General features: G+C 39.0%; 1 protein-coding gene across 1 annotated transcript; it reads left to right on the forward strand.

Annotated features, from left to right (window-relative positions):
• The first annotated feature begins 77,069 nt into the window (after positions 1–77,069).
• GYPC (glycophorin C (Gerbich blood group)) lies at positions 77,070–209,756 on the forward strand. Its single transcript, XM_053698091.1, has 3 exons — positions 77,070–77,259; positions 203,102–203,146; positions 207,661–209,756. The coding sequence occupies exons 1-3, from the start codon at positions 77,226–77,228 to the stop codon at positions 207,855–207,857; spliced, it is 276 nt and encodes a 91-aa protein (XP_053554066.1). The 5' UTR covers positions 77,070–77,225; the 3' UTR covers positions 207,858–209,756.
• Positions 209,757–288,358: the final 78,602 nt, after the last annotated feature.

The following is a 288,358-nucleotide window of genomic DNA, read 5'->3' on the forward strand; positions in this document are numbered from 1 at the left end:
AATCAAACTTACAAACAAACAACGTAGACTAAACTTGATAACTAAATTGATTAGAGAAGAACTTGAGTCTCATAATATAATAGACTCCTGGACAGCACTTTATGGCCAAACTACTGATCATACATATTACTCGCCAGCTCACAAAATATATACAAAATTGGATTATATTTATATAAGCCAAATTCTGCTCCCTAACCTGATCTCTTCGTCCATTCATGCGTCAGTTTGGTCAGACCACTCTATAATACAGATACAATTAACAGGATTGGTAGATTTAAACAGACAGAAATCATGGATGTTTGACCCTACATTACTAAAACACCCTGACATCCAAACTAACATTCTAAATAGCCTTAAAGAATACTGGAGATTTAATGTAGACCCATCAATCAAACCGGTAATGGGGTGGGCGGCTCATAAACCGTACATCAGGGGCTTACTCATAAAAGAGAAAGCTCTATATCTGAAGAGAACTAAAGCAGTGGTGAGCTCCTTACAACAAGAATTAGAACAACTAGAAAAGTTACACCAAACTACACTATCGCAATCAACCCTAAACACATTAAATACTAAAAGAAAAGAGCTGTCTAAAATTTTAGCCAACAACTCCATGAGAGCCATAAATAGACTGAAAACATTTTACTTTTTATACGCCAACAAACCTGATAGATTTTTAGCTAATCGATTAAGAGACAAAACAAAATCCTTTGCAATAACACAGATACAAAAAATAGATGGCACGTTGACATCCCACCCGCAAGAAATTGCGGAAGAATTTGCTAAATATTATGAAGCCCTTTACGATGGGAAGAAGGTTTGCCACTCTCCCTTGACGTTAAAACTTAGAGAACAGATTTTAGAGTTAGCAAAGTTACCTAAATTAGAGGATGTTGACGCGAAAGCCCTAGAGGCAGAGATCACATTAATAGAAATAGCGACCGCAATTAAAGATCTTAAAATAGGTAAAGCGGCAGGTCCTGACGGGTTCCCAGGAGAGTATTATAAATTATTTAAAAATGAGTTAATCACCCATCTCCACAAGTTCTGCAATGACATATTAAATGGTACGCCAATTCCCTCAGAACTACTTCAGGCTAAAATAATTGTAATCCCTAAGCCTGGGAAAAATCCCAAGTTGACACAGAGTTACAGGCCAATCTCACTGATCAACCAAGATGTGAAAATCTTCACTAAAATTTTGGCTAACAGGCTTAAACATCATTTACCATCACTGATACACCCCGATCAGGTGGGGTTTATTAAAGACCGGGAAGCACCGGATAACATTAGATGCACAGTAGCCTTGGTAGACTATTTGAAAGATACAGAAACGCCTTCTCTGCTTCTATCCCTGGATGCGGAGAAGGCGTTTGATAGAGTTGATTGGCTCTATATGGGGGCGGTGTTAGAGCACTTGGGGTTTGGTAACAAATTCATAGAGGCGATCAAGAATATTTACTCCCAACCAGTAGCAACTATTAGAGCAGCAGGATACCAGTCTAGATCTATAAATATTTTAAATGGCACCCGACAAGGATGCCCACTTTCTCCACTGCTGTTTGCTCTGTGTGTAGAACCCTTAGCAGCATGCATACGCAACTCTGAAGACATTCATGGGGTCAAGTTGCAGAAAGGTGAATATAAATTATCATTATTCGCAGATGATATCCTACTTTCGATTACGAAACCTATGATATCGTTGCCCAACCTATACCACCTATTAGAGGATTTCTCCAAGATATCGGGTTTTAAGATAAACTCTGATAAATGCGAAGCACTCCCTTTATCATTACCAATGCACACTCGCAAATTGATAGAAGCTAACTTCGATTTTGTATGGGCTAGTAAATCTATCAAATATTTGGGTATCAATATTACAGACACAATAGATACACTACATAAGGTAAACTATAACCCAATATATAAAAGTATTAGGAAAGACTTAACCAAATGGAAAAAAGGGAATTTCTCTTGGCTAGGAAGATTGGCTATAATAAAAATGAACATCCTGCCAAGGCTATTGTATCTATTCAGAGCTTTACCTATTAAGATCCCATTGAGGGAACTGGAGGAGATGCAAGCAGAACTCATTAGATTCATAAGGGGACATAAAACTGCCAGAATAGCTGCCCAAGTGTTAAGATCTGGTGAAAATTCGATTAAAACGGCACACAGATGGTACTTGACGCCATTAAAAACGTCACATTATACGCCTCAGAATAATAGGTTGTGCTATAGGGGCTGCGCAGAGCTAGGTACTTACCAACACATGTGGTGGGGGTGCCCAAAAATACGACCTATATGGGACAATCTTACACAATTATTTAAGAGAGTTCTAGATGACTCTTTCATACTCCCACCCGTGAAGGCCTTATTACACATTCACCTAGACAAGTTAAATCACTCCAATAACAAATGGGTTAATATAGCATGCACAGCTACTAGAATTTGTATAGCCAGGAAATGGAAGGTGGGGGCCCCAGAGTGGAGTGAGGTACTGGATAAAATTGAAGACATATATCATATGTCTGAAGCAGCAGCTTGGATGCAAGGTACTTCAGAAAACTTTCTTAAAATTTGGTCCTCTTGGATTCTAAATAAATAGAGGGGGTCGGGGACACCTGTTACACTTACTCCCACATAAGGATGATACTTTTAAGCTAAACATCTTAACAGTTAGTTCACACTTTTATTTGTCTGGAGGAACATGCTTTAAAGATTTTCCTAACAATAACGACACTGCTCGATAGGAAAGGTTCACAGTTGAAAGTTTTATTCAGTTATAAAAAGTTTATTGTTGGGGGGGGGAATAGAAAAGGGGAAGTGGGAGGAAATAGAAAGGAAGGAGAAAATGCAATGATCAACGTGTATTGTTTATTTTTCCTTTCATCCTAATGTGGATGAGAGATACTATGCAATTGAACTGATACATGTTGTAATATTACGATGTTTTTGATGTGAAACATTAATAAAAAATATTTCAACTAAATATGGTGTTGTGCTTTGTTTGTTTGTTTTTTTTTCATTTCAAATTGATCAATCTTTTTTGCGCTTTACTGCTGACCTTTTTTGACAATTTATAGGTTCACAGACTTATATTAGCTGGAAAATGCAGAAAAAATTGCAAAAATAACTCACTTTTGGCTACACATCAGTCATTCTAAATAAGAAACACTTGGCAATATTACAAAAATTGGGCATTCTGTTTTCACACTAATCTGCCAGATCTGTTGCACCTGTTCAGTCAGAAACTTGAAACGCTTTCCGGGGTCTCTTGCTATATCCCTGAAATTCCAGCTATACAAAGTATAGGCAGTTTCTGAAGTCCACAGATAAAGACTGTTCTTAAAAAATAAAGTCTGATCACACCGGTTTAAACATTACAAAAGTCTACTTGTGCTAGCGTTAAAAATACATTTCCTGAGGAATATCTGAAACGTCTGTATTTGGGCAAAAGCTTATAGGACTAATTTAAATAGAAAATGTGCAGAGCTAACAGATCTACCCCACAGAGTTGAAAGGTGTTAGCTGTTTTCTTTTAAGCATTTTAATATGCACCTGTTTATTCTAAAATCTAGTTGCAATTATAGTTCTGGTAAAGAAACATGTATTCAGTATATGACACAAGCAACATCTAGTATATGATGCAAGCAATTTTGGCACAGCAGAACTCGTTTGCTTACTGTATAGAAGTCCCAGGTGCAGCACTTCTTAAAGGGATATAAAACTCCATACAATTTCATTCAATAGCACGATTGGGCGCACTGTGATTAGACAGTGCGCCCACGAATCGTTTTCAAAAGAGAAGACCTATTTAGAAGATCATGGAGAGGAGAACAGGTAAGTGCAACTTTGACAGCTAAAATCTCTAAAAACCTTTGACTTTGAAAGCTGTTGCTGTCGCTAACTATGTGCAGAATAATATAACATTATTTTTTAGGTTTACTGTCCCTTTAATGGTCCTTTAAAGGGACAGTACAGTTAAACTTAAACATTCACGATTCAGATACAGCATGCCATTTTAAGCGACTTCTACTATCAATTTAGCTTATTTTCCTTTGGTATCCTGTTAAAGAGTAATTCAAGGTCAGCTCAAGAGCATGCACGTGTCCTTTGCCATCTGTCAGCAGTGTTTGCAACAATTTTTATAGCAATGTTATACATAGTTGCAAATTTTGCTGCCGTAGAGCAGTGGTTCTCAACCAAAGTGACCTCAAGGCCCGGTAAATTTTAGCTAGACATGTCCAGGGCCCGGTTGTTATATATATATATATATATATATATATATATATATATATATATATAGATAGATAGAGCAGCAGGGGTAGGCTGATAAGTCAGGCAAATAGGACCTGGGCCGAGGGACAGGCAAGTAGGGGGGCCCACAAATGGCATCTCCACGGATCCTGGTGCATTCCTTAAGCTGGAGTTTTCAGTTGCCCTATCAGTAACTAAGCAAAAAAAGTGTGAGTTTAGTGGGGGCCCTGGTGGGGGTCTGTCGCTGTGAGGACCATGGAGTGTGGGGTCTGGCCCGGGGGGTTGGGTGCCCTTTCTCTGGTCCTTAATGTTGGAGGTACTGGCTCTGGAGGTTGAGGGGCCTGTTGGGGGCAGGGCAGGGAGGCTACCATGTTCATTTGCATAAAATGTAATACATTTTGGTCAGTGTGAGACAGTGTTCCTGTGGCCTTGATTGGTATCAGTCTGCCCCTGGTGTGAAGTGGGGTAAGAGTGTGCAGTGGGGGCATGACAGGTCGGGGCCCACCATCAGGGCTATCACGGCCCGGTACTGGGCCACGGCCCGGCTGTTGAGAAACCAGGCCGTAGAGTGTCTGTAACATTTTATATATAACTATATGTAAGATTATAAACATTGTTACAAACACTGCTGTCAGATGTCTAAGGACATGTGCACACTCCCGAACTCACCAAGCGTTATTGTTTAAAGGGACATTTCAGCCAAAATTGGAATCCACATAAATACATTTCAGTTTTGAATGGAAGCATTTTTTTAAAAAGTGTATTTAAGTATGCACCGTGCACCAGCATTTTAAACCCAGCACTTGCTCAGAAAGCCTAAGGTGCTTGTACTATCTGGTAATGGACATTATGCAAGCCCCACTGGTGCTCTGAGCAGCTGTAATATTTAAACTTAGTATTTACTATGGTGCACTGAGAATATCTAGCTATGCTTCACATGCAAGTGCAGAGAAAAATGTTAACACTAAAACAGTGGTAATGTTTACTAGAAGCATTTTTGCCAATACATGTATATTGCAAATATGTTTCTATTCAAAGATGTAATTCACCTTTTTACATTTAAATTTTGACTGGAATGTCCCTTTAAGAAAGAATACCATGGCGTGGCGCATGGCGCGGGTGGGGCCGGGCGTGGCATGGGCGGGGCTGGGTGGGCATGAGAGAGCTAGTAGAGGGGGGATAGAAGGAGAGCAAAACACAAAAAGGCGGGATAGAGAGAGCAAAAGAGGGGGGATAGAGAGAGCAAAAGAGGGGGGATAGAGAGAGCAAAAGATAGGGAGAGATACAGCAAAAGAGAGGGGGAGGGAGAGCAAAAGAGGGGAAAGAGACAGCAAAAGAGAGGGGAGAGCGCAAAAGAGGGGAGAAAGGGGAGAGAGAGAGCAAAAGAGAGGGGAGAGAGCAAAAGAGGGGAGAGAGAAACTGAGAGAGAGAGAGAACAAAAGAGAGGGGGAGAGAGAGCAAAAGAAAGGGGGGGAGAGAGAGCAAAAGAGAGAGGAGAGCGCAAAAGAGGGGAGAAAGGGGAGAGAGAGCGCAAAAGAGAGGGGAGAGAGCAAAAGAGGGGAGAGAGAGACTGAGAGAGAGAGAACAAAAGAGAGGGGGGAGGGAGAGCAAAAGAAAGGAGAGAGATCAAAAAAGAAAGGGGAGAAAGAGAGAGAGAGCAAAAGAGAGGGGGAGAGAGAGAGCAAAAGAGAGGGGAGAGAGAGAGCAAAAGAGAGGGGGGATAGAGAGAGAGCAAAAGAGAGGGGGGGAGAGAGAGAGCAAAAGAGAGGGGGGAGAGAGAGAGCAAAAGAGAGGGGGAGAGAGAGATCAAAAGAGAGGGGGAGAGAGAGCAAAAGATATGGGGAGAGAGAGAGCAAGAGGGAGGGAGAGAGAGAGAGAGCAAAAGATATGGGGAGAGAGCGAGAACAAAAGATATGGGGAGAGAGAGCAAAAGAGAGGGGGGAGAGAGAGCAAAAGAGGGAGGATAGAGAGAACAAAAGAGAGGGAGAGAGACAGCAAAAGAGAGGGGGGAGGGAGAGCAAAAGAAAGGGGAGAGAGAGAGCAAAAGAGGGGAGATAGAGAGGGGGGAGAAAGAGGAGAGAGGGGGCAGCGCAAAAGAAGGGAGAGAGAGTGCAAAAGAGAGGGGGGAACAGAGGGGGGAAGAGAGGGAGCAAAAGAGAGGGAGAAATAGAGCAAAAGAGAGGGAGAGAGAGAGCATAAGAGAGGGGGAGAGAGCAAAAGAGAGGGAAGAGAGACAGCAAAAGAGAGGGGGAGAGAGAGAGCACAAGAGGGGGGATAGAGAGAGCAAAAGAGGGGGGATAGAAAGAGAAAAAGAGGGGCGGATAGAGAGGAAAAGAGAGGGAGAGAGAGACAGCAAAAGAGAGGAGGAGAGAGAGCGCAAAAGAGAGGGGGAGAGCACAAAAGAGATGGGGAGAGCGCAAAAGAGAGGGTGAGAGCTCAAAAGAGAGGGGAAGAGAGAGCACAAAAGAGAGGGAGGAAAAGAGAGGGGGGGAGAGAGAGAGCAAAAGAGAGGGAGGAAAAGAGAGGGGGGAGAGAGCAAAAGAGAGGGGGGAGAGAGAGAACAAAAGAGAGGGGGGAGAGAGAGAACAAAAGAGAGGGGGGAGAGAGAGAGCAAAAGAGAGGGGGAGAGAGAGAACAAAAGAGGAGAGAGAGAGAGAGAGAGCACAAGAGGGAGGATAGAGAGAGCAAAATATGGGGGAGAGAGACAGCAAAAGAGAGGGGAGAGAGAGCAAAAGAGAGGGGAAGACAGTGAAGATAGAGAGCAAAAGAGAGGGGAGAGAGAACAAAAGAGAGGGGGAGAGTGCAAAAGAGGGGAGAACGCGTGCAAAAGAGAGGGGTGAAAGAGAGGGGGAGAGAGAGAGAGCAAAAGAGAGGGGAGAGAGCATGCAAAAGAGAGGGGGGAAAGAGAGGGGGAGAGAGAGCGCAAAAGAGAGGGGAGAGAGAGCAAAAGAGAGGGGATAGAGAGCAAAAGAGAGAGGGGAGAGAGCACAAAAGAGAGGGGGAGAGCGCAAAAGAGAGGGGGAGAACGCAAAAGAGAGGGAAGAGAGAACGCAAAGATAGGGGGGAGAGAGAGAGCAAAAGAGAGGGGAGAGAGCATTGTTTTTACAGAATAAAGAAAATTTGTACTTAGCTATACAAATAAAAATGAAACCTCGTGTTCCTTTCTTATGCCATGCTAATTTGCTTCTATACTTCTGGGCTGGCTATGATGAAAGAGCATTGTTTTCTGTACCAGACTGATCATTGCAGATGCTATGGCTTACATTGGTCTTGCAGCTGTTGCTGTTTTCCACCTAGAGTTAAAAACGAGTTGCTAATTGTAAAACAGTTCAGGGGTGCCTAGTAGAGTTTTGGTGTCTTTTTATCTACAGCTAAATACAAATCTTATCAATTTATAGTTTAAAAGTGGACTGGCTGCCTGGAAGGGAATATACCATAGGTTGTGCCTCTCCATATTGCAGAGGTTGTGATGGCAACAAGCTCCACTCCAAATGGAGTTGGGAAGTTATTGCCTAGGTGAAGAAAATAAGATAGCTCATCTAAACAAAAGTAGCACAGAAAAAAAGAGACAGGCTAAATAAGCAAAAACAAGCAGTTGAAAGGAAAACTAACCTGTTATCTTTGTTAAAGCAGCAACATTGGCTAATTGGTCAACTTGATTAAAGCCTGGCTGTGATCCCTTAAAGGCACATTTTAAACTAAGTTTTACTTTCCATAAATGTTTTGCAGATGATCCATTTATATAGCCCATCTATGAGTGTTTTGGTAAAAATGTATAGCTTTGCTAATTTTTAAATAACATTGTGCTGATTTTCAGACACCTAATCAAGCACCAAACTTTTAGATGTATACCAAAGTCTACAGACTTCTGTTTTTGTAATGGGTATTTTCATATGGAGGGGAGTTTCTGCTCAATGTTCTTTCCAAGCCCCTTTCAGTGGGTGTCCCAGTCTAACCTCATCAAGAGGGCTAAACTGGGAGCTTCTAAGTAGGTTTTATACTGGATTTTTATATCATTATCTGTGCATATTCTTCTTTACAGTAATGTATATTACATGAAGTTATATGGAAATTGGTGTATACAGTCCTTTTAAAGGAAAACAACTACTGCACAAAGCAATTAAGAGGTGGGCTGGGTTTTTATTGGAGAGGTTTAGCTAGATTATGACTATTAAGGATGGAGCAGCAGTGAGGAGAGCTAACCACCTGTGTTGAAATTGCAGTTTGGCACATGAATGGGGGATCCTTCTGCAGGATCATGGGGACAATATGGGCCTCGATCACATACTTGGTGACGTGCGCAAAAACCAGTGTCGCCAATTTTTTGTGTAATCGAGCAATCACATAGCCACCGCAGAAGACAAGTTAAGCGTATTGTTTTTTGATGGTGTGCGTAGCTTTTTTTTTTTTTTTTTGACTGATATCAGTCCTACCAAAGCTAAGTTCATTTATTTTTTTTTATTTTTTTTTCCAAATAGTTTTTATTAATTTTTAACAATATATAACAATAAATGGGGACTCGCAGTGCATAACATGTAGAAAAGTATTATGGAAGAATTACAACTGAGACATTCAAGTTTCAAAGATAGAGTCGGTACATTTCCAAACAGTTGTCAAAGAAGGGTAAGAGGGTGGGGGGGTGGGGGAAGGGTTCATCTATGAGGATGGGAGAGGGGGGGGGGATTACTGCCGGGGATCGCCTGAGGCGTACGAAACGAGGATTCTTATACTCTAACCTGGGGAAGCCATGTGGTGTCATGTGTGTCTGTCCAGTCAGCCCAAACCATTTCAAAAAGTTCACTTCTGTCCACACTATAGAATATGTCCTTTTCCATAGAGTGTAAGTAAGCCATTGTTTTGAGAATATCAGGCCAACAAGGGGGGGATGTTTTCTTCCAGTGTCTGGCAATATTGGTTTTAACTGATGACAGGAGATAAACGCAGAGAATCTGCTGATGTTTAGGAAGGGCCTGCAGGATTAGGTGTAGAAGTGCAGTGGCAGGATTTTTTGGTAGCTGAATCCTAAGAGCAGACAGAGTACGGAAACATGTCTTCCACAGGGGAGTCAACCTAGGGCATTCCCACCATATGTGAAGCATATTTCCGTGGGAGCCACATTCCCTCCAGCATTGCGGAGAAGATGTCGGAAACATCTTAGATAGCCGCGCGGGGACCAGATACCATTGGGAAATAACTTTATAATAGGTTTCGAACATTGTCACACAATGTAATGATTTTTTGGTTAAGGTGAGGGACCCCTGCCAAGCATTAGCCGAGATTCGAGAGTGAAGAATAGTGTCCCACTTACGCAAGTGCGGGGCCAAGTCTGGGGGCACAGTACCGTCCAGCAGACTATAATGTCTCGAAAGAGGTTTGTGGAGTCTACGTCCTCCTTTCCATACAGACTCCCATGGGGTAAGCTGACGTGGAGCAGAGGGAAAAAATCCCCAGCTAGAGAGGAAACTCTTGATCCTAGTGAACTCGAATAGGAGGTAGGGCGGGATGTCTTCGCCTGGTCTGTCCTTAGACAACGAGAGATATCCATCGTCACTAGTCTCTGACCAAAAGTCCTGAAACTTGTTTTTACACCCAACCTAGCCCACGTATTGGGGTGTGTTTCTGCTAGACCTGTAAAGAGGCCTGGGATAGAGGTGATCGGGGAGGGGTGCGGCGCAATTAGTTTACGGTGCCCGGATCTATCCCAGATTGCCAGGCATTCCAAAACTACAGAGTTATGTATCTTTAGGGTTCTGCGGCTATGGACCGGGGTCCAGATTAGATCTTTTAGGTATATATCAAACGGTTATGAGGCTTGTTCAATGTCTCTCCACCTGTCTTGTGAGTGAAGTACTCCCCACTGGGAGATGTGCGTGAGCATGGCACCCTCGTAGTACTTTACTATGGATGGGGAAGCCAGACCCCCAAGCTGGACAGAGAACTGCAGGGTTTTATGAGCTATTCTAGGAGTTTTGTTTTGCCAAATAAATTTTGTACACTCACTTTGAAACTGTAGCAAAAGGTGAGTGGGTATTCTGATTGGAAGGCATCTAAATATATAGGTGAGCCGAGGGAGGAACGACATCTTAAGGGACGCTATACGGCCCATCCAAGAGATGTTCTTATGATCCCAAACATGTTTTAACGCTCTCAGGTCCGCCAAGAGGGGTATATAGTTGTCCTTAACCATCTGTTTCAAGTCATTAGAAATTTGAACTCCAAGGTGGGTAATCCCTTTGCTAGACCACTTGAAGTCAAATTGTCTTTGGAGGGCTGTGACATATTTTTGGGGAAAACCCCACAAGTAAATTTCTGTTTTGGGGGTGTTTAGCTTGTAGAAGGAAAGGGAGCCAAAGGCCTCAAGGATTTTCAGAAGTCTAGGGATTGTGCGAAGCGGATCTGCAGAAAACACCGTCACATCATCCGCAAACAAGGCGATGTTGTGTTTGGAGCCAGAAAGTGTAATTCCTACAATGTCCCTGTCTGTACGTATTGTTTCTGCTAGAGGCTCGATTGCCAGTGCAAACAGGAGCGGAGAAAGTGGGCAACCCTGCCTTGTGCCATTAAAAATGGGGAATGGAGACGAATGGAACCCTACCCCCCTGACCGTTGCCGTGGGGTTGGAGTATAAAGCTTGGATCGCAAGGCGTATGTCAGAGGGAAATTTGAAGGCGACAAGAGTCTCCCAAAGGTAACTCCATCTGACCCTGTCAAAAGCCTTCTCGGCATCCAGAGAGATAACCGAGAAAGGCTTGTTCATTCTCGTCGATTCGCAAGCAATATTGATAAGGCGCCTAGTGTTATCCGGGCCCTCACGATTATGTACAAATCCTACTTGGTCTGGGTTGACTAGGGTAGGCAGAAGTTTGCATATTCGATTGGCGAGAAGTTTGGAATAGATTTTTATATCAACGTTTATAAGCGAGATGGGCCTATAGTTGGGGCAGTAGGAGGGGTCTTTGTTTGGTTTGGGAATCATGATAATTTCGGCCTCCAAGAATTCTCGTTTGAAACTTCCCTCTTGCCTGGCAGTGTTAAAAAACCTGAGGAGCAGCGGTATTAGTTCTTGACTATAAGTTTTGTAGAACTGTGCGGGGAACCCATCTGGGCCGGGGGCCTTAAGGGATTTGAGGCGCTGGATGACCTGCTTAATTTCTAGCTGAGTAAATGGGTTGGACAGAGACTCTTGTTGTTCCGTCGTCAAGGACGGTAAATGTAGGGACTCTAGAAATATTTTAATCTGTTGTGTGGAGGCAGGGGCCTTAACTTCAGTGCCCTCAAGGTTGTAGAGTTTAGAATAGTAGTCTGAGAAGCAGTCCCCTATCTGTGAGGGGAGTTTATGGGTCTTGTTGTTGTGAAAAATTTGGTGTATGCGAGAAGTGCTATTCCGCTGACGCAATTTGTGTGCTAACAGAGTATCGGCCCTATTGCCTTTATAATAAAATAACTGCTTAAGTTTTGTGAGGTTCTCTTGAGTGCGTCGCAACTCTAGGTGATTAATATGCGCACGTACGGCTGAGATCTGAGAGGTCAGTACTTCAGAGACGTTAGCTCTGTTGGAGGATTCAAGCAGCCGAAGTTTGCAGTGGGCTTGGGCTAAGGAAAGTCCAGCCAGTTTCCTAAGGCGAGCTTGCCTGCGGATGATATAGCCTCTGGATACCGCTTTAATAGCTCCCCAGAGTGTATCATCAGTTGTCTGACCATTGTCGTTAAGTTGAATAAGTTCTATAAGATCTCTTCGTAGCTCTTCCCTGAAGGGAATGTCTGCTAGGATGTTGTGCGGAAGGGACCACCTGCTTTTTATGAAGACAGGGGTCACTGGTGTGTAGGTCCGCCAGTACTGGGTCGTGATCGGACCATGAGCAGAGGGGGATACTAGATTGGAGTACTGAGTCCAGGGTCGTCGCCGAGCAGAAAATATGATCTAACCTAGAATAGGTTTTGTGTACCTGGGAGAAGTGGGTGAAATCCCTGTCTGTAGCGTGTAATGATCGCCAGATGTCATAATATCCAAATTCAGACATGATTGATTTAAAGCGTGTGGAGAGGAGAGTTAGTTGGTGGTCTTGGTTGGGGATAACGTCTTGCGGTCTAGTTTAGTGTCCCAGATCATGTTGTAATCCCCCGCTATTATGACTCTGCCCTGTTTGTGTTGGTCGATTAATCTCAGAATTTTTCTGAGGCAAGCAGGCTGTTGGGAATTGGGAAGGTATACTGAAACTAGGGTATGTGTGACATGATCAAGCTTGCAGACTACTATAGTGTATCTAGCCTGGGGGTCCCTTATTACCTCAATTTCCTCGTAAGCTACCCTCCTGTGGATCAGGACCGCAGTCCCTCGAGCTTTTTTTGTAAATGAAGAGCACTCTATGGTCGTATATGAGCTAGAGTGGAATCTATGGGGAGCGTCTAAAATCCAGTGCGTTTCTTGCAGAAACACAACATCGGGTTTGTGGTGGTTAAGCATACGAGTGAGTAGGCTCCTTTTGAAGGGAGAGTTTAAGCCTCTGGTATTATGTGTGCATACTCGTAATCGGGACATGGTCCACTACTAGCCCAGGGGAGTGGGTGGGCAGTAGGGATATCTGGGAAACTTAGGTTAAAGTCTTGGTATGAGGTATGTAGGGGTTGGGAAGGGAGGGGGTTAATCAGAATGTAAGGCGGAAATGTACCGACAGCAAAGGTGGAAATAGTCCACCTAGGTGGAACCCTGGTGTGGGTTAACCTGTAGGGGGGGGAGCTAAGGGCAAATGTATGAGAGGAGCTGGAAGGTCCAGCCCCACTCCACTAGCTGAGTGACTAGACAATGGGAGGGTAAACTAAGGTGCAAGTAAATGTAAACCTGTGGGCCCCAAGGAGGGCGTAACCAAAACATAATGGACCAAAATGAACACAGGAACCTGATAGGAAGCAGTGAATACAATATGCAATCTACACATACATGCCAACATAACACAATAGAATGTGGTTACATATGATCAAAGGCTGCATATTTTAGTCAATGCAGACCCTACTCAATGACACTTTAGAATATCAACAAAGGGTGAGGAGATTGGAGATGAGGACATTTTATCATATCATGCCTGTAAAATATAAAACAGGGTGGACACAGAGGTCTGACATGAAACAACAGAATGTAATGAACATTGTAAACACATAGTTTCAATCAATGCAGACCCTGCTCAGTGACGCGTCAGCGTATCAGCAAAAGATAGGGAGAGCAGAGGTAGGAACATTCTATTGTGTCATGTCTGTATTATATAAGACTAGGTGAACACAAGGGCCTAACATGAAACATCAGAAAGCAATGAACAGTGTAAACACATAAGTCTAACATGAAACAGTAGAAAGTGGGCATATATGAGTAAAAAGTCACATTTTTCAGACAATACAGCTCCTACTCCGTTACATGTTAACATAACAACACAAGGTAATGAGAGTAGGGGTAGGCAAATTGTATCCTATCAGACCTGCAAAATATAACGTAGGTAAGCTCATATTCAGGAGGATGGAGACTCTAATTGGGTTTCGTCAGTAGGCTGCTGTGTTCTCATCCTCTTAGGCCTTTGTTCCTTAACAGACCATTCGGGGGCTGTGACTCTCAGCTTAGATTGAACAGCCGGGGGTCCCCGTGGGTCTACTGCCATGAGTCCCCATTGGCCAAGGAGAGAAGTCCCTTGAGAAAGAGAGGTCACAGTGAATGATTTGTTGTGATTATTAGTTTAGTAGGGTAACCCCATCTGTACTTAATACTCTCCCTGCGAAGAATCTGTGTAACTGGCTGGAAGTATCTCCGGTGCTGCAGAGTGTGTGCGGATAAATCGGGCAGCAGTTGTATGTCCTTAAATCTTTCCGATGTCTGCGGCTTCCGAAAGGCCGCCTGCATGAGTCTGTCCTTAAAGATAAAACTGTGGAAGCAGACTATGACATCTCTCGGTTTCTCCTGTGAGACTGTTCTAGGTCGTAAGGCTCTGTGGGCCCTTTCCATGGTGTCTGTCAGCCCCTCTGTTGATCCCAGCAGGTCCTTAAATAGATCTTTCAGGAAGTTTTGAATCTCTGCCGGTTGGATGTCCTCTGGTATTCCTCTAAACCTTACGTTGTTTCTGCGTGCCCTATCCTCCACATCAGCAAGTTTGAACTCCAGCTGGCTGATTTGATCCGCAAGAGATTCCGAGTAGGACAACAAATTTGTATGGTCAGTGGCAAGATCGTCCTGTTTTCTTTCCAGAGAGTCCACTCTGTCACCTATCTCAGAGATGTCTTTACGGAGTTCAGCATGATTGCGCTGAATTTCCTTGGTTATGGAGATAGTTTGGTTTGCAAGCATTTTTTTAAGAGTTGCTTCCGTTATTAGGTGTTGTGAGCTCACTTGAGGCATATGGTCAGGTTGGGATCCATCCCCCAGAGATTCAGACTCACTCAGACCTTCATTGGAATCCTCAATCTGGTCTTTGGGAGGTTGTGTGAAATGATCCAGGACCGTTTTTTTCACAGAACCTGGTGTCTTCGAGTGTCTCCTGGCGTTGTGTGGCATTTTCGTATGAGAAGAGAATACCTCCAACTAAACAAATGAGCTTGAATTAGGAATAGATAAGGAGGCTATTGGACCCAACAGGCTAATAAAATAAAAAGAGGATAATACACATGCACATTAGTATTACATAACGGAGAAGGGCCAGCCATCCACTTGTAACCTCTATCTCCCCATAGCGGCGTTTATGGGCAGCATGCTACCCTACAAGACTTTGTATGTATCAAAAGATGCCAACTCAGGTGGAGAAAGAGGCCAGGCGGGCGCCTTATTTAGATTACCCTTTTACTTGTAGTGAGGCACCTCTAAGATTCTTAAGGGGGGTGTGCCCCTCGGACTCAGGGAAGGAGGGATACGACCCGAAGGAAGGAGAAAAGGAGAGTGGTAGTGACCAGCCCACGTAAGCAGGCTGGAAAGGATGAGTCCGAGAGGGGGGGGTTCAATGATAGAAAATGATATTAACACACAAATGGGCAGCTAAGCCCAGAGTACCTGGAACAGTGACTTCTGCCGGTCAGCGCACAGGGTGAGAGGCTAAATTTGCTGTCTCTATTAGCTAACGATTTACGTAAGTGCGACAAACAGGCAGGAGCAACTGGGGCCTGAAAAGTTAAATACCAATCGTCCTGTGAAAGGAAAAATGCAAGTTATGTAAGGTCACAACACAAAAATAAAATAAAACACTCCACTCTGAGCTGGGCCACAGAGGAACAGAAGCTGACGCAGCAGCACAATAAATCACAATTCTATGACAGTGGCCTCAGTCAATGGAATCAGCAGTGATTAAGAACAAAGTCTGCCTCCCAGTAGGTACTGTGCTTAAAGGGACTTGGGAGTGTCCTGAGATGTAGCGTTGCAAATGTAACCTTAAGTCCTAGTGCTGTTCCAGTGAGAAGTTTTGGTTTTTATTATTAAAGTGATTTAGATAATCTGCTGGAAAACTGCTAAAGAGAGTGAAGGAGTGTTGCTGTTTTGGTGCAGCTGGGTGAACAAGTACATAAACTTTGCTTGCCAGTTAAGCTCCTTCTCCAAAGGATTAAAAGAGTAGGGCTGGACAATAGGTCAGAACTTAGCTTTTATTTTTATTGTCTGTCTCCTATGTTTCCCTGCTGCAAGATAAGGGATTCACAAATGCAGCAGCAGCACAACCCACAAGCTGTTAAGGTTAGTATAGTCAGCAAAGTTAAGTTATGGGGGGATAGGGTGTGATCCCTTATAGGTTTAGGCTGGAGATGAGTGAGCTCCCCTCTCAAACATGCATCCCAAAGGTAATATTTGCTAAGAGGCTGGATGGGACCCGGTCTGACAAGTGACTGCGCTGTAATGTGGCTCTGAGTTAAGTGGCCCTCTGTCACATTTGAGGGAGAGGTGTTGTGTAGTGTCCCCCTAGCTGCTCTCTCTTACCTCTCTTCAGCGGCATACAACGGAACTCTAGCTGTTGGGCTGCGCTACAAGGATGGTGTGTAGTCGCAGGCCCCAAGATGGCGGAGGTTCGCGCCAAAGGGTCCCGGCACGTCTCCACTTGCAGTGTGTCCTCAAGGCCGCTCACCTCTCAGTCCCGGGCCAGCCACAGCCGGATCAATCTTAACTGCCGCTCACCACCGGACTGACAAGGTAGGACCTTCTGTTGAGGGTGATTAGTTCGCCGGAGGTGTCAGGCTGTTCCTCTGTCTCTGGAGCCCGCAAGGTGTACCACCACTGCCGCACCGGAGCGGAGCCCCGGCCCTCCGTGTAGCAGGGGTAAGCGGTCAGAGAAATGCTCGTTCCTAGTCTAGGGCGATGTAGTTGCTGAAGTGTAGGGTAGATGATTGGCGCCTCCGGCAAATGTAAGGTCTCTTCTCAGACGGCAAGGCAGAGAGTGCAGGCAACAGCACAGCCACGCTCAACAATATGCCTCAAAAGCTTCGATCTCCCTCAGCCAGTTACAGCAATAGGACTGGGGTATAGTCTGGGGTAAAATAGTGTGCTTTTAACAAGTTGGGCATTTAATCTTAACTTTAAATCGCTTAGTTAAGGGAGAGCTCCTACAAGACACGTCTCTCCAGTTAAGCAGCTAGCTCCGCCCCACGTGCGTAGCTTTTACTCCCATAAACTAACATAGAACTGGCATCGCCAGTCAGTATAAAGGTGAAGATAGAAGGATAACTCCTCAAAAGTGCAGTCAAAATATTTTAATAGATACAGGTTCAGACAAGTAAAAAATCACAACGTTTCGGGGTCAATACCCCTTAGTCATGTGATACAGCATAACCTTAACACACCTGTTTAAGTAGGCTAACAAATTAACCCTAAATGCACTTTGCAATTTTACTTAAACATAATCATGTGTAGATACTGACCCCTGCAGGCCAGGTGTGAAAATGGCATGTAAATTTAAAAACAATTTATCAGGAAGCCTCCAGTCACAATTTCTTAAAGAAAAGATGCAAAGTAAATACAAAATAATTGTTATGTGTGGTCACCCAAATAGATACATATAAAAATATGTCTAATTACTCAAGTGCATATATACAAAAGTGCATATATACAAAAAATTCATGTATACAGAAACAAATTTTATGTTACTAAACAATAGATTGCATATCAAGCTGCTCCAATGTTGCTAAATTGGTAAATGAATGAATGATATTTCAGTATTTTTAACTATACAGAGGGTAGTTACATAATGAAAGGACAGTCATGTCTTACTAAGAGCTAGAGAAAGAAAACCTAGAGTGAAAACTCATAGCCTAATATCTCTTAAATACCTAATCAAAGGAATAACTTAATAAAACACAGACCAGTCAATCTCCCTATTCATCCCCTTCGGCTCCAGGGTATCTAATTTGAATATCCAAAAAGATTCACGTTGTTTTAATAGACGTGTTCTATTGCCACCACGTCTTGGGATCTTAATATGTTCGATAACCTGGAACCGAAGTTGACTGACTTGATGGCCAGCTGACAAAAAATGATGTGCTACTGGGGCAGTATACACCTTGCACCTGATGTTACTCTTGTGCTCAGTGATACGGTCGCCCACCCGTCTGGTGGACTCACCCACATAGGCACGCCCACACGGACATTTGATCAAATAAATGACAAAGCTCGTATTGCAAGTGTAATAGTCCTTGTGCTTAAATTTATATCCTGTCTGAGGGTGCACAAAGTAGGGACTCTTAATGACTGACCCACAGTTTACACACCCCAAACAGGGAAAACAACCCAAGTTCTTTTTGGTGATATATCCCTGCTGAGGAGCTCTGCCAGCGCCCAAATCTGCCGTTACCAAAGTATCTCTCAAGCTTTTATTACGCTTATAGGCTGGTAATGGAGAGTCCAGCATACAGCAAAAATCCTCAAAGAGGTGAGGGTAATCCTTATGAAGTGACTGCCACACTCCAACGTAATGGTACAAAGGTGATCGCCAGTCAGTATCACAAAGGCTGCTCATGGACTTACACGCGCAGAATGGACATATTTTACTCCATTTTCAGCTTGCCACACATAGGCAGGCACAGCAACTCTTGCGCACAGTAAAAAACTAGCATAAGTCCATGGATGACTTAAGAAACACTTAACGCATGCTCAAAATCAAGCCCTAAACCGCCATCCCCCACATCGCAAACACTAATAAAAGTTACTTACCCCTATAACGCCATCCCCCCACATTGCAACTACTAGATAAACATATTAACTCATAAACTGCCACCCCCCACATCATAACTACTAAATAAACATATTAACCTCTAAACCGCCATCCCCAAACATTGAAACTACTAAATAAACATATTAACCTCTAAACCGCCCTCCCCCACAATGCAAAGTATCTAATTAAACTATTAACACCTAAACCGCCACCCCCCACAACACAAAGTATTAAATTAATAGAGATACAACTTTTAAACAAGAAGAAAAGATTTTTGTCTGATTGTTTGGAGTTCCTACTAACCCACAACTATTTTATTATTTTCGATAAGGAGTTTTATCTCCAACTTTGTGGAAAGGCAATGGGGGCGAAATTCGCCCCCTCTTATGCCAACTTGTGTGTGGGTTGGTGGGAGCTCCAACAAATTTACTCTCATCAAAATAATTATATACATGATATCATCTTTTACAACAGATTCATTGATGATATGATCTTTATAATTGAAAATAAGGGGGAAAAGGGGGTTCTCACTTACAGATTTTCTAGAATATTTGAACACCAATAACAGTAAATTGAAATTCACAGGTGAATCTAACCTCTCTACAGTTAACTTTTTGGATCTTGCACTTGAGGGAGTGGTGGAGGATGGCACTATTATATCTAGTACATATAGAAAACCTACCGCGAGCAACACCATTCTACATGCCCAGTCAGCACATCCACCCCACCTCCTCAAGTCTATTCCAAAGAGTCAATTTTCAAGACTTAAAAGAAACACCAACAGTGATAAAATGTATCTCAGCCAATCAAATGATCTTTAAAATAGATTGCTAGCTAGAGGATAAGATTTGAGCCTCCTGGGAAAAGCTCAGCATGAAGCTAAAGTTGAATGTATAGCTAAACCAAAAAGAACGCATAAAACTTTTTCAGAAAATTCAGTAGTGTTTAGCACCCCCTATTCCAATCAGTACAATGAAATAGTTAATATCCTCAAGAAACATACTCCATTACTTAACAATGACCCTTTATTATCGAATTCACTAATTAACTTTAAATTTGTTTTCAGAAAGCCGGAAATCTTAGGCTCCAGATTAGCCCCCAGCATGATACAAACAATTCCAACTCCACAACATGGCTATATAGCAACAGACGAGGTAATTTCAAATGTCACAATTTCAACTGTAAAGCTTATAAATCCATCATTATTGGTAATAATTTTTATTCCAATAGTACGCTGAAAACATTCAAAATTCATTTTTATGCCACTTGCAGAACCAAATGGGTTGTGTATGTACTCAACGGCAACCTTTGTAAACAGCAGTATGTAGGTCAAACCTCACGAGAATTCCGAGATAGGGTCAGGGAGCATCTGAAAGATGTTGAGAACTTCAACAAAAATTCAGCAGTTGCTAAAGACTTCAATGGCCTGCACCTAACTGGTGTTCCCAGTTTTGAAGTGCAGATCATTGAGGTGGTACACAAACCTACCAGAGGAGGAGACAGACATAAACTACTCACAAAAAGGGAACTTTTCTGGATTTTGAAGTTAGACACCAGATACCCTAAGGGTATCAACTTAGAATGGGATATTTCCTATTTTATAGATTGAAGTATTCTTTTCTCATCATTTACATCATATATAAGCACAACATATAGTCTATTATATGATTATGTATATTCTTGTTTTCTAAATTGTAAACAGTTCACTATTGAACAATAAGATTGATTTACTTAACACATAATCTTGTATGAATCATTCTCATATGTCCTAGTTTCGCTAATATGCCTGTATGACTATTTGCAATAGATACATATCGTCCTAGGCTTAACTCTGTCAGCTATGGATTTGTTTCTTAGATTGTTAATCAGACATTTTTCTTGATTGACCTTTCAGGCAACAAACAGGACATATATATTTACATAGAAAAATATATCTTTAATTCTTATGTGTTAATCCTTAATTAGCCTGTTGTTATGCACACAAGGATTTTTCGTACCTTCATTTTTATTACATAAACTTTGTTTTAAATGTTTTTAAGGTGCTGTCAGTGTACTTTTTGGGGCGGCGTCCAATTACACCCATTACTGGTCAGTGATTGGTTGGTTGTACCCTTGAGTGCACTGTAGGCACCTTCAGCATACACTCCTATGACTAAGCACCACTAGGGGGCGCGAAACGCGTCAGGATTGCTGTCCTTGTATACCTGCATTGATATGCAGTTTTTACTCATACTTCAATAAAGATTTTTGGCTTTTAACTTTGCCCCGAGTGCTCAGAATTTTGCTTCTATTAAATTAATAACTAAACCCCCTAATCTAACATCCCCTAAGGTAACCCCAATTAAAATACACATAAATACAATTAAAAAGATACTAACTACCTAAAGAACATTAAAAATTACACAAAATAAAAAAATCTACCTTACCAAAAAACTTAACATTACAGAAAAATAAAATACCCTAAACATATACAGAAAAAAAAATATCCTTACAAAAAAAACCCCTAACAGTACAGAAAATAAAAAAAAAAAACCTACCCATACAAAAAAAATAAATAAACTAAATTATCCAAAATAAAAAAAGTTATTCCAATACTAATACTCCATTGAAAAAAAACACCCCAAAATAAAAAAAATACCCATAGCCCTTAAAAGGGCCTTTTGTAGGGTATTGCCCTAAAGTTAACAGCTCTTTTGCAAAAAAATTAAAAAAATTACCCCCTAACACTACAACCCCCACACCCCAAAACAAAAAAAAAACTAACAAAAAATTCAACTAATCATCCCATTGCCTGAAAAGGGCATTACCGTTAAAAGGGCATTCAGTTCTTTTTCAGACCATTAAAAATAAAAAATAAACCTGAACTAAAAAAAAAAAAACACCCCAAAAATAAAAAAAAACCTTCATCCAGGCGACGAAACATCTTCATCCATCGCGGGACCATCTTCTTTAACCCGGTCGCGGTCCATCTTCTATCTTCATCCCGGTGGCGGAGGCACGGAGGTGGAGAGGTCATCTGCAACGTTGGTTCTCATCCTCATCCAGGTGACACGGAGCTCCTCTTCATGCAGTCTCTAGCCGCACACTGAAGAGTGAATGCAAGGTACCCTTTCTTTTGGCTGACAAATTCAAATCAGCCAATAGGATGAAAGCTGCTTACATCCTATTGACTGATTTGACTTTGAAGAATTCAGTTGCGCTGAAAAATATGCAACATATGTAATAGCGCCCATGGTGACCTGTTCTTCACACTACTGTGGCCTCATTCTGAGTTCCCCTGTGCTGCTCTTTACCCCAAGTTGGCCTGGTAGAATGTCATTAGTTAAAGGACCACTTAAGTTATGATTCAGATAGAGCACAAAACAACTTTCCAATTAAAGGGACATTCCAGGCGAAATTGGAATCCATTCCAGGCAAAATTGGAATCCACATGGATGCATTTCAGTTTTGAAAAGAAGCATTTTTGTAATACACATGTATAATCAAAAATGTTTCTAATAAAATCTATAGCTGTTTCAAAAATGTATTTAAGTATGTATCATGCACCAGCATTTTAAACACAGCACTTGCTCAGAAAGCCTAAGGTACTTGTACTATTTAGTAAAGACTCAATTTGACAATTGCTGACAGGGTACAAGCCCCACTGGCTCTCTGAACAGTTGTATTATTTAAAATGCTGGTGCTCTGAGAATATCTAGCTATGCTTCACATGCACGTGCAGAGAAAAATGGAACCACTAAAACTGTGATAACTTTTACTAGAAGCATAGTCTCTAGTCTCTATGGCCTAGATTTGGAGTTCGGCGGTAAAAGGGCTGTTAACGCTCCGCAGGCTTTTTTCTGGCCGCACCATAAATTTAACTCTGGTATCGAGAGTTTAAACAAATGCTGCGTTAGGCTCCAAAAAAGGAGCGTAGAGCATTTTTACCGCAAATGCAACTCTCGATACCAGAGTTGCTTACGGACGCGGCCGGCCTCAAAAAACGTGCTCGTGCACGATTCTCCCATAGGAAACAATGGGGCTGTTTGAGCTGAAAAAAACCTAACACCTGCAAAAAAGCAGCGTTCAGCTCCTAACGCAGCCCCATTGTTTCCTATGGGGAAACACTTCCTAAGTCTGCACCTAACACCCTAACATGTACCCCGAGTCTAAACACCCCTAACCTTACACTTATTAACCCCTAATCTGCCGCCCCCGCTATCGCTGACACCTGCATATTTTTTTTAACCCCTAATCTGCCGCTCCGTAAACCGCCGCAACCTACGTTATCCCTATGTACCCCTAATCTGCTGCCCTAACATCGCCGACCCCTATATTATATTTATTAACCCCCTAATCTGCCCCCCTCAACGTCGCCGACCACCTGCCTACACTTATTAACTCCTAATCTGCCGAGCGGACCCTGAGCGCTACTATAATAAAGTTATTAACCCCTAATCCGCCTCACTAACCCTATCATAAATAGTATTAACCCCTAATCTGCCCTCCCTAACCTCGCCGACACCTACCTTCAATTATTAACCCCTAATCTGCCGAGCGGACCTCACCGCTACTATAATAAATGTATTAACCCCTAAAGCTAAGTCTAACCCTAACACTAACACCCCCCCCTAAATTAAATATAATTTTAATCTAACGAAATAAATTAACTCTTATTAAATAACTTATTCCTATTTAAAGCTAAATACTTACCTGTAAAATAAATCCTAATATAGCTACACTATAAATTATAATTATATTATAGCTATTTTAGGATTAATATTTATTTTACAGGCAACTTTGTAATTATTTTAACCAGGTACAATAGCTATTAAATAGTTAAGAACTATTTAATAGTTACCTAGTTAAAATAATAACAAATTTAACCTGTAAAATAAATCCTAACCTAAGATATAATTAAACCTAACACTACCCTATCAATAAATTAATTAAATAAACTACCTACAATTACCTACAATTAATCTAACACTACACTATCAATAAATTAATTAAACACAATTGCTACAAATAAATACAATTAAATAAACTAGCTAAAGTACAAAAAATAAAAAAGAACTAAGTTACAAAAAATAATAAAATATTTACAAACATAAGAAAAATATTACAACAATTTTAAACTAATTACACCTACTCTAAGCCCCCTAATAAAATAACAAAGCCCCCCAAAATAAAAAATTCCCTACCCTATTCTAAATTAAAAAAGTTACAAGCTCTTTTACCTTACCAGCCCTGAACAGGGCCCTTTGCGGGGCATGCCCCAAGGATTTCAGCTCTTTTGCCTGTAAAAAAAAACATACCATACCCCCCCCAACATTACAACCCACCACCCACATACCCCTAATCTAACCCAAACCCCCCTTAAATAAACCTAACACTAAGCCCCTGAAGATCTTCCTACCTTGTCTTCACCATACCAGGTTCACCGATCCGTCCTGGCTCCAACATCTTCATCCAACCCAAGCGGGGGTTGGCGATCCATCATCCGGTGCTGAAGAGGTCCAGAAGAGGCTCCAAAGTCTTCCTCCTATCCGGCAAGAAGAGGACATACGGACCGGCAAACATCTTCTCCAAGCGGCATCTTCAATCTTCTTCCATCCGGTGCGGAGCGGGTCCATCTTGAAGCAGGCGACGCGGATCCATCCAATCAGATTGAGCTCGCATTCTATTGGCTGATCGGAACAGCCAATAGAATGCGAGCTCAATCTGATTGGCTGATTGGATCAGCCAATCGGATTGAACTTGATTCTGATTGGCTGATTCCATCAGCCAATCAGAAAATTCCTACCTTAATTCCGATTGGCTGATAGAATCCTATTAGCCAATCGGAATTCGAGGGACGCCATCTTGGATGACGTCCCTTAAAGGAACCGTCATTCGTCGGGAGACAACGGAAGAAGAGGATGGATCCGCGTCGCCTGCATCAAGATGGACCCGCTCCGCACCGGATGGAAGAAGATTGAAGATGCCGCTTGGAGAAGATGTTTGCCGGTCCGGATGTCCTCTTCTTGCCGGATAGAAGGAAGACTTTGGAGCCTCTTCTGGACCTCTTCAGCACCGGATGATGGATCGCCAACCCCCGCTTGGGTTGGATGAAGATGTTGGAGCCAGGACGGATCGGTGAACCTGGTATGGTGAAGACAAGGTAGGAAGATCTTCAGGGGCTTAGTGTTAGGTTTATTTAAGGGGGGTTTGGGTTAGATTAGGGGTATGTGGGTGGTGGGTTGTAATGTTGGGGGGGGGGTATGGTATGTTTTTTTTTACAGGCAAAAGAGCTGAAATTCTTGGGGCATGCCCCGCAAAGGGCCCTGTTCAGGGCTGGTAAGGTAAAAGAGCTTGTAACTTTTTTAATTTAGAATAGGGTAGGGAATTTTTTATTTTGGGGGGCTTTGTTATTTTATTAGGGGGCTTAGAGTAGGTGTAATTAGTTTAAAATTGTTGTAATATTTTTCTTATGTTTGTAAATATTTTATTATTTTTTGTAACTTAGTTCTTTTTTATTTTTTGTACTTTAGCTAGTTTATTTAATTGTATTTATTTGTAGCAATTGTGTTTAATTAATTTATTGATAGTGTAGTGTTAGGTTAATTGTAGGTAATTGTAGGTAGTTTATTTAATTAATTTATTGATAGGGTAGTGTTAGGTTTAATTATATCTTAGGTTAGGATTTATTTTACAGGTAAATTTGTTATTATTTTAACTAGGTACAATAGCTATTAAATAGTTAAGAACTATTTAATAGTTACCTAGTTAAAATAATACCAAGTTGCCTGTAAAATAAATATTAATCCTAAAATAGCTATAATATAATTATAATTTATATTGTAGCTATATTAGGATTTATTTTACAGGTAAGTATTTAGCTTTAAATAGGAATCATTTATTTAATAAGAGTTAATTTATTTCGTTAGATGTAAATTATATTTAAGTTAGGGGGGTGTTAGTGTTAGGGTTAGACTTAGCTTTAGGGGTTAATCAATTTATTAGAATAGCGGTGAGCTCCGGTCGTCAGATTAGGGGTTAATAATTGAAGTTAGGTGTCGACGATGTTAGGGAGGGCAGATTAGGGGTTAATACTATTTATGATAGGGTTAGTGAGGCGGGTTAGGGGTTAATAACTTTATTATAGTAGCGCTCAGGTCCGCTCGGCAGATTAGGGGTTAATAAGTGTAGGCAGGTGTCGGCGACGTTGAGGGGGGCAGATTAGGGGTTAATAAATATAATATAGGGGTCGGTGGTGTTAGGGGTAGCAGATTAGGGGTACATAAGGATAACGTAGGTGGCGGTCGGCAGATTAGGGGTTAAAAATTTAAATCGAGTGGCGGCGATGTGGGGGGAGCTGGGTTTAGGGGTACATAGGTAGTTTATGGGTGTTAGTGTACTTTAGGGTACAGTAGTTAAGAGCTTTATGAACCGGCATTAGCCAGAAAGCTCTTAACTCCTGCTATTTTCAGGCGGCTGGAATTTTGTTAGAAAGATCCCATTGAAAAGATAGGATACGCAAATGGCGTAGGGGGATCTGCGGTATGGAAAAGTCGCGGCTGAAAAGTGAGCGTTAGACCCTTTAATCACTGACTCCAAATACCGGCGGTAGCCTAAAACCAGCGTTAGGAGCCTCTAACGCTGGTTTTGACGGCTACCGCCGAACTCCAAATCTAGGCCTATGAGAGCTATTCTCTTTCTCTAAACTGCCACTACTCTCTACATCATTTGACCACTTATGTATGATAGTAAATTATATTGTAATTGAGGAGATATAATGTTTAATTCCAACATATTTTGCACCACTGTAATGTAATGTTTGATATCTCTATAATGATGGTTGCCACATGATGCAGTTGGAGCAAAAAAAAACTAACTTTGAAATTTGTCAGAAGAAAATATACTACTCATGTAAAAATATGTGAAATTCAGACTTTTTGTCTATTTGTTATGCAGTTATTGAGTTTGCTATTCTACTGTGTTTAGTCATCCTTTAAATTCAAGCTTAAAGGGGCAGTCTACAATAGAATTTGTATTGCTTTAAAAGATACATAATCCATATATTACTCATTCCCCAGTTTTGCATAACCAACACTGTAATATTAATATATTTTTTATCTCTGTGATTACCTTGTATCTAAGCATCTTCTGACAGCCCCCTGATCACATGACTTGTTATTTATTATCTATTGACTTGCATTTAGTACTGTGTTGTGCTAACTCTTAAATAACTCCTCGGGCATGAGCACAATGTTATCTATATGGCCCACATGAACTAGCAGTCTTCTGTTGTAAAAAGCGAATACAAAAGCATGTGATAAGAGGCTTTCTTTAGTGGCTTAGAAACAGTCAGAAATGTAGAGGTTTAAATGTTATAAAGTATATTAATATAATAATGTTGGTTGTGCAAAGCTGGGGAATGGGTAGTAAAGGCGTTATCTATCTTTTTAAACAATAACAATTTTAGTGTAGACTGTCCCTTTAATGCTGCATTGTTAAAGTTTCAAGTGGTGTAATACGAATTAAGATGTTCACTTAGAAATTTTCCATAAAGGCAATTCATTACAAAGCACTAGCAACAACATGAAACCATTATCCAATTGGCTGTGCATCTGGTGACCTCACAGAGACACGGACCAATCAGATTATGCAATGATGCCGAAGGCAGAAACACTCCAGAGAGTTCTGTTCTAATCAGAGCCTCGGGCACTGCAACCGCCTCTGGGAACCCCCCACAACGTGCTTTTAAAGGTTCTCGGACAGAATGCGGGTGAAAAGGTTAATAATCTGACAGACAAATATCCATCGAATAACAGTCCGTCTGTCCGAGAACCTTTAAAAGCACGTCATGGGGGGTGGGACCCATGGTTAGGTTCCCAGAGGCGGTTGCAGCGCCCGAGGCTCTGATTAGAACAGAACTCTCTGGAGCATGTCTGCCCTCAGCTGTTATTGCATGATCTGATTGGTCCGTGTCTCTGTGAGGTCAAAGGATGCACAACCAATCGGATAATGGTTTCATGTTGTTGATAGCGCCTAGCAATTCATTGGCTTTAAATAAATAAACTGTTACCTTTTGTAATTCACTTATAACTGTCAATTCTATGGAGGTTGCAGTAGGAGAAAAAGGGTAATTAGACTGATGTAAGTATTCTGAAGCCCTTATAAACTTGCAATTTGACTGTATGGCTGAACTGTCTGTTCTTTATCTGTATTGCGTATGTGATAAGAACACAGTGAAACTAGACAAATGAATGATAAACATGTCCAAATTTAGATGTGCTAAAATATTCAACAATTAGTGATAAACACTGAATTTCTCCAGCAGCCTAGTTACAAGACAGACTGTTAAATTGCAAAACAACAAGTTGGTCAGTATCATAGGAATGTAAGAGATAAAACATATGCTTGGTTCAATAAAGGATCTTTGATCCCCACCCTAGAAAGATATTCAAGTGATTTGTACTAAGTTAATAGTCAGAAAAGCAGTGCCCTCCTCATGATTAAAAACTCTTTCTAGAGCAAAACCCTCAAATGCCTATATTATACTGCAGATTTCTCACTGAAGTATGAAGGGCCTCATTAGATCATACAGAATAAACTTCACAAGCAAAAGTCTATTTAGGAAAGTAAGAGGGTGGCATAAGGGTGTTGTAGTAATTTAGGGGTGAATTTGGGGTATTTGAGGACGGGGTTTATATAGAACCCTCCTTTTTCTGAGACCAGGAAGTAAATTACTTAGGGAAGGGGCAGGACAATTACAAAAAAAATGCAAGTCCGTTAGAAGACTATTCAAGAGATAAATATCTACGCTGTGTTCTTTACCATAATGCCAACTAGGAAATAGGGTTTCTATTATTAATCATTTCAGAAGCGTCTGGTAAAACAAAATTTAAAGGAAAATTGCACATAAAATATTCATCCATATGCTCGTTGGTTGTAAGGTAGTTCCAGCTAATACTTATAGGTTCATGGGCTAATATGTACAACTGATACAGCTGTATTAATATTTAACAGTTTTTTTGACAGTTTTTTTGACACTTTTTCATACCAAAAAAAAACTTTTTTTTAAAAAAATGCTTCTCTTTCATTTAAAATAAATAAATAACAATAGACAGCTCAAAAGGCAGACAAATAATATTTATTAAAATATTTTCAGCCAAGTTAGACAAACCCTCTATGATTTAAGAGGTACAAAAATAAATTGCATAAAAAAAGCAAAGAAATTGTTTTAAAATTAAGCTGAGTGAGTATCCTAACTATAGTTAAAAGCCCCTATTTAATTATCACATATAAAAGCAATTTAAAAACATGAATAACACAATACATGCACTTATTGTGTGAGTGCTTTGGTACGCAGCCAGACCTTCACATGTGTATAATGCATTGCAGAGCCATGCCCCTTTCCATATTACAAATTAACTCTTCCATTTTAAGTATAATGTTCCTTTAACACTTAACTAAAAACAGAAACAAACAACATGAATCACTGCTTTTGCTTAAAACATAAATTGAATAACTCTGTAAAAGCTGTTAAATGTCTAGTATTTTGTGGGATAGTCATTGTTTTAGGAACTTTGCCTGCTGTCCCTCTGCAGCTGCCCCTGTGTCACAAGGAAACCAGGAACAGTCTAGCTTATGTCCCCAGCTCTGTACCACCTCCACTCCTGAAACTCCCTGGCTTCACCCTTGGGTTTCTGAGACTCTGCCCTTGGGTCTTAATAAACGCTTTAAAAGAAAAAAAAAAAAGAGCAAAAAAAAGAGCTATGCAGCAATTACTGCATTCTGCATTTGTGATTGGGTATCCACTTACTAAAAGACATTCAGAAAATCTAACCAATCACATGCCAGAAGTAAGAATAGAGCCTTAGTAGTGAACATTTATAGGCATAGATTGTAGTTGTTTGTGACAATGAGCTGCAATGCAGCTCTAATAAGGCAGATCTGTCAAGTGACAATGTCATTTTTTTAACTAGGGCCTCACCAGCAATAATTATAACTTTTAATAGATGGTTCCTTGACAGTTTTTTTTAATGAATTTTGACCATCTTTATTCAAAATTAAGCATTTGTGAATCTGGTACAGCATGCAATTTGGTATCCTTTGTTGATGAGTAAACCTAGTTGGGCTCACAGGACTTCAGGGGCGTGTAAATGTCTTCAGTACTCCATGGCAGCAGCTTTGCTACTTTGTATAACATTCCTACAAACATGTGGCAAACACTGCTGCTATACAGTGCAAAAAAAGAAAATTTATGCTTACCTGATAAATGTATTTCTTTTTTGACACGATGAGTCCACGGATCATCTTAATTACTAATGAAATATTCACCTCCTGGTCAGCAGGAGGAGGCAAAGAGCACCACAGCAGAGCTGTTAAATAGCTCATCCCTTCCCTCCCACTCCAGTTATTCGTTTGAAGTTAGGAAGAGAAAGGAAAAGCCAAGGTGCAGAGGTGTCTGAAGTTTACAATAACCCACAACCTGTCTAAAAGAACAGGGTGAGCCATGGACTCATTGTGTTAAAAAAGAAATAAATTTATCAGGTAAGCATAAAAGCATAAATTTTCTTTTCTTTTTTAAGACACGATGAGTCCACGGATCATCTTAATTACTAATGGGATTCAATACCCAAGCTAGAGTACACAGATTATACGGGAGGGACAAGACAGGGAAACTTAAATGGAAGGCACCACTGCTTGAAGAACCTTTCTCTCAAAAGCAGCCTCAGCCGAGGCAAAAGTGTCAAATTTGTAAAACTTTGAAAAAGTGTGAAGAGAGGACCAAGTTGCAGGCTTGCAAATCTGTTCCACAGAAGCTTCATTTTTGAACGCCCATTAAGAAGCAACAGGCCCTCATGGAATGAGCCGTAACTCTATCTGGAGGCTGCTGTCCAGCAGTCTCATATGCAAAACGTAAGATACTCTTCAGCCAAAAGAAAGAAGTAGCCATAGCTTCTGTCCCTTGCGTTTTCTTGAGAAAACCACAAACAAAGAAGAAGACTGACGACAGTCTTTAGTCGCCTGCAGGTAAAACTTTAAAGCATGGACCACGTCCAAATCGAGCAGAAGTCTTTGCTTCTGAGAAAAAGGATTAGGACACAAGAAAAGAACAACAATCTCCTGATTAATGTTCCGATCAGAAACAACCTTAAGAAGAAATCCTAATTTAGTACGTAAAACTACCTTATGTGAATGGAAATAAGATAAGGAGACTCATAATGAAATGCCGAGAGCTCTGACACTCTCCGAGCAAAAGAAATAGCAACAAGATATAAAACTTTCAAGATAACAACTCAATATCTAAAGGAAAGAATAGGCTCAAACGGAGCCCTTTGAAGAACCTCTGAAAACTAAATTCAGACTCCATGGAGGAGTAACTGGTATGAACACAGGCCTGATCCTGACCAAGGCCTGACAAAATGATTGTACATCTGGGACATCTACCAGACGTTTGTGTAACAAAATAGAGAAAGACAGAGTTTTTACCCATTAGGGAACTTGACGATAAACCTTCCTCCAAACCCTCTTGGAGAAAAGACAAAATTCTAGGAATCCTATCTACTCCATTAGTAGCCCATGGATTCACACCAATAGAGATATTTATGCCATATCTTATGATAAATTTGACTAGTAACAGGCTTTCGAGCCTGAATCATGGTTACAATGACGAGTCAGAAAAAACCCTGCTTGGATAATAAGTGTTCAATCTCCAAGCAGTCAGTTTCAGATAACCAGATTTGGGTGAAGAAGGGGCCCTTGAATTAGAAGGTCCTTCCTCAACGGAAGTCTCCAAGGTGGCAGAGATGACATGTCAACCAGATCTGCATACCTAATCCTACAAGGTGAAGTTGGTGCTATGAGGATCACTGAAGCCCTCTCCTGCTTGATTCGAGCAATGGCCCGAGGAAGAAAAGCTGGAGAACACTCCTGGATGGAGTTCCCACTCCCCTAGATGAAAGGACTGCCTGCTCAGGAAATCCGCCTTCCAGATGTTCCACCCCTGGGATGTGGCTCGCCAACAGGCAGCAAGAATGGGTCTCCACCCACTGAATTATTTTGTATACCTCTGTCATCGCTAAGGAACTCCTCGTTCCTCCCTGATGATTGACGTAAGTCACTGACATAATTTTGATCGACTGGAACCTGATAAACTGGGCCAAGGCTAACTGAGGCCAGGCCAGAAGAACATTGTAGATCACTCTCAGCTCCAGAATGGTTATAGGAAGAACAGACTCTGGCTGAGTCCAAACCCCCTGAGCCCTTAGGGAGCCCCAGACCTGCTCCCCACCCTAGAAGGCTGGCGTCTGTTGTCCCAATCACCCAAGATGGCCTGCAAAAGCAGGTTCCCCGGAAAAGATGATCCAGAGACAACCACCATTGAAGAGAATCCTTTGTCTCATGCTCCAGTAGTACTTGAGGAGACAAATCTGTATAATCTGCGATCCAAATGGAACTGAGCAAACGGAAGGAGGTCCATTACCACCATCAGCCCGATAACCTACGTGCACTTAGCCACTGAAGGCCGAGGGAGTGGACTGAATGACTAGACATGTATCGATAATCTCTAATCTCCTGACATACTGTCAGAAAATCTTCATTGATATGTAATCTATTATGTTTCCCAAAGAGATACCCTTGTGCATGGGTCAAAGGAACTCCTTTCCAAATTTACCTTCCACCCGAGAAATCGCGGGAAGGATAACCCCATGTCTGTGAGAAATCTTACTCACTGTAAGGATTTTATCCATGGGGGTTTCTGGCTTAGTAGGATCAGACAACACATCAAACCAATATGCCGTCGCACTAGTGATGGTAATCAAGTACACAGCTGGTTGCCATTTTAAACCCTGGTGTACATCCCCTTTTCTAATTTTTGGCCATAGGACCCGTGAAAAAAATCCAACTATCCTCTTGGGGTATAGTAGTTCTCCTAGCTAAGTTGAAAACCATTCCTAGCTGAGTTTGGCTATGGGAAAACCTCTTTTTAAATATAGGGAATGCGGCTCTTCCATTACTTATAACTTACTGGACGCACTAGGAAAGAGTACACCAATAGCGTCTGAGTCTCCCAGAGTAGCTAAAACCTCCTAAAGTAACAAATGGAGATGTTCAAGCTAGAAAACTGAAGAAAACCAACCTCAGAAATAAAATATTATTCATCTGAATCTGAAAATTCTCTCCCAGATAATCCCGAAGTATCATATTTTTTCAGGTAACGGGGAAGAACCATTCGGAATAGCAACTACTGAATCAATCACCCTAAATGATTGAAAACAATTCCTCTAGTAATGATTTCTACCACGTGGGAAGAACGTAACATGCATGAAATGCAGAGTAACTCCGAAAGGAGTGTGAGAGGAAGTGCAGGGCACTGCATGTGGGCCATAAAATTTTGTGGGACACTATAGGAGAAATTGTGACATAGATTGACCATTTGTCAACAGACTCCTAAACAGTAAAAACCTTAGAATAAATTAAAAAAATTATAATAAAAATTGAAACATAAAAAACGTTACTGTCTCTTTAAAAAAAAAATTTTGTAAAGTAACCTTGATTTTTTTTTTGTGCTCTTGTACCAACCTCAGTCACAAAGGATGAATTAAACAAATAAACAACTGAAAATCTTTTAATAAAATTAACAAATAAAAAACGTTACTGACTCATTAAATTTTAAACTGTAAATATTTATTTTTGCGTGCAGGAATGAGATAGAAGCAAATATTACCCACTTACACCTCAGATATTTTGCTGAGGTGCCCATTTAAATGCATAAGACTCATTTAACATCTGGTTCCATCTTAGTGTCAAAGTATAAAACATATGTAACCTCTTTATTCACATTTTTCAAATAGAAATTGAATATAATAACAAGGTAATGTAACTTTAAATGTTAAAAAGATATGGTAATTAACATTCCTAGGAGGTTCTTATACCAACTGTATGCACCATTTGCAACTAAAATTTGGGTGTTACTGAGACTTTGAAATAATTTTTTTTACAAGACTTAATGTTAAAATTGAAACGATCACCAGACCTCAGTTAAGTCTTGCTGAGGTGACTTGCCACCGGATTGGGAGCCTAACATGATCGAAGGTATCCGGTGAATGAAAACCTGTAAATACAAACGAGCAGTATCTCTGCTGCGTGACAAACAGCAGAGAAGATTCCGATTTAATGGAATCTAGGGCTATGTAAAAAGGTGTGCAAATTGCGTAGCATAGCTCCGCCCATCGTGGGCATAGCGTTCCCGGGAAGCTAAACCCCTGTTAAAAAAATATCCGTCAGCCATCATGGCGGTATTAACAGGCACATCTCCCAATCGGCCATATTTGCTAAATAAAGTCCTGGGAGTAAGAACCTGCCCAAACAGTTCAAAGTAATATCACGAGGCTAAAAAACTCCCGGTCGGCTAGTAATATAAAAGTAAGCTGGCTGGGAGTAAAAAACCTGCCCCAAACAGTTCATAAAATTGATCCTCGAAGAGGCTTTAGCCCTCTCAGCTAATTAGCTCTAGAGAATAAAAAACTCCAGGTCGGCTAGTAATATAAAAGTAAGCCGCTGGGAATAAGAATTTAAGCTCTTCAGTGATGGCTCCGTTATGGCAATATTTATCACACTGAAAGCCTATGTCCCATACAGCCCCAGTGCCTGCGTTTAACTGTCCCCAAGTGTTCCCTAAAACTCTGAGGGAATCTACCTGTAATCCTCTGATAATAAGGCTAAATCCAATGAGGAATAATAAAAATGACGTGCCCAACTTTCTTCTGAGTCTCCTTACTTCACCCCCAGAATAAAAAAGTTATCACTTACCTCATTATCTCCTGCCGGACAGTAAAGCAGTCCCTCAGATTTTCTTGGTAAGGGCAGCAAACAATTACATGGGAGACGCAGTGAGAATTATGTCCCACAAGTTCCCATTGATCTAAAGCCACCAAAAGCTCTACTGAAGAGACTGATATGGACTACGGCTACACCCTAGAACAAAGCAGCACAATCTGGCACTACTTTAAAAAATAATAAACTCTTGATTGAAGAATCTAATCTAACACCTCACTTTACCTCTTCCTATCACTAACGTAGGCAAAGAGAATGACTGGAGTGGGAGGGAAGGGAGGAGCTATTTAACAGCTCTGCTGTGGTGCTCTTTGCCTCCTCCTGCTGACCAGGAGGTGAATATCCCATTAGTAATTAAGATGATCCGTGGACTCATTGTGTCTTAAAAAAGAAACACATGCACACTCCTGAAGTCCTATGAAAATTTGACAATAAAAGTAAATTGGAATATTGTTTACAATTGCACGCTCTTTCTAGACCATTAAAGTTTAATTTTAATTTTACTGTCTCTTTAAAGTTGTCACTTGTGTCACTATTTGATCACTGTTCTCTCTAAGTCACTGTTTTTCAAACCTGCCCTCAGGCCTCCCTAACAGGCCACAGTTTAAGATTATCTGAACTAGAGCACAGGTGAAATAATCAGCTGTTTAGTAAACATGGTAATTGTACCTGCTCTCACCCAAGGCAATCCTGAAAACCTGGCCTGTTGGGGAGGCCTGAGGACAGGTTTGAAAACCCAGTGCTCTAAGGTGTGCGAGTGTGCAAGTGTGCAAGCTCACACCTTCTTCTAACATAGCGCACACCACTTCAGAAAGTGCGCACAACTAACAGGCACAATTTTATCTCATTTTTTTATGTCGGCGGAATAGTGTGCTACCTGGGTAAGTTATAAAGTGCGGGAAAACAAGCAACTGTACTATTTTTATTTATTTATTTTATCTTTTATTTTAATTTTTGCAAAGTTCACATCTGGCCAATACCATCAAGCACACAAGCTGTTCAGAGGAGCTGCCTTCACTTAATTTCTGTAGGGAAGCAGAGGAGACAAACACATGAGCAATGCTGCTTATTACAATCCTCCCTGTCCTCTCTCTAAAAGGCAGTGAGCAGAAGAGCCTACAGCTTTTATAGAGAGGGCAGGGTTGATTGGAAGGAGCAGTGTGTTTGTCTCCCCTGTTTCCCTACAGCAATGAAGTGAGGGGAGACAGGAGTGCAGGAGCGGTCCCCCAACAGCGGTAGGAAGAATATAAATGTCTTTTAAATAAGGATTGAATTAAGTGAAATAAAAATTAATTATTTGTGGCATATTGTATGCTGCATAGATCAGAACAAAAAGAAATCATCTTGTGGTTGATATATTATTGAATGCATTAATTAAAAAGCAAGGGACAATAAGCAAAATATAGAACTACACTGAATCTTCCTATAAAAAAGTTGAATCATATCCACAGTAAAGACATTCAGGGCCATTTCAGGGCTATGGCTATGCAAACAACTGCAGAAACATAAAAGGCAAGGTAAAACATGAAAATAAGAATAAAAAGCACTTACCAGTTAAATGTATCTTGAGGTGCTGATATAGGCATGCTGGGCATTCACAGCCCCCAAACAGTTTTTGTGTGTGTGTACTTATACATGAGAATCTGTGTGTGTATGCATGTATGTATGAGAGTCTATGTGTGAGAGTGTATGTATATATATTTTGATATGCTTACGTGTATGAGTGTGTCCATATATGTGTATAAGTTTGTGTGCACATGTGTGTGTGTATGTTTGTATGAGTGTGTACATATGTGTGTGTGAGTGTTTGCATTTGTGTGTGTGAGTGTGTGCATATGTTTGTATGAGTGTGTAAATATGTGTGTGTGAGTGTTTGCATTTGTGTGTTTGAGTGTGTCCATATGTGTGTATGAGTGTGTGCATATGTGTGTGTGCATATGTGTTAGTATGTTTGTATGAGTGTGGTACATATGTGTGTGTGTTTTTGCATTTGTGTGCCTATGACTGTGTGCATATGTTTATATGAGTGTGTTCATTACTGACTAATTTAAACAGATAACAACACAGTAGACGTTCATGCTCGCTTGACGCTTTCATGACAGAGTTGATAACTACCTTTACCCACATTTTCAAGTGCGCACACATTTTAGTCACTTGGCCAAGAATTGCACAGATCAACATTTTGTGCTCACAAAAACTAGAGGGCACATTGTAGAATGATCTTCTTTCAGAAGTTACAATCACTTCCACTGCTCAGCCTTTATCAGCCATGTACAAAAGCCATTTTAGATGTTTGCCCTTTTAGGAATTCCTTTAGTTTGGAAATCTTGAGTTCTATTTCAATCTTGTCAACTGACACAATGGACGGGCTAATTAGATAAGCACTTTCATGATTATCCATGAATTAACTATTTTCAGTATAATGCATTTTTTGTTATTTGTTTATGAAGAAATTATTTCAAAAAATGTTCCTGTTAATCTTTCATTAACCAAACAGGACAAATGATTTAATACAGCATGTGTGGCTCATTCGTCTATTTGTTAACAATATTGTTCCTCTATGTAATAGATACTGAAGCTTAAATGAATGAATTAACACAATTTGTATCCTTTCATTTGTTTGTTTAATTGATTAAATAGTGATGGGGAAATTTGTTTAAATATGTAATTCATTTTTAAAACAAATAATGGAGAAAATACACATCAGACTGTTTCAGAATCAGTACTGAGCCCACTCCTATTCAAATGCACCCAAAATAACATAACTATTTTTAACTAAATACCTGAATATATTATCAAAGCTTCCTGAAGCCATATAAATATAATATTAGACCCATTCCACAACACCTGCATTAAATTCCTCATCATTTAATTACTTCTAAACTAATTAACCCCTTCACTGCCAGTAAACTTGCTATGTTACATTCCTTATAAAAAAATAAGTAAAGCCAGGTTTGTCCTAAGGAGCATTCAATTATTATTATTATTATTATTATTATTTTTATTTTTTTTAATTATGGAACTACAGTCACAATTAAACTTTAGTGATTCAGATAAAGCATGCAAATGTAACCAGATTTCCAATTTACTTCTTTTATCAAATAGAATGCTCACAAAAAGTGCTGTGTGTTTCCGAATGGCTATTGTGCCTTTGCTGAGTTCTGGCCAAGTAACTCGAGCAGTACACACTGCGCTTGGGCTTCTCACCATGAACGTGCATGATTTGTTGTGTTCAACACACTGCCAATTGGATAGAGCAACCCTAATAGGACATGATGATGTCACCGATAGGAGGAGTCTAGCTGCCATTTTCAAATGCAAGCGATGTGAAACAATTTTTTTTTTTGCCTGAATTGAAAAAATGAAAGATACTTGGGATAATGTACTACACACTAATCTGGGGGATCCAAAATTATTGTTGTAGACTGCCCCTTTAAGAGCGTGCACATGTCTTTAGCAGTCTATGGCAACAGTGTTTGTAACTATGTATGTCATTGCTAAAGCCCCATGAATGTTCCTGAGCTCACCTAGGATTACCTTTTAACAAAGGATACTAAGAGTACAAAGCAACATTGATAACTGAAGTTAAATGAAAAGTTGCTTAAGATGTTGTGATCTATCCAATCCAAGTATGTTTAATTTTTACTTTTACTGTCCCTTTATCGCATGGTATATGGCAATAATTAAGTACTGCATAGCAGATCACCTGCTTACAAAATAAATGTTTGAAACAAATATGAAAACTGTTACTTTATCAGCTACAATTGCCTTTTTTCGTGCATTTCTGGGACAAACTTTCTGAAACTCTTTTTGAGTTGACATCTTCTTACTATTGAAGTGATTGCCACCTGCCTGGAACAGCTGTATGTACTACAGTCTTACTAGTGTTGCCACCCAGCTAGTATTTTACCTACATGGCTGGTATTTTTAAGGTCAAGGTCACTATAGTCAATAAAAAAGGGTACTTTTCCATTAACCGACCGTTGGTTAATAAAGAATGCCAGCAGATAGAGCTATAGAGTTCTGGTCTTTTAATGGAAAAGTACTCATGGGTAAAGAAATTCTCCAATATCTTTTTTGCTTCTGCCTGGGGGCATTCAAAGGGTGCAAACGTCATCCCCCAAGATTCACTTGGGTTGCATACCAGAGTGTGGATACCAGACGCCAGGGTGTGACGTCATTTCTTTCAGATGAGACCCGGCTTCTTGGTTCACAGCCATGGAGAAATAACATGCCTTGGTTCCGGATTAACAACTCTAGGGACTCTGGATGTGGAGATTCCTTAAATACAAGCAATCTGTTGTAATGTATTAATGACTTACGAGTTCACACTTAATAATACTAAGCAGTTGCCCACCGGAAAAAAGTGTTTAAAACTACGATGCACTACAATGTATACAGTGCAGGATTGGAACTGACATGTTACTTTTAAGATACATTTTGCTGCATATTTGTAACAGTTTATGTTGATACTTTGCAAAATAAATACGTATCTTTATATATGGCTGTAATTACGCATTTACTATATATTTGAACATAGATCCACAAATCTCCAAGGTAGCGATAACCTTTAAACGAAATAAATTGGTGCTACCCTCTGGTTGGGGAGTTGTTCATTTTTATATAATGCGTAAATAACGGGATGTATGTAGTATCCATACATAACTGTCTTTATGACACAGTGTTATTATTCTATTTGGCATAGATCCTCAGGTGTATATCTCATGAGTTGTTTTAAAGCTTTAAAGTGAGAAGTATACATACATGTACACAGAAATATAATTTTAAAAGTTGTAATGGTCATTTAGACCTATATTCCCGTTTCCATGTATATTTATAAATGAGAAAGTGTTATTGTTATCTTTTGAACTCTCTTTTCCTCTTTGCATGGATACAAATTTGCCACTTCTAATACAAATAGTCATTTCAATTACTCTATTTTGATACTGTTATAAGATATAGTGCCATAAAGGGTTAATCAGGGTATGAATACTCATCAGCTGAACATCCTTAATTTTATTGACCAGGCTTTAAAAGGGATGTTAACCAGATACACAATATGGTCTATGATTAAGGCTATTTTGCAGCCGAAAACGCGTAAGACCAATCTACTGGCTGCTCATGAGTAATTGGCATACCCTCTAACTCATATTTTCTTATCCCCCTATTTTTGAGTGTATTTTATCATTATTTTTAAATAATAAAGTTACCGCTCTTTTTCAACGATTCTCGCTGGATTCTTCTGTTTTGTTTTGGATGCTTACTCTTGTTCCGGCTTGGAGTTTCGACTTGGTGGTTTGACAATCCTGTCCTGGGTTTGTGCACAGCTTTCGACGTCATCAGGAGTGGACGCAAGTGCAGCGTGCTGGACGGCACACACGCAGCGAGTCAGAGCCGCATGGAGTGGCGTTCTCGGCAAAGCCGGGAATGTAGCTGATCGCTTACAGTCTTCAGGGATACGTACAGAACACGGATGGTTTTGCTGCAGACTGGCCCGGATCCCAGTTTCACTATATTTGGTGAGAATATTTGCTGTTGTACATATATACAAAATTGATGCCGGTTCTATTATGAAGTATACCCGATAAACTGTATTAGTGGTTCATACGCTGACTGCACAGATTTGCCTATCTTTTCCACATTGGGTAATGAATTACCTTTGATTGACTGATAAACACCATAGCAACTTGGAGTCCTATCACAGAGGATTTTCTTGAATTGTGGACTAAGCTGTGATTGTTATTATCTCTGTTTGGATTCAGTTGTTTTTTGGTGATAACTTACGCTGTGAGTATTTTGGACTTTTGGGACTTTATTACTGTTCCTCTATATTGATAAATACACTCAGGAGCAATATGAGTTACTTTTCTTTACAATCTTTAACCGACATGGACACTAATAGATTAACCTTGGAGGACACATTCATAAGACAGCAAGAGACACTTAACATCAGTGACATTTTTTTGTTGATGGAACGCTCTCTTATCAAGGAATATCGCATTTGGTGGGATAAGAGAGCATTAGAAAAATATCTTTTGTTGGAGTTAATACCTAGAGGTTTACGTCTCAACAAATTTCCTGCATTCCAAGTGGACGATTATGATTTCATTAATGAGTGGAATGCAGCGCTGTCTGAGTGCTCCAAAGTGCTAATGGAATAATTATTAAACACAAGGACAAACAGCTAATTAAGATCAGAGAAGATATAGCTGGTGTACAGTCACAATTAAATGAATTTGTGGACCACCCTAAATATAATGATTTAGACCAGAGTTCTAAAAGAAAGTGTAGATAAATTTAGATTGGAATTAGATAACTTTAAATTACGCAAGTTCAATCGCGATAATGAAGATTATTTAAATAATAAAGTTTATGTCTGGCATACTAACACTAAAAACACAAGAAATAGAAGAAGGTGGGTTAACAAACAGAAACATGGGGGTCAGGAGAGAAAGGTTACCTTCTCTGATTCAGAAGGTACTGACAACGAACAGTCAGGTGTTTCCTCTACGAGTGGCACAAGTGACCAGTCTGATGAAGAGGAACAAATAGTAAGACCAAAATATAAAGCTAAAAACACACGACAGAGAGAGGACACTACACCATAAAGAACTGAACCCATATTGACCAGGAATGCTAGCCAAAGGGACATAGACCAAGAAAATATTGAAACTAGACGGAGAGAATTTCTAAGTGACAATGAAAGTGACACCCCAGTTATAAATGTACCTATTAAATCTTGTTTGAAAACTACCAACCAGTCTTCTCAGCGCCCTTTAGGACAGGTAGGGATGGAAACAGAAGGGGGAGGAGGAAGAGGCCGAGGAAAAAATCAAAGAGGCCGCAGGGGCAGGGGTCAACAAAACAAATACCTAATATAAAAATCATAAACCTGCTGATGAGACATCGGTTCTAGGCCTAGGTTTGGGGATTTGTGCCCAGCTCAAACTTTAATGTTTTTGAGACAATTGTAGATCTCAAACGTCTTATTTGAGATCTTACACTTAAGAAACTTTTCTGGGGCAAAGACAAACACATGCCAGATACCGATGTCTCAGAAAATAGTAATATCTGGGACAACTTAAATGAATTAAGTCCCATAATGGATTTTATGAACTTCGATGAGGCTTGTGATTACCTCCTTTTACATGACCTCAACTTTGAATCTAACATTCAAAGCAGCTTTCTAAAAGCTACTCATAGTGGATTCAAGCCACGTTCTGTCTTTTACCCTACGAGAGAAAGAGGTCCTTTTTTAGAGGCCTATCATCGAAGGGTAGAAGAAGATCTGCTTACTTTGTCCAGATACCACAATGCTGCCCCCCCAAATCTGAGTCGAGCGCAGAAAACTGGCTCTCGAAAATCTAAGTAAAAGAGATGAAAAAGTGATTAAAGCAGCAGATAAGGGAGGGCAGCATTGTGGTATCTGGACAAAGCAGCATATATAGAAGAAGCAGAAAGACAAATTACAGATACCGAAGTTTATCTTCCTCTCCCTAGAGATCCAACAGGTATTTTCCAGCGTGAGCTACTTGATTTGTTGGATGATGGATTGCAGGAGGGAATCATTGACCAGGACACGTTTAATTATCTGTATGTTGATAGTCCTGTTATTCCCATTTTTCATCACCTCCCCAAGGTGCATAAATCCTTGGAGGAGGTGAGGGGAAGACCGATAATTGCAGGAATAGGTTCCCTATTTGAGAAAATGTCGGCTTGGATCGAGTCCCTCCTGCAGCCCATTGTTCAGCAACTTCCGTCATTTATTAAGGACACCACACATCTACTTAATTGTCTTCAGCAGATTTCCTGGAGCAATGAATGCTCTTGGCTTACTGTAGATGTAGTGGGCCTTTATTCCTGTATTCCTCATTTCCATGGCCTAGAGGCCGTATCTCTATCATTGGATATGTATAGTAATTATGATCCCAAATTGAAGGGATATATTCTGAAAGTTTTGGAATTTCTTTTGGGACATAATTTCTTTAAGTTTGGTGATTGTTTCTTTCTCCAAAGGCGTGGGACCGCCATGGGAGCAAAGTTTGCCCCAGCCTATGCTAACATCTTCATGGGCTGGTGGGAAAGGACCCACGTCTTTGGAGAAAACAACCCATACAGACATCTGATAAGATCATATAAAAGATATATTGACGATCTTTTATTTGTATGGCTTGGAACTGAACAAGAAATGGAAAATTTCATTGCTTATCTCAACAATAATAATATCAACTTACAATTTACATCTAGCTTTGAAAAAGCTATAATTCCCATATCTAGACTTGTATTTGATGGGTGATTTGGATAATCAGAATGTTAAGACCACACTGTATAGAAAACCAATTTCATCAAATACAATTTTACATGCTAAATACTTGCCACCCCAAGCATACGGGTTTTGGGGTGGCAAAAGGACAATTTATAAGGTTGAAGCAAAATTGTTCAACCGAGGAAAATTTTGTCAAGGAATCAGATGTACTGAAAATCCAGTTACAAGACAGAGGGTACTCTAATAAAGTAATCAATAGAGCTTTCTTAGAAGTTAGTAGATTAGACAGGAGCAAAATGCTACACCACAAATATCCACCAAATAGAATTTTTGATCAAAAGAAACCTAAGTTTATCACAAAATTACAGCCCACAATTTGCTGAAATTTGTCAAATCATAAAAAAACATCTCCCAGTATTAACAGGTGAAGATAGTCTTAAGGATTTGGTAACAGAAGGTATAAATTGTATACCTAGAAAAGGCCGCACCATTGGCAATATTGTGGCTCCTAGCTCACTAAGAAGAACTACAACTACAGGGAGTAGCTGGTTGGTAGTTACAGGTCATTTTAAATGCCATTTCTCAAACTGCATAGCTTGCAGCCATGCAAAAGTTACTGACAGGTTCCAATCCAAAGTTACACAAAGAATTTTTTTGTCATCTAGCTGCACAAACTGCCGTACCAAATATGTAATCTATTTGGGGGAGTGCACACAGTGTGATAAGCAATACGTGGGGTGCTCCACAAGGGAAGCTCGCTCACGCATTAGGGAGCACCTTAACAACATTGATAAGAATATTGATGTATCAGACTTAGTACACCATTTTATTTACCAACATAATAAATCAGTCCTTAGTTTTAGATGGCACGTCATTGAGAGTATCACACATACTGCAAGAGGAGGTGATAGGCAACAAAGATTACTACACAGAGGGCATTTTGGATATTCACCCTGCAAACCAGACGCCCAAAGGGCTTTTAATGCAGTCGGTGATATCATAAACCATTGGCAACACAAATAGTATACAATGGTAGCTCAATATAGTGGTTTTATTCATACCTTTTTCTGAGTGAGGAAGCAACTTTTATATTTCTTTTGTGTTTCTTCAACTCTAGGCTATAAACATTTCTTTAACTAGCTCATTATAATAAAATAGAATAATTTTCTCATGAGGAGGAAACTATTTTTAGGTTAAAAATAACCAGACTTTTCTTTTCAAGATAAGGGGCTAGTTGTTTTAAAGCTTTAAAGTGGAGAAGTATACATACATGTACACAGAGAAATCATTTTAAAAGTTGTAATGGTCATTTAGACCTATATTCCCGGTTTCCATGTATATTTATAAATGAGAAAGTGTTAATGTTATCTTTTGAACTCTCTTTTCTCTTTGCATGTGATACAAATTTGCCACTTCTAATACAAATAGTCATTTCAATTACTCTATTTTGATACTGTTATAAGATATAGTGCCATAAAGGGTTAATCAGGGTATGGAATACTCATCAGCTGAACAGCCTTAATTTTATTGACCAGGCTTTAAAAGGGATGTTAACCAGATACACAATATGGTCTATGATTAAGGCTATTTTGCAGCCGAAACGCGTAAGACCAATCTACTGGCTGCTCATGAGTAATTGGCATACCCTCTAACTCATATTTTCTTATCCCCCCTATTTTTGAGTGTATTTTATCATTATTTTTAAATAATAAAGTTACCTCTCTTTTTCAACGATTCTCGCTGGATTCTTCTGTTTTGTTTTGTATATCTCATGATAACAGATTTCCAATAATAATTGGGTTATCCTCTGAGAGAGGTGTTGCCACTTAGTTGTTACTATAAAATTGCATGGATCCCCATTTGTTTTCCATGGTAGCAGATTCATGTGGGAGTGCATGGCTACCCTCTGGTAGGGGTGTTGTAATTTAATAACATATTTGAAATTTTCTCATACCGAGTTAACCATATGCAAGATGGCCAGCTTTTGTTTTGTTTATTTTACTTTATCTTACACAACATATGTAAGATGCTTTAAACTTTTGCACATAATAGGTTATTGTGTATGTAATACGTACTAGGTTTCGTTTAGGGGACCCGGCTGTTGTGTATTTGCACCAGAGTGAAAATGACCACAATAATTTTCACTTTTTTGTGACTTATCCAAACATGAGTGATTGTTAGTTATTTCATACAAGTAACTTGAGTGCTGAAATCCCTGGCTTTGGTGGGGACATGACATTGTTCCCCAGTGTCTCACTCTGTTTTTTTTAAAGTCTTGAGATATATATATATATATATATATATATAATAATATTAAAAAAGTTTGCAATCTATTAAATATTAATTTAGCATACTTAATACCATTGCAGGATACATTCTGTGTATTACAGCTCTGAGGTCAGAAATTAGGTGCCTCACTGATTACACATCAGAATTCAGCTCCTCAGACCCCTCTCCCCACTCACTATGCTAAGATACACATTACACACCAGGATGTCTCAATTATCCACTTCAAAGGAAACCTGTATAAGGAGTTTTCCTGTCTGAAGGAGCGGATGGTCTGTCTGTAAGGATAATGGAATATACAAACATTCTCAAAGGATGTACCTCTTATCATATATGTGTTAAACTATCCCATACTGAGTTCAAATACACGAAGTTCAGAAGTAACGTCTTCATAGAATAGCAAAGAAATCTACTTTGAAACATATGTATGGTTGAAAGCATAAGATTGAAATTGTAAAACTTAATTTCTTGTGTCTGATTTTCAAATGTTTAATTTGTACCTTAGAATTAGCTAGATTATGAGTGTTGAACGCTATAGAGAAATTAATGAACCCAACAAAAGTTATGATATTTAATTTCCTATAGTGCTGCTATTACAAGTTTGCAAACATACGCCTTTTGCATGCGATATGGTTGCATTACGCTCCATACCGCATACAATCAGAGCGCTGCTGAGACATACTCATGCACGATTTCGCCATAGACATCAATGGGGAGAGCCGGCAAAAAAGAAACCTAACACCTGCGATCGCGGAAACAGAAGTTCCGTAATGCAGCCCCATTGATGTCTATGGGAAATAAAAATACAGTTTAAACCTAACACCCTGACATAAACCCTGAGTCTAAACACCCCTAATCTGCTGACGTCTGCCTACAGTTATTAACCCCTAATCTGCCGTTCCTGATAACGCCGCCACTATACGATATTGCCAGCCACTATACTACATTTATTAACCCCTAAACCAACAGCCCCCCCACATCTCAACAAGCTAAATAAAAACTATATTAACCCCTAACCCTAACATAACCCTAAACCTAACCCTAACCCCCCTAACTTTAACATAATAAAAATATAGCTAAATTAAATTTACAATTATTAACTAAATAAACCTATTAACCCCTAAACTACCAGCCCCACCACATCGCAACAAGCTAAATTAAGCTATTAACCCCTAAACCTAACCCTAAAACTACCCCCCTAACTTTAACATTATTAAATTAGATCTAAATTAAATTTACAATTATTAACTAAATAATACCTATTTAAAAACTAAATACTTACCTGTGAAATAAAACCTAAGCTAGCTACAATATAACTTATAGTTATATTGTAGCTAGCTTAGGTTTTATTTTTATTTCACAGGTTTGTATTTTTTTTAACTAGGTAGACTAGTTAGTAAATAGTTATTAACTATTTACTAACTACCTAGGATTTAAAACTGCTCTCATTCTATTGGCTAATTCGAATTAGCCAATAGAACGAGAGCTGCTTAAATCCTATTGGCTGATTTGAATAGCCAATAGGATTTTAGCAGCCCTAATTCCTATTGGCTGATTCAAAATTTTCAGGCAATAGTAATGCAAGGGACGCCATCTTGAATTGCGTCCCTTGCATTGAAGATTCAGTGTACAGCGGTGATCGTATGAAGAGGATGCTCCTCGCCGAATGTCTTCACGATGGACCCGCTCCGCGCCTCTGGGATCAAGATTGAAGAGGCCATCTGGATGAAGATTTCGCTGGGATGAAGATCGTTCAAGCGGGACTTCAAGAATGGATCGTCAGGGGGTTAGTGTTAGTGTTTTTTAGGTTAGGGGTCTGGGCAGTAAAAGAGCTAAATGCTCTTTTTAAGGGCAATGCCCATACAAATGCCCTTTTTAGGGCAATGGTTAGCTTAGGTTATTTTAGATAGTTTTTTTATTTAGGGGGTTGGTTGGGTGGTGGGTTTTACTGTTGGGGGGGTGTTTGTATTTATTTTACAGGTAAAAGAGCTGATATATTTGGGGCAATTTTAAGGGCCATTGATAGTTTATTATAAACTAGGAGGGGTTTTTATTTTGGGGGGCTTTTTTATTTTGATAGGGCTATTAGATTAGGTGTAATTCTTTTTTATTTTTGATAATTTGTTTGTTATTTTTCATAATTTAGTGTTTTGTTTTTTTTAAATTAGATGTTGTGTTTTAGAGGTTAATAGGTATATTATAGCAGCGGTGTGGGCAGACAGCAGATTAGGGTTTAATAATATTTAAATAGTGTTTGCGATGCGGGAGGACGGCGGTTTAGGGGTTAATACATTTATTATAGTGGCAACAATGTTGGGGAGCGGCAAAATAGGGGTTAATACTTGTTAGTGGCAGTGATGTTGGGGAGCGGCAGATTAGGGATTAATGAGTTTATTATAGTGTTTGCGATGCGGGAGGGCCTCGGTTTAGGGGTAATAGGTAGTTTATGGGTGTTTAGTGTACTTTGTAATACTTTAGTTATGAGTTTTATGTTACAGCTTTGTAGCGTAACACTCATAATTACTGCTTTTAGATGGCGGTACGGATCTTGTCATTTTAGGCTATACCTCTCACTTTTAGCCTCAAAGCAAAACTCGTAATATCGGTTGCTATGGGAATCCCATGAAAAAATTTAATTTTTTATGTGTGCGTTACTGACATTGCGTTACAGGCTAAAAGGTGTGCGGTACACCTATACCGACAACACTTGAAATAGCTGTGGTGCTGTTCTAACTCTTAAAATGCCATATTTTCAGCATTACAAGCCGCAACGCAAAACTTGTAATCTAGGTGTATAGTTATAATATATATATGAACCTAAAAGATTTTCAATGTTATTAGATGGTCCCATATATATTGAACATATCATTTATTAATGCAGGAAATTATAGATGTGTTTAATGAACAATTAAGCTATAGCAGTGTTTAAAATGAAAATGTCTTTAATTTCTAGTTGTCTGTTGCCCTCTGGTGGTTTATGCGAGAATTGCAACCAGAGGGGATTGTAGTATCAAATAACCCTATGCATTCCCAGTAAGCCAAAGAGATGTTCAGCTTTGAAGGGCCTATCAGAGACATGCTTCCGTTTAAGGCGTATCCAAAATATTCATCAACGATTAGAATAAAAAATGTGTGATTTATCACGTGATATATTCTCTTGCACTGGAGTGAAAAGGACACATGCTATTAAATTTTAAGGCTCTGACTTATCTTGCTGCCTTGGTTTACAGAAAGCAAACAGATACTGGGGAATAGTTTACCTGACAATTTTACCCTAGGGCTATGTGTTAAAGGCGGATTGAATACTGCACTGATTGTGACAAGAGACGCTCCCTGTGTTAAAGTGTTTACAGCATACAGAAATAAGTTTGGAGGACAATTGTGTTATTTAGCCCGTTCTTCTGTGAAGTATATCCAGATATACAATAAAGAGACAACCTTGTTTGTCGATAGTCAAACGTGAACTATTGATAGTAGCAATGGCCAATCAAAAATAGAGTGGGTAGTGCTGAGGGAAGTTTAATAGAGGCACAGATAAAGCGTCTGCATGTTGCTATGGGAGATGGAGTAACGTTATTGTGGCATTTGAGAATAGTTTATATGTGGCTGTTACATTTAACAGTAACATATCCCTCTTCCGGCGCTTATTCTATTACAATTTTCTATACAAAGCAGATCATAAAATATATCTCTAAAAAAACCTTTGTGTTGCGATCTGTGAGACTAGCGGGAAAGAAGAAATAAATATTTACAGAGAGAGAAAATGAAGTTTACTGTAAGCCTAACACTACAGGGAGTGCAGAATTATTAGGCAAGTTGTATTTTTGAGGATTAATTTTATTATTGAACAACAACCATGTTCTCAATGAACCCAAAAAACTTATTAATATCAAAGCTGAATAGTTTTGGAAGTAGTTTTTAGTTTGTTTTTAGTTATAGCTATTTTAGGGGGATATCTATGTGGTGCAGGTGACTATTACTGTGCATAATTATTAGGCAACTTAACAAAAAACAAATATATACCCATTTCAATTATTTATTTTTACCAGTGAAACCAATATAACATCTCAACATTCACAAATATACATTTCTGACATTCAAAAACAAAACAAAAACAAATCAGTGACCAATATAGCCACCTTTCTTTGCAAGGACACTCAAAAGCCTGCCATCCATGGATTCTGTCAGTGTTTTGATCTGTTCACCATCAACATTGCGTGCAGCAGCAACCACAGCTCCCAGACACTGTTCAGAGAGGTGTACTGTTTTCCCTCCTTGTAAATCTCACATTTGATGATGGACCACAGGTTCGCAATGGGTTCAGATCAGGTGAACAAGGAGGCCATGTCATTAGATTTTCTTCTTTTATACCCTTTCTTGCCAGCCACGCTGTGGAGTACTTGGACGCGTGTGATGGAGCATTGTCCTGCATGAAAATCATGTTTTTCTTGAAGGATGCAGACTTCTTCCTGTACCACTTGCTTGAAGAAGGTGTCTTCCAGAAACTGGCAGTAGAACTGGGAGTTGAGCTTGACTCCATCCTCAACCCGAAAAGGCCCCACATGCTCATCTTTGATGATACCAGCCCAAACCAGTACTCCACCTCCACCTTGCTGGCGTCTGAGTCGGACTGGAGCTCTCTGCCCTTTACCCAATCCAGCCACGGGCCCATCCATCTGGCCCATCAACGACTCACTCTCATTTCATCAGTCCATAAAACCTTAGAAAAATCAGTCTTGAGATATTTCTTGGCCCAGTCTTGACGTTTCAGCTTGTGTGTCTTGTTCAGTGGTGGTCGTCTTTCAGCCTTTCTTACCTTGGCCATGTCTCTGAGTATTGCATACCTTGTGCTTTTGGGCACTTTGTTGCAGCTCTGAAATATGGCCAAACTGGTGGCAAGTGGCATCTTGGCAGCTGCACGCTTGACTTTTCTCAGTTCATGGGCAGTTATTTGCGCCTTGGTTTTTCCACACGCTTCTTGCGACCCTGTTGACTATTTTGAATGAAACGATTGATTGTTCGATGATCACGCTTCAGAAGCTTTGCAATTTTAAGAGTGCTGCATCCCTCTGCAAGGATATCTCACTATTTTTGACTTTTCTGAGCCTGTCAAGTCCTTCTTTGACCCATTTTGCCAAAGGAAAGGAAGTTGCCTAATAATTATGCACACCTGATATAGGGTGTTGATGTCATTAGACCACACCCCTTCTCATTACAGAGATGCACATCACCTAATATGCTTAATTGGTAGTAGGCTTTCGAGCCTATACAGCTTGGAATAAGACAACATGCATAAAAGAGGATGATGTGGTCAAAATACTCATTTGCCTAATAATTCTGCACTCCCTGTAGTATATTTAACAATGTCAGCAGTTTCAATTAAAGATATATTTTTTAAGTTGGGTAAAATGTCCTTTTAACTAGCCTGCACCCCACTGTGAGTGTGTTTTTTATGCTGGCTGTGTTTGCTTAGGCCTATCCAATGGACGGCAGTATATAAGTGAGCACAATGGATAATTAGGAACAATTTAAAGGGGAAAAACTTTTTTTTTGGACAAACTATCATTTTAATCTATTAGTGTAAATTATTATTATTATTCTTTTGTAGACAGCTCATTTTTTGTTGTATACCATTGTTATATCTATCTAGAGAGCTGCAAAATGGTGAATAGCAAATTATTCAAACACAGTTAAATCAAATAATTGTGTATTTATTAAAATCTTGGTTATGTAAAAGTATAGACTGGATTCCAGACTGTTTCACAAATTATTTGTGCCACACATGATTTATTTAACAGTGGATTTGCACTGTGCATGCGAGCAGGGGCAAAAAAGAACAGTGGCTGTACCATTATTATCTGATCTTTGCCAAAATATGGTACCTAGGTGTTTGTGTATTCCTTTGTAAATTTATGGTTCGGGATTTTATTTGTAAATATGCAAACTGGAGTTTATTGATCATCTGAAGTGATTGCATCATTAGTATGATCTCACAGTATTGTGCATGGTAGAATTTGCAGAACCAGGGTATAGATGGTTGTTATAGGATTTTAATTATTTGTAGTGTTTTGCGAGTGCTGTGTTTCAGTGAATGTATAAGTATATGTGTTGAATTTCAGGTTAATTGTGGTTGTTTAAAGTTTGTGCCGGCTGTTTATGTTTTGTTTTGTGGAATGGACAATTGTTTTTAACTGTTTTCTAAGAGATTGTTATGTTTTTCTCTTTCGTGACTGCGTGTGGGAGCGTGCTGTATGAATGGAATATTGATTATTGAGGTGTATTTGATTTTGCATGTTAAGAACAGTATACTACATGTCAGTGATGTGCGGTGACTTCAGAGGCTGGTGAGGCAGTGTCTAGGAATCGGATACGCCTTCATTCTTTAGATATCCTTTGTTGAAGAATAGCAATTGCACATGGGCGAGCCAATATCTATATGCAGCCACCATTCAGTATCTACTGAGCATATTTAGATATGATTTTCAACAAAGGATATCTGATCTTTAGATATCCTTTGTTGAAAAGCATATCTAAATATGCTCAGTAGATACTGAGCATATTTAGATATGAATTTCAACAAAGGATATCTGATTTCCTTCATTCTTTTGATATCCTTTGTTGAAAAGCATATCTAAATATGCTCAGTAGCTATGAGCATATTTAGATATGATTTTCAACAAAGGATATCAAAAGAATGAAGGAAATCAGATATCCTTTGTTGAAAAGCATATATAAATATGCTTAGAAGCTACTGAGCATATTTAGATATGAATTTCAACAAAGATATCAAAAGAATGAAGAAAACCAGATATCCTTTGTTGAAATTCATAACAATTAGATATACAAAGGGCATACGTTGGCACCACTACAAATATTACTATTTTGAATAAATGTAATTACCTTGTATCTAAGCCTCTGCAGACTGCCCCCCTTATTTCAGTTCTTTTGACAGGCTTGCATGTTAGCCAATTAGAACTGTCTCCATGGTAAATTCACGTGCATGAGCTCAATGTTATCTATATGAAAAACGTGAACTAATGCCCTCTAGTGGTGAAAAACAATCAAAATGCATTTAGATTAGAGGCGGCCTTCAAGGTCCTAAGAAATTAGCATATGAACCTACTAGGTTTAGCTTTCAACTAAGAATACCAAGAGAACAAAGCAAAATTGGTGATAAAAGTAAATTGGAAAGTTGTTTAAAATTACATGCCCTATTTGAAACATGCAAGTTTTTTTTGGACTTGACTGTCCTTTAAATAGACAGATCCTGTGTTTTCTTCTATGTCCAATTTCTCTGCATTCATCATCACCACAGTTGCAAGTCAGTACTCATGAAAAAAAAAATCCTGATTCAGATAGAGAATACAATTTTAAATAACTTTCCAATTGACTTATTTTAATGATCTAATTTGCTTCACTCTCTTTCACCCTTTTTTTAAAGGAGAAGCAATGCACTACTGGAACTAGCTGAACACATTGGGTGAGCAAATAACATGAGGCAGATATGTGCAGCCACCAATCGGCAGCTCCTGAGCAAACAAAAGATACCAAGAGAACAAAAACATATTAGATAATAGAAGTAAATTGGAAAGTTGTTTAAAATCAATTGCTCTATCTGAATCATGAACGAAAATATTTGGGTTTCATGTCCCTTTAACCCTGTTATTAAATGTGTTATCCTTCACCTTTATTAATTCCATTAAACACAATGTAAACTACTGGAGATTTCCAAACAAAATTTAATATATATAGATATATATATATATATATATATATATATATATTATATATATATATAAATAATGCCACAACATACTTTTAATACACATATTTAAAGGAACAGTCTAGTCAAAAATAAAGGTTCATAATTCAGAAAATAAAATATGATTTTGACTGTCCCTTTAAAAAGAAGTTTTTTTTAGACTTCAACAGAAGATATATAAGGGGATATATAGGGGGCGACTTATCAAGCTGAGGCGGACAGGGGTGCAATACGCACCCCTGTCCACCGCAGCTCGCCTCTGGCGGGCTGAATTCTCCTGAATTCAGCACTGATCACGAGCGTTATTTTGCGCTTGCGTGCAATCCTGCCCCTGCCTGCGCACAGCGGGCAGGAGCTGTTAATCTCCCCCGGTCAGACTATACCGGGGAGATTGAAATTCGCCACTTTAGAGGTGGTGAAAGGTTAGGAAAACAGCGGTCTGATTACCACTGCTTGTTAAATACTGCGTGCAGGTTCTCTTCTGTAGTAGTGCACATTGATAAATAGTATAAGTAAATAAAAAAAACACATCCAAGTATGCAGAGTCTGCGCAATAAGTGTGTCACTTCAGGGACATTCCTGAGTCAGGCCTCACTGTAATGCTCTACTGGTGAATGAGAGGTTTGGTGTCTAATGAAGCAGAACTGTTCAGGACTTTTTCAGAAAACATTTAATAAACATACATCTTAGTCATCCTACTAAATTTTGACAGCTGAAGTATGGTTTATAAGGAATGCTTAGCCCAATGCCTGACAGATGGCTGTGTGATGCATCAATACACAATGTAGAATAAATTATTTTAAGCATGTATTATATAACTGACTCAAATGAGAGATATATTTTAGGATTTTATAATACCATTTTAAAAGGTAAAAATCTAGAATAAAAAAAAATTCTCAATTACAGTTAATGGGCATAATTACATATTGTGCACCCCTAGGCACAGATTATTTAGGGGCCTCATACCACTTCAGGTGAATTATGCCCACTAACATCCCCACTTATTTGTTTTTAAGTATATTTTTAACAGAAGGCCAAAAAGGCTCTAATGCAGCACAGAAATTGTCCAATTGGCTACAACTCAAATATCAGATAACAGATTACATAAATACATTACTACTAGACAGGCTAGACAGGTGGTCTATCTGTCCCAGATGCCCATATACAGTTGCCTACTGCGCCTAAGTAGTAGTACTCTATTCTGGATAATAGTAGTGTATTTTAAAATTTCAGTACTATAAAAAATAGATTACATTCTGCTAGTAGTACAATTACTCATTAATTAGTTGAACAGTAAATGAACACCATCATGTCTTCAGGCAGTAATAAGCATAGGAAAAAAAATCTATGCCTGCATTTACAGCAGGTAACGGACAAATATTTGTAATATGTAATGAGGAGTTGGGCAAGTAAAGTCATGTCTTCTTTAGAGCAACTAGCCAAATTATTCCACAAATCCAAATTATTATTTTGTTGTTTTTCTGTCTACAAATAAAAAGATAAAATAAATATGATTCTGATGCAGACTATGAGGTAACAAAAGATCAGCTTTTAAATCACTGTCATACTTAAAATGGCGATTTCGCTATTAACTTGTTCCAACTTGCTGGTTACATTGAGGAAATTCATCCAAATTACAAGTTTGAGGTGTTTTGTTGCAGAAAGGCCACAAAAATTGTAATAAAAAGGATAGGAGACAATAACTGTTCGTTTTACAGTAACAAGTTCGTTTTACAGTTAACATTGCACCAGCTGCTATATTACTAACCTATAAGGCACTGAGACTCCCTGACAACAGAGACTGGGAGAACTGCAGCAGCACGTCCCGGTCCGTCGTCTTCAATCTCTGCTCTGACGCGGACTCGCGACTCGTGACACAACCTGACCACCAAATGCGGCTGCGCAACAATTTCCCCGCCCGGCAACTCAGCCTAGAGAGACTCAGACATACTGATGCTGATTGGCTGAGCGGCCGGGCAGGCAGGACTCAGGGCTCCCGAGGCTAGCCTCCGTTGGGAGCAGTTATGGCTGCATTAGAGACTGCTGCATTAGTATTATTCCCCACTGGGTGGCAGTCTCTAAAGCAGACCCATAACATAACAGACTAATACATTCATATTGCGCAATGGAAGGACAGCTGCCATCTTACCTCTTGTGCAATATGAATGGATTAGTCTGTTATGTTATGTTTATTATGAATGCAATGTAGTAAAGTTAGGTAGAACAATAAAAATTGCAATAATAAGGGCATAATTTGGTGGAGGGGGTGGGGGGGTAGAGGGGTCACCTTTCATATGTTTAAGAAAAAAAAAAAAAAAAAAAAACGAATTTATTTTTTTTTTTTTTTTAATTAAAATTAGATGTAATTCCCACATTGGCCAGGGGAGGCACTGCCTCACCTGCCTCTAATGAATGCACGTCCCTGCTACATGTATGAGTTGGAGTGCATGAATTGGTCCTTTAGTTTGCTGCTATTTTGTGTTTGCGTGACACATAGGTTTTTCCCGCAAACAAAGGGGGGAAGTACTGATGAGTATCCTTATGTGATTTGGGTGATTATTATTTTAAGTAAGAAAGTGAACTTAAAATTTTTTTATTTTTCTATTTTGTTCTTAACACAATATTTGTATTTGCAGGAGGAGATCATGAAGCGGGACACTAAATGAATTTTCTCCAATATTGGTGTGTCCGATCCACGGCGTCATCCTTACTTGTGGGAATATCTCTTCCCCAACAGGAAATGGCAAAGAGTCCCAGCAAAGCTGGCCATATAGTCTCCTCCTAGGCCTCCGCCCACCCCCAGTCATTCTCTTTGCCGTTGCACAGGCAACATCTCCACAGAGATGGTTAAGAGTATGTGGTGTTTAGTTGTAGTTTTTTTATTCTACTATCAAGAGTTTGTTATTTTAAATAGTGCTGGTATGTACTATTTACTCTGAAAACAGAAAAGGATGAAGATTTCTGTTTGTGAGAGGAAGATGATTTTAGCAGACAGTAACTAAAATCGATTGTTGTTTCCACATAGGACTGTTGAGATGAAGTAACTTCAGTTGGGGAAACAGTTAACATAGTAACATAGTAGATAAGGTTGAAGAAAAAGACTGAAGTCCATCGAGTTCAACCTATACAAATCTAAAATACTTACAAAAAAGCTCCAGTTAAAGCTTAAATAACCCCATTAAAATGTGACCCATTTAATACTAGCAATCATATCCATGAATTTTGTTAGTATACAGAAACTTATCCAGACTATTTTAAATGTATCTATGGTATTGGCATTCACTACCTCCTTTGGTAATGAGTTTCCACAATTTTATTGCTCTCACAGTGAAAAAAACGTTTCCTCCAACCTTAAATTATGACCTCTTGTCAGAAACAATTTTCTTGGAATAAACAGTGCTTCTGCCATCTCTGTATATGGGCCTTGAATATATTTATATAAAGTAATCATGTCACCTCTCAAGCGCCTTTTTTCTAAAGAAAACAGACCCAGTTTGGCTAGCCTCATCCTCATAGGTTAATTTCTCCAATCCCCTTATTAGCTTTGTGGCCCTTCTCTGAACTTTTTCTAGTTTCTGCAATATCTTTTTTAGCAATTGGTCCCCAGAACTGCACTCCAAACTCAAGGTGAGGTCTTACCAGGGCTTTATATAATGACAGAATTATGCCTTTCCTCCCTTGAATCAATACCTCTTTTAATACATGCTAGTATCTTATTAGCCTTTTGAAGCCGCTGCCCTGCATTGTGCACCCATCTTTAGCTTGTTATCTATTACTACTCCCAAATCCCTTTCCTCCTGTGTTTGGCTAAGTCTTGTCCCATTTAAAAAATACGTAGCCTGCTTATTTTTACTTCCAAAATGTAGACCTTGCATTTTTCCGTATTAAATCTCATTTTCCGTTCACTTGCCCATAGTTCTAATTTTAGCAAATCCCTTTGTAAAGACAGTTCGTCCTGCTCTGACCTTATGACCTTACTTAACTTAGTATCATCTGCAAAAATAGAGATGTCACTATTTAATCCTTGCTCCAAGTCATTTATAAAAATATTAAAAAGGACAGGGCCCAGTACTGATCCCTGGGGGACGCCACTGATTACCTTTGTCCAATCTGAGTATGATCCATTTACTACTACTCGTTGCTCCCTATCTTTTATCCAGTTATTTATCCATGAGCTAACATTTTCAGCTATTCCCAGTCCCTTAATTTTGTGCATTAATCTCTCATGTGGCACTGTATCAAATGCCTTTGCAAAATCTAAGTATATCACATCCACTGATTCCCCTTTATCTATATTTTGACTTACTTCCTCGTAGAATCTAATCAGATTAGTTTGACATGATCTATTTCTCCTAAAGCCATGCTGATTAGAACTCATAATCTTGTTTACACGAATATGCTCATCAATATAATCCCTTATAATCCCTTCAAATATCTTCCCCACTATTGATGTCAGGACTAACTGGTCTATAGCTTCCTGGATCATCCCTGCTTCCCTTTTTGAAGAGTGGCACCACATCAGCTTTACGCCAATCCTGGGGTACCATGCCTGAGGATAATGAGTCTTGAAAAATTAAGAGTAAAGGTTTGTCTATAACAGTGCTAAGTTCCCTCAACACCCTTGGGTGTATTCCATCTGGGCCTGGAGTTTTATTTACCTTAATATTTTCCAGTTTTTTCCTGATATCCTCTAAACAAAACCCAGTTAGTGGTATGGACTGCATGTTCTATTATGTTCAAAAATATCATTCAATGGTTCTTCTCTTGTGTATACTGAAGAAAAAAACTGGTTTAGTACCTCAGCCTTCTCCCTGTCATTATTTATCATGCTACCCTCCACACATTTTAATGTACCTATATTATCCTTCTTAGATTTTTTGCTATTTATGTACTTAAAGAACCTTTTAGGGTTAGACTTAGAATCCTTAGCAATTAATTTTTTCATTTTCAATTTTGGCTAATTTGATTGCTTTTTTGCATGCTTTGTTACATTCCTTATAAATATTGTATGCTGAGTCTGTACTATTTTCTTTTAATAATTTAAATGCCCTACGTTTTTTTTCCTAATTTCTCTTAACACATTTTTATTTAGCCATAATGGCTTTGTTTTTTTATTTTTACTTTTATAACCATATGGTATGTGTTGATATGTATATTTATTTAACACATTTTTAAATATTATCCATTTATTCTCTGTATTTTTATTAGAAAATACATTGTCCCAATTTATATTATTTAATGATTTCCTTAAATCGTTGAATTTTGCTTTCTTGAAATTAAAAGTCTTAGTTAAGCCTTTAAAACACTGCATTTGAAAATAGATTTCAAATGTGACCATGTTATGATCACTGTTACCCAAATGTTCTTTAACTTCTATGTTTGATATTATATCTGTATTGTTTGATAGCACTAAATCCAATATAGCTATACTCCTAGTTGGCTCCTTCTATTAATTGTGACAAGAAGTTATCCCTGAGAACATTTAAAAATCTATCCCCCTTAGCTGAATTACTAGTTTCATTGGCCCAGTTTATATCAGGGTAGTTAAAATCTCCCATAATTACAGCACTGTTATTAGCAGCCTTACCTATTTGGATAAGTAGTTGAGTTTCCTCCGGGTCACTAATGTTGGGAGGCTTGTAGCATGTTCCTAGTAATATTTTTTTAGGATTTTTCCCCCCCACTCTTTATTTCAACCCACAGGGTCTCTACATTGTCACTTGTATCATAAATATCTTCCCTTATTGTAGGTTTAAGGTTAGGTTTAATATACATGCAGATTCCTCCACCCCTTTTATTATTCCTGTCCCTCCTAAATAATGTATAACCCTCTAAGTTAACTGCCCAGTCATGTGAATCATCCCACCAAGTTTCAGTTATACTGATAACATCATAGTCCTCTTTTGCAACTAAGAGCGTCAGCTCCCCCATTTTACCTGTCATGCTTCTTGCATTTGTTGTCATACATTTAATTTTCATGTGCTTTCTGCTGCTACTCGGTGTGCTTTCCTCTATATTTTCTAATGTGACATTTCTTAAGTCATCCCTTCCTTGAGATATTAAGGGATTGTCATATTCACAGACTGATCTCTCTGTTCTATTTTGTTCTAACTGACCCTCCCCCCCCTTTGCCTAGTTTAAAAGGTTCTCTAAACGTGCTACCATCCTTTCCCCCAACACACCTGCACCCATGTCATTCAGTTAGCAGACTTTTCTGCTTAAGGTATGACTAGCCATATTCTAACAAGACTGTGTAATGCTGGAAGGCTGTCATTTCCCCTCATGGGGGACCGGTAAGCCATTTTCTTAGTTTCAAACAGAATAAAAGGCTTAATATGGGCTATAAAACTGCTAGACACTTTTATGGGCTAAATCGATTGCTTTATTTGGGACATTTTATACATGTTTATGCTGATAATTCACACTTATAAACTTGGGGAACGTTTTTTTAACGGCAGGCACTGTGTTAGACACCTTTTCCAGTCAGGGAGGGCCTTCCCATTTGTAGGCTGAGCCTCATTTTCGCGCCATTACTGCGCAGTTGTTTTTGAGAGCAAGACATGCAGATGCATGTGTGAGGACCAGAAAGTAGTTGGAAAAGTTTCTAGAAGGCGTCATTTGGTATCGTATTCCCCTCTGGGCTTGGTAAAGTCACAGCAAAGGCTGTAGCTGGGACTGTATAGGGTGGTTAAATTTGTAAACGGCTCCGGTTCCGTTATTTTAAGGGTTAAAGCTCTGAAAATTGGTATGCAATACTTTTAAGACTTTAAGACACTGTGGTGAAATTTTGGTAAATTTTGAACAATTCCTTCATACTTTTTCACATATTCAGTAATAAAGTGTGCTCTGTTTAAAATTTAAAGAGACAGTAACAGTTTTGTTTTAAAACGGTTTTTTTGTGCTTTATTGACAAGTTTAAGCCTGTTAACATGTCTGTGCCTTCGGATAAGCTATGTTCTATATGTATGAAAGCCAATGTGTCTCCCCACTCAAATTGTGTGATAATTGTGCCATAGCGTCCAAACAAAGTAAGGACAGTACTGCCACAGATAATGAATTGCCCAAGATGATTCCTCAGATGAGGGGAGTAGACATGATACTACATCATCTCCTACTGTGTCTACACCAGTTTTGCCCCACGCAGGAGGCCCCTAGTACATCTAGCGCGCCAATGCTTATTACCATGCAACAATTGACGGCTGTAATGGATAACTCCATAGCAAATATTTTATCCAAAATGCCTGCATATCAGAGAAAGCGCGATTGCTCTGTTTTAAACACTGAAGAGCAGGAGGGCGCTGATGATAATTGTTCTGTCATACCCTCACACCAATCTGAAGTGGCCATGAGGGAGGTTTTGTCAGATGGGGAAATTTCAGATTCAGGAAAAATTTCTCAACAAGCTGAACTGATGTTGTGACATTTAAATTTAAATTAGAACATCTCCGCGCACTGCTTAAGGTGGTGTTATCTACTCTGGATGATTGTGACAACTTGGTCATTCCAGAGAAATTATGCAAGATGGACAAGTTTCTAGAGGTTCCGGGTGCACCCCGACGCTTTTCCTATACCCAAGCGGGTGGCGGACATAGTGAATAAGGATTGGGAGAAGCCCGGCATACCTTTTGTTCCCCCCCCTATATTTAAGAAATTATTTCCTATGGTCGACCCCAGAAAGGACTTATGGCAGACAGTCCCTAAGGTCGAGGGGGCAGTTTCTACTCTAAACAAGCGAACTACTATCCCTATCGAGGATAGTTGTGCTTTCAAAGATCCTATGGATAAAAAATTGGAAGGTTTGCTTAAAAAGAATTTTTGTACAGCAGGGTTACCTTCTACAACCCATTCTGTGCATTGTTTCCTGTCATTACAGCAGCGTGGTTCTGGTTCGAGGAACTAGAAAAGTCGCTCAGTAGAGAGACTCCGTATGAGGAGGTTATGGACAGAGTTCACGCACTTAAGTTGGCTAACTCTTTTATTTTAGATGCCGCTTTGCAATTAGCTAGATTAGCGGCGAAAAATTCAGGGTTTGCAATTGTGGCGCGCAGAGCGCTTTGGCTAAAGTCTTGGTCAGCGGATGTATCATCCAAGACAAAATTGCTTAACATCCCTTTCAAAGGTAAAACTCTCTTTGGCCAGAATTGAAAGAGATTATATCAGACATCACTGGGGGAAAGGGCCACGCCCTTCCACAAGATAGGCCTTTCAAGGCCAAGAATAAGTCTAATTTTCGTTCCTTTCGCAATTTCAGGAACGGACCGGCCTCTAATTCTGCATCCTCTAAGCAAGAGGGTAATGCCTCACAGCCCAAACCAGCCTGGAAACCTATGCAAGGCTGGAACAAGGGTAAGCAGGCCAAGAAGCCTGCTGCTGCTAACAAAACAGCATGAAGGAGTAGCCCCCGATCCGGGGACCGGATCTAGTAGGGGGCAGACTCTCTCTCTTTGCTCAGGCTTGGGCAAGAGATGTTCAGGATCCCTGGGCACTAGAAATAGTTTCTCAGGGTTATCTTCTGGAATTCAAGGACTACCCCCAAGAGGGAAGGTTCCACATGTCTCACTTATCCTAAACCAAATAAAGAGACAGGCAGTTCTTACATTGTGTAGAAGACCTGTTAAAGATGGGAGTGATACACCCTGTTGCAATGCGGAACAAGGAATGGGGATTTTACTCAAATCTGTTCATAGTTCCCAAAAAAGAGGGAACCTTCAGACCAATTCTGGATTTAAAGATCCTAAACAAATTTCTCAGGGTACCATCGTTCAAAATGGAAACCATTCGAACGATTCTACCTACAATCAGGAGGGTCAATTTATGACTACCGTGGATCTAAAGGGATGCGTATCCTACATATTCCTATCCACAAAGATCATCATCAGTTCCTAAGGTTCGCCTTTCTGGACAAACATTACCAGTTTGTGGCCCTCCCATTCGGCGGTTAGCCACTGCTCCAAGGATTTTCACAAAGGTACTCGGGTCCCTTCTAGCGGTTCTAAGACCGAGGGGCATTGCAGTAGTACCGTACTTGGACGACATTCTAATAAAAGCGTTGTCCCTTTCAAAAGCAAAGGCTCATACAGACATCGTTCTGGCCCTTTTCAGATCTCACGGATGGAAGGTGAACATAGAAAAGAGTTTCTCTGTCTCCGTCAACAAGAGTTCCCTTCTTGGGAACAATAATAGATTCCTTAGAAATTAGGATTTTTCTGACAGATGTCAGAAAGTCAAAACTTCTAAGCACTTGTCAAGTTCTTCACTCTGTTCCACGTCCTTCCATAGCTCAGTGCATGGAAGTAGTAGGGTTGATGGTTGCAGCAATGGACATAGTTCCTTTTGCACAAATTCATCTAAGACCATTACAACTGTGCATGCTCAAACAGTGGAATGGGGACTATTCAGACTTGTCTCCAGTGATTCAAGTAGATCAGAAGACCAGAGAGTCACTCCGTTGGCGGCTGACCCTGGACCATCTATCCCCAGGGAATGAGCTTCCGCAGACCAGAGTGGGTCATTGTCACGACCGACGCCAGTCTAGTGGGAATCCCTGAAAGCTCAGGGACTATGGTTCTCGGGAAGAGTCTTCTTCTCCCGATAAACATTCTGGAACTAAGAGCGATATTCAATGCTCTCAGGGCTTGGCCTCCAGCTTGCAAAGGCCAGATTCATAAGATTCCAATCAGACAACATGACGACTGTTGCGTATATCAATCATCAGGGGGGAACAAGGAGTTCCCTAGCGATGAAAAGAAGTGACCAAAATAATACAATGGGCGGAGGATCACTCCTGCCATATCTATCTGCGATCCACATCCCAGGTGGAAAACTGGGAAGCGGATTATCTGAGTCGTCAGACTTTCCATCCGGGGGAGTGGGAACTCCACCCGGAGATCTTTGCCCAGTTGACTCAATTATGGGGCATTCCAGACATGGATCTGATGGCGTCTCGTCAGAACTTCAAGGTTCCTTGCTACGGGTCCAGATCCAGGGATCCCAAGGCGACTCTAGTGGAGCACTAGTAGCACCTTGGACCTTCAACCTAGCTTATGTGTTTCCACTGTTTCCTCTCATTCCCAGGCTGGTAGCCAGGATCAAACAGGAGAGGGCCTTGGTGATCTTGATAGCTCCTGCGTGGCCACGCAGGACTTGGTATGCAGACCTGGTGAATGTGTCATCGGTTCCACCATGGAAGCTACCTTTCAGGACAGGACCTTCTTATTCAGGGTCCATTCGAACAATCCAAATCTGGTCTCCCTCCAGCTGACGGCTTGGAGATTGAACGCTTGATTCTATCAAAGCGTGGGTTTTCAGATCTCTGTCTCCGTCAACAAGAGTTCCCTTCTTGGGAACAATAATAGATTCCTTAGAAATGAGGATTTTTCTGACAGATGTCAGAAAGTCAAAACTTCTAAGCACTTGTCAAGTTCTTCACTCTGTTTCCACGTCCTTCCATAGCTCAGTGCATGGAAGTAGTAGGGTTGATGGTTGCAGCAATGGACATAGTTCCTTTTGCACAAATTCATCTAAGACCATTACAACTGTGCATGCTCAAACCAGTGGAATGGGGACTATTCAGACTTGTCTCCAGTGATTCAAGTAGATCAGAAGACCAGAGAGACACTCCGTTGGTGGCTGACCCTGGACCATCTATCCCAGGGAATGAGCTTCCGCAGACCAGAGTGGGTCATTGTCACGACCGACGCCAGTCTAGTAGGCTGGGGCGCAGTCTGGGAATCCCTGAAAGCTCAGGGGACTATGGTCTCGGGAAGAGTCTCTTCTCCCGATTAAACATTCTGGAACTGAAGAGCGATATTCAATGACTCTCAGGCTTGGCCTCAGCTAGCAAAGGCCAGATTCATTAAGATTCCAATCAGACAACAATGACGACTGTTGCGTACATCAATCATCAGGGGGGAACAAGGAGTTCCCTAGCGATGAAAGAAGTGACCAAAATAATACAATGGGCGGAGGATCACTCCTGCCATCTGTCTGCGATCCACATCCCCAGGAGTGGAAAACTGGGAAGCGGATTATCTGAGTCGTCAGACTTTCCATCCGGGGGGAGTGGGAACTCCACCCGGAGATCTTTGCCCAGTTGACTCCACATTTATGGGGCATTCCAGACATGGATCTGATGCTGTCTCGTCAGAACTTCAAGGTTCCTTGCTACGGGTCCAGATCCAGGGATCCCAAGGCGACTCTAGTGGATGCACTAGTCGCACTTGGACCTTCAACCTAGCTTATGTGTTTCCCACCTGTTTCCTCTCATTCCCAGGCTGGTAGCCAGGAATCAAACAGGAGAGGGCCTCGGTGATTTGATAGCTCCTGCTGTGGCCACGCAGGACTTGGTATGCAGACCTGGTGAATATGTCATCGGCTTCCACCATGGAAGCTACCTTTCAGACAGGACCTTCTTATTACAGGGTCCATTCGAACATCCCAAACTTGGTCTCCTCCAGCGGACGGCTTGGAGAATTGAACGCTTGATTCTATCAAAAGCGTGGGGTTTTCAGATTCTGTGATAGATACTCTGTTCAAGGCCAGAAAACCCGGTAACTAGAAAAGATTTTACAATAAAATATGGAAAAGATATATCTGTTGGTGTGAATTCCCAAGGGACTCTCCCATGGAATAAGATAAAAAATTCCTAAGATTCCTGTCCTTTCTGCAAGGAAGGTTTGGACTAATGGATTATCAGCGAGTTCTCTAAAGGGACAGATTTCTGCTTCTATCTGTCTTTCTACACAAACGACTGGCAGCTTGTGCCAGATGTTCAAGCATTTGTCAGGGCTTCTGGTTAGGATCAAGCCTGTTTACAGACCTTTGACTCCTCCCTGGAGTCTAATTCTAGTTCTTTTCAGTTCTTCAAGGGGTTCCGTCTTGAACCTCTACATTCCATAGATATTACAGCTTATTATCTTGGAAAGTTCTGTTCTTTGGTTGCCTATTTCTTCTGCTACGAAGAGTTTCAGAGTTATCTGCTCTGCAGTATGCTCCGCCCTATCTGGTGTTCCATGCAGATAAGGTTGGTTTTGCGTACCCTAAGCATGGTTTTCCTTCCAAAGGTTGTTTCCAACAAGAATATTAACCAGGAATAGTTGTGCCTTCTTTGTGTCCGAAACCAGTTTCAAAGAAGGAACAGTTTGTACCATAATTTAGATGTGTCCGTGCTTATAAAGTTCTATTTAGATGCAACAAAGGATTTCAGACAAAAGTTCTTCTCTGTTTGTCAGTTTATTCTGGGCAAGCAGGAGAGGTCCAAAAAGCTACTTCTACCTCTCTTTCCCTTTTGTCTGAAAAGCATCATCCGATTGGCTTACGAGACTGCCAGACGGCTAGCCTCTCCGAACGAATCACAGCTCACTCTACTAGGGCTGTGGCTTCCTCATGGGCCCTTTAAAGAACGAGGCTTCTGTTGATCAGATATGTAAGGCAGCGACTTGGTCCTTCTCTGCACACTTTGCCAAATTCTACAAATTTGATACTTTTGCTTCTTCGGAGGCTATTTTTGGGAGAAAGGTTTTGCAAGCCGGTGGTGCCTTCCGTTTAGGTAACCTGATTGGCTCCCTCCCTTCATCCGTTGTCCTAAAGCTTGGTATTGGTTCCCACAAGTAAGGATGACGCAGTGGACCGGACACACCAATGTTGGAGAGAAACAGAATTTATGCTTACCTGATAAAATACTTTCTCCAACGGTGTGTTCCGGCCCCCGGCCCCGCCCTGGTTTTTTTAATCAGGTCTGATGAATTATTTTCTCTAACTACAGTCACCACGGTACCATATGGTTTTCCTATATTTTTCCTCCTGTCCGCTCGGTCGAATGACTGGGGTGGGCGGAGCCTAGGAGGGACTATATGGCCCAGCTTTGCTGGGACTCTTTGCATTTCCTGTTGGGGAAGAGTAATCCCACAAGTAAGGATGACGCCGTGGACGGACACCACCGTTGGAGAAAGATAATTTATCAGGTAAGCATAAATTCTGTTATTTTATTTTAGTTTTTCATATTTAGGTAAAATCTGTACAGATAAAATTCCATAGTGCACTCTCCAAAAGATTGAAGATTGAATGCAAGTAAACCTTTTAAAGAACGAAAAAATGAAGATAAAAGACCTTTTGTCAAGCTGGTTTTAACCACCATACTGCAGTAAAAGTTGCTGAACTATCTTTGGATCCATTATTTGCTTTGCATGCTGGTACCAGCCCCAGAACTGGACTCTGGGTAATCTATGACTGTTTCCTATGATGTGTGTCTTCAGAACATAAAGACTATCCTTCTCTGGACTGTGCCTTGCCTGTTGATATTGAGGACCTGTTACGCTGTTACAGAGGCAAACACAATTAAATTAGGGGAGTATTGTTTTAACTTGTTTACTGATATTGCTTGTTTTGTATTCTCTTGTATTTGTGTTCTTTTTTTGTTGATCATATTAGTTATAAGAAGTCATATAGTTTTGTCTGCAGAAAAGTATGCCTTATTTGTATTAGTGCACATTGTAGTTTATGTACTTAACAAATAACCCTCAAGATAAGTAAAACTCTAAACCTTGCAGTATTGTAACCTATTGAATTGCCCACTGAGTATAGAAAATGTTTGCACCTTTATAGTTTATAGAAGATGCTGCAATATATCAGAATATTTTAGACCCTCCACCCTATGGAACGCAGTGAGGACATAGCTCAGCTAGAAATTTATATTAATTATACAGAGAAATATTTGTTTAGGGAGTAGCATAATTATAGTTATATTGATAGTATACTGTCTACCTACCATGGCTCTTATTGGAGCTGTGTTATGAAAGTAAATGTATTTTTTCCTTTTATTAATTGGTATGGTACCTGCAATTTGAATTTTGTCAATGAAAGGAATTATCTTACCATAAAGATGTGTTTACCTTTAAAAGATTTTGTAGTTTTAAATGATGTTATGATTGTATTCTTTCATCATACAGGAGTGTGTGATAATTTAGGTTGCATAAAATAATTAGTAAACTAGCAGTGTTTATATTAGACAAGATTGTTGACTTAGTAGGATTCATAGTCTGGAGAATTATAAACTTACAGATAGTAGCTTTACAGAATAAAGCAACACTAGCTTCTTTTATTTTTAGTAGTTCCAAGTGACAGTTGTGGAAGAAATTCATTTTAAAGAAAATATTTTTATTGACTGTTATATTTTTTCATTTTTGTTACAGGGCGGGCCTTAGCATAAGTTTTAGCATAGCCATTCAGCCTCTTGATGAAGGTCTAGCAGTTTTCTCTTGCTTAGTATTCATGAAGTATCATTTAAATTGTATACAAAGCTGTGAGATATTCTCTGCAAAAGTATTAATGTATTTAGTTTGTACTATATATCTACAATGTTTTTCTTGGTTTTAAATGACATAGGATGAGTTAAAGCTAAAGGACTGTTGATGCTTACAAAAAGATGAAAGAGTTGTATTTGGACATAATTGTGATTGTATCGGGGGTGTGTACTCATCTTGTGCTGTTTTGTTTCCTTCTTAGACTTCTTCAGACTCGAGTGTCTGCTTGCCATGGAGATCAGCTGGCTACCTTGTCTACCCCCATGAACAAACCATTGGGACTTCCAGCATCTACCTGCAGAAGAACACTGGATAAGCACCCCTATTGCAATGGACTATGGTATTGAAGCAAAGTGTCTGAGGAAGGTGGAGAGCTCTTAAAAGCCAAAGACTGTTCTTAAAGTATCAGAGGCCACCTAGAGACATTTGTGCTGTTCCCATGTCATGCTTTACTGTGGAGAATGTACTGAGCAAGGAACTGTTGGACATATTGGGGGGGTACTAGCAATGCAGGTGGAGAAATAAAAGATGCAGCATTGTTTGGGGGTAGATAGGGGGCTGGTTGGGTCTTTGTGCAGATAGACCAGTAGTTTGAGGATGCTGGGAGGTAGACGGAGAGTATTAGAGAGGCCGCACCTATGTGCAGTGACAAATTGTGCCCTATTGGCCTATAGAATTATACCACTACATGTGAATACATTTCTCTATAGTATTCTCACATAGATTCATGTTATACCAAAGTATCAGGCTTATATTGTTGTTAAAGGTTTACTAATTTTCTATGCCTTTCTATTTTTATGTTATTCTGTTAGAATAAAAAGGTGGTATGTTAGGGATTATTGTTAGCATGACTAGCGCCATCTTGTTCTTGGCTGCCATCTTGTCTTTGGCATTCATCTTGTACTGAATAACATTTATTATAGTGGTTTATTCTGTAGTGGGAAATACATGTTTGTTATTAGTTTGTTAGAGCTAGTTTTGGCCTTGCAGATGTTCTGGGCAAAACGCCTGGAAATCGCTATCTCTATAAGATGCCCACGTAACCTTGCTTTGGTCCTAGATGCATTTCTTATTATGACTATAGAAATATTGTTTCTAGCTAGTATTTTTCCTGACAAACACTGTGTAAAATAGCACGGTCATAAGGTGTCATAATGTTAACCCTGTACGCTGTAATTATTGCCTATAAGACATGTTGTGTGTCTTTCAATAAAGAATAGTTTTGGACTTATTGCTGCATGGTCTGAATTCTATTCTAAGGATATCCTTATCAAATAATATATTCATTTCCAGTTGGTACGGTGTGCCCGAGGCCCAGTCCTGACTGACACTCCCCCTCTGAAAACAACACCTAACACTCTCCCCTTCTCTTGTGCCCACTCTCTTTTGCGCTCTCTCTCTCCCTCTTTTGTGCTCTCTCTCTCCTTCTTTTGCGCTCTTGACCCCTTCTCTTTTGCGCTCTCTCCCCCCTCTTTTGCTCTCTCTCTCCCCCTCTCTTTTGAGCTCTCTCTCTCCCCCTCTTTTGCTCTCTCTCTCTCACCCCTCTTTTGCTCTCTCTCTCCCCCTCTTTTGCTCTCTCCCCCTTTATTTTGCTCTCTCTCTGTTCCCCCTCTATTGCTCTCTATCTCCTCTTTTACTCTCTCCCCCCCTTTTGCTCTCTCTCTCTCACCCCTCTTTTGCTCTCTCTCTCTTCCACCTCTCTTTTGCTCTTCCCCCCTCTTTTGCTCCCCCCTCCCCTTTTTTGCTCTCTCTCCCCTCTTTTGCTCTCTTTCTCCCCTCTCATTTGCTTGCTTTCTCTGTTTCCCCACTCTCTTTTGCTCTTTCCCTCCTATTTTTTGGTCTCTCCCCACTCTCTTTTGGTCTCTCTTTCTCTCCCCTCTGTTTTTCTCTCTCACTAAAACCATGCCGCTTCCACCACTGCTGCTCCCCGTCAGCCATCGCCCCCTTCACTCTCACTTCGGTCATGCCCCTTGTCCGCCCATCGGCCACACCCCCCATCATGCGCACCACCCGGCCAGGCCCCCCACCAGGGCCGCTCTCCACAGTGCGCACTCCTCTGCTGCTCAAGACCATGTATGTTTTCCCTCGTGCAGTCTCTACTGTGCATGACTGCATCTGACAAAACATACTTGGCCTTTTATTATATAGTATATTTATATGATACAACTATATTCTTATCATGGTCTAATGTTTATGAAAATTAGTAACTCACGATAGTTAGGTAAAATTAATAGGTTTAAAGACAAGTCCAAAAAGTCTCTAAATTCCAATTCCAAATAAGAGGTTAAGACACGGAGCTCCTTGCAGATGCGTGATGCGACCTCACAGTTCAGCAGCTAACTCTGCCCCAGCATCTAGTATTACATAACAATGTATTATTTTATTTATTATTTTTAGAGCGTATGATCATATCAATATTTTTTGAGGGGGCACAGCATTCCATTTGGGTGGGCATTGGCCCTCATTGCCCCCCCTTGAAGCCGACCCTGCTCTGGGTGATGGTGGAAATACTACATTTGTAGTCTATGTTTAAAGAATGGACTTAAATATCCCTTTAAATTGTTTTTGGCATATAATCTGGCATTTTTATAAAAAGTGACTTCCGTGCACTTTGAAATAAACATTTAAGTACATGTGCATAAAAAAATAAGGCAAATCAAATACATCTTTTTCTCTTACATTGGTGTGTCCGGTCCACGGCTTCATCCTTACTTGTGGGATATACTCAATCCCTACAGGAAGTGGCAAAGAGAGCACACAGCAGAGCGGTCCATATAGCTCCCCTCAGGCTCCGCCCCCCCAGTCATTCTCTTTGCTGCTCTAAACAAGTAGCATCTCCACAGGGGTGGTAAAGAGTTTGTGGTGTTAGTTTGTAGTTTTTATTTCTTCTAACAAAAGTTTGTTATTTTAAAATAGTGCCGGCTTGTACTATTTACTCTGAAGCAGAAAGTGATGAAGATTTCTGCTGAGAGGACTATGATTTTAGCATCAGTAACTAAAATCCATTGCTGTTCCCACGCAGGACTGTTGAATAAAGGAGAACTTCAGTTGGGGGGAACAGTTTGCAGGCTTAACTGCTTCAGGTATGATCAGTCATTTTTCTAACAAAACCCAGTAATGCTAGAAGACTGTCAGTAATCCCCATTGGGGAAGGTAAGCCATGTTTCTTAGACTATGTATAAAATAATGGCTTAAATAAAGGGCTTAGTTGCTGGTTGACACTATTGTGGGCTTAATCGATTGCTTCTTAGCATAATTATTTATAGTTTAGATGTTTTTGTGACTTATAAAAACGCTTATGGGGTTTTTTATTCGCCTGGCATTTGATTAGACTCCTAATCTCCTCAGAAAGGCCCCAGCACTTTGTAATGCAGAGGGAGGAGGCCTCATTTTCGCGCCTCAGTTGCGCAGTTGTTTTTGACAAGACAGTTCATGCAGCCTCACGTGTGGTGTCCAGAGACTTCAGTTAGGCTTATTTCTACTCCAAATAATCCCTAAGGACGGTAAAAGCCTCAGCAGAAGCTGTGGCATAGTACTGTAGTGTGTTTAACCGGTCAAATTCATGTTTTAGCTCCGGTTTGGGCATTAAGGGGTTAATTGAGCTGAAAATTTGTGTGCAATCTTGAATTTATGTTTGAAGTGTGCTATAGCGTCCAAACAGTTTAAGGACCATACAATGACACTTAAAAATGTAGCCCAAGATGTATCTTTAGCTGAAGGTAACGAGGAGAGTATTTTATCTTCCCCTTCTGTGTCAACACCAGTTATGCCCGCGCAGGCGATGCCCAGCACATCTAGCGCATCGATCCCTGTTACTTTGCAGCAAATAGCAGCAGTCATGGATAATTATCTCGCAGCTTTTTTATCCAAACTGCCATCATTTCCAAGAAAGCGTGATAGCTCAGTTTTAAATACAGAAAATGAGCAATCAGACGCAGCGCATAATTTATCTGTAGTGCCCTCACATCATTCTGACTTGGTGGTGAGGGGGGCCTGTCTGAGGGAGAAATTTCTGACTCTGGAAAAGTTGCTCAGCAGGCAGAGCCAGATACTATAGCATTTAAAATTAAGCTAGAGCACCTCCGCGCCCTGCTTAAGGAGGTTTTAGCTACGCTAGATGATTGTGACCCCTTGGTGGTCCCAGAAAATGGTGTAAAATTGACAAATTCTTAGAGGTCCCGGTACACACTGATGCATTTCCGATACCTAAGAGGGTGGCGGATATTGTGACCAGGGAGTGGGAGAGACCAGGTGTACCTTTTGTTCCCCCCCCTATATTTAAGAAAATGTTCCCCATTGTTGACTCCAGAAGGGACGCGTGGCAGACGGTCCCTAAGGTGGAGGGGGCAGTTTCAACACTAGCTAAGCGCACCACTATACCAATAGAAGACAGTTGCACTTTCAAAGATCCTATGGATAAAAAATTGGAAGGTTTGCTTAAGAAAATATTTGTTCAACAAGGTTTTCTTCGTCAACCAATTTCTTGCATTATTCCTGTAACCACTGCAGCGGCTTTTTGGTTTGAGGAACTAGAGAACTCCCTACAGAGGGAGACCCCTTATGATGAGGTTATGGACAGAATTCACGCCCTGAAGTTGGTTAATTCTTTCATTACAGATGGCGCTCTTCAGTTAGCTAAATTAGCGGCAAAAAATTCTGGTTTTGCAATCGTGGTGCGCAGGGTGCTTTGGCTAAAATCTTGGTCGGCAGATGTGTCGTCCAAAACAAAATTGCTTAATATTCCTTTCAAGGGTAAGACCCTTTTCGGGCCAGAGTTGAAAGAGATTATTTCTGATATTACTGGAGGAAAGGGCCATGCCCTTCCACAAGATAGACCTTTCAAGGCTAAAAATAAGTCTAATTTTCGTTCCTTTCGCAATTTCAGGAATGGACCCGCTTTTACTTCTACAGCCACTAAGGAAGAGGTTAACGCTTACCAGTCCAAACCTGCATGGAAACCCATGCAAGGCTGGAACAAGGGTAAACAGGCCAAGAAGCCTGCTGCTGCTACCAAGACAGCATGAAAGGGTAGCCCCCGATCCGGGACCGGATCTAGTAGGGGCCAGACTTTCTCTCTTTGCTCAGGCCTGGGCAAGAGATGTTCTGGATCCCTGGGTGTTAGAGATTGTCTCTCAGGGGTACCTTCTGGAATTCAAGGACCTTCCTCCAAGGGGAGGGTTCCACATGTCTCGCTTGTCTTTAGACCAGACAAAGAGACAGGCATTCTTACTTTGCATAAAAGATCTTTTAAAGATGGGAGTAATACACCCAGTCCCAACTGCAGAACGAGGACGGGGTTTTTACTCAAACCTGTTTGTAGTTCCCAAAAATTCTGGACTTAAAAATCCTAAACAAAATTCTCAGAGTTGCATCATTCAAGATGGAAACTATCCGGACAATCTTACCGATGATCCAGGATGGTCAATATATGACTACCGTGGATTTAAAGGATGCGTACCTGCATATTCCTATCCACAAGGATCACCATCAGTTCCTAAGGTTCGCCTTCATGGACAAGCATTATCAGTTGGTGGCTCTTCCCTTCGGGTTGGCCACCGCTCCAAGAATTTTCACGAAGGTGCTAGGGTCCCTTCTAGCGGTTCTAAGACCGCGGGGCATTGCAGTAGCACCTTACCTAGACGATATCTTAATACAAGCGTCGTCTTTTCACAGAGCAAAGGCGCATATAGGCATTGTGTTGGCCTTTCTAAGATCTCACGGGTGGAAGGTGAACGTAGAAAAAAGTTCTCTGTCCCCAGTCACAAGGGTTCCCTTCCTGGGAACAATAATAGACTCAATAGAAATGAAAATCTTTCTGACAGAGGTCAGGAAGTTAAAACTTTCGAATTCCTGTCGAGTTCTTCATGCCAATCCTCAGCCTTCTGTGGCTCGGTGCATGGAGGTAATCGGTCTAATGGTTGGGGCAATGGACACAGTCCCCTTTGCCAGAATTCATTTGAGACCACTGCAACTGTGCATGCTCAAACAGTGGAATGGGGATTATGCAGATTTGTCTCCTCAGATACAAATGGACCAGATAACCAGAGAATCGCTCCTCTGGTGGTTGTCTCAGGATCACCTGTCTCAGGGAATGAGTTTCCGCAGACCGGAGTGGATCATTATCACGACCGACGCCAGTCTCTTAGGCTGGGGTGCGGTCTGGAACTCCCTGAAAGCTCAGGGTCTATGGTCTCGGGAGGAATCTCTTCTCCCGATAAACATTTTAGTATTGAGAGCGATATTCAATGCGCTCCAGGCCTGGCCTCAGCTGGCGGAGGCCAAATTCATCAGATTTCAGTTGGACAACATAGAACTGGACCTGATGGCGTCCCGCCAGAACTCAAAAGTTCCCCTTTACGGGTCCAGGGATCCCAAGGCGATATTGATAGATGCTCTAGTAACGCCTTGGTCATTCAATCTGGCTTATGTCTTTCCACCATTTTCCTCTTCTCCCTCGGCTAGTAGCCGGAATCAAACAGGAGAAGGCTTCGGTAATTCTGATAGCTCCTGCGTGGCCACGCAGGACTTGGTATGCAGACTTGGTGGATATGTCATCGGCTCCACCATGGAAGCTACCTTTGAGGCAGAACCTTCTAATCCAAGGTCCATTCAAACATCCAAACCTAGTTTCTCTGCAACTGACTGCTTGGAGATTGAACGCTTAATTCTAGCTAAGCGTGGGTTCTCAGAATCAGTTATAGATACTCTGATCCAGGCTAGAAAGCCTGTTACTAGGAAAATTTATCATAAGATATGGCGAAAATATCTTTGTTGGTGCGAATCCAAGGGTTACTCGTGGAGTAAGATTAGGATTCCAAGGTTGTTATCTTTCCTCCAAGAAGGATTGGAGAAAGGATTGTCAGCTAGTTCGTTGAAAGGACAGATATCTGCTCTGTCTATTCTGTTACATAAGTGTCTGGCAGCTGTGCCAGATGTGCAGGCGTTTGTACAGGCCTTAGTTAGGATCAAACCTGTTTACAGACCTGTGGCTCCTCCATGGAGTCTAAATTTAGTTCTTCCAGTTCTTCAAGGGGTTCCGTTTGAACCTCTACATTCCGTAGATATTAAGTTACTATCTTGGAAAGTTTTGTTTTTGGTTGCTATTTCTTCTGCTCGAAGAGTTTCTGAATTGTCTGCTTTGCAGTGTACCTCACCCTATCTGGTGTTCCATACAGATAAGGTTGTTTTGCGTACCAAGCCTGGTTTTCTTCCAAAGGTAGTTTCCAATAAGAATATTAACCAGGAAATAGTTGTTCCTTCTCTGTGTCCTAATCCAGTTTCTAAAAAGGAACGTCAGTTACACAATCTAGATGTGGTTCGTGCTTTAAAATTCTATTTAGAAGCAACAAAATATTTCAGACAAACATCATCCTTGTTTGTCGTTTATTCTGGTAAGAGGAGAGGTCAGAAAGCAACTGCTACCTCTCTTTCCTTCTGGCTGAAAAGCATCATCCGATTGGCTTATGAGACTGCCAGACGGCAGCCTCCTGAACGAATTACCGCTCACTCCACTGTGGCTTCCACATGGGCTTTCAAGAACGAGGCTTCTGTTGAACAGATTTGTAAGGCAGCGACTTGGTCTTCACTGCATACATTTGCCAAATTTTACAAATTCGATACTTTTGCTTCTTCGGAGGCTATTTTTGGGAGAAAGGTATTACAAGCAGTGGTGCCTTCCGTTTAGGTTACCTGACTGTTTCTCTCCCTTCATCCGTGTCCTAAAGCTTTGGTATTGGTTCCCACAAGTAAGGATGAAGCCGTGGACCGGACACACCAATGTAAGAGAAAACAGAATTTATGCTTACCTGATAAATTTCTTTCTCTTACGGTGTGTCCGGTCCACGGCCCACCCTGGCGATTTAGTCAGGTCTAAAATTATTTTTGTAAACTACAGTCACCACTGCACCCTATGGTTCTCCTTTTACTCCTAACCGTCGGTTGAATGACTGGGGGGGCGGAGCCTGAGGGGAGCTATATGGACAGCTCTGCTGTGTGCTCTCTTTGCCACTTCCTGTAGGGATTGAGAATATCCCACAAGTAAGGATGAAGCCGTGGACCGGACACACCATAAGAGAAAGAAATTTATCAGGTAAGCATAAATTCTGTTATTTCATAAACAAATCTTTAAATATACTGTAATGCATGCTTTTAGCTCCTAAGCATCTTCCATCTTCAGTGACTGCCCATTTCAACTCTAAAGGTTCAATAATACTATTCCCCTGTTGCACTTCCAACAGCTGTTTGTTTGTTTCTTTATAGTACTGAACCTATTTGGAAAGCGCAGCACCCAGAAGGCTTTATCATTTAACCATGTTTTGCAGTGTATATCTAAATATTAAATCCAACCATTGATATTAATATGTTAATATCATTGTTAAATTGATTGTAAACTCAATGCCACAGTTAAAGTGCCATTTACTTCATTACAAAATATCTAATTATTTATAGTAAAAAGCATAGCAATATACATATTTAGAATTTATAACATTTCCTTATAATTTAACACTTCCCACGTCCTGCTGCTTGATTCAGAACGCTGACCCAAAAACATTCTGCATAGTGACTTCTTTATCAAAGCTGAAATGTGTTTATCTTGGTCTCTAAATGGCTGCAACAAAGATAAGCATGCTGAAGTAGCTATACAAGGGGTATATCCCTGGACTGCATAAAAGTGGTAACAACATGGGATGTAGTTAAATGTTTACTCATGCATATGCTATATTTTACTATGCAGCATACTGTGTAGCTTTTGCAATGTTGTTATAGTACAATGCATATGAGAAAAAAAACTCCCTTTAAAGAGGGATAGTTGTGAATATATTACTATATAAAGTAATTTAAAGGACCGGTTAATACAGTAGATTTACATATTCAGCAAATGCATGAAAAAAGACAATACAATAGCACTTAGTCTGATCTTCAAATAAGTAGTAGATTTTTTTCAGACAAATTTCAGTTATGACTAGTTCCACTCCTGTATCATGTGACGGCCATCAGCCAGTCACAAATGCATATACGTATATTCTGCGAAGTGTTGCACATGATCAGTGCTGTTGACTCAAAAACTGTAAATATAAAAAGGCTGTGCACATGTTGTTAATGGAAGTAAATTGAAAAGATGTTTAAAATTGCAAGCTCTATCTGAATCATGAAAGTTTAATTTTGACTTGAGTGTCCCTTAATGATGTAAACCAAGCAGGCACAGAGATGCACATTTGCTAGCTTACCAACTAAATATACATGGAGGGCTGATGGATATGTATATATATATATATATATATATATATATATATATATATATATATATATATATTTGCTACAATGTCTTGGTCATATCCTCATTCTTTTTAAGTTGTTTTTTGGATATTTTTTTGGTAATGAAATGGTTAAGCTTGGCAACAGCTGCTTTCTGGATATCCCTAAGTGTTATTCATTTCTCTTGGGAGGATTAGGTCACTTAAAAAAGCAACTGTTTGAGCTGAGGTTTCCCCAAAATATTATCTGCACACAGCTAAGTAATCTGCATCTCAGCATGTTCCCACCCCAGGTCTACTCTTTATCAGTCTGTTCCTCCTAGTTTACTGATGGTTTGTGTGAGTTGTGACATGGCTAAAAAAATCATTAAAAGGAAAGTATACACAAAATTTAACAGTCCTATCTAAAACAGAATGTTTAAAATGTATTACAGAGCTTTTCTTCTTGACAATGGACGTTCTTTTACTGAATGCACCAATTCAGAAGTTGTCCCTGAAATGCAGTGATCAGTACAGCCATAAGACTGTTTCACATGATTTTTATACACTCCCTGTTATTTTCTCCTTAGATTCAAACTTTTGTAAATGTGTAAGCTTTCCATATACAAGATTTAAAAACGAGTACTGCCTATTTACATGAAAATAAAAACACATATATTAAACTCATCTTTGCTGTCTGTAAAACCGTTTAGTTCAAGGTCAGTCAGATATAAGAGCACCGTATTTCCTCCCCTACTTTAAACATTGGTGACAATACCATATGTTTACATGCTGTACTAAGCGCTATATTAGTATATTATATATTGCAAACAATATTTACAATATATAGCCTGCCTTGTAAAACAAATAAACCACGTTTTAAAAGTATCTACATGAGTTTTTCAATGCGTGGGCAGCACTAAAATAACAGTATTTGAAACAGTTCCTGTTATCTGTAAAGTTTTGCCCCTCCCCTGCTGCTATGAACTGCAACTCAGAGTGACACATGTGTAGTTTCCTCTCCAGTTTGGAGAGGGTCAGAAGGCAGCCAGGACTGTTTGGAACAAGATCCTCTGTGTTTTTCAAGCTGTTAAATTTGCTGTGGCTTCCTCAGTCAAAAGCCTCTTTTAGGAAAGTGCCTGAAGAAATTTTAGCATGGCAACCTCCAGTGAGGGCATCACGCCTCCACGTGAGTATGGACTTTGTATTGTCTCATTTACTTTAACCCTTTGAGTTCAGCTTATTAACCCTTTCATCACACGATAAGCAATTTGGCAGATTGTTGTCCCCAGCTGAAATCTTTAGACATATACAGTGTTCTTTGAAAAGAAAATATATGTTGACAGCAGGACTTGACAAAAACGGTCTAACTTATATGTCATTTATACAGTAGGTATTACATAAAGGCCTAAATGTATTTAATACATAGCCAGTCTATTCGAAACTTGTGTGTGCCCCACACACACACTGAATTTGTTTGTATCTGGTCTGCAGAAAGGATGTTTCCCTTATTGGTTATTGTAAAAAACTGTGCAATGTAATAATGCACGAAAAACTCCATCTTCAGTTCATGAACTCTTATTACGTACAATATGTTTTAATGCTTTCTTGGCAAGAATGTACCACCTAAGTGTCAGAGAGGCCTGCAAAGCCTCTATTACTTTTAATGAATTTACTATGTGTCTTCTGTACTGATTTACCTGTATCTTCTGTTCTGATGAGCTGCCAAGTACAATATGTGATTACCCCTCCCTGGAACCCTTATTTAAAAAAAAACTTCAGTAAACTGGAGAGTTAAATCATTTATTTGAAAGAGTTTTGTTAACAGAACATATATAATTTTCTTTTATATATTTATCCAGAGTTTGGTTCCTTTTAACATCTTACATCCCCTGTGTTTTGCAACTGTAAAGCACACACTCTCATTGCCAGATAGGTTGAATTATCACCATATGAGGAGAATTACAAAGAGTGTAACATAAAACATACTAATAGTGATTTACTGCCATCATTATTAAACATCTGAGATGGAATCATCGATGGCAAGACATTTCTGGTACAGGGCATGGAAAACATTTTCACTCTTTTATAAATAATTATAAGTTATTGTGAATTAGTTCTTTTGATGCACAAGGAGTAAATACTGGGAATATACTGTATGTAAGAAAAGCTGGAGTTTACATAGAGATGGTGGAACAGCTGGAAGAGATGTTATTTTGGTCCGATACTAGCAACATTCCAAAATAACTATTGCTGGAAACTGCTGGTGTTATCTGGCTGGGGAGGTATCAGGCGCTGTGTAACATGAGACAGATGCTGGAAAATGTGCACACATTAACAAGTTTAAAGGGATATATTAGTAGTTTTAAAATAATAATTAGGTAACTCAAATGATTTTGTCAGTCTATTACCATTTAAAGGTGCTATTAGTTTTATAAGAATTGACTTTCTTTTTCAAACTCTGTTATTCAATTGAATTGAGCGCTTTTAAGATACAGGATTTAAGGGGTGTGTGTATCTGCCTAGGTCATGATCACAGCGCTGGTGTAGAAAAGAGATGCAAACTACATTTATTGCTCACTTTTTTTTCTGTACAGGGCACTACTTTACTGTTTTTACTTAATATGTCTGTTAACTTTTGCTTCATTTTATACATTTTGGTTATGTTAAAGGGACAAACAGGTTAAAAAAAAAGAAAATGCTCTAATGTGTTAGAGTATTATATTATTGTATTGTTATTTGCATATCACTGTGTTTAACCCCTGAAAAAGGTTAAACACATAAAGGCAGCTCTAGGGCAGCAGTGCATTACTGGGAGCTGGCTAAACAATTCTGGAGACCCAATGTTAAGAGGCATATTTGTGTAGCCACCAATCAACAGCTAGATCCCAGGGTGCATTGCTTTGAGGAGGTTAGATACATATAGAGTTGTAGCTTGCCTACTGCAAAGTCACATTCTCTAATGAATTAGGACATGTCATTTTACTACTATAATGACACCTTAACGACTATATATTAAAAACTGGGCATCAGGGTGAATATATTTAAGGCAGTTATCTTTTTTTGTTAAAATATAATTCATTAGAGCTTTTTATTTTAAAAAGGCAGCTGTTAATAATATTTGAATTTTACATACTATCCAGTACAAGCTTTATATACATTTTATTGCCTAGTTTTCTTACCACATTTCATTGAGACTTGCTTCTTAGAGATACATTAAGTGCCACAGAATGGTAAAATGCAGTTATGTGCATATTGCAGAGTAAATAGTATTTTGATTAAGTGAATCTACCCCATTGTCATCATTTAGTTAATGCAATTAGGTTTTGCATGGTCAGTGCACTTGGGGGGGGGGGGGGATATATGTCAGGGGCAGTAATACCTTCGGTATTTTGAAAAAGAGGAACACAGGACTTTTAAATTAGGTATACACACTTTTTTAGATGTAAACAAAAAACTAAAATGACTTAAAGTGAATGTAAAGTCATTCTGGCTGCTAAACACAGCATTAAAATGTATTTGAAAATAGGTATACTTTAATTGATGATTTTTGTAATAAATTTGTATTTACCGAGTATTTTGTATTTAGATAGCTGTGATCATACTTTTAATCCTCCGCCCTCCATCTTTGATGATTGATTGACATAGTAGGCTCGATCTTGTCAACCAATCAGTGAATCCACCACGAGGGGACCAAAACTTTTTCTCTACGTCATGCGTCCGTAATGTGCTTGCATTAGAGCGCTGTTCTAATACTGATCTCAGACATGCGTTCACATTTTGCGCATGCGCTCTTCAACGATTTTGGGTCTTAGTAATTTATTCCCCAATTTTGGATCGCAAGGTATGTAGCGATCATACAGGGGCTGGCTCGATCGCTGCTGTACTGTCTTCAACGATAGTATTCAATGAATGTTTTCATTCATTGAATACTATGTTACTATACAATTACATTGGCGTGTAACGCATGCGCAGATGTGCCGATAGCCGGGAGCGCGCATTTCCTCTACGTAAACAGCGGGTGGGACCGCTGTATATGTAACATGGAACAAAATCAGGAAGTTGTGGATGGGAGGAGCTGGTCCATAAAACGGACCAAATTGGTAATAAAAGTAAAATATTTATTTTACATTTAAAAAAAAAAAAAAAAGTGGCGGTTTGAATTGTACACCAAAAAGCAAATAAGATAAACGTTCAAAGTAGAGAAAATTTACATTCACTTTAAAGGGACAGTCTACTCCAGAATTCCTATTGTTTAAAAAGATAGATAATACCTTTATTACCCATTTCCCAGTTTTGCATACCCAACACGGTTATATTAAAACACTTTTTACCTTTGTGATTACCTTGTATCGAAGCCTCTGCAGACTGCCCCCTTATCTCAGTTCTTTTGACAGACTTGCTTTTTAGCCAATCAGTGCTGACTCCTAGGTAACTCCACAGGAGGGAGTACAATGTTATCGAAATGTCACACATGAACTAGCCCTGTCTAGCTGTAAAAAAATGTCAAAATGCCCTGAGATAAGAGGCAGCCATCAGGGTCTTAGAAATTAGCATATGAGCCTATCTAGGTTTAGCTTTCAATGAAGAAAACCAAGAGAACAAAGCAAATTTGATGATAAAAGTAAATTGGAAAGATGTTTAATTTTGAGTAGACTGTCCCTGTAATCAATAGGGGCTTCTATGTTAACTTCACCTGTCTAATAGCATCCACTCCTCTTGTGCCACTGATTATTGTGCACTTTTGCTATTTGAAGAAATAAAAGTGTATGTCTCAAGGTAATAATGCAGAGCTTTCTTAGGAATACAGTGGAACGCAGGAAGAAGCAGCTATAAAAAAGATGACTTGTACAATTTGTCAAATACTTACGGCAAAGATTGGGAGAATGGAAATGTTTAGTGCTCTGCTATGTTAGTAACAAAATCTCTTGTTCTTATTGTGTAGCATGAAAAAGATAACAACTTCCACAAAGATTTCAGTTCCACTTTATAGGGCACTGCAACCCCTGAGCTAGAGGTGGCGGATGATTGTGCGCAATGGCGGCTGATGATTGGCTTACGCCGCTGTGCTTTACTACAATGCTTATGACTTTTCAGCAGTTAAACACATAGTCAAAATTAAATTTAAGATTTCATGGATCAGATAGTACAAGCAATTTTAAGAGACATTTTATTTCTATGATCAAATTTGCTGATTTTTTTTGTTATCCTTTGTTGAAAAGAATACCTAGGTAGGAGAAGCAATGCACTACTGGAGCTACCTGCTGATTGGGGGCTGCACATATATCTCTTGTTACTGGCTCACCCAATGTGTTCAGCTAGCTCCCAGTCGTGTATTGCTGCTCCTTCAACAAAATATGCCAAAAGAATGAAGCAATATTTATAATAGAACTACAGCTCTTTCTGAATCATGAAAGAAGAAAAACAAATGAGTTTCATGCCTCTTTAAGCTCTCAGACATAATCATTTAAAACATTTTTAATGTGAAACTCAAAAGTAAATCTGTTCAGGATAGTCTGAGTTTCACAATAATGAGTTGAAGCAAAAAGAGGTTTGGCTGTTCCTATAGTTTGTACATCAAGATATCAATTTCCCGTTATCACTTAGAGGAGCCCTGAATTCACAATGGAAAGTGGAAAAAATTGGCAAAAGTTTTACATTAACTAAAATCTACTGTATGTAGCATTAACAAAAATGGTTGGCAAAAATATGCAACCTTTATAATCTATGTATTTATATTCCTTTATTATTTTTTTTTACAGTCAGAAACATTTAAGAAGTGTTTTCAGAATGACGCAATTATTAATTAAGTAGCAGTTATCATTGTTTTTAGTTTTTCTTACATGTATAAGCATAATTCTTGGATGAACTTTTATGTGATTAATTGCATGTGAAACAAAACGAAGACTAAGGGGTCAATTTATCAAGCTTGATGCCCCGTGTTTCGCCGGAAACATAAGTTATGAAGCAGCACTAAAGACCACTGCTCCATAACCTGTCCGCCTGCTCTGAGGCGGCGGACAGAAATTAACCTGATCGAATACGATCAAGTTGATTGACACCCCCTGCTAGCGGCCGATTCGGCGCAAATCTGCAGGGGGCGGCATTGCACCAGCAGTTCACAAGAACTGGTGGTGCAATGATAAATGCAGACAGCGTATGCTGTCTGCATTTATCGATGTGTGGCGGACATGATAGGCTACATTGTATCATGTCCGTCCGCACTATAATAAATAGACCCCTAAAAGGTGTGTTAGCCGTAACGCTTTGTTAAAAGGCATGAAAGTGATGTGTACAGTTTAATGCTATACTACCAGCCCAGTTTCTATGATCTATTAGTGAATTTTGTGTCCCCCCCCCCGTTAAATGCACGTGCAAATGCTTTGTAACAGTATAAACAAATACTGTTCCTGTAGAAATGTCTGGTCCAGGACTAGAAAAAGTAAAATGTGACATTGCTGTCTAATCTATATAGTCATTGTAGGTAACACAATGAGGGATTTCATTTTTTACAATGACTTTTCTTTATAATGTATTTTTAATGGCTTAAATGTAATAGCCATTAAAGGGCCACTAAACCCAAAATCTTTCTTTCATGATTCAGAACGAACATACAAATTTAAACCACATTACAATTTACTTCTATTATTTATTTTGCTTCATTTTTTAGATATCCTTAGTTGAAAAAAAAAGCAATGCACATGGGTGAGCCAATCACACAAGGCTTCTATGTGCAGCAACCAATCAGCAGCTACTGAGCATATATAGATATGCTTTTCAGCAAAGAATATCAAGAGAATAAAACAAATTAGATAATAGAAGTAAATTAGAAAGATGTTTAAAAATGCATTCTCTTTCTAAATCATGAAAGAAAAAATGTGGGTGTCATGTCCCTTTAAGTGCTAAATAAATATGTTAAAGGGATATGAAACCCAGATGTTTTAGACAGAGCATACCATTTTACAAAAAGCTTCCTATTTACTTCTGCTTTCACATTTGCTTTGTTCTCCTTTTATTCTTTGTCTAAGAGAAACCTAGGTAGGTTTCTGGGGCACCACATGGCAGGAACTAGTGCAGCCATCTCTAGTGCTCTTGCAAATGGATAAAATGAATACAAAACTATTGTCGTCTAGTGCTCCAGACACGTGCATGTTCCTGAGCTTACTGTCCTGCTTTTCAACAAAAGATACCAAGAGACCAAATAAAATGTGATAATATAAGTAAATTAGAACATTTTTAAAATTGCATGCTCTATCTGAATCATAAAGGAAACATTTTGGGTTTCATGTCTCTTTAAGTAAAAGGCATTATTTATTTTACTGTTAACAAACCCACTGTACTGATGCGTAAAGTATATGCAGGGGTGGCATATATTTGTTTATCTCATTGAATACAGAATGATTGATTCAAAACTATACCAGGAACCTTCTGCTCTACCCTCCCCGCACTCCCTTAAACACAGCCCAAGGGCTACGGCTGCCTACATCTCTGATCTGTATTATGTTAGGAAGCCAGTCTGATCACACTCAATTAGCTCCCCATCTGTCCATTAATGGCCTAAACAGTTAATCTTCTCGCTAATGCAAACAGGATATTCCTGTATCCTGTCTGAGACTGAATGAACCCTTCCTACAAATTCACTGATTTAAAGAAAGAAATGTTTACAGCTAAAACATCTGTACAGGTCAAGCAGAACAAGCGTAGGGCAATAGCTCCCATACAAACAATGTCACTCATCCTGAGGATGTAAGAGATGAGGAAAGACAATAACCGAACACTGTTATCTGCTAGTGGGCATTATTGTAATCTGTATTGGAAAACTATGGCTGCATAGATGGCAAAGTGTTTTTGGTTTTCAGGTCTCCAAGCTGCCTACCAGTCTTGGTCTGTTTAATGCATCATTGTGCTTTCAGACCTTGTAAGATAACAAAGTACAGAAGCAGAAAAACATTAGTTTGTGATTAGAAAGGCTGTTTCACTGCTGAGTCAAGGAGAAATGTATGTGCACTATTAGATCTGCCCTACTTCTGTAGTGGATATCTAGTGCCCATCTTGTATTTGCTTCTGCCCATCTGATTTAATTTTACCTTTTATAAATGAGAATTCTTTAAAGGGATATCAAATAGGAAATAAATACTAGATATAATGACAAAGCAAAGATGAGCCTAAAAAACATTTCTACATATATTTTTTAATGTTATATTGAAAAAATAAGTGTGTTTCGTTTTTATAAATTTACTAGGCGATAAGCCTGCCCAGAGGGCAGTTTATTAAAAAAAAATACAAAAGCTAATATTACAAAAAAAATATGTAAAATTACAGCAAAAAATAAACAAAGCTATCCAAAATAAAAACAATAAAACTAAACTAATACCCCAACAAAAATAAAAATTCCCCCTAAAATAAACACCCCCTAATCTAATACTAAACTACCAATAGCCCTTAAAAGGGCTTTTGCAGGGCATTGCCCTATGTTAAACAGCTCTTTTACCTAAAAAAAATACCAATTACCCCCTAACAGTAAAACCCACCACCCAACCAACCCCTCAAAATAAAAAAAAACAGTCTAAAAAAACCTAAGCTACCCATTGCCCCTAAAGGGCAATTCAGCTCTTTTTTACAGACCAAAAAACCCTAATCTAAAAAAAAAAAAAAGCCTAAAGCTAAGCCCCAAATAGATACTTACTGTTCCTGAAGTCCGGCGGTGAAGGTCTTCTTCCAGGCGGCTCCATCTTCTATCTTCATCCGGAGCGAAGGTGGTGCGGATCGATCTTCCCTGATGCACGGATATGGAGCAGCGGTCCCCAGCGCCGGTCTTCAGTTGCGGCCATCCTCAGTGGCGTGGAGGCTCCTCATCATCCGATCTCTGTCGTACACTAAAACTTAAATGGAAGGTACCACATTCAAATTGGGGTACCTTGCATTGCTATTGGCAAAAAGTTTGAAATCAGCCAATAGGATTAGAGCTACTGAAATCCTATTGGCTGTTCAAATCAGCCAATAAGATTTCAGTAGCTCTTATCCTATTGGCTAATTTCAAAATTTCAGCCAATAGGAATGCAAGGTACCCCAATAAAAATGGGGTACCTTGCATTTAATCTTCAGTGTGCGGCGGACGATTGCATGAAGAGGAAACTCCACGCCGCTGAGGACCGCCATTGAGGATCCGTGCATCGGGGAAGCCAGCTCCACACCTCCGCTCTGCGCCACCTTCGCTCCGGATGAAGATAAAAGATGATGGAGCCGCCTGGAAGAAAACCTTCTCCGACGGACTTCAGGAACGGTGAGTACCTATTTGGGGCTTAGTCTTAGGCTTTTTTTTTTTTTTTTTTGGGTGCCTTTTTTTTTTAAGATTAGGTTTTTTTGGGCTGTAAAAGAGCTGATTGCCCTTTTAAGCATAGTAAATAGCTAAGGTAAGTAAAATTTTGGGGGTCACATCTTTACAATGCTTAATTTGTTTTACAGGCGTCTCTAGGTTAAAGGGACACTCAATCAAAATTAAAATTTCATGATTCATATAGAGCATGCCATTTTAAACAACTTTCCAATTTACTTCCATTAACAAAATGTGCACAGTCTTTTTATATTTAAACTTTTTGAGTCACCAGCTCCTACTGAGCATGTGCAAGAGTGTGAATGTATTTGTGATTGGCTGCTGGCTGTCACATGGTACAGGGGGAGTGGAAAAAGACATAACTTTTAAAATTGTCAGAAAAAAAAATCTACTACTCATTTGAAGTTCAGACTAAGTGCTATTGCATTGTCTTGTTATCTTGCATTTGTTGATTATGCAAATCTACTGTGTTGACTGGTCCTTTAATGTTACATAGGGACTGATTATCTAAACCTCGCCAGATCATGCCGACCCTTGCGGGGGCTGCCCTGGTGGAATTATCTTTAAATAGGAGCAGTCCCTGCGAGTGGCGAGATGTCTCCTATTGAAATCAAAAATCAAAACCTGCAGCCAATATAAATAGCATTACTCTGCTTTCGATTTTCGTATACATATTTTTCTATTGGGTTATTAAAGGGACATTAAACCCAACATTTTTCTTTCATAATTCAGACAGATAATACAATTTTAAACAACATTCCAATTTACTTCTATTATCTAATTTGCTTCATTCTTTAGATATCCTTTGCTAAAGAAATAGCAATGCACACGGGTGAGCCAATCACAGGAGGCATCTATGTGCAGCCACCAATCAGAAGCTACTGAGCCTATCTAGATATGCTTTTCAGGAAAGAATATCAAGAGAATGAAGAAAATTAGATAATAGAAGTAAATTAGAAAGTTGTTTAAAATGGTATTCTCTATCTGAATCATGAAAGAAACCTCACCACCTTTTTTATTTACAAGAAAAAACAGTGAGACTTGTAGGGCGGAAATGTTTTGAGAATTAAACTGGGATTTGAGAGAGAATACATACCCATGGAATGCCCATGTTCAGCCCATTTTACAGAAAATAACAATAATGCTTTGTATTTTGTACTTAAAAGTTCACATTTTTAATTGTTTTTGCACATCCAGTACACTTAAATAGCAAATTATGCTGAGCATATTTAATATAATTTATTCCTGTGTAATTTACATACAAATTTAAAATTTTTGCTAAATTTTGATTTTTGGTGAATTTTTTTTTTTTACGATTTTTGATGTAGCTTGAAAATAAAAAACATTTCCTGTGTATTTTTGTGCAAATTGTTGAATTATTCATTTTGTATGATTTTTAAATTACAACTTTAATTGTGCACTTTTGAATGTATGTATCTCCTTCCCATACAAAAAGGCGGTATATGCTCCTTTGCGAGACAACTTGTTTTCAGGGTAAAAAGTGGCTTTATAAAATTCCACCAGGGAAAGAGAAGGACTAGTGAGCATTCCTAAGTAATCTCGCCGACCCAGAGACCTTTAGGTAATTGGCCCCATTGTGTTAATGTTACATAGTGCAGAATTGGGTAACATTAATATCTATGATAAGAGCTAGCCAACCAGCAAGTTAGTCTCATGTTAGATAAAGTATCTCTCATAGAGTTTGCTTGTCTTATTTTTTTTTCATTAGAGACTCATTCTCTCAGACAAAACACTTGGTGGCTTAGATATGGTGACCATACGTCCAAGTCTGATAAGTTTGTCTAAGATGCTGATGTGCTTAGGTTGTCAGGCAAAAGACTGCTGGGATATCACAAGTCCTTTAGCAAAATGGGAACTAGCATCTATTTTTGATACATACTGGAAGTGTATTTTCAAAAAACGATTATTCTTCCAAAAGAAAAATGTGTATTTTATTTTCAAAAAAAGAAAATGTACTTCCAAAAAAGCAAAAAAATTTTTTTGTAATTAAAAATGTGTATTCTTAAAAAAATAAATAAATAAGTATTTCCAAATAAAAATTGTATTTGCAAAATCTGTATTTGTATGTCACAGTTTATGTTCAGACACATCTTAATCCATAAATATGCGGGGGGGGGGGGGGTTGTATATGGTCCATAGTCACAATATACACACAATTGATTTTATTATTTTATTATTATTTTTGTAAAATACCCACCCCACACACCCACTAGCCTATAGTGACTCTCTGCTTAGACGCATCAACTGTCTGTGATGGTTTGCTTGGCCCCCTCAATGCACAAATAATGTTACTTGCACAACATTGCAAGGGGGGAGCAGCTAACCATTAGAGACAATGAATACATCTCAGCTTATCTCCGAAACTAATTTAAAGCTGTTTTACTTCACCAGGGGGCATGGAGCGGATTCAGTTGTTGCACTGGGCATATGGAGTTGATCACTGTTTACATTTGTTTGCAAATGCTGCATTTGGATTGTATCTAACAAATGCCATTAACTTTCTGAAGGAAATGCCACCTTAACATGCTCTATGTACTGAGGAAATGGGATAACATGCTCTAACTATGTACTGAGGAAATGGGATAACATGCTCTAACCATGTACTGAGGAAATGGGATATATATGTGTAGTGTGATAGGAGCGCCTAAAGGTGGATTCCTGCTGCTAAAAAAGTTCTTCCCTCAAAGAGAACTAAATGGTGGATAAGAAGAAAAAATGGGGTTTATTTAGCAGCGCTAAAAAAAGCTAGGAAATGATGATACCAATCTAATTTATGTTTAATACAATCTATTTTATTTAAAAATTCTTATAACACATAAAAACAACAGCAAATGCTTTTCCTAATTAATAAAGGGACGTCTCCCTTATACAACACTTATAAAAACAGACTAGAACCATATAATCCTAGAATTTCAGGTATAAAGGAATTAATTCTATAGATAACATATGGCAAGCAACAAATTTCTAAGATAAATGGTGAATTAAATATTTAAAAGGCACAAATGTATCAATCCTAATAGCTTTACAGTTCTTCAGTAACAAATTCAGTTATAAAGTTACACAGTTACTTTCCTTGGACATATAATTGGCTCAGGTGTGCGGGATAGTTAAAAAGGCAAAAAACAGCCAATATTCTGATTTAGGTGCCAAAGCAATCGTGGTTAATGGAAATGGTTAATTTAACAGATGAATACCTTGATGTCTTTAAAGTTCAGTTTGCGTGTTTTAAAAAACGTAGTGCAAATTAGTGTAGAGGTACCTTAATCTGTCCTGGTTGCAACCGCTGATTATCTTCACTGTGAGGGATTCACAGACTGTTTGTTCCTGGTGCTTCTGATAAGTCACCTGACCTTCTCTTTGATTCAGAGGTCAGGGGTGATGATCCGTTCTGGTGATGTAGTTATCCTTTTTTTTGTTTTCCTTTCTTCTTATAGCCCAAATATTGTTTTCATCTGGGTTCCCTCAGACTTCTTAAGGTTTGAAGAAATCTTTGGTCAGTGTTTAGCAGTAACACCGTATTCCCTGAAGTTACCAAAGGTAGATTTTAACTTGCAGGGTCAGGAGAAAAGTTTAAAGTTGCAGGGTCACACAGCTTTGTGACAGTAGTAAATGAAGTTTAGTAGAGTGTAGCAGGTCCCATTCAACGCGTTTCACCCTTCTGGGCTTTATCAAGAATGCTTATCCTGCTAGCTTCTGGCTTTTTAAAGGTATGAATGTGTTTTGATTGGTTCCTTCATTTCCTTTTGATTTCTATCAACACCTGTGTGGCTTCCAATGTAAAGGTGGACTTTATTTAAGTTGGTAATGATTGTTTCTGTGTTGTTATTTAGTTACATGATACACAAGGAAGAGAACTTATCATTTCTGCTTTATTAGCATTCACACAATTCAACTTATATATTTCAATTCTAAAGTGCCTTTATTAGATAATATACATTTAGATCGTGCAAACTTAAAATTACCTAAACTGAAACGAAAATATAAGAATCAGAATTACCATTCCCATATCTAGAATTATTGTAAGTGGGTAAAAATTAATGATATATATATATATTCCTTTTCAACAAAGGATAGTAAGTTCAACAATTTATAAATTTGTAACAATTTAAAAATGGACGAAACGAAAATATAAGAATCAGAATCATCATTCCCATATCTAGAATTATTGTTAGTGGGTAAATGTTAACGATATATACATATTCCTTTTCAACAAAGGATAGTAAGTTCAACAATTTATACATTTGTAACAATTTAAAAATGGACGAAACGAAAATATAAGAATCAGAATCATCATTCCCATATCTAGAATTATTGTTAGTGGGTAAAAATTAACGATATATACATATTCCTTTTCAACAAAGGATAGTAAGTTCAACAATTTATAAATTTGTAACAATTTAAAAATGGACGAAACGAAAATATAAGAATCAGAATCATCATTCCCATATCTAGAATTATTGTTAGTGGGTAAAAATTAACGATATATACATATTCCTTTTCAACAAAGGATAGTAAGTTCAACAATTTATAAATTAACAATTTAAAAATGGATGTACAATTAAATCAGAAATTATCAATCCCATAACTAGAGTTATTGCTAGTGGGTAAAAATATGGCTTATTCAATTAATTTATTTATTTTAGGGGGATAAAAATTCCTTTTTAATTACTAGAAAAATGAATTTATATAGGGCTTGTACTATCTTTGCCCAAGATAAATTGAAATGTTATTGCTTATTTAATGTATGTGAGTATTTTCTATATAAGTGGCTGATTTAACCTGGAAAATGTTCGCATATTGTAAGAGACTTTTATAAGAAGGGGGAAATGTCTATCTCAGAGTTCAAGCCTCCAGGTTGGAGGGTATTCATTAGGTATATAATTTCAGCTTCTGCCTTTAGGAGTTTATTTTCCCAGTTTCCCCCTCTCCACTATAGAAGACAGGATGATTATTATGAAGAGCATAACCAACCAAGGGGCCACATAGCATATAGTTATTGGCCAAATGACAATAAACCAAGATACCAGGGGTACAACAACCGTAATAGAGATTGGGAATATAGAAATAATAGAGAACATAATTACAACACACGAATACAAACAGAACCTGAAAAAGAATGGAGAATAGACACCACGAATAGATTTACACTATTAGAAGAGAAAGAACAACAAAAAAACATGAATTATTTTTTAGAGATGAGCCCACAAAGACCCAGCACTTCAAAACAAACAGAACATTCAAAAGACCCACCAGTGGGAATGAGAAAAAGAATAAGAGAGGATGTAGAGGAGGAAAAAGAAAAAGACAGGGAAATAAAAAGAGTGAAATAAAAATACAACAAAAAAGTGGCATTTTCAATATTAGTAAAAAAACTTTAACCACAGAGGAAGAAAGAGTGTTAAACTTAGGCCTTAGCTATGCTCCCTCTACGAGATTAAACAAATTCAACACACACATACATGTGAGCCAGTTTGTAAGGAAGTTAACCTTGAAAAAATATTTCCTACGGGATCCAATAGAGAGAAATTGGCAACAACCAAAAGAGACACCCACCATATCGCCTATGGCCTCAAATAGTAACATAGTAATACCACAAGTAATTCATTCAAAAATGAAACCGAAATCCACTTTTTATCCGACAAATGAAAAAGGAAGGAATATTGAATTATTCGAAAAATTGGTTCAGGAAGATATTAAGAAAATAAAAACTAACAATAAGATACCAAAAAATTTAACTTACAAAGAAAGAACAGTTCTTAAAGAATTGCAAAATGATACCAGCATAGTAATTAAACCGGCAGATAAAGGGGGTGGGGTTGTAATCATGGACAGAGATAAATATATAGAAGAAGCACAAAGATTACTTAATGAAGGGGATACATATCAGGAACTAAAACTAAATCCAACCAAGAAATTTCTGGGTGAACTAACCAAATTATTAGAGGATGCAAGAGAAAAACAAATTATAAATAAAAAAGAATTTGATTTTCTATTTACAAAATTTCCAAAAATACCAATTCTATATTTCTTACCAAAGATTCATAAAAATCTAAATAATCCCCCCGGTAGACCCATAATATCGGGTATTAACTCCCTCACCTCCAACCTCTCGAAATACATAGATGGATACCTACAGGGCTATGTTAAAAAATTACCCTCTTACCTAAAGGATACCACTGACATCTTGAAAAAATTAGAGGTAATTAAGTGGGAATCACACTACACATTAGTGACATGCGATGTTTCGTCGCTTTACACCAATATAAGTCATGATTTGGGACTGATGGCAATCTCAAATACCCTAGATAGGGACAACAAACTATGTATGGAACAAAAGAAATTCATAGAGGATGGAATAAAATTCATCCTAGGCCATAATTATTTCTCATTTGAGGACAAATTTTACATTCAAAAGAAGGGAACAGCTATGGGCACAAGATTCGCACCCAGCTATGCCAATCTCTTTATGGGATATTGGGAGGAAGGTTTCTTCCCTAGGCATAGTCTGGGCGCGGATCTTGTGCTCTATAGCAGATACATAGATGACCTGTTCTTTATATGGGGGGGTAGTGAAACTGATCTAAACACTATTCTGACAGATATGAATAAAAATGAAATGGGACTATCCTTTACTAGTAACTATAGCAAAAGCCAAATCACCTTCTTGGACTTAGATATCAAAATTGTAGAAAACCAATTAATAACCAAAACACATTTTAAAAAGGTGGATGCCAATAATCTAATCCATTATAACAGCTGCCACATGAAAAAGTGGAAAGACAATGTCCCTAAAGGGCAATATTTAAGAATTAAACGGAATTGCTCAAGAATGACAGATTATCAGGATCAAATAAAGATCTTAGAAAGGAAATTCTTAGAAAGAGAATATAGTCCAGAAGTAATCAATGAAGCTAAACAAGAGGTAGATAAGAAAGTAAGGAGGGACCTCTTAGAATATAAAACAAAAGATATCAAAGAAAATCGAGATGAAATTAATGTGCCCTTTATAACTGAGTTCAGTCATGACAACCTAAACATCCAAAGAGTTTTAAAAAAACATTGGCACTTAGTACAAACTGATCCCATCATAGGGGGAAAAGTGGGGGAAAACCCAAAAATAATATATAGGAAAGCACAGAATTTGAAGAGCATACTAGCTCCCAGTCAATTGAAAAGCATAAAGAAGAAAGACACTCAAAGGTGCCTAGACGGAAATCCTTTAAATGGTTTTTTCCCCTGTTTTAGATGCCGGGCCTGTAAATTTAGTAGTAAACAAAAGATTTTAAAATCAAAAAGTGGAAACTTTACTTTCAAAATAAGAGACACAATTAGATGTCAAGATAAAGGCGTTATTTACGCCATTCAATGTTCATGTAAAAAAATTTACATAGGAGAAACAACCAGAATGCTCCGTGAAAGGATAAGGGAGCACCTCTCTTGCATAGATAGGGGTAACCTTGACCCTTATATCTATCGCCACTTTAGGGAAGTACACAACAACAACCTTAAAGATTTTAAATATTGGGGAATTAAAAAAGTTCACCCCGACTGGAGAGGGGGAAACTGGGAAAATAAACTCCTAAAGGCAGAAGCTGAAATTATATACCTAATGAATACCCTCCAACCTGGAGGCTTGAACTCTGAGATAGACATTTCCCCCTTCTTATAAAAGTCTCTTACAATATGCGAACATTTTCCAGGTTAAATCAGCCACTTATATAGAAAATACTCACATACATTAAATAAGCAATAACATTTCAATTTATCTTGGGCAAAGATAGTACAAGCCCTATATAAATTCATTTTTCTAGTAATTAAAAAGGAATTTTTATCCCCCTAAAATAAATAAATTAATTGAATAAGCCATATTTTTACCCACTAGCAATAACTCTAGTTATGGGATTGATAATTTCTGATTTAATTGTACATCCATTTTTAAATTGTTAATTTATAAATTGTTGAACTTACTATCCTTTGTTGAAAAGGAATATGTATATATCGTTAATTTTTACCCACTAACAATAATTCTAGATATGGGAATGATGATTCTGATTCTTATATTTTCGTTTCGTCCATTTTTAAATTGTTACAAATTTATAAATTGTTGAACTTACTATCCTTTGTTGAAAAGGAATATGTATATATCGTTAATTTTTACCCACTAACAATAATTCTAGATATGGGAATGATGATTCTGATTCTTATATTTTCGTTTCGTCCATTTTTAAATTGTTACAAATGTATAAATTGTTGAACTTACTATCCTTTGTTGAAAAGGAATATGTATATATCGTTAACATTTACCCACTAACAATAATTCTAGATATGGGAATGATGATTCTGATTCTTATATTTTCGTTTCGTCCATTTTTAAATTGTTACAAATTTATAAATTGTTGAACTTACTATCCTTTGTTGAAAAGGAATATATATATATCATTAATTTTTACCCACTTACAATAATTCTAGATATGGGAATGGTAATTCTGATTCTTATATTTTCGTTTCAGTTTAGGTAATTTTAAGTTTGCACGATCTAAATGTATATTATCTAATAAAGGCACTTTAGAATTGAAATATATAAGTTGAATTGTGTGAATGCTAATAAAGCAGAAATGATAAGTTCTCTTCCTTGTGTATCATGTAACTAAATAACAACACAGAAACAATCATTACCAACTTAAATAAAGTCCACCTTTACATTGGAAGCCACACAGGTGTTGATAGAAATCAAAAGGAAATGAAGGAACCAATCAAAACACATTCATACCTTTAAAAAGCCAGAAGCTAGCAGGATAAGCATTCTTGATAAAGCCCAGAAGGGTGAAATGCGTTGAATGGGACCTGCTACACTCTACTAAACTTCATTTACTACTGTCACAAAGCTGTGTGACCCTGCAACTTTAAACTTTTCTCCTGACCCTGCAAGTTAAAATCTACCTTTGGTAACTTCAGGGAATACGGTGTTACTGCTAAACACTGACCAAAGATTTCTTCAAACCTTAAGAAGTCTGAGGGAACCCAGATGAAAACAATATTTGGGCTATAAGAAGAAAGGAAAACAAAAAAAAGGATAACTACATCACCAGAACGGATCATCACCCCTGACCTCTGAATCAAAGAGAAGGTCAGGTGACTTATCAGAAGCACCAGGAACAAACAGTCTGTGAATCCCTCACAGTGAAGATAATCAGCGGTTGCAACCAGGACAGATTAAGGTACCTCTACACTAATTTGCACTACGTTTTTTAAAACACGCAAACTGAACTTTAAAGACATCAAGGTATTCATCTGTTAAATTAACCATTTCCATTAACCACGATTGCTTTGGCACCTAAATCAGAATATTGGCTGTTTTTTGCCTTTTTAACTATCCAGCACACCTGAGCCAATTATATGTCCAAGGAAAGTAACTGTGTAACTTTATAACTGAATTTGTTACTGAAGAACTGTAAAGCTATTAGGATTGATACATTTGTGCCTTTTAAATATTTAATTCACCATTTATCTTAGAAATTTGTTGCTTGCCATATGTTATCTATAGAATTAATTCCTTTATACCTGAAATTCTAGGATTATATGGTTCTAGTCTGTTTTTATAAGTGTTGTATAAGGGAGACGTCCCTTTATTAATTAGGAAAAGCATTTGCTGTTGTTTTTATGTGTTATAAGAATTTTTAAATAAAATAGATTGTATTAAACATAAATTAGATTGGTATCATCATTTCCTAGCTTTTTTTAGCGCTGCTAAATAAACCCCATTTTTTCTTCTGAGGAAATGGGATAACATGCTCTAACTATGTACTGAGGAAATGGGCTAACATGCTGCACACAGAAAAGTTCTTGCCACTGCTATACTTTTAACAATTATTGTTGCAATATTTTTATCTGAATTTGATAAGGTGGCCCAGTTTTCAGTTAGAAAATCTGGCCATCCTGTGCTTAGAGCATCTTGCCACTTCTTATTCAAAAGGGAAGAATACCCTATGGGCTTTATAATAACCTTCCCACCCCATATGTGAACTACGAGTAAGTGCCACTACTTCTTTGTCCTCCCTTGTGAGATATCATCACAAAACTAAAGTTCCAAATCATTCTTCCATTTAAAAATAACAAGTGTAGCCTACTTCACATGATTACACTTGTTACTGAACTGCAAAAACTGATGTTTTTCAAGAACAAAGAAGAGGGTTTCATCTGCAACAGAATATAGTTATGTTAAATTCAAAATCTCCCTGCATGAACATATAAATTAGTTAAAAATATGTATAAAGTACATAAGGAAATAGGAAGAAATATCCAATGTTTATTTCCATCTAAAGGGGAGGAGAGTCCACGGCTTCATTCATTACATTTGGGAATAAAGAACCTGGCCACCAGGAGGAGGCAAAGACACCCCAGCCAAAGGCTTAAAGGGACAGTCAAGTCCAAAAAAACCTTTCATGTTTCAAATAGGGCATGTAATTTTAAACAACTTTCCAATTTACTTTTATCACCAATTTTGCTTTGTTCTTTTGGTATTCTTAGTTGAAAGCTAGACCTAGAAAGGCTCAAATGATAATTTCTAAGCCCTTGAAGGCCGCCTCTAATCACATGCTTTTGTATTTGCTTTTCACAGGGGGGGGGAGCTAGTTCATTTAATCCCTATAGATAACATTGTGAGCACGCCCGTGGATTGTGGCAGACACTGCACTAATTGGCTAAAATGAAAGTCAAAAGATAATAAATAAAATATCATGTGATCAGGGGTCTGTCAGAAGTTGTTTAGATACAAGTTAATCACAGAGGTAAAAAGTGTATTATTATAACTGTGTTGGTTATGCAAAACTGGGGAATGGGTAATAAAGGAATTATCTATCTTTTAAAACAACTAAAATTCTGGTGTTGACTGTCCCTTTAAATACCTCCCCTCATCCCCCAGTCATTCTTTGACTTTTTGTCACAGAAGGATGGCAGAGAAGTGCCGAAGATTCGGAGTAGTCTCTTATGGAGGGTAGTACTCTTCGAAATGGGACTGGAGTTTTAAGTAGTCCTGTCAGCCTCTCAGTGAGAGCCTGGGTTAAAGTTAGAGTCCGGAGCTGCAGGGAGAGTCTTTCTGCAAAAATATCCCGACTGATCTTAACAGCTCCACAAGCAATCAGCATTGATGAGTTTTGCTGCCTGATTTCTGCACTCAAGTCCATGTCAGGAGCGATGTTTCTACCTGTCACACTTGAAGGGCCGCGTTCCTATTCCACGGCATAAATTCTGGTAATATTGTTTAATTTTTATGCATAATGATAACACAGAAGACAGGGTCTTATGGAATCAAGGGTTAATATTCCTGGTAAGGGGATTATTGAACCGGGGGGGGGGGGGGGTTATACATGATATTGTTTATTGTGTGATTGTTGCATTATGTGCGAGATGAGGCTCTGGCAATGGTTGAACTTTCAGGTTGACTTCCGGGAGTATTTGTGCGGCCGGTTTTGGCGCATTTTCTCCTTAGTGCATTGGCGGTCCTGCGAGGCATATTATGTGACTGGGTGCGGTCTCCACTTCCTCTGTTGATCAGAGGCGCAGGAGATGAAGCGGTTTCTGTAGTCCGGGTCATAGGAGGTGGTGAGTGCCCCGGGCATTGGTGGTATAAAGGGGCCTGTTTATTAAGTTTATCTAGTCCATAATAAAAGCGCAAGCTATGGAGGACTCTGATGCGTTAGAGGGTACTCCCTCTTTAACAAAGTCTCATTCCTGTGTTTATTGTGAGGAGGTTCTTGTAGATCAGCCTGCTCAACTATGTTCCACATGCCTTGATAAAGTTGTGACATCTAAAAATAAAGGGATGTCTAGTACTACAGAGCCGACCACCTCTGAGGGTTCCCTGTCCAGTGAGGTGCGTTCCCTGCTTTCATCTCCGAGTGCACATGCAGCGCCCCAGGGTCCAACCATTACTCCTACGGGAGAGATTTGTTGGCCGTCAGATTTTGCGGATCAACTGCAAACGGCGGTATCGAAAGTGATCCATGCCTTACCACGTTCTGCCAAGTGCAAGCGTAGGGAGTATCATGGCGACCTGGTCCGGGGGTTGTCTACTCCTATGGAAATATCAGAGGCGTTATACGATGACGAGGCCCACTCTGACTCTTTGGAGGAGGCTCCTTCTTGGTCGGAGTCCAGGTCATCTCATCCTCCAGCTGCGGAGGAGCCTGACTTTAGGTTTAGGATAGAGAATTTGCGCTTTTTGCTGAAGCAAGTGCTGGCTACTCTGGAGGTTCCAGAACCAAAACTTCCGGAGGAAACTTCGATTCCTAAGCTTCATAAGGTATACAAGGACAGGGTGGTGCCTCAGACTTTCCAGGTTCCTGCTAAGATCGCTAACATCATTATGAATGAATGAAAGCGATTAGGTTCTTCCTTTTCCCCTTCTTCATTTAAGAAACTGTTCCCCATCCCGTACTCTCAACTCGAGCTGTGGGGGACTGTCCTTAAGGTGGATGGTGCTATTTCCACGCTCGTGAAGCAGACAAATATTCCTCGAGGATAGTTCGTCGTTTAAAGAGCCCATGGATAAAAAGTTGGAAAACATGTTAAGGAAAATGTTTCAGCACACAGGGTTTGGTTATCAACCGGCAGCGGCTGGAGCCGCGGTTTCCGGAGCTGCAACATATTGGTGTGAATCCCTGTGTGATATGGTCAAGAGGTACTTCCATCGACGAGATACAGGATAAGATTAAGGCGTTGAGGGTCACCAATTCTTTTATTTGTGATGCCAGTATGCAAATTATTCGCCTGAACGCAAAGGTTTTAGGATTCTCAGTTTTAGCCCGCAGGGCTCTGTCGCTAAAATCTTGGTCTGCGGACATGACCTCTAAGTCAAGGCTGTTGTCTCTGCCTTTTCAAGGAAAGATTATGTTCGGTTCAGGATTAGATTCAATCATATCCACGGTTACGGAAGGCAAGGGAGCTTTACTACTGCAGGATAAGAAGGCTAAGCCTAAAGGATCTACTTTTCGTCCCTTTCTTGCGGACAAGGCCCAGCGTCAGCAGCCCGCCGCGAAAGCGGATCAGTCCAAGGGAACTTGGAAGCCTGCTCAGTCTTGCAACAAGTCCAAGCAGAACAAGAAGCCAGCCGAGACAAAATCGGCATGAAGGGGCGGCAACCGACCGGTCTCCGGACCAAGTAGGGGGCAGATTGTCTCTCGTCTCCGAAGCCTGGTTGCAGGACGTTCAGGACCCTTGGGTTCTGGAGGTTGTCGCCCAGGGTTACAGGATAGGATTCAGGTCCCATCCGCCCAAGGGCAGATTTCTCCTGTCAAACCTGTCTTCAAGTCCAGAAAAGAGAGAGGCCTTTCTAGAATGTGTGAGGGATCTCTCCTCTCTAGGTGTTATCGTACCAGTACCCCAAGCAGAAAGGGGTCTAGGGTACTATTCAAATCTTTTTGTGGTTTTAAAGAAGGAGGGCATGTTCCGCCCGATTCTGGACCTAAAGTGTTTAAATAAGTTTCTGGATGTTCCATCGTTCAAAATGGAAACGATCAGATTGATTCTGCTTCTAGTTCAAGAGGGGCAGTTCATGACGACAATAGACTTGAAGGATGCTTACCTGCATGTTCCAATTCACAGGGACCACTTCAAGTTCCTAAGATTTGCGTTTGTGGCCCTTCCTTTCGGTCTGGCTATGTCCCCCCGAGACTCTTCACGAAGGTTCTGGGGACACTACTTGCAGTGGCCAGATCTAGGGTTATTGCTGTGGCGCCCTATTTGGATGACATCCTAGTCCAGGTGCCGTCGTTAAGCCTCGCAGAGGATTATTGAGGGCTCTTCTTTTCTTGCTCCAATCTCACGGTTGAAAGATCAACTCAGGAAAGAGTTCCCTGATTCCCAGCAACAAGATGGTGTTCCTGGGCACGATAGTAGACTCTACATCCATGAAAATATTTCTTACAGATCAAGACGCAGGGAGATTGCGTCCACCTGTCTTGCCCTTCAGTCCTCCTCAAGCCCTTTGGAGGCTCAGTGTATGGAGATGATTGAGCTCATGGTTTCCAGCATAGATGTCATCCCCTTCGCCAGGTTCCATCTCAGACCTCTTCAATTGTGCATGTTGAGACTGTGGAGTGGCGATCCTTCAGATCTTTCACAGTGGAGATCCATGGATGCTCTGAGCAAGGACTCCCTCTTTTGGCGGATCCATCCGGAGCATCTGTCCCTGGAGACATCATTCTTGAGACCGTCCTGGGAGATTGTGACCATGGACGCGAGTCTCGCAGGATGGGGAGCTGTTTGGGGTGCCAGGATGACACAAGGAAAATGAACCCGGTAGGAGTCTCTCCTCCTGATAAATATTCTGGAACTTCGAGCAATTTAGAATGCTCTGAGGGCGTGGCCTCCTCTGGGGTTGTTCGGCTTCATCAGATTCCAGACCGACAACATTACTTCGGTGGCTTACATCAACCATCAGCAATGAGAGAGGTGTCTCGGATTTTGTAGTGGACGGAGTCCCACAGCTGCTCGCTTTCAGCGATTCACATCCAGGTGATAGATCTCATGGCGTCCAGACTCAATTGCAAGCTACCCCGATACGGGTCAAGATCGAGGGATCCTCAGGCAGAGCTGATAGATGCCTTAGCGTTGCCTTGGGGTTTCAGCCTAGCTTACATTTTTCCACTGTTACCACTTCTACCTCATGTAGTGGCACACATCAAACAGGAGCGAGCTTCGGCCATCCTGATTGCTCCATCGTGGCTGCGGAGGACGTGGTTTGCAGATTTGGTGGGGATGTCATCCTCTCCGCCATGGAGATTACCCTGTCGCAGGGATCTACTGGAACAGGGTCCCTTTCAGCATCAGAATCTTGTTTCTCTAAAGAATGACTGCGTGGAGATTGAACGCTTAGTCTTAACCAAGAGAGGTTTTTCTGAGATTGTGATTGACACTTTAGTTCAGGCAAGGAAGCCAGTCACTCATCGCATCTACCATAAGGTGTGAAGGACTTACTTTTCCTGGTGTGAGAAGCATGGATATCCTTGGCACAAGGGGAAGGTATCCAGGATATCATCCTTTCTCCAGGAGGGTTTGGAGAAGGGTCTTGCTGCTAGTTCCTTAAAGGGACAGATTTCTGTATTATCAGTCTTGTTGCACAGGAGACTCGCTGAGCTTCCTGACATTCAATCTTTCGTTCAGACTCTGTCTAGAACTAGGCCTGTCTTTAGGCAGTCTGCTCCCCCATGGAGCTTAAACTTTGTCCTTAGGGTATTGCAGAGGGTTCCGTTTTAGCCTATGCATTCCATTGACATTAAGATAGCAGTTTTGTCGGTAGAGTTGTAACGCTCACTTCAGCCAAGACTCTAAATACCAGCGTTAGGAAGATCCCATTGAAAAGATAGGATACGCAATTGGCGTAAGGGGATCTGCTGTATGGAAAAGTTGCGGCTTGAAAGTGAGGGTTAGACCTTTACCTACACGACTCTAAATACCAGCGGACAGCTACTGCAGAACTCTAAATCTAGGCGTATGTAGAAGTACAGCTCAGTACCCACAGAGCACTGCAGGCTGCGTAAACTGCAGCTGAAGATCTATGCTAGTTACAATGCTCTGTTGTGTGACTAGTGCTGCTGATTGAATCAGCGTTATTTTCCACTCTGTGCCAGCAGTGCTCTGTGGTTATTGCGGGTCTGAGCAGTACTTTTATTACATGTTTAATCCCCTTTAAATCATCATCTTGTTTATTGTCAATGCTGAATATTTCATTTTTTTAATTACAAAATCAAGAAATTAACAAGGCAGGTAACATTTTGTGTTGTTTTTGTGAAGTACTGATTTCAAGCTTTAGATCTATTAATGCCAGAAACATTTTAGGACTGTAATTACTAGAAAAAAGCAATGATTATACTGCCTGAAGTTCAGAAACAATTGTCTACTGAAAACAAATCCAAGATTGTGTGTGATCAAGCCTATATTTAGTTATGCAATCTGAATTAAATTAAAGCAGTTAATTGTATTTAAAGCTGCAGCAGAATTACCCTTTAGAATGGTCTGGGCTCCTCTCTCCCACCCCCACTGTAGGGTTGTTTTCTGGAGATGCCTCTTGTTCACATAGCATTGCTATAGCCAATACTGCAAATTAAATTTAATTTGCAGTATTGGCTATAGCAATGCTATGTGAACAAGAGGCATCACCAGAAAACAACCCTACAGTGGGGGTGGGAGAGAGGAGCCCAGACCATTCTAAAGGGTAATTCTGCTGCAGCTTTAAATACAATTAACTGCTTTAATTTAATTCAGATTGCATAACTAAATATACAAAAATTAGTATCAAAGTCCAGAAAAAAACACTGGTGGTTATATTAAACATGTATAGCAAATGGATATATTGTAAGCAGAAAATATATCAATTGTATCCAAGACTGTCCCGTCTGCAGAGTATAAAAAACAACTTGTATAAAGGGGATTCTCTGGCTCCCTTGAAAGCCTCTAGTCAGTATTCAGAATCCCCACAAGGAAAGAGTGCCGTCTACTGTACACTATCTGTACACTATCTCTGTCCAGTGGAAACTACACATCCGCCATACGCTCACCTATTTTCTGCCAAACTTTGTGTGCTTTATTATTGAAATCACTGACTGCGATCAGCACTGGTTTTTTCAGGTGTATCTGTAACGCCTTCTCTGCGTTTTGTTCGGCTTTTTGCGGTGTTTCTGTGTCTCCGGTCACGTGGTCAGTCTTACAGACGGCTTTGTCCACAATAGCCAGTTAGTTCACAGAGCGCTCTGTATGTTGAATGGCAATATCAGGTCTCTTGCATTCATCTACGCCTTTCAGCCTGCACTTGGCCTTAATCAAGATGATTGTGTATGCCATTCTGGCTATTAAATAGTTTCTCTAACTGTGGGTGTGTCTTCTGGTATAGATTCTGTCCAGTGGAATGGGACCTTCACTTTTTCTCATTTATATGAATCAGTTGATGCTATACAGTGATTAAGTTATTAAGTCAGTACTATTTGGCTAAAATCAAGTTTGTAAATAGCCCTGAGATAAAGTGGCAGTCTGCAGATGCTTAGAAACAAGGTAATCACAGAGGTAAAGTGTATTCATTTCACAGTGCTGGTTGTGCAAAACTGGGGAATGGGTAATAAAGGGATTATCTATCTTTTTAATCAAGAAACATTTTCCTGCAGACTGTCCCTTTTAAACAAAGCCAGAAATCTCCATTCATGACTTGTGAGCAGGTAAGATTGTCATATTATTTTATCGTTTTTTCAAACACTGAATTGCAGTAATACATTATTTTGCTGTATACAAGTTTAAAACTATGATTTATAGCTTTATCTTGTTGATTAATATATGAACTTTTAAATTTAAAAAAAAAACGGTCAGCAGCTACAATATGCTGATTGAAGAAGGCTAAAATAGGACTTTAAAGGGACATTATACACTCATTTTTTCTTGGCATAAATGTTTTGTAGATTATCTTTTTATATAGCCCATAAAGTTTTTTTTTTTTTTAAATGTATAGTTTTGCTTATTTTTTAAATAACATTGCTCTGATTTTTAGACTCCTAACCAAGCCCCACAGTTTTATGAGAATACCGTCAGCTACCTTCTCCAGCTTGCTCCTGTTTGTGTAAAGGGTCTTTTCATATGCAAAAGCAGGGGGAGGGGGGAGTGTCTTATTTCCCACTTGCAGTGGGCTTTCCAGCTACCTTTTCAACTGAGCTAAACTGAGAGCTTCTAAGTAAGTTTTATACAGGATTTTTATATCATTATATGTGCATCTTATTCTTTATAGTAGTGTCTATTACATGCATTTATATGAAAATGAGTGTATACTGTCCCTTTAAGAGCAAGAAAAACACCCCAAAATCGTGTAAAAAGCATCTTGCATAACCTTTTCTGTCAGTCCTGAAAAAGGCAGTTGAAGTCTCTCAATGGAGAGTGACATTTTTTGGGGTGCAAAACCTCATGATAACTAGGTATTATAACAGTTTTTCAATTTACTTCTATTATCTAATTTTTCTATATCCTTTATATCTAAATAGGCTCAGGAGCTGCTGTTTGGTGGCTGCACATAGACATTGGCTCACCCATGTACATTGCTATTTCTTCAACAAAAGATACCTTAAAAATGAAGCAAATTAGATAATAGAAGTAAATTGGAATGTTGCTTAAAATGTTATTCTCTTTCTGAATCATGAAAGAAAAATAGGGGTTTATTGTCCCTTTAAAATAGATCCCTATGCATTTTTTAACTTTCTGAAGAGCACAAGCAAAGTTAACAGGTAAATATTAAATTACTTGCTATACATGTTGATCATTGTTTCTTACCCTGAAAATAAAAGAGGGATCACATTGCACACAGAGCTGTAGCTAACAGTATAATCATATCTTTGCTGAGTTGGCAACACACATATTTTGTCACGTGGGACTCTGCATAGCAGCTGCTGTTTTAGTCCCTATCAAATTACCTAATTCATAATTAACTTATATGCACTATGTTTTTTTTATTTGGGATGCCTGAGGCCTGTTACATGCCTGATGTTCTCTGGGTTTTGTGTTCTGTATTAAATGTCTAATGCTAAAGACATCCATAGAGTGCCATGAAAAAAAAGCATAGTTAATGTGCATTAGAGCAGGGGTCGCCAACCTTTGGGACCTTAGGGACTACTAAACTCACAATTGTGAATCCTGTGGACCACTAACATGATTTTTTTTTAAAAGGTACAAACCTCTATAATGTATAATGTATGTGTGTATGTATATGTGTGTGTGTATATATACATGTGTATATGTGTGTGTGTGTGTGTGTATATATATATATATATATATGTGTGTGTGTGTGTGTATATATATATATATATATATGTGTGTGTGTGTGTGTATATATATATATATATATATATATATATGTGTGTGTGTGTGTATATATATATATATATATATATATATATATATATATGTGTGTGTGTATATATATATATATATATATATATATATATATATATATATATATATGTGTGTGTGTGTGTGTATATATATATATATATATGTGTGTGTGTGTATATATATATATATATATATATATATATATATGTGTGTGTGTATATATATATATGTGTGTGTGTGTGTATATATATATATATATATATATATATATATATATATGTGTGTGTGTGTGTATATATATATATATATATATGTGTGTGTGTATATATATATATATATATTTGTGCTCAAAAGTTTACATACCCTGGCAGAATTTATGATTTCTTGGCCATTTTTCAGAGAATGTGAGTGATAACACAAAAACTTTTCTTTCACTCATGGTTAGTGTTTGGCTGAAGCCATTTATTATCAATCAACTGTGTTTACTTTTTTAAATCATGATGACAACAGAAACTACCCAAATGACCCTGATCAAAAGTTTAAATACCCTGGTGATTTTGGCCTGATAACATGCACACAAGTTGACACAAAGGGGTTTGAATGGCTATTAAAGGTAATCTTACTAACATGTTGCTATGATTGGGAGTGCACCCCGGAGGCTGTCTGAATAATGAGTGCTGGTTCCTAACTTTGTACACTAATATATATATATATATATATATATATATATATATATATATATATATATATATATATATATATATATATATATATAACATAATTTATGCTTACCTGATAAATTTATTTCTCTTGTAGTGTATCCAGTCCACGGATCATCCATTACTTATGGGATATTAACTTCTCCCCAACAGGAAGTGCAAGAGGATTCACCCAGCAGAGCTGCTATATAGCTCCTCCCCTAACTGCCATTACCAGTCATTCGACCGAAAACATGCAGAGAAAGGAAAACCATAGGGTGCAGTGGTGACTGTAGTTTAATGGAAAAATTACCTGCCTTAAAGTGACAGGGCGGGCCGTGGACTGGATACACTACAAGAGAAATAAATTTATCAGGTAAGCATAAATTATGTTTTCTCTTGTTAAGTGTATCCAGTCCACGGATCATCCATTACTTATGGGATACCAATACCAAAGCTAAAGTACACGGATGACGGGAGGGACAGGCAGGCTCTTTATACGGAAGGAACCACTGCCTGAAGAACCTTTCTCCCAAAAAAACAGCCTCCGAAGAAGCAAAAGTGTCAAATTTGTAAAATTTGGAAAAAGTATGAAGAGAAGACCAAGTTGCAGCCTTGCAAATCTGTTCAACAGAAGCCTCATTCTTAAAGGCCCAAGTGGAAGCCACAGCTCTAGTAGAATGTGCTGTAATTGTTTCAGGAGGCTGCTGTCCAGCAGTCTCATAGGCTAACCGTATTATGCTACGAAGCCAAAAGGAGAGAGAGGTAGCCGAAGCTTTTTGACCTCTCCTCTGACCAGAATAAACGACAAACAGGGAAGACGTTTGTCGAAAATCCTTAGTTGCCTGTAGATAAAATTTCAGGGCACGGACTACATCTAGATTGTGTAGCAGACGTTCCTTTTTTGAAGAAGGATTAGGACACAAAGATGGAACCACAATCTCTTGATTGATATTCCTGTTAGTGACCACCTTAGGTAGGAACCCAGGTTTAGTACGCAGAACTACCTTGTCTGAATGAAAAATCAGATAAGGAGAATCACAATGTAAGGCAGATAACTCAGAGACTCTTCGAGCCGAGGAAATCGCCATTAAAAACAGAACTTTCCAAGATAACAACTTGATATCAATGGAATGAAGGGGTTCAAACGGAACCCCCTGTAAAACATTAAGAACTAAGTTCAAACTCCATGGTGGAGCAACAGTTTTAAACACAGGCTTGATCCTAGCTAAAGCCTGACAAAAAGCTTGAACGTCCGGAACTTCTGACAGACGTTTGTGTAAAAGAATGGACAGAGCTGAAATCTGTCCCTTTAAGGAACTAGCGGATAAACCCTTTTCTAAACCTTCTTGTAGAAAAGACAATATCCTCGGAATCCTAACCTTACTCCATGAGTAACTCTTGGATTCGCACCAATATAAGTATTTGCGCCATATCTTATGGTAAATCTTTCTGGTAACAGGCTTCCTAGCCTGTATTAAGGTATCAATAACTGACTCAGAAAAACCACGTTTTGATAAAATCAAGCGTTCAAAGTCAGCTTCAGAGAAATTAGATTTTGATGTTTGAAGGGACCCTGGATCAGAAGGTCCTGTTTCAGAGGTAGTGACCAAGGTGGACAGGATGACATGTCTACTAGATCTGCATACCAAGTCCTGCGTGGCCATGCAGGCGCTATTAGAATCACTGATGCTCTCTCCTGTTTGATTCTGGAAATCAATCGAGGAAGCATCGGGAAGGATGGAAACACATAAGCCATCCCGAAGGTCCAAGGTGCTGTCAAAGCATCTATCAGAACCGCTCCCGGATCCCTGGATCTGGACCCGTAACGAGGAAGCTTGGCGTTCTGTTGAGACGCCATGAGATCTATCTCTGGTTTGCCCCAACGTCGAAGTATTTGGGCAAAGACCTCCGGATGAAGTTCCCACTCCCCCGGATGAAAAGTCTGACGACTTAAGAAATCCGCCTCCCAGTTCTCCTCTCCCGGGATGTGGATTGCTGACAGGTGGCAAGAGTGAGACTCTGCCCAGCGAATTATCTTTGATACTTCCATCATTGCTAGGGAGCTTCTTGTCCCTCCCTGATGGTTGATGTAAGCTACAGTCGTGATGTTGTCCGACTGAAACCTGATGAACCCCCGAGTTGTTAACTGGGGCCAAGCCAGAAGGGCATTGAGAACTGCTCTCAATTCCAGAATGTTTATTGGTAGGAGACTCTCCTCCTGATTCCATTGTCCCTGAGCCTTCAGAGAATTCCAGACAGCGCCCCAACCTAGTAGGCTGGCGTCTGTTGTTACAATTGTCCAGTCCGGCCTGCTGAATGGCATCCCCCTGGACAGATGTGGCCGAGAAAGCCACCATAGAAGAGAATTTCTGGTCTCTTGATCCAGATTCAGAGTAGGGGACAAGTCTGAGTAATCCCCATTCCACTGACTTAGCATGCACAATTGCAGCGGTCTGAGATGTAGGCGTGCAAAGGGTACTATGTCCATTGCTGCTACCATTAAGCCGATCACCTCCATGCATTGAGCTACTGACGGGTGTTGAATGGAATGAAGGACACGGCATGCATTTTGAAGCTTTGTTAACCTGTCTTCTGTCAGGTAAATCTTCATTTCTACAGAATCTATAAGAGTCCCCAAGAAGGGAACTCTTGTGAGTGGAAAGAGAGAACTCTTCTTTTCGTTCACCTTCCATCCATGCGACCTTAGAAATGCCAGTACTAACTCTGTATGAGACTTGGCAGTTTGAAAGCTTGAAGCTTGTATCAGAATGTCGTCTAGGTACGGAGCTACCGCAATTCCTCGCGGTCTTAGTACCGCCAGAAGAGCACCCAGAACCTTTGTGAAGATTCTCGGAGCCGTAGCCAATCCGAATGGAAGAGCTACAAACTGGTAATGCCTGTCTAGAAAGGCAAACCTTAGATACCGGTAATGATCTTTGTGAATCGGTATGTGAAGGTAAGCATCCTTTAAATCCACTGTGGTCATGTACTGACCCTTTTGGATCATGGGTAAAATTGTCCGAATAGTTTCCATTTTGAACGATGGAACTCTTAGGAATTTGTTTAGGATCTTTAAATCCAAGATTGGCCTGAAAGTTCCCTCTTTTTTGGGAACCACAAACAGATTTGAGTAAAACCCTTGTCCTTGTTCCGACCGCGGAACCGGATGGATCACTCCCATTAATAAAAGATCTTGTACGCAGCGTAGAAACGCCTCTTTCTTTATTTGGTTTGTTGACAACCTTGACAGATGAAATCTCCCTCTTGGGGGAGAGAATTTGAAGTCTAGAAGGTATCCCTGAGATATGATCTCTAACGCCCAGGGATCCTGGACATCTCTTGCCCAAGCCTGGGCGAAGAGAGAAAGTCTGCCCCCCACTAGATCCGTTCCCGGATCGGGGGCCCTCGATTCATGCTGTCTTAGGGGCAGCAGCAGGTTTCCTGGCCTGCTTGCCCTTGTTCCAGGACTGGTTAGGTCTCCAGCCTTGTCTGTAGCGAGCAACAGCTCCTTCCTGTTTTGGTGCAGAGGAAGTTGATGCTGCTCCTGCTTTGAAATTACGAAAGGAACGAAATTTAGACTGTCTAGCCTTAGGTTTGGCTCTGTCTTGAGGCAGGGCATGGCCTTTACCTCCTGTAATGTCAGCTATAATTTCTTTCAACCCTGGCCCGAATAAGGTCTGCCCTTTGAAAGGTATATTAAGCAATTTAGATTTAGAAGTAACGTCAGCTGACCAGGATTTTAGCCACAGTGCTCTGCGTGCCTGAATGGCGAATCCGGAATTCTTAGCCGTAAGTTTAGTTAAATGTACTACGGCATCTGAAATAAATGAGTTAGCTAACTTAAGGGCTTTAAGCTTGTGTGTAATCTCATCTAATGGAGCTGATTCAAGTGTCTCTTCCAGAGACTCAAACCAAAATGCTGCTGCAGCCGTGACAGGCGCAATGCATGCAAGAGGTTGCAATATAAAACCTTGTTGAACAAACATTTTCTTAAGGTAACCCTCTAACTTTTTATCCATTGGATCTGAAAAGGCACAGCTATCCTCCACCGGGATAGTGGTACGCTTAGCTAAAGTAGAAACTGCTCCCTCCAACTTAGGGACCGTTTGCCATAAGTCCCGTGTGGTGGCGTCTATTGGAAACATCTTTCTAAATATCGGAGGGGGTGAGAACGGCACACCGGGTCTATCCCACTCCTTAGTAACAATTTCAGTAAGTCTCTTAGGTATAGGAAAAACGTCAGTACTCGCCGGTACCGCAAAATATTTATCCAACCTACACATTTTCTCTGGTATTGCAACTGTGTTACAATCATTCAGAGCCGCTAACACCTCCCCTAGTAATACACAGAGGTTTTCCAGCTTAAATTTAAAATTTGAAATATCTGAATCCAGTTTGTTTGGATCAGAACCGTCACCCGCAGAATGAAGCTCTCCGTCCTCATGTTCTGCAAATTGTGACGCAGTGTCTGACATGGCCCTAATATTATCAGCGCACTCTGTTCTCACCCCAGAGTGATCACGCTTACCTCTTAGTTCTGGTAATTTAGCCAAAACTTCAGTCATAACAGTAGCCATATCCTGTAATGTGATTTGTAATGGCCGCCCAGATGTACTCGGCGCTACAATATCACGCACCTCCCGAGCGGGAGATGCAGGTACTGACACGTGAGGCGAGTTAGTCGGCATAACTCTCCCCTCGTTGTTTGGTGAAATATGTTCAATTTGTACAGATTGACTTTTATTTAAAGTAGCATCAATACAGTTAGTACATAAATTTCTATTGGGCTCCACTTTGGCTTTAGCACATATAGCACAGATATCTTCCTCTGAATCAGACATGTTTAACACACTAGCAAATAAACTAGCAACTTGGAAATACTTTTCAAGTAATTTACTATAAAATGAAAACGTACTGTGCCTATAAGAAGCACAGAAAAAGTTATGACAGTTGAAAATTAATAAACTGAAAAGTTATAGCATCAAATCTTTGTAAAAAACACAATTTTAGCAAAGGATTGCTCCCATTAGCAAAGGATAACTAACCCTGATAGCAGAAAAAAAATAAAAATAAATAAATACAGAAATAAACGTTTTTTTTATCACAGTCAACTACAATCTCACAGCTCTGCTGTGAGTGATTACCTCCCTCAAAACAAGTTTTGAAGACCCCTGAGTTCTGTAGAGATGAACCGGATCATGCAGGGAAGACAATAAACTTCTGACTGAATCTCCCCCTCACACATAACAGTGAGAGAGATCAGTAAACTGTCATAAATTAAATAAAACGACTGCCAAGTGGAAAAAAATAGTGCCCAAAACATTTTTTCACCCAGTACCTCAGAAAATTAAACGATTTTACATGCCAGCAAAAAACGTTTAACATTAATAAATTGAGTGTTATTAAAAAGCCTGTTGCTAGTCCCTGCAAATTAGGCTAAAGTTTTATGCATACAGTATAATTCCAGTGAAGTGCCATTCCCCAGAATACTGAAGTGTAAAATATACATACATGACAGCCTGATACCAGTTGCTGCTACTGCATTTAAGGCTGAGTTTACATTATATCGGTATGGCAGAATTTTCTCATCAATTCCATTGTCAGAAAATAATAAGCTGCTACATACCTCTTTGCAGATTAATCTGCCCGCTGTCCCCTGATCTGAAGTTTACCTCTCCTCAGATGGCCGAGAAACAGCAATATGATCTTAACTACTCCGGCTAAAATCATAGAAAAACTCAGGTAGATTCTTCTTCAAATTCTACCAGAGAAGGAATAACACACTCCGGTGCTATTATAAAATAACAAACTTTTGATTGAAGGTATGAAACTAAGTATAATCACCACAGTCCTCTCACACATCCTATCTATTCGTTGGGTGCAAGAGAATGACTGGTAATGGCAGTTAGGGGAGGAGCTATATAGCAGCTCTGCTGGGTGAATCCTCTTGCACTTCCTGTTGGGGAGAAGTTAATATCCCATAAGTAATGGATGATCCGTGGACTGGATACACTTAACAAGAGAAATATATATATATATATATATATATATATACACACACATACTGTACATAACTAGTATAACCATAGCTAAGTTTACATTATGTATATATTTACACATTTTTAAGAATTATTTTTTGGAATTAAATAACTGAATGACAGAATTGAGAGAATACTTCCAAATGACAGATGAAGGGTGAGTGTCAACGTTTGAGCTGGAAACAGAGAGGCAGAAAGTGGAAAAATAATTATGTTTAAAAGCACCACAAGACTTCAAAGTTACATTCCCAGTTAGGAATTATTCAAAAGTACTTATGATCATAGACAGACATTGGAGTCATAAATTAAGTTTATATCAGAAAGCTCTCAATATGGATGTGAGCTAACCACGACTGATGTTACTGGCAATTACTATAATACTGGTGGGATATGGCTGATCTGCTGGATGGCAATTACTGGAATTCAGGTGGAATGCTTTGTGCGCGGGAAAATTATTAGAATTAAAAATAATTAATATTGAATTAAAAAAAGAAGATGGAGGGAAGACAAACAGTGATGTAAGTCCATCTGAAGGAATTAGGAAAACTACTACAAAGAAACAGGTATAGGGAAGAAAATAAATGAAATATAAGAGAGAATTTTTGTTTTTAATATTTTCTTTTTATATATACTTGAATTCCACTATTTCAAGCCAAGACTATACCAACCTCTGCTGGCTTTAGAATGGAAGCGTCTTCCTCTGAGCAGTGCGCCAGGCAGGAGGAGTTAAAAATGCAATCTAGCTATGCAAGTTGCGCAGTACTACGCAACGTGCGTAGGGAGATTGTTTGTCCAGCCAGGCACGGTAGGGAGTTGCGGCGCGACGGGGGTGACACCATCAGAGGAGATACTAATTCCTGCTTGATGGTGTCAAGGACCATCTACATCTTCTCATGGACCACCGCTGCATTAGAGACATGGGAATATTTTGTTTTTTAAATAAGCAACTAGTTATATTCTATACAGAAATGACAGAAATGTATTTATTTAACTCTTTTCACAAGCAATACATATAGGAGAGATTTAATTCATTTGTTAAATAGAATAAATTGCTTTTAGTTATCAGGTTCAACATAATTGGGTCTACTTGTGCCTCAGGCAAGCTAAATAAAAGGATAAGCAGCTATTCAGCCTCAAAAGCCTTTTGCTTGGTTCTATTGTTATTCTTTGTTGAAAGCTAAACCTAGGTAGGCTCATATGTTAATTTCTAAGCATTTGAAGGCCACCCCTTATCTCAGTACATTTTGACAGTTTTTCACAGCTAGACAGCACTAGTTCATATGTGTAATACAGAGAAAGAGGCGGGAATTCTGTGGCTGTGTCCCCATCAGCAGACTGCAGCAAGTATCTCCTGTAGACAACAGCAGTTGCCTAAGAGCAGCAGGTTTAGTTTCTATGCTGTCTCACAGTGTGAAAATGGCAGTTACTGTTACACTTGCAGTAACTACAGAGTGAATAAGTGCACACCACCAAACTCTGCCCACTATTAGTATTGAATTCACAGGTAGTGATGAAACTAAACCCTTCCCAAAAATGCCACCCTAGACCTAATTATACTAGGGATAAATCTATCCATGTTTCCCAGTTCTCATGGACTTTTAAAATGGGAAATGGTTAAAAAAAAAAAACTATGAAGTCCCAAGTAGTTTTCGTTATTGTATTTACTGTGCAAGCAGTCTTCACCTCCCATACAAGCTCCACTTTGTCAAAGCATATATAGTTTTTGAAAAGGATGCTTAGAGAGAGTTGTTCATTTGATCCTCAAGACCCCTTTTTGTATATTTCAGCTTTTTACTATCCCCCTTCCACACACACATACATACACCCACTCATATATCCACACACACACTCATACCTACCCCACATACACAGGTACATACATACATACATTGTTTACATACATACATACATACATAGTATACATATACACACACATACATGCATGTGTACATACATACACACACACATGCATGCCCCACATACACAGGTACGCACATACATACCCACACTCATACATACATAGTATACACACATACATACCCCACATACAGAGGTACATACATACATTCATATTATACATACACACTCACACATACAAAGAATAAGCCATAGAAATTCCAAGACCCTAAAACCACGACTTGTGCTTGTTTTTCTACATATTTGAGGCTAAGGTGTGCATAGCCCAAGTGTCAATGAGACTGCAACCTGTTTTGTATTATGGAACCTCAATATTTACAACTAAAGCTTATGTGTAACAGAGAAACATCATTTATTTACATTTTTTAAGTGGTTTGAGAGGTAGGTCATGTATTTAAAGCCTCTCTTGAAGAGTGTGCACACGGCATAGGCATTTATAATTAATTCCTGGTCCTGCAGGCATATAGCCTTTGGGAATAATTGTGAGTGTCAACGGCACAAAAAAAGCAAAAAAATTGATTTTCACTATATACTTCAATGTATCATTTATTTAACTGAGTGTTGTCCACTACTATAGTAACCGCTGCATCCTGCATTAGTATCTGCCTTAATATCAAGGTTGTAAAAACAGTAACTTTGGGTTTTTTTGAGAGAGAAAAACAGTTTGAAACTTCCCATTATTTGAAGTGAAGCTTTTACAAGACCCATTCCTCATGAGTGAATTACAAGTATGAAACATGTTCATATTGAAATGCATGTGCATTAATGTTTAATATGCGTCCTTGTCCTCAGCAAAAGAGATAGGGGAAAAGCCTAAGTTCCTATTCATTTATAGAAACTCAGGGGAGGGGGGAAACCAACAATTTTAAATAAATTACTGGAAATTGGGACAAAATAAATAATGAAATTATAGTGCAACGCTTTTTTACTACATAAAATTACAATCTAAAACGGCTTAATGTCCCTTTAAGAAAATATGTGTGTTTTAAAAAAATGTTTAAAATACGTCCAAAATCTAGTAGCTAAGCCAACATTTTAGGAGCCACTTTTCTGTTTTCCTGGTGTGTGAAGGCATGAACGCACCAGTAAATATCCTAAACTTTCTTGATTTTCAAATGAAAGACAGAACACACAAAGGTTCCATATCAGTTTAAAATATAATAGGTTTAATACAGAGTAGAACAGTAGGAACTCAATATCTTATTTTGTGCTATTTCTTCTAGAAGGGACATGACATGCAAATTATACTCGAGCTGGATAACTTGGGCAGCAGTGTAGCCATTGCACTTATAACTGTAACGTACTTGGATTCTCTTCTTTGAACACTTTGTGCTAAATGCATAAAACATCCCAAGGGTCTTTTTTCCATTAGTTCATAAAATTAATAGTCTAAATTCAATTAAAGCTGGCGTAGGTCTGGAGGGCAGCATGCCCAGAGGTTTCAGAAAAAAGAACAAGTAAAAGACAAGACAATGTAATTTCATACCTCTATAAAAAGACATTTCCCCATGGAAACCCAGGGCCTATTTTTTAACCTTCTGCATATTAACTCAAACTGTGAGCTTTAGGGCCAGTATATAATGAAAATTAATATATTACAAAACATGGAACATCATTTTTGCCTGATAATTTTAATGTATAGTTTAGCAGTATTTATTAGATCTTTGCAAAATGTTAGAAAATTATGTAAATGACCAGGTTTGATTTATATAACCAGCTGAAGCGTATACTATACTATAAAAATGTTCTGTCATTCGTATGAGAGAACACAATTTAACCCCTTCCCCCTGGGACACGCTTGTCTACATCGGAAAAAAAGTTTCAATAATGGGATCAAGTCACGGGGGAGTGGCAATGATTCTTGATTCGCCCCCAAAACCCGCAATCCCATATAGGAAGCGGCTATGGTTTCAGGACAGCCAAATGGTTAGGACGTTCCATGCTGTCCTAATGTCACTAAAGAGAAAAAAGAAGCAGATGGCAGCACTCCAGAATAAAAGATGTATATTTATTTACATCTATTCCATAGATTAGATGTAAATAAATATACATCTTTTACTCTGGAGTGCTGCCATCTGCTTCTTTTTTCTACATTGTATTTGTGTGGAGTCCTGGATGGCGTGGTCACCTGTTTGATACAAAGGTGCGGGAGAGCATATATATTCTAATCTCACTAAAGCCCAGTGCACTTAGGGCAGCATAGAATGTCCTAATAGTGGGAAGGGGTTAATATATGAACAGTACCTAAAAAAATAAAATGTGTATATATATATATATTTATATAATTATCAGTTTCTCTGGTTTTACTATTTATAGGTATGTGAAAAGGAACATTTTTGTTTTACTCTATAAATTACTGATAGCATTTCTTCCAAATTCCAAATAAAATAATATTTAGAGAATTTATTATATATATACCACTGCTGTGGTCATCACTATCTTCTTGCAATAGGACCCGCTGAATGGCAAAAATAGTGCTAGTAGTACTGCCAAAAGTAATTGAAAAAAAAAAACTATTGACCATGCCAAAAGAGTTGAAAAGGAACGTTGTGAGTGAAGAAAAGAAGGGTTCAATTATTGCTTTATTGACAAAGGAAGTCCCAAATGTTCCAGCACCAAGGTAACTCCTTAATCAAGGATTGCAGGTGTGCAGGCTATCAGGGACCAGGACCTCAGTCCCAAGTATAAGCAGATTTCAAGAAGTAGATAGCAGCACCACCAATGTAAAATATTTAGGATTTTATTTAAGCCAACATATCAAAAAATAGTGAGAATGTTTTGTATTTACATCCTTAGTCATGTCTAGTTTACAATCTATTAAAACCAGCCTTAAATAGGCTCCAAGCCACACCTCCCACACACCTGGGTTAACCCCTTATTAAAATCATTAAATTTGGCATATTAACAGCTCCGCCTAGTGGAATCACAATGTAAAGGCTTGATTAAAGAGACTCCTTGAGATTAGTGAACATTTTATACATAGGGGGTATCCTGAAGATCTGATAAATAGAGAAATGGAAAATAGTAGTGGAAATCTCTAGAGACACTCTTTTGAAAGAGAAAACTAGTCTTTGTTAATGAATATTCACCATGGAGCAAACAAATACAAAAAATACTACGTAGGTATTGGCATATATTGAAGGTCTCTAACCCTGAGGTCAAAGAATTTGAGAGTTTCCCCATGCCAGCTTTTAGGAGGGGTAGGAACCTTAAGGACAAATTGGTAAAAGCAGATGTTGGTTCAAATAAGGGTTTGGGCCAAAGTTATATTGGAGGTAAAAATCTGGGCTGTTTCCCTTGTTTGGGCTGCCAGAATTGGAACAGTATAATAAAAGGCCCTACTTGTTCTCATCCACGGACAGGAAAGAAATATAAGTTAATAGGATACTATACATGTAATGCTAATTTTGTAGTAGTATATATAGTGTCCATGTGGTCTGGTACGTAGGAGAGACCACTTGTAAGGTCCGCAAGTGTATAAACCAACATAAAAGCAATATTAGATTGAGGGACTTGGAGGCACCAGTCTCCAATCATTTTGTTACAGCAGGCCATCAGGTGAGCCAGTTGAGGTTCCAAATACTAGAACAGGTACAAATCCCAAGGAGAGGTGGGGATAGAAATAAAACACTTCAGTATAGGGAGCTATACTGGATTCATAAGTTAGGGACAATGACCCCAGGTGGGATGAGCAGAGAGATGGATTGGAATATGTGCGTGTAATATGCTTATTATGTATTGTATAAAAATAGCAGTATATCGCATTGTGATTCCACTAGGTGGAGCTGTAGCCTGTTAGTATGCTGAATTTGATGATTTCAATAAGGGGTTAACCCAGGTGTGTGGGAGGTGTGGCTTGGAGCCTATTTAAGGCTGGTTTTAATTGATTGTAAACTAGATATGACTAAGGATGTAAATCCGAAACGTTCTCACTATTTTTGATATGTTGGCTTAAGTAAAATCCTAAATATTTTACATTGGTGGTGCTGCTATCTACTTCTTGGAATCTGCTTTACTGACAGAGGGATACAATGAGTGTCAGATTGCTTCCATCCTTAACATTTCAAAGATGGCAGTTCATAAGAAGAAGGTCAAGCAGTAGACATTGGAGACTACAAAGCTACAGACCAGCAGAGGGCAAAAAGGACTCTCCACTGCCTGGGATGATCGCCAATTCATTCGAAAGTCACTCAACAACGTAAGATGACGTCAAGTTACCTACAAAAAGAATGGCAGATGGGGTGAAGTTCATGGCAAGGATGGATCGATACAGGCTCTTAGGGCAGGACTGAAGCTGTTAAAAGCTAAAAAAAAGCCCTTCATTAATGAGAAGCAAAGAAAAATACCATAAGGATTGGAACATAGAGGGCTGGAGTAAGGTTCTTTTCTGGTGTATCTAGTCCACGGATTCATCCTTACTTGTGGGATATTCTCATTCCCTACAGGAAGTGCAAATAGAGCACACATCAGAGCTGTCCATATAGCTCCCCTCAGGCTCCGCCCCTCCAGTCATTCTCTTTGCCGCTCTAACAAGTAGCATCTCCACGGGAGTGTAAAGGGAATGTGGTGTTAGTTTGTAGTTTTTTATTTCTTCAATCAAAAGTTTGTTATTTTAAAATAGTGCCGGTTTGTACTATTTACTCTGAGGCAGAAAATGATGAAGATTTCTGCTGAGAGGAAAATGATTTTAGCACCTTGTAACTATAATCCGTTGCTGTTCCCACGCAGGACTGTTGAGTACAGGAGAACTTCAGTTGGGGGGAACAGTTTGCAGGCTTAACTGCTATAAGGTATGTTCAGTCATTATTTTCTAGTCAAGACTTAGTAATGCTGGAAGACTGACAGAATCCCCATGAGGGGAAGGTAAGCCATATTCTGAGACTTAGTATAGAAGGAAGGCTTATTGAAAGGGCTCAGTACACTGGTGGACACTGTTAAGGGGCAATCGATTATTTTTTAAGATAATCTGACATTATACAAGTTTTATATTGCATTTAAAACACTTTTTGGGAGTTTTATTCCACATGGCATATATTTAGACACCTATTTTGGCTTGGGAAGGCCTCACAACTCCTGAGGGAAGATGGAGAGGGCCTGAATTTCGCGCCTCAGTTGCGCAGTTGATTTTACAAACAGCTTCATGCAGATACATGTGAAGGGTCCAAAGATTACTTGAGGACTTCAGAGAGGCTTATTTTCGATCAAAACTAATCCCCAAGGAAGGTAGGACCACAGTAAAGGCTGTGGCATGGTTAATTTGCTGTGCAATCATTTCAAAGCATTAGGATCATATGGTGAAAATTTCATAAAGATTGGATGATTTTTGGAGGTTTAGTAAAAAAGTGCGCGCTTTTTATTATTTAAAGGCACAGTACTGTTTTTTCAAAAATTGTATTTTACTGTTTTTGAGTGCTGTTTAAGTCTGTTTAACATGTCTGAGCCTGCAGATAGACTTGGTTCTATGTGTTTAAAAGCCATGGCGGTCCCCCCGTTACATTTGTGTTTAAAGTGTGCTAATATATCTAAACATTTTAAAGACCATGCAGTGACACTTAAAAATGTGGCCCAAGATGATTCTTTAATGGAAGGTAATGAGGATAGCCCTACTTCCTCTCCCCATGTGTCGACACCAGTTATGCCCGCGCAAACGATGCCTAGTACCTCTAGTGCATTGGCCCCTATTACATTGCAACAATTAGCAGCAGTCATGGATAATTCCCTTGCAGCATTTCTATCCAAACTGCCTGTTTTTCCTTAAAAGCGTGATAGCTCAGTTTTAAGAACAGAGGATGAGCAATCAGAAGTTTTGGATAATTTATCTGTTGTACCCTCACAACCCTCTGATGTGGCGGTGAGGGATGTACTGTCTGAGGGAGAAATTTCTGACGCAGGTAAAATTTCTCAGCAGGCAGAATCAGATTCCTTAGCGTTTAAATTTAAGCTGGAACACCTCCGCGTACTGCTTAAGGAGGTTTAGCTACGCTGGATGACTGTGACCCTATGGTGGTCCCAGAAAAATTGTGTTAAATGGACAAGTTTTTTAGAAGTCCCTGTATACACTGATGCGTTTCCGATCCCTAAGAGGGTGGCGGATATTGTGATTAGGGAGTGGGAGAGACCAGGCGTACCTTTTGTTCCCCCCCCCTATCTTTTAGAAAATGTTCCCCATAACTGACCCCAGGCGGGACGCGTGGCAGGCGGTCCCTAAGGTAGAGGGAGCAGTTTCAACACTAACTAAGCGCACAACTATACCAATAGAAGACAGTTGTGTTTTCAAAGATCCTATGGATAACAAATTAGAAGGTTTACTAAAGAAAATATTTGTTCAACAAGGTTTCCTTCTTCAACCAATTGCCTGCATTATTCCTGTAATTACTGCAGCGGCTGTTTGATTTGTGACACTGGAGGAGTCGCTCCAGAGGGAGACTTCATATGACGAAGTCATGGATAGAATTCATGCTCTAAAGCTGGCTAATTCTTTCATCACAGATGCCGCTTTACAATTAGCTAAATTAGCGGCGAAAAATTCTAGTTTTGCCATTGTGGCGCGAAGAGCGCTCTGGTTCAAATCATGGTCGGCTGACGTGTCGTCCAGAACAAAATTACTTAATATTCCTTTCAAGGGGAAGACCCTATTCGGGCCGGAGTTGAAAGAAATTATTTCAGATATCACTGGGGGAAAGGGCCATGCCCTCCCACAAGATAGACCTTTTAAAGCTAATTTTCGCTCCTTTCGCAACTTCAGGAGCGGACCTGCTTCAACCTCTGCAACCGCAAAGCAAGAGGGTAACGTTTCCCAGCCCAAAGCAACATGAAAGCCTTTGCAGGGCTGGAACAAGGTTAAACAGGCCAAGAAGCCTGCTGCTGCTACCAAGACAGCATGAAAGAGTAGCCCCCGATTCGGGACCGGATCTAGTAGGGGGCAGACTTTCTCTCTTTGCTCAGGCTTGGGCAAGAGATGTTCCAGATCCCTGGGCATTAGAAATCGTTGCTCGGGGGTATCTTCTACAATTCAAAGACTCTCCCCCAAGGGGAAGGTTCCACATTTCTCGTTTGTCTTCAGACAAAGAAACAGGCGTTCTTACGCTATGTAGAAGATCTTCTAACGATGGGAGTGATACACCCAGTTCCAACTGCAGAGCAAGGACTGGGTTTTTACTCAAACCTGTTTGTAGTTCCCAAAAAGGAAGGAACTTTCAGGCCAATCCTGGATTTAAAAATTCTAAACAAATTCCTCAGAGTTCCATCATTCAAGATGGAAACCATTCGGACAATTTTACAGATGATCCAGGAAGGTCAATATATGACTACCGTGGATTTAAAGGATGCGTACCTTCATATTCCTATCCACAAAGATCACCATCAGTTCCTAAGGTTCACCTTTCTGGACAAGCATTACCAGTTCGTGGTCCTTCCTTATGGGTTGGCCACTGCTCCAAGAATTTTCACAAAGGTGCTAGGGTCCCTTCTAGCGGTACTAAAACCGCGGGGCATTGCAGTAGCACTTTGTCTGGACGACATATTAATTCAGGCGTCGTCTTTTTAAAGAGCCAAGGCTCATACAGAAATCATTCTGGCCTTTCTAAGGTCTCACGGGTGGAAGGTGAACGTCGAAAGAAGTTCTCTGTCCCCGCTCACAAGGGTTCCCTTCCTGGGAACGCTAATAGACTCGGTAGAAATGAAAATATTTCTGACGGAGGTCAGGAAGTTAAAACTAGATTGCCGAGTTCTTCATTCTATTCCTCGGCCTTCTGTAGCTCAGTGCATGGAGGTAATCGGGTTAATGTTTGCGGCAATGGACGTTGTCCTCTTTGCCAGAATTCATCTCAGACCACTGCAGCTGTGCATGCTCAAACAGTGGAATGGGGATTATGCAGATTTGTCTCCTCAGATACAAATGGACCAGAAAACCAGAGATTCTCTTTTCTGGTGGTTGTCTCAGGATCACCTGTCTCAGGGAATGTGCTTCCGCAGACCAGAGTGGATCATTGTCACGACCGATGCCAGTCTGTTAGGCTGGGGTGCGGTCTGGGACTCCCTGAAAGCTCAGGGCCTATGGTCTCGGGAAGAGTCTCTTCTCCCGATAAACATTTTGGAACTGAGAGCGATATTCAACACGCTCCAGGCATGGCCTCAACTAGCAGCGGCCAAGTTCATCAGATTTCAGTCGGACAACATCACGACTGTAGCGTACATCTATCTGCAATTCACACCCCAGGAGTAGACAACTGGGAGGCGGATTCTGAGTCATCAGACTTTTCACCCGGGGGAGTGGGAACTCCATCCGGAGGTTTTTGCTCAGTTTACCCAGCTATGGGTTATTGCAGAGTTGGATCTGATGGCGTCCAGTCAGAACACCAAACTTCCTCTTTACGGATCCAGGTCCAGGGACCCCAAGGCGGCATTGATAGATGCTCTAGTAGCGCCTTGGTCCTTCAATCTGGCTTATGTCTTTCCACCGTTTCCCCTTCTTCCTCGTCTGGTAGCCAGAATCAAACAGGAGAAGGCTTCGGTATTTTTGATAGCGCCTGCGTGGCCACGCAGGACTTGGTATGCAGACCTAGTGGACATGTCATTTGTGCCACCATGGACACTGCCATCGAGGCAGGATCTTTTAATTCAAGGTCCATTCAAGCATCCAAATCTAGTTTCTCTGCAACTGACTGCTTGGAGATTGAACGCTTAATTCCATCTAAGCGTGGGTTCTCGGAATCAGTTATAGATACTTTGATCCAGGCTAGAAAGCCTGTCACCAGGAAAATTTACCATAAGATATGGCGGAAGTATCTTGGTTGGTGTGAATCCAAGGGTTACTCGTGGAGTAAGATTAGGATTCCTAGGATTTTGTCATTTCTCCAACAAGGATTGGAGAAAGGATTGTTACCTAGTTCCTTAAAGGGACAGATATCTGCTCTGTCCTTTCTGTTACACAAGCGTCTGGCGGAAGTACCAGACGTTCAAGCGTTTGCACAGGCTTTGTTCAGAATCAAGCCTGTCTATAAACCTGTGGCTCCTCCATGGAGTCTAAATTTAATTCTTTCAGTCCTTCAAGGGGTTCCGTTTGAACCTTTACATTCCACAGATATTAAGTTATTATCTTGGAAAGTTTTGTTTTTGGTAACTTTTTCTTCTGCTCGAAGAGTTACAGAATTGTCTGCTTTGCAGTGTACTTCACCCTATCTGGTGTTCCATGCAGATAAGGTTGTTTTGCGTACAAAACCTGGTTTCCTTCCGAAAGTGGTTTCTAATAAGAATATTAACCAGGAAATCATTGTTCCTTCTCTGGGTCCTAATCCAGTTTCTAAGAAGGAACGGCTGTTACACAATCTTGATGTGGTTCGTGCTTTAAAGTTCTATTTAAAAGCAACTAAGAGTTCAGACACACATCATCCTTGTGGGTTGTCTATTCTGGTAAGAGAAGAGGTCAAAAAGCTACTGCTTCCTCTCTTTCCTTTTGGCTGAAAAGCATTATCCGATTGGCTTATGAGACTGCTGGACAGCAGCCTCCTGAACGAATTACAGCTCATTACATCAGAGCTGCGGCTTCCACATGGGCTTTCAATAATGAGGTTTCTGTGGAACAGATTTGTAAAGCAGCGACTTGGTCTTCACTGCATACTTTTGCAGAATTTTACAAATTCGATACTTTTGCTTCTTCGGAGGCTATTTTTGGGAGAAAGGTTTTGCAAGCAGTGGTGCCTTCCGTTTAGGTTGCCTGACTTGTTCCCTCCCTTCATCCGTGTCCTAAAGCTTTGGTATTGGTATCCCACAAGTAAGGATGAATCCGTGGACTGGATACACCATGTAAGAGAAAACAGAATTTATGCTTACCTGATAAATGACTTTCTCTTACGGTGTATCCAGTCCACGGCCCGCCCTGGCAATTAAGTCAGTTTCAAATTTATTTTTGTAAACTACAGTCACCACTGCACCCTATAGTTTCTCCTTTTTCTCCTAACCGTCGGTCGAATGACTGGGGGGCGGAGCCTGAGGGGAGCTATATGGACAGCTCTGCTGTGTGTTCTCTTTGCACTTCCTGTAGGGAATGAGAATATCCCACAAGTAAGGATGAATCCGTGGACTGGATACACCGTAAGAGAAAGTAATTTATCAGGTAAGCATAAATTCTGTTTTCTGATGAGTCCAATTTTCAGCTTTGCCCAACACCTGGTCGTCTAATATAGGATAGAGACTTGGAGAGGCCAACAAGTCACAGTGTCTTACACCCACTGGGAAATTTGGTGGAAGATCAGTGATAATCTTGGGGGGCTTCAGCAAGGCTGGAATCGGGAAGATTTATCTTTGAGAAGGACTCATGAATCAAGCCACGTACAAGGTTTTCCTAGAAGAAAACTTGCTTTCTTCTGCTCTGACAATGTTTCCCAACTCTGAGGATTGTTTTTTTCTAGCAGGACAATGCTCCATGCAGCGCAGCTAGGTCAATCAAGAGGTGAGTAGAGGACCACCAGATCAAGACCCTGTTATGGCCAGCCCAATCTCCAGACCTGAACTCCATTGAAAACCTCTAGTATGTGAACAAGGGAAGATGGATGGTCACAAGCCATCAAACAAAGCCAAGTTGATTGAATTTTTTCACCAGGAGTGGCATAAAGTCAGCCAACAGCAATGTAAAAGGCTGGTGCAGAGTATGCCAAGACACATGAAAGCTGTGATTGAATATCAGTTATTCTACTAAATATTGATTTCTGAACTCTTGCTAAATTAAAACATTAGTATTATGTTTAAAAATGTATATGAGCTTGTTTTCTTTGCATTATTTGAGTTCTGAAAACACTGCATCTTTATTGTTATTCTGACCAGTTGTCATTTTCTGCCAATAAATGCTCTAAATGACAATATTTTTATTTGGAATGTGGGAGAAATGTTGTCAGTAGTTTGTAGAATAAAACAAAATGTAAATTTTACTTTAACACATAACCATAACAAGTAAAACCAGAGAAACTGATAATATACTTTTAGTATGCTAGTAGAAAACTGCACTGTATGATATATATGGTAACAGATATACTGTGTGTATATATGCATCATAGCTTGGAAAATAGAACATGAGCAATATTTATAATATGACATCATTAGTATCACATATTTGCAATCCCTATCATATTGTGTAACACTAAGTAAGGGGATTAATACAGGAGGCTGATACATAACTGGAAGAAATATATAAAATAACCTTTTCACTGCCAAAGTGAAATGGGTTAAGTTTGTATCTTTAAATCTCTTCTCATCTAATGAGCTTTTTCCCTAATGATACGGGACGCCTGCCATGACTTTACAGCACAGTGACAGCATTAGAAATTCAGCAACATGTTTCTTATCTGAGCCGCTAGAGTTTCTTTCCAACAGCTTAGATAAATGCTGAGGAGGGGCTAAGCTGTTTATCAGCAGCATACAGGAGGCACAAGGGAGGGAAAGAGTTAGAATACTGGCCTTTGAAGTGTGTTCTGAGTATGCATTACATATGCCACTAGCAGAAAGATTAACGGAAATACCCAGGTTTGTGAGCACATCACACCTATTTTTTATTATCACAATGTTCCCCAAGTAATGTTACTTAATGAACTCTAATGTTTATTTCCTTAATTATATTATTATTGTTAGCAACTTTTTTTTTTTTTTTTTTTTTATGGATATAAAAAAAACGGTACCTCCGTTTTGTATTTACTCTGTTTCCTTTATGTCACACAGCTTTACTGAGGTCTAAATTAGCCCCTGAAATGTATAAAATAAATTGTAGCACACGCTTTTTAGAAATGGTACCTTGGTAACTGAATGCCTCTTGCTTTTGTGTACTGTTCTTGTACCACACTCCTTATAGAGGCCAAAAAGCAACCTGTAACTTGCAAATTCTGCGAATCATCAGCTGTGCTTCAGAAAATGTGCAGCTTTTTAAAAATATGGGTTAAATAATTTTATTTTTGGCCTCTCTGTGGAGTATGGGACAAACATTTTTTTTGTTACACAAGAAAGAAATTGAAATGAAACACCTAAGGAAATGTCATCCAATAAAAGGACATTATATATTTCCTTCCTAAGATAGGGAGAGTCCACTGCTTCATTCCTTATTGTTGGGAAATACAATACCTGGCCACCAGGAGGAGGCAAAGACACCTCAGCCAAAGGCTTAAATATCCCTCCTACTTCCTCATCACCCCAGTAATTCTTTGCCTTTCGTCACGTTAGGAGGTGGCAGAGAAGTGTCAAAAGATTCAGAGTGTCCTGAAAAAGGGTATTTGCCCTTCGAGAAAGGACTGGAGTTTTAAGTAGTCATGTCAACCTCTCAGTGAGAGTATTGATGAAAGTTAGCTGGAGATGCAGGGAAAGTTTTTCTGCGAAACCATCCAGACTACTGCTAACAGCTCCTAAGCAATCAGTGTTGACGAGATTCAGTGCCTACTTTTTCTCACTCAAGTCCATGTCAGGAGCGCTGCTATAAGACTGTAACACTTGAGAGGCTGTGTTTTGTTCCACAGCATGGATCCTGGAGGTAAGATTGTTTCAATTTTTACACATAAAACACTATAACAGGGTCATACTGTGACTCCTTTATACCTTGATAGGATCCAGGGTTAATATCCTCTAAAGGGGGTTTATTGAACAGTTGGGGTTAATCAGTGTATTAATTATTTACATGCTGATTTGTGTGATTTTTTGCTGGTCTGATAGACTGCGTGTTTTTGGCTGGAACAAACAGGTTTCACTTTTAAGTTTCACTTTCGTTTTTGAAATCGTTTTTGAAAGTGTTGCACAGCTCCTTTTACGTGCTGTACTCGCAATAACAGGGAAGTACTGTCTTGCACTTCATGTGACCGGGTGTGGTCTATGTTCATTTTCTCCATTCTGGCTGAGACTTGAACCTGAGGAGAGCATTTCCTCTTTTAACTGTCTGGGTCTAGGAGGTGGTGAGTGCCCCAGCCATTGGAAGTATAAAGGTGCAGTTTTTCTATAATAAAAAAAACGTTTTTATTTGTGTCCTGGTGTGGGTATAACCTGAGCTATGGAGGGCTCTGACATGTTAGAAGGTACTCCTTCTGTATTTAATCATACCTGTTTATATTGTGAGGAGACTGTAGTTTTCCTGCCCACTCAATTATGTTCCACATGTCTTAAAGGGACATTATACACTCATTTTTTCTTTGCATAAATGTTTTGTAGATGATCTATTTATATAGCACATAAAGTTTTTTTTTTAAATGTATAGTTTTGCTTATTTGTAAATAACATTGCTCTGATTTTCAGACTCCTAACCAAGCCCCAAAGTTTTGCATTTGTGGACCAGCACTTCCAGTTCATTGCCTTTCCGTTTGGCCTAGCTACTGCTCCAACAATCTTTACAAAAGTTCTGGGGGATCTTCTAGCCATTTCTAGAACTTAGGGTATTGCAGTAGCCCCATACTTGGATGATATTCTGGTGCAAGCACCATCCTTTCATCTTGCGGAAGAATTCTCGGAGTCCTTTCTCAGTCTTCTTCGATCACATGGATGGAAGATAACCTTGGAAAAGAGTTCTCTTATCCCAAGTACCAGGGTGGAATTCCTGGGTACTATAATAGACTCCATATCCATGAGGATATTTCTAACAGACCAGAGTCATTGCAAGCCAACTTCGGCATGTCTTGCCTTCCGGACCTCCTTAAGTCCCTCTGTGGCTCAGTGTATGGAGGTGATTGGTCTCATGGTGTCCTGCATGGACATCATTCCTTTTGCCAGGTTCCATCTCAAACCTTTACAACTGTGCATGCTGAGGCAGTGGATTGGCGATCATTCAGATCTGTCTCAAGACCATCCTGGAAGATTGTGACTACGGATGCAAGCCTATCTGGATGGGGAGCTCTTTGGGGTGCCAGGAAGGCACAGGGGTTTGTGGACTCAGGAGGAGCCCTCCCTCCCGATCAATATTTTGGAACTACGGGCAATCTTCAAGGACTCTCTGAGTGTCATTGATACTCTTATTCAAGCTCGTAAACCAGTTACTCGGCGTATCTACCACAAGGTGTGAAGGACCTACTTATTCTGGTGTGAAGAGCGTTTTTTCCTGGCACAGAGTTAAGGTTGCCAGGATTTTATCTTTTCTCCAGGATGGGCTGGAGAAGGGCCTTTCTGCTAGTTCCCTGAGGGGATGGATTTCAGCCCTGTCGGTTTTATTGCACAAGAGATTGGCTGAGCTTCCAGACGTGCAGTCGTTTGTTAAGGCTCTGATTAGGATCAGACCTGTGTTTAGATCTGGGGCTCCTCCTTGGAGCCTAAATCATGTTCTTCGGGTTTTGCAACAGGTTCCGTTTGAGCATCTGCATTCCGTTGACATTAAATTGTTATCTTGGAAGGCTCTCTTTTTATTGGCTATTGCCTCTGCACACAGAGTTTTAAATCCCTGCTTAGGTTTTCTTTCTAATGTTGTGTCAGATCGCAACATCAATCAGGAGATTATGGTTCCTTCATTGTGTCCTAATCCGTCTTCATCGAAGGAACGCTTACTTCCCAATTTGGATGTGGTTCGCGCCTTGAAGTTCTATCTTCAGGCTACTAAGGAGTTTATACAAACTTCCTCTTTGTTTGTTGTCTATTCAAGGAAGCGTAAGGGGCAGAAGGCTACTTCGACTTCCCTATCTTTTTGTTTAAGGAGTGTCATCCACTTAGCTTACAAGACAGCGGGACATTGTTCTCCTGAGAGGATAACGGCTCATTCCACTAGCGCATTGGCTTCCTCTTGGGCCTTTAAGAACGAGGCCTCTATGGATCAGATTTGTAAGTCGGCTACCTGGTCCTCCTTACATACGTTTTCAAAATTTTACAAGTTTAATGTTTTTTGCTTCGGCTGAAGTAGCTTTTAGGACAAAAGTTTTGCAGGCTGTGGTACCCTCCGAATAGGGTCCGCCTCTTCCTTTTTGTTCCCTTCCGTTATTCATTCAGTGTCCTCTGGAGCTTGGGTATAGTTTTTCCAACAGTAAGAAATGAAGCCGTATCTTAGGAAGGAAAACAAAATGTATGCTTACCAGATAAATTCCTTTCCTACCGGATAGGGAGAGTCCACGGCCCCCGCACGTTTTTTCTTGTCTATGGGCAGTCCCCTTTTATTTATTTTATTCTTCCGGAACCATTTATACTCTAATGTTTCTCCTACTTTTCCTTGTTTCTCTCAGCAGAATGACTGGAATGATGAGGAAGTGGGGGGAATATTTTAAGCCTTTGGCTGTGGTGTCTTTGCCTCCTCCTGGTGGCCAGGTGTTGTATTTCCCAACAGTAATGAATGAAGCCGTGGCCTCCCTATCCGATAGGAAAGGAATTTATCTGGTAAGCATAAATTATGTTTTTTATTCTTTTTGCCTTAAAAATGTTAAGTAAAAACTGTTTAAATTCAGCAACTAATTTTGCGATACTGCTGTTGTGTACTACTAATGATCACAGGACAACTCACAGCTCTATTGGTGGAAAGTGACACACCTCTGCAAATCTAACTGGAAGACAGTTTGTTCATTTTTCATAAAACAACAATTAATACATTTTAAAATGTGCTCTTTTCGATCAAGCAGAGAAAAATACTACAGTGTTTCTTTAAAAGGAAAAGTCAGAAGATGTAAAAGGGCACTATTTGACCTTTTAACGACCATGACGTAACAAGCATTTTACATAGTAGTGCGGCTGTCAGAATTGCCCGCACTATTAAAATCACAATCCCCATTCAAAGACCAGTGATGCACAGGGTATGCCCCTGGTCATTAAGGGGTTAAATTTTGTTATTGTATATTTAAAAAAAGTTGTTAAATCTATTTAGATTGACACTAACAAAAAGTTTATCTGGGCCTTAATAGGACATTAAAGGGCCATAAAAAAAATTAGATGCTGTAACTCATTAGAGCATGTCATTTTACGACTATCGATCCTGTTCTACCGTGTGTTTATCCACTGGCAAAGGGATAAACACTCAGTAAAAGTGCAGTTTTGGACTTGAAGAACACTTTGTTGGGGCCAAACACACAATAGTGTAAGGACTAACAAATTAAGGCTTGTCATTTTTCAATTATTATGACCCCTTAAAAACCTATTGCTTTCTGTAAATGTTGTGCTTTTACCACACCCCATAGGAGGCAATAAGACAAATGTTAAAACCTGCAAATCAAATAGCTAGTTTAGGGAAATTGTAGAATTTTAAAATGAGGATAAAGCACATTTTTTGCACATAAGCAAGAGGTGTTTAATGTCCCTTTAAGGCTTGATTGCTCACTGGCGGACTAGCAGATGTCTCACTGCTTTATTGGTGGAGAGTGACTTGCCTGACAACATAAAAATACACTTTTTTCCTTAGTGGACTAATATCTATACAAACAAATCATTGTATAGCCATCTCTGTACATTCAAGGGATGCTTTTAAATTTTCCTCATCTAGTTGCAACATTTTATTCCTGTTTCCTATGTGGGAATGGTGTGACGTTGCAATAGCTCTGGCTTGCACTGAGACAGCCCAGTATTTTATAGCTGTTTTGTGAAACCACACTTCCTGTTTTCTCCCTTATCCTAAGTAAGACATTTGACTTTGTTCATAGGACCTCCAGCTGACTATGCTACGGATACCTACATTTGGTCTGAGTTGTATCCAGTCAAAGCAAACTTAGACATTGCTTGATAAGCGTATACATTACATTATATTATATATTTGCAAACCTAACATACTTGAAAATTCCAGTGTCACTATCTTTTTTATTTTTTTTACTCCTTCTGAAATTCCCTCAAAAGCATTTCCCTTTTAAAAATTCATTTTGGTCAGAGAAAAATCTGTAGGAGTGAGATGAGGGGCTCCATTACATATGCGGCGTCACCCGCAAAAGCTTATGCCACCGTTTTTTACGCAATTTTGGCATTACATATACGGCATAGCATACAAGTTACGAGCGTATATTTCACCCATCGGCCGTATTTTTTTTCTCCCATAGATTAACATAGAACAACCGTGCAATTTGGTATCCAATATACAGCGTAAGGACTTACGCACGCAGAATTCAGAAAATCTACTCCATTCTCATCTCGCCACACATTGCAGGCGCAGCAACCCTTGCACTGACTCAAAAACCAACGTAACTCCCTGGAAACCTTAACAAACACATACATTTAAGCAGCATCTCAAATTGATAAAGGGACAGTATACTATGAGATTTGTTTTCTTAAGCTTTATTTGTGTATTTGAAATATCTGATTTTGTATTTTGAAGCCACAACCTAATCAAATGCATGGAGCTTGTAGGCATAATCATATCTCATTACTGTATCACATTGTGTACGTATACTTGCTTATTTACTTTATATTTCTTCTTAAAACAAACACCAATACTTGGAGAGAACAATGGGCAATCATAATTGTATTACCTTTATCTCTTTAGAACCCATTGGAAGTGTAATTTATTCTACTGTTAACACAGCTTGGCATTGATGCTACAATATATAATAGGACAGTCAAGTTCAAAGAAAACCTTCTAGTTTCAAATAGGGCATGTCATTTCAAACAACTTTTCAATTTAATTCTAACACAATTTTTGCTTTGTTCTCTTGGTATTCTTAATTGAAAGATAAACCTAGGATGGCTCATATAATTTCTAAGACCTTGAAGGCCGCCTCTTTGCAACAGTGTCAAACAAATCACAAACAACACAACCTCTCACCTACAGCCTTAAAACAACTGATAATGCACACCTATCAGTAACATCAGTATTATATATACCCATATGTCAATTTATATTGGATGTGAGATACATTGATTTACATCTTAGAAGTGAATATTACTATATGCACCCTTCATAAACAACTATTGTGAATGTGAGTTATAGTACAAGAATATGTCATAAACATGATAATATTACCCGTTGTTATTGCCATTTCCACACAGGTCATATTATATGGTAAACAACAGAGAACAAGGTGTATGGTGAACTATAATAATATATATATTTTTTTTTGGCTTATTGGATGATGGATCTGAGGTGCCTGTAGTGGATTTCCTTGTTTTCTTGATTTTAGAAAACTCTGGTGTTTCTGCTGGGGTGCTGTCCACAGATGATAGGCTGGAGGCAGTGTCCTGCTGGTGTGTAAAGTGCTCAACTTACACACCCAAGAGTTGATTTTGTTCTCTCCATCTATTGTCCATCTGTATCTGCATATCAGACAAAATTCGCATCATCTGTGGCTGGTTCTGAACACTTGCACTTAACGATGCTGCCATGTCCCTCTGCAGCTCTATGCTACGTTGTTGTATCCTCTCTTGCCTCCTGAAGAACATCTCATGGCCTCTTTGTATGCTCTCAGTGCATGATATGAGCCTCCTCTGGAGTGCAATGTATTCCTCACCCAGGGGAGAATACAATGCATCCACAGGCTCTTGAGCAACAGGACTTCTAGTTGCTTGCTGGGCATGTTCACCTGCATCTGCTTGTGCTTGTGGGGCAGGTTCAGCTGCATCTACTGGTGCTCGTGGGGCAGGTTCAGCTGCATCTACTGGTGCTCGTGGGGCAGTTTCAGCTGCATCTACTGGTGCTTGTGGGGCAGGTTCAGCTTCATCTACTGGTACTCGTGGGGCAGGGTCAGCTGCATCTGATGGTGCTCGTGCGGCAGATTCAGCTGCATCTGATGGTGCTTGAGGTGCAGCTGTAGTTTTGTATATATTTCCATCTGCAGATGGTGGAGCTCGTCCAGTGGATGAGGATGGGGGAGGTTGTCCCATGGATGAGGATGGGGGAGGTCGTCCCATGGATGAGGATGGGGGAGGTAGTCCCATGGATGAGGATGGGGAGGTAGTCCCATGGATGAGGATGGGGAAGGTTGTCTTATGGATGAGGATGGGGAGCTCTCATGGTTGATTGATAGTCCCACTGATGACCAGTGTGTGACCACTCAGCCTCTCCAATTGGTGACATAGTCTGTGAGTAAAATCCATGACTGACATGAGATTGTGTTGTGTGGGGGGGTAAATACATGGACCCTTTATGGCTGTCTTGGCTCTCCCTCAAAACCAAAGGAAGGATATTCCTCTGGCCAGAAATCTTGCCAGGGGTCATATGTCAATGGCGGTGGCATCACTCCCGGGTCCTCAACTGAAGCCATCTAACCATGCTCATGCCTTGGAGCATGCTGTTCTTGCGGTTGCCTGAAGACTGGTAGTGGTGGCATGGATGTTTGACTCCTCCACAGAACCTCCTGTCACAAGGATGCAAAGGATGAGAGGGATTAGTACAGTCAGATATATGTCCATGTGGGCATACAATTACATGTGGCTTGTGGCCTGTGTTATTCTTAGACATGTTAGTATTGCACTATTACACCTCATATCATGAATTGCATTGTGTTAAAGTGGATGTAAAGTCACTCATAATAGACAATGCAAACTGATTTATCTCCCAAAAATAGCATAAGTTTGTCATCGTTTTTTTTAAAACATTATATTATATCGATGTATATACTTATCTCTTTATAATAGTCTTGCTCTCTCCCTCCGCCCGCCATTTTGTTCCACGTTTAGTACTTTGATTGACAGTTGACTAAACAAATAATCTGCATACCCCGTGGCGTCCAGCCCCTTTATCAAAACGTCACTCTTACTTTATGCGCATGCGTCTTTTCTATGCGCATGCGTAAACAAACTTCATTTGGATTTCGAAGCGTTGCGCGTACACGCTGTAAGCATGCGCATAAAAAGCCCACTGTCATAACCTGACTAGATTTACTCGGAACAGCAAGTAAGTATCTATGCTCGATACACCATTGTTTATCAACGCATGCACAATTTCTGAAGTAAAATGTAAACGCATGCGCATATTCGGCAGGAAATTGGAAACGCATGCGCACAAAAAAGAGCGATCGTGAACGCGCTTTGCTAATACGTCATAGAGCGGGTGGGACCGCTCTATACGTTATGCGAAGAAAAGAAGGGAAGTAATGGATGGGAGGAGCTCTGACTGAAAACGAAGCTAAGTTGAATAATAAAATATCATGTTATATTTAGAATCTTTTAAGAAAATCAGAATGCGGTATCAATAATAGAGTTATTAGGAAGTTATATTTATTTTGAATAACTGAAAAATTTACATTCACTTTAAGTAGCAGCAATGTCAAGTATAATTGTAGATGTTTTTGTTAGTAGGCCAAATACCATGCTCCTCATTGTGTACATGGATGTGTGATATTAAAGGATGTTATATCTTAAATGCATATAATACTGTTGTGTGGGATGTTACTCACCAGCATGCTGTGCTGTGGTTGCAGCCCCTGAGTCACGAGCCCCTGGAAGTCCATGGACTGCTGTGATACTCAAGGACCTGCGTATCATCTTCTGCCAGGTATTATTATATCCAGGGTTGGACCACCGCCTGTTCCCTTCTGGTGCATAGCTTTCTACCCCATCTTTTCTTTGACCCGCCTCTTGCAGTCAAGCGCTTTTTCAGACCCTCAACAGTCCTCCTCTGCGGGGCCACACTGTTGACGGCATCATTTAGCGCCAACCATTCCGTTTTTCTATTTTTGGCAATGCCTTTGCCCTTCTCCTGCCCAAAGAGGGCACTGTAATTGTCCATGATGGCCTGGACAAGGGCAACATTTTCCGCAAATGAGTAGTTGGGACATCTCAGCCTCCATGGCCACTTGGCTTCCTCCCTGTGATGCCCCTGGTGTGGGTTCCTCCCTATCCTCTCCCTCATCCCTCCTTCTGTCCCTATGTCACCCTCTGTCCCTTTCCTGGATGTGCCTGCTCTCTGGGGCTCTCGGGCATCTTCCCTCCCATCACCCCTTCTGGCTCTCCCTCTCCCCACTCCACTTACTCCCTGACGGGGACCCCACTACTCCTCCTGTCCTCTCCAATACTCCTCTCCCTGCCACTCCTCTCCCCCTCCTCCCCTCCTCCCTACCTCTCCCTGCCAACCTCACACTAAATCACACATTCACACTCCCAGTTCAATCACAACCAAACACTCAGCCTATCACACTGTAAAACTCAAATAAAATATGTGTGCGGTGTTAGAAAAAAAAGTGTGGTGTATTTATATATGTATGTATGCAATGTGTGCAATATGTAAGAATATGTGTAAGTGTACAAGCCTACTCAACAAAAATGCGACCTAACTAACTCCTCTGTTTGCGCCTCTCTCTCTACTCTCACTAATTCTCCACTCCAGTGTAGTGTGTTGTAGCTCAACGAACAATCCAAACACACTGAAGAAAATGGCGGCTGCGCGTGGGTTTATATATGAATTTGAATATCGTAATTACGTGTCGCATTTTTATTTGAATTCCGGGTTCGTTTTTACGCGTGTTCACCTAATTATTTGAAACACAAGTTATGGAGCAGCGGTCTAAAGACCACTGCTCCAAAACCCTGTCGCCTGCTCTGAAGAGGCGGACAGGAATCGCCGGAATTCAACCCGATCGAGTACGATCTGGTTGATTGACACCCCCTGTTGGCGGCCAATTGTTCGCGAGTCTGCAGGGGGCGGCGTTGCACCAGCAGGTCCGACAGACACGGTCTGACATACATTTGTTAAATAGGCCTCATAATATTTACTTTTCGTGGTATACTATATACATTGTGGAAATGTGAAAGTTGCTTAGGAAAATGTGTATTCCCAATTGCTCAGTATAAAATTCCTTTATTGTAGATCAGGATTGACAGAGAAGTAACATGAAATGCTGCAAGTTACTTTACACGTGTCAAATAAGCATCATTACCAAATGTGTCCTTTAATGTCAGCTGATGAGCAACACTGGGTATGTTTCAGCATGTCGAGCATAGAAGGTAGAACATCTGTCTCTCAGGTACGGAGCCTCGGTGTGACTGTAAATTTTGCGCTCAATTTAGTAAATCTCACATTTTATTAAATTGTGCACACTCTGGTGCTGCATAGTAACTGCTGAAATGTTTAGGGCAAATTATTTTCTTCCTTTGTTTATCAGCCTTTAAAATGTTGACTCCACAGAAGTATAACAAAAATGTACATTATGTTAACACAATTTCCTGTTTTTATAATGTGGGTATCTTATTAATTTGTTAAATAGTATCGAGTGGTTGATCCCAGTCTTAATCTTGCTTTAAGCAAATAATGGCTTATGGACTTTAGTTGGTAATATAGAGTTTTTCCAGCAATCACAATCCCAAGTGCTTCTGCCATGAATACCCCTGTACCCCTGAAACTCAAAATTGTTACCTTCCGATAATTACATGAGATCAGTATCTGCATAATTAATCTCACAATTTAGTTAAAAGGAAATGTGCACAATTAGCAAATAAGGTGAAGGGCCTTATGTTGATTGCTTAATTGTGTGTTGTGATGCTAATAGGTGACGTGCAATAAATGTGTTGTGCTTCAGAACTATAGAGGTATGTGTGTACGTCTATAAAGGATTTGGACAGTGGCATTATTGATTTAGTGGGCATGTGTGTTTGTTGGATTATCCATTTAGTTTTGATTGTAAAAAAAAACAGGACATGGACATGTTAAAGGGACATGACACTCAAACATTTTCTTTCATGATTCAGATAGATCATACAATTTTTAACAACTTTCCAGTTTATCTGCTTTGCTTCATTCTCCTGGTATCTTTTGTTTAAGAAGTGCCATTGCATGATTGGGAGTTATCGGAACAAGTTAGCCAATGACAAGAGGCATATATGTGCAGTCACTAATCAGTAGATAGCTACCAGTAGTGCATTGAATCTACCTAGGCATGCTTTTCAACAAAGGATACCACAAGAACAAAGGAAATTAGACAATATAAATAAAATATAAAGTTGTGTAAAATTGCATGCTCTATTTGAATCATGAAAGCTTAATTTTGACTTTACTATCCCTTTTAAAGGGACATGAAACCCATATTTTTTCTTTTCTAACTTTCCAGTTTACTTCTATTTAAAACATTTGCTTCATTCTCTTGGTATCCTTTATTGAAAGCAATGCATTGGAAAACTAGAACTGGAAACTAGCTTATCACATATGTAAACAATGAAACTGGGAACTAGCTTAACACAAATGTAAACCAATGAAAAGAGGCATATATATTCAGCCACCGATCAGCAGCTAGCTCCTAGGTATCCTTTTTTTAATAAATGATACCAAGAGAACAAAGCAATTAAATAATGAAAATAGTGATGCACCGAAATGGAAATTCTGGACCGAAACCGAATCCGAAAATCAGGGATGCACTTGGCCGAAAACCAAAACTGATACCGAAAAATTATTTTTTCAAATAATTTTTTTTTTGCATAATTAGAGCCAATAAAAAAAGCCCACACTTTTATTGAAAGTAACACACTAAAATTGGACAAAAATATCTTAAAACAATAATATGCTACGCAATAATTTTACCAAGAAAAAAAAACAGGCAAAAAATAATGCAATTTTCAGCCAAAATGTTTCTGCGACCAACATTTTGGTGCATCCCTACTTAAAACAATTATAAATATTAATATACTGTATTATTCTTCATTTAGTTCTATGTAACAGAATCATATTTAACATTTTTTTTTACCAATTATCCAAATAAAGTATAGTCCTAGAAAACTCATATGTAGAACAGTAAGTCAAGTAATAAACTTAAACAGCAGTTCTAGGCTAGCATCACATTTGAAACATGCTACACAATAATTTTACCGAAAATAACAGGCAAAAAACCCGAAAACCGAAATAGCCAAAAATGCCATTTTCGGCCGAAACTTTCTGCGGACGAAATTTCGGTGCATCCCTAAATGAAAGTATAGAAATAGATTTCACACAACTATAATGAACATTTTCTGTCAATATACAATGAAAATGGTAGTGATTGTGTCAACATTGACATCAGCTCATCAGCAGCCATTAACATGCCAATGATTGTTAGCAACACCTTAGTTTGTGTAGTACGTTCTTCAGAGCACCCATCCCCTAGTATTAATTTGTATTCCTTGTGTAATTTATTGTATGCCCACATGATAAAAATACTCAGTTCTAAAGAATACAAAGGTGTTTTAGAAGTAAAAGATAAGAATAATAATCTTAGGACTGACTATGCTGCATTGTAACATATATGCTTATTACCCTTCATATTTGTAATCTTAAAAAGTTATCCACAAGTGTAAACTTTGGCAAAGTTGAAATATATATACATTTTTTTAAATTGCATAACATAAAATAAGGAAGTTCAGTGCCCATTCAAAGTTCCAGTGGTGACTCCCAATATCTGTATGCATGCTGAAGGGTATACTTTGTTGCAGTACCTCTGGTGTCTGACACACTATTGAACTCTGGAAGCAAAATGATTTAGCATAGCCTGTGAGGAACTTCCCTGACAGGATTCTGCAATGAAAGCTTCAGTCTAAGCAGATCTGACAGTTAGAAACATATTTGATGTCAGTTTGAGATGCTAATATATTTAGTTCAGCAGCAGTGGGAAGAGAGGTTATAGGAACATTGAGGAAAGTACCACTGGACAATCATCCTTTCTAGATATATATCTATGTGCAATTATAAAGGCTGCTTATTATTCAAGGTTCTTTTCTTCAAAATTCAGAAACAAAGCTATTGTATAAAAGTTAAACCTTATTTGTTGTGTGTGTGAAAACTTAGTGATCTGAGAACTTGTGAGTTTGCATTTTATCCTGCAATATCTGTGGTGATTTATTTTTACAAATAATTCAATATTATTTCCTAGGCCATTGATGTCAGTGGTGGTCAAGTGATTTTTAAACTTGGTGCGGCCCTACACTCCTGTTTTGCTGCTTGTTCTGGATTATTTTACTTGCCCCCCACCTGTTTTTTTATCTAATTAATTGTACTGTTGTATTATGCACATGTTATAAAACTGACAACCAATATATTTTCAATAAAATATCCTGTCCTGACCATCACCATAGTGTGGATGCATTCTTCATTTTGTTCCACCCACATCACCAGCTACCTCTGGACCTTTTCCCTTTAAAAAAGCTTAAAAAAGCTTCCATGCTTGCCCATATGCTTGTTGCAGGGACTTGTTGGAGTTATTTGAAGGAGGGTTGCTGCACATGGGCAAACAGCATTGGAATGCTGTATAAGCTAGATATCAACATGGCGGCACCTAGAGGGGGATATGGAATAACCTCAGTATGTTGCTTATAAAGTGTATTTAGTGTTGAATGCCTACTGGTGATAGATCTGGAAAAGATGGTAAAACTAGCCTCAATGAATTTCAAACCTGATCTTGTGTGAACAATGAGACCCCTTGACAGCCTAAGAAGTATTTGTGAATCTATTTGATTGTGTGTGCATATGTATTTCTAGCGTGTGCATGTATAGATCTCCAATCTATCCATTAGAAACAAATGCCTCTTATTAAAAATGATAATTGCAGTCATTGTGCCTCATTTTACATGTTTATAAAGGGCCATGAAACCCAAAAAATTTATTTCATGATTCAGGTAGAGAATACAATTTTAAATATTGAAGGCACAGCTAGCTGAACACATTGGGTGAGCCAATGACAAGAGCCATATACAGCTCTGGAAATAATTAAGAGACCATTCCAATTTGTTTCTTTAACCCCATAACAACCACAATAATGTACCCTGTATGTCGCTGGTCGTTAAGGGATTGTTTTATAACAGCGTAGGCCTTGATTAGAGTCCCCCCCCCCCCCTACAGGGTACGTCACTGATCATTAAAGGATTAATCAACGTTTCTGCATGTATGGCAGTCATTCCAGTGTCTGTGTCTTTGAATTCCAACACAGGCACACCTCATTCCAACACAGGCACACCTCATGAGGTACTGACTAGGTGGTCACCTGAACAAAATCTTATTTAATGAGGAAAAGTATAAAAACCACTGTTGTGGTCATCACTATCCTCTTGCAATAGGATCAGCTGGATGCCAAAAAACATGGGTAGTAGTACCTCATAAATAATTGGAATAATAAAATAACTATTGGCCATGCCAAAAGAGTTGAAAATAAAAGTTTGGAGTGAGAAAAAAAAAAGGTTCCATGCCTCACAGCCGGGTCAATTGTCAAGTCAATCAAGGTCTGGATGGAGGACCACCAGATCAAGACTCTGTCATGGCCAGCCCAGTCTCCAAACCTGAACCCATTTGAAAACTTCTGGAATGTGATCAAGACGGAAGATGGATGTTCACAAGCCATCAAAAAAAGTCAAGCTGCTTTAATTTTTGCAAGCTAATGGTTTGAACTGTTCTCCCATCAACGCACTAGCTACAATAAAAGTTTCATATGGATAGAGCTCTGATTGGAGAACAGTTAAAAAGCTCACAAATAATATTAATTTTAAAGTGGGCAATGGGAGCATGCAGGATTAGAATGGCATGGCTAGATTAAAAAGTAAGTTAAAGCGCATCTTCATTAGAAGTTATCACCTGGGTAGTGCTTACTGATTGGTGGCTACCGAGGGTGCTGAACAAAAAAATGTGCCGGTTCCTAAGCTTAGATTCATGCTTTTTGAAATAAAGATAACAAGAGAAGGAAGGAAAATTGATAATAGGAGTAGATTAGAAAGTTACTCAAAATTGCATGCTCTATCTAAATCACGAAAGAAAGAATTTGTGTTTAGTATCCCTTTAACCCCTTAGTGACAGAAGGTTTTTAAATTTTCTTACCGTTAAAGTAAATGTAAATTTTGATGCAAAAGTGCCCAGTTTTTAAAAATTCGATTAAAAACAGGGGCACTTTAATTCATCAAAATTTACATTTCACTTGTGTTGTAAAAAAATACTTACCTTTTAACCTTTACAGCCGCTCCAGATTCCTCCGCCCGTCGCAAAGCCTGGGTTTAAAATGTCGCAAAGCCTGGGTTTAAAATGAGGAATCCGGCTTCCTCCAATCACGGCATTGAATCAGACACTGATTCCCCCCGGGGGAGCCGTGATTGGAGGATGACCCATCCATCATTTCTGATGTCAGAAATGGCTTGCGACGACCGGGGGAAGCTGGAGCGACTGTCAAGTTTAAGAGGTAAGTATTTTTTCACAACGAGTGAAATGTACATTTTTAATGAATTGCCCCGGTTTTTAATCAAATTTTTGAAAACCGGACACTTTTGCATCAAAACTAGGACCAGGGCTGTTATTACATTTCTGCAGTGTTTGTGTTTAGCTGTAATTTTCCTCTTACTCATTTACAGTACCCACACATATTATATACTGTTTTTCCCGCCATTAAAATGACTTTCTAAAGATAAAGATACCATTATTTTCATCATATCATATAATTTACTTTAAAAAAAAATATAAAAAATTGAAAAATGTTTTTTTATAACTTTGACCCCTGTTATGCATCTGCAACCACCAAAAAATAGTTTCTAAATTTTGTCCTGAGTTTAGAAATACCCAATATTTACACCCTTAACACAGGATTGGGCATTTCAGACTAAAACTTCCCCAAAAGACCAGAGTATTTTTAGCATTTTTGCTATCACTTTATTTAAACAGAAATATAGCCTTTTTATATTTACCTATCAAAACTATATATTTTTTTTAGTAGACAACCCAAAGTATTATATTTTGGTATAATTCATGCCACCATTTCACTGCCAAATGAGATCAAATAAAAAAAATCGTTAACTTTTTCACAAACTTTAGGTTTCTCACTGAAATTATTTACAAACAGCTTGTGCAATTATGTCACAAATGGTTGTAAATGCTTCTCTGGGATCCACTTTGTTCAGAAATAGCAGACATATATGGCTTTGGCATTGCTTTTTGGTAATTAGAAGGCCGCTAATTGCAGCTGTGCACCACACTTGTATTATGCCCAGCAGTGAAGGGGTTGATTAGGTAGCTTGTAAGATTAATTTTAGCTTTAGTGTATAGATTACCCTCCCACCTAACACATCCCACCCTTGATCCCTCCTAAACAGCTCTCTTCCCTCCCCCCCCCCCCAATGGTCACCCCCATCTTAAATACTGCCAGTATGAAAATAAATTTTTTTGCCAGTATGAAAATAAAAGGATTTTTTTTTTAAATATATTTTTTGCAGTGCCGGATCCCCCCCTTCCTCCCAACCTCCCTGATTCCCCCCCCCCCCAACAGCTCTAACCCTTCCACCTCTACCTATTTGCTGCCATCTTAGGTACTAGCAGCTGTCTGCCAGTACCCAGTTTGCTATATTTTTTACTTATTTTTTTTTAAAACATAAAACATTTATTTCTGTAGTGTAGCTGCCCCCACTCTTTACCCTACCTCCCCCTCCCAACCCTTTCCACCATAGGATCCCCTCTCCCTCCTTCCAGCTCCTCTCCCTCCTTCCCACTCACTGCTGTTTTTTTTTTTTTTTTTTTCTTCTGTAACGTATCGGTCCCACCCGCTCCTGCCCCCCTACAGCGATGGGCTGCCCACCCACCTCCCTCCTAACCCTCCCACACCACCAATGATCGGCACTATCGCTGCCCAAAAGTTACTGACCGAAAAGTATTGCACAATGCCTCAATATAGAGGCATTGCTGCAATAACCTTAGAGCGGCTGGAAGCAATGGCTATTGCTTCCAGCACTCATTTTCATTGAGGACGTGCTAGGTACGTCCTTGGTCCTTAAGCACCGTTTTTTGTGGGATGTACCTAGCACGTCCTCGGTCCTTAAAGGGACATTATACACTAATTTTTTTTATTTGCATAATGTTTTGTAGATGCTCTATTTATATAGCCCATAAAGTTGTTTTTTTTTTTTTTTTTAAATGTATAATTTTGCTTATTTTTAAATAACATTGCTCTAATTTTCAGACTCTTAACCAAGCCCCAAAGTTTTAGGAGAATACCGACAGATACCTACTCCAGCTTGCTCCTGTTTGTGTAAAGGGTCTTTTCATATGCAAAAGCAGGGGGAGGGGGGGAGTGTCTTATTTCCCACTTGCAGTGGGCTTTCCAGCTACCTTTTTAACAGAGCTAAACTGAGAGCTTTTAAGTAAGTTTTTAAACAGTTTTATACTGGATTTTTATATCAGTATCTGTGCATCTTATTCTTTATAGTAGTGTCTATTACATACAGATATATGAAAATTGGTGTATATTGTTCCTTTAAGGGATTAATTTTTACTTTACTCTCCCTTTGCAATCAAATCTGCTAGATGTGAAACTGCTATACAGTATATGTTAAATAAGTCAAACCTAAAGTGCAAACATAACAATATGGTGCCCTGTTGCTTTTTATTTGGCACTGTCTGTCCATCTGGCAGCTCTTTTCTTATATTAGTGTCTACTTTATATATGTTTGTGGTTTTGTATTTGTCAGTTTAAGAAAAAAGAAAATTGAAAGCAGCCATGCATTTTTAAAGAGAATATGCTTTAAATGATCTTCTTAAAGCGACAGTAAACACCTTGCAATTTTAATGTAAAAAGGTCAGTTATGCATAGTAAAAATCCCAACAAAAAACTTTGCAATATATTTTCATTGTTTCTTTTGCCACATTTCCACGCAATTTAACTCTTAAAATTGTGTGTTTTCTATTTCCCAGAACTGTAAATGCACTTTGCTACATATCGAGCCTTAATTGGCGGCAACAGATAAACTGCAAAGTAATGCAGATTGTGCTAATGTAATGACCATGGCTAGCCTTGTCTACTCCAGTAAATAGGTTGGATAGGCTCCTCCAAATAAGACAAATGGTGGGTGGAGCTTACTTATTAGAAAACAATAACAGTAAACAAGTAGTTGTTTGGTTTTTAAAATGTTTTAACATAGCGGATATGTTTTTTATAGGAAGGCAACAGAAGATTTTTAATTGTTAAGTGTCTTGTGTCCCTTTTTATTGTTGTATTGTTTGTAGGCTGGTGTATAAAGTGTGAGATATTTCCAGCAACAATATGTTGAGTTTATCGTTCCAGCAGTTTCACTAAACCTCACTTGTGGCTAATCAGAATAATGTTGTGGCAGGTTAGCTTAAAGCTGGAGCCATCTCTGGACTGCGGCCTGCGCTCCCTGCCAGCTACTATCATCAAACAGGAAATTGGCTGCGTCTTCATGTACAACAGACTCTGCTTGTGTTGTACTATACATTCAGAACTTCCATGGTATAATCTTAAAACAAAGTCCAAAATGTGTGATTGATAGCGACCTTTATGCATCCAAAAATAACTAAGCTCTCAGGTGAAGTTCATTTTCAGTTGTTTTTTTTTTTTTTTTTTTTTTTTTGCTTTATTCCCAGTTTTCATTCTCAACAGAACCAATCAAATTTTATTTTTAAATACCATACTGCAAGTCTGTAAATGTAACTTAAAAAGAAAAGTTGAGAACTATTTTTTCCTGATTGGAATCATGTTTGTACTGTTTGTTATTGCCCACACACAATGATTTATTTGGCCGGGCTCCTAGTTTTTGTACAACTTTGTTAAAGAGTTGTTTAAAGGGATTTTTAAAACTCAAAAACTGCAATTAAACATGTTAAAAAATTAAATAAAGGGGCAGAGCCAGCAGCCGATGGAGTCAGTCGCATATTCCTTGAACTCCTGGGCCATAACAATACAAAATGCATATATTTTAGATTGAAATGACCTAGACACTACTAAAACTTCACTGAAAGCATATGGGGACTACTCCAAGCTACAAGAACAGGAAAGAGTGCCGTATAGGGGATCTTTCGCTAGTATATCCTCTTCACATACACCACGTGGAGTTCCCGTACAATTACTGATACGGCTAATATGGAGGCCCTACAAGCTTGGGAGCAACGCACACAACTACTATTGGAGAGACATTTTCAGAGTATGATGGATGATATACTCTTGCTTTTGGCTTCCCTAACAACGCAGGAGACTAGGAGCACTGACCATACGCTGACCGGTAGCAATAACGACCTCAAGGAGAGGCCGGTTGTCAGACGACAGGAGACCGATCTGGAAACTGCCCCTTCGGCACTAGTGGGTAATGCAGATAGCCAGTCACCGGAATCATCTCTACCTACCGCACCCGCAAGCTCTCTGCTCACTCACAACCCGAGAGGCATAGAGCTTGGAAATATGGCTGTCCACGATAAGGATTTACGGGCGATTCTTAGCCTTCACTGTTCCAGGGCAGATCAAGCTAACAACACCAGATGGCTTAAGCTATGCAGAGAGAGTCCTAAACCACACATCCGGAGCCCTAGTATCCGGTACCAAGAAGCACTTAGCGGACTCCGTCCTGCGCTCCATTCAGGAAAACTTGGGCATAGGCGAGCTGTTAGGCTTAGGAGACACACTGATGTTCCATACGGAGGAAGCAACCGATCTTCATACATCGGAGTTCATGCATCACTTCTCACCTACGGCTCTGGCGGGGCCTGTGCTGCTGTCACCTTCGCACAGTAATTTGGTTACAAGAATTGAATTTTTATAACAACCTCCTATTACGGGGACATACTTGTGACAGCATTAAGCTACTGGGAGAGCGCCTTCATAAGCACCATAGTAATTATTTGGAGAAAATGGGTATAGGATGACTTTTTTTATTTGCTGCTGATCAGAACACAACTGGCACTGAAATCCTATGTAACGCTCCCCCTTATCTATCGCATTTGCTCTCTACAGACTGACTAATATTGGCTTACAAGCCCTACATTTCTTTAGTTGTAAACTTGCATTGGTCTTATTGTTGATATTCTTTATCTTTGGATATATAGTTGCTGCCCCCCATGTGTTATATCGCCCTCAATGTTCTACTACCTTAGCACTGGTGTTAATACTTTTTCATAGGCACAGAGGAGAAACACAATTCTATCATATGCTGTATTTAATCTCGCCAGTGAAATAATTATTGACCCAGTACCTATGTGTTATTTAGCTTTAGTTTAAACATATTTCTTTGTACACCCTAACTACAAATACTATATCCAGATATACAGTATACTTTATTAGCTTCATCTATATTGATGCACAAGCTAATATTAGCCTAAAGTTTACATTTAAAAGACCAAGTTTAACCTTTTAGAAATACATAATACTCAGTCAAGAGACCATATGAAAATTTCCATAGGACAACATATGGAAGGTGTCTGTTAAATAAATTTCTGAATAGGGTCTATATCCTCATGATATCACTGCTATCTGCGGTCTCTACTGCCTGATGTACCCTGGTTTGAGATTTAGACCCCCCTAATCTAGTTAGGCTACTACAAACACATTCTTTGACTCCTGAGTTGCTGTGTGATATTTGGGACCTATTGTTTATATTTTAGTCCCTGGATTGTGGGGAAGGTATAGAACCTTCCCTCCTAGGGATATACTCTGTTGGGACTCACTGTACAGCTACTTTCCTGTCCGAACATCTGGACGCTACCTAAGAATAAATTTGGAGCTGGCCCACTATCCTGGGGGCAGGCTCTCTTTAATGTGGCCATTGGGTGTGGGGTGAACACCCTTAAGTATACAATCACCGGAGGCTCATTTCATCAGATAATGTTGCAGCAAATGTGGACATATCGACAAATTTCGCGGTTGTGGTTTACACTTTTGACCTCACGGCAACTATAGACTTGAGCTTCCTACTAAAGACTTCCCTTTATGGTTAATATACACAGTTTATAATGTTTAGTTTCACCAGTTTTTTGCCCTAGCTACAGTTCAACTTAGCATCTATATTGTGTTCCTGTGAATTAGGCCACAAGGCTTAGACTTTAACATACTGCATATGTGTATACACACATAGTGAGACATACTATTTCAATATGCGCAGGAGAGAAATCACTGTTTAATTTTTGACTGCTAGTGTATAATTATATTTTATTCTCAAAGTGTTCAATATAGGGCAATAACTTAACAAAATTACGCTCAGGTATCTGTGGATCAGGAGTCTTGCATGGTTTAGCTCTTTTGACTGTTATATTATCTTGTTGTTGTCCCATACCAGTTTTTTATGTTTTCCAGTATGAGAATAACAACAATGCCTAAGAGCCAGAGAACAGATTGGTCACCTAGCCATACCTACAGCTATGGTACTGCAAATAAGATTATACTAATTATCCTGTCCATGTGGTACACAAACAGAAACCACTAGTACCATAATGTTTAGTGTAGCATGTTGCACTTAAACCTCTTGGCGTGTGATGTATGTTTTCCCCTCTAGTCATAGGTTATTTATCTAATGTTAAGACACACTTGTGCTGGGTATAGGGCCCATACCCGGCCAGCAGAATTCAGCTGTACTAGTAGGGAAAGACATTTGATTCTCTCGTTATGGTAGGGAGATATATATAATTTACCTCTCAGCAGTACAGCTCATCCTATGGTCACCCTATTGTACTCCTTACACTATGAAGACAGGATCAGTGTCACATCATATTCATAGATTATATCTATGTCTTGGGCAGACTGATGGAGACTCATTCAGAATTATTATATCCTTCACACTTTTAGACACATTCGTGAAATTTGCTATATATTCTCACTTAATACTAATTAATATATGCTGTAAACTCTTAGTAATTTGACAGTAGGCCCCTGGAAGAAAACTAATGATCTCCACATATGAGAAACATTTCTTAGCAATACTAACTCACAACCTCACCTTTCCTGGCCTAATAGAGTTCCCTTATAGGTATTTAATGTCTATATTTTTAGCTCTGTTCTTCTTATCTTGATAGTGACCTAGCATACTGAGCCCTATATTGACACGCAACGTTTTCAGTTTATCTAGGATTTAGGCCCCTCATTCCTGGTCTGGGTGTATACGTAACCTCTTAATACTGAACAGTTCTCTTTGCTCCCATACACACCTTGATGGAAGGTTTACCCCAGTCAGCAAATCAAGTCACCCACATACATACAAACTCAGCATTTTTAGTCTGTGGGCATCTTACTGAGTGCTCTCCTGATCTATTTCAAGGCATAGAGTATAAACTTACAACTTGCTAGTATGGTTATAGATACACTACGATGCAATGTTTTAATTTTGCAGCTCAACATAGTGCTACTAGTGCAGGCAGGTCCTGCATTTCTATAATCACCACTTATGCCCTCCCTATGCACTACATTTCGAATAAGTCCCATGCACTTCGCTAATTTTGCCAATACAGAATCCATGGCTCCCTTGATCTAGGTGTAATTTTAATCTATTATCTAATTACTATACCAATAACTTAGTACGCTATAATGACCACCTTCTCCCCATAATACCACCTCCCCCCCCCACCATAATATGCCTCCTAATTCAGGGGGACTATCTACGCGGTCTCTCTAACTAGTACCGCAACCATCACTACTTTTTTACTTGCAGCTTTTCATTTTCCCACAGTGTTGACTTTATCCCTCCTTTTTTTTTTAGCATAATCAAAATGATCAGCTCCACTTACAAATTGAGTTAAAAGTTTTAAATCTAAAAACTCTCCCAGTCTTAAACCTACTCAATTTAAAGTTCATCCTATTCATACACCGTAAAAATTGTTTTACTGTATTATTAGTTACCAGCTATAACATCATGAAAATGTAAAATCTGAGGTGAATGTTAAGGGATCCGTAAGTGATCTCTCCTATTTTAAGTAGCCTTCTACAAATGTTTATTTTTCCTTTTCATGGTTTGAGGCCCAAGAGAGGCCTCATATTTTTGCAGAGAAGGTTTAGATTATCATTGGCATCTACCTACTTTGTCTTTCAATAGTACAATTGATATTATTAACCTTGGTTTACGCAGCCTATAATGTATACTATATATGATACCTTGTTATTGCTTCTCTTTGCAGGTGACTGTATATTGTTCAATTGTTTGACTTGTTTGCCGACATTTTTACCTCAATAAAAATATTTAAAAAAAAAAAAAATTAAATAAAAAATGTAATTCCCCATAAAGGGCCTAATTACAAGTGGAGCAATATTTACCGCCCCCGTTCAAGCATTAACTGTGTAATAAGTAAGTTTTTTGGGTGAGTCGGGTTGTGCTTGTATTATAAGTTCAAAGTAATTGCTTGGGCGCTAACCTGACACGTGTAAGTAAATTGCCTATTCTCCCATAGAAGTCATTGGAGCAAAAAAGTAGAATAAAAACCTAACACCCTGTGCGCTAACCTGACAGGAAAATATGAATATTTCACATTCCAATGTTATTCACATACAAAAATATGTCTTTTTAATGACACGATGAGTCCACGGATCATCTTAATTACTATTGGGAATACCACTCCTGCCCTGCAGGAGGTGGCAAAGAACACCACAGCAAAGCTTTTAAATATCACCTCCCTTCCCTCCCAACCCAGTCATTCTCTTTGCCTACGTTAAGAGCAATGAGGTGGTAAATTAGGTGTTAGAAAAGATTCTTCAATCAAGAGTTTATTATTTTTAAAGTAGTGCAAGATTGTGCTACTCTGTCCTAGGGTGTAGCCGTAGTCCATATCAGTCTCTTCAGTAGAGCAGTGGTGGCTTTAGAGCAATGGGAACTTGTGGGACCTAATTCTCACTGCGCCTCCCATATATTGATGCTGCCCTTATCCTGAAAACCTGAGGAATATTTACTCAGGACTTTCTTTTATTTCACAGGTCTATGTGAGGGATAGGACCTCTCAAACCTGGGAACTGCCTTGCTGTCAGGCAGAACATGAGGTAAGTACTGGCTTTATTTCTGGGGGACAAGAATTAAACTCAGAAAAAGGTTGGGCACTTTATTGAATGGGACAGACCTCATAGTTATAAAACTCATAGACTCTCCTAGGGGCATAGGAGACACTTTTGGCAGCTCAGACACAGGCACTGGGGCTGGTTCTAATTATTGCAGTGGTTCCACATCTCCCAGCGGTTTTATAACTTAAATAACCGACCGGGAGATTCCTTAGTGACACGCCCACGATGGGAGGTACTCCAGGAAGCGGCAAGTAATTGCGCGCCCTTTTTCCGTTCACTCCTCTCTATGGTAGCAAGCATACTACGCTTCTCTAATCATAGCTGCCTGTTAATCCCGGAGACTGACATAGCTAAACGTGTTTACACCGGAGACTGACTGTGCAACCGAAGCCTAATTTCTGCTCAGAGGAGGTAGGCACCTCAGCAAGGTGTTGCTGAGGTGTAGAGGTGTTTGCAAGATTATTTTAGTGGGTTAAGCCTCTCTATACTAAAATTGCTTAACTGGATTAAAAAAGTTATGGTTTATTACTTAAAAGGACAGTAACGTTTTTTATTTTTTTGCATTTCTTTAATAAAATTTAATCTTTTTATGTCAAATTGTTTAATTGTGTATTACAATGGACCAAGAGGCCTTACAAAGTGTCACTTGCTCTTTATGTTTTGATGCCAATGTGGAACCACCAATCCCTATCTGTTCCTCATGTATTGAGAGAACTTTAAGCTACAGGGATAGACTCTTTTCTGAGCCAACATTTTCTAAAGAGGATGCTGTTCAGGAATCTAATGACAATATTCAATATATGCCGCAGCTTTCTCCTCAAGCGTCCCAAATTTTACCGCCCTCACATGCAGTGCCCTGCACTTCCTCTCTAGCTCCCACTGGAGTTATTTTAAAAGACATTACTTCTCTCATGTCTTCTGCAGTTTCAGATGCGCTGTCTGCTTTCCAATGTTGTAGGGAAAGCGTAAGAGGAAAATCAGACATTCAGTAAGCAAGGTTTCTGACGCAGTTGTTGCTATTTCAGATGTCCACTCCCAGAAGCCTGAGGAGGAGGAGAACGTAGTAGCATCTTAAGGTGAATTTTCAGATTCTGACAGTGTAATTCCTCTTGCTGATACTGAAGTTGTATCCTTCAGGTTTAAGCTGGAACACCTCCGTCTGTCAGTTAAGGAGGTTTTAGTTACATTGGACGACAGCGACTCCACGGTCGTTGTTAATCCTAAGAAATCCAGTAAGCTAAACAAATATTTTGAGGTACCTTCCTCAACATTTTTCCGGTACCAGACCGAGCTTCTGAGATCATTGCTAAGGAGTGAGAAAGACCGGGTATACCTTTTTCTCCATCTCCTATATTTAAAAAGATGTTTCCCATACCCGATTCAGTTAAGGAGGCTTGGCAAAGTTGAAGGAGCTGTTTCCACATTAGCTAAGAGAACTGTTATACCCATTGAGGATAGTTGTGCTTTCAAAGATCCTATGGACAAAAAATTAGAGGGATTACTCAAAAAAATGTATGTACACCAGGGCTTACAATGGCAGCCAGCTGTGTGCATTGCTACCATCACTAGTGCGGCGGCATATTGGTTTGATGTGTTGTCTGATGCTATCAGGACAGAAACTCCCCTGGATGAGATCCAGGATAGGATAAAAGCTCTTAAATTGGCTAATTCCTTTATTACGGATGCTTCCCTTCAAGTTATCTGGGAGCAAAGATTTCAGGTTTCTCTGTTCTAGCTCGCAGAGCCTTATGGTTAAAACCTTGGTCTGCGGATGTATCTTCTAAGTCTAAGCTCTTAGCGATTCCTTACAAGGGGAAGACCTTGTTTTTATCGGAAATAATCTCTGATATCACAGGAGGTAAGGGTCATCTCCTCCCTCAGGATAAGAGAAACAAACAAAAGGGACGACAGAGTAATTTTCATTCCTTTCGAAATTTCAAGGGGAATTCTTCCTTTTCTACCTCCAAGCAGGAACAGTCTAAACCTTCATGGAGATCCAATCAGTCTTGGAATAAGGGAAAACATTCCAAGAAGCCTGCTATTGAATCAAAGACAGCATGAAGGGCCTGCCCCCGATCCGGGACCGGATCTTGTTGGGAGCAGACATTCCTTCTTCGTTCAGGCTTGGGTTTGAGATGTTCATGATCCCTGGGCAGCAGAAATAGCGTCCCAGGGATACAAACTAGAGTTCAAGAGTTTTCCTCCCAGAGGCAGGTTTTTTACTTTCAAGATTATCTGTAGACCAGACAAAATGAGAGGAGTTCTTACACTGTGTAGGAGACCTCTACGACCTGAGAGGTATAGTTCCTGTTCCGATTCAGGAACGGGTTCTGGGATTTTATTCCAATCTGTTCGTGGTTCCCAAAAAAGCGGGAACCTTCAGGCCTATTTTAGATCTCAAGAGTCTAAACAAATTCCTCATAGTACCGTCCTTCAAGATGGAAACTATTCGTTCCATTCTCCCTTTGGTCCAAGAGGGTCAATTTATGACAACTGTGGATTTAAACGACGCGTACCTACATGTTCCCATTCACAGGGATCATCACAAGTTTCTAAGGTTTGCTTTTCTAGACAGACACTGCCAATTCGTGGCTCTTCCCTTCGGTCTTGCCACAGCTCCCAGAATTTTCTCAAAGGTTCTGGGATCGCTGTTGGCAGTGCTTCGGTTACGGGGCATTGCAGTGGCGCCCTATAGGGGACGACATATTAGTCCAGGCACCCTCCTTACAACAAGCAAGATCCCACACAGAAATGTTGTTATCCTTCCTGAGATCTCACGGATGGAAGGTTAATTTGGGAAAGAGTTCCTTAGTCCCAAATACAAGGGTAACTTTCTTGGGAACCATAATAGATTTACTATCAATGAAGATTTATCTGACAGAAGTCAGGAAATCAAAGATTTTTGATACTTGTCTAGCTCTTCAGTCCACTGCTCGGCCATCAGTGGCTCAGTGCATGGAGGTAATCGGGCTGATGGTAGCGGCAATGGACATCATCCCGTTTGCTCGGTTCCATCTCAGACCTCTGCAGTTTGCTCAGGCAATGCAACGGAGATTATGCGGAGCATAATCTGGAGCAGGAGACAAGGGGTTCTCTTCAATGGTGGTTGTCTCGGGATCATCTCTCCCAGGAAACTGCTTTTGCAGACCATCTTGGGTGATTGTGACAACAGATGCCAGCCTTCTAGGATGGGGAGCAGTCTGGGGCTCCCTAAAGGCTCAGGGAGTTTGGACTCAGTCAGAGTCTGTTCTACCTATAAACATTCTGGAACTGAGAGCGATCTTCAATGCTCTTCTAGCCTGGCCCCAGTTAGCCTCGGTCCAGTTTATCATGTTCCATATAACTTCAGTGGCTTACATCAATCATCAGGGAGGAACGAGGAGTTCCTTAGCGATGACAGAGGTAACCAAAATAATTCAGTGGGTGGAGACTCACTCTTGCTGTCTGTCAGCGATCCACATCCCAGGGGTGGACAACTGGGAGGCGGACTTTCTGAGCAGACAGACCTTTCATCTTGGGGAGTGGGAACTCCATCCAGAAGTGTTTTCCAGCCTGATTCTCGAATGGGGACAGCCAGAATTGGATCTCATGGCATCTCGGCAGAATGCCAAGCTTCCGAGGTACGGGTCACGGTCCAAGGATCCTCAGGCGGTACTGATAGATGCCCTGGTGGTCCCTTGGACCTTCAGTCTAGCATACCTATTTCCTCTGTTTGCTCTTCTTCCTTGGGTTATTGCTCGAATCAAGCAGGAGAGGGCCTTGGTGATCCTCATTGCACCGGCTTGGCCTCGCAGGATTTGGTATGCAGATCTGGTGGACATGTCATCTCTGCCACATTGGAGACTTCCGTTGAGGAAGGACCTTCTAATTCAAGGGCCCTTCCTTCACCGAAATCTAGTTTCTCTGAAGCTGACTGCTTGGAGATTGAACTCTTAATTTTATCCAAGCGGGGCTTTTCAGAATCGGTCATAGAGACCATGATTCAGGCTCGTAAACCTGTAACTATAAAGATTTACCATAAGATATGTTGTAAATATCTTTATTGGTGTGAATCCAAGGGCTACTACTGGAGTAGAGTTAGGATTCCTAGACTTTTGTTCTTTCTCTAAGAGGGTTTGGAGAAAGGACAAGTTTCTTTAAGGGTCAAATTTCTGCCTTATCTATTTTGTTACACAAATGTCTGGCAGATGTTCCGGATGTGCAATCCTTTTGTCAGGCCTTGATCAGATTCAGACCTGTGTTCAAACCAGTTACTCCTCCATGGAGTCTTAATTTAGTTATCAAAGTTCTTCAAGGGGCTACGTTTGAGCCTATGCATTCCTTGGATATTAAGTTGTTATCTTGGAAAGTTTTATTTCTTGTCGCAATTTCTTCTGCTTGCAGAGTGTCAGATCCCTCAGCATTGCAGTACGAGTCTCCTTACCTTATATTTCATTCAGTTAAGGTAGTTTTACGTACTAAATTAGGTTTTCTTCCTAAAGTTGTTTCTGATCGGAACATTAATCAGGAGATTGTTGTTCCTTCCTTGTGTCCTAATCCTTCTTTTCAGAAGGAACAGCTTCTGCACAATTTTGACGTGGTGCATGGCTTAAAATGTTACCTACAGGCGACTAACGATTTTCGTCAGTCTTCTGCTTTGTTTGTGGACAGCAGCCTCCAGAGAGAGTTATGGCTCATTCCACGAGGGCTGTTGCTCGCTCATGGGCGTTCAAAAATGAAGCTTCTGTGGAACAGATTTGCAAGGCTGCAACTCGGTCCTCTCTTCACACTTTTACAAAATTTTACAAATTTGACACTTTTGCCTCGGGTGAGGCCGCTCTTGGGAGAAATGTTCTTCAAGTAGTGGTGACTTCCGTTAAGGTTCCCTGTCTTGTCCCTCCCGTATCATCTGTGTACTCTAGCTTGGGTATTGATTCCCAATAGTAATTAAGATGATCCATGGACTCATCATGTCATTAAAAAGAAAAGAAAATTTATGCTTACCTGATAAATTTATTTCTTTTTTGACACGATGAGTCCACGGCCCGCCCTGTTTTATAGACATGTTGTTGGTTTGTTATAAACTTCAGACACCTCTGCACATTGTTACTTCCTTTCTCTCCTTTACTTTGGTGGAATGACTGGGTTGGGAGGGAAGGGAGGTGATTTTTAACAGCTTTGCTGTGCTGCTCTTTGCCGCCTCCTGCAGGGCAGGAGTGGTATTCCCAATAGTAATTAAGATAATCCGTGGACTTTTTGTGTCAAAAAAGAAATACATTTATCAGGTAAGCTTAAATTTTCTTTTATTCATAAATACATATTTCTACATATTTTTATGGTATTTTGGTACAATATATATCTATTATATCTATCTATTATAACCTATTTTTCCTATTAGAAATAGAAGTGCAGAACACTTATATTCCTCACATCCATTGGCTGCACACTCTAATAATCTATTTATAACTATCTCTAATTGTTTTATAAACACTAAAACTTTACACTTATTTTGTCACTAATTAAACAGCTAAGGAAACTTTAAAAAAAATGCATCTGCATGTTATTCTCAGACTAATTTTTTCTTTGAATGGATCAATCTACCTGGCATTTTATTAGTGTTTAATGTCACTTTAACTGCAAAGGGCTCCAATGCCCACATATATATATATATATATATATATATATATATATATATATATATATATATATATATATATATATATATATATATATATATATATACATATATATATATATATATATATATATATATATATATATATATATATATATATATATACATATATATACATATGTAAATACATATATACACACATAAATACATATGTACACACACACACATATATATATATATATACACATGGTAGATTAGGTTAAAAAAAAGACAGAAGTCCACTGAGTTTTATACAGATTTTAATATACTCACCCCCAAGGCAGAATATACAGTGATGTGAGATGTCATCGCATAAAATGCAGAGTGTCTGCAGAGAGAACAGGACACATGCAGGAACTGTTAGAGCTTGAACTTTGTAGTGCTGCTCCACATTAGACAGTTCTCTTCAAACAGAGCTGTGCTCTGGCTGCACTGTGTAAATTTTCCTTAACACAGTGCATCCAGGGCAAAGTGCTGTTTGAAGTGAGCAGTCAAATATGCAGTAGGGCTGCAAAGCAGTAGCGCATTGTTTGTTGACTGGCTCTCAGAATTTTTTTCAAACCCACCCTTAGCCTTTCCCAGTCTGCAAAGCTGTTTATTCTGAATGTAAGAGCACTGCATCTTTTTATTACTACATTTCTATGTTAGACCAAAAGAAAAGGAAACAGATTTATTAAAGAAATATTTAAAAAAAAAAAAAATTTTGTATGCAGCTAATTTGCAATGCAATTTTCAACTACTGCATTATATTCTAAAACATTAAAAATGTCTTTATTCATCAGTTAACCAACATATTGCAATTGAACTGGTGCCTTAGTGTAACTGTCTAATTTAAAATTGAATTTTGTTTAAAAATGACCTGCAGAAAAATTTTCACAAAAAAAATCTCAATGCAGAAAGTAAAGAAAAGTTCTGCCTCTGGGTATGTGTGTGTATGTATAATATGCACTTCCTGGATTTAAGCACAGCACACTTTATTCAGCAGTGACGTTTCGGGCATTCACCCCTTCCTCAGACAACCCCTTCCTCAGGCGCCGGGCGAGTGTACAACCTTCTCTCCTCCCCTTCACAACGCGTCAACTTGACGTCATCACCCTGTGTCAGCCGAGTCCGGAGGCATTGTTGGAGCTCACGACCGGGACATCTCCTGTGCACCATGCTGAGTGAGACTTCTGGCTCGTCTGAGACACTGATCAACCCCGAAGATATGTGAAGCTGCTCCCACAAACTCTTGACTATACGATGAAGATACACGGAGGATCCACAGGTACTGAGGTTGCCTTGTTTTTGGAACACATGGGGAATCTTTTATAGGGGTACTTGGAGGTACACTGCTAAGTCACGGTTTACACAGTGACTTTTTGGCTTGTTATCCGTATACTCACATATTTGACTCTGTGACAGATACTGCTTGCAGCCTTTAACTACAAACCCCAGGGGATGTTTACTTTATTATATTATCGAGGGCCCTGCACAACCACAGTTTTTTTTTTCATTGATGACAGCAGAAGCACGCTCAAACCCTGCACTTGACTGTGATCAAATCTTCTCTGATGACAAGGGGCTTTTATTCCTGAGCTCGTTATTTTATTCTATGGAACTTTTATTGTTTAAAGAAAACAAAGCACAGTGGGACATTTTGACTTTTGATCGATATATTAAGGCCAAAATGATCCCCAGGGGACTAAGAATTTACATGTTCCCCACTTTTGAGATTGACCTTAATGATGTAGTATTTATAAATTCTTGGAATGAGTTTTAATCAGAATGCTCCTCAAACCCAATGCTTTTGTTAATTTAATATAGAACACAACACTTGAACAAAATCAAACTAGAAATTGATTCCCTACAATTAGGATTAAATAAACGTAGCCTTGACTTTGATTTTTTAAATTTGAAGCTATCCTCCAGGAGTCAGTGACTCACAGCAAACAACTTATTATGGAGAATAAGCATCTTAAATTTGTAAGAGATAAAACGGATTATCTGTCCAATTCAGTGTATATCTGGAAAAGAAAACATCGCTATGATTATAGATGCAGCCTACCGAATAATAATAATAAAAGCAGAAGAGGTTATCGTAGGCGTAGAAACAGGAAATCTAAATCCGTTTCTTTCTCTGATAGTGAAACAGAGTACTTATCAGATGAGAAACAATCAGGTACAGAGGTTGACACTATCACTTTAACTAATTTTCAACAACAAACAACAGGGATTTTAAAAACCCCAATAATTTATGAATCATCATCTATCATGGATACAGGGGCCCGACCGAAGGAGAAACCTGCCAACAGTGATTGGAATAAAAGCTCAAAATATATTCTGAGTATAACAAGTAGTACCCCTACAGGGATTGCTATTAATGTTATTAATAATAACCAAACACTGTTGGATCAGGTTTTTCCGTTGGGTCAGGACCCTCCCGGGGGGGGGGGGGAGCCTACAACAGAGCAATCAGGACAGGTACCAGTTGAGGGGCAATCGTGCACCAAGCAAATACAAATAAAAAACAATGTTATCAATGTATGAATAAAACAAGGAGAACTGCACTACATTACCGCGAGTGTTGTTTGAGCGGAAGGTGAGAGGGTTATCTCAGTGGAGTGCAGCTGTACAACAAACGATGGGTTCCTGGTCCACCGATGGAATCACGAAGAAAGCTGCAACAGAGAAAGGAAGACAGCGCACCTCCGACTCAAGGTAAAAAGTTTTAATGGGTAAAGGATGACACACACTAGTAATGCAACCTACTAGAACACGGATAAAAACAGGCCTCAAAATAAGGTAAAGTTGTGATCCAAATTGGTAGAGTGGCGGCGTCCGTAACAGTTTGAAGTAGCCGTCAGTGTTTCCACAAGTTCAAAAGTTCCCGGCTGTTCTTTTCGGAATATGGTTGACCGCACATGTCACTGAACGTCCTTACAGCTGGTGCTACGGGTCAAAATAGAAGCAAAGGAAGTGGCGCTTACCATTCCGGGGTTTCTTCTCTGTGATGTTGAGTAGCGTATCTTCAGCCTAGACTCTGTTCCTCTGTCTTGTTTCTCCGCCGTCAGGAGCCCAGCAAGATCGCCTACGTCACAGGCGCAGACTCGCAATCCAACTACCATCCACTTCCGGGCATCACTCACAGGCAAGGAGGGATCAGCAGGCAAAACACTGTTGATTAAAAGGCAAACTTTATTGGTGATAGTGAGTAAAAACAAAAAGAGCCTCAGCTCATAGTAGCAATCCGGGGTCACAGAACGGCAAATGCAGACATGTTTTGTGTGGTTCCTCCACACTTGATCACTGCTTATTTTTGCCTGTTCTGTGACCTGTCTTTAAAGCCCAAGATATTTTCCAATTAGACAATTAATTAAAAAGTTAAAAACAAAAAGTTAATCCCTTCTTGCCCTTGTATTGGTATATATATTTAAACACTTTGACAGGCTTATATACACATATTGAGAACATACTGCTTGTATTTTGGGAAAATATGCTAATAATACTTGTTTGTGCCTAGGCTAAACATGCTACATATTTTGATAATCTATGAAAATAGAGCAAGTATATTATATAGCCATATTGTTTGGTGCTACGGGTCCACAGGATGACCAAAAGAGCTCAACGCATTTCGCCGGTGACAACCCGGCTTTTTCTTGAGCCGGGTTGTCACCGGCAAAACGCGTTGAGCTCTTTTGGTCATCCTGTGGAACCGTAGCACCAGTTGTAAGGACGTTCAGTGATGTGTGCGGTCAACCATATTCCGAAAAGAACAGCCGGGAACTTTTGAACTTGTGGAAACACTGACGGCTACTTCAAATTGTTACGGACGCCGCCACACTACCAATTTGGATCACAACTTTACCTTATTTTGAGGCCTGTTTTTATCCGTGTTCTAGTAAGTTGCATTACTAGTGTGTGTCATCCTTTACCCATTAAAACTTTTTACCTTGAGTCGGAGGTGCGCTGTCTTCCTTTCTCTGTTGCAATGTTATCAATGTATCTTCCACTAATTTGTCTAATGTACAAATAGAGGTTTTAGGATTTGGTCTAGGCTTTGCTCCCACCGCCAGCTTTGATATGTTCCAAACAATGATAGATATAAATAGATTTGTGAGAAATATCACCTTAAAGAAACATTTTTCTGACAATACAGACACCTTTACTTACGCTGAACAGACAGGGCATAAAATTGCCCACTCTCCTGAACTTCAAACATTTGAAGAAAATTGTGATATAATAAATTTACAAACACTAGCTTCAGAAACTGAGACTAACAAATCTAGATTTTATCCAATACATAGTAGGGGACACATTATTGAAACATTTCATGGTCGGGTAGAAAAGGATCTGCAAGCTTTGAGAGATAGTCTGGATCTGATCAAACATAATCTCACTTTGAACCAAAAAGTAGCATTAAAATCGCTACAACAAACTAACTCTATAGTTATACGCCCTGCGGATAAGGGCGGGACCATAGTAGTTATGGATCGGACAAACTATATCTCTGAGGCTCTTAGACAGTTTGGCAATACACATGACTATGTGACTTTAACTAATAACCCTATCACTTTGTAAAAATATTAACTCAAACATATATTGGATGAACATGGGTTTTTGGACAAACGTACTGCTGAGTATCTTGATGTTCAATATCCTAAAATACCCATGTTTCACCACTTTCCTAAAGTTAATAAATCTATTACTGACATCAAAGCAAGACCCATTGTAAGCAGCATTGATTCCCTATTAGAAAGATTGTCCTAATGTTTGGATGCTATTCTTCAACCAATGGTGGTAACACTACTATCTTATACGAGAGACTCAAAACATATTCTCAATTTGGTAAAACAATATTACCTGGAATAATTCTTTCATATGGGTCACAGTCGATGCAGTCTCATTGTACTTGTCTATCCCTCACCACAAGGGTATCGAGGCTATAACGTTTTTTCTAGTACATCACACAGAGTACACATCAGACTTCCAAGCTTTTGTGATTCGTGTTCTAACTTTTTTGTTAACACACATTTTTTTTCTTTTTTGAGGGCACTTACTATCTCCAGAGATGTGGGACCGCCATGGGGGCAAAATTTGCCCTCTCTTATGCAAACTTATATCTTGGCTGGTGGGAATTGACCCACATCTTTGGAGACAGTAATCCTTTTAGGTCCCATATACGCCTTTTTTAAGCGTTTCATTGATGACCTGCTTTTCATTCGGTCAGGACCTCCCAAAGTAATTGGCATACTTGTTGAATGGCTCAATGCTAATGACAAAGTGACTGTACCTCCAACGCAGAACATACAGTGATCTGAGATGTCATCGCAGAAAATGCAGCATGTCTGCAGAAAGAACAGGACACATGCAGGAACTGTTATGTGCTTTAACTTTACAGCACTGCTCCACATTAGGCTGTTCTTTTCAAACAGAGCTGTGCTCTGGCTGCACTGTGTAAGTTTTCCTTAACACAGTGCATTCAGAGCAAAGTGCTGTTTGAAGAACAGTCAAATAATGCAGTAGTGCTGCAAAGCAGCATTGCATTGATTTTTAACTGGCTCTCAGGGATTATTGTCAAACTCGTCCCCCTAGCTTTTCCCAGTCTGCAAAGCAGTTTTTTTTCTGAATGTAAGACGTTCGTATGAGCAATGCACCTTTTTTAATACTGCACTTCTATGTTAGACAAAGAGAAAAGGAAACAAATTTATTTAAGAGACATTTTACAATTTCTTTTTTTGTCTGCAGCTAATTTGCAATGCAATTTTTAAAGTCATAGGCCTAGATTTAGAGTTGGGCGGTAGCCGTCAAAACCAGCGTTAGAGGCTCCCAACGCTGGCTTTTACCGCCCTCTGGTATTTGGAGCCAGTCATTAAAGGGTCTAACGCTCACTTTCCAGCCGCGACTTTTCCATACCGCAGATCCCCTTACGTCAATTGCGTATCCTCTCTTTTCAATGGGATCTTTCTAATGCTGGTATTTAGAGTCGTGGCTGAAGTGAGCGTTAGAACTCTAACGACAAAACTCCAGCCGCAGAAAAAAGTCAGTAGTTAAGAGCTTTCTGGGCTAACGCCGGTTCATAAAACTCTTAACTACTGTGCTCTAAAGTACACTAACACCCATAAACTACCTATGTACCCCTAAACCGAGGTCCCCCCACATCGCCGCCACTATATTTAAATTTTTTAACCCCTAATCTGCCGCTCCGTATACCGCCGCCAAATACGTTATCCCTATGTACCCCTAATCTGCTGCCCCTAACACCGCCGACCCCTATATTATATTTATTAACCCCTAATCTGCCCCCCACAACGTCGCCGCCAGCTACCTACAATTATTAACCCCTAATCTGCCGACCGGAGCTCACCGCTAGTATAATAAATGTATTAACCCCTAATCCGCCTCACTCCCGCCTCAATAACCCTATAATAAATAGTATTAACCCCTAATCTGCCCTCCCTAACATCGCCGACAGCTAACTTCAAGTATTAACCCCTAATCTGCCGATCGGAGCTCACCGCTACTCTAATAAATTGTTTAACCCCTTAAGCTAATTCTAACACTAACACCCCCCTAAGTTAAATATAATTTTTATCTAACGAAATAAATTAAGTCTTATTAAATAAATTATTCCTATTTAAATATAAATACTTACCTGTAAAATAAATCCTAATATAGCTACAATATAAATTATAATTATATCTTAGCTATTTTAGGATTAATATTTATTTTACAGGCAACTTTGTAATTATTTTAACCAGGTACAATAGCTATTAAATAGTTAATAACTATTTAATAGCTACCTAGTTAAAATAATTACAAAATTACCTGTAAAATAAATCCTAACCTAAGTTACAATTAAACCTAACACTATACTATCATTAAATTAATTAAATAAAATACCTACAATTATCTACAATTAAACCTAACACTACACTATCAATAAATAAATTAAATACAATTCCTACAAATAAATACAATTAAATAAACTAACTAAAGTACAAAAAATAAAAAAGAGCTAAGTAACAAAAAATAAAAAAATATTTACAAACATTAGAAAAAAATTACAACAATTTTAAACTAATTACACCTACTCTAAGCCGCCTAATAAAATAACAAAGACCCCCAAAATAAAAAAATGCCCTACCCTATTCTAAATTACAAAAGTTCAAAGCTCTTTTACCTTACCAGCCCTGAAAAGGGCCATTTGCGGGGCATGCCCCAAAGAATTCAGCTCTTTTGCCTGTAAAAAAAAAATACAATACCCCCCCCAACATTACAACCCACCACCCACATACCCTTAATCTAACCCAAACCCCCCTTAAATAAACCTAACACTAAGCCCCTGAAGATCTTCCTACCTTGTCTTCACCATGCCAGGTATCACCGATCGTTCCAGGCTCCAAAATCTTCATCCAAGCCCAAGCGGGGGCTACATCCATCATCCGACGGCTGAAGAAGTCCAGAAGAGGGTACAAAGTCTTCATCCTATCCGGGAAGAAGAGTAGATCCGGACCGGCAACCATCTTCTTCCAAGCGGCATCTTCTATCTTCATCCGATGAGGACCGGCTCCATCTTGAAGACCTCCACCGTGGACCCATCTTCTTCCGACGACTTCCCGACGAATGACGGTTCCTTTAAGGGACGTCATCCAAGATGACGTCCCTCGAATTAAGTTAGGAAAATTCTGATTGGCTGATGGAATCAGCCAATCAGAATCAAGTTCAATCCGATTGGCTGATCCGATCAGCCAATCAGATTGAGCTCGCATTCTATTGGCTGATCGGAACAGCCAATAGAATGTGAGGTCCGCGGTGGAGGTCTTCAAGATGGAGCCGGTCCTCATCGGATGAAGATAGAAGATGCCGCTTGGAAGAAGATGGATGCCGGTCCGGATCTACTCTTCTTCCCGGATAGGATGTAGACTTTGGACCCTGGAACGATCAGTGATACCTGGCATGGTGAAGACAAAGTAGGAAGATCTTCAAATGGCCCTTTTCAGGGCTGGTAAGGTAAAAGAGCTTTGAACTTTTGTAATTTAGAATAGGGTAGGGCATTTTTTTATTTTGGGGGTCTTTGTTATTTTATTAGGGGGCTTAGAGTAGGTGTAATTAGTTTAAAATTGTTGTAATTTTCTCCAACATAGGTGTGTCCGGTCCACGGCGTCATCCTTACTTGTGGGATATTCTCTTCCCCAACAGGAAATGGCAAAGAGCCCAGCAAAGCTGGTCACATGATCCCTCCTAGGCTCCGCCTACCCCAGTCATTCTCTTTGCCGTTGTACAGGCAACATCTCCACGGAGATGGCTTAGAGTTTTTTAGTGTTTAACTGTAGTTTTTATTATTCAATCAAGAGTTTGTTATTTTAAAATAGTGCTGGTATGTACTATTTACTCAGAAACAGAAAAGGGATGAAGATTTCTGTTTGTATGAGGAAAATGATTTTAGCAACCGTCACTAAAATCCATGGCTGTTCCACACAGGACTGTTGAGAGCAATTAACTTCAGTTGGGGGAACAGTGAGCAGTCTCTTGCTGCTTGAGGTATGACACATTCTAACAAGACGATGTAATGCTGGAAGCTGTCATTTTCCCTATGGGATCCGGTAAACCATGTTTATTACGATCGTAAATAAGGGCTTCAAAAAGGGCTTATTAAGACTGTAGACTCTTGCTGGGCTAAATCGATTCATTATTAACACATATTTAGCCTTGAGGAATCATTTTATCTGGGTATTTTGATATATAATATCGGCAGACACCTTATTCTTTAGGGGCTTTCCCAAAGCATAGGCAGAGCCTCATTTTCGCGCCGGTGTTGCGCACTTGTTTTTGAGAGGCATGGCATGCAGTCGCATGTGAGAGGAGCTCTGATACTTAGAAAAGACTTTCTGAAGGCGTCATTTGGTATCGTATTCCCCTTGGGGCTTGGTTGGGTCTCAGCAAAGCAGATACCAGGGACTGTAAAGGGGTTAAAGTTAAAAACGGCTCCGGTTCCGTTATTTTAAGAGTTAAAGCTTCCAAATTTGGTGTGCAATACTTTTAAGGCTTTAAGACACTGTGGTGAAAATTTGGTGAATTTTGAACAATTCCTTCATGTTTTTTCGCAATTGCAGTAATAAAGTGTGTTCAGTTTAAAATTTAAAGTGACAGTAACGGTTTTATTTTAAAACGTTTTTTGTACTTTGTTATCAAGTTTATGCCTGTTTAACATGTCTGAACTACCAGATAGACTGTGTTCTGAATGTGGGGAAGCCAGAATTCCTATTCATTTAAATAAATGTGATTTATGTGACAATGACAATGATGCCCAAGATGATTCCTCAAGTGAGGGGAGTAAGCATGGTACTGCATCATTCCCTCCTTCGTCTACACGAGTCTTGCCCACTCAGGAGGCCCCTAGTACATCTAGCGCGCCAATACTCCTTACTATGCAACAATTAACGGCTGTAATGGATAATTCTGTCAAAAACATTTTAGCCAAAATGAACCCTTATCAGCGTGAGCGCGACTGCTCTGTTTTAGATACTGAAGAGCATGACGACGCTGATAATAATATTTCTGAAGGGCCCCTAACCCAGTCTGATGGGGCCAGGGAGGTTTTGTCTGAGGGAGAAATTACTGATTCAGGGATCATTTCTCAACAAGCTGAACCTGATGTGATTGCATTTAAATTTAAGTTGGAACATCTCCGCATTCTGCTTAAGGAGGTATTATCCACTCTGGATGATTGTGACAAGTTGGTCATCCCAGAGAAACTATGTAAAATGGACAAGTTCCTAGAGGTGCCGGGGCCCCCAGAAGCTTTTCCTATACCCAAGCGGGTGGCGGACATTGTTAATAAAGAATGGGAAAGGCCCGGTATTCCTTTCGTCCCTCCCCCCATATTTAAAAAATTGTTTCCTATGGTCGACCCCAGAAAGGACTTATGGCAGACAGTCCCCAAGGTCGAGGGAGCGGTTTCCACTTTAAACAAACGCACCACTATACCCATAGAGGATAGTTGTGCTTTCAAAGATCCTATGGATAAAAAATTAGAAGGTTTGCTTAAAAAGATGTTTGTTTCGCAGGGTTACCTTCTACAACCAATTTCATGCATTGTCCCTGTCGCTACAGCCGCATGTTTCTGGTTCGATGAGCTGATAAAGGCGGTCGATAGGGATTCTTCTCCTTATGAGGAGATTATGGACAGAATCAATGCTCTTAAATTGGCTAATTCTTTCACCCTAGACGCCACTTTGCAATTGGCTAGGTTAGCGGCTAAGAATTCTGGGTTTGCTATTGTGGCGCGCAGAGCGCTTTGGTTGAAATCTTGGTCGGCTGATGCGTCTTCCAAGAACAAGCTACTTAACATTCCTTTCAAGGGGAAAACGCTGTTTGGCCATGACTTGAAAGAGATTATCTCTGATATCACTGGGGGTAAGGGCCACGCCCTTCCTCAGGATCGGCCTTTCAAGGCAAAAAATAAACCTAATTTTCGTCCCTTTCGTAGAAACGGACCAGCCCAAAGTGCTACGTCCTCTAAGCAAGAGGGTAATACTTCTCAAGCCAAGCCAGCTTGGAGACCAATGCAAGGCTGGAACAAGGGTAAGCAGGCCAAGAAACCTGCCACTGCTACCAAGACAGCATGAAATGTTGGCCCCCGATCCGGGACCGGATCTGGTGGGGGGCAGACTCTCTCTCTTCGCTCAGGCTTGGGCAAGAGATGTTCTGGATCCTTGGGCGCTAGAAATAGTCTCCCAAGGTTATCTTCTGGAATTCAAGGGACTTCCCCCAAGGGGGAGGTTCCACAGGTCTCAGTTGTCTTCAGACCACATAAAAAGACAGGCATTCTTACATTGTGTAGAAGACCTGTTAAAAATGGGAGTGATTCATCCTGTTCCATTAAGAGAACAAGGGATGGGATTCTACTCCAATCTGTTCATAGTTCCCAAAAAAGAGGGAACGTTCAGACCAATCTTAGATCTCAAGATCTTAAACAAGTTTCTCAAGGTTCCATCGTTCAAGATGGAAACCATTCGAACTATTCTTCCTTCCATCCAGGAAGGTCAATTCATGACCACGGTGGATTTAAAGGATGCGTATCTACATATTCCTATCCACAAGGAACATCATCGGTTCCTGAGGTTCGCATTCCTGGACAAACATTACCAGTTCGTGGCGCTTCCTTTCGGATTAGCCACTGCTCCAAGGATTTTCACAAAGGTACTAGGGTCCCTTCTAGCTGTGCTAAGACCAAGGGGCATTGCTGTAGTACCTTACTTGGACGACATTCTAATTCAAGCGTCGTCCCTTCCTCAAGCAAAGGCTCACACGGACATTGTCCTGGCCTTTCTCAGATCTCACGGATGGAAAGTGAACGTGGAAAAGAGTTCTCTATCTCCGTCAACAAGGGTTCCCTTCTTGGGAACAATAATAGACTCCTTAGAAATGAGGATTTTTCTGACAGAGGCCAGAAAAACAAAACTTCTAGACTCTTGTCGGATACTTCATTCCGTTCCTCTTCCTTCCATAGCTCAGTGCATGGAAGTGATCGGGTTGATGGTAGCGGCAATGGACATAGTTCCTTTTGCGCGCATTCATCTAAGACCATTACAACTGTGCATGCTCAGTCAGTGGAATGGGGACTATACAGACTTGTCTCCGAAGATACAAGTAAATCAGAGGACCAGAGACTCACTCCGTTGGTGGCTGTCCCTGGACAACCTGTCACGAGGGATGACATTCCGCAGACCAGAGTGGGTCATTGTCACGACCGACGCCAGTCTGATGGGCTGGGGCGCGGTCTGGGGATCCCTGAAAGCTCAGGGTCTTTGGTCTCGGGAAGAATCTCTGTTACCGATAAATATTCTGGAACTGAGAGCGATATTCAATGCTCTCAAGGCTTGGCCTCAGCTAGCGAGGGCCAAGTTCATACGGTTTCAATCAGACAACATGACAACTGTTGCGTACATCAACCATCAGGGGGGAACAAGGAGTTCCCTGGCGATGGAAGAAGTGACCAAAATCATTCTATGGGCGGAGTCTCACTCCTGCCACCTGTCTGCTATCCACATCCCAGGAGTGGAAAATTGGGAAGCGGATTTTCTGAGTCGTCAGACATTGCATCCGGGGGAGTGGGAACTCCATCCGGAAATCTTTGCCCAAGTCACTCAGCTGTGGGGCATTCCAGACATGGATCTGATGGCCTCTCGTCAGAACTGCAAAGTTCCTTGCTACGGGTCCAGATCCAGGGATCCCAAGGCGGCTCTAGTGGATGCACTAGTAGCACCTTGGACCTTCAAACTAGCTTATGTGTTCCCGCCGTTTCCTCTCATCCCCAGGCTGGTAGCCAGGATCAATCAGGAGAGGGCGTCGGTGATCTTGATAGCTCCTGCGTGGCCACGCAGGACTTGGTATGCAGATCTGGTGAATATGTCATCGGCTCCACCTTGGAAGCTACCTTTGAGACGAGACCTTCTTGTTCAGGGTCCGTTCGAACATCCGAATCTGGTTTCACTCCAGCTGACTGCTTGGAGATTGAACGCTTGATCTTATCGAAGCGAGGGTTCTCAGATTCTGTTATCGATACTCTTGTTCAGGCCAGAAAGCCTGTAACTAGAAAGATTTACCACAAAATTTGGAAAAAATATATCTGTTGGTGTGAATCTAAAGGATTCCCTTGGGACAAGGTTAAGATTCCTAGGATTCTATCCTTCCTTCAAGAAGGATTGGAAAAAGGATTATCTGCAAGTTCCCTGAAGGGACAGATTTCTGCCTTGTCTGTGTTACTTCACAAAAAGCTGGCCGCTGTGCCAGATGTTCAAGCCTTTGTTCAGGCTCTGGTTAGAATTAAGCCTGTTTACAAACCTTTGACTCCTCCTTGGAGTCTCAATTTAGTTCTTTCAGTTCTTCAGGGGGTTCCGTTTGAACCCTTACATTCCGTTGATATTAAGTTATTATCTTGGAAAGTTTTGTTTTTAGTTGCAATTTCTTCTGCTAGAAGAGTTTCAGAATTATCTGCTCTGCAGTGTTCTCCTCCTTATCTGGTGTTCCATGCAGATAAGGTGGTTTTACGTACTAAACCTGGTTTTCTTCCAAAAGTTGTTTCTAACAAAAACATTAACCAGGAGATTATCGTACCTTCTCTGTGTCCGAAACCAGTTTCAAAGAAGGAACGTTTGTTGCACAATTTGGATGTTGTTCGCGCTCTAAAATTCTATTTAGATGCTACAAAGGATTTTAGACAAACATCTTCCTTGTTTGTTGTTTATTCCGGTAAAAGGAGAGGTCAAAAAGCAACTTCTACCTCTCTCTCTTTTTGGATTAAAAGCATCATCAGATTGGCTTACGAGACTGCCGGGCGGCAGCCTCCCGAAAGAATCACAGCTCATTCCACTAGGGCTGTGGCTTCCACATGGGCCTTCAAGAACGAGGCTTCTGTTGATCAGATATGTAGGGCAGCGACTTGGTCTTCACTGCACACTTTTACCAAATTTTACAAGTTTGATACTTTTGCTTCTTCTGAGGCTATTTTTGGGAGAAAGGTTTTGCAAGCCGTGGTGCCTTCCATTTAGGTGACCTGATTTGCTCCCTCCCTTCATCCGTGTCCTAAAGCTTTGGTATTGGTTCCCACAAGTAAGGATGACGCCGTGGACCGGACACACCTATGTTGGAGAAAACAGAATTTATGTTTACCTGATAAATTACTTTCTCCAACGGTGTGTCCGGTCCACGGCCCGCCCTGGTTTTTTTAATCAGGTCTGATAATTTATTTTCTTTAACTACAGTCACCACGGTACCATATGGTTTCTCCTATGCAAATATTCCTCCTTAACGTCGGTCGAATGACTGGGGTAGGCGGAGCCTAGGAGGGATCATGTGACCAGCTTTGCTGGGCTCTTTGCCATTTCCTGTTGGGGAAGAGAATATCCCACAAGTAAGGATGACGCCGTGGACCGGACACACCGTTGGAGAAAGTAATTTATCAGGTAAACATAAATTCTGTTTTTTTCTAATGTTTGTAAATATTTTTTTATTTTTTGTTACTTAGTTCTTTTTTATTTTTTGTACTTTAGTTGGTTTATTTAATTGTATTTATTTGTAGGAATTGTATTTAATTTATTTATTGATAGTGTAGTGTTAGGTTTAATTGTAGATAATTGTAGGTAGTTTATTTAATTTATTTATTGATAGTGTAGTGTTAGGTTTAATTGTAACTTAGGTTAGGATTTATTTTACAGGTAATTTTGTAATTATTTTAACTAGGTAGCTATTAAATAGTTATTAACTATTTAATAGCTATTGTACCTGGTTAAAATAATTACAAAGTTACCTGTAAAATAAATATAAATCCTAAAATAGCTATAATATAATTATAATTTATATTGTAGCTATATTAGGGTTTATTTTACAGGTAAGTATTTAGCTTTAAATAGGAATAATTTATTTAATAAGAGTTAATTTATTTCGTTAGATTTAAATTATATTTAACTTAGGGGGGTGTTAGGGTTAGGGTTAGACTTAGCTTTAGGGGTTAATCCATTTATTACAGTAGCGGCGAGATTCGGTCGGCAGATTAGGGGTTAATAATTGAAGTTAGGTGTCGGCGATGTTAGGGAGGGCAGATTAGGGGTTAATACTATTTATTATAGGGTTATTGAGGCGGATTAGGGGTTAGTAACTTTATTATAGTAGCAGTGCGGTCCGCTTGGCAGATTAGGGGTTAATAAGTGTAGGCAGGTGGAGGCGACGTTGAAGGGGGCAGATTAGGGGTTAATAAATATAATATAGGGGTCGGCGGTGTTAGGGGCAGCAGATTAGGAGTACATAGGGATAATGTAGGTAGCGGCGGTTTACGGAGCGGCAGATTAGGGGTTAAAAAAAAATGCAGGTGTCAGCGATAGCGGGGGCGGCAGATTAGGGGTTAATAAGTGTAAGGTTAGGGGTGTTTAGACTTGGGGTACATGTTAGGGTGTTAGGTGCAGACGTAGGAAGTGTTTCCCCATAGTAAACAATGGGGCTGCGTTAGGAGCTGAACGCTGCTTTTTTGCACGAGCACGTTTTTGAAGCTGGCCGCGTCCGTAAGCACCGCTGGTATCTAGAGTTGCAGTGGCGTTAAATACGCTCCCTTTTTGGAGCCTAACGCACTGAAAACCCATCCATTCTGTGAACTCTAAATACCAGCGGTATTTAAAAGGTGCGGGGGAAAAAAAGCATGCGTAGCTAACGCACCCCTTTGGCCGCCAAACTCTAAATCTAGGCCTAAAACTTTACAAATGGCTTTATTCTCCAGTTAATCAACACATTGTTATTGTCCTGGTGCTTTAGTGTAACTGCCTAATTTAAAATTTTATTTTATTTAAAAATGACCTGCAGAAACATTTTCACTAAAAAAATCTATAGGGACTGTACCAAAAAGAGGGGGAGACTGACAAATTATTAGCTAAACGTGAGGTGTTCTGGATCTTCCAGATGAAGACCAGAATACTCCAAGGGCTGAATTCCAAATATGATCTTATTAATTTTTGGGAATAATATACACATCTTTGTGCACACACTTGTTACATTTATTGCCTTTATAGTTGATAGTTCTCTGTCTATCTTTACAGGCCATTCATGTGTTTAGTATATAGAAATTGGAGGAACTGCATGTATATATTAATATTTCTAAGGGCTACGTGCCCCCATTTCTCTCTCTCTTATAGTGTAGTCTTTATCTTTTACACTTGCCTACACTCATATCCACACCTTACATATTTGCCATCTTCTTTGTGCATTTCATTGGTGTGTTTGTCCACATATACTATTGGCAATAACTGTTTTCTATGTGCTGACCTTGTTCTCATGTCATCTATCTGTATGCCCTGGCTATTGTGGACTATCGATATGCACACACATATGTGTATATATTCATTGTTATATCCACACTTGTGAAGTATTCTTCTATTATTGTAATGTATATTCATTAGTATTACGATGCATGTATAATGTTTCATTATATTTTATTTTCCGTTTATATGTATCTTTGCCATGGTAGAATGTGCACCAACTCTCAGGGTTTTCATATGCTTCATATTCACAGTCAGATTTATATGCATTTCATTATTATTTAGTAATTTATGTAATTAAGAATTTTATATACATATTTCTCTTGTTAAGTGTATCCAGTCCACGGATCATCCATTACTTGTGGGATATTCTCCTTCCCAACAGGAAGTTGCAAGAGGATCACCCACAGCAGAGCTGCTATATAGCTCCTCCCCTCACTGCCATATCCAGTCATTCTCTTGCAACTCTCAACTAAGATGGAGGTCGTAAGAGGACTGTGGTGTTTTATACTTAGTTTATTTCTTCAATCAAAAGTTTGTTATTTTTAAATGGTACCGGAGTGTACTGTTTATCTCAGGCAGTATTTAAAAGAAGATTCTGCCTGCATTTTCTATGATCTTAGCAGAAGTAACTAAGATCCTTTGCTGTTCTCACATTCTGAGGAGTGAGGTAACTTCAGAGGGGGAATAGCGTGCAGGTTTTCCTGCAATAAGGTATGTGCAGTTAAAATATTTTTCTAGGGATGGAATTTGCTAGAAAATGCTGCTGATACCGAAGTAATGTAAGTAAAGCCTTAAATGCAGTGATAGCGACTGGTATCAGGCTTATTAATAGAGATACATACTCTTATAAAAGTGTATTTTAAAACGTTTGCTGGCATGTTTAATCGTTTTTTACATATGTTTGGTGATAAAACTTATTGGGGCCTAGTTTTTTCCACATGGCTGGCTTGAATTTCGCCTAGAAACAGTTCCCTGAGGCTTCCCACTGTTGTAATATGAGTGGGAGGGGCCTATTTTGGCGTTTTTTTTGCACAGCAAAAATTACAGACACAGACATCCAGCTTCTTCCTGCATGATCCAGGACTTCTCTGAAGGGCTCAAAAGGCTTCAAAAGTCGTATTGAGGGAGGTAAAAAGCCACAGTAGAGCTGTGGCAGTTGTGACTGTTTAAAAAACGTTTTTGTCATGTTATTCCGTTTTTGGTATTAAGGGGTTAATCATCCATTTGCAAGTGGGTGCAATGCTCTGCTAACTTATTACATACACTGTAAAAATTTCGTTAGTGTAACTGCATTTTTTCACTGTTATTTCAAAATTTGGGAAAATTTGTGTTTCTTAAAGGCGCAGTAACGTTTTTTATATTGCTTGTAAACTTGTTTTAAAGTGTTTTCCAAGCTTGCTAGTCTCATTGCTAGTCTGTTTAAACATGTCTGACACAGAGGAACCTACTTGTTCATTATGTTTGAAAGCCATGGTGGAGCCCCATAGGAGAATGTGTACTAAATGTATTGATTTCACCTTAAACAGTAAAGATCAGTCTTTATCTATAAAAGAATTATCACCAGAGGGTTCTGTCGAGGGGGAAGTTATGCCGACTAACTCTCCCCACGTGTCAGACCCTTCGCCTCCCGCTCAGGGGACGCATGCTAATATGGCGCCAATTACATCAGGGACGCCCATAGCGATTACCTTGCATGACATGGCTGCAATCATGAATAATACCCTGTCAGAGGTATTATCTAGATTGCCTGAATTAAGAGGCAAGCGCGATACCTCTGGGGTTAGGAGAGATACAGAGCGCGCAAATGCTGTTAGAGCCATGTCTGATACTGCGTCACAATATGCAGAACATGAGGACGGAGAGCTTCAGTCTGTGGGTGACATCTCTGACTCGGGGAAACCTGATTCAGAAATTTCTAATTTTAAATTTAAGCTTGAGAACCTCCGTGTATTGCTTGGGGAGGTATTAACTGCTCTGAATGACTGTAACACAGTTGCAATTCCAGAGAAATTGTGTAGGCTGGATAGATACTATGCGGTGCCGGTGTGTACTGATGTTTTTCCTATACCTAAAAGGCTTACAGAAATTATTAGCAAGGAGTGGGATAGACCCGGTGTGCCCTTTTCCCCACCTCCTATATTTAGAAAAATGTTTCCAATAGACGCCACTACACGGGACTTATGGCAGACGGTCCCTAAGGTGGAGGGAGCAGTTTCTACTTTAGCAAAGCGTACCACTATCCCGGTTGAGGACAGTTGTGCTTTTTCAGATCCAATGGATAAAAAATTGGAGCGGCAGCATTCTGGTTTGAGGCCCTGGAAGAGGCCATCCAGACAGCTCCATTGAATGAAATTATTGACAAGCTTAGAACGCTTAAGCTAGCTAACTCATTTGTTTCTGATGCCATTGTTCATTTGACTAAACTAACGGCTAAGAATTCCGGATTTGCCATCCAGGTGCGTAGGGCGCTATGGCTTAAATCCTGGTCAGCTGACGTGACTTCAAAGTCTAAATTACTCAACATTCCTTTCAAGGGGCAGACCTTATTCGGGCCTGGCTTGAAGGAAATTATTGCTGACATTACTGGAGGCAAGGGTCATACCCTTCCTCAGGACAGGGCCAAATAAAAGGCCAAACAGTCTAATTTTCGTGCCTTTCGAAATTTCAAGGCAGGAGCAGCATCAACTTCCTCCGCTTCAAAACAAGAGGGAACTGTTGCTCATTCCAGACAGGCCTGGAAACCTAACCAGTCCTGGAACAAGGGCAAGCAGGCCAGGAAGCCTGCTGCTGCCCCCAAGACAGCATGAAGGAACGGCCCCCTATCCGGAAACGGATCTAGTGGGGGGCAGACTTTCTCTCTTCGCCCAGGCGTGGTCAAGAGATGTTCAGGATCCCTGGGCGTTGGAGATCATATCTCAGGGATATCTTCTGGACTTCAAAGCTTCTCCTCCACAAGGGAGATTTCATCTTTCAAGGTTATCATCAAACCAGATAAAGAAAGAGGCATTTCTAAGCTGTGTGCAAGACCTCCTAGTAATGGGAGTGATCCATCCAGTTCCACGGACGGAACAAGGACAGGGATTTTATTCAAATCTGTTTGTGGTTCCCAAGAAAGAGGGTACCTTCAGACCAATCTTGGATCTAAAGATCTTAAACAAATTCCTCAGAGTCCCATCATTCAAAATGGAAACTATTCGGACCATCCTACCCATGATCCAAGAGGGTCAGTACATGACCACAGTGGACTTAAAGGATGCCTACCTTCACATACCGATTCACAAAGATCATCATCGGTTCCTAAGGTTTGCCTTTCTAGACAGGCATTACCAATTTGTAGCTCTTCCCTTCGGGTTGGCCACTGCCCCGAGAATTTTTACAAAGGTTCTGGGCTCACTTCTGGCAGTTCTAAGACCGCGAGGCATAGCAGTGGCTCCGTATCTAGACGACATCCTGATACAGACGTCAAGCTTTCAAATTGCCAAGTCTCATACAGAGATAGTTCTGGCATTTCTGAGGTCGCATGGGTGGAAAGTGAACGTGGAAAAGAGTTCTCTATCACCACTCACAAGAGTCTCCTTCCTAGGGACTCTTATAGATTCTGTAGAGATGAAAATTTACCTGACGGAGTCCAGGTTATCAAAACTTCTAAATGCTTGCCGTGTCCTTCATTCCATTCCACGCCCGTCAGTGGCTCAGTGCATGGAAGTAATCGGCTTAATGGTAGCAGCAATGGACATAGTGCCATTTGCGCGCCTGCATCTCAGACCGCTGCAATTATGCATGCTAAGTCAGTGGAATGGGGATTACTCAGATTTGTCCCCTCTACTAAATCTGGATCAAGAGACCAGAGATTCTCTTCTCTGGTGGCTTTCTCGGGTCCATCTGTCCAAGGGTATGACCTTTCGCAGGCCAGATTGGACGATTGTAACAACAGATGCCAGCCTTCTAGGTTGGGGCGCAGTTTGGAACTCCCTGAAGGCTCAGGGATCGTGGACTCATGAGGAGAAACTCCTCGAAAATAAATATTCTGGAGTTAAGAGCAATATTCAATGCTCTTCTAGCTTGGCCTTAGTTAGCAACACTGAGGTTCATCAGATTTCAGTCGGACAACATCACGACTGTGGCTTACATCAACCATCAAGGGGGAACCAGGAGTTCCCTAGCGATGTTAGAAGTCTCAAAGATAATTCGCTGGGCAGAGTCTCACTCTTGCCACCTGGCCACCTTGCCAGAACTGGATCTCATGGCGTCTCGCCAGAACGCCAAGCTTCCTTGTTACGGATCCAGGTCCAGGGACCCGGGAGCAACACTGATAGATGCTCTAGCAGCGCCTTGGTTCTTCAACCTGGCCTATGTGTTTCCACTGTTTCCTCTGCTCCCTCGACTGATTGCCAAAATCAAACAGGAGAGAGCATCGGTGATTCTGATAGCGCCTTCGTGGCCACGCAGGACCTGGTATGCAGACCTAGTGGACATGTTATCTATTCCACCATGGACTCTGCCTCTGAGGCAGGACCTTCTAATACAAGGTCCTTTCAATCATCCAAATCTACTTTCTCTAAGACTGACTGCATGGAGATTGAACGCTTGATTCTATCAAGGCGTGGCTTCTCCGAGTCAGTCATTGATACCTTAATACAGGCTCGGAAGCCTGTCACCAGGAAAATCTACCATAAGATATGGCGTAAATATCTTTATTGGTGTGAATCCAAGAGTTACTCATAGAGTAAGGTTAGGATTCCTAGGATATTGTCCTTTCTCCAAGAGGGTTTGTACAAAGGCTTATCAGCTAGTTATTTAAAAGGACAGATCTCTGCTCTGTCTATTCTTTTGCACAAGCGTCTAGCAGAAGTTCCAGACGTCCAGGCATTTTGTCAGGTTTTGGTTAGGATTAAGCCTGTGTTTAAAATTGTTGCTCCCCCGTGGAGCTTAAACTTGGTTCTTAAAGTTCTTCAGGGAGTTCCGTTTGAACCCCTTCATTCCATTGATATTAAACTTTTATCTTGGAAAATTCTGTTTTTGACTGTTTTTGGCTATTTCCTCGGCTCGAAGAGTCTCTGAGTTATCTGCCTTACATTGTGATTCTCCTTATCTGATTTTTCATTCAGACAAGGTAGTTCTGCGTACCAAACCTGGGTTTTTACCTAAGGTGGTTTCTAACAGGAATATCAATCAAGAGATTGTTGTTCCATCATTGTGTCCTAATCCTTCTTCAAAGAAGGAACGTCTTTTGCATAATCTGGACGTAGTCCGTGCCTTGAAGTTTTACTTACAGGCTACTAAAGATTTTCGTCAAACATCTGCCCTGTTTGTCGTTTACTCTGGACAGAGGAGAGGTCAAAAAGCTTCGGCAACCTCTCTCTCCTTTTGGCTTCGGAGCATAATACGCTTAGCCTATGAGACTGCTGGACAGCAGCCCCCTGAAAGGATTACAGCTCATTCTACTAGAGCTGTGGCTTCCACCTGGGCCTTTAAAAATGAGGCCTCTGTTGAACAGATTTGCAAGGCTGCGACTTGGTCTTCGCTTCACACCTTTTCAAAATTTTACAAATTTGACACTTTTGCTTCTTCGGAGGCTGTTTTTGGTTGAAAGGTTCTACAGGCAGTGGTTCCTTCCGTTTAAGTTCCTGCCTTGTCCCTCCCATCATCCGTGTACTTTAGCTTTGGTATTGGTATCCCACAAGTAATGGATGATCCGTGGACTGGATACACTTAACAAGAGAAAACATAATTTATGCTTACCTGATAAATTTATTTCTCTTGTAGTGTATCCAGTCCACGGCCCGCCCTGTCCTTTTAAGGCAGGTCTAAATTTTAATTAAACTACAGTCACCACTGCACCCTATGGTTTCTCCTTTCTCATCTTGTTTCGGTCGAATGACTGGATATGGCAGTGAGGGGAGGAGCTATATAGCAGCTCTGCTGTGGGTGATCCTCTTGCAACTTCCTGTTGGGAAGGAGAATATCCCACAAGTAATGGATGATCCGTGGACTGGATACACTACAAGAGAAATAAATTTATCAGGTAAGCATAAATTATGTTTTTGAAGCATGCCTTTAAGCTGTGTAATCTTTGATACTGTTTAGTTTTTCACTTCAATTGAGGGCGTATCTTATTTTGTTTTATCCTATCAGGTAACAGCTACACCTTTTTAAATACCTATATTCACTCTTGCACCTTATGCTATGATTACGGCTTAACAGACGAAACATGTTAGCAGTTGGTGCTACGCTCCCTTGATTCTACTTGGATGCCTTCCATATATATTTTAAATTGTTGCTGAATAAAGAAATATTTTTACTTTGTGACCTCAGTGGTATCTATTCCTTTTTTGTGTTTTACTACCAACACCCTAACCAAGGAGACAAATGATCTGCTTACTGCCAAGTCTAAAGGTCAATACTCCATGCTAATAACGCGCTTACTCGTGTGAAAACCCTATAATGTTTTTCTCAAGTGTAACCAAACATGAAATATTTATATTTCAATTACAATATTCTTTGTATGTTGTATGTATTTATATATTAATTTATATATATATATATATATATATATATATATATATATATATATATATATATATATATATATATATATATATATATATATATAGCAAAAACTAGCACTCACTGGACTTTTTCAAACACCAAAAGGTTTAATGTGACGTTTCGGAGACAAAGTATCCCCTTCCTCAGACCTGGTATATATAAAATGGTTTTTAGGTTATATTTATCTATATAGATAAATAAATAAATACTTTATTAAATATGAATATTGCATAAATAGGATTTTACATGTTTTCAACTACTTGACTGCAAAGGGCTCCAATGCCAATATATATATATATATATATATATATATATATATATATATATATATATGTATACATATGTATTAATGTGTTTATATGTGTACATATATCTGTAAATACATATGTACACTCATATATATATATATATATATATATATAGACATACATATAAATATTTAGACATGTGTTTGTATATTTCTCTATGTTAAAGCCCTTCAAGAGCACGCAAAGAGCTGTGATATACCCCATTTTGCTTGTGCACAACAGTTAGCGCACCACTCTTAATCTAGCCCTCTGTTAGGGTACCTCAAGGCTTAGTTCTAGGTCCCCTTCTTTTCTCAGTCTACACAATGGCCGAATTATCAATGCCCCTGTTTCCACCGAAACAGAAGTTATAAAGCAGCGGTCTAAAGGCCGCTGCTCCATAACTTGTCTTCCTGCTCTGAGGCCGCGGACAGAAATCAACCAGATCGGATAAGATTGGGTTGCTTGGCAACCCCTGCTAGCGGCCGATTGGTGGCAAATCTGCAGGGGGCGGCATTGCAGAAGCAGTTCACAAGAATTTATGTGCAATTATAAATGCCAACAGCGTACATCGTATCATGTCCACTTGCACTATGATAAATTGGCCCCATCATCTCTAGGCTCATTAATCAAGTCATATGGGTTTTACAGTATCATCTTTTTATGCTGACAACACCCAAATCTACCTTTCTGCACCAGACATTTCCACTTTGCTGATGACTCGTGTCACCAGTTGCATAGCTCATTTCTTTCATAAGATGGAGAGAGTCCACAAGCCTTGACATATTGGATTTAATTTCTGCCACTAGGAGAAGGCAAAGAACAACAAGAGTTTTTAAACCCTCCCACCACCCTGTACAAACCAGTTTTGTTCTTTGCCTCCCAGGATTAAGTAAGGATTAGAGTTGTTTCAGATTCTTCTTAGAAAGGGGTGCTCAGACCTATGAGAGATCTGTTAACCCTTTGTTCAAGGGATTTTAGAGTACTGGATTGTGATGCAGCACTTCCTTATTGGATTTCTTTAATAATCTCTTCCAACAGGTGTCATGGGGACCTGTCCTTAGCCTCCTTCTCTTGGATCATTGTGTTACTCTTCCTCTCCTATATCCTCTGCTTTTATCTTCACATAACTGGATGGCCACTCTACTTAATGTGATGCTTCTGGTTTATGGTAAGCTCAGTGAAGTGGTTGCCATTTTCCGGGTAAGTGCAATGCACTCACATAGCCCACAGGCTATTTATAGATACTTTCTCATGTATAACATAGCCAGGGGACTACATGTAATTTACACATACATTTTAGTTTGAATCAAACAAGAGAGGCATTCAGTCATTCTGATTGCTCCAGCTTGGCCATGCAGGACTTTCTATGCAGACATGGTTCAGATGTCTAGCTCTTCTTCGTGGCTTCTTCCTCATTTTCAAGCACAGGGGTTTTCCTGATGCAGTAGTTGATACCGTTTTACTAGCTAGCAAATTTGTAACTAGAAAAATGTATCATAAGATCGGGAAGATATATTTTGCATGGTGTGATGCTCAAGGGTTTAGTTGGCATTCCTTTTAAACAACAATTCACAAAGCTTACTCGGTGGTGGGAAAGTCTAGCTCATTCCACTAGATGAGTATCCACTTCTTATGCTTTCAAAAAAAAGGATACAATGGAGCAGATTTGTAAAGCTGCAGCCTAGTATTCCTTACATACATTTGGCAAATTTACCGTTTTGATGTGTTTGCCTCTTTGCAGGCAGTTTTTGTCAGGAAAGTCCTTTAAGCCGCAGTGTTTGGCAAATAGGAACTGCCTTGTATTTTTTCTTTTAGTTTCACCCTTTTATTTCTCAGGGACTCCACAGCTTCGGTATTACATCAAACACATGAAGGCTTGTGGACTATCACCACTTTAGAAAAAAGTCATAATGCTTACCTGATACATTTTATTTCTTTCATAGTGTTGAGAATCCAAGAGACCCCATTCTTATTTGATTTAGAAAAATATACATTTTACTTTAAACTGCAGTTTTATTTGCACCTCTTATTCCCCTGCTTTGCCTTTCCTACCTTTTTTGGTCACCTATTCTCTTCTTGGCTATATGTGAAACTGAGTAGTACATGGAGATGGTAGGGTTTAAAAGATCTTGTTATTTGGGGCTCTTTGCCTCCTCCTAGCGGCAGGAATTCAATACCACACTTCAAGGCTTGTGGACTTCCACCACCATGAAATAAATACATTTATCAGGTAAGCATAAATTATGATATCTCATGGATGGCTTCTCACTACCTGACAATGTGTGTGTGTGTAAATAAAAATGCATAAAGCAATTATACTACCATGTGTAGGTAGTCTAATAAAAAAATTATCATTGCCTAATGCAATCCTCTTGTATCTAAATCAGGACTAACACAGCTAGTCCAATCAACATGACTATATATATATATATATATATATATATATATATATATATATATATATATAGTATCTGTGTGTTTATGGGTATATATGTATATGTAAAAGTATAATTATAGACAAATATTTATGAACAGAAATAAACAATATACAGTATATATTAAAAAGGATTCAGCTGCACCAAACTATTTTAGGTGAGGCCGGTGGGGTAACTCTAAACCGTTTGTCGAACCCTGCATTAAACATAATGCATTATTTTCACATCCCTTTAAAATCTTTTGGTGCTCTAGTAATGCTTTTTCCTTACTCTATTAATGCAGCACTGTACTTTGTGTTTACACAATGTTTTTTTACCTAAGTATAGCACATAGAAGAGACATCTGAGGTCTTGAAAGTTTCTGGAATAAAAAAACATTAATTTTGTTGGTCTTTTAAAATGTAACACAGTCTACTAAAAGGAACATTCTATGTCCCTTAAACAGTGCAGACCCGTTTTTCCTGTGTTTGCAAATTTGCCAGAGACCTGACACAGACTTTATAGTGAGAGCCAAAAAACTGCACTTTACTAAACACAAAGCTATTTAGGAAAGGAGAATAGAACTTATGGTTTGCATACATTATTTGGAAATCATATCTTCCAGTTTATCTGTCAAACATTCCCTGACTACAAAGTAAGTAAAACACAATTTATTATTTCATTTTAGTACTATTGTAAAGAATTTTTATTTTAAAACATTTCACTTCTTGTTTTCTATTTTGTTTGCAATTTATTTTTGTAATTTATTTACAATTGAACATATTCATACTTTTTTATCCGTTAAAACCTCCTATACCTCACAACTTGATAGTTAAATTGTGCCCAATTTAATACAACTGTCTGAAGTTCACACACATTTTTAAAAGTGGTTACCCTTTTCATATAATTTGTGATGCTAACTGGGTTTTAGATAATCTGTAACACCAGTTTCATGCAGTCAAAGATCTTACATATTAGTAGAACTGGTATCTGCTATTGAAAATAAGTTGAGGCTAAGTGAGGCTAAGGTTGAGAAGATTACTATATTGCGACTGACAATAAAGCTTGTTAAATAATCATTTTATGTGTCTTTTACATTACCAAGGGTTAAGACAACAATTAGGCTACTGAATCCAAAGTTGTATATGGTTCAATAGCACATAACCAATAGGAGAATTGTCTTATGGATTTTTGTTTTATATGCAATCAGTTTTATGAACTTGACAAATAAAGGACTTATATTTTGTTGGTGTTTATGTAGCCAGCTAACTTTATAATATAACACTGACCCGCATATGTCTTGGGCCTAGATATTCAAGGCATCAACAAGCCGACAAAAAAAAAATGCCTTTCTGGCCTTGTCGGTCTCACATTCCATTGGTCTACACAGCACAGATAGTGCGCTCCCTGAAACCAAACACGGTTTCTGTGTAGGAACACTTCAGATAATGCATGTGACCTAACTGTAACTAAACCTACACTATCTGCTTCACACTGTAAAGACTCACCAAGAAACGTACTTCAGAAATTGGAATATATCACACTGCTTGCAATGTGTCCCAATCAAAGTGCAGGTTACTCCCCCTGGAACGCCTGGCTAAATCCCACAGAACACCTACATCATACTCTAGCTAAACTCCCCCTGGAACCAGCTAAATCCCTAATACTGCCTACACCTATGTCATGACTAAGCTACACTCCCCTGAGACGCCCAGCTAACTCCAACAGAATGCCTACACTTACCAAATGTCTTTCCTATATGCCCCCTGAAACGCCCGGCTAACTCCCACAGAACGCTTACGTAACGTCTGCAATCTACCTGACTAATAAATTAATTACAAACAAAACCCCTCTTATAACTATAAGAGCTATGTCACTACATTTATAGCATATTATTTAAAGTATTTTATTAAATTTAAAATGTAGTTATTTCTTTCCTAAGATATGGAGAGTCCACAACGTCATCAATTACTAGTGGGAATATCACTCCTGGCCAGCAGGAGGAGGCAAAGAGCACCACAGCAAAGCTGTTAAGTGTCACTCCCCTACCCATAATCCCCAGTCATTCTCTTTGCCTCTGTCAATGGAGGAGGTGAAGTATTGGTGTCTGAAGAAAATTAGATTTTTTTTTTTGGTTATAGTTGTAGTCTACGTCAATCTCTCCAGTAGAGTAGTGGTGGCTTTAAAGCAATTAGGAACTTGTGAGGTGGGCCTTGCTGCGTTTTCCTAACATATTTGCTGACCATGGTATAGAAAGCCAGAGTAGGTTTACTCTGTTTTCTCTTTTCACCACAAGCCTCTGTAAGGAGTATGTGTCCTTTCATGCCTTGCAAGCTGCCTCCTGCCGGACGGCTAAATCAACAGGAAAGTGCTTTTGTCTTCTGGGGCTGAGAGACCTGCACTGAAGGGAGACTTTTTGCACTTTATTATGGGACATAAAATCCTTAATGGAGGATCTTTAATTGGCAGTGGGCAGGCACTTAATTGTATGTGATATGGAGACTTAGGGGTTAACTCCCTCCATGGATAGGAGTTACCCTCTATGGTGGTTCAGATACTTTATTTTTATTGGGGATTTAATATCCTTCGGCAATACACTTTCCTCATTGGCCTGCCTCTGCCGGCTATGAAGCGCATATTTTTATGTTGCGCAGCTTCAATCATCCCGGTCACGTGACCTTCTGTCTCAGCTTTCAATAATCCTGAGCAGTGAAGGCGACTGGATGCGAGAGTGAGACTGGCTATAATCCCGACGTTTGCTCGTTACTGCTGGGATTATTGAAGGGGGCAGGTAGGCATCTCAACATAAGCTGTGGTGTAGAGGCCGTACTATAGATTGTTGAGCTAAGTGAAAAGTAAAATGCTAGTAATATAAAAGCCATTTTCTTTTTTCTCTTTGAATTGCTTACGGGGGCCATTTCACTTTAAGCAGTGAGGACGCGAGTGGCCTATTTAACCAATTCTCCTCTACTGTTTCTTAAAGGGACAGTATATTAAATAAGTGTATTTAATTTTTTGTCTTCAATTTTTGCTAATACCTTTTCCTTAGTCATGGAAAAGGATTCTGTTCCTTTTGAACTTGTGTCTCCTATGTTTAGAGAACCAAATTGTGTTGCCCATGCAATTTTGTACCTCTTGTCTAGATAGGACCTTAAAACAAAGATAGACTTTTTGTTTCTGAGCCACTGTTCAGGCAATGCCACAGCCTTCTCCTCAAATGTCCCAAGCCTTAGGGGCGTCACATACAGTGCCCTGCAGTTCTTCTCAATCTCCAGGAGGAGTTTATTTGCCTGCAGAAATTGCTGCCCAGGTATCTTCTGCAGTTTTATCTGCCATTCCTTTGCTTCAAGGAAAACACAAGAGGAAAACTAAAGAAACAGATAGTAAGGATTCTGTTCCAACTTCTGCTACTCAGGTTGTCCTTCTGGAGTTTTTGGCTACTTAGGACAACTCCGATACTTCTGTCATTGTGAACCCTAAGAAATCAAGTAAACTTAATAAATACTTTGATGTTCCTTCCTCTGTGGATGTGTTTCGGTTCCAGACCGTGCTACAGAGATTATTACGCAAGAATGGGAGAAGCCAGGGATACCTTTTTCCCGTCTCCTATTTTTTTTTTTTTTAAATAGTTTTTATTGAGGTAGCAATGGCATACAAAAACAAACTCTTGCATATGTCATGGCAACACGCCTATCAACATACATTGAGTCTCATGTATCCTATACAGAAGGCATGTCCTAGTGACCATAAACAATATTAGTTCCTAAACAGTAGGAAAATATAACAAGCCATGAGTGGCACCTCTTTTTTATATAAGTACATGTTAGCTTGAACACCAATAAGTAAATTAGCAAGTAGTAGTCAAACGGCCTAGCTTTCGTGTAGGATTCTAAATAAAAAGTAGGCCCTTGTGTGTCCATACCATGCACATCAGAACATAAAATAAATAAACACGGAAACGTGAAAACAAGGAGTCCCCCTAAATATGCAGAAATTAAGGGAAAGCGTACCCCATTTAAACATTGGTGGCCACTCATGGGTCACATACAGGAAGTATAAGTGAGAGGTCCCCGTCTCCTATTTTTAAAAAGATGTTTGCTGTCGCTGATTCCATTAAAGATTCATGGCGCACGCTGCCTAAAGTAGAAGGGGCTATTTCTACTCTGGCTAAGAGGACTACTATCCCTATAGAGGATAGCTGCTCTTTTAAGGATCCAATGGACAAAAAGCTGGAGGCTTATTTGAAGAAGATGTATGCTCATCACGGTCTTCAATGGCAACCTGCGGTTTGTATTGCCACAGTGTCAAGTACAACATCTTATTGGTACGACACTTTGTCTGATTCTCTTCAGGCTGAGACTCCTTTTGGAGGAGATCCAAGACAGGATTAAGGCTCTTAGTCTAGCCAATTCCTTTATTTATGATGCTATCATGCAAGTTATTAAACTGGGAGCCATGATATCCGCCTTCTCTGTTCTAGCCCACAGGGCGTTGTGGCTAAAATCTTGGTCAGCTGACGTAACCTCTAAGTCCATGCTTCTGGCTCTTCCTTAAAAATGTAAGACCTTGTTTGGACCTGGTCTGGCAGAAATAATTTCTGATATTACGGGTGGAAAAGGGTCAGTCATTTTCGTTCCTTTTGTAACTTAAAGGAAAGTCTTCCTCTCCCTCTTCCAAGCAGGAACAGTCCAAGTCTTCTTGGAAACACAATCAGTCTTGGAACAAGGGGAAGCAATCAAATAAACCTGCAGCTAAGTCTAAATCAGCATGAAGTGTTTGCCCCCAATCTAGGATCAGATCAATGTGGGGGCAGACTTTCTCTTTTTTATCAAGCGTGGATATTAGATATCCCAGATCCCTGGGCTGTGGAAATAGTCCCGGGACGTAGAGGGCCGGGACGTTGAGATCCGCAGCGACATGCTCAGTCGTTTCCGATTTTTTCGGGAACTAGAGTGTTCCTTCCCGTTGTGGGTAGGAGGCTTGGAGGATTTAGGTCCTTCATACCGCTGTTTCTTACGGTTTTGCCTTTCATGGTCTCTTTGGAAGTGTCCTTTTAGGCCTTATTCCTTTTAGAGGTTCTCTTCCTTTGGGTCGAGACTTTCTGGACTTCATCCAGTTTTTGTGGTGGCTTTGGCCGCTTAATTAGGAAGTGAAGGCCCTGAGGCTCTGTCTTACTTCGGGAGTTAGTCGTCTCCATATCAGGAGCAATAGGAGATGTTGTCTCTTTTTCCAAGCTTTTTGCTTAGGGGATGTTTTTCTGCCTGGGTTCGGGATGCTTTGCATTCTTCTCCCTTGGGTGTGGTCCTCTGGAATGTTAATCTGAAAGGATTATGGAGACTAGCCTTTCTCTACTCTCTTTTTGGTGACTCTGTTCTCGTTTTCATTTCCCTTAGTGCTGCCCTTGGGGCCTTTGGGCTCTAGAGAAATTGTGTTACTTTGTCGCAACCTAGTACCTTGCTGGGGGGTGTTGAACTCCGGCTTAGGGTGTTCCCTTCCCTTTGGGCTGGGAATTACGAGTGAGTCCTGTACCCGTTCTGCTGGTTTCCCGGTTCTCATTCCCTGTGAGGTCTGATTGCTTCAGACGGGGTATCTTGTGTTCCCTGACGGTGTCGTTCGTTCTACAACGATTCTGGGTCCCGGGTCTGGAGTTCTTTTCTTGAATCCTTTTTGGATGTCTGCAGACATCGGGACGACCCAGTTTTTTTCAGGGACCCTATGTTGCGACATAGAGGCTAGCTCATGGGCTTGCAAGCAGGTAGGCCAGAGTTTTCATCCACCTTCGGGTACTGGTTATAAACCTTAAGGCCTGACTTGTCCTTCGGACAGAGTGTGCTCCTCTATGGGGTTTTATTTCTCTGTTGGGTCAACAGTGGTGTCTGGATGATTTTTCATTCGGTCCATGTTTTGATCATACTATGGCTTCATGTCTTGTGGACATGTACGCTGTTCTTATCTGTGCCCTTCCCTTTGGAGGGGATAGTTTATTTTCCTTATGAGTTGGAGTTTCCTCTCTCTGGAGGGTCCTTGTCCTGCCCTGGAAGCTAGCTCAGCATACTAATGCACTGTGGCTACTCTGCACTGTAGCAAACCGAGGATTGCAAGTTCGATCCCTGGGGGGTCTACTCAGCCTTTCCTCCTATCGAGGTTGATAAAATAAGCAGCTTCTGAGTCCCTTAAGGGGGATTAGCCGTGCTTTACAAGTACAATCATGTTTTCTCTGTGCCTTTTCTTCTTTGTGGAAGAATACGGTAGTTTGTTCCCTTTCTTTAGTAAGGGGTGTGTTGTTTGGAGACCGAATGCTGGGGACGGTGTCTCTTGGAGGCTGTTGACTAAGTCGAGTCTAGTTCCTGCGGTCTCTTGCAAGACTGTAGACTATCTGCAGGCCAGTGTCCTTGGGCATTTTCCTTTTTTTCAAAGTTGTTCTTGGCTTCGGACGAAGCGGGATTTTGTTGGGTAGGGTTTTTTTAGGCCAGGAGCCCTCAGAATTGGCCACCTCTTGTACCCTCCCGTTTTTGCATTCAGTGTCCTCTATAGCTTGGGTATTGTTTTCCCAAAAGTAATGAATGCAGCTGTGGACTCTTTCCATTTATGAAGAAAAACTTAAATTATGCTTACCTGCTAATTTTATTTTCTTCAGATGGAAAGAGTTCACAGCTTCCCGCTGTATTTTTTCTGTGGGGCATCTGTTATTTTTGTTCTTCTGGCACCTTTTTTACCCTGATGTTTCTTCTACTGTTCCTTGTTCCTCGGCAGACTGACTGGGGGATGAGGGAAGTGGGAGGAGTATTTAAGCCTTTGGCTGGGGTTTCTTTGCCTCCTCCTGGTGGCCAGGTTCAGAATTCCCAAAAGTAATGAATGCAGCTGTGGACTCTCCATCTGAAGAAAAGAAAATTATCAGGTAAGCATAATTTAAGTTATTTATGTGTATATACACATTAACACATAAATATATATGTATAAAAGCATATACATATATATATTTACAGAGAACACACAGTTCCCATAGACAGCTATGCTCCTTTTTTCATAAAAAACTAAAGACCTTTTATTTTGGGGTACTTTTAGAAAAATAACCAGAGATCTGATCCCTGGTTAATTTTCTGAGCGCTAATTGCTACCGTGAGCTTGCGGTAGCAATAACCAGCCACTTGTAATGGCTGGTTATTTATTGTGCACCCTCAAACGGGTGAATTTGCCCGTTTGCAGGCGCGCAATGAATTAGGGCTCCACTTGTAATATGGCCCTAAACATGCAATCTTAAGCAACGTTCCAATTTACTTCTATCTATTGTTTTGTTCTATTGGTATCCTTTGTTGAAAAGCATACCTAGGTAGGCTAAGGAGCTGATGATTGGTGGCTACACATTTATGCCTCATGTTATTTACTCAACCAGGTGCATTGTGTGCATTGCTGAAATATTAAGAGAATGAAGCAAATTAGCTAGAAGTAAATTGGAAAGTTGTATTCTCTATTTGAATCAAGAAATATACGTTTTGGATGTCCTGTCCCTTTAAGGCAGCTCATCTCTCAGAAGGTCAGAAAGTTTACAGTATATCTTTTTTTTTTGTCCCAGCATATGCATATTGAACATTTTTCCAGTTTTCAGATGTGAGGATAGACAAGACCAACACCACACATGAAGTAACCACACTTTTTTTAGTGCTGTTGTGATGTTTTATCCTTAAAATACTCTAATCTTATTAAGCACAAACTATTGCATGAGATGTTAGCAGTGAAGAACATTTCATTGTGATGACCTGTACGATCTTAATGTAAAATGAAGTTAGTTTTTCTCAGACTATCTGTCTGCCCATATGTTTCTCAGACATTTGCCTGCTTATGCGTTACCTTGGTTACATAGTATAGATGAAATGTTGTCAAGTTCTAATGTAACTTTAATATACCATAAAGGGCAGACACTCATTGTGTTGCAATACCTTGTAGCTCTGTTTATCATCCAAGCAGTTATATCTACCTATAACTCTAATACCTACCTAATAAGTGGTCAGTAGTCTGTTAAACTCTGTGTACGTTAGAGAGAACAGCAACACATTGGCCCCAAGTTATCAAGGTGTGTCGGACCTGATACGACAGTGCAGATCAGGTCCGACAGACCTCGCTGAATATGACGAGCATTACGCTCGCCGTATTCAGCATTGCACCAGCAGCTCACAAGAGCTGCTTGTGCAACGCCGCCCCCTGCAGACTCGTAGCCAATGGGCCGCCAGCAGGGGGTGTCAATCAACCCGATCGTACTTGATCGGGTTGATTTCCGGCGATGTCTGTCCGCCTGCTCAGAGGAGGCGGACAGGTTATGGAGCAGCGGTCTTTGTGACCGCTGCTTCATAACTGCTGTTTCTGGCGAGCCTGCAGGCTCGTCAGAAACACGGGGCATCAAGCTCCATTCAGAGCTTGATAAATATGCCCCATTGTATTTGCCTTTTTGGCCTCCAGGGATTCACTGTAACCTTAACCCTAACTGGTGCAATTTTGAATGTTGTTAAAATGTGGGAGGCACCATTTGACTCAAGTATTTCTAATGCAGCATAACAACATTTTTGTGAGAATACCCTACATTTGGTTATTTATCTTTCACTTTACTTCATACTAAAATTCGTCTCAGACCTAAAAACACATACTAGTCCAGGGTCTGACAAATCTGAAGATGCTGTGAGCCATGGTTCTTAAATTTTTGGATTTTTCTACATATATCCCTTTATAAATGACTTCATATTCAGTTTTATTTTTGGTTCACCTGGGTAGCGGCCACCAATCAGCAAGCGCTACCAAGGGTTCTAAACCAAAAAAATGGGCCGGTTCCTAAGATTACATTCCTGCTTTTCAAATAAAGATACAAAGAGAACAAAGAAAAAATTATAATAGTAAATTAGAAAGTTGCTTAAAATTGCATTGCTTTATCTAAATCATGAAATAGAAAATGTGGGTTTAATATCCCTTTAAGGTTCAAATTCTTTTGACAAATTCAGTTCTAGTCCTTATCTAAATAAGCAGCAATTTAAAGAAAACTATTTCTAAATTCATCGCTTCTTTTAAATGCTGCTTTATTGAATCGGGACTAGAATGTCCCTTTAAAGGGAGATATCACTTAAAATGTCCCTATCTTCAGCATTATGAAGTAGCGGAAGCTTAACGTGTTTAAACATGTTTTACGTGAGAAAGGTTAAGTAAAAGTAGTTTAAATGTAAAAAGTTTGGGACTCTTGTTCACTGGCTAATAGAGACAACTCCCATGTGTAAAAAAGAAATGTTTATTCAGCACAAAAACCTTAATTTCTCCAACATAGGTGTGTCCGGTCCACGGCGTCATCCTTACTTGTGGGATATTCTCTTCCCCAACAGGAAATGGCAAAGAGCCCAGCAAAGCTGGTCACATGATCCCTCCTAGGCTCCGCCTACCCCAGTCATTCTCTTTGCCGTTGTACAGGCAACATCTCCACGGAGATGGCTTAGAGTTTTTTAGTGTTTAACTGTAGTTTTTATTATTCAATCAAGAGTTTGTTATTTTAAAATAGTGCTGGTATGTACTATTTACTCTGAAACAGAAAAGAGATGAAGATTTCTGTTTGTAAGAGGAAAATGATTTTAGCAACCGTTACTAAAATCGATGGCTGTTCCACACAGGACTGTTGAGAGGAATTAACTTCAGTTGGGGGAACAGTGAGCAGAATTTTGCTGCTTGAGGTATGACACATTCTAACAAGACGATGTAATGCTGGAAGCTGTCATTTTCCCTATGGGATCCGGTAAGCCATTTTTATTACAGACAGTAAATAAGGGCTTCACAAGGGCTTTTTAAGACTGTAGACATTTTCTGGGCTAAATCGATTCATATATAAACAGATTTAGCCTTGAGGAATCATTTTAATCTGGGTATTTTGTAAAATAATATCGGCAGGCACTGTTTTGGACACCTTATTCTCTAGGGGCTTTCCCTAATCATAGGCAGAGTCTCATTTTCGCGCCTGTATTGCGCACTTGTTTTTGAGAAGCATGACATGCAGTCGCATGTGTGAGGAGCTCTGATACATAGAAAAGACTTTCTGAAGGCGTCATTTGGTATCGTATTCCCCTTTGGGCTTGGTTGGGTCTCAGCAAAGCAGATACCAGGGACTGTAAAGGGGTTAAAGATAAAAACGGCTCCGGTTCCGTTATTTTAAGGGTTAAAGCTTCCAAATTTGGTGTGCAATACTTTTAAGGCTTTAAGACACTGTGGTGAAATTTTGGTGAATTTTGAACAATTCCTTCATACTTTTTCGCAATTGCAGTAATAAAGTGTGTTCAGTTTAAAATTTAAAGTGACAGTAACGGTTTTATTTTAAAACGTTTTTTGTACTTTGTTATCAAGTTTATGCCTGTTTAACATGTCTGAACTGCCAGATAGACTATGTTCTGAATGTGGGGAAGCCAAGGTTCCTTCTCATTTAAATAGATGTGATTTATGTGACACAAAATTTAGAGAAAATGATGCCCAAGATGATTCCTCAAGTGAGGGGAGTAAGCATGGTACTGCATCATCCCCTCCTTCGTCTACACCAGTCTTGCCCACTCAGGAGGCTCCTAGTACATCTAGCGCGCCAATGCTCCTTACTATGCAACAATTAACGGCTGTAATGGATAATTCTATCAAAAACATTTTAGCCAAAATGCCCACTTATCAGCGTAAGCGCGACTGCTCTGTTTTAGATAATACTGAAGAGCATGAGGACGCTGATGATATTGTTTCTGAAGGGCCCCTACACCAGTCTGAGGGGGCCAGGGAGGTTTTGTCTGAGGGAGAAATTTCAGATTCAGGGAAAATTTCTCAACAAGCTGAACCTGATGTGATTACATTTAAATTTAAGTTGGAACATCTCCGCGCTCTGCTTAAGGAGGTGTTATCCACTCTGGATGATTGTGAGAATTTGATCATCCCAGAGAAACTATGTAAAATGGACAAGTTCCTAGAGGTCCCGGGGCCCCCAGAAGCTTTTCCTATACCCAAGCGGGTGGCGGACATTGTAAATAAAGAATGGGAAAGGCCCGGTATACCTTTCGTCCCTCCCCCCATATTTAAAAAATTGTTTCCTATGGTCGACCCCAGAAAGGACTTATGGCAGACAGTCCCCAAGGTCGAGGGGGCGGTTTCTACTTTAAACAAACGCACCACTATACCCATAGAAGATAGTTGTGCTTTCAAAGATCCTATGGATAAAAAATTAGAAGGTTTGCTTAAAAAGATGTTTGTTCAGCAAGGTTACCTTCTACAACCAATTTCATGCATTGTCCCTGTCACTACAGCCGCGTGTTTCTGGTTCGATGAGCTAGAAAAGGCGATCACTAGTGATTCTCCTCCTTATGAGGAGATTATGGACAGAATCCGTGCTCTCAAATTGGCTAATTCTTTCACCCTAGACGCCACTTTGCAATTGGCTAGGTTAGCGGCGAAAAATTCTGGGTTTGCTATTGTGGCGCGCAGAGCGCTTTGGTTGAAATCTTGGTCAGCGGATGCGTCTTCCAAGAACAAATTGCTTAACATTCCTTTCAAGGGGAAAACGCTGTTTGGCCCTGACTTGAAAGAGATTATCTCTGATATCACTGGGGGTAAGGGCCACGCCCTTCCTCAGGATAGGTCTTTCAAGGCCAAAAATAAACCTAATTTTCGTCCCTTTCGTAGAAACGGACCAGCCCCAAGTGCTACGTCCTCTAAGCAAGAGGGTAATACTTCTCAAGCCAAGCCAGCCTGGAGACCAATGCAAGGCTGGAACAAGGGAAAGCAGGCCAAGAAACCTGCCACTGCTACCAAGACAGCATGAAATGTTAGCCCCCGATCCGGGACCGGATCTGGTGGGGGGCAGACTCTCTCTCTTCGCTCAGGCTTGGGCAAGAGATGTTCTGGATCCTTGGGCACTAGAAATAGTCTCCCAAGGTTATCTTCTGGAATTCAAGGGGCTTCCCCCAAGGGGGAGGTTCCACAGGTCTCAATTGTCTTCAGACCACATAAAAAAACAGGCATTCTTACATTGTGTAGAAGACCTGTTAAAAATGGGAGTGATTCATCCTGTTCCATTAGGAGAACAAGGGATGGGGTTCTACTCCAATCTGTTCGTAGTTCCCAAAAAAGAGGGAACGTTCAGACCAATCTTAGATCTCAAGATCCTAAACAAGTTTCTCAAGGTTCCATCGTTCAAAATGGAAACCATTCGAACAATTCTTCCTTCCATCCAGGAAGGTCAATTCATGACCACGGTGGATTTAAAGGATGCGTATCTACATATTCCTATCCACAAGGAACATCATCGGTTCCTAAGGTTCGCATTCCTGGACAAGCATTACCAGTTCGTGGCACTTCCTTTCGGATTAGCCACTGCTCCAAGGATTTTCACAAAGGTACTAGGGTCCCTTCTAGCGGTGCTAAGACCAAGGGGCATTGCAGTAGTACCTTACTTGGACGACATTCTGATTCAAGCGTCGTCCCTTCCTCAAGCAAAGGCTCACACGGACATAGTCCTGGCCTTTCTCAGATCTCACGGATGGAAAGTGAACGTAGAAAAGAGTTCTCTATCTCCGTCAACAAGGGTTCCCTTCTTGGGAACAATAATAGACTCCTTAGAAATGAGGATTTTTCTGACAGAGGCCAGAAAAACAAAACTTCTAAACTCTTGTCAAATACTTCATTCCGTTCCTCTTCCTTCCATAGCGCAGTGCATGGAAGTAATAGGTTTGATGGTAGCGGCAATGGACATAGTTCCTTTTGCGCGCATTCATCTAAGACCATTACAACTGTGCATGCTCAGTCAGTGGAATGGGGACTATACAGACTTGTCTCCGACAATACAAGTAAATCAGAGGACCAGAGATTCACTCCGTTGGTGGCTGTCCCTGGACAACCTGTCACAAGGGATGAACTTCCGCAGACCAGAGTGGGTCATTGTCACGACCGACGCCAGTCTGATGGGCTGGGGCGCGGTCTGGGGACCCCTGAAAGCTCAGGGTCTTTGGTCTCGGGAAGAATCTTTTCTACCGATAAATATTCTGGAACTGAGAGCGATACTCAATGCTCTCAAGGCTTGGCCTCAGCTAGCGAGGGCCAAGTTCATACGGTTTCAATCAGACAACATGACGACTGTTGCGTACATCAACCATCAGGGGGGAACAAGGAGTTCCCTGGCGATGGAAGAAGTGACCAAAATCATTCAATGGGCAGAGACTCACTCCTGCCACTTATCTGCAATCCACATCCCAGGAGTGGAAAATTGGGAAGCGGATTTTCTGAGTCGTCAGACTTTACATCCGGGGGAGTGGGAACTCCATCCGGAAATCTTTGCCCAAATTACTCAACTGTGGGGCATTCCAGACATGGATCTGATGGCCTCTCGTCAGAACTTCAAGGTTCCTTGCTACGGGTCCAGATCCAGGGATCCCAAGGCGACTCTAGTAGATGCACTAGTAGCACCTTGGACCTTCAAACTAGCTTATGTATTCCCGCCGTTTCCTCTCATCCCCAGGCTGGTAGCCAGGATCAATCAGGAGAGGGCATCGGTGATCTTGATAGCTCCTGCGTGGCCACGCAGGACTTGGTATGCAGATCTGGTGAATATGTCATCGGCTCCACCATGGAAGCTACCTTTGAGACGAGACCTTCTTGTTCAAGGTCCGTTCGAACATCCGAATCTGGTCTCACTCCAACTGACTGCTTGGAGATTGAACGCTTGATCTTATCAAAACGAGGGTTCTCAGATTCTGTTATTGATACTCTTGTTCAGGCCAGAAAGCCTGTAACTAGAAAAATTTACCACAAAATATGGAAAAAATATATCTGTTGGTGTGAATCTAAAGGATTCCCTTGGGACAAGGTAAAAATTCCTAAGATTCTATCCTTTCTTCAAGAAGGCTTGGAGAAAGGATTATCTGCAAGTTCCTTGAAGGGACAAATTTCTGCCTTGTCTGTGTTACTTCACAAAAAGCTGGCAGCTGTGCCAGATGTTCAAGCCTTTGTTCAGGCTCTGGTTAGAATCAAGCCTGTTTACAAACCTTTGACTCCTCCTTGGAGTCTCAACTTAGTTCTTTCAGTTCTTCAGGGGGTTCCGTTTGAACCCTTACATTCCGTTGATATTAAGTTATTATCTTGGAAAGTTTTGTTCTTGGTTGCAATTTCTTCTGCTAGAAGAGTTTCAGAATTATCTGCTCTGCAGTGTTCTCCTCCTTATCTGGTGTTCCATGCAGATAAGGTGGTTTTACGTACTAAACCTGGTTTTCTTCCGAAAGTTGTTTCTAACAAAAACATTAACCAGGAGATAGTCGTGCCTTCTTTGTGTCCGAATCCAGTTTCAAAGAAGGAACGTTTGTTGCACAATTTGGATGTTGTTCGCGCTCTAAAATTCTATTTAGATGCTACAAAGGATTTTAGACAAACATCTTCCTTGTTTGTTGTTTATTCTGGTAAAAGGAGAGGTCAAAAAGCAACTTCTACCTCTCTCTCTTTTTGGATTAAAAGCATCATCAGATTGGCTTATGAGACTGCCGGACGGCAGCCTCCTGAAAGAATCACAGCTCATTCCACTAGGGCTGTGGCTTCCACATGGGCCTTCAAGAACGAGGCTTCTGTTGATCAGATATGTAGGGCAGCGACTTGGTCTTCACTGCACACTTTTACCAAATTTTACAAGTTTGATACTTTTGCTTCTTCTGAGGCTATTTTTGGGAGAAAGGTTTTGCAAGCCGTGGTGCCTTCCATTTAGGTGACCTGATTTGCTCCCTCCCTTCATCCGTGTCCTAAAGCTTTGGTATTGGTTCCCACAAGTAAGGATGACGCCGTGGACCGGACACACCTATGTTGGAGAAAACAGAATTTATGTTTACCTGATAAATTACTTTCTCCAACGGTGTGTCCGGTCCACGGCCCGCCCTGGTTTTTAATCAGGTCTGATAATTTATTTTCTTTAACTACAGTCACCACGGTATCATATGGTTTCTCCTATGCAAATATTCCTCCTTTACGTCGGTCGAATGACTGGGGTAGGCGGAGCCTAGGAGGGATCATGTGACCAGCTTTGCTGGGCTCTTTGCCATTTCCTGTTGGGGAAGAGAATATCCCACAAGTAAGGATGACGCCGTGGACCGGACACACCGTTGGAGAAAGTAATTTATCAGGTAAACATAAATTCTGTTTTTCAAAAATCAAAGCATTGTAATATATTTTGAAACATGGATGGAATGAAAAACAATTATGAGTATCATGTTTCTTTAAAATATTCATGAGGAACTTTAAAGCCTGGATGTTCCAGATATGAAGTACAGGTGGCCCTCGGTTTACAACGGTTCAATTTGCACTGTTTCAGAATAACAACCTTTTTTTTCAGTCATTTGACTGCTATTGAAAAGCATTGAGAAGCAGTACATTGATTAAAATAGCCAGTAGGTGGAGCTGTCCGCTTGTGTTGCAGCAAAGATATGCAAGCCAAGCAAGCTGAATAAATCAGTTAACCAGACCTGAGCTATTGAGCAGCTTGCAAAGGAACAAGATCTTCCTGTCTACAAATCAGTCCAGATTGGAATGCATAGACAAATGCAAGTAAAGTCTGTGTTGTGTGATTATTTTATTAGGTTTATAATACTGTTTAGCAAATGTTTTTGTTCATTTAACTTAGTTTAATTATATATTCTGTGTTGTGTGATTATTATATTAGGTTTATAATGCTGTTTATTTTTAAAGCTTTGAAATTAAGACTTTAAATGCTAATGTATTAGGTGCTACTTATGCCAATTTTGAGAGGGGCCTGAAACCTACCTAACTCCCTCACTTCACATTGACTTACATTATAAACTGGGTTTCAATTTACAACGGTTTCGATTTACAACCATTCCTTCTGTATCCTAACCCCGGTGTAAACTGAGGACTACCTGTACATACTTATGATGACTGTATGTTGGCATCCTGTCTGTGTTCTGTTTACCTTAAAAACCCATAAAAAGGGTTTACTCTCCGTCTATGTACTATACAAACTAAATGGATAGTCAAAGTGACTGACAGACACCAAATAGACAGACAGATCGGTAAATAGATTGGAATCCCTATAATATACTATAGCCTCTATTTAACCTGATTATTTTTACAAACATATCTAAGCTTAAAATTTAACCTCGATATTATTACTGGTTTTTTATGTTAGGACTTGTACATTTAGCATGTTTTTAGCACATATGCTATCCCGATAACACTTGTTTACTAAATTGCATTGGAAGTTAAGAGCACCTGACTCTTCTGGAGACTATTGGTATCATAATTGTTTTATGTGGCATTTCATTTTGCCCTTTGAATGAATATATAGATATACATACATTTATACTTGAAACATAGGCCACAGTTTATAAAGGGGACAGCTGGCTTTTAACATAAAACAACTCATAGAAATAGCATATTAATAGTATATAGCCAGTCATGCAGAGCATAAAGCAAGAAACAGAATGTATCAGAGCCTGCGGGTATGTGATAATATAAAATGAAAAACACAGGACAGGCTGACAAACAGAAGCAATATGGGGTTTAAGGAGGTCCTGGTCTCTTCTTGAGCCCAAAGATAAACTGCCCAGGAGAAGCCATCATTGCCTGCAGTGCTACCAAATTTATCTGTGTGTATCCACCGAATGCATTGTGTGGCACCGCAGGAGTGTTAATGTGTTCTAGGTAGTTTATCTTACAAGGCAAGTTTTAGTGCTAGAGATTCAATGTATCATGGTGTTTTAAAAGAGATGCCGCTGCCTATTCTGTGTCTAATCACTATTTGTGCAAGCAAGCTGGCTCTACCGTAAAAGTTGCAATTTTCTTTAACACCCTATTGTTTGGAATTGATCTATTAATTATTTTGTATGTATACAAATAAGGAAAGCATGAAAATATATTTTATAAATTGATTTTTTTTTTTTTTAAATATAAAAATATGACTTGTATTAAACCAGTGTTTTTATGACCTTTTTTATTTAATTTAATTAAAGGGACATTAAAGTAATTTTCATATATGCATCTGAAATGAAACCCCTGTATTGCAAAATAAGTCTTTAAAAAAACAACAACATATAAACCCATAATTTTTAAGCAAAATTTGCTTTGCTTTGCAGTTTGTGGATACACCCCCTGTCAAAACCTCTTTGATTGTTGTTTTCAAATCTCTGTTACTGTGGCCAGTTAGGAGCTGATATAAATGAGTTTTTGCACATATCAACCAATCAATGTATAGTATGTAGAGGGGTTATGCATTCCAGCCTCACTAAGGGAGTGTAAAAAATACTGCTTTTAGGTATAAATTACAGGAAAAGGCAGAAAAATAAGTAGTCAAAGTACGTGGCAAAGTTTTTTTTAGGGAATTATACATTCTGAGTTTAGTGTCAGCAAAAATATTAAGAAATTATGCCATTATTTGTAACAGCATCCCTAATCCAGTTTTAGGCACAATGTATATAGAATATGGCTGTCATTTTACTTATTTATTTTCCATATTTAAAGTTTATCAGTCGTGTAAAAACTAGAGAAACATATCAATCTTAGAATGGGAGGGGCAATAGTTTAAAGAACAAATGCCACATCAAATGATCATACAGTAATATAAAATAAAAATAAAAAATCACTTTTTCTCCACATTCTATGAATAGAAACATCTATGTTGTACATATGTTGTCTTTTAACTAAGAAATAGAGTTCCTCACTTATTATTATCAGTCAGTTATTTGTAAAGCACCAACAGATTCTGCAGCGCTAAAAACATATATGCACGTTAACAACATGGGAGACAAAGGGATAATAGGCCCTGCCAAGCGTTTCACTGTCTCACAGGTCTCATGAAGGAGATCTACAAAGCAGCTAGGCTCGTAGGCTTACATGCTAAGCCTAACTAAACTAACTAGAGGAGGAGAGGAACTAAGATAAGAAAATGTTAGTGTATATTATATGCATCCCTGATGCTGCGGACATCAATCTGCCTGATCGCATGCGATTGGGTTGATTGACATCCCCTGCTAGCGGCCGATTAACTGCTAATCTGCACGGGGCGGCATTGCACAATCAGTTCACCAGAACTGCTTGTGCAATGTTAAATGCCGACAGTTTATGCTTTCGGCATTCAGTGATGTCCGCCCGACATATATATATATCGGCCCCATAGGGTGGAGCAGTGTTACTGAGAGCTTTAAAAGTTAGAGTCAGGATTTTATATTTTATTCTAGAGGCTAGAGGAAGCCAGTGAAGGGACTGGCAGAGATATCCTGCAGATGAGGAACAACGTGTAAGGAAGATCAGTCTAGCAGAGACATTTATTATGAATTGTAAGGGAGATAGATGGCAGCTAGGGAGGCCGGAGAGAAATCATTTCTTACTTTTGTGCTCCATTGATTTATAGAGGGGAATACATTAACACGATAGCAATATTCGAAGTTTGACTTTTTGCACGTATCGGGTAATAGCTTGTGTGAAATATTTTACTTTCAACTTGTAAATTTAAGTGCTACCTGACACATGCACAAACATTACTTCTAGCGGAGTTAGCACGGGGGCATTAAATACCGTTCCACTTGAATCTAGCCCTATATATGAATATTTGACAAAGTAACATAGTATTTCCCTACAATCCTGAAGAAAGAACTTGTTTCTTTCATGTAATTGGCAAGAGTCCATGAGCTAGTGACTTATGGGATATACAATCCTACCAGAGGGGGCAAAGTTTCCCAATCCTCAAAATGCCTATAAATACACCCCTCACCACACCCACAATTCAATTTAACGAATATCCAAATAGTGGGGTGATAAAATAAGGAGTAAAAAAGCATACAAAAAGAGGAACTGGAAATAAATTTGTGCTTTTTATACAAAAAACATAACCACCATAAAAAAGGTGATTATGCCTCCTATGGGGGTGGTGAAGTAAGTTTGTGCTTGATTTTTATGATTTCTTCTATAATAAGTGCTTCTAAGCATTCTGAAGCCCAATTCCTCTCAGAGTACAGTGTTTGTCAGAGGGATGTGAAGAGAGTATCGCCTGTTTAATTTTTTGGTCTTCCTCACAGGAATTTAAGGTTACTATCTCTTTCATTCCAGGGTAATAATTTGTTTGTTCCCAGTTGGATTAAATTATTTCCACTATTACTGGGGGGAATGGAGTTTTTGTTGCCTCAAGATAAAAAAGTCTAAAGGCAAATCTAGAGCTTCTATTCGGTTTTGTTTCTTTTGACAGAATAGAGAACAGAAAACCACTCCTTTCCCTAAGGACTCTGGCTCCAATTGGAAGCCTTCCTCGAGTTGGAATAAATCCAAGCCTTACAAGAAACCAAAGCCAGCCCCCAAGACTGCATGAAGGTGCGGCCCTCGATCCAGTTTTACTGGTGGGGGTAGATTGAAATTATTTCAAGACGTTTGGGCAGGTTCCATTCAGAATCATTGGATTCAGAATATTGTTACCAGGGGTATCGAATAGGTTTCAGAATAAGACCTCCTGGGAGAAGATTTTTTCTCTCTCACGTTCCAACAAATCCTGTGAAAGCTCAGGCTTTTCTGAAATGTCTTTCAGATCTAGAGCTTTCAGGAGTGATTGTACCAGTTCCAATTCTGGAACAGGGTCTGGGTTTTTATTCAAATCTATTAATTGTCCCGAAGAAGGAAAATTCTTTCAGACCAGTTCTGGATCTGAAGTTTTTGAATCATTTTGTAAGAGTCCCAACTTTCAAGATCGTGACTATAAGGACTATTCTGCCTTTTGTTCAGCAAGGTCAGTACATGTCCTCAATAGACTTACAGGCCCCTATTTAACAAAGGTCTGTCAGACCTGATCCGACAGTGCGGATCAGGTCCGACAGACCTCACTGAATGCGGATCAACCCAAACAACCCAATCGTACTCGATTGGGTTGAATTGGGCGAATGTCTGTCTGCCTGCTCAGAGCAGGCGGACAGGTTATGGAGCAGCAGCTCGCCAGAAACACGGGCTCTCAAACTCCATCCGGAGCTTGATAAATAGGCCCCACAGGATGCGTATCTTCATATTCCGATTCATCCAGGCCATTCTGAGATTCTCTTTTCTAGACAAGCATTACCAGTTTGTTGCTCTTCCATTTGGCCTAGCAACAGCTCCAAGAATCTTTTCGAAGGTTCTCGGTGCCCTTATATCTGTAATCAGAGAGCAGGGTATTGCAGTGTTTCCTTATTTGCACAATATCTTGGTACTGGCTCAGTCTTTTCATTTAGCAGAATCCCACATGAATTAACTTGTGTTGTTTCTTCGATGACATCGTTGGAGGATCAATTTACCAAAGAGTTCCTTGATTTCTCAGACAAGGGTCACCTTTTTAGGTTTCCAGATAGATTCAGTGGCCATGACTTTGTCTTTAACAGACAAGAGACAAATTAAATTGGTTTCTGCCTGTCGAAACCTTCAGTCTCGATCATTCCCTTCAGTGGCTATGTGCATGGAAGTTTTAGGTCTCATGACTGCAGCATCAGGTGCGAACCCCTTTGCGTGTTTTCATATAAGACCTCTGCAGCTTTGCATGCTGAATCAATGGTGCAGGGATTATACTCGGATATCACAGTTGATATACTTAAATCCCAACATTCAACTCTCTCTGTCCTGTTGGTTAGTCCATCATCCTGCCTGGACTGTGATTTCAACAGATACAAGTCTCACAGGTTGGGGAGCTGTCTGGGGGTCTCTGACAGCACAAGGAGTTTGGAATCCTCAAGAGGCGAGGTTACCAATCAATATTTTAGAACTCTGTGCTATTTTCAGGGCTCTTCAGGCTCCGCCACTATTAAAGAGAAAATTATTCATTCATTTTCAGACCGACAATATCACAACTGTGGCATATGTCAATCATCAAGGGGGGACTCACAGTCCTTTAGCAATGAAAGAAGTATCTTGGATACTTTCATGGGCGGAATCCAACTCCTGTCTAATTTCTGCGATACATATTCCAGGTGTAGACAATTGGGAAGCGGATTATCTCAGTCGTCAGTCTTTACATCCAGGGGAGTGGTCTCTCCAGATGTATTTTGTCAGATTGTGCAGATGTGAGATCTCCCCGAAATAGATCTGATGGCTTCCCATCTAAACAAGAAGCTTCCCAGGTACCTTTCCAGGTCCAGGGATCCTCAGGCGGAGATGGTGGATGTGTTTGCAGTTTCCTGGTTTTACCAACCTGCTTACATTTTTCTGCCTCTAGTTCTCCTTCCAAGGGTGATCTCCAAGATCATATTGGAACAATTGCATGTGTTTTTGATAGCACCAGCATGGCCTCACAGGTTTTGGTATGCGGACCTTCTCCGGATGTCCAGTTGCCAACCTTAGCCACTTCCTTTAAGGCCAGACCTTCTGTCTCAAGGGACGTTTTTCCATCAGGATCTCAAATCCTTAAATTTAAAGGTATGGAAATTGAACGCTTAGTGCTAAGTCATAGAGTGATGACTCAGTGATTAATACTATGCTACAGGCTAGTAAGTCTGTTTCAAAAAAGATTTATTATCGGGTTTGGAAAACCTATATTTCATGGTGTTTTTCTCATAAATTCTCTTGGCATTCTTTTAGAATGCCTAGAATTTTACAGTTTCTTCAGGATGGTTTGGATAAAGGTTTGTCTGCAAGTACTTTGAATGGACAAATCTCTGCTCTTTCTGTTTTATTTCCCAGAAAAATGCTAATCTTCCTGATATTCACTGTTTTTGTTCAGACTTTAGTTTGCATCAAGCCTGTTATTAAATCAATCTCTCCCCCTTGAAGTCTTAAAGGGACATTATACATTCATTTTTTCTTTGCATAAATGTTTTGTAGATTATCTATTTATATAGCCCATAAAGTTTTTTTGTTTTTAATTTTTTTATAGTTTTGCTTATTTTTATATCAGTATCTGTGCATCTTATTCTTTATAGTAGTGTCTATTACATGCAGTTATATGAAAATAAGTGTATACTGTCCCTTTAATTTAGTTTTGAAGGCTTTGCAGGTTCCTCCTTTTGAGCCTATGCATTCTTTGGATATTAAACTACTTTCTTGGAAAGTGTTGTTCCTTTTGGCTATCTCTTCAGCTAGAAGAGTTTCTGAATTGTCTGCTCTCTCTTGTAAATCTCCTTTTCTGATTTTCCATCAGGATAAGGTTGTTTTGCGGACTTCATTTAAATTTCTTTCTAAGGTTGTGAATCCTAACAACATTAGAAGGGAAATTGTTGTTCCTTCCTTGTGTCCTAATCCCAAGAATACTCTTGAAAGATCTCTACATTCTTTGGATGTTGTAAGAGCTTTGAAATATTATGTTAAAGCTACTAAAGATTTCAGGAAGACTTCTAGTCTATTTGTTGTTTTTCTGGTCCTAGGAAAGGTCAGAAAGCTTCTGCCATATCTTTGACATCTTGGTTAAAGCTTTTGATTCACAAGGCTTATGTAGAGGCGGGGCAATATCTGCCTCAGAGAATTACAGCTCATTCTACTAGATCAGATAAGAATGAAGCTTCGGTCGATCAGATTTGCAAAGCAGCAACTTGGTCTTCTTTGCATACATTTACTAAATTTTACCATTTTTATGTATTTGCTTCTTCTGAAGCAGTCTTTGGTAGAAAAGTTATTCAGGCAGCTGTTTCAGTTTGAGTCTTCTGCTTATGATTAAACTTTTTTTCTTGTAATTTATGTGAAATTTTTTAAGAGACTTATTTTTTTGTGGATTTAATTTTTTCAGCGGAAATAGCTGTTTTTATTTTATCCCTCAATTTCTAGTGACTCTTCTGTAGTCTCCCACATCTTGGGTATTTCTATCCCATACGTCACTAGCTCATGGACTCTTGCCAATTACATGAAAGAAAACATAATTTATGTAAGAACTTACCTGATAAATTAATTTCTTTCATATTAGCAAGAGTCCATGAGGCCCACCCTTTTTTATGGTGGTTATGATTTTTGTATAAAAAGCACAATTTTATTTCCAGTTCCTCTTTTTGTATGCTTTTTTACTTCATATTTTATCACCCCACTACTTGGCTATTCGTTAAACTGAATTGTGGGTGTGGTGAGGAGTGTATTTATAGGCATTTTGAGGTTTGAGGAAACTTTGCCCCTCCTGGTAGGATTGTATATCCCATACGTCACTAGCTCATGGACTCTTGCGCATATATTAAAGAAATGAATTTATCAGGTAAGTTCTTACATAAATCATGTTTTTTCTTGGCTAAATGTTTTATATAGTGCAAGAAACACACACTTCTATTCTAGAATATTTGTTGAATTTTCCCCTTTTTTTATCAATAACGATTACAAAAAAAATAGTTAAGGAAATATAAATAAAAATAGGCACTTTTAAATTATTTGAGCCAAATACACCCAATCCTTTTAATCTAGTTAGTCCCATACCTTCTACTTCTCCATAACTTCTACTTCTCCAAATGATCAGACGCCTTGTTAAAGGGACACAAAACCCACATTTTTTATTTCATGATTCAGAGATAGAGCATGCAATTTTGAGCAATTTTCTAATTTACTCCAATTATAAATGTGTCTTCATTCTCTTATTATCTTTATTTGAAAAAGCAGGAATGTAGGAGCCGGACCATTTTTGGTTCAGCACCTGGGTAGCGCTTGCTGATTGGTGGCTACATGTAGCTCTGGCCCATGCTCATTGTGTTAATTTGTTTTTGTCTGCTTTAATCTATTTTATGTATATGTATTTTTTTTTCTAATAATTAGTGCTGTGTAGCCTTAATCATGTACCAAGCGCTACGGAATTTGGTGCCTCTTTGTAAATGAACATTCATATTAATCATAAAAGGAGAGTAATGCTTATGCATTTTTATTTTAGCCATTCATAATGATGGTATATATTTTGCATCAACTTCAGATTACATAAAGAGTATACGTTTTATTCAGCAGTTAAATCAGAATTGCTTAAAGAGGTGAAGATAATACTCATCTTTTCTTTTACAGCTGCCGAAAGCACCAGCAGTAGAACAGATGTAGCCATCATCGGAGGTAACGTTGCCAAGTTTTATCATATACTTTACTAAAAGGTTTTGACTGATTATAATAGAAAAGTGACTGTAGGTGCCTTTTTTTTCCTCCTTGGTCCAAGATTAGATTCCAAATTAGCCAACAGTAAGAATGTTTAAGACAAAACAACAAAACAGAAATATTAAATAACCCAGAAAATTTAGAGGCGGAAGTTTAGATGGCAGAATTATAGCAAGCTTGCTCAGACTGCCAAATGTGCGCATACTTTCATTAAAGTTATAATTTCCTTTTAAAAAGCCATAACATTTCTCCGAGGATTTTGCAATGGCTTGAAGTTTCTACATGCTGAGTGAGAGGGGATATGACTTACTGACTTCTTTAATCTGTTGGTTGCCACAAGGGAATAAAACGTATCACTGGGGAGGAAGAAATTAATCTATGTCTCAGCGACATAGAAGAATTACAGGAAATTGCAATATATATTAATAAAACAGCAAGAAAAGGAAAGGGAAAAAGAAAAAAAAAAGGATACTAAAGAAAGAACAGCACATGTTTTATAGTATTTCATATAATAGAATGAGAGACTGTATAATAATTATACATGGCTTAAAAACAAAATGACGCTATATTTATGTTATTATATAAGCTTTGGTACTTGCAAAGAATTAATTTAAATGTCATTAATATATAATTATTTTTATTTCAAATAATAGGCCAGATTACAAGTGGAGTGCAAGTTTTTGCATCTGAGTGATAAGGGGTTTATCACAGGTGTTTGAGCTCGTCAGGCTTACTGCTCGTATTACGAGTTGAATGTGAGCGCACTTGCGATTTACGCTAGAATGATAACTGCGACTTTAGAACTTTGGTTAACTGTTTCACGAAACTACATATATATATATATATACACACACATAAATACATATGTATACATATATTGACATATATATATATACATATATATATATATATATATATATAAGTGCATTGGAGCTCTTTGCAGTTAAGTAGATGAAAACATAAAAAAGCATATGTATGCAATATTCTTATCTAATATCTAAGTGATAAGGGGTTTATCACAGGTGTTTGAGCTCGTCAGGCTTACTGCTCGTATTACAAGTTGAATGTTAACGCAATTGCTTGAGCGCACTTGCGATTTACGCTAGAATGATAACTTCGACTTTAGAACTCTGGTTAACTGCTTCACGAAACTACATAGTGCAAGTTTTTAGTTTGCTGTGTATATATATATATATATATATATATACATGTGTGTGTGTATATATATACAGCAAACTAAAAACTTGCACTCTCTGGTCTTTCCAAAACAACTTTTACTGTGAAATGTAAGTGGCGTTTCGGGGACAAAGTATTATTTGCTGTATTCATAGTCTCCACTAGCACCCTGGCAGTTATTGGACTAGGTGAGCTCTCTCTCTCTCTCTCTCTCTCCTCTCTCCTTCTCTCTCTCTCCCTCTCCTTCTCTCCTTCTCTCTCTCTCCCTCTCCTTCTCTCTCTCTCTCTCTCTCTTTCCCTCTCTCTCTCCTCTCTCTCTCCTTCTCTCTCTCTCTCTCTCTCTCTCCTTCTCTCTCTCTCATTCTCTATCTCCTTCTCTCTCTCTCTCTCTCTCCTTCTCTCTCTCTCCTTCTCTCTCTCTCTCTCCTCTCTCTCTCTCTCTCTCTCTCTCTCCTTCTCTCTCTCCTCTCTCTCCTTCTCTCTCTCTCCTTCTCTCTCTCTCTCCTCCTCTCTCCTTTCTCTCTCCTCTCTCCTCCTCTCTCTCTTCTTTCCTCTCTCTCTTCTTTCCTCTCTCTTCCTCTCCTCCATGAGTGCAAAAAACGAACTATCCAATCGTAATCTGGCCCAATATCTTTTTAATTTGTTCACTAGAGTTTGAAATAGTCTTCTATTTATCTCTGTTTGTACAAACAAGGCTATGTAGACACTTTTTTTTAGATAATCCTATGTTCCACATATTCATGTTTGGACAGTCTCTTATATTGTCCATTTTATATCTGCCCCCTAATTGTCATCAGCATGAAATATAGATTAGGGTAAACATATAGGAATATAAAATAGTGCTTCTTTAGTAAAAACAAAATATGTTAAATCAAAGTAAACATAAAAAGAAACAGATTGTGCTAAAAACAGCAAACACACTTTTTTATTGCAAAATGAATACTTAGGGCGAGATTACATATGCGGCGCAGGCTTCAGCGCAACTGCTGAAACCTGCGTCGCTTGTAAGTTCACCTCTGACATCGGGTGAATCACATAAACTGCACTGGCAGTTCATATACTGCCGTTGCCAGTGACTTACGGCAGTTTAAGATCTGCCGGCGCATAAGTAAGAAACAAATTTTTTTTACATTGCTCGTATAAGCCTAACTCCCCTCCAAAAAATAAACCCTACACATCAAAACACCTATATATCTGCCATCCTCCCACATTGCAACTACTAATAAAAGTGATTAACCCCTAAGTCGCTATCCCCCCACAACGCAATATACCTAATAAATGTATTAACCCCTAATCCTCCCACATCGCAAACTACCAAATAAATGTATTAACCCCTAATCCGCCATTCCCCCCACATTGCAAACTACCTAATACATTTATTAACCCCTAATCCGCCATCCCTCCACATCGCATACTACCTAATAAATGTATTACCCCCTAATCCGACCATCCCCCCACATCGCAAAGTATCTAATTACACCATTAACCCGTAATCCGCCAACACTACAATCACAATGCAATTTACCTATTAACACTATTGACCCCTAAACTGCCAACCCCCTTACAACACAATCTACCTAATTAACCGATTAACCCCTAAACTGCCATCTCCCACAACACAAATAACTGATTTGAACAGCCAATAGGATTTCAGTAGCTCTCATCCTATTGGCTGATTTAAAAATGTTAGCCAATAGAAATGCAAGGTACCCCAAATATAAAACGGGTACCTTGCATTCAATCTTCAATGTGCGGTGGGGATCGCAAGCAGAGGATCCTCCACACTGGATGTTATATATGCAAGTCAATAGATAATAAAAAAAGTCATGTGATCAGGGGGCTGTCAGAAAAAGCTTAGATACAAGGTAATCACAGAAGTAAAAAGTGTATTAATATAACCAAGTTGGTTATGCAAAATTTGGGAATGGATAATAAAGGGATTATCTATTTTTTTAAACAATAAAATGTTTTGAGTTGACTGTCCCTTTAAATAAGGAACACAAAAGGTTAAATTTACACATGTAAATTATTATTGTTATTACACCCTGTACAAAGGGATCCAAACATCTATAATGTAATAAAGGTGTGAAATCAACACTATTTACATTTTTTTCCCACTTTCAATCCAAAAAACAATTTAACAATCCAAAACATTCATTTGGGATTGTGATCTCTCACGTGGTAAATATCAACTGATTCCAAAAACCTTAATATCAAGAGTCGATGTTGGAAAGATTGTGATTGAGGTCCTTATTAATTCAAGACATGTATGCTATCACCACTTTCATATCATTTTGTGTTAATTTTTAAGGAACATTCCAATACCAATTCTCCAAGTCAAAGCTTGATATCCTTGATGACCTGGTCTACAGTCAGTAGGGTTGCCACCTTTTCTCAAAAAAATATACCGGCTATGCTCATTAACATAAATTTGCATACATAATTATACGGAATAAATAAGGAAGTAAAGCTGCTAGGACTGATTTAAATGATAATTTGTTTATAATTAGTTTCCAACACACAAGAGAGCATGGCAGCATCTTTATTTTTATATTTAATCTTTATTTTCAACTTTGACCTGAACCTTAAAAATACCAGTCATGTTGGTAAAATACTGGCTGGGTATCAACCCTAATAATCAGCCCTTACTGTAAGCGACTCTAGTGCATTTAGTTTCTATTAGCTACCTCTAAGCAGAGCACATCCCCCTAATTTCTTTATTTCATTTGGCTTACCCCATCCCATCTTTATTATTATTACCCCAATATAGTGATTGGCATGTTATAAATAAACCATTAGTGTAAAATTATTAATGGAGCAAAAATGTGTTTATGTTTGAGCCGAGCATGTATGAAAACAATTTAAAAATATATATATAACAATATTAAACAAAAAAGTTGTGTTATGCACAAAAAAAGAATTAATTTTGAAGGTACCTCAACTTTATAACACACGAGTAAATCAATTTGGCTAGTTCTTTTAGCACATTGGAAAAGACCCCAGTGTAAGAAATTAGAGGAGATTCTAATATTTGTAAGCAAACAATAATAGTAAACAATAACAGAAAAATATTATAGTAAAGGAAATATACGGTTCTGTAACTAAGTTTGTAGATGGGAACCGACTTTATGATACAGATGAAGCAATTTTTTGTATTATTATTTTTTGCTTTACTTTTATGTGATAAATAAACGGATTGAAATTTGGCATAGTTGTTCTTTTGTCTTGTTGTATATTAAATGATATCTGTATAGTGATCCTATATTCCAACACTGACCATACCCTTTTTGTTCACACAGCTGTTATAGCAGCAGTGGCTGTGGTCCTCATTTGCCTATTGGTGGTAATTCTGCGCTACATGTACAGACACAAGGGGACCTACCACACCAATGAGGCCAAGGGAACGGAGTTTGCTGAAAGTGCAGATGCAGCTTTAAAAAATGACCCTTCTATTCAAGAAGCCGTGGATGAAACTAAAAAGGAATATTTCATCTGAGACAAGTTATGCTAAGGAGAAAACTTTCCTCAAGGCTCAACTTCTTTTTTTTTTTTTATTCAAAGGATTTACAGTTAGAAACACTACAGCAGTATACAAAAGAAGCACTGAAACAGGAATGGTGCACGACAGACTGGGGCATATTATAGCTCAGGGGAACTCTATCTCTGGATTATTAGCTTGCAAAAAATGTTACTCACAACACCAGGAAACCTTTCTGCTATGTTCTGAATCTGATGAACAGTTACAATACGGAGATAGTTATGATAGAGCCTTGAGGGAATTCAACCTAAGAATTAATGATGCATTTCCACTTAGGACATGTTAGCGAAGGCGGAATATCTTCAGATAATGCTATCACTATTTGCCTTGCTAAAGGAACATTTTATCTTACAGAACATATTATTTAGCCTTAATGTTTTTTACTAATAAATTCTTCTGAGGCCTGCAAGTATCATTTTGAATAGCTTGTTTGTCGCTGACGAGGTCAATCAATAAAATACAGTATAGCCATTAATCAATACTAGCACTGGGAGTTCAAAATGTTTAATTAGTAAGAGTTTTATTTATGTTTGTTTTATCTTTGCTGTGTTTCACACCATTGCTCTTGTTCATAATGTAGAAAAGTATATTATCTCTAGGGATGTGCTTTTGTTGCTTTCATGTTTCAACTATATGGCTGCCGGCAGCGGCATTTGGCTCTTTTTAGAGCTGGATTTCTTCAGGGGCAACTCACAAAGGTCTGTGAAATCCAGATTTGTGTTTGTTGCCATTTCACAAGATGAAATCCAGCTCAGAAAAGAGCCAAATGCCACTGCTGGCGACAGCCATATATTCTGCTCGAAAGCAACAAAAGCACATCCTTCATTATCTCCTTGTCTGAACAAGTTTTGGTGTTTGATATGAATGTTTTAAGTTTTGGGTTTCTGGACAGACAAACAACAAATTATGCAATTGATAAACTTTATATTATTGTTCCATTAATGGAGTTACATTTGCAGACAAACTGCAAATTCTGTGTTTTTTTTTTTTACCAAATAAACGCCGTCTCTTTATTACAGAATAAGTTCCTCTTTTATCAGCATTTATTGATATATTTCCAAATTCCTTTAACAGAATGACCTATGAAAAATACTGTCTCTTGATCCGCGTTCCCTAACTCAAATTGGCTTATTCTCAATAACCAAATCCATTTCAATGTCCAATAAAGGAAAAATCTGATGAACATAATTCATTATTTCACTAGATAATAAGCAGTAAATTACTTAGGATGTCTGTTCTTTTAATTGCATATTTAAAAATAAAAAGTAGAGATTGACGTAATGAGGCCTATCTATCACGCTCTGAACGGAGCTTGAAGGCCCGTGTTTCTGGCGAGTCTTCAGACTTGCCAGAAACACAAGTTATGGAGCAGCGGTCTAAAGACCGCTGCTCCATAACCCTGTCCGCCTGCTCTGATGAGGCGTACAGGAATCGCCACAATTCAACCCGATCGAGTACGATCGGGTTAATTGACACCCCCCTGTTGGCGGCCCATTGGCCGCGAGTCTGCAGGGGGTGGCGTTGCACCAGCATCTCTTGTGAGCTGCTGGTGCAATGCTGAATACGGTGAGCGAATTGCTCTCCGCATTCAGCGATGTCTGTAGGACCTGGTCCGCACTGTCGGATCAGGTCCAACAGACATTTGTTAAATTGGCCTCAAAGAATCATCATGGTGCTGTTTCCAAAATGACACGTTCTCTAATTGGTTTCCACTATATATTTTTTTCTGCTTCATATTGTTAAACTAAGAAGGATCCTCAGTGTGTGTTTACTCTGTGTATTGTGCCACAAATGATTTTTAAAGCCCATTATTTACCAAACGTATGCTAAAAATAAAAACAAGATGTGTTTACTGTTTGGCTCTGTTGTAGTCTGTGTGCAGACTTGTTCATTAGTAAAGGTACATGACTATCATATATATGAAAGTACTACTTTAATATGTCAGAGACATGAAAGAGAGCTTTTTTTTCATTCATGATTCAGACAGAACATGCAATTTTATACAACTTTCCAATTAACTTCTATTATCAAAGTGCTTCTTTCTCTTGGTGTCATTTGATGAAGGGACAGCAATCCACTACTGGGAACCAGCAGAACACATATGGTGAACCAATGACAAGAGGCATATATTAGCAGCCACCAATCAGCAGGTAGCTCTCAGTAGTGCATTGCTGCTCATGAGCCTACCTAGGTATGCTTTTCAACAAAAGATACCAAGAAAATGAACTTAGATAAAAGTAACCTGTAAAGTCTTATAAAATTGCCAGCTCTATCTGAATCATGAAAGATTAATATTGATGTTACTTTGCATGAGAACAATATTATGTACACACATATATGAATACATACATTTATATATTTACACATGTATATGTATGCATCTCTATGTTAAAGCCCTTTGCATGCATTTTTTTCTAACACCTAAGACCTCATATCTTTGAGCCCTTATAACTTTTTTATTAGATAGTGTTATGAGTTTAACTGTAATTTTAAATATAATTTTGATGTGTTTTGTGCAACTTTTTTGTCGAGCGTAACAGTTAACCAGCGCTCTGAAGTTGCACTATTCCGATGCACGTTAAATTTAATTGCACACAAGCAAACACATTTACTTTCAACTTGTAAATACGCAAGCTACTTCCAACGCATGCAAAAATCTGTGATAAAACCTCTTTTCACTTGCACGTAACAGTGTGCCACTCGTAACCTAGCCCATTATAAGCATTGTTACGCTAGTGCTGTGTTATAAAGGTATCCGCATTGCGATTGCAGGTAAAATGTTCTAAAGGGATGAGATCACTGTTAGAAGGCAGTCTCTGCCACTATGTTAAAAACAGCAAGGCTGTAATAAAAATGATGCCTTTAGACACTATTGAATGACAATACAATTTACATGGTCAACGAAACTCAACATCTTTTGTCACAATACAATAGTGAAACTATCACATTAATAATAAACCTATTGGGATAAATTTATCAAAGAGCGAGCGGACATGATACGATGTAGTGTATCATGTACGCTGCACATCAATAAATGTCGGCATTTATCATTGCACAAGCAGTTCGCCAATCGGCCGCTAGCAGGGGCTGTCAATCAACCCGATCGTATTCGATCGGGTTGATTTCTGTCCGTGGCCTCAGAGCAGGCAGACAAGTTATGGAGCAACAGTCTTTAGGGGTATCAAGCTCCATTCGATGCTTGATAAATCGGCCCCATTGTGCGTATATTGTACGTGTTTATATTGTGTTATATGTACGTACTATACTGTCAAATACTATATTAAGTATTTAAATTCAATTCTGTTATCTAAATAAACATGTTTTTAACTTTTGGAGGTTCTTTTATTTTTAGGGGAAAAAATTAGTGGGCGTGATTTAAATATCCCGTTTAAGACAGTAGCAGCAGCCTTTCCATTTTACAATAGTGAATTTTTTTAACGTTTTTAAAAACAGCTTTTTTTAACATTGTTTTTTTATAGCTGTTACAAGTTTATACTGTACTATAGTGTTTGGCTCTAATTTCAGGACCGCACTCTACTAAACGTGTTATATATTAATAAAATGCTTGTTACAGCACAGCCACAATATTAGAAGTAAACCTGTTCAGTACAGTGTAAACTTACTCTGATATCTTTCTAATATTGCAGTTGCGCTATCCTAAAAGAAAACATGTTTGGTACAGTACAATTGCAATTTTAGAAATATACCAAAGCAGGTTTACACTATAATGAATGGGTTTATTTTTAATATTGTGGCCACAGTGTAACAAACATGTTATTAATATATAACACATTTGGTAGTCCGATCACGATATTAGAACTAAACACGTACAGTACAGTGCAAACTTGTAGCTGCTATACAAATACAATGTTAAAAAGCTGTTTATTTCTAAAAACATGTTTTGCATAGTGCGATGTTTAAAAAATGCACTACTGTAAAATGAAGAAAGCAGCAGCTAGTGTTACCGTCTTCTATAGGCTATTAATATCCTGCAAATCTTCTTCCTAAAAAGAAAAGAACATATCAATAGTTAAAAACATGTTGTTTGAATTGCAAACTTACTTTAAATACATAATATAGCATTTTACAGTATAATATATACATATAACACATTATATATACATGTACAATATACCCACAACCCCCAGCTCATATAGGTTTTTTTTCTTAACCCCTTAATGACCACAATGTACCCTGTATGTCACTGGTCGTTAAGGTTTTTCTTCAGGACATAATAGCACAAGTCTAGCAAGAACACACTATTAATGCCCTCCCTCCAACAGGCTTTGTGGAATAGAGCAGTCTCAACGCTGGTGGCAAGACCGTGCTATAAAACAATCATGTCCCAAAAAAAGGCCATTGACATATAGGGTACGTCGCTGGTCCTTAAGGGGTTAAGGTTTTTTTGTTTGTTTTTTGTTCTTTATTAATGGTGATCGCATACAAAGCGAATATATAAGCATTACATACAGGGAGTGCAGAATTATTAGGCAAATGAGTATTTTGACCACATCATCCTCTTTATGCATGTTGTCTTACTCCAAGCTGTATAGGCTCGAAAGCCTACTACCAATTAAGCATATTAGGTGATGTGCATCTCTGTAATGAGAAGGGGTGTGGTCTAATGACATCAACACCCTATATCAGGTGTGCATAATTATTAGGCAACTTCCTTTCCTTTGGCAAAATGGGTCAAAAGAAGGACTTGACAGGCTCAGAAAAGTAAAAAATAGTGAGATATCTTGCAGAGGGATGCAGCACTCTTAAAATTGCAAAGCTTCTCAAGCGTGATCATCGAACAATCAAGCGTTTCATTCAAAATAGTCAACAGGGTCACAAGAAGTGTGGAAAAACCAAGGCGCAAAATAACTGCCCATGAACTGAGAAAAGTCAAGTGTGCAGCTGCAAAGATGCCACTTGCCACCAGTTTGGCCATATTTCAGAGCTGCAACATCACTGGAGTGCCTAAAAGCACAAGGTGTGCAATACTCAGAGACATGGCCAAGGTAAGAAAGGCTGAAAGACGACCACCACTGAACAAGACACACAAGCTGAAACGTCAAGACTGGGCCAAGAAATATCTCAAGACTGATTTTTCTAAGGTTTTATGGACTGATGAAATGAGAGTGAGTCTTGATGGGCCAGATGGATGGGCCCGTGGCTGGATTGGTAAAGGGCAGAGAGCTCCAGTCCGACTCAGACGCCAGCAAGGTGGAGGTGGAGTACTGGTTTGGGCTGGTATCATCAAAGATGAGCTTGTGGGGCCTTTTCGGGTTGAGGATGGAGTCAAGCTCAACTCCCAGTCCTACTACCAGTTTCTGGAAGACACCTTCTTCAAGCAGTGGTACAGGAAGAAGTCTGCATCCTTCAAGAAAAACATGATTTTCATGCAGGACAATGCTCCATCACACGCGTCCAAGTACTCCACAGCGTGGCTGGCAAGAAAGGGTATAAAAGAAGAAAATCTAATGACATGGCCTCCTTGTTCACCTGATCTGAACCCCTTTGAGAACCTGTGGTCCATCATCAAATGTGAGATTTACAAGGAGGGAAAACAGTACACCTCTCTGAACAGTGTCTGGGAGGCTGTGGTTGCTGCTGCACGCAATGTTGATGGTGAACAGATCAAAACACTGACAGAATCCATGGATGGCAGGCTTTTGAGTGTCCTTGCAAAGAAAGGTGGCTATATTGGTCACTGATTTGTTTTTGTTTTGTTTTTGAATGTCAGAAATGTATATTTGTGAATGTTGAGATGTTATATTGGTTTCACTGGTAAAAATAAATAATTGAAATGGGTATATATTTGTTTTTTTGTTAAGTTGCCTAATAATTATGCACAGTAATAGTCACCTGCACACACAGATATCCCCCTAAAATAGCTATAACTAAAAACAAACTAAAAACTACTTCCAAAACTATTCAGCTTTGATATTAATTAGTTTTTTGGGTTCATTGAGAACATGGTTGTTGTTCAATAATAAAATTAATCCTCAAAAATACAACTTGCCTAATAATTCTGCACTCCCTGTAGGTGTTCCATAGGTGTAACCTGTATTATAATGGGGAAACATTACCATTGCTGGGAATTTGTAACATTCTAAACAATATCCATTAACCTAGATGAACCTTTTCCCACATACCTTACACTTACATTGATTTCATCCTATAATATAAAAGGCCAAGTGTGTTTGTCCGAAGCTGTCATGCGCAGTAGAGACAGCACAAGGACAAACACACCTGGCCATACCTGACATGCTGTTTGCGGCGGTGGGCGTGACCGGACGGGATAGTGGGTGTGCCCGGAGGCGTGGGAGAGAAATAGAAAGAGAGGGGGAGAGACAAAAAGAGATAGGAAAGAGCTAAAGAGAGGGAAAAGAGCAGAAGAGTGGGGGGGGAGCAAAAGAGAGAGACAGCAAAAAAGAGGGGGGGAGAGAGAGCAAAAGAAGAGGGGAAGAGAGAAAGCAAAAGAGAGGGATGGAGAGAGAGCAAAAGAGGGGAAAGAGCAAAATAGAGGGAAGAGAGAGCAAAAGAGAGGGATGGAGAGAGAGCAAAAGAGAAGGGAGAGAGCAAAAGAGAGGGGGGAGAAAGAGAGCAAAAGAGGGATGGAGAGAGAGAGCAAAAAAAAGGGGAGAGAGACAGAGCAAAAGAGGGGCGAGAGAGAGCGTAAAAGAGAGGGGGTAGAGAGAATGCAAAAGAAGGGGGGAGAGCAAAAGGTTGAGCGAGAGAGAGCGCAAAAGAGGGGGAGAGCACAAAATAGAGGGGAGAGAGAGCAAAAGAGGGGGGAGAGAGAGAGAAAAAGAGGGGGAGAGAGCAAAAGAGAGGTGGAGCGAGAGAGAGCAAGGGGTGGGACCGCTGTACTGCAAAAAATGGCCCGGTGAATGGGCTTTAGTACTAGTTTTATATAATTTGGTTATTATTGTAATCCTTATTAAGGTTCAATAGGAAATTTTAAAAGTATGAAAATGGTTCTGGTACCAAATCTAGTACAAATCTAACTATCAAGTGTGCAGGGATAATGGAGAGGGGATGTCATCTACCTGTTCTATCTTTTTACCTACCCTCTTTACTTTCGCCCTTGCTCAGTTTAGAAATCGGGACACATAAAAAAACATTTGTGCAAATTCAGGACAACTGTCGGCACTTTAGAGATATTAATAACAGTAGATACAACAACCATCTACCACCAACACTACTGGATGTCCCCCAACAAAAAATGTTGGGAACTTTTGTTTTAGAGCAGGGGTGGCTAATGGAAAAAAAAAAACTAACAACGTGTGCTACAGGTTTAGTGGCCCCAGGAAAAAGTAGAACTAAAAATGTGTGTTTTGGGGTGAACACAATTCAGAAGAGCCCTCCAGAGGGGAGAAGAGCAGAAATATGTTTACTAGCAACCTTAGCTAAATATGACACTGTGTTACTGGACGTTTTTATGAATTATTTTATTATTTGTGTCTTTAATAGCCATACATTTATAAGCAACTCTCAAGGCTATAAGAGTATAATTTCTATAACCTGATCCACAGTCAAGTGTTACCATATGATTTCCATGTGGATAGGTCTTATGTATTGAATTATCCCATATGCATCTGTTTTGAATAGGAAATCTCTTACCTTCATTAGTAGTGTATTTCCATTGTCTTCTCTTACAATTCAGAGCAAATGTGTTGCTAAACTGGTTGAAGATTCTTGTGTTGTAACCGTTTACACTACAATGCTTCAGAAAGTGCTTTAAATGACATACAAGTCAAGTATATCCCATTAGTGCCAATGAAAGTGTTTTCTTTTGCTCTGTTTTTATGACATGATCAATATGTGTAAAAGTGTTAACTGGAAACTAAATAAAAGCATTGAACTCATAAATCCTTTATGTGGTAATTCCCTGCCACATGTTTAATGGAGTAAAAATGTAGATATGGAACTGGTAACAGGTTTTGCCTATCACTACAAGGTGGTTCTGTGCTCTTAATGCAATGTATGAGTTCCCAAAAAAATAGTTTAGATGTGAGTCTAATTTTAAAGGAAATAAAGATAACGGGGCCCCACTGACCTTTCAGTTATGCTGAATTGAGTTTGTGAAAGCTCTAAGACTGGTATGTAGGTCCCTTCCATGTTTTTTATAACTCCATCCCAAACTGAACATGCAACATGTGTTATACATGTTTGCATTAAAATAAAGCATTTGGCTGTGCAAACACATGGAAATTACACCCAGCATATTGGTTGTCATTGGGAAGTAATATCACCCAACAGATACACATAAAAAATTAACAAACACTGTTATACTAATAAAAAATAGCAAAATCAAAAACCCAAGAAACACACTTGCCCACTATACTGATAATGCCTCAGTTTAAACCCATTACAAAGACAGAAACAGATATTTCTATTGGTTTGGAGCACAACAGGTTTATTATATATGTCACCTATTGGCATCACTACACGCTATTAAAAGGAATCAATGAGCATTCGGGCACGACATGCTGTTATGTAATAGCCCTAAAAAACCTCACAAAATCACCATTTTGTCTGTTTTATTCCTGGCCATTTGTTTTTTGTCTTTCCATATCGTAAGATTAACAGAAAAGGATTTTGTGTTGTTTTCAGGAGCTACCAATTATGAGCTTGAGTGGTCTTTACGGCAGAAGCATTTTAGAATTGTAATATTTGGGTAAATACACTGACACAGAACGGGGTTCAAAAATTGTTATTTGCACAAGATTGTGATTTAAGCCCATAGTTAAACATGCAAGCAATAGTGCAATCATAAAAATGCTCTAAAACATTTATGCCCCTTTATCGTTAAATTGCAACATTGATTAAATCGTAGATCAATATATATTTCAATGTTGAGTTTATAGTTGAGATCAGCAAATAAAAAAAGATTTATCACCTTAAAACAAAGCATCCTGCACCAGGAAAGGTCAGCCAGTTTAACATGTCACATTATTTCCTGACTTTGTATTTTACAGTCTTTACATAATAACATGCTCTTAAATTCTCCAACCATTCCTATTGAAGGAACTGTCACCGTAAAACAGCAATAAGTGTCATTAAAGCTATTTTACCAGCTTGTGTTATCCTGAATAAATGGTATTGTTTCAAGGAGATAACCAAAGTAAATGGTTTATGTATTATGTATAACCCAGAAGCTTTAACATGTTTGTTAAAGTAAAAGAAGAGAATGAGCATAGCCATTCCTTATTTTTGTCAGCTGAGAATGATGTCGTTTTTTTCCAAAAAGTTGCAATTTCCCAGAAGTCTTATGGACTCCTATGTTTTCCCTTATTATACACTGCTCTTCTGGACAAACTTACACCTAGATTACAAGTTTTTCGTTAGAGGCTGTGCGGTGCTAACGAGCAGTTTATGCTCACCGCTCACGTGCTCGTGCACGATTTCCCCATAGGAATCAACAGGGAGAGCTGGCTGAAAAAAGTCTAACACCTGCAAAAAAGCAGCGTAAAACTCCTTAACGCAGCCCCATTGATTCCTATGGGGAAATACATTTTATCTCTACACCTAACACCCTAACATGAACCCTGAGTCTAAACACCCCTAATCTTACACTTATTAACCCCTAATCTGCCGCCCCGACATCGCCAACACCTACATTATAATTATTAACCCATAATCTGCCGCTCCGGACACCGCTGCCACCTACATTATACTTATGAACCCCTAATCTGCTGCCCCCAACATCGCTGACACCTACATTATATTTATTAACCCCTACTCTGCTGCCCCCAATGTCACCGCCACCTACCTAAACTTATTAACCCCTTATCTGCTGGCCCTAACATCGCCACCACCTACCTACATTAATTAACCCCTACTCTGCCGCCCCAACGTCGCCAGCCACTATATTAAAGTTATTAACCCCTAAACCTAAGTCTAACCCTAAACCTAACACCCCCTAACTTAAATATAATAAAAAGAAATCGAAATAAATATTCCTATCATTAACTAAATTATTCCTATTTAAAACTAAATGCTTACCTATAAAATAAACCCTAAGCTAGCTACAATATAACTAATATTTACATTGTAGCTATCTTAGGGTTTATTTTTATTTTACAGGCAAGTTTGTATTTATTTTAACTAGGTAGAATAGTTACTAAATAGTTGTTAAGTATTTAATAACTACCTAGCTAAAATAAATACAAAAGTACCTGTAAAATAAAACCTAACCTAAGTTACAATTACACCTAACACTACACTATAATTAAATTAATTCCCTAAATTAAATACAATTAAATAAAATTAGCTAAAGTACAAAAAAAGGAAAACACTAAATTACAGAAAATAATAAACAAATTACAAGATTTTTTAACTAATTACACCTAATCTATTCCCCCTAACAAAATAAACCCCCCCAAAATAAAAAAAGCCCTAGCCTACACTAAATTACAAATAGCCCTTAAAAGGGCCTTTTGCAGAGCATTGCCCCAAATCCCCCACAACATTAAAACCCACCACCCACACAACCAACCCTACTCTAAAACCCACCAAATACCCCCTTAAAAAACCTAACACTAACCCCTTGAAGATCACCTTACCGGGAGAAGTCTTCATCCAACCGGGCCGAAGTCCTCAACGAAGCCGGGAGAAGTCTTCATCCAAGCCGGGAGAAGTGGTCCTCCAGACGGGCAGAAGTCTTCATCCAGACGGCATCTTCTATCTTCATCCATCCGGCACAGAGCGGGTCCATCTTCAAGACATCTGACGCGGAGCATCTTCTTCATCTGACGGCTAACACTGAATGAAGGTTCCTTTAAATGACATCATCCAAGATGGCGTCCCTTCAATTCCGATTGGCTGATAGAATTCTGTCAGCCAATCGGAATTAAGGTAGAAAAAATCCTATTAGCTGATGCAATCAGCCAATAGGATTGAGCTGGCATTCTGTTGGCTGATTGGAACACCCAATAGAATACCAGCTCAATCCTATTGGCTGATTGGATCAGCCTATAGGATTTTTCCTACCTTAATTCCGATTGACTGATAGAATTCTATCAGCCAGATTAGGTGTTAATCGGAGGAGTGACCGGAAGGGGCGGAGACACGCGAGACAGTAGCGTGTTGCGACTCTGTTGGGAAAGAGTCAGGCCGCAAGAACCAGCAAGCAGCAGATTCAGTCCTTGGGGCCATTTCTTTCTTTTGCCGGCCCACAGACATTAGAGTTCCTACACTGGGACTCACCTGCTCGATACCCGGCCTATACCTCAGGTGTATGGAGGCTCGCCACCTGGGCCTACTGAGCAGCATCGGATGCAATGCTAGAGGCGGGCATGAGCTCAACGCTACCACAGCGCCTTGGAGTCGTACCTAGCCTGCAAGAGCCGTGACGATAGAGACACGGAAGTGATTGCCCGCACAGCGTTTACACAACGTAACAAGCCATTTGCCGAGAGGAATCCCCCCCGCGTGTTTGTGGACTCTGGTAAGGAAATCAGAGAGGGGAGCCAGTACAGCGGCCAAGAGAGGTGAGCGCAGTTTGGTCACTGAACTCAGCGAGACTATTGCCTCACGAACCTACAAGCAATGTATAAGGTACTGTTATTGTTTATTAAGAGAAACCTTGAGATGGGCACAATCTGTGAATACAAGTGTGTTGGAGTATAAGTGAGAGACATTCCAGCAAAGGGTAAAGGTGGAAAAAGTTGGCCTAAAGCCTGGTACAAGTATATTGCACAGGCCCAGTTGCGCTCCCTATTATCCAGTTAACAACTTGGAGACTGACTGGCTAATAACAACTGAGACTGATCTTGAAAAAGGTTCTTTTGGTTTTTCTTGTGTTTGCCTGCTCTTCACAGGGATAATAACATTTTGAAAAATCCACATTACTGAAGGAACTGACTAAATTAGAAATGTGATATTTTCTTGCCCCCACTGCCCTCCGCTTATCAGTGGTGTCCTCACACAACACATGTATGCGCATCCCTACGTACAGAATGCCACCTATGGCGAACTGTTTGTGCACCCTGATGTGAATAATGGTATACAAATAATATGATATAGTAGGGGCAATGTGTTTGACTCTAAACAAATAATACGATTGGTATTTGGATAATTTTGCTTGATACAAAAAAAAAAAAAAAAAAGATAGATCTATTATCAATAATTGTAAATACGTTAATTTGAATTATCTTCTCTGCTAGATACAGGAGATTGCATACTGTATACAGCTATACTTCCTTAATATTCTTTCCTGCTTGCCCTTAAACGGGAAAGGGTCCTTCTACTAATTGTACTAGAACAAATATTGACTATATATAGCAAATTGATTATAGACTGATGTTAACGGTATTTTAATAAGGTAAATGTATGATTATAAATAACAAAACACCCTATAATCATTTTTTACTTCATGATACAGTGTATATACAAATGGACAGACAATGCAAAAGGGTTAATGTATATTGCTCTATACAGATTTACTAATATTAGTCAAAGTACGTGAAACTGATACTAGTCAGGGTTAGTTTTTTTTTGAACTGGTACATTGTATATACCCATAATCCATTGCCTATAAGGTCTAATTGTTTACCTGGCTGATTGTTTTTTCGGGAAAACATATAACATTTGAAAGGGAACCCCTTTTGACCCCATAGCCCTGCTGTGCTTTTTTCCCCTCTTCTTTTTATCTTCTCTCTGTTTTTGGCCAAATAAATTGAAAATAATAAGAGTCCCACTTAAGCTATTGGCCTATCTAAGTAGACAAACTTACTCCTGTAAAAGAATTTGCACAATTTACAGGTAAGCTTCTGCACCCTGTAAGAACTACTATAGTTTTGAACCACAATTCAATCACACAAAAAAACAAATATACACATATATATAAAACACCCACAGTAGTGTCAACACATTCAAATAGATAATACGAACACATGGTTTTTTTTTCTTAAAAAAAAAAAAAAAATTCTTGTCTTTTTTCACTGCATCCTGTTCACTTTTTTGCACTCCTTTTGCCCCCCTTCTCTTCTACATGGAGAGGTTTATTACCAATTATAAAGCACAATCATTAAATATGCCGGCCAAAACAAGAGATAAAAAAAAAAAATAGAACTAGTATGGATAATATAGTAAATACCCCATTACTAGGTACCAGTACAGATGCCTCTAATTCTGAACCACAAGACATAGTGAAGCAGATAGCTGAACTTATGCTACCACAGTTTGAACAAATTAAGACAGACATTAGTAATCTAACTGTAGAAATTAAACAATTCACAACGAGGCTAAACGAGGCAGAACAACGCATCTCCGACCTGGAAGATGCGAACATTGTACAACATCAAACTTTGAAGGACCAAGGTACACATATAGCAAATTTACAAAATAAGCTAAACGACCTAGAAGATCGTGCCCGCAGGAATAATGTGAGATTCCTGGGGATACCAGAGACAAGTGTGAACCAAGATCTAGACAAGCTTATTTCAATGATTATTCCACAGGAGTTAGGAATAGCAATTAACGTGTTGCCTTTCGTAATTGAAAGAGTACACCGCATAGGCCCACTAAAAACATTACCGGATGGTACAATTAAGAGTAGACCAATTATAGCTAGGTTTCTTAACTTCCAAGACAAGGTAAAGTTAATGCAACAATATAGACAGAAGGCCCCATTTACTAGGGAAGGCAAAACTATTCTAATGTTCCAAGATTACTCAATAGAGACCTCATTTAAACGCAGAGAAATAACGCCTCTATGTACAAAACTAATTCAGGCAGGGATAAAAGCCATGGTCAAATATCCTGCTAAAATTAAAATCTTGACAGATGGCGAAAATAAGATTCTTCACACACCTGAGGAAGTTAGGGAGTATGCACAATTGAAAGCCATTCTACTTTGAGAACGTGATAGATAAAACGACTGTGCCAGATAAATTTAATCCTTAGATTATGTTGTCTTTGGAATATGTACAGGTGAAAGAACTAGATGATGCTCAAATATTTTTTCTTTTCTGTAGGGCCCTATGTACCCTATTGTTTTGTGTCTTTTTTTTATTTTTTTATTTATTTATTCTTCCCCTGCCCTCCCCCACCCCTACCTCCTCTCTCCCCCCTGCGCTACCTGGCTTTTAGGAGTTTTAAATATGCAAGAGTTGAGCTGGGATGATACCCCATTCTATAGCTAAATGACTCTTTTAATTTTGCTTCATGGAATGTAGGGGGTATTACATCACCACAAAAATGAAAAAAGATACTAGCACAATTAAAAAGACATAAAATAGACGTCACGCTCCTACAAGAAACACATCTAAACGATATTGAGCTGAGTAAACTTAAATGTGACTGGGTGGGCGAAGTCATAGGCACACCATGTGCAAATAGGAAAAAGGGGGTGTCATTTCTGTTTCATAAAAAGCTTCAATATAAAATCACAGGAAAAGAGCTAGACCCAGAAGAAAGATACCTTATTATACAACTGGAGATAGCAGGTACCAGACTAATAGTGTGTAACATCTATGGCCCTAATAAAGTAGATAGAGCTTTCTGGGCAAACCTGCAGAACAAGTTAATTTCTATTGCTGCAGATAACCTGATTATTGCAGGGGATTTTAATCTACAGGGAGTGCAGAATTATTAGGCAAGTTGTATTTTTGAGGATTAATTTTATTATTGAACAACAACCATGTTCTCAATGAACCCAAAAAACTCATTAATATCAAAGCTGAATAGTTTTGGAAGTAGTTTTTAGTTTGTTTTTAGTTATAGCTATTTTAGGGGGATATCTGTGTGTGCAGGTGACTATTAATGTGCATAATTATTAGGCAACTTAACAAAAAACAAATATATACCCATTTCAATTATTTATTTTTTACCAGTGAAACCAATATAACATCTCAACATTCACAAATATACATTTCTGACATTCAAAAACAAAACAAAAACAAATCAGTGACCAATATAGCCACCTTTCTTTGCAAGGACACTCAAAAGCCTGCCATCCATGGATTCTGTCAGTGTTTTGATCTGTTCACCATCAACATTGCGTGCAGCAGCAACCACAGCCTCCCAGACACTGTTCAGAGAGGTGTACTGTTTTCCCTCCTTGTAAATCTCACATTTGATGATGGACCACAGGTTCTCAATGGGGTTCAGATCAGGTGAACAAGGAAGCCATGTCATTAGATTTTCTTCTTTTATACCCTTTCTTGCCAGCCACGCTGTGGAGTACTTGGATGCGTGTGATGGAGCATTGTCCTGCATGAAAATCATGTTTTTCTTGAAGGATGCAGACTTCTTCCTGTACCACTGCTTGAAGAAGGTGTCTTCCAGAAACTGGCAGTAGGACTGGGAGTTGAGCTTGACTCCATCCTCAACCGAAAAGGCCCCACAAGCTCATCTTTGATGATACCAGCCCAAACCAGTACTCCACCTCCACCTTGCTGGCGTCTGAGTCGGACTGGAGCTCTCTGCCCTTTACCAATCCAGCCACTGGCCCATCCATCTGGCCCATCAAGACTCACTCTCATTTCATCAGTCCATAAAACCTTAGAAAAATCAGTCTTGAGATATTTCTTGGCCCAGTCTTGACGTTTCAGCTTGTGTGTCTTGTTCAGTGGTGGTCGTCTTTCAGCCTTTCTTACCTTGGCCATGTCTCTGAGTATTGCACACCTTGTGCTTTTGGGCACTCCAGTGATGTTGCAGCTCTGAAATATGGCCAAACTGGTGGCAAGTGGCATCTTGGCAGCTGCACGCTTGACTTTTCTCAGTTCATGGGCAGTTATTTTGCGCCTTAGTTTTTCCACACACTTCTTGCGACCCTGTTGACTATTTTGAATGAAACGCTTGATTGTTCGATGATCATGCTTCAGAAGCTTTGCAAGATATCTCACTATTTTTTACTTTTCTGAGCCTGTCAAGTCCTTCTTTTGACCCATTTTGCCAAAGGAAAGGAAGTTGCCTAATAATTATGCACACCTGATATAGGGTGTTGATGTCATTAGACCACACCCCTTCTCATTACAGAGATGCACATCAACTAATATGCTTAATTGGTAGTAGGCTTTCGAGCCTATACAGCTTGGAGTAAGACAACATGCATAAAGAGGATGATGTGGTCAAAATACTCATTTGCCTAATAATTCTGCACTCCCTGTAGTCAGGTACCCCACCCTGGATAGACTGAGACCATCACTAAATAGGAACAGTAAACAGGAAATTAATATCTATAAGAACTTCTGTAATCCACTATGTCTTAAAGATATCTGGCGGGTGCAAAACCCAGACACGAGAAAATATACGTGTGAATCATATTCACATCGCACAATGTCCAGGATAGATTATTTCCTAATAAGTGAAAAATTGTTAAAACTAGAAATGAAGGCTGAAATACAAGAAATAATTATTTCAGATCATGCCATTATTACACTAAACCTTAAAATAAGAAACCCACAAGAAGGTAATTTAAGCAGATTCTTCTTTCCCAGGTATTTAGTGGCCAATACACAATTTAAGACATGGCTAAGAATAAAATGGATAGATTTTTTACAGACTAATGCATCACCAGATACAAAAATGGAAATTTTATGGGAGACTTTTAAAGCGGTGATAAGAGGCGAAATCAAAGCATATTTGGTAATTCTAAAACGCAAATACACGGCTAGAGATACCGAGTTGGCTTCACAATTGCGCAATGCATACAATTCATATATTAGCGATCCCTCTAGGGTATTATGGTTAATCTACCAAAGAGCTAAAAAAGAAAGAGAGCTATTTTTTACACAGAAAGCTGCACAAGATGATCTTAAAAAGCGGCTTTTTTTTTATAGGCATGGAGGGAAAGCGGGTAAATTTCTTGCAAATTTAACTAAACTACAAAAAAAGAGAGTCACAATTGGCTCTATCAAGACCCCAACAGGGCGAATTACAAATATTAAAGAAATTAAAAATTACATCTCCTTATATTTCCAGTAAGTTTATGCTGAAACAACAGCTAATATACAAGCGAAAAAGAAATTCTGGAGGGAAGTACAGGTCCCAAGACTTGAGCGGGCTAGTTTAGATGAATTAACCTCCCCTATTACAGTTACTGAAGTTATGAATGCCATTACAAAAATGGCAACAAACAAAGCCGCAGGGCCAGATCAGCTCCCTGCAGAGCTATATAAAATTCTCGCTGAAGACATTGCCCCATTGCTAACATCTCTGTTTAACCAATATTATATTGAAAATACTAATTGCTCAAAATATTTTGCTGCATCTCTAGTCGTTTTGATTCTTAAAAAAAATAAAAACCCAGAAGAAGTAGGGTCGTATAGACCGATCTCGTTGCTAAATAGCGACTATAAAATACTGATGTCTATAATAGCCCATAGAATCAAACAACTTATTGGCTTACTAATACATAAAGATCAAGTTGGCTTCATGCCAGGAAGAAGCTGCACACGCAATCTTCGTAAATTACAACTAATACTTAATCTGTTCCAAAAGCAACCAGATAAGAGAGGTGTAAAATTAGGACCAGATGCTGCAATAGTCTCAATTGATGCGGAGAAGGCCTTTGACTCCATCATTTGGGATCACCTTTTTACAGCATTACAAAAGTATGGAGTCGAGGGCCCTTCTCTCCAATTCACTTCTCTAATATATAAGACGGCTACAGCTGCCGTTATTGTAAATGATACCCCGTCAAAATATTTTACTATACAAAAGGGAGTTAGACAGGGATGCCCAATGTCCCCCTATCTATTTAATCTGGCACTAGAACCCCTGGCTATACAACTTAGGAAAGAATTGGACGGGATTAGGATAGGCAAAAGGAGAATAACAATATTATTATATGCTGACGACTTGCTAGTATTAACTTCCAACACTAAAAAAAAACGTCCCACTTCTAACACAAATGCTGCAAGACTTCGGTGCCTTTACAGGCTACAAAATCAATTCTTCAAAGACAGAAATTTACTGGTTACTTAAAAATAAAAAATCTGTGCAATCCTTCCCTTTTAAGGAAGCAAAAGATTTATTTGTGCATTTAGGTATTAAATTATCGACCAACTTCAGAGAGTGGTATGATCTTAACTACCCCTTAATTTTCGTGAAAATAAAACATGACCTGGAAAAATGGGCAAAATTTAAACTTACCCTAACTGGTAAAATAAACTTAATAAAAATGTTATTGTTTCCTAAACTATTATACCTAATGCAAAACTTACCGATCTTGATAAAAAAAACAGGACCTTAAGGCATTTAAACAAGCCTGCATACAGTTTTTATGGGACAAGAAAAGAAGGGCAATAGCATATAAAAAGCTCTCATTATCCAGAAGAGAGAGAGGTTTTGCACTTCCGGACATAGAGATTTATAATATAAGCTGTATCGGGAAGATAGCTCTGGACTGGCTAACGGGAGCGGACTATTATGCAGCCTTACACACTGAAGAATCCTTATCATATCCATACTCGCTTACCGCTTTACTACACACTCCCCTTGACAAATGCCCACATAAGATTAAAGGATTCCCTGTTCTACAGATGGTGATAAAAACATGGCAAAGGATACTTAAACAGCTAGACATGGCAGGGTCATACTCCAAATACCTACCTATCCAAGGCAATCCTAATTTTATACCAGGAATAAACTCAAAGATTTTTAAAAATTGGGCATCGAAAGGGCTTATTAAGGTCACACAACTAATAGATAGTGATTTAGGAGTATGTAAATCCTTTGCCCAAATCCAACAAGAATTTGATATAATAAATAAGGAATTTTATGCATTCCTACAATGTCGACATTATGTACAAGGAATACTGCAGAATAGTGTAGAAATAGAGACCTGGGATAAAATAGAACCTGCCATAACTCTTTTCCGGGCAGGGAAGTACAGCATTTCAACTTTATATAAACTTATTAATAACATTCTCGGGCAGATTAACTTGCAAAGACTAGCAGACACATGGCAGACTACAGTAGAGCAAATTCAAGCAAGCTTTAATCGGGTCGATAGAACTACAATTGCTACCTCCTGGAGAGAATCACATACAAAAATTATAAATAGAACATATATTACCCCACAGATAAAGGCCAGATGGGATAAAACTTCAACATGCTGCCAGAAATGTAAAGCTACAAACGCAGACCTAGAGCATTGCTTCTGGAGTTGTAGAAAAATTAAAAAATTTTGGTATAAAGTTACAAATTGGGCGTGCAAAATTAATAAATGCAATATACAGTTCAAGGATAAGCATATCTTTTTTTTAATAAGTCAAGAGGAATCATTATATAAAAACACTCGCCAACTAAATATGCTAATCATCACGGGAAGACTTCTTATACTAAAACACTGGAAAGCGCAGAAAGCCCCAAGCTTGAAGGAATTTATACAAAAACTCAAAAAACAATTAGTATTAGAACAAATGGACACCTCAATAGACTCAGACCATAAAATTAAGTTATTTTTCCACAAATGGAAAAACATCATTACTAGCTTCCCCATAGAAATTCAAAAACAAATAATTGCCCCTTTTAGGGGTACTATCTATATGGAAACAGCTATTGCCAATGGTGACTATGACCTCACGTAGTTGGATGGTGTAGGGGTGTCCGAGAGGAGATGGGGGGCCATGTTACCTTTTTTTTTTTTTTTTTTTTTATGATAAGATAAAAAGTCAAAATTCAGCAATGCATTGTGAAAGTATAAACATATGTCTGTTTTGCTATTTATTTTTGTTAAATTTGATGGCAAACTTAACCCTTGCATTTTCATATTCTCTGTAATCTATTTTCTCAATGCCTAATTGTTAAGACACCTATTTGATATTTATTGTTACATTGCTGTCTTTTCCACAAAATAAATGGTTAAAAAAAAGAATTCTATCAGCCAATCGGAATCTATGGGACGCCATCTTGGATGATGTCACTTAAAGGAACCTTCATTCTTCAGTCGCCATGTAAAGAAGAGGATGCTCCGCGTCGGATGTCTTGAAGATGGACCCGCTCCGCGCTGGATGGATGAAGATAGAAGATGCCGTCTGTATGACTTCTATGACTTCAGACTTCTGCCCGTCTGGAGGACCACTTCTGCCCATCTGGAGGACCACTTCTGCCGGATTCGTTGAGGACTTCAGCCCGGTTGGATGAAGACTTCTCCCAGTAAGGTGATCTTCAAGAGGTTAGTGTTAGGTTTTTTTAAAGGGGTATTGGGTGGATTTTAGAATAGGGTTGGTTGTGTGGGTGGTGGGTTTTAATGTTGGGGGGGATTCATTTTTTTTACAGGTAAAAGAGCTGATTACTTTGGGGCAATGCCCCGCAAATGGCCCTTTTAAGGGCTATTTGTAATTTAGTGTAGGGTAGGGCTTTTTTATTTTGGGGGGGCTTTTTTATTTTGTTAGGGGGATTAGATTAGGTTTAATTAGTTTAGAAATCTTGTAATTTGTTTATTATTTTCTGTAATTTAGTGTGTTTTTTTTGTACTTTAGATAATTTTATTTAATTGTATTTAATTGTATTTAGTTTAGAGAATTAATTTAATTATAGTGTAGTGTTAGGTGTTAGTGTAACTTGGTTATGCTTTATTTTACAGGTAAATTTGTCTTTATTTTAGCTAGGTAGTTTATTAAATAGTTAATAACTATTTAATAACTATTCTGCCTAATTAAAATAAATACAAACTTGCTTGTAAAATAAAAATAAACTCTAAGCTAGCTACAATGTAACTATTAGTACATTTTTTTCTTTGCTTTTTTTTTCAACTTTAATGTAACAAACAACCTATAGACACTCATTCTGAAAATGAAGTATTTTGCAGCTTTCTTGTTCTTAATGTTCATTCACAGTGGTTTATGCTGATTGTCATTTATAAGGTAACTACTGTGAATGAGCATTAAGTACAAGAAAGCTGCAAAATGTACAAGGCTGAAGTTGTCTTCTTAATCAGTCAGCTTCTTATTCTGCAATTTGTAAAATAAAGATATCTACAGTTATTTTTATTTTAAATAAAATAATACACTTTCCAAAAACCTAAACAAAATTACAATTAATAAAAAAATGTATCTTATATTGCAATAAACAGAAGGCAAACGTGGCACAATTTTGAGTAACTGATATTTTAAATGGGTTAAAATCCTGTGGGCCACTCATTTACATGTAGATATATACAGGGCTTGAGCCCCATCATACAACAGACATGTTAACAGCTTGGTCCAACGCTCTTTATGGCAAATAAATTGGTGACAACCTTGTCACTTCATATATTTTGTAATCCCCCCCAAAAAAAGAAAACCCCTATTTGGCACACACTTAAACAGATAGGTAGATCTGCAGAAAGGGAGCAAAAAAATAAATAAAACTTAATTTTTACTGTCAAATCGTTGAGGCTCTAAAAAAGCCCAGGAGAAACGTGCGTTAGGTGTTTGTCTGTCTGTGAGTAATCTGGACATGGTTATACTTTATTTGCGTGCTCTCTGTGATTGATATACAGTACAGGTAATTCTGGCCATTCCTTAGTCACTGCAAGCCGTATCTTTTTCACAATAATTGTAAGCAGCTGCCTACCAAGAGATAATCTGATTAGCCCCACCCTTAACCCACCTATGTGGGTAGCACCAAATCATAGTCAGTAGTTTTTTAGGGATCTTTTTCTTTCTCGGTAGACATCTTACAATGGGCCTCTGACAGTGTTGGAATCTGCTTAATCTTGCAAACTTAGAGCCTCAACGATTGTCTTATTTTGAAATAGACAATTGTAGTGTGTTTAATCTAGATGCTCCAATATTTGTATTTTAATATTTGACAGTAAAATTTGTTTTTTGGGGTTTTTTTGCTCCCTTTATGCGGATCTACCTATGTGTTTAAGTGTGTGCCAAATAGTGGTTTTATTTTTTCTTTTTCTTTGGGATTAACACTGTATACCAACCACTAGGACACCCTCTATACTCCCCTAAGGAATATGAGTGTATGGGTTATAGATGGAACCATAATTTGATGAATAAGGCAGTTCTATACCTATATCATTGAAATACACTTCATATATTTTACCTTTTCTGAATAAGTAACTGGTATTTTAAAAGGATTAAAATCCTTTGGGCCATTAATTTCTGTGTGGATACATACACGGCATGAAGCCCTACATAGGATAAACATGTTTTCAGTCTGGCCCAATGGTTTCTATGGCAAAAAAAATTATTGCCAACCTTGCCACTTTATTTGACCTTTTTTAAATAAATAACTGGTATTTCAAATGGCTTAAAATCCTTTGGGCCACTCTTTACTGTGTGGATATATACTAGGAGTGAGTCCCTTCATAGGATACATATGTTCTTAGCCTGGCCCAATGCTTTTTGTAGCAAAGAAACTGGTGCCAACGTTGCCATCTCATATATTTTTAAATTTCTGAATAAGTAACCAGTATTTTAAAAGGGTTAAAATCTTTTGGACCACTCACTTTTTTGTGGATAGATACAGGGCGTAAACCTCTCCATAGAATAAACATGTTCTCACCCTGGCCCAACGCTTTTGAAGCAAACTGGTGACAAACTTGTCACCCCATATATTTTACCTTTTTCTAAAATGGAATCAGATATTTTAAAAGGGTTAAAATCCTTTGGGCCCTCATTACTGTGTGGATATATACAAGGAGTGAGCCCCTTCAAAGAATAAACATGTTTTCAGCCTGGCCCAAAGCTTTTTGTAGAAAACAAACTTGTGCCAACGTGGTCATCTCATACATTTACCATTTCTGAATAAGTAACTGGTATTTTGAAAGGGTAAATACTTTGAGCCACTCATTTCTGCGTGAATATATACAGAATGTGAGCCTCATCATAGGAGAGACATGTTCTCAACCTGGCCCAACACTATTTATGGCAAATAAACTGGTGCCAACCTTGCCACTTTATATATTTTACCTTTTTTAAATAAGTAAATTGTATTTAAAAACGGTTAAATCCTTTGGGCCACTGATTTCTGTGTGGTTATATAGGGCGTGAGCCCCTTTGTAAAATCCAAGTGTTTTCAGACTGTCCCAAAGATTTATATGGCAAATAAACCCTTTAAATAGCAGTAACATATTTAGAAAAAGTAAAATATGTGATTTGACAAGGTCGGCACCAGTTTGTTTGTCATAAAAAGCGTTGGACCAGGCTAAGAACATGTCTGTGCTATAAAGGGGCTCATGCCCTGTATATATCCACACAAAAATGAGTGGCCCACAGGATGTTAACCCTTTTAAAATACCACTTATTCAGAAAAGGTAAATGATATGAAGTGGCAAGGTTGGCACCAATTTGTTTGCAATAAAGGGTGCTGGGCCAGGCTGATAACATGTCTATCCTATGATGGGTTCACGCCTTCTGTATATATACACACATAAATGAGTGGCGCTGCAAAGGATTTTATTCTTTTTTAAATACCAATTATTTATTTAGAAAAGGTAAAATATATAAAGTGGCAAAGTTGGCACCAATTTGTTTGCCATAAAGAGCGTTGGACAAGGCTGATAACATGTCTGTCCCATGAAGAGGCTCACGCATTGTATATTTCATACATAAATGAGTGGCGCAAAGGATTTTAACCCTTTTATAATATCAGTTACTTATTAGAAACAATCAAAATTATGCCCTGTTTGCCATCTGATTATTGCAATATAAGTTTTTTTTTTTTATAAAATGAAAGTTTGTTTAGGTTTTTGGAAAGTATATTATTTTATTTAAAATAAAAATAATGCTAGATATCTTTATTTTGCAAATTGTAATCAGTTGCAGAATAAGAAGCTGACTGAATAAGAAGACAACTTCAGCCTTGTACATTTTGCAGCTTTCTTGTTCTTAATGTTCATTCACAGTGGTTACCTTATAAATGACAGTCACAGTAGTTACCTTATAAATGACAATCAGCATAAACCACTGTGAATGAACATTAAGAACAAGAAAGCTGTAAAATGTTTCGTTTTCAAAATGATTGTCTATAGGTTGTTACATTAAAGTTGATTAAAAAAAAAAAAAAAACTTTGAGTGGAGGTCACATGTTTCCTGTCTAGAGTGGAGCTCCAGTCTGCAGCTAGACTACTTTGAATAATTTAGTGAATTGTAGTAATTTTATTTAGATTTATTTAAATTATATTTAAGTTAGGGGGTGTTAGGGTTAGACTTAGATTTAGGGGTTAATAACTTTAGTATAGTGGAGGCGAGGTTGGGGGCAGCAGATTAGGGGTTAATAAATGTAGGTAGGTGTCGGCGATGTTAGGGACGGCAGATTAGGGGTTAATAATATTTAACTAATGTTTGCGAGGCGGGAGTGCGGCGGTTTAGGGGTTAATATATTTATTATAGTGGTGGCGATGTCCGGTTCGGCAGATTAGGGGTTAAAAATTTTATTTTAGTGTTTGCGATGCAGGAGGGCCTCGGTTTAGGGGTTAATAGGTAGTTTATGGGTGTTAGTGTACTTTTTAGCACTGTAGTTAAGAGTTTTATGCTTTGGCGTTGTAGTGTAAAACTCCTAACTACTGGCTTTAAAATGCGGTACCAGTCTTGACAGGAGAGAGTGTACTGCTCACTTTTTGTCAGACTCGTAATACCGGCGCTATGCAAGTCCCATTGAAAAAAGAGGATACGCAATTTACGTAAGTGGATTTGCGGTATTTCCAAGTCTGGCCAAAACAGTGAGTGGTACACCTGTACCTGCAAGATTCGTAATACCAGCGGGCGTTAAAAGCAGCGTTGGCCGGTCCCAACTCAAAACTCGTAATCTAGGTGTATATTTTTTAAATAGACAACCCAAGGCAAGTTTTGGTATATTTCATACCACTATTTTTCAGCCAAATGCGATGATATTAAAAAATAGTTAACTTATTTACAAACTTTGGCCTAGATTACGAGTTGTTAACAAAATAAAAAAGCCCCCCCAAAATAAAAAAAGCCCTACCCTACACTAAATTACAAATGGCCCTAAAAAGGGCCTTTTGCAGAGCATTGCCCCAAAGTAATCAACTCTTTTACCTGTAAAAAAAATTACGATTCCCCCCCAACATTAAAACCCACCACCCACACAACCAACCCTACTCTAAAACCCACCCAATACCCCCTTAAAAAAACCTAACACTAACCCCCGGGAGAAGTCTTCATCCAACCGGGCCAAAGTCCTCAACGAAGCTGGGAGAAGTCTTCATCCAAGCCAGGCGAAGTGGTCTTCCAGACGGGCAGAAGTCTTCATCCAGACGGCATCTTCTATCGGAGCGGGTCTATCTTCAATACATCCGACGCGGAACATCCTCTTCTAACGACAGCCGACGACTGAATGAAGGTTCCTTTAAATGACATCATCCAAGATGGCGTCCCTTCAATTCCGATTGGCTGATAGAATTCTATCAGCCAATCGGAATTAAGGTAGAAAAATCCTATTGGCTGATGCAATCAGCCAATAGGATTGAAGTTCAATCCTATTGGCTGATCCAATCAGCCAATAGGATTGAGCTGGCATTCTATTGGCTGTTCCAATCAGCCAAAAGAATGCCAGTTCAATCCTATTGGTTGATTGCATCAGCCAATAGGATTTTTTCTACCTTGTTTCCTTGATAGAATTCTATCAGCCAATCGGAATTGAAGGGACGCCATCTTGGATGACGTAATTTAAAGGAACCTTCATTCAGTCGTCGGCCGTCGTTAAAAGAGGATGCTCCACGTCGGATGTCTTGAAGATGGACCCGCTCCGCGCCGGATGGATGAAGATAGAAGATGCCGTCTGGATGAAGACTTCTGCCCGTCTGGAGGACCACTTCTGCCCGGTTGGATCAAGACTTCTGCCCGTCTAGAGGACCACTTCTGCCCGGTTGGATGAAGACTTCTGCCCGTCTGGAGGACCACTTCTGCCCGGTTGGGTGAAGACGTCTCCCGGTAGGGTGATCTTCAGGGGGTTAGTGTTAGGTTTTTTTAAGGGGGGATTGGGTGGGTTTTAGAGTAGGGTTGATTGTGTGGGTGGTGGGTTTTAATGTTGGGGGGGAATTGTAATTTTTTTTACAGGCAAAAGAGCTGATTACTTTGGGGCAATGCCCCGCAAAAGGCCCTTTTAAGGGCTATTTGTAATTTAGTGTAGGGTAGGGCTTTTTTTTATTTTGGGGGGCTTTTTGATTTTGTTAGGGGGATTAGATTAGGTGTAATTAGTTTAAAAATCTTGTAATTTGTTTATTATTTTCTGTAACTGAGTGTTTTATTTTCATACTTTAGTTAATTTTTTTAATTGTAATTAATTTAATTGTAGTGTAGTGTTAGGTGTAATTGTAACTTAGGTTAGGTTTTATTTTACAGGTAAATGTGTCTTTATTTTAACTAGGTAGTTATTAAATAGTTAATAACTATTTAATAACTATTGTACCTAGTTAAAATAAATACAAAGTTGCCTTAAAATAAAAATAAACCCTAAAATAGCTACAATGTAACTATTAGTTATATTGTAGCTATCTTAGGGTTTATTTTATAGGTATTTAGTTTTAAATAGGAATAATTTAGTTAATTGTAGTAATTTTATTTAGATTTATTTAAATTATATTTAAGTTAGGGGGTGTTAGGGTTAGGGTTAGACTTAGGTTTAGGGGTTAATAACTTTATTATAGTGGCGGCGACGTTGGGGGCGGCAGATTAGGGATTAATAAATGTAGGTATGTTGCGGCGACATTGGGGGCGGCAGATTAGGGGTTAATAAATAAAATGTAGGTGTCGGCGATGTTGGGGGCGGCAGATTAGGGGTTCATAACTATAATGTAGGTGGCAGCGGTGTCCGGAGCAGCAGATTAGCGGTTAATAATATAATGCAGTTGTCGGTGATGTCGGGGGCAGCAGATTAGGGGCTAATAAGTGTAAGATTAGGGGTGTTTAGACTTGGGGTTCATGTTAGGGTGTTAGGTGTAGACATAAAATGTATTTCCCCATAGGAATCAATGGGGCTGCGTTAGGAGCTTTACGCTGCTTTTTTGCAGGTGTTAGGTTTTTTTTTCAGCCGGCTCTCCCCCATTGATTCCTATGGGGAAATCGTGCACGAGCACGTTTAGCCAGCTCACCGCTAACGTAAGCAGCACTGGTATTGAGGTGAGATGTGGAGCAAAATGTTGCTCTTTACTCACTTTTTTGCGGCTAATGCCGGTTTGTAAAAACCAGTAATACCAGCGCTGTCTGCAAGTGATCGGTGAGCATAAACTGCTCATTAGCACCGCACAGCCTCTAACGCAAAACTCGTAATCTAGGCTTCTGAGTTTCTCACTGAAATTATTTACATACTTCTTGTGCAATCATAACACACATGTTTCTAAAACCTTCTCTGGGATCCCCTTTATTCAGAAATAGCATACAGTGGGGCAAAAAAGTATTTTGTCAGCCACCAATTGTGCAGGTTCTCCCACTTAAGAAGATGAGAGAGGCCTGTAATTTTCATCATAGGTATACCTCAACTATGAGAGACAAAATGTGGAAACAAATCCAGACAATCACATTGTCTGATTTGGAAAGAATTTATTTGCATATTATGGTGGAAAATAAGTATTTGGTCAATATCAAAAGTTCATCTCAATACTTTGTTATATATCCTTTGTTTGCAATGACAGAGGTCCAACGTTTTCTGTAAGTCTTCACAAGGTTGTCACACACTGTTGCTGGTATGTTGGCCCACTCCTGCATGCAGATCTCCTCTAGAGCAGTGATGTTTTGGGGCTGTCGCTGGGCAACACGGACTTTCAACTCCCTCCAAAGGTTTTCTATGGGGTTGAGATCTGGAGACTGGCTAGGCCACTCCAGGACCTTGAAATGCTTCTTACGAAGCCACTTCTTCGTTGTTCGGGTGGTGTGTTTGGGATCATTGTCACCCAGCCACGTTTCATCTTCAATGCCCTTGCTGATGGAAGGAGGTTTGCACTCAAAATCTCACGATACATGGCCCCATTCATTCTTTCATGTACACGGATCAGTTGTCCTGTTCCCTTTGCAAAGAAACAGCCCCAAAGCATGATGGTGCCACCCCCATGCTTCAAAGTAGGTATGGTGTTCTTTGGTTGCAACTCAGCATTCTCTCTCCTCCAAACACGACGAGTTGTTTTTCTACCAAATAGTTCTACTATGGTTTCATCTGACCATATGACATTCTCCCAATCCGCTTCTGGATCATCCAAATGCTCTCTAGCATACTTCAGATGGGCCCGGACATGTACTGGCTTAAGCAGGGGGACACGTCTGGCACTGCAGGATCTGAGTCCCTTGCGGTGTAGTGTGTTACTGATGGTAGCCTTTGTTACGTTGGTCCCAGCTCTCTGCAGGTCATTCACTAGGTCCCACCGTGTGGTTCTGGGATGTTTGCTCACCGTTCATGTGATCATTTTGACCCCACGGGGTGAGATCTTGCGTGGAGCCCCAGATCGAGGGAGAATATCAGTGGTCTTGTATGTCTTCCATTTTCTAATTATTGCTCCCACAGTTGATTTCTTCACACCAAGCTGCTTGCCTATTGCAGATTCAGTCTTCCCAGCCTGGTGCAGATCTACAATTTTGTTTCTGGTGTCCTTTGACAGCTCTTTGGTCTTTACCATAGTGGAGTTTGGAGTGTGACTGTTTGAGGTTGTGGACAGGTGTCTTTTATACTGATAACAAGTTCAAACAGGTGCCATTAATACAGGTAATGAGTGGAGGACAGAGGAGCCTCTTAAAGAAGAAGATACAGGTCTGTGAGAGCCAGAAATCTTGCTTGTTTGTAGGTGACCAAATACTTATTTTCCACCATAATATGCAAATAAATTCTTTCCAAATCAGACAATGTGATTGTCTGGATTTGTTTCCACATTTTGTCTCTCATAGTTGAGGTATACCTATGATGATAATTACAGGCCTCTCTTATCTTCTTAAGTGGGAGAACTTGGTGGCTGACTAAATACTTTTTTTCCCCACTGTACATGGCTTTGCTATTGCTTTTTTTGTATTTAGAAGGTCGCTAATTGCAGCTGTGCACCACAGTTCTAAAATTCCAGACAGTGAAGGGATTATTAATTAGCTTGTAAGGGAAAAACTATATTAATGTAAGTATTACCCTACTACCTGACACCTCCCACCTCCATGATCCCCTCACAAACAGCTCTCTTACTCCCCCACACACACTCATCACTACCATCTTAGGTACTGGAAGACAGTCTGCCAGTATGCAGTTTATGGCTTATTTTTTTATTTATTTTTATTATTATTTTTCTGTAGTGTAGTGATTCCTCATCAACCTTTCCACCTCCCTGATCATTCCTAAACAGCTCTGTAACCTTCCCACGTCCCACTGGTTGCAGCCATCTTTGGGCTAGATTACAAGTGGTGCGCTAATTCATCACACTCCCTTAATTGGGCTAATTTGCCCATTTACAGGCGAACAATAAAGTGGATGGTTATTGCTACCATGAGTTTGCGGTAGCAATTAGTGCTCAGGTCAGAACTCTGGTAAATTTTCAAAATGTGCCCCAATTTCCCCCAAATATAAGTGTAGTATAGTTTTTTATTAAAATAAAGTAGCTTTTTTTTAATAAAAAAATGTCACAAAGCAGTTTTTATGGGTTAAAGTAAGGGGATGTGGGGTGTTAAAAAAAACAGCACTGAAAAGTGCCTTTACATTACAGTGTATGGGGAACTGTGTGTGCTTATATACATATATTTGTATGTGTTAATATGTGTAAATAAACATATAAACACATACTTAGATATCTATATACTCATATACATATATATTTCAATTTGCTGCCCATTGCTGTGCAAATGACCCCCTGGCATGAGAACGAGGCTCCTATTGGAGACTATGGAAGAGCACTCTATTGACTTCGAATACCAGCGCACATATGTGTGCGCTGGTATTACGAATGGAGAGCAAATATTGAGCTATTATTATTATTTTTTTTAAACAAGGCTCCATTAAAGTCTATAGGGAAATACGAGCCTGCATTCTCAACTTTGAAATGTCTTTTTTTCTGCGTGAGGATGTGACCGCGAGATTGCAAACGTTACCTGTAATATGTGCTCAACTGGGCATGTGATGGTAGAAAAAGTTGACTGCAGAATTTGCACTCCAGTAGTAGTCTAGCCTAGTTGATGGGATGCATGATTTCCTAGATGTGATGTTTGCTTAGTTCATGCCTGAAATGGTTAATTACGCTGATGATGAGAGTCCCTCTGCTGGTCCTTGCTGTTATCAGAAAAAGAAATTCAGCCGTTTGTGTGCTACACAGTGGGCAAGTGGAGCACCTGAGGTAGAAGTAGAAAAAATAGACATTTTTTTTTTCATTGAAAATTATACCGGACAGGTTCTCCAGTTAAAGAGATAGTTTATTCAAAATTAAACTTTCATGATTAAGATAGAGCATGCAATTGTACGCAATTTTCTAATTTACTTTTATTATCAATTTTTCTTCATTCTTTTGGTATCTTTATTTGAATGTAATCTTAGGAACCGGCCCATTTTTGGTTCAAAACATGGGTAGCGCTTGCTCTTTGGTGGCTACATTTAGACACCAATCAGAAAGCGCTACATAGGTGCTGAACCAAAAATGGGCCGGCTCCTATTCTGCAATATTCAGCTAGACAACTAATTTATTGCCAATATTAGGATTTTGTAGCTGAGTGTTGGACAACAGAAATATTGAGAATTAATGTTGTACTAAACAAAGCGTTTATGTTGCTTTAAATTTGTATCAGTTTGTTACAAATTCAAAGCATTGACTAAAATGTCTAAGTATAATATCTACTTGGAGTTCAGTTGGAAAGGCAGCTAAGTTTAACTCCTAGATTATATTTAAACAGACAGATATTATGCATATAAAACTGAGCAGAAAAAATTAAAGGCACCTTTTGAAATTAGTAGATCAGAGTCAAGACAAAATTTACATGCAAAATGGTAATTTAATAAAATAAGAAAATCCTTCACGTATTCGGTTTAGAAATAAGATTATGGATATAGGTATTTGTGTACACACTAAAAGTCTTACCGGTACCGGTTCCTGGAGCAGTTAGACTGTGTGTGATTTCAAGGAGAGCTGACAGTTGTTTGATGCCGAATTGAGTTCCAGGAGTAGCAGGCAGATCAGGCTGTTCTACCTCAAATTCCTCGTGCCCATCCACATCGATAGGAGGTCCTCGGGGTTGTTTTCTATTAGGGTCTTGATCTTTTATATAAGGTTTTAATAGGGAAACATGAAAAGTCGGATGTACAGAAAAATGAGTAGGTAACTTGAGAGTCACAGTTGTGGGATTCACGATTCGGGTAATAGGAAATGGACCAACGAATTGGGAAGCAAGTTTCTTAGATGGAACTAGTTTATGTGGGGTATGTTCAAAGCGCCTCAGGTGGGCAAGGTATTCTGTGACTTAGGGACCCTTAGAGAAAAGGAATTGTATGAATTAAAAAGAAATAAAAGATATATTTATTACATACAGTAAAATTGAAGTCCCACAATAATCATATACAAATGCTAAAAAGCTAATACTTGTCAATTATCGTTAAATAATTTTAAATAACGACAGTCTACAAACTGCTTATTAATGATAATACAAAATATAATAATATAATGTGATAGCTTAACTTTGTCCTGCTACCTCACACTGGATCATATGGATGCAGTGCGGGTAAAAGCCAATTAAGATGTAAACTTCCTATGTACTAAAAGGTATGTAGCTCCTGGTCTCCGTTGGGGTCTGTGGTGTGTGCTGTGAGCTAGTTGCAACTGCTCCAAAACATTGCTAGGTGAACTGGGTCAAAAAATTGTGCAAAAAAATAATGCAGAAAAATGTAAAAATATAAAAATAATGAAAATAAATTGAAAATACAAATTGAAAAAAAAAAAAAATTGGCCAAAGTCAGTGATTAGTCCAAAATTGTGTAAACCAATGTGTCCCAAAAGATGTTTAAAAAACTGAATTTGGATATATATAATAAAAAATAAAACTTGTTTCCTGGTGGTAAATCCAGTGATGTAGATCTGTTTCATGGTGGTAAAAGTCCGGTGATGGGAATCTGATTAGATCCAAGTGGTTTCTCTTTTATCCAATGTGGTCACCAATGTTGTGTCCTGTGAAGATATAAAAAATAGTGTAGACCGTCCAGGCTTTGAATCAATAATTGGAAATGAGCTCACCAGCTAAAAGTCAACGCGTTTCGGCCCCTTTAAGGCCTTTCTCAAGATTGCATTTTCTGAATTTTGGAAGAGGCTCCTGTTTGGTGGGGTTTTCCTGGATAAATCTTACCGGGTATTTGCATGTTTTTTGTTGCCCTATTTAATTTATTAAATATTTGCATATTATGCATATTTCGTATCTATTTGTGTTAAACTGTAACTTATAATTAGTCTGTGACGAATATTTTCATTATTTCTTGGAGGCGTGTTCTGTTTAGCCTATAAAAGGCTTAGAATTCTTCAATGACGTCAGCCCTGAGGAAGTCCCTGTCAGGCAAGGGGGTGAAACGCGCATAGGCGGCAGCTGATTTCCCTGATGAGATGCCTACCTTTGGGATTTGCTTACTAACTTTACGGAGCTGCACGGAGCTTACTTGTTTGTTTGTGTGCTCCTTTTTGCTTCTGGAGCTACTGAACGGCCACACTACATCCTTGATGTGTGGATAAAAGATTGGAATCACGGATATACATGTCTATAACATCTTAAGACTGTGAGTTTTTGGGTAATATTACCAACAGAAAATATAAATAAAAGATGGATTACTAAAGGCCCTTTCCAAGCTATCTGGAGCATTATTAAAAGGAAAGACTCTTTCTCTTGGAAGGATTGAAACAAATGTTACAAAAGCATGTTTCTTTTTTGAAAGTATTACTTGTGTATACTATCATTGTGTTGCCTTTACACTACAGTGAATATTTTTGCATTTACTTTCATTATGTTATACCCATAACTACCACATAGATCCTTAATCGATATCATGACATTTATACCCTTCATATTTGGGATTGTCCTCTGATCAAGGTGTTGTGTTTAGTTATTGTTGAAGCATATCTGTGTTACATTCATATGTGTTGTAGATGTGTTTGCATTTACTTTATTACAAACGGTCCTATTTGTTAAGAGGTAATTACATAGATCCTCAATTGAACATCAAGGCAACTTAACCCTGATAACATATTGTTGGGTTGCCCTCTGATGGAGGTTTTGTAAATTTTCTCTTGAGAAAACAAGCTTTATATTGTGTATAACAGTTTCAGTTTTGAATTAATGATTTATGCTTCGTTTTTGAGGTTACTACATAGATCCTCATCTATTATTCATGACAACATATCCCTCATATTTGTTTTGTGGGGTTGCCCTCTGATAGAGGTGTTGTAGGTTTCCTCTCTTTTGAAGCCATAATATACTTTTCAAGATCCTTATTTTTGACTATTTCCCAAAGAGACGTCTCTCATTCAAATTGTGAAATTAACCTTTTATGGTTATAATTTTTCTTTTTTTCTTTTTATCTTATTTTATTTCATATTGCTAAGATATGTAAAAAATAAAATTTTCAGTGCTTTAAAAACACATGCTGGTCTATAAGTATTATTCTCTGTCTCTGCCAAGTTTCATACGTGAAACCTTATAATTAAATTATTTCCATTTGGTTTGGGAGTGTATTTGACTTATGAGTGTGCTGAAATCCCTATCTTTATATAAGGACTACTGATCCTTATTCTCTTTCTTTATTGTATATAAAATTTGACTAGACTATTCCTTTAACTACTAAATAGAGGACATCACTAGGGTCTTGTACACCTTAAAATACAATACTGATATCAAATTAATTGCAAGTGCATTATGGTTGTCCTTGGGAAAAATCAAGGGGCGGATAATGTTTTAAATTATTAATTTTTTTTATTATTTAATCACAAAATTGTGTTTTAAAAGAAAAAAATGTTGTTGATATTTGTTCAATGTCCCATTAAATTTATATAAAAAGGTACCATGCACCTTAAGAGAGAATTATTCAGGGGTCAAGTTCAGCGGTAACGCATGGGAACAGAGTTCCTGCACTATTTTTGCAGGAGGAACTAAGTTCCCCCTGGATAGAGAACAGAAAATACTCCTTGCAATTAAAGGTGTTTGTGTAACATATTTAAGTAAGATAAGCCCAATTACTTTATTTTATACACCGATAGTATGTGCAGTCTGTTTATCTATGTTGGTGTCTATATGTCTATTAATTTATGGTCAACAGGCCAGGTTCTCTGCAGAATGCTGACATGTTCAAGATAATGTATTTGCTGCAGATTCAACCTTACCAGTTTCATCCCAAAAGTGAAAGGTGACCTGTTTTGCTTTAAATGTTACTATGCCCTCATGCCTCCTGCTTCCTCTGCCAGTGTTACTTGCTTCACATTTACTTGGTATACGTGTTAATGGTAACAGAAAATGACACTCAAGCGCCATGAGACCATAATTTTACTTAAAATAGCATTATTTTCATTGTGTGAGTGAGTGCACACATAAACCTTATCAAGATCATGATATCAGGCATTTACATTACAGAGACTTACACATCCTGAGAGCCAGGGTGTAACATCTCCTACAATTTTACTAAGGCTCTTAGCTTCTTGAATTAGTCAACATAATTCATCTATAAACAAATGCCCCTTCATGTGTTCTAAAAAGTGTGTGTCAGGCTGCTCAGTATTCAGTATCAGTTGAATCCTAAATTACAAATAAAAATGTCACCCCTGCCATGTAAAAATATAACCCTGTGTCCATTCTCAGTCCCAAAGGCAACCATTCAGACCTTCATTGGTTTTAATTTGCTTTTATTAAAGGGACACTGAACCCAATTTTTTTCTTTTGTGATTCAGATAGAGCATGCAATTTTAAGCAACTTTCTAATTTACTCCTATTATCAATGCTTCTTCGTTCTCTTGCTATCTTTATTTGAAAAAGAAGACATCTAAGCTTTTTTCTTGGTTCAGTACTCTGGACAGCAGTTTTTGATTGGTGGATGAATTTATCCACCACTCAACAAGGACAACCTAGGTTGTTCACCAAAAATGGGCTGGCATCTAAACTTACATTCTTGCATTTCAAATAAAGATACCAAGAGAATAAAGAACATTTATTTCATGCTCTATCTGAATCATGAAAGAAAAAAAAATGGGTTCAGTGTCCCTTTAACCAGAGTGTAAAGATTATATATATATATATATATATATATATATATATATATATATATATATATATATATATATATATATATATATATATATATATATATATATATATATATATATATAAATACAGTGTGAGTGTATATAAAAAAATATTAATTGTGAGGGGGTGGAAGTTTTGGTGAGTTCCCACACTTTTTTTTGTAGGACTTGACCCCTGGAATTATTGCTAGTTTGGGCGCACACCCTCAAAAAATTTCACTATCTCTGCCCTAGAATAACATAGACATCAGGGGCGCGAGGTCAAAACTTCAATCCGATTGGCTGATTAAATCTACCAATCAGATTTTTCCTACCTTTGAATCCTATCAGCCAATCGGAATTCGAGGGACGCCATCTTGAATGACGTCATTTAAAGGCCCAGCCATTCGTCGGGTAGTCGTCGTGCAGGAAGGATGCTCCGCGTCGGATGTCTTCAAGATGCAGCCGCTCCTCGCCGGCAGGATGAAGATAGAAGATGCCGCTTGGATGAAGATTTCTGCCGGATGGAGGACCTCTTCTGCCCCGATCGGATGAAGACTTCTGCCAGGCTGGAGGACCACTTGTGCCCGGATCGGATGAAGACTTCGGCCCGGCTGGGTGAAGACGGCTCAAGGTAGGGTGATCTTCAATGGGGTAATGTTAGGTTTTTTTAAGGGGGGATCAGGTGGGTTTTAGAGTAGGGGTGTGTGGGTGGTGGGTTGTAATGTTGGGGGGGGTTGTTCTTTTTTTTAACAGGTAAAAGAGTTGATTACTTTGGGGCAATGCCCCACAAAAGGCCCCTTTAAGGGCTATTTGTAATTTAGTATAGGGTAGGGCATTTTATTATTTTGGGGGGCTTTTTTATTTTATTAGGGGGCTTAGATTAGGTGTAATTAGTTTAAACTTCTTGTAATTTTTTAAATTTTTTGTAATTTAGTGTTTGTTTGTTTTTGTACTATAGTTTAGTTTATTTAATTGTATTTAATTTTAGATAATTGTAGTTAATTTATTTAATTAATTAATTTAATGATAGTGTAGTGTTAGGTGTAATGGTAACTTAGGTTAGGATTTAATTTTGTAATTATTTTAACTAGGTAGCTATTAAATAGTTATTAACTATTTAATAGCTATTGTACCTAGTTAAAATAAATACAAAGTTGCCTGTAAAATAAAAATAAATCCTAAAATAGCTACAATTTAATTATTAATTATATTGTAGCTATCTTAGGGTTTATTTTATAGGTAAGTATTTAGTTTTAAATAGGAATACTTTAGTTAATAATAGTAATATTATTTAGATGTATTTAAATAATAATTAAGTTAGGGGGGTGTTAGGGTTAGACTTAGGTAGGTGTTAGGTTTTTTTTGGAAGGCATTTTAGGGAGTTACGGGGCTCCAATACTCAGCGCAACGCTTGCAACAGCTGCTTTTTATGGCGAGGTGAAAATGGAGTAAGATTTCTTCATTTTCGCCACGTAAGTCCTTGCGCTGGATATTGGATACCAAATTGCGCGTCTTTTATATGTTAGTCTATGGGTAAAAAAACTACGTCCGACGGGTGAAATATATGTGCCGCATTTATATGCAGTGCTGTATATAGGATACCAAAAACGCGCAAAAACCGGCGTCGCCGGCTTGCGGGCGACGCTGCATATCGGATGGGGCCCCAGGTATGCTTCTTCCACTTGCAAGAAAACTGTCACCCTGGTGAAAAATATCAGTATATCACTTTTGTGCTAAATGGTTACAGATTCTTTTTAAATCATTTACAACCTACAAGCATTAATGTAATTTTAAAATAACCTCTCCACCTGGAAACATGCTTCCATGTAATGGAAAGAAATTATTTCAGTTATTTAACTAGCATATGCTAAAATGAGTATAGCTGATATAAAAGGTAAAAAAAATTCCAGGTCATCAAGCAGCTGTGAAACTTGCATTAAACAGAACACTGTGAGAGATCTTTAAAGCAGTGAAACTTAACAGGGATTTTCTTGGTTTGTTTCAGCTGGCTGCGTACACAGCAAGGCTCTAAGTGAAGTGATTAGTCTTCCTTTAAAAAAAACCCAAAAAGGTTAATTTGTCACCAGGTAGCAGCTAAAAGTTGTATTTCAGCTTATATTAAAATATAAAGTTTCATTCTAGCTTACTTTTGAAGCTAATTAGTGTAATCATTTAGGTTTCAGATCATCAAAATGTTATTTTTAGCTACTCCTTCTGCCACTTAATGAGTTAACATTTCCCTTTTCAGACTTAAACACTGCAGCAGCATGTTTTAATATTTTAAAACTTTTTGTTAAAAATTGGAAATTCAAGTTCAAAGACTGGAATGGGTTGGGCACTATTATTGATATAAAAAGGTTAATTGCTGATAATGAAGCAGAATATATCCCACGCTCCTGATCTGTGAACTGATTCTTCTTAAAGAGATTACATTTGAGACTCGAAGAGTTACGTAAATTGAAAGTTATTATTCCCTTTAAGTAGGACTGTGTTAAGTTGAGTATACCTCAATAAAATACACTTCACATATTATGATATATTTAAGGGTGTGGCTTTGAGGGGGAGTTTTTACAAGTTGGCAAAATTATGACATTATAAAATAGCCAGGTTTTTTTTTTTTTTTTTGGACTTCACTAGAGTGTCTGTATGTAATCAACTGAATAAAAATATTCCCAAGGGACAGTGTAAACCTTATCTTTCTCCACTGCCATAATTTATAAACCTGTACTCAGCTTTAGTTTTTAGTTTTCTGCACTACCACAACTGGCAGATAATAAAGGAAGTTGCAGAGGTCCTACTTGGGTTGCCACCTCAGGAATGTTTTCCTGGACACTTATGAGTTATATATGCTGCAGGGTATTCAGGGGGGAATATGAATAGAGCTGTCTTGAAACACAATACATGTTCTTTCCTGCACACCCTGCAGCATGTGTCACTCATATGTGTCCAGAAAAACATGGCTGAGGTGGCAATCCTACTGATATTTAAGTTTTGGGATTTATCTCATTTTTGGTAGGGCAAACATTACATTTGTAGAGCTTCATGTAGGGCCAGGACTCCGGGACTTAGAGAAGCCCATGGGAAGAGTTGCAGGTATTCTATGGGTGGAGTCAGGTGGGTAGATGTGTAATCTCAGTTGCTCTCTGGGTGGAGTTTGGCAGTCAGGGGTCCTGACAAGGAGGTAGGGTGGTTAAATGGTCTAGGACATAGCTAGACAGAAAAAGACAGAGGCATGGCAATAAAAGTGGAGCAGTGACTTGGTTATGATAACAAAATTGTGTGTGTGAGGGGGCTTTAATATTCAAAGTATAGAATACCCAGTTACCCCGTGCATTTCTGTACTATTATGCTCATGTACACACATCTGTTTACAAATTAAACAATAAAATCGCATCCAGGCCTTGTACTAGCTGTGCTGGCCAATCAACAGCACTTAGCATACATAACAATTACTAGTGCATTAGAAAGTTCTCCACCAGATGGACTGAGGTCATTCTAAATGGATGGTTCTATTAGGCAACTATGCCCTTTAAAATAACAAATAAGGCCTTGAGCCTATATGATTAATTCAAGATAGAAAAGCAGCAACAACAAAAAATCTGTTATATTTGAATAACAAATGAAGACTGGTAAGAGGAAAAATGCTCAAAACTGCAAATTTAAATATGAGATTATTTATAGATGTTATAAACTAGTTCACTTTTATGTCATTAATATGTTTATATTTTCTATATTTTTGACGTCTCATTTTGGAGAAATTTAGCGGGTGCATTATTAAACATTTACAAAAGCCTATCCTGCCTTTCTCACTAACTTTAATGTACTTAAAGGGACAGTCAAGTCCCAAAAAAACTTTTATGTTTCAAATAGGGCATGTAAAGCTAAACCTAGGAGGTTCATATGCTAATTTCTTAGACCTTGAAGGCCGCCTGTAATCTAAATGCATTTTGATAGTTTTTCACCACTAGAGGTCATTAGTTCACGTGTTTCATATAGATAACATTGAGCTCATGCACGTGAATTTACCACAGAGACAACTCTGATTATTTGCAAGACTGTCAAAAGAACTGAAATAAGGGGGCAGTCTGCTGAGGCTTAGATACAAGGTAATTACAGAGGTAAAACGTGTATAATTATAACTGTGTTGGTTATGCGAAACTGGGGAATTGGTAATTAAGGGATTAACAATCTTTTAAAAGTGTGGTGTTGACTCAGACTGTCCCTTTAATCAGAAGTGTAAACATGTTAATGTCTGGTTGCCTGCAACATGTGACTTCATAATTATGCTGTACGGGCCTCTCTGGAAAATAAAAGTTTCACTTGTACACTGTCAGAAAAAATTTGCAAAAATTGTACCTTTAGGGGTACAACAGCTTGTCACTGGGGCAGTACCCTCAAAGGTACACCTGCTGTACCCTTTAAAATGGGTACAAATTGGTACCCTTGCAGATTGTACATTTCAAAGGCAAATATGTACCTTTGGTGACTAGATTGGACCTGAGTCCTATGGTACCATATTGTACCCATAAAAAATGGTACAAATCTGGCCTTTTAAGGGTACTGCCCCAGTGACAAGCCCTTTGTACCTCATGATGGCAAATTTGTACTCAACACAGCATAATACAAACACTGTTTCATTAAATTTAACATATAACATTCAAATATGCATACTTTTTCAGGAAGTATTACAATAGCCACACTGCAGTTTTAATGAAATGTTTGTATACTTAACTGTAGCAATTCCAAAGACTGCTACAGAACCAACTGAAATAGCCAGGCTAAACAGCCAGTTCCAAAAAGAACTACTTAAAGGGACATAATACTCATATGCTAAATCACTTGAAACTGATGCAGTATAACTGTAAAAAGCTGACAGGAAAATATCACCTGAGCATCTCTATGTAAAAAAGGAAGATATTTTACCTCACAATCTCCTCAGCTCAGCAGAGTAAGTTCTTTGTAAAAAGTTATACTCAGCTGCTCCCAGCTGCAGGTAAAACATTAAAAAAAAATGAAGAAATGAACAGCAGCCAATCAGCATCAGCAGTGCTGAGGTCATGAACTTTTACTGTGATCTCATGAGATTTGACTTGACTCTCATGAGATTTCATTGTAAACTTCCTTTACCTGATTGGTGAAATAAGATGAGAGTGCACGATGCTCATCCCTTCAGATGTCCCAGGACAGACACACTAAAATGCTGCTTAGAAATCCTTTACAATGGGAGGTGGCTACTGAGGAACTTTTGAGGTAAAATATCTTTCTTTTTTACATAGAGATGTTCAGGAGATATTTTCTAGTCAGCATTTAACAGCTATGCTGCATCAGTTTCAATTGTTTAAACATTTGGGTATTATGGCCCTTTAATATGTTTTCTAGCACTCTTTACTAGACTCTAAAAACACCCCATTTAATTTAGGGTGACATGCCACATAAAACATAAATATATAGAAAGCATATAGAAAACAACGTAATAATTAAATATAACTCTAACGAAAAGAAGGGAGATTCGGGGGAGGGATAAACGATAAAACTCACCACCATACATTGAATTGTCACTCTATGCAAAATATATGCAAATGAGTCTATTTTCCTAGTACACACTTTGGTGATTAACATTCTACCAATAGATGGAGCTGGGTTACACATGTCAAGGAACTTTCAACCAACAGATGGCGCTATGGCATGTCACACAATGTCCAAGTATGTGACTGGGGAACGGTTACAATTTTATTTTATTTTTTTAAAAACTGATTCTTAAACAGCTCTTGTTTATTTTATAGAGTTTAAAACATTTTTTTTTCTTTGTACTTTTAGTTAATACATTTGCTTTATGTTTAAGAGTTAACGTGATGCTCTAAATATAAACATTAAAATGTTAAGTGCTTGTTTGCTATTTAGAACCAGCAGCACAGTATCATTGAATATATGGGTTATTAAAGGGACAGTCTAGTCAAAATTAAACTTTCATGATTCAGATAGGGCATGATAATTTAAACACTTTCCAATTGACTTTTATCACTAAATATGCTTTGTTCCGTTGGTGGTATTTTTGAAAATCTAAACCTAGCTAGGCTAAAAAAGATTTCTAAACCATTGAAAACCACCTCTTAGCTCAGAGCATTTTGAAAGTTTTTCACAGTTAGACAGTACTAGTTCATGTGTGTCATATAGACAACAATATGCTCACTCCCATGTAGTTATTTAGGAGTCTGCACTGATTGGCTAAACTGCATGCCTGTCAAAAGCACTGAGATAAGGGGGCAGTCTGCAGAGGATTAGATACAAGGTAATCACAGAGATATAAAGTATATTAATAGAACTGTGTTTATTATGCAAAACTGGAGAATGGGTAATAAAGGGATTATCCATCTTTTTAAACAATAACAATTCTGGTGTAGACTGTCCCTTTAAGTATTTTTTTGCTTTGCCCACTTCTTGCATATTACCAACAACAATTGAACATAATTATTTTGCTGTACAACATGTATGTTGCATTCATTTTGGGTGACTGACAGTTATGTGAATATGAATAATAGAGCTGTACAAATGATATGGACTTGCAGGGTTTAGCACCCATCCCCCTCAACCTTTTAGTCACACAAGTGATTGTACCTTTTTGGGGGGATTAAATGGTACAGACATGGACCCTTTGACAGTTGGAAACATATTTGTACCTTATTTACCGCTAAATGGTACATATTAGTTCCTTAAGGTGTAATTATGATCCATTGATGGTACAACCACAGCAGTTGTACCCTAAGTGTTCACAAACGGACCCCAACCGTACCCTTTTTTCTGACAGTGTATTTGTTTCATGTTTTAGCTATGCCATGTATCTTAAAGGGACATAAAACAAGTTGGGATAGAGACAACATATAATAATATGTACTTTAATTATTTACCTGCAAATTAATACTGCAGTGCCTCGCCATTAACACTTTTTTTAAGTGTTCAAATTTTCCAGCTCTATCTCCCCTCTATCTAATCCCTTTTATGTCTGGATATATATCCACCTTTGATTTGGTAGAATACAGACTTTAACACTCCTATCTGCTGGAGCATGACTAGAAGCAAATAAGCTGCTGTAAACTCGGTTAAAATACGATGCCTGTATTTCTGATGTTAAACACTGATAAGGGGGAGGGTATTGGTCTACTCCAGAAAGCACAGCTATGCAAGTCATTTTGCTTATTTTTGAAAATTATTTTAAAATACTTGCCAGAAATTTTTAAACAATTTTTTTATGCAAACTATTTTTACTTAGCCATTTTAGAATATGCACAGATTTCAACATGTTTTATGGCACTTTAATCTTGAAGCTGTCAAGTGATGCAAGATTCAAGCATTTTACCGGATCACGTGGGATTATTACATTTGTTTATCCGTTTAATAATTTCACAAGCTCTTCAAAAGTTGATAAAAGTCATTATTCTATCAAAGCATTCTCTTCATAAAGACTATAAGATAAGCAGGAATTAGAAAGGTAAATTATTCATAGAACTTGTGGTTGGCTGTTCTCCCAGAGATGGAACACTGTGTTTTGGGGAGTAGTGTCTTACAGACTCCTGTAAAGCTGATAAGGTTAATTCTCAACAATTATTCCAGACACATCCATCCCAAGGGAGCTAATATTTCACTTTTTTATGCTCAAATGTTCTTTAACAAGCATTATAAGATGAGATTGTCTGATACCGCTCTTCATGTAAAGCATTGCACCACAGATGGCTTCATTAAAAATGACATTAGGATAAAAGCAAATGATGCCTCACATATGAATGAGCACTATATAAAATATATTTTTTGCATGAAACATGTTTAAATTGACTTGATTATATTGAAAAGTAAAAAGGGAGTGCATGCTTAGGCAACAACACATCCTTAGGATCAGACTGCTCTATTATTGAACAGTGACACACAAGTCACAACTAGTCATTAGTTTGCAGCGCTAATGTCGCTCCAGTTGCGGGTGAAACTCTATCAGAGTTTAGTTGGATTGTTGTGTATAATTTTGTTTTATAAATATATGGAGGTCTATTAATTTATTCACGAAAAGCCACTAAGATCACGGAGGGACGCAGCACTTATAACTTTCAGTTCACCAAGGATTTAAAACCAGATGGACTTGTTTGGATCTGGAAATCATATTGTTTGCGTATGGATTGATACGAGGAATACTGCTCAAATACTGATAGAAAATGAAAAATGTACTGTTCCAAAAAAACATTAAAAATACAAAGTTACACACAGAGGCAACAATGACACAAACCTCTGTGTGAAACTTTGTATTTTTAATGCCTTTTGGAACAATACATTTTTCATTTTTTATCAGCATTTGAGTGCAGCAGTATTCCTCATATCAGTGTTCACAGCTTTGGGAGATTGTTGTTTTCTGCCGGCACCCGGCCTGAGTGTATCTTGTCTTGAGGTCATTTCCATGCCTACATTTTGCAGCCACAGATACTTCATTTTGTTTATCCTTTGAGTGTCGATTCTCTGAGTTAAATCCCTAAGGGGTGTTGATAAAATGTTTTGGATTGTGTGTTTTATCCACTGTGAATATTAAATACTGCACTATATGGAGATTCTTTGTGGACTTCTATAAACTTTTTTTCTGAGGAACAGCACTAGTAGAGCTGCCAGGGTATTTGGATAGGATATTAGCTATATAGAAAAAATACTTTCTTAAAAAGGTAATTTGTTAAGAAACAATAATTAAATTATATTATTAAATAAGCTCCCAATTGACCTATTGATGTTTTTTTTAAACAATGTAAGTTATAAAAGTTGCATTCAACACATCTAGAGTTGTTAATAGTTACTAAATATTAAGGCCTCCTAGTAATATGTTAAATATGTTGCTATTTTGAGAATGATGTATGTAGTGTTTAACATTTGTATTTTCTTTTGTTAAAGGTCAAGATTCCAACCAGGGACATAACTACAAGGGTCTCAGAGGCCTCAACTGATACAGGGCCTCACCTTTAGGTGGTCCCTCTAGCCCTGTAGTAGTAGTCTGTAGTAACATCACTATGGGGGGGGGGGGGCTGGACTCCACCTGTATCAAATCCTGCCCCTGTGAAAAAAAGTGCTTCCAAGGTAAGGAAAGTTATGTGTCAGATGTATCTGTAAGACAGAACAAATGAAGCGCACCAAAGTGCACAGAGGATCTAAGTGTAGTATTAAAATTGATTAAAAGACAAAATAAAAAATATGCACTTACAAAGATACTGTCTAACATATGAGGTATGTAACTGCAGTGGTTAAACAAGCCGGTCCCCTCAAAGACGTTCTGTCAGAAATTCACACTAGGGCAAGTTCATATCAGACTCCTGTCTTTTCACAAGTTTCCAAATAGTGTGGTGATTTCACTTATGTTTCCTACAGCTTAACCGGACCAATTAACCAGTCAAAGTAGAAGCGGAGACCATGTGTTTCAAGTCACAGCTGATCTGTAAAAAGCCAGCTCCAGTCCAGCTATCACTGTCAATGCACTCACGTCTCCTGATGTGTGTAATGGGCATGGCCTAACAAGTTTCGCGGGCTCCTCCCCGCTTCATCAGAGGCTATGCCCATCCTCTCTTTCGGCCTCCCCTTTATTGTCACTGTATCGTTTATTGACCCAAACTCATTGGATCAGAATGAGTGGGTGTTTCCAACAGGGGTGTGGCTTCTCAATACTAATAAATTGTGTCTAACAACATATAATAATACCAAAGCTTGCAGAAATAAGGTGGTTTAAAAAGTTATCTAACAACACATATAGCTAATAAAGCTTGCAATAGAAATACAGTTTAAAAATTATATTACGCAAAACACAGATAATCATTATGTACTATTTAAATTCATCTCTTGCATAGTTCTAAAACATCTCAATTTGTTCTGTCTTACAGATACATCTGATATGTACAGGATATTCTATGTTCAGCTTTTTGCCCATCTGGACACGTGCAGAAAGCTAACTTCTAGCGCTGTAAAAGCTTGAGCGGGAGCGTTAATTAGCGCTCCACTTGTGATCTGGCCCACAATTAATTAATATTACCAGTGAACCAACATGCATTCACATATACAATATTATCAGCACCGAATTATCTATCTGTCATTTTTCGTTTTGGACTGGTATCTTTTAATTTTGTAAAGACCCATATGTGAATGAATATATATATGTTATGTATATGATTTTTAGTTACATAGAATTTAGACATTTGCATTTGTCTAAATACGAATACATATTTGTACAAATTTTTGCCCATTAGTCTATTTGTCCACATAAGGACAAGAAGAATAGACTTAGGAGCGAAATGGGCAAGTAATTACATTTCTCATGTTTGTTAGTTCCATTAATTTCATTTTTTGTTCAGCATTTTCTGTGCCAAAAAATTAGGGGCAGAAAACACAGAAAAGGAGGAAGCAGCTGATATCATTTGATAATTCAGCTTATTTGTTTTCCGTGATAAACAGGGAGTCTAACCATTCATGTTTACAACCTCCCCTGTACAATCCTGACAGGGCATTACTAAATTGTTCTGAGGGTCAACAAGCCAGGCATTAAATGCCAAACAGCCTTGTCCAATCCACTTTTTAACCTAGCATAGGTAGGTGGGAGTCTAAGTGAACATCAGCCACCTTTAATCACTTTCACTACAGCTTTTAAACAGTGCTGTTGTTTGTGCCTCTGTCAGTTGTGTGGGCTGTTTTTTTTGTTGGAAAAAAACATTTGTGTGCAGAATAAATGTTTTTCTTGCAGTGACTGCATATTACTGCATCATTTTTATTATAATTTTTTTCTATAGTTAGCAGATATATATAGATATATATATATAGATATATTCAATCAATATTATTAATAACCCTCATCTAATTGAAACACTTTTCTTATAATTGCAGTGAAGGCACCATGGGTTGCTGGCAGTCTGCTATTGGTTCTCTACAGCACCACAGTAGTTGCATAACATACCTTTTAATTTGGGTGTAAAATATATAAGAATAATATTATTTAATAATAATAATTTCTCAGTGGCTGGCTATATTGCACACAGTATGCATGCCGGTTGCCTATACTGTTACTAGTATTCTATCTGTATTACATAAATCACAGTACGGTGTACCCTCATCTAAATGAAAGTATATTTGTTATTCCAGTGGTGGCACAAAACCTAGTAGTTAATAATATATAATTGTATTATTGTGTCATAAAATTGTTAGTCAGTCAGAGAGCCCTAAGTTTCCAGCTGCTGCCTTAACCACTTCCACCACCAGTAGTACCACTACCACCAGCACTGTCACTACCAGTGCAGAGTCTGTGTCTGCTTCTAATTGTCTAATGAGCAGAAGTGGAACAAGCACTATTACCTCTGCTTCACAGTGTCAACTATAATTTTCAAGGCCATTGTCTGTTGCTCTAGCTCAAACATTTGGAAGAGCACTGGCAGTTATGGCAGCACTCACATGCAATTCCATGTCCACCAGGAGTAGGAGATATGCAGGGCCCACCACTACCACAGCCAGTAGCAGTAGCAGTATCAGTAAGGATTGTCTAAGCCCACCCATAAAACAAACGCAGACAGTGAAGGTGAAGGTGCTGAATTACATTGTTTGACTCCAAGCCTAGTAGTAGGATTGTGAGGGGGTCTGAGGTTATCAAGCGGCCATCATGTACACATCAGCTCTTTAGACAGTCTACTCTCAAAACCACCTACAACAATGTTCACCAAAGTGCCACCATAGTTCTAACACTGCCATTTCCACCACTCTTCTGATTCCCTCCATGTTTTATAGCAGCAGATGGGTGGTTTATCACAATTTGAAAGGCTGTCTCTGGGCAGCAGCAGCAGTGGCAGGGCAGACACTGCAGGAGTAGTAGATGGTCTCATTGTGCCAAGCAGTCAGAGAGAAGAGGGAAGTGCAAGTGTAGAAAATGGCAGTGCTTCTAACCCTCTTTTTAGATTTAGGTGGCTTCTGGTATAATCCTTGATGAAAAGGAAATCAAAAAGTTGTGAAATACTAGCAATGTAACAAAGTACTTGTACTCACAGTATGTCTTGCAGCTTCAGATGTGTATAATTCCTCTGGACACAATCCAATAACAGTATGTAGTAAAAACCTTTAAATTTAAAATTGAATTTGTTCTAAAAGGTTTGTTTATAGTTCACACAAGTTAAAGAATTACAAGAGATACAATTGTGACATTTATACTTTATATCTAGTTGTAATGGACATCTGATATCCTGATATCTGTTCTTTCATTCTCATTATGATAGTCCTCATTCCGTCTCGCATCATCATATGGGTGTCTATAGTGTCTTGATGTTTTCTTTAGATTTCTTTTGCAGTCTTAAAGGGACATTTGTGAAGGTGTGAATTCCAAGAGCAGAGTTCATAACAAAATATGTTTGAATTTATTTCAAAAAGGTGTACTAAACTAAAACAAGTTAAGTATGCAAAAGCAGAAAAAAGCATAACAAATTATACCAAAAATTACTATCCAAACAAACACTGGAGAGGTGGGAACAAGCACTTTTAAAAATAGAAGTTTGGTGGATCTTTCAACTTAAAACTTACACTGAGTTCGGTTTAAACAAGTGTACTAGTATAGCTCCTTTTATTTAGGCAACATAATAAACACACATTAAAAACTATTATTTGTATACACCCTTTATATACAGAGCAGGAAGTATTATTGATATACACCTTTAATATAATAGGCACATTCACAATGGAAGTATTATACCTATTCTTTACACATACAGAATATGTACTATTCGGGCACAATTTGGTACAGAAAAAGTGGTGGTAAGTGTAAGGTTAGAAGGGGAGACAATAGGGTGGTGAGAAAAGGTATTACTAGTGAATCATTTATATCACTGTAGAATATCACTGTAGAATTCTCTTTGTAAAAAGTTTTCAGTTCCTGTATATTCTTGTGTCTCTCTAATCACTGAATCAGTTGTTGGCATTTCATAGCAAAGTAATTTTGTTGTTAAAAAATGAATGTTTTGTAGGCTTCCCATAACATAACTGAATCTTTTGGAAATTTTTTTTTTTTTTGCCCGTGCACATTGAACAGAATTTGACATTAGATAAGAGCCCAAAAAGGCCCATGAAGTCTACCCATATTACGTAACTTTTTTCTTAGTATAGCCTAATGTGTCGCCCAGGTATTTATTAATTCTTTTACACTCCTTGTATTTACCACCTCTTTTGGGAGTTTGTTCCATGAATCTACCCCTCTTTCTGTAAAAAACTTTTTCTGCACACTTTTCCTTTTCAGGGTACCTGTGAAATAAAATAAAATAAACTATAGATGTATCACTTAATTTAATATTAAATTTTAGCTAATATTTAATTTGATATGAATTGGTCTCACTATAGCCCATGCCCCCCTCAATGCTTAAGACAAGTTGAGGACAAAAGGGAAACATTTGTTCAATTAGTGAAGATAACTAACCCCTGTGGATAAGCAGCCAAGAGGTCTACAATATTCAACTCTTTGAAGCACAAGTGGTTTTACTAAAAAAATGTTTTTTCATGGAAGTAGACTGCTTAACATGCGAAAGCTAAGTATCCCCTGCTGGGCTACATACACCAAATTCTAGACAGCACGACTCTATGAAAGATAAGTAGGAGAAGCATTTTTAACCCTGTAGTAGCTAGATGAATATAGAATCTAGATCCTAGATTCAAGTGTATTGTGAGACAAACTCTCAAATATTTCATTTATACTCAGACTGTCCAAATAAATTATATAAAAGTGTATTTTTGGATCTAAGAGAAAACACCTAGCAGTGGCATGTTGGATAAATGTCTGCTGTATTGAATAAGTAGCTATATAGTCAATTAAAAAAAAAATGTCTTTGTTTTTCAGAAGTCTGTTAGGCCTTACAGGGAGGAACCTGGTGTGAGGATGAGGTTTCTAAAATAAGTCAGATATACATATATTTATTGTTGGTTTATACTATAAATCCTTTCATAGAAAATATCACTTTTAAACGCATTTTTAAAAATACTATAAGTAATATACTCATGTTTAGTACGAAAATACGCAGGGTAAATAGTATTATATGGTCCCATACATATTGTACACATTCGGGTAGATTACAAGTTTTGTCGGTAAGGCTGTGCGTTGCTAACACTCAGTTTCAGCTCACCGCTCACCTACAAACAACGCTGGTATTACAGGTTTTTCCAACCCCCGGCGTTAGCCTCTAAAAAGTGAGCAGAGAGCGAAATTTAGCTCCACATCTCACCTCAATACCAGCGCTGCTTATGGTAGCGGTGAGCTGGCTGAACGTGCTCGTGCACAATTTGCCCATAGGAATCAATGGGGCAGAATCGGCTGGAAAAAACCTCCTAATGCAGCCCCATTGATTCCTATGGGGAAATACATTTTATGTTTACACCTAACACCCTAACATGAACCCCGAGTCTAAACACCCCTAATCTTACACTTATTAACCCCTAATCTGCCGCACCCAACATCATCGCCACCTGCATTATATTATTAACCCCTAATCTGCCGCTCCGGACACCGCCGACACCTACATTATACTTATGAACCCCTAATCTGATGCCCCCAACATCCCTGACACCTACATTATATTTATTAACCCCTAATCTGCTCCCCAATGTCGCAACAACTATATTAAATTTATTAACCCCTAATCTGCTGCCGCCAATGTCGCCGCCACTATAATAAAGTTATTAACCCCTAAATCTAAGTCTAACCCTAAACCTAACACCCCCTAACTTAAATATAATTTAAATAAAACGAAATAAAATTACTACAATTAAATGAATTATTCCTATTTAATACTAAATACTTACCTATAAAATAAACCCTAAGATAGCTACAATATAACTAATAGTTACATTGTAGCTATCTTATAATTTATTTTTATTTTACAGGCAACTTTGTATTTATTTTAACTAGGTACAATAGTTATTAAATAGTTATTAACTATTTAATAACTACCTAGCTAAAATAAATACAAATTTACCTGTAAAATAAACCCTAACCTAAGTTACAATTACACCTAACACTACACTATAATTAAATAAATTACCTAAACTAACTACAATTAATTACAATTAAATAAACTAAAGTACGAAACCCCCCCCACTAAATAACAGAAAATAATAAAATAATTACAAGAATTTTAAACTAATTACACCTAATCTAATCCCCCTAATAAAATAAAAAGCCCCCCAAAATAATAAAAATCCCTACCCTATACTAAATTACAAATAGCCCTTAATAGGGCTTTTTGCGGGGCATTGCCCCAAAGTAATCAGCTCTTTTACCTGTAAAAAAATTACAATACCCCCCAACATTAAAACCCACCACCCACGCACCCAACCCTACTCTAAAACCCACCCAATCCCCCCTTAATAAAACCTAACACTAACCCCTTGAAGATCACCCTACCTTGAGACATCTTTACCCAGCCGGGCACAAGTGGTCCTCCAGAGGGGCAGAAGTCTTCATCCAATCCGGGCAGAAGAGGACCTCCAGATGGGCAGAAGTCTTCATCCAGACGGCATCTTCTATCTTCATCCATCCGGAGCAGAACGGGTCCATCTTTAAGACATCTGACGTCGAGCATCCATCCAGACCGACGACTACCCGACGAATGACGGTTCCTTTAAATGACGTCATCCAAGATGGCGTCCCTTGAATTACGATTGGCTGATAGGATTCTATCAGCCAAATGGAATTAAGGTAGGAAAAATTGGAACAGCCAATAGAATGCAAGCTCAATCCTATTGGCTGATTGGATCAGCCAATAGGATTGAAGTTCAATCCTATTGGCTGATCCAATCAGCCAATAGGATTTTTCCTACCTTAATTCCGATTGGCTGATAGAATCCTATCAGCCAATCGGAATTCAAGGGATGCCATCTTGGATGACGTCATTTAAAGGAACCGTCATTCGTCGGGTAGTCGTTGGTCTGGATGGATGCTCCGCATCTGATGCCTTACAGGTAAGAGAGCTGATTACTTTGGGGCAATGCCCCACAAAAGGCCCTTTTAAGGGCTATTTGTAATTTAGTGTAGGGTAGGGTTTTTTTATTGGGGGGGCTTTTTTATTTTGTTAGGGCTATTAGATTAGGTGTAATTAGTTTAAAAATCTTGTAATTTGTTTATTATTTTCTGTAATTTAGTGGAGGGGGGGTTTGTACTTTAGATAATTTTATATAATTGTATTTAATTGTATTTAATTTAGGGAATTAATTTAATTATAGTGTAGTGTTAGGTGTAATTGTAACTTAGGTTAGGTTTTATTTTACAGGTAACTTTGTATTTATTTTAGCTAGGTAGTTATTAAATAGTTAATAACTATTTAGTAACTATTCTACCTAGTTAAAATAAATACAAACTTGCCTGTAAAATAAAAATAAACCCTAAGCAAGCTACAATGTAACTATTAGTTGTATTGTAGCTAGCTTAGGGTTTATTTTATAGGTAAGTATTTAGTTTTCAATAGGAATTATTTAGTTAATGATAGGAATTGTATTTAGATTAATTTAAATTATATTTAAATTAGGGGGGGTTAGGGTTAGACTTAGATTTAGGGGTTAATAACTTTAGTATAGTGGCGGCGACGTTGGGGACGGCAGATTAGGGGTTAATAAATGTAGGTAGGTGTCGGTAATGTTAGGGACAGCAGATTAGAGGTTAATAATATTTAACTAATGTTTGCGAGGCGGGAGTGTGGCGGTTTAGGGATCACTATATTTATTATAGTGGCGGCGATGTCAGGTTCGGCAGATTAGTGGTTAAAATTTTTATTTTAGTGTTTGCGATGCGGGAGGGCCTCGGTTTAGGGGTTAATAGGTAGTTTATGGGTGTTAGCATACTTTTTTAGCACTTTAGTTAAGAGTTTTATGCTACGGCGTTGTAGTGTAAAACTCTTAACTACTGACTTTAAAATGCGGTACCAGTGTTGACAGGAGAGGGTCTACCGCTCATTTTTTGGCAGACTCGTAATACCGGCGCTATGCAAGTCCAATTGAAAAAAGAGTATACGCAATTGACGTAAGTCGATTTGCTGTAATTCCAAGTCTGGCCAAAAAACTGAGCGATACACCTGTACCTGCAAGACTCGTAATGCCAGCGGGGCGTTAAAAAGCAGCATTGGGACCGGCCAACGCTGCTTTTTAAGCCTAACGCAAGACTCGTAATCTAGCCAATATTGTTTTCTGATAGTATGGAAATCTGTTTATAAGAGGTCTCAATGATTAGAATCTGTAAAGCCAACATGTCAAGAAGTTATTGAAAAACATCCAAAATTGCATACAATCTCTTTATCTAACACACTAATACATGCCCTTATCAGTCAAATACTTTGCTATATATCATATGGCCTTTCAAAACCTTTTATTAATAAAAATGTGAAGTACTTTTATTGAAATAGTGTATGTATATGTGTAATACTTTATTTTAATGTGTTTTATGCATCTTTTTTAACCCTTACAGATTATTTCAGGTCTGAAGTTGCGCTAAATATTCTAGCATAGTTTTGGCTTGTACTTGAGCACAAACTATAACTTTTAACTTGTGATACCAGCGCAACTTAGCACCGTTGCAATAGTCATTGAAAGCATAGTCTGCTCTCGTGTAAAATTGGCTGCACTAACTCTTCTCTGGTTAACATGCTTTACCATGGACTTGTAACATCAAAGTCGTGTGCTAATGGCAGCGAGGTTAAGCAATATTGGTTATCACGCTTGCGCTATCATTAGTTTGGCACTTATTATCTGGCCCTAAGATGGTTAAAAGCATTTTCTAATTTATTATGATTTACAAAATGCTTCTTAAAATGTTATTGGCATATACAGCCATATGATGTACAAAAATTAGGTTTATCACAATCTCTGTCTCTAAACGTTTGACAGGGTTTTTTAGTGAATTTTTCCAGTGACCACAATCTCAAAATACTTCTGCTGTTAATACCCTAGAAGCTTGAAATTCTTACCTCACGGACTTAACACAAATGAGTTATCTACATTCTTGGCGGTAGATGGGTTGTTAACGCTACGCAGGCTTTTTTCTGGCCGCACCATAAATTTAACTCTGGTATCGAGAGTCCAAAAAAATGCTGCGTTAGGCTCCAAAAAAGGAGCGTAGAGCATTTTTACCGCAAATGCAACTCTCGATACCAGAGTTGCTTACGGACGCGGCCAGCCTCAAAAACGTGCTCGTGCACGATTCTCCCATAGGAAACAATGGGGCTGTTTGAGCTGAAAAAAAAAACTAACACCTGCAAAAAAGCCGCGTTCAGCTCCTAACGCAGCCCCATTGTTTCCTATGGCGAAACACTTCCTAAGTCTGCACCTAACACCCTAACATGTACCCCGAGTCTAAACACCCCTAACCTTACACTTATTAACCCCTAATCTGCTGCTCCCGCTATCGCTGACCCCTGCATATTATTATTAACCCCTAATCTTCCGCTCCGTAAACCGCCGCAACTTACATTATCCCTATGTACCCCTAATTTTATGCCCCTAACACCGCCGACCCCTATATTATATTTATTAACCCCTAACCTGCCCCCCACAACGTTGCCGCCAGCTACTTACAATAATTAACCCCTAATCTGCCGACCGCAAAGCGCCGCCACCTACGTTATCCTTATGTACCCCTAATCTGCTGCCCCTAACACCGCCGACCCCTATATTATATTTATTAACCCCTAATCTGCCCCCCTCAACGTCGCCGACACCTGCCTACACTTATTAACCCCTAATCTGCCGAGCGGACCTGAGCGCTACTATAATAAAGTTATTAACCCCTAATCCGCCTCACTAACCCTATCATAAATAGTATTAACCCCTAATCTGCCCTCCCTAACATCACCGACACCTAACTTCAATTATTAACCCCTAATCTGCCGACTGGAGCTCACCGCTACTATAATAAATGGATTAACCCCTAAAGCTAAGTCTAACCCTAACACTAACACCCCCCTAACTTAAATATAATTTACATCTAACGAAATTAATTAACTCTTATTAAATAAATTATTCCTATTTAAAGATAAATACTTACCTGTAAAATAAATCCTAATATAGCTACAATATAAATTATAATTACATTGTAGCTATTTTAGGATTAATATTTATTTTACAGGCAACTTTGTAATTATTTTAACCAGGTACAATAGATATTAAATAGTTAAGAACTATTTAATAGTTACCTAGTTAAAATAATAACAAAATTACCTGTAAAATAAATCCTAACCTAAGTTATAATTAAACCTAACACTACCCTATCAATAAATTAATTAAATAAACTACCTACAATTACCTACAATTAACCTAACACTACACTATCAATAAATAAATTAAATACAATTCCTACAAATAACTACAATTACATAAACTAACTAAAGTACAAAAAATAAAAAAGAACTAAGTTACAAAAAATAAAAAAATATTTACAAACATAAGAAAAATATTACAACAATTTTAAACTAATTACACCTACTCTAAGCCCCCTATAAAATAACAAAGACCCCCAAAATAAAAAAATGCCCTACCCTATTCTAAATTAATAGAGTTAAAAGCTCTTTTACCTTACCAGCCCTGAACAGGGCCCTTTGCGGGGCATGCCCCAAGAAAATCAGCTCTTTTGCCTGTAAAAAAAAACATACAATACCCCCCCCCCAACATTACAACCCACCACCCACATACCCCTAATCTAACCCAAACCCCCCTTAAATAAACCTAACACTAAGCCCCTGAAGATCTTCCTACCTTGTCTTCACCTCACCAGGTATCACCGATCCGTCCTGGCATCCAGTGCTGAAGAGGTCCAGAAGAGGCTCCAAAGTCTTCCTCCTATCCGGCAAGAAGAGGACATCCGGACCGGCAAACATCTTCATCCAAGCGGCATCTTCGATCTTCTTCCATCCGGTGCGGAGCGGGTCCATGTTGAAGCAGCCGACGCGGATCCATCCTCTTCTTTCTGCGTCTCCCGATGAATGACGGTTCCTTTAAGGGACGTCATCCAAGATGGCGTCCCTCGAATTCCGATTGGCTGATAGGATTCTATCAGCCAATCGGAATTAAGGTAGGAATATTCTGATTGGCTGATGGAATCAGCCAATCAGAATCAAGTTCAATCCGATTGGCTGATCCAATCAGCCAATCAGATTGAGCTCGCATTCTATTGGCTGTTCCGATCAGCCAATAGAATGCGAGCTCAATCTGATTGGCTGATTGGATCAGCCAATCGGATTGAACTTGATTCTGATTGGCTGATTCCATCAGCCAATCAGAATATTCCTACCTTAATTCCGATTGGCTGATAGAATCCTATCAGCCAATCGGAATTCGAGGGACGCCATCTTGGATGACGTCCCTTAAAGGAACCGTCATTCGTCGGGAGACGCAGAAAGAAGAGGATGGATCCGCGTCGGCTGCTTCAACATGGACCAGCTCCGCACCGGATGGAAGAAGATCGAAGATGCCGCTTGGATGAAGATGTTTGCCGGTCCGGATGTCCTCTTCTTGCCGGATAGGAGGAAGACTTTGGAGCCTCTTCTGGACCTCTTCAGCACCGGATGCCAGGACGGATCGGTGATACCTGGTGAGGTGAAGACAAGGTAGGAAGATCTTCAGGGGCTTAGTGTTAGGTTTATTTAAGGGGGGTTTGGGTTAGATTAGGGGTATGTGGGTGGTGGGTTGTAATGTTGGGGGGGGTATTGTATGTTTTTTTTTACAGGCAAAAGAGCTGATTTTCTTGGGGCATGCCCCGCAAAGGGCCCTGTTCAGGGCTGGTAAGGTAAAAGAGCTTTTAACTCTATTAATTTAGAATAGGGTAGGGCATTTTTTTATTTTGGGGGTCTTTGTTATTTTATTAGGGGGCTTAGAGTAGGTGTAATTAGTTTAAAATTGTTGTAATATTTTTCTTATGTTTGTAAATATTTTTTTATTTTTTGTAACTTAGTTCTTTTTTATTTTTTGTACTTTAGTTAGTTTATGTAATTGTAGTTATTTGTAGGAATTGTATTTAATTTATTTATTGATAGTGTAGTGTTAGGTTTTATTGTAGGTAATTGTAGGTATTTTATTTAATTAATTTATTGATAGGGTAGTGTTAGGTTTAATTATAACTTAGGTTAGGATTTATTTTACAGGTAATTTTGTTATTATTTTAACTAGGTAACTATTAAATAGTTCTTAACTATTTAATAGCTATTGTACCTGGTTAAAATAAATACAAAGTTACCTGTAAAATAAATATAAATCCTAAAATAGCTATAATATAATTATAATTTATATTGCAGCTATATTAGGGTTTATTTTACAGGTAAGTATTTAGCTTTAAATAGGAATAATTTATTTAATAAGAGTTAATTAATTTCGTTAGATGTAAATTATATTTAAGTTAGGGGGGTGTTAGTGTTAGGGTTAGACTTAGCTTTAGGGGTTAATCCATTTATTATAGTAGCGGTGAGCTCCGGTCGTCAGATTAGGGGTTAATAATTGAAGTTAGGTGTCGGCGATGTTAGGGAGGGCAGATTAGGGGTTAATACTATTTATGATAGGGTTAGTGAGGCGGATTAGGGGTTAATAACTTTATTATAGTAGCGCTCAGGTCCGCTCGGCAGATTAGGGGTTAATAAGTGTAGGCAGGTGTCGGCGACGTTGAGGGGGGCAGGTTAGGGGTTAATAAATATAATACAGGGGTCGGCGGTGTTAGGGGCAGCAGATTAGGGGTACATAAGTATAACGTAGGTGGCGGTCGGCAGATTAGGGGTTAAAAAAATTTAATCGAGTTGCGGCGATGTGGGGGGAGCTCGGTTTAGGGGTACATAGGTAGTTTATGGGTGTTAGTGTACTTTAGGGTACAGTAGTTAAGAGCTTTATGAACCGGCGTTAGCCCAGAAAGCTCTTAACTCCTGCTTTTTTTCTGCGGCTGGAGTTTTGTCGTTAGAGCTCTAACGCTCACTTCAGAAACAACTCTAAATACCGGAGTTAGGAAGATCCCATTGAAAAGATAGGATACGCAATTGACATAAGGGGATCTGCGGTATGGAAAAGTCGCGGCTGAAAAGTGAGCGTTAGACCCTTTTTTCAGTGACTCCAAATACCGGCGGTAGCCTAAAACCAGCGTTAGGAGCCTCTAACGCTGGTTTTCACGGCTACCGCCAAACTCTAAATCTAGGCCTTAATCTCTTATTTTTGTATTCGGAAAACAAAATTCATAAGCATAAAAAAAAAACAAAGATTTTGATTGCTTACCGATTACATCACAGGCTGATTTTTTAATAGTGTTGCTAATAGGTGACCTGTGCATTTAACCTATTATTATTTTTATTAATATTATTATCATTTATTTATATAGCTCCACAACATTTTATAGCTCTGTGTGCAATAATATGGGTATACAAAGAAAGATTTGTGGTAAGATAATAAGTTTTCGAGTTTAAGCTGTGGAATTCAAAAGGTAAAAAAAATGACACCTAAGTCAAGAATTTAAATTTTCATTTCATTTTCAAAAAAACAGGACTGGCATATGTTAAGTATAGTGACATTTTTCACCAAAACAATAAGGAAAAAAAGTGCTGATGATAAACAATGAAAATGGCTTTTTGTGATCTCATAGACATAGAAAACACCTGGAGTCGTTAACATGCCCATTATCAATAGATTGTAATCAACATTAAAGTATTTAAATGTTGTGTCTTTGTGTGGGAGAGAGTGGTATAATGGAAATTAATACTATTGTTTGTTCTCCTTACCTTTACATCCTATACATATCCTTATCTCTTTTATCCTTCTCTTTCACCTCTCCTTACCCCTTTATTAGATTTTTCTCTCTCACTTTATCCTCAAGGCGTAACTATAGGTGTTGTAGGAGTCGCATTTGTGACCAGGCCATGCCTTCTGGGGGCCCCACGCAGAGATGCTGTGCACACTGTCAGATTGTGCAACCACATGTCCCCCTCGGCACCAACTAGCGTGCGTCAATGACACAGGGGCCTACTCCATAACCAGGCCCTAGAGTTTCACCACTACACACGTGGCATCCCTACTCCTGTCAGTGCCCGTTCCCGCAGCTCACAACCGACTCCTTTTCTACTCTTCCAGGGGAAGCCACCACTTTCTTCTCTCCTGGGGTAGGTTAGGGTCTTCAGTATGTGCTGTGAGTGATGGCATGCAACCCGAAAATCCAAAAACAGACTAATGGGTAGATTTATCATAGTGCGAGCAGACATGATACGATGTAGCGTATCATGTCCGCCGCACATTGATAAATGCCGACACCATATGCTGTCGGCATTTATCATTGCACCAGCAGTTCTTGTGATAAATCGGCCCTTAAGAATGCATGCATGTTAAATAAAATGTCCCAAATTTTACCAAGTAAAATAGATTAAATGCAATAAAATTGCAATAATATTTTTACAATATTAAACTGTACCTGAATAACAAAGGGGAAGCAGGGGAAGATTACGTTCCATATATATTGTTGTAACAAAACTTTTATGCATCTTTTTAAGTACTTTTGGTTTTCATACGATATAAACCTTTTTACTATTTCAGGAATGAGTTGTTCACATGTAAGCAAAATTTATTATTATTAGAAAAATATATTTTTGTGTGTAATATAGCCATATTAAACATACTTTAAACCCTCTGAGATAGTTGCACACTTTAGTGACATTTATATCCTCAGCAGAGGAAGTAAAAAAGGAAAAGCTAATTTACAGCACAGTGGCTTTCATTACTTTATAGAAACTAAGGGGCCGATTTATGAAAGTGTGAGCGGACATGATACAATGTAGCATTTCATGTCCGCCGCACATCGATAAATGCCAATAGCATACGCTGTCGGCATTTATCATTGCAAGTATTGGCAAGTATTTACTCACAGTCTTTTGTATACCCCAAAATTTTCAGATCTTATCCCAGGCTCTCAGGGGGTCCCGATACAAGATATGTGTCTGTATGTATATTGGCAGGGAGGAGAGATCCGCATGTGGGAGAAACGCAATATTTATTGGATTGATTAGGCATGCCTCAAGAGTAGGGATCATAAAGTGATTGTTTCCCACAAGCCAGTCAAGTTCAATTGATATATCTTATTAGGATTAATATGTATGCGGATACCTAAATACTTAAAAGAGCCATCTGTAACTTCGAGGCCTCTATATGAAATTGCAGTATTTTTTGAGTTTTGCAGCCATGTTATCTTTGACTTGTCTATATTAACCTTATAGCCCGAGAAGGACCCAAAGTCATCAACCAATGCCAAGAATTTACCTAAATTAGCACCTGGGTTTCCTACGAAAAGTAACAAGTCATCCGCATATAATGACAAATGTTCTCTGTGACCCTGTATATGAAGACCCTCAGAGTTCTGCCTGATGTGGCAAGCCAGAGGCGCTATAGCCAAGTCAAACAACAGAGGGGAGAGTGGGCAACCCTGTCTCGTACCCCTCTGCAACACAAAAGAAGATGAAGACCTCCATTAATTATCAAAGCCGCCCTAGGAGTCATGTATAGTCTGGGGAGAAACTCTGGAAAATGACCTGCAAAGCCAAATCTATGTAGTATGCAGGTGGTCCCACTCAATCCTATCAAAAGCCTTCTCCACGTCAAGTGCTAAGAGAAAGGCGTCAGGAAGGCGAACTGGCTTAGAGGAATGGGTATTGTACCAATAATGGGCTTTAATTGCCAAAGTTTTACGTATATTAGTCACTGATGAACGTCCTTTAATAAAGCCTGTTTGATCCGTATGCACTATGGAAGGCATAATCTGAGATAATCTGTCTGCTAATATTTTAGTTAGTATCTTATAGTCTCCACTAAGTAGAGAAATTGGATGGTAATAGACGGTATTAGTAGGGTCCCTGTTAGGTTTGAGTATTAAAGAAATATTTGCCTCAGAGAATCTGCTGTTTATCGTCATAGATCCATGTAAGTAGGCTGTGTACAGTGAAGAGAGGATGGGCGCTACGCCATTACTTAACAATTTGTAGTATTCTGAAGGTAAGCCATCTGGTCCTGCAACTTTTCCTAGCTTAATATTGCGTATTGCTTTAATAACCTCTTGCACACTAATCTTGTCGTTTAGAGATGTCTTTTGTTCTTCAGATAGGCTAGGGAGTTTTAAAGAGTTCCAGAATTTCTGCTTTTTGTGTAAGTCCACTACCTGACTGGAGTACAGGGAAGAGTAATAATTCACAAATTCAGCCATAATTTCTTTAGAGTCTGAAACTAACTGCATCTGGGACTTAATGGCCGAAATATAAGATTTCGGTTTATAAGCTCTAACTATATTCGCCAGAAGTTTACCCGATTTATTCCCATGCCTAAAATATCTCCCTTGTCTAGATATAGAAAATCCAAAATCACGTTGTGCCAAGAAGGTGTCTCTAGCTAGTTTAAGGTCATAATAATGTTGCCTAGTTAACAGTGTGGGGTTAGCTAAATAATTATTATATGCATTTGTGAGGTTAGCAAGAAACCCTTTGTCAATCCGTTGGAGGCTTTTGTTATGATGAGCAGTAAAGGAAGTAATACATCCCCTCATCACTGCCTTTGAAGCATGCCAAAACAAGTCTGGGTCATCAATGTATTGTGTGTTATCTGTCATATAATGGGTCCAGGAGGTTTGAAGATGTTTGCGAAACTCTACATTACTATAAAGGTACAAGGGAAACCTCCATGTTTTACTTGAAGCAACGGCAGGAGCAGGTTGTAATATCAGTGAGATCGGGGCATGATCTGAGATAGTCACTTGGCTTATAGAAGTGCGGGGGATCTGAGGGGTGAGGATCTGAGAGGTTAGAATAATCTATCCTAGACATTGAGTTATGCAACTTTGACAAACAGGTAAAATCTCTATCGTCAGGATTACGGGCTCTCCACACCTCTGTTAAGTCCAGTGTATCCTTAAATGACTGAATTAATGCAACCTCTCTTTTATATCTAGTCAAGCGTACCCTAGCCTTTTTAGACAAGGTCGGGTCTTGAAATCTATCTAACGGTAATGCCTGAGCCAAGTTAAAGTCTCCCCCAACAATGTAAGGAGCATTATAGGATGCCAACAAATTAGTCCAAAAGCTAGGGCAATATTCGTTCGGGCCATAAACATTGCAAATTGTGTATGTTAAGGAGTCTACTTGTAGTAAGGCTATGATATACCTACCCTTCTTGTCTACTACCACCCGTGTAAAAGATACTGGGAGACCTTTGCGCACTAAGGCCTAGATTTAGAGTTCGGCGGTAGCCGTCAAAACCAGCGTTAGAGGCTCCTAACGCTGGTTTTGGGCGCCCGCTGGTATTTGGAGTCAGTGATTAAAGGGTCTAACGCTCACTTTTCAGCCGCGACTTTTCCATACCGCAGATCCCCCTACGCCATTTGCGTAGCCTATCTTTTCAATGGGATCTTTCTAACGCTGGTATTTAGAGTCGTTTCTGCAGTGAGCGTTAGAGCTCTAACGACAAGATTCCAGCCGCCTGAAAAAAGCAGGAGTTAAGAGCTTTCTGGCTAACGCCGGTTCATAAAGCTCTTAACTACTGTACCCTAAACTACACTAACACCCATAAACTACCTATGTACCCCCTAAACCGAGGTCCCCCCACATCGCCGCCACTCGATTAAAATTTTTAACCCCTAATCTGCCGACCGCCACCTACGTTATACTTATGTACCCCTAATCTGCTGCCCCTAACCCCGCCGACCCCTATATTATATTTATTAACCCCTAACTTGCCCCACACAACGTCGCCGCAAGCTACTTGAAATAATTAACCCCTAATCTTCCGACCGCAAATCGCCGCCACCTACGTTATCCCTATGTACCCCTAATCTTCTGCCCCTAACATCGCCGACCCCTATGTTATATTTATTAACCCCTAATCTGCCCCCCACAACGTCGCCGACACCTACCTACACTTATTAACCCCTAATCTGCCGAGCGGACCTGAGCGCTACTATAATAAAGTTATTAACCCCTAATCCGCCTCACTAACCCTATCATAAATAGTATTAACCCCTAATCTGCCCTCCCTAACATCGCCGACACCTACCTTCAATTATTAACCCCTAATCTGCCGACCGGAGCTCACCGCTATTCTAATAAATGTATTAACCCCTAAAGCTAAGTCTAACCCTAACACTAACACCCCCCCTAAGTTAAATATAATTTTTATCTAACGAAATAAATTAACTCTTATTAAATAAATGATTCCTATTTAAAGCTAAATACTTACCTGTAAAATAAATCCTAATATAGCTACAATATAAATTACATTTATATTATAGCTATTTTAGGATTAATATTTATTTTACAGGCAACTTTGTATTTATTTTAACCAGGTACAATAGCTATTAAATAGTTAAGAACTATTTAATAGTTACCTAGTTAAAATAATTACAAATTTACCTGTAAAATAAATCCTAACCTAAGATATAATTAAACCTAACACTACCCTATCAATAAAATAATTAAATAAACTACCTACAATTACCTACAATTAACCTAACACTACACTATCAATAAATTAATTAAACACAATTGCTACAAATAAATACAATTAAATAAACTATCTAAAGTACAAAAAATAAAAAAGAACTAAGTTACAGAAAATAAAAAAATATTTACAAACATAAGAAAAATATTACAACAATTTTAAACTAATTACACCTACTCTAAGCCCCCTAATAAAATAACAAAGACCCCCAAAATAAAAAATTCCCTACCCTATTCTAAATTTAAAAAGTTACAAGCTCTTTTACCTTACCAGCCCTGAACAGGGCCCTTTGCGGGGCATGCCCCAAGAAGTTCAGCTCTTTTGCCTGTAAAAGAAAACATACAATACCCCCCCCCCAACATTACAACCCACCACCCACATACCCCTAATCTAACCCAAACCCCCCTTAAATAAACCTAACACTAAGCCCCTGATGATCTTCCTACCTTGTCTTCACCATGCCAGGTTCACCGATCCGTCCTGGCTCCAAGATCTTCATCCAACCCAAGCGGGGGCTAGACATCCACTGAAGAAGTCCAGAAGAGGGTCCAAAGTCTTCCTCCTATCCGGCAAGAAGAGGACATCCGGACCGGCAAACATCTTCTCCAAGCGGCATCTTCTATGTTCTTCCATCCGATGACGACCGGCTCCATCTTGAAGACCTCCAGCGCGGATCCATCCTCTTCTTCCGACGACTAGACGACGAATGACGGTTCCTTTAAGGGACGTCATCCAAGATGGCGTCCCTCGAATTCCGATTGGCTGATAGGATTCTATCAGCCAATCGGAATTAAGGTAGGAATTTTCTGATTGGCTGATGGAATCAGCCAATCAGAATCAAGTTCAATCCGATTGGCTGATCCAATCAGCCAATCAGATTGAGCTCGCATTGTATTGGCTGATCGGAACAGCCAATAGAATGCGAGCTCAATCTGATTGGCTGATTGGATCAGCCAATCGGATTGAACTTGATTCTGATTGGCTGATTCCATCAGCCAATCAGAAAATTCCTACCTTAATTCCGATTGGCTGATAGAATCCTATCAGCCAATCGGAATTTGAGGGACGCCATCTTGGATGACGTCCCTTAAAGGAACCGTCATTCGTCGTCTAGTCGTCGGAAGAAGAGGATGGATCCGCGCTGGAGGTCTTCAAGATGGAGCCGGTCGTCATCGGATGGAAGAACATAGAAGATGCCGCTTGGAGAAGATGTTTGCCGGTCCGGATGTCCTCTTCTTGCCGGATAGGAGGAAGACTTTGGACCCTCTTCTGGACTTCTTCAGTGGATGTCTAGCCCCCGCTTGGGTTGGATGAAGATCTTGGAGCCAGGACGGATCGGTGAACCTGGCATGGTGAAGACAAGGTAGGAAGATCATCAGGGGCTTAGTGTTAGGTTTATTTAAGGGGGGTTTGGGTTAGATTAGGGGTATGTGGGTGGTGGGTTGTAATGTTGGGGGGGGGGTATTGTATGTTTTCTTTTACAGGCAAAAGAGCTGAACTTCTTGGGGCATGCCCCGCAAAGGGCCCTGTTCAGGGCTGGTAAGGTAAAAGAGCTTGTAACTTTTTAAATTTAGAATAGGGTAGGGAATTTTTTATTTTGGGGGTCTTTGTTATTTTATTAGGGGGCTTAGAGTAGGTGTAATTAGTTTAAAATTGTTGTAATATTTTTCTTATGTTTGTAAATATTTTTTTATTTTCTGTAACTTAGTTCTTTTTTATTTTTTGTACTTTAGATAGTTTATTTAATTGTATTTATTTGTAGCAATTGTGTTTAATTAATTTATTGATAGTGTAGTGTTAGGTTAATTGTAGGTAATTGTAGGTAGTTTATTTAATTATTTTATTGATAGGGTAGTGTTAGGTTTAATTATATCTTAGGTTAGGATTTATTTTACAGGTAAATTTGTAATTATTTTAACTAGGTAACTATTAAATAGTTCTTAACTATTTAATAGCTATTGTACCTGGTTAAAATAAATACAAAGTTACCTGTAAAATAAATATTAATCCTAAAATAGCTATAATATAAATGTAATTTATATTGTAGCTATATTAGGATTTATTTTACAGGTAAGTATTTAGCTTTAAATAGGAATCATTTATTTAATAAGAGTTAATTTATTTCGTTAGATAAAAATTATATTTAACTTAGGGGGGTGTTAGTGTTAGGGTTAGACTTAGCTTTAGGGGTTAATACATTTATTAGAATAGCGGTGAGCTCCGGTCGGCAGATTAGGGGTTAATAATTGAAGGTAGGTGTCGGCGATGTTAGGGAGGGCAGATTAGGGGTTAATACTATTTATGATAGGGTTAGTGAGGCGGATTAGGGGTTAATAACTTTATTATAGTAGCGCTCAGGTCCGCTCGGCAGATTAGGGGTTAATAAGTGTAGGTAGGTGTCGGCGACGTTGTGGGGGGCAGATTAGGGGTTAATAAATATAACATAGGGGTCGGCGATGTTAGGGCAGCAGATTAGGGGTACATAGGGATAACGTAGGTTGCGGCGGTTTACGGAGCGGCAGATTAGGGGTTAAAAACAAAATGCAGGGGTCAGCGATAGCGGGGGCGGCAGATTAGGGGTTAATACGTGTAAGGCTAGGGGTGTTTAGACTCGGGGTACATGTTAGAGTGTTAGGTGCAGACGTAGGAAGTGTTTCCCCATAGGAAACAATGGGGCTGCGTTAGGAGCTGAACGCTGCTTTTTTGCAGGTGTTAGGTTTTTTTTCAGCTCAAACAGCCCCATTGTTTCCTATGGGAGAATCGTGCACAAGCACGTTTTTGAGGCCGGCCGCGTCCGTAAGCAACTCTGGTATCGAGAGTTGTATTTGCGGTAAAAATGCTCTACGCTCCTTTTTTGGAGCCTAACGCAGCATTTGTTTGAACTCTCGATACCAGAGTTAAATTTATGGTGCGGCCAGAAAAAAACCCGCGGAGCGTTAACAGCCCTTTTACCGCCAAACTCCAAATCTAGCCGTAAGACAGCCACCCCCCTCTTTCTACCCTCTGTAGGGGAATACAATATCTGCCTGACCCACAGACTTTTCAGTTTCTCATACTCTTCCATGGTTAACTTAGTTTCCTGTAGGAGCGCTATGTCTGTATGTAAATTTTTTAACTGTTGCAAGATCATGCTCCTCTTTGCTGGGGATGTAATTCCCCCCGCGTTCCACGAGGTTACCTTAAGAGACCTAGCCATATATGATTACTATTAAAGTAAAGGGGCGTGAGATATAATTGTATATAAGAAATGGCCATAACTTACAGCTGGTGCAATGGGGGGAGGTGGGAGTATAACCCATTATTCCAAACCTGATATGTGGAACTGAATGAAGTCTCGGGAGGGTCCCAGTCTGCGGAGGTCAAAACATCATGTGACCAGGATTTTCCTTGGTATAAATGAAAGAGAATAACAGCTTTAGATAAATACAACCATGTGTGGTATGTCGTATCAAAGTAAGCAATGTACATTACAGGTTTAATCTTTAGGCTTAACCTCTGCCAGGGATATTCTTTTAATGCGATCTGGGTAAGGTATATAAGACTAAATGTAAGGAAACACACTGGATCCCTGAGGGGAGGATATAGCTGAGTTATGCATGGGGACTAATGAGACAGAAATATAAGGCTGTTTGACTCTGCACTCTCTCAAATAAACTATTGAAATTTTGGCATTTTGGAGAGCTTCATTTATATCGTTCCAGAAATATAAGGCACACTGCGTGATATAACGGTAAACAAAACTGAACATTAAACTGTGCAACTCTCTCTAATAACCAATCAGCAGGGAAAAAACATGATAAGTGCTGCCCTTTCTCCAGGGGCTCCGAGGTACATGCTGCATTGCCACCATGGGAGATGGCGAGCGAGGCCCAATCAGGCCCACCCACTTTTCGGGGTAAATCATGTGAATATAGATCATATGCAAACTCAGTCATCTCCCTGGTGCAACTTGCAAGTATGGTACATAATAAACATTTCACTGAAACCTTATATAGCAATAAAAACAATGAGATCACCTGTATATGGAGGTTACTATACATTTTGTGTTATTAATAAGATAAAACAGTGCTGCATCATATACTTACCAACCATTATCCTTATTTCAGAGGTTAAGTAAGCTTGGACTGCTGCTGGTGAATGAAATATCTTGGGCCCTGAATCCGTAAGCAGTTTCAGCTTAGCTGTCTTGATAATTCAAACACATAAAGATGACCTGACAGGGGTCTTTCCTTAGAGTTCTCTAGGAATCTGTCTGGACCTATTCGATGGGCTCTTTTGATGTCTAGGGGTTCATAATTGACAGCATTTCTAGCAATTTGGGCAGTGTGGATGTCACAAACTGCAGTAAGTCTTTTTCATTGATCGATTCTGGCACTCCCACTATCCTCAAGTTGTTTCTTCTGCTGCGATTCTCAAGGTCTTCAACCTTGTCCTGCAAGTATTGATTTTGTTTCAGGAGGTTTTTGAAAGAACTATCTGATTCTTGTTGCCTGTCTTCAACCTCTGAAATTCGATGTTCAGCAGCAGTGAGGCGTGTGGAGAATGCCCTCATCTCACTCGTGATTGTGTCCACTCCAGCCTGCAATGAATCCATTTTTGGCAGAAAGAATTTTTAAGTTCTTGTAATAGAGATCCATGGTCATTTGGGAAGCTTCTGCCAGCATCCATCTGAGATGGTTCCACAGCCTGGGCATCAGCGACTGATTTAAGTTTTCTATCTTGTGTCCTTGACCTATGGCACATGGCGTCTGTTTTAGGCGGAGATAGCCTTTGAAAATAATCGTTAACTTTCATAGAATCTCAGACAAAAGTAAGCTGAATCATGCAGATCTTATGGTAAGTGAGGTGTTAATACCAATGAATCAATGTATATTCCAATAAACAGCCTAGTATCTGCAACTGTTCAAAAAGGCAGGCATCACACATAAGAATTGTGCATAGAGGTATAGTGTGCAGGCCACAGCATAGTTTAACATATACGGTAAATACCATACCAATCCATGAAGAAAAAAGCACATTAACCATGTATAGTCTCTTTTAGGAGTGGGCGACAGGCAATAGTTAACTGAAGTGTCTCTTTTTACCTTCTCTCAGCCAGGTGCTTTGCGTGACCCACAGAGTTTAGGCCCCACGTGTATGTTGATTTGCCAGAAATTATACTGTGAGATCACAGACAAAACTGAGGTACATGAAAGCGTTAAACAGCGGTTGAATTATTATTAGTCTGTTTAATAGTCTGTATTAATAGTCTGGAGCCCTAGATCAAGTTCTAATATGTAATCCAGTATCCGTAACTGTTCAAGGAGGCAGAAAAATAGCATTCACCATACACAGAAGGGCCACGTGTAAAGAAAAAGCGCGCAGATCATAAAACAATTTGAAGCATACGGTAAATACCAATCCATGAAAAAACTAATCATCATGCAATAGCACAATAATTAGGCATAGTCTCTTTTGGAGTAGGCCACAGTAAATGGTTAGCAGGAATACTCTCCGTTACCCTCCTGCATCCGTGCACTTTGCGCGGCCCACAAAATCTAAGCCTTACGTGTATGGCAGGTCACCGGAACGAAGACAGAATGTGTTAGGCCTATAGAGATGGATGTGGTTGCCAACAAGGCTGTCTTACCCTCTTGCAAAGTACCGGGTTTATTCATAGGCTGGGTTCAATAGGTCTGTGGTCTTGCTCCTAATATGGTGCCATTCACGCCTCTCCTTTGCCTTTTTTCCTTCCGTGGACCAGGACCGATGTTAAAGTCCTGCGTGCGAGAGCCCTGCTCCCTTTTTCAACCAAAATGCAGTGGCCAGTACTCGGTCCTCCACTTGGCAAGATGTAAGGCACGGGGGTGGACAAATAAAGCAGTTTTAGTAACTTTTAATAGAGACTAGTTACGGAGCTCTGTCTTCTTGCTGCTGGTCCGAAGCCCTGCCCACCGGAAGCCGACTAGAGCTTATTTAATGGATTCTATGGACCTAATCAAATTACTAAATCAACACACGCTCAATAGAGATGTGATATTAGTTACATTAGATGTAGCTAGCCTTTACACTTTCATACCACACATGTTAGGACTGGAAGCAGTTCGCCAAAATTTAGTTAAAGATCAACAATATTTGGGTCCCCCTATAGAGTTTATAATTGAACTTCTTAACATATGCTTAACTCATAACTATTTTTTTTCTTTTATTTAAATTTGTATTGGGTTTTACATAACAAAGAAAAAGACAAAACAGAGAGTAAGAAAAAACCCAAAACAATAAAACAACAGTTTGTTGTACATTGATACTTGGTATAGTAATCACAATGGTATAGGATTGTTATCACTTTATATTTTACATTTCCCTAAGAGGCATGAAAAGGGTTATATGTCAATTATGCATTGTTAAAAACCGTTATAACCATGCTTGTTATTAACTCTTTTATCTCAGGCCCATAATAAATTTCTAACATTACTGTCTATTAGACCCCTGATACATTCTTATTGTTAGTTAGATAACGCATTTACTGTGCCCATATATTCTTCCCTATAAAGATAGTGATACTTTTCTAGTGATAAAAGCCTAGATACATGCTCCCTCCATTCCTGAACCTTAGGGCTTTTCCATAATCTTGGTACTAATTGTTTAGCAATACTTAACATAATATATAGCAACATTGTTCTAAACTTACACTTTATTTTGAATGTTTTATTGAATAAGAAAACTAGAGGGTCCTTTCCTAATTGGATGACTAGTATCTTTTCTATTTATGTATGTTACTCCAATATGGCCTTAGTATGGGACATGTTCACCATATATGTGAGAGGGTTCCCTCTTGACCGCAGCCTCTCCAACAGAATTTGTTAGTGTTTTGGAAAATATTGGACAGTCTTTTGGGGGTCAAATACCATCTGGTAAGTAATTTCATATTGGTCTCAGTAATATTCATAGAAGAGGGTGCTTTCCCCATTTGATGGAAAATTATCTGCCTCTCCTCTGGTGCCAAAGTCAATTGTAGTTCACTTTCTGACATTTTAGTATAGGATGGTATTTGCTGTGAGTGTATTGCTAATAAAAGTTTATATGAAAGTGATAGCCCTTTTTTTGTAGTACCTGTAGAGTAGCACAATGACTCAAAGGGGGTGAGTGGTCTAACAAAATCGGTTTTATTTTTATTATGGCTAATAAAGTGTGAAAATTGGAGGTATTCATACCAATTTTGACAGGTGTATATGTGCTTATCCGCCAATTCCATCTTTGTCAATAGTTTACCTTTATCTAGAACCGAGTAAATCGGAACTGCGGCATGTATATCCATACCATCCACCCTTGTTGTATTATGTCCCAAAGGGTACTCCATGTTTGTCAGTAAAGGAGTTAGAGGAGACGGAATGGATGAGATGCTCTTCTTTTTTTTTAATATTAGGTCCCAGTTATCAAGCGTTTCTGTAACTAGGCTTGGAGGTTTGGTACACAGATTCCTATGTGGCCTATGAAACCAACATTGGCTTCCCAAATTTTTTGTATCTGATAATTCATGCTGCAGCAACACACACTCTTTATTATTAATATGCTTGCATCAGTCTATAATTCTAGTTAATAAAGATGCCTGTTTATAATATAGTAAATTTGGTACACTTAAACCACCATTATGTCTATCTCTATACATAATTTTCTTTGAGACCCTTGGCATTTTGTTCTGCCATATAAATGAGTTCAAGTTGTCTCGGAATTTATTTAAGAAGGTTCTTGTAAGTGGTATGGGTATGGTATGGAATATATATATAATATTTGTTGCAGGAACGACATTTTAAAAACTCATAACTATTTTAGATATGAGAATACCTACTATCTAAAACTCATTGGCAAAGTCATGTGTTCTCCAATGGCTCCATCTTTTGCCAATCTTTTTATGGCCTGGTACAAGGATAAATATGTTTTTTTTCAGATAATAACCCTAATATTTTATTGTACCGCAGGTATATAGATGATTTACTTATCATATGGGGCGGTACAGAGGCTGAGTTGATGAAGTGTTATAATAAGCTAAATAGTTACTTATCCAATGTTCAGTTCACTATGGAATATGATCAGATTGAGATCAAATATTTAGACTTATGTATATATAAAACCTGTACACAGGATTCTTGTAAGTTATAAACTAAACTCTATTCTAAACCGACAGACAGGAATACTCTTCTGAAATTTCAAAGCTACCATCCACCACAATTGAAATATGGTATATTAAAATCACAACTCATGAGAGTTGTAAGGAATAATACAGATGATAGTGACAAAATGGCTCAATATGAAATCATGAAGAATAGGTTTTTATTGAGAGGTTACAAAGAATCTGACGTTTGTAAATTTTGGAATGAAATTGCACGTTATGATCAGCAAACACTTATTACTAGAGCTAAAGTTGCACAACCAGCAAGTAAGGGAATTAATTATATAACCACATATACACCAGCAAGTAGCATAGTAAAAAAAACTTTAACTAAAAATTGGTTTATTTTGTCACACGATCCGTCTTTACCTTTTGCAGGGGCTAAGCCCCCACGTATTATTTACAAAAGAGGCAAAAGCCTCAAATCATTACTGGTTAAACATGACGTACCTGGCAAAACAGAGAATTGGTTACCAAAATGAAAAACAGGTTGCTTCAAATACGGAAATTGTGTCAATTGCAACACTTTAATATCAGGCAGTATATTTTAACATCCACACAGATCTAAGAAATACAATATCAGACATAGATTATCTTGTACCTCAGACTTTGTAATGTACATAATAATTTGTCCATGTTGGAAATATTATGTAGGAAAAACCTGTACTCCCTTCAAAGAACGATTAGCCAATAACAAAAGTGTTATTAGAGCAGCATATAGAGATGGCACAAGTGAGCAGCCGGTAGCTCGTCATTTTTTGGAAAATAAAAATACAGTGTCTATGTTCAGAACAATGTTAATAGATAGAATACCACTTTTAAAGAAAGGATGAAATAGAGATGAGGAATTATTGAAAAGGGAGGCCCAATGGATACACAAGTTGCAAACTATGTACCCAAGGGGACTCAACACACATTTGGATTTTGCATTATTCTATTAAATATGACTTCATTTTTTAATAACAGTGACCAAGTACTTACATTCCAATAAGTTTCTTAACCCAAATAAAAAATTATACCCATTGGGAAATTGGGTTGTTTTTCTAAATTATGAGTTCCTAGGGACCATGCACAATAACATACATTTTTTTTCTTTATGTATATGTATCCAGTCATTTAGATTTTCTTGTTGTCTGTCTTAGTGACATGCATAACGATATTAGCCCTTCAGAGTCATATATTTATGAGAAAATGACAACTATTGTTAAAAAACTATCCCCTTGAGTTAACAATTATAACAGGGACATAATTATCATTAAAATGATTATGTCAAAATCATTGCTATGTCTAAAATAGGGATGGTTATCTTGTTGTTAGTGATTATTGTCATTAAGGGTGTGCTCTACTATTTGCTTCCTAAAAAATCTTTACGGCTGTGGTTGTGGATAGGTCACAATAATCTAAATAACCTATTCCATTAATCCACATAAATTATATCACATTACCAACCAAGTAACTATAGTATTAAACAAACAGTACCATCATGATACTTGACAAACTTGTTGTCACTTTAAGTTCTGACGCATTTGACGTCACTGAAAATAGCTTTACCGCGGGTATTTTAAATCAGCTGTAATGGGGTTCAGATACACATCATTTGGGAAATGGTGATTTGAACACGCCAAACAATTGTACAAGGTACAAACACGCACTTTGAATATCATATAGCTATGACTATGCTTATACGTAGCCGATGTTGCCTGTTTATATACAAAGACTTACTATTTTAGTACTTTGATAAAATTGTTTATAATGACATGTTATTTATGTGTGCACACAATTTGTATACAGACGTGGACGCATAGGATACAATGTAGGCATAGAAATGTATTTTTGTCAATATGCAATGATGTGGTTCTTGTTCTGCAACACTTTATAACAGTAACATATATAAGCAATGATAGAAGTATTGATTCTTTTCAAATCTATGAGATTTAGATGCAAATTGACGGCATTTAGTTTTGAATTCCTTAAACTATGACTATACACAAAAGGTTGACATCTATAGTATATACTATTTTGCCATTGCAGTTGGGAATTTTTTAAAGATTTTAATTTTTTCTAAGCAATTGTTATGCTTATGTTTAAACACGAGGTTAAGGTATAGAAGAAGGGAAAAAAGTGAATATACAGTTGTGCTCATAAGTTTATATACCCTGGCAGAATTTATGATTTCTTGGCCATTTTTCAGAGATTATGAATGATAACACAACAACTTTTCTTTCACTCATGGTTAGTGTTTGGCTGAAGCCATTTATTATCAATAAACTGTGTTTACACTTTTTAAATCATAATGATAACAGAAACTACCCAAATGACCCTGATAAAAAGTTTACATACCCTGGTGATTTTGGCCTGATAACATGCACACAAGTTGACACAAAGGGGTTTGAATGGCTATTAAAGGTAACCATCCTCACCTGTGATCTGTTTTCTTGTAATTAGTGTGTGTGTATAAAAGGTCAATGAGTTTCTGGACTCCTGACAGACCCTTGCATCTTTCATCTAGTGCTGCACTGACAATTCTGGATTCTTGTGGAAATTCGGTCATGGGGAAAGCAAAAGAATTGTCAAAGGATCTACGGGAAAAGGTAGTTGAACTGTATAAAACATGAAAGGGATATAAAAAGATATCCAAGGAATTGAGAATGCAAATCAGCAGTGTTCAAACTCTAATAAAGAAGTGGAAAATGTGGGGTTCTGTTGAAACCAAACCACGGTCAAGTAGACCAACTAAAATTTCAGCCACAACTGCCAGGAAATTTGTTCGGGATGCAAAGACAAACCCGCAAATAACTTCAGGTGAAATACAGGACATGTGGTGTGGCTGTTTCAAGATGCATAATAAGGAGGCACTTGAAGAAAGATGGGCTGCATGGTCGAGTCGCCAGAAGAAAGCCATTACTACACAAATGCCACAAAGTATCCCGCTTACAATATGCACAATATAACAGTACAGAGACAAGCCTAAAACCTTCTGGCATAAAGTCATTTGGAGTAATGAGACCAAAATTGAGCTTTTTGGCCACAACCATACACTACATTTGGAGAGGAGTCAACAAGGCCTATGATGAAAGGTACACCATTCCTACTGTGAAACACGTAGGTGGATCGCTGATGTTTTTGAGGATGTGTGAGCTACAAAGGCACAGGAAATTTGGTCAGAATTGATGGCAAGATGAATGCAGTATGTTATCAAACAGAACGCCTCATTTTCCACTTCTTGATTAGAGTTTGAACACTGCTGATTTGCATTCTCAATTCCTTGGATATCTTTTTATATCCCTTTCCTGTTTTATACAGTTCAACTACTTTTTTCTCTTAGATCCTTAGGCAATTCTTTTTCTTTCCCCATGACTCAGAATTCAGAAACGTCAGTGCAGCACTGGATGAAAGATGCAAGGGTCTGTCAGGAGTCTAGAAACTCATTGACCTTTTATACACATACACTAATTACAAGCAAACAGATCACAGGTGAGGATGGTTACCTTTAATAGCCATTCTAACCCCTTTGTGTCAACTTGTATGCATGTTATCAGGCCAAAATCACCAGGGTATGTAAACTTTTGATCAGGGTCATTTGGGTAGTTTCTGTTGTCATTATGATTTAAAAAGAGTAAACACAGTTGATTGATAATAATTGTTTTTAGCTGAACACTAACCATGAGTGAAAGAAAAGTTTTTGTTTTTTTCATTCATATTCTCTGAAAAATGGCCAAGAAATCATAAATTCTGCCAGGGTATCGAAAACTAATGAGCACAACTGTGTGTGTATATATATATATATATATATATATATATAAATAAAGGGGGAGTCGTATTGTGAGGGGGGTACCCAACACAATAAGAAGTTAGCGCTGTATGTTTCTGTTTAACTGAGAAGTGAGTTGGGGAACCTGGAAATGCAGCTATAATTCAGGGTGTGTGAGAGGGTTGTCCACTCCCCTAGGAGAGTGTAATAATCCTTCCCACCAAAGATCAGTAAAAGAAAGAGAGAGGAACAGCGCTTATCCTAGGAATGAATCCCTGTTCTCACTAGGATGGTAATAAAATTATGTAAAGGAATAAAGTTAAATAACCGTGTATACGATTACATGAGGACACTCTGTTAAGTTGTATATAATCACAATGAAATGTCACTGGTTTTGAGAGTGATAGTAATTCACAATAATATTAAGTAATTCAAAGAAATTTGTCATAAAATGGAAAGTCAATTAAGTTGTCTTTAGTGTGGACTAGAAATCAATTAGATGAAAAGCAGGTAAATCTGGTAGGTATTACACTTACTAGAAAAAAACCTCAATCATATGAGGTAAGTTGCCGCCTCTTGCAAGTGTAAAAACTTCCTCAGTCCTGATGTGGCAGTAATGGTAGATCCAGACGGTAGTATCCTTCTCCTCTAAGAGTATGTGACTTTCTTCTCCTTCTCCTCTCAGGGTATGTGCCTTTCTCCTCTTAGAGTATGGACTTCCAGTCCTGATGGAGGCTGGTGGTCTGTCTCCTTCACTCTCCCGCAAGGTTATGCAAAAGAAATAAAGTGCAAGGACATAGAGTAAAACTGTTTAATAAAAAATTGAGGTTATTAAAAACAGACAAATGGCAACTCACATTAGAAGTCCTCAAACATATGAGGCATGTGGATACACTGAGATACAATTATGGTGTGTGAACCCAGTAGATGATGAAGCTGCAGTTTATAGCATGGTCACAGTCAAGGGTTAATACAAGTTCTTCCAAATGCCACAAAGCAGTATAATAAAAGTTTGTGTAAAAACACCAGTTGGTTATTGTGTTAGATAACTAACCAAATGGTAAATGACACACAGAGGATGTTATAGTTCAAAATAAGTCACACAATAATAATAAATCCCCCAATGGGGATAAAAGGAATAGATGTGTGTTTGTTTGTGATCCCTTACGCGTTTCAAAGGTTATGGTTTTCCTTCTTCCTCAGAGGGTGTTCGGTAGTAGAATTACTTCCGTCTCCTGAATGTATGTATAAGAAGCGGGCGGCGGCACGCCCTATGTGTTAATGCTATGGCTTGATTGGGTGTTAGTAGTGTCAATCATGTTAGGTTGTTAGTAGTATAGCCTGTCATATACAAATAGGTATTCATAAGGTGCTGCGTTGATGTGCGCTTTAGCGTCATCACGCTAGTTGTAATAAATGTATACGGCTCTTAATGTTAGAATATGATAGGGTATTTTTGCTGTCCATCTAGGTCTTTGTGGTTGCGATATGACCTGTCAGATGTGAATCGATGTTCTGCACGGTGCTGCGTAATTGTGTGCTCAGCGTGAACCCGTGTTTTGAGCGTGTTTAGCTTTTTAGTGTCTATGCGGTTGAAATAGTTACCGCCTTCCTTACACATTCCTTTAGATTACTTGCGATGTGTGATTAAATGTACTCTCACAGGGGAATTAGGAACACAACAATTAAAGTATTACATAAACTGTCAGGATTGGATTTATATATATAGTGTCACATCGCCAAATCCTTACATAGTTTTGTGAATGTGGGTTTGAATAAATTGTCTAAATTATGACTATAGTTACAAGACTTAGTTTTCCAAAAGGCATTTGTCCCCCCAATTAAATCTCTCTTATGTTTCACACTGTTTGTAAATTTAATTGTTGTGTGTTTTATTGGTTACGTATATCATATATCCTATATTTTCTAATCGGTGCAAAGATAAATAGTATAAAAAGTTTACCTAGTTCAGTGAGGATGAATTTAAAATGTTGTTAAGTTATTACTATAGAGACGGAACAACATTTCTCAGATGTGCCCCAATCTTAATTATGTAGATGTTATTGGCTCAAATGGCCTTTTTAATGTTCTATGTTTTCACTTATACCATTAATTACAGATGACCCTAGGTATATTGATTTCTATTGTATTTGCATATCCATTTGACACACAAGGTTTGTTCAATAACGGTGTCTATAAAAATATATATATATATATATATGCACTCGACCATTTTATATATACATATATATAGAGATAAAAGTCAAGATAATCACAATATTAAAATAATCATCTCTCCTACATACTTAATTGTGAATCTAATTTTTTTTTATATATTTTAACCAGATTGGTCTAGATTCATAAAGGACTATGCTCAAAATTTTTTACTTCTATAAGTCTATAATGAGAAGAAAAAAAAATAAAAAAAAAAAAATAAAAAGGATGATGTTCTTTAGTGTAGAGGAATTACTCTAGAAAAGCCGCAAGATCAATGTCTTTGTTTAGACCTCTTGGACTCATTGTGCCAAAATAATGAATCCAAAAGGTCTCCCTTTTTCTCAGGTGTTGTTCCCTGTTGGACCCCTCTGGGGCTTTTTTAACGTGTTCTAGGATTGTTCCTATAAGGCTAGTTGGATCACTATTGTGAAAGTTTTTGAAATGGGCTGGAACACTATGATTCTTTCCCCCCCCCTCAATATTCCTAATGTGTTCAAGTAATCTTTTTTTATATGGTCGTGTAGTACGTCCTATGTATTGTAGTTTGCAACTACATTCCAGGAGGTAGACAACAAAATCTGTTTTACAATTGGTTAAGGTGGTCATGTTATGTACTTTTTTAGTGGAGGTTGAAATTATCTGTTTAGTGGGTTTTTTTCCCACTATAGTGGTGAGTGCATGAAGCGCAGTTACGCCTATTGCACTTAAAAAAGCCTATACTATTTGATCCTAGCCAATTGTTTTTATTTTCATTTTTCTCTTTGGAGTTCAATTTACTTGGTGCTATTATCGATTTTAAATTCCTGTTCTTTCTATATATGATTTGCAGTTTTTTCTCCCCAATTTCTTTCAATAGTGGGTCTTTAGTTAGTACATGCCAGTGTTTCCTAAATATTTGTTCAATTTCTCTAGCACCTGTACTATAAGTTGTTATAAAGGTTACACCTAGAATTTGTTTTGTTTTGTTTTTGTTTGTTTTAGCTAGGAGTGTGTTCCTATCCATCTTCTTTACCTTTTCATATGCAGTTCTTAAATTGTCTTCCTTGTATCCTTTGTTTAATAATTTGGTTGTTAAAATTTTTGATTCCTCCTCAAAGTCACTAACCCTAGAACAGTTCCTTTTCAATCTCTGGTACTGGCCAAAGGGGATGTTATTGATCCAATTTGGGTGGTGACCGCTTTTTGCGTTCAGATAGCCATTGCTATCATTTGGTTTCTTATATAATTTTGTTAGAATCTTGTTGTTCTCTGAAAATAGGATTATATCAAGAAACTCTATTTCTACATCACTGTATTTTACAGTAAAGCTAAGGTTGAAATCATTGTTATTAATATATTTAATGAAATCTTTAAGTTCTGTGTCATTCCCATTCCATATGATGAAAATGTCATCTATGAAACGGCCCCATGTGATTAGTTTGGATATGAATGGGTTATTATTCCAAATGTGAGTTTCCTCCCAAAGGCCCATGTACAAATTGGTGTAGCTAGGGGCAAACTTAGTCCCCATAGCAGTGCCGCCAATCTGTACATAGAAGTCTTCATTAAATTTAAAATATTTTTTTTTCAGGATGAATTTAATTGATTCTGTTATGAACTCCTTTTTATTTCACTGGAGATTTGTGATTTCATTTAACCAATATTTAATAGCTTCAATTCCTTTTTGGTGTGGTATGATAGTGTACAATGAACTTACATCGAGCGTGAGCCATTTGTAGTTCTTGCTCCACTCTATATTTGTTAATTTTTCTATTATATGTGGTGTGTCCCTGATGTATGCCTTAAGAGTTGGTACTAGTGGTTGTAAAAATGAATCAACAAATTCAGATAATTTAGTTGTTAGAGACCCTATCCCTGAAATAATTGGTCTACCGGGTGGGTTCTGTTGATCTTTATGAATTTTCGGTAAGTGGTAGAAGGTCGCTACCTTTGGAGTGTCTTGTTTCAGAAAGTTCATCTCTTGGTCATTTAGTACTCTCTCACTTTTTGCTGTGTCTAAAAGGCTCTTGAAGAATTTCAGGAAAGCTTGTGTTGGGTCTCCTTTTATTTTTCTATATGTTTTTTCATCTTTCAATAGTCTCTCTGCCTCACCAATATAAGTGTTTCTGTCTTGGATGATAATACTACCACCCTTGTCTGCCTCCGTTATTGTAATCTCAGTGTTTTCTTTAAGTTGCTTCAAGATGATTTTCTCCTTCCTGGTAAGGTTGTCATTTTTGATCTTATGTTCATTACACATTTTGTAAAGGTCATCCTGAACTAATTGTGAAAACCCTGGGATATGATACCCTTTTGATTGTGTGGGAAAAAATGTTGACTTAGCTTTGAAGTTAGAATGGGATTCAAAGTTAATTTTGTTAGGGTCATTCGATAGTGTGTTTGAGTTTAATTCTTCATTTTTTCCTTCTATAAATAATTGTTCTAAATTAATTAGACTCTCTAGATCCTGGTCATCTAGTTCTTTTATATTAATGGTTTCCATATTTTTGATACGATCTTTCTTCAATTTCTCAAAATGTCTATGTAATGTCAATTTCCTCACAAATGTATGTGTGTCTATAAATAATTCAAAAGCATTGGGGCCTTTGGTTGGAGCAAAGTTAGTCCTTTTGATAATATGTTAGTTTCTATTTCTGACAAAACTTTACTTGAGAGGTTAATTTTTTTTTATAGTATCACCCTCTTGTTCTACATTTTGGTTGATTTTGTCCCTTTTTGCTTTTTTGAGTTGGATATTTCTTCCTGCTCTACAACCCCTTCCTCTTCTCCTCCTCTTCCTCTTTTTTGCGAGTGTTTTTTTGTCTCCAGAATGGGGTTGTTGGAATAGTCAATAGCATCTGGGGGTCTTTCTCTATGTGGTTCATGTGCTGTTGTTTGGGAATGTGTTGTTGATGATGTTGGTTCTTGTTCTGGTGTGGTCGTGGGTTTTGGTTGTACTAATGGGGGTAATACGCTCTTGGGGATACTTGTTTGCGGTGGTCTAAAAAACGTGATTGTTGGTAATGGTTACTATTGCCATATTGGGAATTCTTATGGTATTCATCTTTATGTGTGAATCTCCGCATATTGTTGTAATTTCTATTATGAAGGAATCTTGGTGGTATATGTAGAAGTATTGTTTCTGTATGTTGATGCTGAAGTCTTGTTGTGTGGGTAGGTGTTATGTGTATCCAGCTGTTTAGAATTACTGATAAAAGTTCTAAAATCCTTGTTTGTTGAAAAATGAGGTGAGTATATATCCTCAAAAGGATCATCTGTGGGGTTATTGTGTGTAATCTCTATCTCTCCTGATGTGGTATTGTTTGTTATTGGTATACCCATTTGTTTAGATAATAGATTATTTTCTGTTTGTTTTATTTTCAGAAGTTGATAGTCTCTCCTAAATTTGTCCTTCTTTTTGCTATCTATTTGATTCTCAAATCTCTTATTCTATTTTTGTTTTCTGTGTCTAATTCCCTATAATAGACATCTCCTTTAAATGGGTTTAGTTTATGTCTAATGTCAGTGATTTGTTCTGTGAAAGTTTTCACCTTCTTATTTCTGTATTTGATAAGAATTTTTATGAGAGTCTTTGAACAATCTTCCAGAGCTGTATCCCACTCAGAGAGCAGTTCAATCTCTGTGTCTTCAAATATAGGGGTCTTCTCTAGTCTCAGATCTTGTGGGATGATGCAGTATTTTAGGTACCTCTCTAAATTATTGCCATCATACCATTTTAGAAGCTGTTTCTTGCTTAGCTTCTCTAA

Source organism: Bombina bombina, chromosome 1 (assembly GCF_027579735.1).
Source record: "Bombina bombina isolate aBomBom1 chromosome 1, aBomBom1.pri, whole genome shotgun sequence".
In the NCBI taxonomy this organism is placed as follows: Eukaryota; Metazoa; Chordata; class Amphibia; order Anura; family Bombinatoridae; genus Bombina; species Bombina bombina.

Excerpts from the sequence above, each read along its gene's own strand:
- GYPC (XM_053698091.1), top strand. The coding sequence starts at position 77,226 with ATGGCAACCTCCAGTGAGGGCATCACGCCTCCAC. Across the intron at positions 77,260-203,101 it reads TGAGGGCATCACGCCTCCAC|CTGCCGAAAGCACCAGCAGT; the intron begins GTGAGTATGGAC and ends TTTCTTTTACAG. Across the intron at positions 203,147-207,660 it reads AGATGTAGCCATCATCGGAG|CTGTTATAGCAGCAGTGGCT; the intron begins GTAACGTTGCCA and ends TTGTTCACACAG.